Consider the following 278,186-nt stretch of genomic DNA (forward strand, 5'->3'; position numbering starts at 1 on the left):
ATTTACACAGTACGTGCTGTAAGGCTATGTAAATATGGTGCTTCTGGATAAAAATCAATATGCATTATAGAAATGACTTAAAACTAGCAGAAATTTCAAAACATTTTGGCAAAAATAATGTTTGCTCATTACAGTGGTGTAAAAAAACAAAACAAGACAAAATAAAATATAAAAAGGTTTCATAAAAAAGTTAATCTTGACTTTTATATATGTTTGGATGACTTAATAAGGATTACTTATTTTTTTATATACGAATATCTTTATATTAAAATGATTTTTCAATTTCATTTATTCCCAATCTATTGAAAAAATAAAGCCATTGGGTGTAAGCTCTATTTGTCCCGCCATTATAATTAAATTTAAAACTATTTAAATCGATTCAGTATGTACAGTATGTGGTGTATCCATTATTCAAGCCAGGCTTATTGATCGCAGCCCACTCGATGCATAATGTGGCGCTGTGAAAAATTGCTAACCATTTGTTTGCCGATTCATATATCTTTGAGACAATGTCCAGGCCGGGTCCGGTTGCCATTTGTTGGTCGGAAAAACATTTGAATTTATGCATGGAGTTGGCAAGGGCCCTCCAATCCACTGGCGGGCCGAGTGGAAAGTGCGGCCGGAGCATTGAAAATGCATTTCAAAGTGCACAGCAGTCGAGGGCCCAGGCGCATGCAAATTGAGCAGTGCGGTTGCAGCTCTCGAGATTGCACATCAATATTGCTACACTTGACACATCCGGAAGGAAGAAGGGCCCAGCCTGTCCGGTTCTGATTAACATTTGAAGTGAGCGATCCCGCCCCCTGATGGGCCAAGGAAAAATCCTAAATTGCCACTGGAGATATTCGATCGGAGGATATGAAATTTGACTATTTTTTGCCCCCATCTTTTCCCTAATTCGATGCATCAAGGGACCCTCGATGTCGAGCAGCTGGCGTTGCTCATACGCAGCGTGCACTCAGTCCGGTTATAAAAACTTTTACAGCCCACCCACTTACAAGCAATTGGCAAAGGAAAAAAGGGCTCCCATCTGCTCGGCAACCATCAATTGATTTCCTACTTTAATGCACAGAAGCTGCGACTTCCACTTCCTCAGCTTTGTTCCTCCGCCGCTGTTGGGGATATAAAATTGGCCCCAACTCACTGCTTTTTATTACTTTTTCGTATGCCAGTGTGCAACAGTTGCGGTTCGATGTGTAAATTTAATCAGTCAGCTTACTCAACTTTGGTGCAGTGCTGCAGCGGCAGGACCCTCAGATCCTTCCTCTGTCTCAGGCCGCTCCTTTGCCTTTATTGGTTTACTTACGTTGAGTGCGGAAAAATGTCGAAATTAAATTAAATTTCAGCCAGGTTAACTAGCTCATTGGTAGCGGGCTTTTATGTGCCTGATGTGATGATCAGCATGGCTAAATATATTCTGGAATCTTTATAGATGCCAAGCTGAGTTTAATCATGCTTAAAATTGTTGTACAACTTCTGCAGGAAAAATAAAATTATGCTATATATATGCTACAGCTTAAGGAAATGGTATTACTTACCAACTTTCATTTAAGCATGCTGAAACACTTTTGTAAGCTCTTTAAAAGCAAAATAAAATACAACCTTATAAAATATTAATAAGCAAATGTTGAATTTTTAAGTAAGAGTACCTTCATTTTGGCTACGTGAGGAATAAATACCAATCAACCGTTTAACAGCTTAACTTGGGAATTTTTAAAAAGTAAATAAGCCCTGTAATTCCAATTGAATCAGTTTTAATAATTTATTGAATAGTCTTTTGCTTCGAACGCCCATCAATCATCATTTTGTCCAACTATTAAACGCTTCGTCTTTCTGTCATGACAAATCGTTTAAACGCAATGACAGGCGATGTCTTCAGTTCGAGCAATGTCAAGGCACGCATTTGTCAGTACTAATTGCTTCTCAAAGCATTTGCCAAAGTTTCAAAGGAAAAACCATTAGGCTTTAACCTCTGACAGCAGAGAAGAAAGAGCAGGCCATCTGAATATGGTCCATACATATACGGAGTGCAAATGAACAATTTGAATTGTCCACGGGGGCTCATCATAAAAAAGGAGAAAAGGAGCCGGGGGGCTCCGTGATTTCTGCAACGCTTCGACACGTGTGACAAGCCTGCTGAGAAATGTCCGAACATGAATTTTATTATTTCTGAACTGCTGCTGTGATGCAGAGGAAACAAATGGACTTATTTTATAATATTTTTCTTGATACGAATTTATCTAAAATTTTTGAAATATTAAGAGGCCGTTGGTCGAGTCTTTAAATATTGGTAACAAAACTAAGCTGTAACAAAATTTTTCATTTAGAAAAAGGTGTCCCTGAACCAAATTACCTTAAATTATCCTTAAATATTAAATACCATCTCAAAACATCTAAAATTCTAACATTATTTGTTGAGATCTAAAATACGTTTTCTTAAAATTTTTGAACAAGGATAACAATATTTTCTACCAGTGTATGTGCTCTCCAGGACATACAAACTACATTCAAAATCGAAAAAAAAATGCTTGCGGTATGTACCAGATGCAAAACTATGCGCACCAAAACGAATGGGAAAAGAATTGCCGGATAGATTGTGACAGACCCGAGACCTATTCGGGGGCTAAGGCACTGGGAGGGTTAAAAGAGGGTTAAAGGAGACTAGAAGCGCAACCAATTAAATCGTCTCAAGTGGGCAAACTTAAAGCCGACTTTGGTGAAAGTTATTCCAAGATTTATTGCCGGTTGATTTCCATTGAGGTTGAAGCAAAACTTTTTCAGTCAGAGAAATCGCACATTTTTCCCAAAACCAAATTAAGCGAAATTCACTTCGGGAAAACCCCAAAGAACATTGATGAAACGAGACGTCCACTTTTGAATATCTCAACGAGGCAACTTACTTGCAGTTTGTTTGCCAAATGGTCGACGATATATTTTCACTGGCAGAGCGGCCAAAAGCGGTCCCTTGGGTGTTATTACAAACTTTTGTGAAATTCATAAATTTTTGCGGTGCAGATAAAATAATTTAAATGCCACACGCATTTGCCCGGCCACTCCTTAAGCTTTCGGCTAATTTGAGGGTTTTTCGGTGAAGTTGCCTGTTTGTGGCAACTTTGGCCATTGGCCATAATCGTTGCGGCATAAATCCATACGGTAACTGGTAAGTGAAAGGCATAAATATCCAATATGAGGTAAATATATCAAACAATACCCGGCCCTCCTGCCTTTCCATCCTCTGCCATTTTTTACGCTCCACAGAGAATTACCCGCTGTGCCGGCTTCTCAGATTTATGATGAGACAAAGTTGCGCGCGTGTGTGACTCCATTAAATCCCCTAATAGGATAATGTGGCTTACGGAAGTAGGCACAGGAAAAATGTAGATATTGTCAAATTTATTTGACACCCGCTGACAGACTGAAATGCAAATTTAAGCCGACCAAGGTACTTTAAAGCGAGAAGCCAGAACTGAAAATGGTGGCTTTTCCGCCGTGTAGTTTTTCCATTCTTTTTGTCGCAGTGATAAATGAAGTGAAGCCCTGTACACACAGGAGTTAAAACAGTGTTGCCAGGTATACATATAAACCAAAAAATATAACACCTTAATATCAACTAAAATAGTAAAACATTTTGGATTTTCCTTTAGGCATATGTTTAAGAAAAGTAATAACAAAACATCCAATAATTGTTGAATGCATTCTGGTTAAAATTTAAATTTAAATTATAAAAAAAAAATCAATTTAATTGATTATTTTTATAACTTACAAAAAAATTAATGAGTAATTTTAAAACATGAATTTTAAATTTAATAAAACATTTCCCTTTTGTTGACCTGAAAAAATAGTCACGGCTTAAAAGTTCCCAAGTGGGCAACCCACAACCAGTCGCACACAGCGTACAACGTCGCTGTGGCAACCCTAAACACGTGCTGGCTGCAAATATTGAGGACTACATGTAGTCGGGGCTCCAGGTCCATGGTACAACAATACGGATGAGCGAACTTAAGCACGCAGCTTTGTGTATTGAACATGTCATCGGCAAAATTTGTGTCAAAAACCCGACCGCAAATACCGGACGAGGATGGTCGGAGTGAGGATGTGGGGTTCTGCGGGTGGAGAGGGACCTGTACAGGTGCCTCCGTTGCAGCCATTGTTGTGAACGGAGGCCAATGTCGTTTTCACAATATTTTCAGCTATGCTGCTGCCGCCCTGCTGTCGCCCCCCATTCAGCCCCCTTTTTTGCCACATGGCCTGCCACTTTGGCCCCCCCCCCTCACCGCACGCCCCTGACACCGACTTGGGCTCGGACTTGGCCTGCTGCTGCTATATGCTATACCTGCTATACATCAATTTAACAAGCAAGCATGCACCTGGGAAATTAGCCGGCAATAGTGGTATTTTTCGGACAACGCCAACAGCAGAGCTTATGACACGTGCATTCGGAACGAATTGGCCCGCTGGAAAGGAACCTCTAGCATTTTCCGTTCATTTTCTTTGCATACGGAGCACTCCAAATTCTTACCAATGTGTTGTTTATTTTGGTTTGAAATATTGGAAGATGAAATTTCACATAATATCCAGTCGATTGAAGGACCTCGGGGTGCAGTTGCTTTTGGTATTCCCAAATTGTAGTGTATTATTTCCTTTTAGTGTCATGTCCTGTTTATACTTAATATACTATTTTAAACAGAATTGCAATTATATGTAGAATTATCGTGTTTGTAAGGATTTGATTTTTGTACCTCTGGACTCTACATAAATATAACCCTTTAAGTTAAATATTTCACAGTTTAGAGTCTAACCAAAAGTAAAAATTTTTTATAACGAATAGGATATTTAAAAAACATTTTCTGCAGAGTAGACAATTATAAAACATCTTAATCAGCCTGAAATTTTTTTTAATTAAAGCCAGTTAGATAAAATACATTTAAAGGTAAAATATGTTATATTGCCATCAGTCAAAACGCCTAGAAATGTTCATTTCAAAGCCTTTATTCAAAAAGCTTATGATAAAGTATTAATTTCAGTTTAAATTAATTTAAATTCATGTCGGAAAATGGCAAAAAGTTTCAAATATCATTAGCTAACTTTGAGTCCGTGTATTATTACTAACAACATTTCTCCTGGTTTCCTCAATTAAATCAAGCATTGGCATCCGCCGGATAAATTATTAGTTTAAAACCCATCGCCGATGCAGATGTCAAAGCAATCAGGATGTTCCATCATGAAACCCCGCTGGCAGTGCACCTGAAATCGACTGGCGTCAACAACAACAGTCACCTGTCCTGGGATTGTGTGTACCGACCCCATATCCATATGTATATACGGATATGCCCCTATATACAAAGACTTCTTCACCCACGATTAGTTGGCGCACACACTGTTTCCGCGCCATTTGCTGTCACTTCGCCAGTTTGCACATCGTCAGACGGCGACGACATCGCTGCCAAGTCCGCTCATGCAGCACAGGACCTGTATATTTCTCTAGTTTTATTACCCTTTACTCGTAGAGTACAAGGGTATATTATATTCTTCGGAAAGTATAGAAAGTATAGGTAAAAGAAACCGAGTCAATCCAGCCGTCTGTCTGTCCATATAAACTCGGAATCTTTAAAAGTTTGAAAACATTAAGCATACAGGATCTAGGGGTTCTTAAGCAGCGCAAGTTTGGTTACGACCAGAAACGCCCATATTTTTGAAAATTTCTTTCAGTGTTATTTTAAAAATATTTTATTGATCAATACCCATCCAAATGCTGAGAACCGTACTAATCGCCTTGTTACTTTTTGTAATTAACTAACTGTGTGCCGCGCTATAAGAAATGCCCTTGAATTTTATATTATTTGAAATTTTAAAACACAGTAATGGGTATCTGATAGTCGAGGCACTCGTCTATAATGTTTCTTATTCGTTCTATTTTTTTGTGGATTTGTGCAGAGGGTGCGACATGTCCTTCCTCCGGCTAATGGTAACTGGAAATGGCAGCAACTCGCGCCAAGGCTGGGCGCCAATTTTGTTTGCTTTTACTTTTCATAAGACAACAATTTCGGGTTCGCTGCAATTTTCCGAGCTATTGGCCCTGATCAGGCTGATGAGTGGATGTAGGTAGCCCACCGCCCGACTTCTGGCCTAAAACTTTGTGGCTGCCCGAGCGCACGTTTCAATGGCAGATGTCGGCCATGCATCAAGGTGCTTCGGTTCGGGCCAAGTTGCCACCTGAAAGTGGCTTCCCCTTCTTAAATGCGGCACAGAAAAAAATTTAGACTTTTGTATTTTGACTGTAATCGATTATTGTTTTTATTTGATAATATTATTTGATATTCGAAAAGTATTCATAATCTAAAAAACAAACATTTTTGGTTAAGTTTATATATTTGTTTTAGATAGACAAGAACCTTCCCCTTATTTTTTTAAAATGTATAAGAAATATATTCTAAAATTGAAAAAAATGTTAGTAAAAAGTATGTATTTTAATATTTTAAACTAAAATATCTTTTATGTTTTTCACAAAATTGAATTTATAATACTTACAGAATCCTCAAAAGTGATTTTGACTGCCCTTACATCTGGAATAATAAAAAAACATTAATAAATTTCTTTATATAATATAATCAATCCAATGTTTATTTAAAAATTGAGTATTTTCTTTCGGTTTTCTGGCTAAAACTCAGGCTCCAGTTCGCCGTCGATTTGGCCAAACGACAATTGCACTGCCTTCTATGCCTGTTCTGGGCTCTTGGCCAGACTCCGCAGTTCGGACCGTGGCGATTGCGCTGATTGTGCAATGCAATTTGGCCGACGACTTTGTCTCGCCTTGGTCAGGCAATTGAATTGCCCAAATTAGCTCTCGAGTGGACCGAAAGAGGAGAACAGTTGCAAACTGCTTCCGTTGCTGTTTAAATGGAAGCGGCTTTAAGAGAAGGGAACTGGGATATTATGGGTGTCTGAAGAGGTGCTCTCGAAAATGGGTTAATACCAAACGCATCTGGCACAATTGGGCTTAAATAATAGAGCCTGCGTTTTGCGGTCGCCAGCAATCGAGTTGCTTGGTCATAGACAGACATATGGAGGATGTTTCCACAGACCACACAATGACTTGAGATAGTGGGAGCATTTACCACTAACAGACACTCATAAACTCTGAAACACTTGATAAGTATTTGCTTGATGCTTTGAAATTATATGAGGTATAAAATCGTTTATAAATGTGTCTAAAAGTATGCAACAGTATATTTTAGATTAAAAGACTACATTTTTTTATGCTGAATACTTTTAGACACCTTTATGGAAGATTTAAATACCCTTGGGAGAAAGAAATCCGAAATAAATCGGTTGGGATTTCTTATTAAAACTTGAGGCACAGATTTAATTGAATTTAATTTCCCCTTACCAGCGCATTTTACAACATATTGCCAAGACCCCTGGACGATTCCGCAACCACGCCTCTTGGAAAGTTCACTTGTAATGTATTTAAATGAGAGACAAGCCCATAACCAGCGCCATTTTCCTGCTGGCCCACACGTCGTGAGTGCAAAAGTTTTGCTATTATTAAGGGCCTCATTGTCGGTTTTGTTGGACCCTTGGCGACTGTCCGCCGCCACTTTCCCCCACTTTTCCACACACGAATGTATGCGAATCTAGTTGGGGAAAACCCCAGCCCACTTTCCACACTGTCCCGGTCCCAAACCACACAATAAAGGACAATATATTTCACACAACTTTGTTCATATTTTTAATGTCAGGAGTATAATAATTACGTTCATTGACTTTGTTAAGTAGCCTACTTTATGCTAATGTGATTTCATTGCATAAAATGGAAATGACCAAATGGTGAGGGTGTTAGGAGCTTTGCACGGAATATTTTTACATAATTGAATGTGCAGGTTCCTCAAGTGACAGTTGCTGGTAAACTTTAAGAGCTTATGCCTTATTATTTACTCAAAGTGTCCCAACTCAAGGGTGGACGATTCAGTACTAGCAATTAGGAACTTAAATTGTATACTTCTTGTTTCAGTTAAATGATAATGCTAAAAAGTAGCTTTATTAATAATAAATTGGTATAAATATTCTGTTTGAGGGAGTTGTAAGAAATGTATACTTATCAGTTGGTAAAATAAATAAACCAAAAATGTATTTTAATAGGTTAAAACCTTTTTGTCGTGTCAATTCACTTTATACTAATTTATTTATATTTCACTTTATTGCCTCAATTACCTTTAATTAAAAAAAGAATATGCACAAAAAGGCTGCAATTACACAACATTATTTTTTGGAATTCCACAATTATTTAACATTTAAGTAAACCCTCTATAACCATAAAAGCAACCTGCTTATCAGTACTTAGCAGAGGACTGTAAAAGCCTCAATTAAATTAAAAAGCATTACGTAAACAGGGCAGATAGAGCGGACAGCACGTAATATTTGTGTATAAATACGTCATTCTGGGGGGAAGACGACAAACCAAAATACGCAGACTGTATCGATTTAGCTGGCTATTTCTGCATTGCTAATACGCCGTGTTGTGCCCGCATTATTTAATGTTCAAGCCATCGATTTCGCCCGGCGGCTGCAATGTCAATATCAAAGACACTGCGCAGCAAGGTTGCGGAAGCCGTACTAGTTTCCTGCCGCAGAACTGCTGAATTTCTGCCGCGCTGCTAATTGAATTTACAGGGGCGACAGGTGGCACAATGCCAGGTATAAATGCCGGATTGCCAATGAGCGCTAATTAATAGTCAAGCGGACCACGCAACGCGGCGTATCCCGAAACAAACGAGCGCGAAACGTGAAATTCACTTAAATTACTAACTATTCATCCGGAGAAACTTTCGAATAACAGCTTCAAGATGGTGGTCAACTTCAAGGTGTTTAAGAAATGTTCCCCGAACAACATGATCACGCTCTACATGAACAGGCGTGAATTTGTGGATTCCGTGACGCAAGTGGAGCCCATTGGTAGGTATCACAGAAATAAAGGATACAAAAATGGGATTTCAAGAAAACCATAATTTACATAATACAAGTAACAGCGTTAAAGTTCGGGTACATGAATTAATTCGGTGGTCTATGGATAAATTAAACAAGACCATATACAACATAAATTTACCTTCATTTTTTGGTACACTGATAAAGAACGTTTTATATTTAAATTAAATATTTTTCGCTAAGTAAGTTCGTACCTTGCGGCTTTTCATTATTTTATATATGGAAATATCAAAATAAACAGATAAAATAAATTTAAAGATTTTTAAATTTTGTTTAATTAAAAGTCTTTTTTAATGACGTAAAATGTATTGAATAACATCGTATTGACTGTATTTTACCTTGATTAAAAGACTTTTAATTAAATCATGCAATTCAATATGTTTTGTATTTAATTCAAATTTTAAATACAAAGTTTTGAATTCAATATGCAGCATTTATCTCCTTTTTTTTACCTAAACTAAAACTTGTCGAACATTTATTGATGAAACCTAAGAATCATTTATAATTACCTTTCATATAGTCAGCATTTATTGTAATTTTCACATTGAACTGTGATTTTCCTGACAGCAAAAATGCCCTCTTGTGCATAATTAAATTCTCGTCTAATTAATGCTATGCAAGGCGGCTGTATTAACGGCAAACCAGGCTTATTAGTTACGTGACCCGGCAAACCACGTGGCAGGTCCATCGTCTCTGTAATCACCGATTAATTAGCGTCCCTTTGCAGATGGAATCGTGGTGCTGGACGATGAGTATGTGCGCCAGAACCGCAAGATATTCGTGCAGTTGGTCTGCAATTTCCGCTACGGTCGCGAGGATGACGAGATGATCGGCCTGAGGTTCCAAAAGGAGCTGACCCTGGTCTCGCAGCAGGTGTGCCCGCCCCAGAAGCAGGACATCCAGCTGACCAAAATGCAGGAGCGCCTGCTGAAGAAACTGGGCTCCAATGCCTATCCCTTTGTGATGCAAATGCCACCCAGTTCGCCGGCCTCGGTGGTCCTCCAGCAGAAGGCCAGTGACGAGAGTCAGCCGTGCGGAGTGCAGTACTTTGTGAAGATCTTCACCGGTGACAGTGACTGCGATCGGTCGCATCGCAGGAGCACCATCAATTTGGGCATCCGCAAGGTGCAGTACGCACCCACCAAACAGGGCATCCAGCCCTGCACCGTCGTCCGCAAGGACTTCCTCCTGTCGCCCGGGGAACTCGAACTGGAGGTGACCCTCGACAAGCAGCTGTACCATCACGGCGAGAAGATCTCGGTGAACATCTGCGTGCGCAACAACTCGAACAAGGTGGTCAAGAAGGTCAAGGCCATGGTGCAGCAGGGCGTCGATGTGGTGCTCTTCCAGAATGGCCAGTTCCGCAACACGATCGCCTTCATGGAGACGAGCGAGGGATGTCCGTTGAACCCGGGTTCCAGTCTGCAGAAGGTCATGTACCTGGTGCCCACCCTGGTGGCCAATTGCGACCGTGCGGGCATCGCCGTCGAGGGGGATATCAAGCGCAAGGATACTGCTCTGGCCTCAACCACACTGTGAGTAGTTAAACGTTAATATTATTATTACTTCTAAAATAATATTATTATTATTTTCAATACTATTAAGTTTAAGAATGCAGCTTTTCAATCAAAATTATCCCTTAAAATTTTTTTAAAATCTTACAATCATAGTTTCTACAGATAACCAACATTTAAAAATCTAAAGATTCCATTTTTAAGCCATTTGTATTCTTTAAATTAGATAATTTTTTTACTGAATTTATATTAATTTAAAGAAATGCAATTATGTCGGGGGTGCCACACAATACACCACGGTTTTAAAATTATTTTAGGTGTCTAAAACAACATATTACATTCTCAGAAGTAAAACGAATTCATTTATTCATTTCTTACTTTTTCTTAAAGCATGGCAATATAAAATTAATAATATAACATATCAGCATTTTTCTAGTAAGATTTTTAATAATATTATTATTATTTGGTAAAACTAGTTATAATTTTAAAAACTATGACATATTCAAAAACCATTCTAGTTTTATTAAAACATCCATGATTAATATAAGTCAAATATTTGTATAACTTATTTGAAAATATAACAAAATATTAAATATATTTTAATTTTTCTTTTCAGAATTGCCAGTCAGGATGCCAGGGATGCCTTTGGCATAATTGTCTCGTATGCCGTGAAGGTCAAGCTCTTTTTGGGCGCCTTGGGCGGTGAGCTCTGTGCTGAGCTGCCTTTCATTCTGATGCACCCGAAGGTACAAGAAACCGTTTTCAAATATTGTTAAAACAATTAATAACTAATCATCCTTTTGCAGCCAAGCCGCAAGGCCCAACTGGAAGCCGAGGGCTCCATCGAGGCCTAAACTGAAATGGCTACCTCAACTGATGACAAAAAATGGCGTATTTCTACAAGTCTACCCGATGTTTGTGGATCTTAAAAAATGCTGATGTTGCTGAAATGTTCTGAACTGCAGTCGTCGTACTTTTCCTATATAGCAAATCCAATATTCATATATGTGTGTATGTGTATTATATTTATAACTCAACCAACAATTAAATATGAACAGAGTTTATATATGTATTTGGGAACATTGCTTTGAAACTAACCGAAAAACTAAATTTGATACCTGAATTTAACGTGGTTGGTTTATCAAATATCAAGAGTAGCAGGTTCTAGAACCCAGTCGAATTTTGGCCAAGGAATTGTCTAAGCCATATTCAATCCGTTAAATAGAATGCACACATGCAAACCACTTAATAATACACATTCACAAGGCATTTCCCCAGTAGGTATTTGATATCTTGCAATGTCTGCTGGTTATGTATTTATTGAAGTGCAATGGGGAAATCAACTGAAGCCAGTCCATTCTATTCAATTCTGATAGTAAGCCTTGCTTTTGTGGCTAAGTAATTCTAATTATTACAACCCTAAGAAGCTGAGGGGATGCCTAATTAATTCATAAGAAGAAGCTGGAGGAAGTTTACCGAACTAAGTCGGGAGTTAAGGGATAATTTGATATAATATAGTCAAGTTTAAGGTGCACTTTAAAAGTGTTTAGTAGATGGCTTCTTACGGTTTAAATTAGTTTATGTTGATTTTACTTCCCTTAACAGCAGCATCCATTTAATTTGGCAATGCTTACAGCCAAATGGTTTGTGGCATTTTCAATAGCCCACGATAGTTTTCGGTGACGCACTGGTCATAATTAATTAACCTACAGTCATCATTTGTGGTTAAAATACAGCTCGAAAAGTGGCTAATCACATTGGGGCAACAAACGAACATTTGGCAAACCAGGTGGTTGATTAGTTAAAATGATTTCGCATAATGGCACTAATCGAATTTTAGTAGGGCTGATTAGATTATCGTCTTTGGAAACGGTATTTTATAATTCATGACAATAAAATTGCATTCCAAACACACATATAGCCTATATAACCGACAAGATGGCGAGACTCAAGGCAGAAATAGTTGACCGCATTTTTAGTTTAATCAACTAGTTCCGAGTACTTTTATTATGCGAAGCAGAAAGTACTCTTTAATATTATTATAGGTTGTATTATTTAAGAAAATAATAATAATTAAAATATTATGGTATTGCTACAAGATATATAAGTTTCTTATAAATTGAAGAAAGCACTTACACTTTCTTATACCTGGGATCTGACATGGGTTACAATAGGGTTTCGATAGCTGTAGTTAGGCAGTATCAAAAATCTACTGCCGTTAGTCTGGCTGATAAGGCAACACCCACAAGAATTTCGGTGCGGTCTTCTGCACTAATCAAGGCCTTAAATGCCCAATACATACTCTTAAATCCCAATCACCCCACGTTATCAGTTGAGCAAACAAAAGCCCAAGCAAGTTATTACAGTGGGCATGCTGATTACCCGCCACTTTATTTACTAGTGGATAATCTATTAAGTGGAGCATGAATAAAAAGACTAGTGCTATTTCACCGCTGGGCAGTCGCTTGGAAGCCTTTGTCTCGCCTCAACATGTGTTGCAGCTGCTGTGGAGTGACCCAGCAAAAGGTCTGGGTCTTTGGACTCGGAACCCTTTTCGCGGTCTGCGGACTCTTGACCATAATATGCGGACCCAGCTTTATAGACTCGATGGTTATGAAGGTGAGTGAGGGGGGTTAACGAATAAAATAAATGAGGAGTACTAAACGATTTATTTAAAAGGCCCTGCCCTTGACGCCCACTTCGAAGACCTTTGAAAAATGGGAGGAGCTGCCCATTCCCGTATATGTCTACATGTATCTTTGGAACTGGACGAATGCCGCAGATGTCCAGACTTATAAAGTGAAACCCACTTTCGAACAACTAGGTCCCTATGTCTATCGAGAGGAGAGAAAGAAAGTGGACCTCGAGTGGCACGATAATGGAACGGTGACCTATAACCCCCGGAGAACTTGGTTCTGGGAGGAAGAGCTGTCCGGTGGCAAGCAAACGGATTTAATTACTGTCCCCCATTTACCTTCGCTGGTAAGTGAAACAGTTTTCTAAATAAATTGTAACAAAAAATTTTTAATCAAGCAAATTAAAAAATATTCCATTTATTTAAGGCTGCTTCCAGTCAAATGCGAAATAGCCCCGCCTTGCTGAAGATCATGTTTAACCAGGCTCTGAATGCGAATGGAGGACATCTTTTCGTGACTCACACGGCAGCTGAATGGCTTTTCGACAGTTTCTACGATGAGTTCCTTCATTACGCCATGACCCTAAATAATCCTTTGGCTCCAACCGTCGAAGATGATCACTTTGCCTGGTTCCTCCATCGCAACGGATCCAAGGACTTCGAAGGACCCTTCACCGTTCACACTGGAGTGGGTGACATCAAGGAGATGGGTGAAATCAAGTACTGGAAGGGCCAAAATCACACAGGATGGTACGAGGGTGATTGTGGACGTCTCAATGGCAGCACCACCGATCTGTTCGTGCCCGATGAGCCAAAGGAGAAGGCCTTGACCATCTTCATCCCGGACACTTGTCGCATCATAAATCTGGAGTTTACGGGCCAGACCGAAACGATCCAGGGCATCGAGGGATGGAAGTATGAAATAACACCGAATACCTTCGACAATGGTCAGATCAATGGGAACGCGAAGTGTTGGTGTCCTTTGGATAGGCAGCCGGATAATTGTCCTGCCACTGGGGCAACTGATTTGGGACCTTGTGCCGAGGGGGTTCCCATGTACCTGTCGGCGGATCATTTTATGTACGCCGATGAGAGCTATAGCAACACGATCAACGGCTTCCACCCCAACTACGATCAAAACAATTTCTATATCATCATGAACCGTAAGTTGGGCGTGCCCTTGAAGGTGAATGCCAATGTGATGGTTACTTTGTACATAGAGTCAGATGATGTCATTGAGTGAGTACTTATATTCAACATAACATAAATAGTTTCAATACAATTTTGTTTTTTTTTTTCTACCTATAGCATTCTGAAGGACCTTCCTAGTTTCTATGCACCTCTTTTCACCACCGCCAGTCGAGCGGAAATCGATGAAGCACTAGCATCAGAACTTAAGGTAAGTTTCGGAAAATATTATTACATAAATTTATTTATTAATTTAAATTATATTTACAGTTTGCGCTCAGTCTGCCTGCAATTGGCAGATATATTGGAGTGGGATTACTGTGTCTGGGTTGCATTTTAATAGCCGTTGGTCTGCTCCTTACCATTAAGAGGAAGTGGTATGGCCAATCTGAATCGGATAGATTAGCTCTGAAGGATAATGAGGAAAGGCCAAATGAACCAGATACAGAAGCCAATGAAGTCGACCCAAAATTGTAATTTAGTCTAAACATTTTGCATAGAAAGCAAGCACATCAGTGTGATTTGTAAGAAAAACTTCATGTGATAATAACCTGTAGACATTTTTTGTTTTAGTGAAATATAAGTGTTAAAATAACAATTTCGGTATTTTCTAACTTTTTAAATATACTAAATATTAAATGAATATAATGACAATAAACTAATACTTACTTATTATTTAAATGTGTTATAAAAAAATAAATGCATAATATTGAATGAAATACTAGTATATGTGATTTAGAAACTTGATTGTTTTGGCTATTAGGTACTTGCCTTATTAACCAAAACTGGCTATTAGTTATTTCCGGGAAACAACCATAAAGAATATCCAAACATTAATAATTTTGACTATTTGCTCTTATCCAAAAGAATCAAAATTTTTTATAAACTTACCAATAAACGTCAAGTTGATTGTGGTGGCTTATGTAGTATAGAAAGCTTGTGTCGATGACCCTTAATTAATTAAAAAATCAAAAGATATTCAGATACTGTCTACTTTTTTTTTGACAGTCTACCAAATAATTATATTGCAAAATAATTTACATTAATGGCACTCATATCTACAAGCTTAACAAATTTTTAATCAACTTATCAATAAACCTGAAGAGCTTTTAACGATTTACCTATCAGGGAGTGTTCCAAGTAAAGAATTAAAAGCAACATTAAAAATATAAGAATAAGCAGTTAATTTTATAGATACCGCTCTTGAAATCTAATCTCGATGATGAGAGGATTTGACATTAATAAATTCCAAAAGTGGGCTCGCCTATAAATATCACCGGTAAAGTAAATGGCGTACCAGTTGCAAAAATCGATGGGAAGCGATGTGTTGCAGTTGCTGCAGTGTCCGCCAACAAAAGATCTGGGTGTTCACCTTGGGAGGACTAATCCTGGCTGTAGGGATTTTTTTGGCCTCAGCCTGGCCTGCTGTGTCTCGCCAATGGATTCGCAGTATTTTGCCCTTGGCCCCCAATTCCTTCATATACAAACGCTGGGTGACCACGCCAATGCCGCTGTACAGCACAATCTACCTCTTCAACTGGACTAATCCAGAGGATCTGAACACCGAGGGCGTTAAGCCCAACTTTGAGCAGCTGGGTCCGTACACTTTCAGTGAGTTCAAGGTTAAGGAAGATTTGCAGTGGGATCAGCAAGAGGTGACTTATTTTGGCAAGCGCACCTGGCACTTTCTCCCCGAAAAATCAAATGGCTCGCTGGAGGATTTAGTTGTGGCTCCGCATTTTCCATCATTGGTAAGTCTGTCTAGAAATTATTGGTTACGATACGCTAACACTGAAAAAAAGGTTTTATAAGTTATGTTTACATATCCTTAAAAATACCTTAAACAGAGCAGTTGAAAAAAAGCAATATTCATTTAATGTGAGTACTTGAATAATGAAAAGTACTTTATTTTAAAATTATTTGTGGCTAAATTCAAGCTTTAAGAATTGCTTATAAGACTTGCCTTTTAAGTATCAAGATATTATTTGGTACTGTGAAGCAATTCTGTTTATTTGGAAATCTTTATTGAGTGTGCCAAGTCTCTGTGCGAATATCTGTCACCACATCGGGTAATCTCCGCTAATCCCGCTATCCGCTTTAGACAGCCGCTTTCTATTCGCGCCGATTACGCCGCATTGTGCGCAAGGTCATGAACTTTGCCCTCAATCGCGAGGGCGGCTCCACCCACATGACCCACACGGCTGGTCAGTGGCTCTTCGACGGCTACTACGACCATCTGCTGGACTTTGTGGAGCAGCTGCATTCGCCATTGTTTCCCGTTAACAGCAATACATTTGGCTGGTTTTACGAGAGGAACAACTCCAAGACGGCTGAGGGTAACTTTACGGTCCACACTGGCCGTGGAGATCTCAGCCGGATGGGAGATCTGCTCCTGTGGAATGGTCAAAATACAACTGGTTATTATCCCGGCGAGTGTGGCAAGGTCAATGGCAGCACGGGGGAACTCTGGTCGCCGGACAGGAAATGGAATCAGCCCACCTCCATTTTTCTACCCGATGCAGCGCGTTACCTGAACCTTTTCCCCATGGAAAACCTGACTGTCGATGGGATAGCCGTGTGGCGCTATGAGTCCACCAATCTCACCCTAGACAATGGCCAGTTGTCACCGGACACCAAGTGCTTTTGCCTCGAGAATCGCGAGTGTCCGCGCAACGGAGTCCTGGATTATGGACCGCCCGCCTTCAATGGTCCGTTCTACATGTCGCATCCGCACTTTTATCTCACGGATGAAATGTACAGGGAGAACACCACGGGTCTGCAGCCCCAGGAATCCAAGCACGGAATGTTTGTGATTATGGAACCCACTCTTGGTATTCCATTGAGCCTGAGGGGCCAGCTCATGATTAGCACGAGAGTAGAGCGCGATGAGGCAATCGAGTGAGTTTTAGATTTAACTAGAGTGGAACTTTGAAAATAAACTTTAAAAAAATATCTCTTAAAAAGTCAACTTAAAGTTATTTTCAGTTGAAAAAAACTTTAATCAATTTCGTGAACAAATTTTACAAATGATACTAAAAGTTCTAACAAATAAATTTGTTTTATTTTTTAAAGTCAACAGATTTTCTTATTTGACCTAAAAAGTATTTTAATTATTTTGAAATTCATTGAAATGTATTATCAAAATAATCTATCTATCTAAATAATAGTAATATTATTATTTAATACTTGACTTAACAACTTTTTAGTAATGTGGTAGAAGTATTTTAGTATTGGCTGTATTTTTTCCTATCTAGCTTATTCAAGGATGTGGCCTATGATCACTATGCTCCCCTTTTTACTATGAAAATTCATGCGGAATTAGATGAAGGCCTTACAAGCTTACTCAAGGTAAGTTTAAAGTGTTTCTGTTTAAAGATGGAACTAACCAAAGTAAATACAATTTCCTATAGCTTGCCTTAAATGTAGCGACTATTGGAATGTTTACGGGAATCGGATTACTTCTCTTGGGACTATCAGTGATCATATTGGGCTTATTTCTCACAGAGAATCACAAGTGGTACAACGAACAAAAGACCGGTTGACTAACGCGTCGAATGCACTTGAACCTGATAAGTCGTTTAGCGCTAACAAAGCAATAATCTGGCTAATCACTGCGGAAATTTTGGGCATTGTTTAAGGCCACAATCAGTCAGAGCTCTTTAAGGCCAGGCCATAAAAAATGTAAATTACGTGCTCGTCTAGATTATCCAATTTCGCTCAGGTGTTGCCCAGCAGAGGGCATCTAGAATTACACTAAATTATGGCCTTTCAAATATGCTAAAATTTATTAATATGTTAATAATTGTTTTTTGCTGTTCGTTCATGCCATGCAAAGAAGGAGGAAAAGGGAAATCCTTGAGCACGTAAGCTGCATACTTTACGGCGTACGAACTCTTTCACCAGCCAGAGCCGGCAAATACCGAACTGGAAATTTGAAAAATGCCAAAAGAATATTATAAGCGACTAATTTATATGCACCAAGCACGCAAACTTACGTTTTGCACACACATTGTTTGCGGCCCACGAAAAGGACGAAGGAACAAGTTAAACAATGTATGAAAATATGAAAATTATATGACTGCCAGTATGTGTCGGCCATAACTTTAACAAAAATTCTCCGACGGGGTGCGCAAACTGGGGTAATAAAATACATGGTTAAAGAATTGCCGTGAATAAATACAGATATTCTAAGCAAAAGACTTAAAACCAATAAATCCTTAAGCAAAATAAGGTAGCATATGAACTCAATGATTATTTTAGCTTATTAAGTGGATGTGTATATAAACACCTTTCAAATACTGACACAAGTCAGAAAACTATTTTCTTAATATTTATTATTATTTTTAAGGTTTTCTCACTCATTGGCTGTAAGCCAACATTTGTCTTGACTAAAATTAAAAATACTTACATTCTTTGTCTATGACACAAATAGAAATTCTTGCACATTCTAATTTTGAAATTTAATCTTGACAAATGGCCAAAGGCATGTTAAACAAAGGGATTCCAACATATGTATTAACATTTATTTTACAACAAGCTTAGTTTATCATATCTGTGTTCAGCTTATTCATTTACCATTTTATTACATTTTCTTTTTTAAATTGTTAGCCAGCATTTGATTTACAGCCAAGCTTTTGCACTTTATTATTTATTTACCAAAATTTAAAAGACTTTCCCAATAAGGCTTAGTTCATTTTCCGTGACACATTTTCTGTTGACATTGAACGCTTGATAATAGCCATTTTCTGGAAATAATTCGGTTTTAATTTAGTTTTACGAGTAAAAAGCGACATTTCAAGGGTTGACTGGGGATTTATTCTATTTGGGTTTTCTTTTCGTTGTCAAGAATCCACAGCTATGTGCAATTGTGCGTGGAATTTTTATGAAATATTTAACCAACGCTTCAGAAACGACAGAAAGGCAGAAATAAAATTAAAAGAGGCAGACTGTCAGCTGAAAGAAAAAGGTGACCGGCAACAAGAACGTTTAATTTTGCAAAATTGGTTGTCAAGGTACGCAGACTGGCTGACATTTTAATGCTTTTTTAATGCTTATGATACCCAATAACAAATGGGTTTTGGGTATATTATTTACCTGACGAGGATTAAATAATAAAATAGTCCGTAGAAATATGTAGAAAATATTCGAAATGATTTTTAGGAAGAAATAAACTATTAACATGATTTCTTTCTAACAATATTTATATATTTTATAGAATAACTAAAGCAATATAGAATCTTGGGTAGCAACAGACTGGATCCCCATATTCACCTGTTTTTGTCATAACATTTTTATGCTTCTGCGGTTTTTTTTCTCTAGGCATAACAAGCAACAGATCGAGTCAGTAACCGACTTCATTATTTTGGCTAAATCCGAAAAACCAAGAAAAAAGGGCCTGAAAGCACGGATTGGTGAGGGATGTCCGGGTGTTTCCATTGTGGCCTGCTGTCCGTTTATGTCGCGAAAACTTCGGTGTCCTAATCTGCTGCCTGACTTGCATACTAATTTGTTTGGTTTCCCCAGCCCACCCACTTTGGTTGGCTTTTCCCCTCCCATCCATCGACCTTCAGCTCGTTTGCCTTGCCTTTATGGGCTTTTGGGCTGCTGACAACCCGTAGATTATGTTGTTGGCTTTGCCATGGGCCTGGTCCAGCGCCTTTGTATGCCGGCCAAGTTCGAGTGTGTTTTTGGGTGTGAGTTGGCCCAGTGTCATGTTGCCTTGGCTTACAGATTTTCCGGAGGTTCCATTGGCCCTCAGACTTGTTTGTTTATTTCTGCCGGCCGTCCATAAAACCCTGTTTAGCTGCTTAATTTTTTCCTTTGTCATGTTGACAGTCTCTCTCGGCTCAAGGACTTGTTTTGTGGGGTTCATTTTTCGCACAATTTAATATTATTTAATTGGCATTTAAGTTTGTGAAAATGCTTATGCTTTGAGCCGCGATAAGGCCGACATTAAATTAATGTCAGAGACTCTTTTAATTTTTGCCTGCGGAATCAGCACCCAACTTCATAAATTATTTATATTTTATTGCTCTTAAAAAAGCTTTATAAAATATGGCCAAAATTGTAAAATGCATGGCCAAGCACAATGGAGTCTATAAAAGAATAGTCAAACATTTATGGTAAATTTAGCTACCAACACACCGCTAAATAAATCGGCTTGAAATTAATAATTTGTGACATTTTAACTACACTGTTGAAACCGCATCTGGTATTTTTTAGCCAACTTGTGTTACAATTTTCTATGCCCTTTGCAATGGATATGGCTCTGTTTTTACATTTTGTTAGCCGCGCAAATTGCATTGGTCCTCTGGCGATGGGTCAGATGTTAAAAAGTTGACAGCATCAGCGGGGAAATCTGCAGCGAAAAAATGCTTATATAAACATAGACCATTTCGCGCTAACTCCAAAACAACAGGGAAAAAATCACTAAATTCGTGCTGTGAAAAAAAATTTAAAAATTCAATTTAAAAAACATGCCGGAATTGTTCCCATTCCTCTTTTCACAAAATAAAATTGGTTATGGTTAGAGTTGCAGCCAAACACTTTAGGTTTTTTTAGTTTTTAGTTGGCCAACATTTTCGGGAAAAACTGAGAGCCACGGATAAAACCGTATAGTATAGTTGTTAAATTAATATTTAGTTAGTGAATTGATATCTGAAGGGGGTTAATTGAAAAACAGAATGTAATAAAATATGCGCGCACTTAGTTTGAAGCCTAAAACTAATTAATTATTTCCGTTATTCGCTGGCATATCGAAATTCCGCAATTAAAACTGCGCCTGGCCAACAAACTTGGCTTTTGGCAGCTGCCAAAGTGGCAGCACGCATACGCAGTGTGTGCCGAGCGTTCTAATTGCCTGCATTTATGGAGTGACCATTAAGCCCGAATGCAATATGTAATGTTAGCTCCGTTCCCCAGCTGCTTTTTCACTTTGGGTTATGGACAAAGCCTTAAGTTCTCTGCTGTTTTTATGTCTGGCAGAAAGCCAAGGGCGGAGGATGGGCCCAAAGAAAGTCCAAGATGCTGGAGCATCTTGTGCAAAAACAATTTGCCCCAGGATAGAAACGTTAGGCGAGCAAACGTGTTGGCCAGATAGAAAAGAGACTACATAATTTCGAGAGGGAAAGTATTCGATGTTGGTCCAAACGAGCTGGCTCACAATGTTTGGCATCGTGTCGGAGCATATGACTATGCATATTTGAAAGGCAATTTCCCCAGTGTTCGGGCCATCGATGCAAATGCAATTTCATTCTGTTTACCAGGCACTTAACAACGTCCCCCTTTAATGCTGAATTTATCCCTTTTCATATCCGTTTGGCCTAAGGCCTTATTTGCTCAACATACTGCAGCAGCTTGCATATGTGTTCCATCAACTGAATCGCACAAAAATTCGCACTTCCGCATTCGCATCCGTCGAATATGTATTTATATCGATCAGCCACCTGCGATGCACGCTTTCGACAATTTTCGCACTTAAACCGCAGAAATTTTGTTAAATTTTCATTAAAAATACATGGGCTTGCAATTGTGGCAGCTGTGTCGGCATCAAAATGTCACTCGGCCCTCAACCCCCCCTGAAAAGCTTTTGCATCCGCTCCTGCAGCCATGTGTGAAAAGTTTCAGGGGGGTTGATGGGGCGAGGGGTGATGGGCTGTTCTTCCAACGGAATATCCAAACAAGTTACACCATTTTGCAATTATATATGTAAAATATCCACGTGGGCGTGGCTGTCGGGTTTATTTTATTTAAAGCTACCAAGAGTGATGCCCAAAATGTGGGGAAACACTTTGCAAAAGTTTCTCTGATTTTAAAGAAGCACCTAAAGTTTTTCTCCTGAAAATAAAATAAATAACATGAATTTCTTGACACATATAGAATCCATAAAATGCATTTAAGCCCAATGATATGTATAAATTTATCCAAAATAAATTAGTGCCAAAACTGCATGTGCTATCAGAATTTTGTTATATGTATATGGCAGCCCAAGAATTTCAACCAATAGCTCTCCGATTAAATTGCTCAATTAAGTATCTCCACAAACGCATGCCAAGTCAATATATATTTCACATTATACTCTTATACGAAGCTCCCACATTGCTCTGCATATATCAAAATAATCAACTATGGAATTCTATCCACATTCCATTGAACCCGTTTCCCCTTCGCATATTGCCATATTTGTCAACCACATGCCATTTATGCCACTGGGCTTTCCATAATTTATTTGCATACACTGAGATACAGATACATGTGACTTAATGCCGGAGCCGGGCATTTAATTAAGGCAAATCCGTGGCCATGGAATGTCCTGGTTCACAGTGCGAGTATCACTGCTGCATTTAATAATGTCAATTCCGGTTGACTTGGGTGCGTTGATTTAGTTAAGACTGTGGCTTTGTTTATGCCAATTTACAGTTCTGCCGTCACTGGAGGATCCTGTGACTGGCGGACCGTGTAGGTCAGTTGGAAGCCCGTTTCGGAGGCACTCGACTGCGAATCACTGGCGAATCGCAGGACAAACGGTGGGCGGGCCACAAGTTCCTGGCCGGCCAGTCCATTGCCACAGTAGTAAGTGGCTTGCAGCTCCGGTCTGGCGACCATATAGGCATTGGGGATGCCCAGGTAGTCGGATACTCGCAAGGGGGTCAACACCGTACTGCGGCAATCGGTGTCGTAGGCAGGTCCTTGCTGCTCGGAGTTTGGCTTTGAGAGCTCAAAGTGCTCGATTTTGTAGCTATTATTTCAGGATGATATAAAATATAGCACTATTAGGAAACTTTCATTAGTAGACAAAATCTTAACTGATAATTAAATTCAATTGATTGTCCGAAAGACTTAGTTGTTGCATGTATTTTTTATGAGCCTTAACTTGCTACTCCTTAATATTATTTCTTAAAACTTTTCAGATAAAATTTGTTTCCCTTAAAAACAACCAGTTTTTAATGTTTTTTTTTTAATTTTTTGAATGATATTTTAGGCGTTTATGATTTGGAACATTTTTGATACATGTTTGCTTAGTAATGTAAAAAAAAAAACATTTCAAATATATCAAACTATTCTTTCGGAGACTCCAAAAAAAGAACCCAACCGCTGGACATGATAACTGGTCTTTGTATTTAGACAATTTAAGTGAGGGCAACTTGGTTAGCATATTGAATTACCATTTTAGCGACATATAGCACATAACTGAAGAATTATTTGTTTTGAAACTATAAGCTTTTCTTTGGGATTCCCCTTTAAGCTACCGGTTTTTTAAAAGTCGCAGAAAAAATAAAATTATTGGTATCCGTGTAGTTTGTTCGATAACTTTCGATTGGTATATGATACCTTGGCTATGCCATATATATTTTGAATTCCCGTCTTTGGGCTGACTCACTCACCTTATCTCGCTGTCGGCCGCCCCCTTGACACAAATCGAGTAGCTCATGTTGGGCATATAGATGCCACCGGCGAAGTTGAAGCTCACGATGCCGCCAGTCGTGGTCCTAAAATACTGATCACAGCCCAGCGGAGCCAGCATCTCCAGATCGGTCACGGAAGGCGAGGTGAGGGTCTGGATGAGCTGGGCGGCAGGACCGGATCCCGAACCGATTCCATTTTGTCCGCCGAAAATGGTGCGCGGCAGGAGATTGCCCAAAAAGGGCAGGATGGGTCGTACAGTTGGTGCCTGCACTGCGGGTTGTCTTCTATTCACAGTGGCCGAATCCCTGGGGCACTCCAGTTGGGTGAGAGTCACCTGCCAGGTGGACTGCCTGCCGAGGGGCGTGGCCAGCTGGAACAAAAGCTGCAGCTCCTGACCCCGGCGCATTGGTAAATACAAGTGCTGACCGCTGTTGCGACCGCAGAGCCGGAAATGCCGAATCTGCAGAAAATCGACGCACTCCAGCAGTCCAGAATTGGCATTTAACTGCGGCTGCGGCAGCTCCAAGCGCTCGAAATCCAGGCGCACCTGACACACCTGGCCGCTCCATGGCGCCACGCGGTACTGGCAAGTGTCCAACTTGGCCATCTCACCTGTGCCCGGACTGCTGAAAACGATGCGTTTCTGGCGGACAGCGCCGCTCCTTGCATTGCAGGCCACCTGACAGTGGACAGGTGTAAATACAGGTGCGACGAGCACGAGGGCAAGCGTCAGCAGGGTGAAATCCATTTTGGGCCAATTCGACGTGGGCTACGCGTTTCGATTGGGAAATTTTCGCTGAACAGCGCTTTTATATCAGTTTCTGAGAGCAATTGTATATCTATCGGCAGATAACTGCCATTGACATTCAGCGATAAGGTTACGAAGATGTTAGCTGGCGATAATGTATCTCTTGGTTGTGAAATTTTTGGGGGCGAAAGAAGTACCAACTTTGCTGAGACAAACCAAAGATAAGAAGTTTTCTTGCATTTTAAGTGCTTCATTGCTGGGCTGCAAAAGAGTTTTAAGACGCACATAAATTTTTAAAGTAAAATGGGTACCTCTTAAAAAATATAAGAAGCTGAAAGGTTTTTTCATTATCATAACTAACTTTATTTTCCTTGCTTTTTAATTTTTACTTTAAAAACTTAAGAAGAAGACTTAACGAAAATTCATTACTTCTTGATGTCTTAATTAAAGTTTGAGTTTTTGTTTTCTGTAATAAAGCTTGATGTAAATTGAAAGCCAGCTTATAGATGCCAAACATTTTTGCTTTATGTCGGTACTGACAAACAAATAGAATTGTCGCTAAAAAATGCTTAAATCCTATTAAATAATTCCAGATTAAATATAAACCTACCTCCGGTACTCAAGCCACTTCTACCAACCAACCCCACCCAATCTCTTTAACTCGATAGGAATTTCCTCCCACTATCTATGTAATCATTATCGAATAAATAATGCGCCGGGAAGACATGCCAGGTATGCATGCAATCTTCCAGTTTATACCCTCACCATCCGGCAGATAACATTTGTTCTTCTTGGCTTTAAGCCTTCTTCTCAAATAGGAATTTATTGCCCAAACGTTTTATCAATAAATGCCACAAGGAAGTTTTACGCACATTTTATGACAGAGGACTTACACACACTCACATAGAGGCGTTTATGGCCGTCTTACACCATTTATGAGGTCCCACACTCACACTCATGCAGCTAAAAAGGACCTTGGCGCACGTAAAACAATAAAATTCGAGGCATTTATATGAGCATACCTATGATTGTATTTGAAAAGGTGGAGAGCATGTGTGCGATAGTACCTTCCCCGCCCCACCAATTTACATAATATACATTTTGTGGCATAGGTTACCATTTTTTATGCCCGCCTTGTAATTAAAATTAAATCCACATCGGCGGCGTCTATTAAATTTAATGTTAAATGCAAGCCTTGTGACAAAAAATACGGCCGAGGTGGCGGTAAAATTAAACAAATGGCCAAATAATACTAAAATTGCATGCACAGCGCGATTAACATATCAACAGCGACAAAAAACATCATAAACCAGCGGGGAAATGTTTCACAGTGAATTTTCAGCTTTGCATTTTCAGGCCTGCAACTGCGGCAAGAACATCAACAATGCCCACCACGGTGCACATTCGCGTTCAAGTTTTAAAAATTTATGGTCCAAGTAGAGAGGCCCAGTTAAAAAACAAAGCCAGTCGGCAAGCAACCTTCAAAAAAAATAAACATATTTCACGAGGAGTATAAAAAAGCTCGTGCAGCCGTCGCATAAAAATGAAAACTATGTACTAATAAGCAAAAACAAGGTGGAAAAAGTGAACAAACTAACGTCGTTAGCAGAAAGGAAAATGGGAAATGTAAAGGGCGAAAAATTACCGTATTTATTCAAGGAACAGGGAATGCTCTTAAATTTTTGATGACCACTTTTGTCCTAAGTAAAGTATAACGAGAATTAAATATAACTAGCTTGGATGACTTTTGGTATATTTGTTTTTCTGAAAAATAAAATAAGATGATGATGTTTTCATTTTAAATTTTCCTTAAAAGTAAATTACAAATTAATATTAAAGAGATGTGTAAAATTGTCTTAAAAAGCTTAACAATATTTTTGTTACTTTTTGAATAAAGACATAATTTGAACTGAAATATACAAAAATTCTCGATTGCAGACTGTTTATTTTGCATTGATTTTTTAAGAAAAATATGTATTCCAATAGTTTCTCGAAAAAGTTTTCAAGAATATTCTGTAAATGTGCGACCATCATTACTCATCCGCAAATGACTTTAATAAGTTTTGTAACCATACCCGAGGACACAAAAAAACTTCGCTCCAATCCAGCACACCCACTCAGCCATATATTCCCGGCAGACTTCATCAGCAATTTGTAATACCTAGTTTCCAAGGGCATTTCACAAGCCAAAAAAACATGAAAACACAAACTTTGGTTGTAACCGCAGCCACAGCAGCGCTCACGTATTTATGTCAATGTTTTGTTTTAGTTGTTGGCGGCAGTCTTGGCCACCTTTTAACCCAAAACCCCTGGCCACGCCCTCGTTCCCCGCCCCCCGGTTGCATGTCGTGCCCATTTGCGTTACCTTTGAACCCCGGCACAAAAACAAGAAGTGACGCCCGTTCAGTTTCGCTTCGGGTCGAGACTCTTGGCTCTTGGCTCAGCTCTCTGTTTGCCGTGCTCTGTTCCCGACTGAAGTCAGCTTTATGTGATCAACAACTTGTTTTGTTCTGGCTCAAGATGTATGTGAAAATGGAAGTAGTGTGTTCGAGACCAACAACACAGACATCAAAACTACAAGTGCTGAACGTCAGAGACATGAAATCCGACTTATACGACTTAACACGGGAAATGATCGCTAAGAAATTTTAAGTAAAATGATTTAGAAAGGATTCAAAAACAAGATGATAAAAAAACTAAAATACCAAAAAATTATACTTTGTATCTTACTTCTTAATCTTCCTAAAACAAGGTTAGTATTTATTATTTATAAGAGTTATAAGTTTTTCTACTGTTTTTTTATCTAAATGTTTTAGGACATCCTATAATTTTTTCTTGTGCATTTGATTGTTTGGGGTTTCCGGTAGAGGTTGAGAAAAAAATATTCTTTAGCCAGTTCTCTTATAGTTTTATTGCTGTTTACTTTTTAGTTTAATAAGAGGGCCATAAAAGTGGTATGACAATCTCCTTGCAACTCCAAATTGCCTTTGAATTTTTATTTTTGTGCCACGGCTTGATCGAAACTTAGTGGAAAATGCAGCAGCTGGGCCACATAAAAAGTGGCATAAGAAGCCAATTAAGTGACATTCGATTGGTTTGCGTAAGGCGCAGATTGCACGGCAAGTCGTCATCCCTCGCAAGGGCGGGCCACGCCCCAATCATAAATATAAACAACGCCACGGCGACGACTTTGCCATCTAAAATGGAAATCTACCGGTAACAAGAACATGCATATTTCCCGGGCCCGTGTTGATTTTTCTTGCCAGCCTTTCCTTCGTGTTTGCTTATCAAGTGCAAATGCATGCAACTTGCAGCAGCAACAAACATTGCAACACGACAGCAACAGCAACAGCAACAGCAATGGCAACAAAGCCATAATAATATCAACAAACAGCGCAGATAGGCAGCAGCGAAACAGCGACGTGTTGCTCCCTGCTGCCTTCAAGAAAAACGAGTTGTTTCCGGCACTCAAACACTTCTGATTGCAGTGCCAAAAAAAAGCATAAAAAATTCAGGAATATGCAGCACTTTTGTTGCCGACGCAATAAATTTAAATGCAATCGCATTAAGAGAGCAACCAACAAACGAAAGGATACGTTCTGGGAGCGAATTTCGGGACATGGTAATTTATGTGGCATACTTTATGGGGCGCGATGGCTTGTGAACTTGAACTTGGCTCGAGAAAACATTTTTGCTTGGCAAATTAACATTAAAATACTTCCTATTGTTTTTATTTTTAGGTACAAAAAAAGATTGTTGTTTTGTATATACAAATGAATATATGATATGAATATGAATATAAATGAATTTTAAAAGGTTATCAAATTAAAGTTCTTTCCGAATAAATGCAATATTTATTTAAGTCCCCAGCACATACCTCAAATATTTATAAATACAATTTAGCAGTCGTACGAGTTTCTATATTTTTTATTTCACATTTTACTGCCCAATTGGAAAATCCGATTTTGAGAACACTTTCGTCTATTTTCGTTTGACTGGATGATGTTGACAAGAGCCGGAAAACAAACTGAAAACAGCATGTAAATAAGGCAGACAAAAACAAAGTCCGTTGTAGATTTCGAATTGCTTTCTTTTCCTTTGTATTTAATTTAATGCATTCCAGCCATCAGCATCATCATTGTAATAAACTTTCAGTCAGTTTGACTATTCTTATTACTTTTCAAACTTTTCTATCTCTCTCTTTCAGGAAGTCTAGAAGTCTCTGCGTTTGTGCATTTCTTTGTTTTCTGGCAAAACTTTAAGCAAATAATAACTCAGAGTGACTTGAGGTAATGGTTAAGGGATTCCAAGGGAATTAATGTGCAATCAACTATCGGACTCTGCCACCCAAAAGCCACTTTTGTCAGCCGCCCATCCGTCAAAGCCTTTTACTGGGCCAACTTTGCTCGACCTTATTTATGTGCGTCGGCTGCAGGAGCCATGAATTGACTTTGTGACTTTGAAGTTGGGCGCCATGCCAACGCAGGACCTTCCCCTCCTCTATTGTCCTCCGCCCGCATAATGTGCATGACAATCCTGGCCCCCACACCCCGCGATTCCTGCTGGAGACAATGACATTGTTGCCGGCTCCGCTTGCCACATGATGCACTTGATGCCAGGCGGCGCACAATATGTCCTTTGATTTCCGCAGACTGAAAGTCAACCGCAAACCACAAGATTGAGGATGATTTGAAAGCAATACACACTGCTTATGGGGGGGAAATACTTTGAATTCCACGCGAGTGCCTCGCAAATAGATGAAAAATGATGATGAGGCTGGTATAATCGTGTGGAAGTGTTGTGCACACAAAATTGAACTTTATTAATGTGCTAATTTAATATAAGGAATGCATTTCACATTCCACATAGGTTGGTTGCACATTAAGAGAAACAATTTGATTTATTTATATTGATAGATGTAACAAAATGAAAACATTTCATAGCCATTTCTGTCTTTATTAACTTACATATTCAATTTATTACTTGTACTGCCAAATACTTCAAAACAATTAGATATGTGGAACACTATTCGCAGTCATACCTAAAAGATATAATATACATAAGTACAAACTACTTTGTGGAATGGAGGGTCGGAATCTAAAACTAGAAACGGATTGTGGACCAATTGATGGAGATCTGGAAAAGGAACACGATCCCAAAAAACCCTTGGAAAATAGCATTGATTGCCGAGAGAAGTCGATAGTGGAAAATATAAATGCTGACCAAGATGCCATAGCCAAAATCCAATATCTTAGCTTAGAGCACGGCATGGACAAATATCTAGATAATCACGAGCAAGATACATCACTTCGCAAGTATCTGGGCGTCGGTGTTCATTGGGTATCCCTTCTCACCGAAAACGTTTTGAGCCATCCCTTTCTGGTGTTGCGTTGGCAGTGTCAGGTTTATAATGCATCCAAGTGTTACCACTTACATCCCTTTACCCTGCTACCCAGTATTGTCCATTTGCACCGCCGTCAAGGACTAACGACATTGTGGAAGGGAATGGGCAGCTGCCTCCTTGTGCGCGGAATGTCCTATGCCATCGACGATTCCGTCTCGAAACTCACCAGTTGGCCCAAGGAACTGGATAGTCGAATGACCCTAAAGCGATTCGGACAGCATGTTCTCCTCAAATCTATAAGTATCGGTATGATGGTGCCATTCCACGCTGTTTCCTTGGTGAGGACAGTGCAAAGCGATATTGCTAGCGAAAAAACAGGACTTCTAGATGTCCTGCGGGAGGGAGGAATGCGTCTTTTCTACTGGAGTTCCCCGCAAAAAGGACGATTGCTACCCGCTTGGGCATTAATCGGCCCCTGCATATCGATTGGCATTACAAAGTATCTCTTCAACTTGTTAATACACGGCGCTTCCACTCGCATGATGCGCAGGAGGATAGCGGACTTACATAAAAATCGTGGAAGGAAGTTTTGTGACCAAAAGCTGGACAATCAAAATGCGGAATTATATGCCGGTCTTATCGCCATGCTAACCACCGAGGTCATATTCTATCCTTTTGAGACCATATTACGTCGATTGCAACTGCAGGGCACTCGAACAATAATCGATAACCTCGATACTGGCTATTCAGTAGTCCCAATTCTGACAAACTACCGCGGAGTTTTCGATTGTTACCGAGAAATAGTTCATTCGGAGGGTTTTTCTGGTCTCTACAAGGGCTTTGGAGCAATGATCATGCAATTCGTAGCCCATGTGGCCATAATTAAACTGGCCAAATGGATCGTAAATCAAATAGTTCAAAATATGTCGAATCGTTCATCATCACGAGCCATACAACCCTATAATCTCGATGGCATTTCCTACAACAAGAGCTCTACGACACTATCGCCAAGCATTTCCAGCACCGAACTGGATGTGACCAGTCTGGAACAATATATACTGGATTAAGCAGCTCTTAATGTTATTAATTATGAGAATAATTTATAACAATTTATATTTACAAGAAAATATTGTTTCATTTATAATGGGAATAGGGCGGGATCTACTTTAAAATAATCTTAATAAGCTTACGCATCCTTAAGTTTTAGTTTGATTTGGGAGACTAGGTGTTTACGATTTAAGCAGCAACATTTGATAGTCATTTGGATATTTAATCAAAACTCTGTTCATTGAAAGTCTGCCATCGGGCTGTCATCCTACAGTCATAGACAAATAATTTCATGTATTTCCAGGTCAAATCAACTGGTCCACACGTCATATGCGCAATGTATGCATGCCAATATTGGCAAAATACTTTGCATGTAAATCGAGGCTATGCTAATTCATGAGCAGCAAGTGCAGTGTTGACTTCTAGAGGCTTTCAATTTCTATTTATCTATGCATAAGTCATGGCTAATTGATTTTCTCCAGCATTTGCAATTGTTTGTTTTAGCAGGACAGTGGAACTGACCACGATAATTTAAAATTACAATTTCCAATGATGTGCTGCAGATACGTACTCGAAATCGCTGGGATTGCGTTTTCATGCTTGTTTGTGTGCACGTAATGCACATAAAGTTGCTGCTCCGTGGCCCCAGAAGCCGTAAAGCCAATTCGCAAGACGGCACACGGCGTATACTTAATACACACGTATGCAACGCGTGACTGCTGCGAGGATCCAAGGATGCGAGCCCAGGGATGCCAAAGAAATCAACTTAAAATGTGCAAATTGTTTATACTGCGACCCCTCTGCGGCCAAACACAAACATATATGTTTGCCGGGATGGGTTAAAGTATGTGCCGGACATTGAATAAGATTAATGAAGGTTTTGCCCCTGCCTCTGGTGTTGCCCCATTCTTTTTCCCTTTATGTATGTTTGGTTTCGGGTCGGCCGCCTGCTGCGGTATCGTGGTTGGACCGCAGGATGATGCCTTTGCCCCTGCTGCTAAAATATTTTCGCAGTCGGCCTCGGCTTGTTCTGCACCAGCTGTAAGCGAAAAACATATTTCAATGATGCATGCAGATGCACATGCACATGCACATGCACCCCAAAAACAACATCAGCCGGGCGTTTCGCGCCCGCCCAAGCCAACAATAAACTGGCCCAGCAAACAGTTTGAGCCGGGCTCAAAAGAAGAAGGATACGAAGCTGCTGGCCACAAACAACTGTCAGGAACATGTTGCGAAATGTGACAATTTTATTGGTCTGTCAGGGAATTATATATATCAGAAATGGTCACGTATTCACAGATGAAATTGGTCTTCGAGTGCGGGACTTAACTTTAAAAAAAATTCAAGCAGTTTAACAAGTGGCAGAGGTATTGTTATTGTTTTTATGGAAGTATACATTCTGCTGTCATAAATATTAAAGTGATTTCTATATTCATAAGTATTTTTTAAGTTTAAATTAGGCGTCCGGTTTTATATGAATTCGTTTTTAAAACCATTTTTTTGCATATAACTAGATAATTAAAACTTCCAGCAAAACTAAGTAAATTCTGAAAGCCCCTCATTCAGATTTACCTCTTTAAATTCCCATTAGTCTTACAAAGTTTATAAGACACCTTTGCAAACTAATCCCTAATGGAATTATATCAAATATGAAAGCTTTGCCAACTTTTTATCTCTTTACTAGCCACGCTTCTATCAGCATAATCATTTTGCAGCTTTACTAAAATAATTCCCTTAACTCCGAAGTGAAAAATAATACAAAAACCGGCAAAGCAAGTAAAACTGCAGACATATTTAATTATAAATGCAGTTCAACTTTGCCAAGAAAGTGAGAGAAAAATCAGGGAATGTGAAGCTGGGGAATAGAGTACTTGCTGGTAATCAGCGAAGCACAAGCTCCATTTACTCTGAGCCATCTACTCAAATTGCAATTTAATGAGCTCATTGACAGGTGGCAGAGCAGCTTAAAAAAGAGGAAAATAAAGTGTTCCCTGACTAAATGAAGTGTGATTCCCTGCTAAACCAAATGCCATATTAATCATCAGCTTTAAATAAAAACTCTGGGTATTCCCAGCAGCGAGACCTCAACACTTTTTCCTGTGTGTGTGCGCACTGACAGTGTTCCATTTTTTAATTAACCGCCAGAGGTTCGGGGACCGGGACCCAACTGGTTGGACTCCGGAGACCCGGCTGTCAGTTTACCTGGATGTGGAGTTCTGTTGACATTTGCCACCGTCATGCGACATTTTGAATACGGCCTGGCAGCCAATTTGCTTGAGTTGCGAATGTGGCAAGGGTTGAATAAACGAGTGTGAGTGTGAAAACGAGTGCGAGTGCCTGACAGCTGTTGCTCGAGTACATTTTAAGGAGCTGCTAATGAGTCGCCAACTTGCAGGCGGGAAAACTTTTCAAGAGACCATTTTCTTGCGGCACTACATAGTTTCATACTTCATTTTCCTGAATCAGAGATTGTCCGATGAAATGTGGTGATATTCTGATGACAGGCTGTTTGCTCTAGATATAATCACTCTGTTCTAACAAGTTAGACACTTTTTTATCAAGTTTATTTATAGCAAATGTATGTATATGTTATTTTTCTGCCATTTCAAGCACCCTAATTAAATTCTACATTTATCATTGGGAATTCCACAATTTAAAGACTCTTGAAAATCGTAAGAAAAAAATTATTTCCCTTCCATGAAAATAACTACTCAGTTTAAATTCCTTTTAAACGCAGTTCCTGGTATACCCTTTTTATTAAAGTGTGTTGCAACATTTAATCCCTTCCTCAAACTGAAGACATCTGCTTGCGTTTACTGGCACTCGTGTTTAAATATATGCTTGCATAAGGCAGTCATCCTTCATCCTTCTTTTCATCCGCGGAATGCAGTTTACACGACCGTGGAAAATCTCCCGGGAAATGGGAAAACGGGGCGGAGAACAATGGCTAACAGCATAACGCATACGACGCGGGTGCCCGAGTTTACTTTGGGTCCCCGTTCGAGGTCCGAAAAACAAAAATCAGCGTTAAAACGCAAGCGTTCGTGCACAATTATGTAACAAGAGCGCTGGAATAGAGGGAAAATTGCGGGATATTCGAAGAGGGCGATTACCATTTTTTAAGCATCTCTTTTCTTTTGGCGTTAAATTAAAACAACGAAATATAGCCAGTTTATGAGGTAAGCACTAGCATAAAGGGCAGCAGAATCAGATGGCAAAACAGAGATACAGAGTTTTCTCCGTATAAATTCACACTAAACAGGGGATTTTGAATGGATTTCCTAAGGCTGAGGCAACAATGGCATACTCGGCATAATCGCCCCGTCTGAAAGCGCAGCATCATCGAAGGCAAAGGACGAAGGCGACAGTGCTGACGGGTGACAGGATGGCAGGATGAGAGGCTGGTGGGTTGCGGATTGGGGATTGGGATGCCGGAGATGATGGGCATGACAGGCGGAACAAACGAGCTCGACGTATATGGAGACATACCCGGCGCACAGCTGTTGCAGACCCACTCCCTAGCAGTTTACTCAGCACTCTTTGCCCAATATATATTATTTCACTCCCCTTCAAACCAAGGAGTAGCGTTATAAATCGCATTAAGTGGATCATACTTTGCATATGAAGTGCCCGAACTGTCAGCTCATCCACCGTCTTACTAACTATTAGAGGTGGGATTTTTGTGTACTTTGTAGCAGTTCAATTTGATATATTTTCTTCCACTATTCAATAAGTTTCTGTGTGTATTTTAAAGTTTTCTAATGTGGATTACAAAAGCCAAACCATTTCGCAATTTTTTCTGTTCTTATCAAATTATAAAATATATATTTCCTATATAATTTTTGAAATCATTAACTAAAAAAGATATGTATCATTTAAACATATTTTTTGATATTTTCCTAGTGGTAAAATCGAGTAAATAAATATATTTAATTAGAAGACTTAAATGTATTTTAATACAAAGCTTAAATTTTAATTTCTGCTCAATCCTAAACATTCAAAATAAAATATTATAGTAAGTTTACATTTATTTATTTATTGTTATTGTGATTTATAAAAATAAATGTTAAATGTAATTTAAGTTCACAAGCAATTCACACTTACAGACGTTATTTCTGCTCTGGTTCTAACATTCAAGTTTACCAATTAATATTTGAAATTCTATATTTGTTATTTCCAAATCTAAAATACACATTTTCAATTGAACCTTTTACAATACCTTTGAACATTAGACAAAAGAACACTTCTTCTGCGAAACCTAGGTATCCCATCACCATTGACGACCCAGTTGCCCCAGCTGAGGAGCAGATAAAAAGAAAGCACTTTAACATAACAATGAACTCCAGCACCAACGCAATACGAACGCGAACGAACGCAATCAAAATTCAAAAGTTTCATTTGCAGGTAAATGCTGGATTTACTCGAAGGATTTTAGTGTCCTGGCGCCTCGTCGAGCTCCTCGTCCTTGTTGTCAATTGTTTGGCAGCGCATGATGAATGACGCCGATAGCACTTCGCGATGATAGCGCGAATTTGTAGCCGCATTAACTTGGCCACCGTGAAGTTTCCCGTTTCGGGACCTGGGGTCAACACAGGTTGGCTGCGAGATCTTAATGGGAATGCTAAGTAGAGCATAGTTGTAAATTATGCGAAAAACTTTTCCACCACTCACTTCTTTTGCTCGATTTTTCGCCCCACTATGAATGATGAAAAATACACGCTCATCGACCCAGATAAAATACAATTTTTCTAAAGAAATCTCTTTCGTTTATAAATAGAAAATGGGTTTTTCCTTGGGAAAGAATTTAAAAAGCATCGCCTATAAAATTTATCTTAAATTAATGCATGGAGAATCGATGCAAAAAATATACAAGTCTAGACATTGTCAAAAATAACTTTATCGATAAAAGTAAATACTATGGCAACTCGTAAAGTTTAACTTTCATAAATATGTATTTATACTGTACCAAGCCAGCTTCTCAAGCCCCACAATTTACGCCCCCTTTTTTCTACAAAGAACTGAAGACATTATCATAAATATGTTACTGGCAAAAAACAATCGAAATAGGCCAATTAAAATGCTACTCTTTGAAAGCGTAAACAAACGAAAAATTGTGTAAGGCTGGCCAGTTGGTATTGCAAATGAATAATTAATATAAACACAAGTTTTTGTTTGCTTTCCAATGTTAATTGAAAGCAGCATTTAAAGAACAATAAATTCGAGTAAAAACTCGGCTTGGAAAGGGAAATTTTGCAACTAGCAAGCGGTACAATGGAAAATCGGGGAAATGGGTGTAATAAGGACAATGTGATTGCCTCAAGGAGCTGCCGTTGGGAGCGCTTACGAATGCCATTACACGACAAAGGACTTGACTCGACGACTCCTTGGCCGAGTGTCCTTATCGCCAATCGCATAAATCTCGTCCTCGGAGAGTTGTTACCGGTTCAACAAAGCCGGAGGAAAAGCGGGGAAAGCGACTTGGTGTTGCCACCTAGTTGCAAATTGTACGCAAGGGTTTCCTTACCAGCAATTATTGTATCACAGCTCTTTATTTTATACACTCCTGACCGGCGATTCGGACTTGTCCGACTTTTCTGCTGACTCTCCTCTATCGTGGAAGTGCGTGACTTTTATTGGACTTTCGCCTCCTTTCTTTCCTTCAGCGAAAGTTTCGGTCTTGTTTATGGCATTTATCGGGCTTTTGTCTAATGCCATTCGCATATCCCGCAGCGTTTACTTAACGCGACGGGCGCGCTCTTATCTAAACGATTGCCTGTGGAGTGATTATGAGTGTTTGAGGTTGTTAGCATAATTGACGCCCTGTGCTCGCTTGGCAGGGGAAAAAGTACAAAAATCTAAGGGGAATAAAGTTAGCCGAAATGAGCAGACAATGAATAATAATCAAGCGCCATTTGGATCCATTTTCATGCTAATAATAAAATGAGTCCAAGGTCTCTGGGTACAATTGCACATACTGGACCAATATTTATTTTTCCAGCAACACCTTTAACCTAAATATAAATACACATTTAATTTTATAAATTTACTTTTACGTTCGCTGATTTTTAAAACGTAAATTACGCATTTTAGTAAGCGTCTAATAATACGTTGGCAAAAATGTTTCCCACAAAGTGTGTAATTTTATTTTCATTTTACTCTACGCCCTAATATTCTAAACATAAGAAGAACACGAAACTGATTTTCGTTGGCGCCCCAAATATTTATTTGCCCTGCTCATTTAAATTTCCAGGCACGTTAGACGAGAATCAACGACTTTACCGCCCCCGGTGCCAAAAAATCAACATTTATGTCTGGCAAAATCGAATGCTAAATGCGCATTAATGCTACCTGAAACTGGCAGAACTCTTTCCAGCCACCACACCCACATCCCCACAATTACCACAAATAATTTCCAACACACTCACTCAGTCATGGCATGCAAAAATGTTGCACGTGGCATTGATTTCGTGTGCCATGATTGATTGCGAAGCTGGCTTAAAGCTGTGGTCTACTCACATGTCTTAAATCGGAGCTTTGAATCTAATCAGTTTACTTCTAGGCAAAATGTTCTCCCAATCCTGCGTGTCTAACTATTACGCATTATGCTAACATGATTACTCGTTAGGAATGCGTTTACAAGCTAGGAATCGTAACAGGATTCACTTGAGTCAGGATGGTAACAATTATAATAAAAGTTTCCCTTGTATTATATAATAAACATATTGATTGACACTAGATAAAATTAAAGCTTACATTCCAAATGGGAAATCTTAAAAAATATATTTTTTTAACCAAAGAAGAATTACGAATTTTTTAAACAGCCTTAAAAACTAAAATAATTTCAGATGTATTTGTATGGTGAAGCTATCTTTGCTAAGATCAATAGCTTTTATTATATAATAAAAGTGTTGATTGGCACTAGACACCATTAAAGATTATATTCCAAGCTGACAATATTTAAAACACATGGTCAAATATTTCTTTGATCAAGAAAGTTAACAAAAAAAAACTTATATATCTTAAAGTGAGCTCTTAGAAATCAACTAATCAAAGATGTAAGTGTTTGTTTAAGTTATAGTATATAATACAAATTTTGATTGACATGAGATAAAATTAAAGCTAATATTCCAAACATATATTCCACATTTCGCATCTCCTTCCAAGGAACAGATTTTCCGTAAATCAATAGCCACGAATCAAGGCTTGTTTGTGTGTCACGCTCACATTGCTTCGAGCCAAGTTAAGGAGCTAAGGCCAACTGATTGCGCAATGAGCATTAGAGCATGACACGCATCTCACTCACGTTTTCAGCCAGCTTCACGCTCAAATTTAAGCACCAGGAATAATCTTTGGCTGTTGCCGCCTGTCGCTTCCCCAGGATGCGTAGAGTCCCCACCCCAAACCCCTCGATCTCCCCTCGCATCCTGCCCGTCGCGTCGTCGCCTGTTGCCTGTTGCCTGTCATTGTCATGTTTGCACTTGGCTTTAATGCTCGGCACCGCTGGTGGGGCTTGCTTTCGGGTTGGTTAAGCGCAGCACTTGCTGCCGAATAAAACTTTGAATCAGTCACCGGGCTTTGGTGGCTCTTCGCCCGCCAGCAACCTGCAACATTCAACCCGCAACCTGCAACCTGCAGAGAATTTTCCAAAGCGTTTGCAATTAAAAGCTGTCTTTCTCACCATTTAGAAACACATTGCACACGAAAAAAACATTTCCATTTGCTTTAAACTTATTTAAAGCCAGGTTTTTAAAACATTTATAATTTTTCTGAATCAGAAGTAGCACTCTTTAGGCACTTTTTTCGGTTAAAATATATTTGTTACTAGATTTAACAACTTCAACATTTTTAAGCCATTTTTAAAATCACGAAGCTCTATTTTTTATTTGCATTAAGTTATAGCCCCATCTTTAACTTGACTTTTAAATCATGAAGTTCTTTTTTAAATTTCCATAAAGTTATATACTATAACCTTATCTTTAATTTGACCTTCGAAATAAATGCTAACCTCCTATTTTAATAAGTTGCTGAGTTTAAAAATTTATTTTAAATTTCTTACAAAATATATTTCTGTTTTTCGCAGTGTACAGGTTGGTTTGCATCAAATACTATGGTGTTTTCAGCATGATTACTTTGTCTTCCTGAAGTGCAAATGAAAGTCTCACTCTGTGTTGCTGTTTAGTTCTAAAGTTTGTTAATTGTGTTGATTTCGTGTTGCAGCTGCAGGCATCAAATGCGTATTGGGAAAGGGGTAAAGAAATTGTAGCAGAATGTGATAAACTCACCTGTTGAACTGCAGCTAAGTCGGAAACTATTTTAAATCCATTAACCAATGTAAACTTGAGTCCTTTGAGCTGGGTTCAAGGGTGATATTATGATTCAGCTCGTTATTTATTTGTGTTGGCAAATGGCCCGTAAATGGTTAGAGAAAAATAAGGAAACATATCTAAATTGATTCGAATAGCCCATGTTATTGTATATTTATAAGTTAAAACATAGTATATCTGAGCTTTGTTCCTAAGAAACTATTATCTTTAGCTTGTTTTAAGCTGAATAAATTTGAAGTTTATTAAAGAAATTTGTTTTCTTTTATTTTTAAATTTTACTGACCCATAAAGAATTTAAAAGAGTATTGTGAGAAAATAATCCATTGACCTTATTCACTACATCCATTTGTCAATGTAAAAATAAACCGATTAAAATCACGACTCAACGGAATAACTTGCCTTTGCCATTTTTCCCTGCAGTCAGCGGGAAAATCTTGTTTTGCATCAATAAACATTGACATTGGTGTTCAAGTGTTCGAGTGTTCGAGTGAATGTGAATATGCACTAGCTTTCCCACACCATGCATGTGTGAGCGAGTAAATCATGTGTTGAAGCAGCAACAGGAAAATGCATTTTCTTGGCTATGTATGGTTGCCATAAATGATGCATGGCCCACAAGCAACAATAAAATTGGTGAAACGAAGTTTTCCCTGAAAAAATTCTATATATAAATATTATTTTGTAGATGCTAATGCTGGAAATATAAAAAGCTGAGAAAACACAAAGCAGTCATCCAGCCTTTTAGGACGAGCGGGAAAATGGCGGAGTGAAACAAGGGATTTAATGCAACGAAATCCATATTTAAGTGAGTTGCTTGCAGATTTCTTTGTTACCATGACTGCATAAAAATGTTGCAATTGAAAATGTAGCTGGAGATTTCAAGGCAAAAAGCGCAAAGGTTGCACACAGCCAAGCAGTCATCACATCTGCTTTTTGCGATTCATCTCCTTAAAATTTCACTTGCTCTGAAAAAAACTTTATCAAGTTAAAGACAATGCAGTAAGCTTAAAAATATTTTTAAATAAATCCAATTAAAATCCAAGTAATTTAACCAAACTGATTTTAAAAATATGTAAAACCCTTAATCCCATAATTTAACAGGAAATTAGTTGTGGAATTTTTCCAGCAAAATCTTACGAGTAAAATGTGCTGAAAAGCATAAGCTTAAGCCATTAGCAGGGCTTAGCAGCGAGGCAAAAATCATAATCTCCTAATATTACTTCGCCAGCAAGAAGGATGGTTGGGCCTTCTATGATAATGCATGCGACGTGCGGCACGCTGGCGTATGCGTAATATGCCTAATGTAAAACGCAAACTCAAATAAAAGTGATATACAAGAGGGCCCGAAAGCGAGGAAAAGACCTTACCCAAATGTATTTGTAAGCAGGCACTTAGCACACTCAGGAGTTGAGTTTTTGAAATATGCTTGACGGCTCTTGGCTGACTGCCTTTCCTGGCCAAAAAGAAAAAGAGGGGAAAACCCCGAAATACAGTAAACACAAGGCAACAACTAAAAGCCGTCGTCCTTACGAGAATTTGACAACATATTCACAGACAACGGGCCCCGCCCATTGCGCCACATCCTTCCTATTTTTCCTGGCAATCTCAGCGCGTGCCGCACGCTTTGCGCATTTAACGCGTATTTTGCACTGGCTGTCACTGCTCCCAGCCATTTTAGAAGCCATTTTTTCGGGGACTGCCAGGGTCGCTTGCCAACTTTATGTACCAGGCCGACTACTTCTGCTCAGTGCCATATGCACTTGCCACACATCACCATCGCCACAGAGAATGCTGCATAAATTGTTTCTAAAGTCCAACGCAAAGTGAGTGAAATGTTGGGGCCAAATTCACCTGTCTCCGCTTTGTATTCTGACCGAGTGGGCAGAGAAAAAAGGGCATCACAATCGGGTTCATTTGAAAATATAATAAAACAACAGATATTTTATACAATATCCTAATCTAAAAAGAAAAAATATATTATTTAACGAGGTTACATATTTTATAAGTACATAATGAACAAAAGTATTTTAAAATATAATAAAACAACAGATATTTTAAACAATATCCTAATCTAAAATGAAAAAATATATTATTTAACAAGGTTACATATTTTATAAGTATATAATGAACAAAAGTATTTGTATTACGTAGGTTCTTAAACAATTTCTTTGTCAAATTATACCATAGGGGAAACGAATTCTTTAAAATTAAAATAAAAACACTCTTTAATGAGACAGAAATATATTTTAATCAAAATCTTAAACTTAAATAAATTAAGTAAGAAATATATTTTTAATAGGGTAAGCAATAAATGAAACAGTTTTTCAAATTAACCTACAAATTCTTTTATAATTATTTTGAATGTTTCGCATATTTCTGTAGTAAAAGAACATTTTTCCGAGTGCAGCTAAAATACCTGTGGAGCTGACTAAGGGCATCTACTTGGCAGGGCAGACAGGTCGCTCCTTCTCGAATACCCGCTGCCGTACATCCTTGTGATAGACAGTCCTGAGAGTCGAGTGTTGACAGCACCAGGAGCTGCAGGAAAATCAGTAGATGAGCTCGGAGCAGCTGACTTGCCTTCGGAGTTCGCCTTGGGGTGTCGTTTGTGGTTTGGCAGCCATCTGGATGCATATAATCCATATGCAGGCTGTTATATAACAGTGGTGTCGGGAAAGGCCACATACCATTCAGAATAAAAACAAACAGAGTAAACTAAAATGACCTTAAAATGTCAAGCCAAAGCATTAGAAGCTCAAACTTAAGTTTTTGGGTCAAAGTTTGCCCTTGTCGTGGTGAAAGGATGGGTTTTTATTTGAATGTGGAAAAAATGGATTACATATCAAAGGGACATGTTTTTATTGACAGTGATGTTTGTCATAATGCGATTTAAAATATGAAACCATTCAAAGTCATATTTCTTCACCAATTCATTTGTGCTATTTATGAATTCATTCACATTTTAAAGATTCACCTGATGAGACAGATATTCATCCCTCGGGGAGGACTATTTGCAATTTACAATTTATGTTATGTGCGTGCTTGTAATTTGCTGATTTAATTAGTGGCCATAACTCATTGTTATTGCCAAGGACGCGGGCCAAGATAATAAATGACTTTTAATTGTTGACCATGGTCGTAATTAGTGGCATTGGGATTGGGCCACGTAATAAATGAACGGACCACATCTTATCGATAATCTGGTAATGGAGTGCATAATGTGCTGAAAACGTGCGGAAACTGAATTAACCCATTGTGCAGGTAAAGTTTTGGTAATTTCAGACGCTGATGAATAGCAACGAAACACAGCTTGTACCTTTATGGCCACATTTTTGTGATTTTCGTTGGCATTTATACCCGTAATTACCACCTAGTGTGTGGCTAACCAACTTATAACAAAACCGCACAAGGGATAAGCTGCGCCAAACTCATGGCAGGCATTCAACAATAATTAATAATCATTAGTAAGCCGCACATTATGAAGTGGTTGACTAAATATTGAAATTACTGTGATATTAATGCCAGGCCGGGTGCAACATAAACAATGGCATTATAACCACGCAGATGAGCGGCAACAACGCCGATTGTCCTTAATGACAACAATGTGCAAACTGTTTTGCAACAAACGAGAAACGGAAAGTGGCAGCGGCAACAACACTAATAACAACCATCCACAATGGCAACTTTGTTGCTCTTGTGCGAATTATGGACATGTGTGTGAACTGCAGCCATGTAAATTGAAACCGTGACACGCCCATTACCATCTCGAACGCCTCCAGCCCCCTGCCGCCACACAGACAGCAAACAAACGGTGCGGTTGCCTCAGCTGTTGACAGTCGGCGATTCCAGATAAGCATTTCAGTTGGTAACTGTCATATTGAGAAATTAATCATATTATATTTAACCTAAGGTTAAGTTCCTTAACAAATTCCAGTACAAATTCTGTAGATGGTAGCGTTTAAAGAGGTTCCAGTCAAATAATGACTAACGTGAAAGTAAAAAATGCAATTAAACAGACTGCCAGAAGTTAACATGATATTGAGAAATTATTAACAAACTAGAAAGTAAACTTGTCGCACTGGGATACAAATAATTAAATTGAGATTACAATAAAGCATTTTCGTAAGATATTTTTAAAAGAATTAAAACAACTTAATATAACCCAAGAAACCAGTGCTTACATTTTTTTAAATATTTAAAAGCATTTTAATATACGCTAGTGCTCTTTTAAGCTTTTAAACTTTTAAAATATATTTAAAACTAAAAGATACCTATGGTAATAGTACCGAAACAAATTTTGTATATGTTAGCCTTTAAAGAGGTTCCATTCATGAAAGTGAAAAATGCAATTTAACAGACTGTCAAAAGTGAACATGATATTGTGAAATTCAACTTTAAATGAGTAAGTAAACTTGTCGCAATGGGAAACAAATAATTAAATAGAGATTAAGTCTTAGCATGTACGTAAGATATTTTTTAAAGAATTAATTTAAGCCAAGAAAACCAGTCCTTACATTTTTTGTAATATTTAAAGTATAAAAGTATTTAAATGTACGTTAGAGCTTACCTAAGCTCTTAAACTTTAAAAATATGTTTAATGCTAGAAGCTACGCATGGTTATAATATAATTCATATATAATATATATAATATAATTTTAATCAAAATACCAAAAGGAAAATCTACAGTTTTGTAGTTTCGGGAATATCCAACCTTAAGTTATTTTTCCCCCACAAAACCAAGTCGTCAACGTCTGTCCCAGAGAAATGGTTAACAGGAATAAGCTCGTTTCTCCTTGATGCAATAACGATGCATTGGGCTATAATTGTTGTGGCCCAGTGAAGCGTTCCCATCTCGCGGGAAAATTGCATTAATAATGTCGCAGGATGGGTTGAATGAGAACAACAGCGGCGAGTGGCACTTTCGGCTGCATACTTTTCGGGGGCTGAATTTAATATTTGGCTATAATTATGCGAGTGCGGGGTGCGTATGCGTAATGCACCCAAGGCAGCGATTGCATATGCAAGAGTGCGAGTGCATTTGCCATTATATTGCATAATTTATGCGCCCATTTAATTAAATTCCAGCCCTTTCGCTGCTTCTACCCACCGATGACCCAAATACCCGTCACAGACACGCTTAATGCCTGCTTAATTTAATAAACTAACAATGCAAAAAGAAAACATTAACTGTCAAAATGGCTTTAAATTAATTTCAAGCTTCATGCCCAATTTATCACCACTAAAAAAAAAATACGTACTTTTAAATTTTCCAACTGCGGTAATTTTTTACGAAAAATCCACCAATAACGTGTGGAAAGTTAATTGCATTTAATGAGCATTAGAGGGTAAGCGGATTGTAAATGCTGTAAAGAGCAAAATTAATTTGCAATTAAATAAGGATGTCTGACTGCAATTAGTGTGCATATAAGCTCTATGCTATCAGTGAAATTTTATAAATCTTTTTACCACATGAGAAAATTTATAGAAATTTTCCTTTTTTAATTCGATTATAATAAATATATTTGCAATAAATTTTTAACACATGGAAAAGGGCTTTGTCCCATGCACTTTCTAATTTAATAAATGTAAATATATTTTAGACTAATTTAGTGTGGAGGCCTAGGGCTACTGAAAATGTTTCAATCAATACGCTAAACACACAAATTCAATTATATAAAAGAAATTGTGTTACTAATTTTAATTATTGTTTTGACTATTTTCTGATTTATTTGCAACTATGTACGAATATTTTATTTTATGGCTACCCCTTTTGTAATTCTGCTGATTAAATTCTAACGTTGTAAAAAGAAAAAACATGAAACCACAATTTGCCAACGGAATTATTTATGTCCTTTAATGAAACTGATGAGGAAATTATTTTGCCTAATTTATGAGATAAAACGATGAGGACAAATTCAATTAAGTGTTTAGAAAAACCGGCAGCGAAAGAGTGATTTGGAAAGCAGTCGAGGCTGTGACCGCAGTTGTGGACAATTTGCATCAGCATTAAATGCAATTAGTGTATAATGATGACACCGGCATGGCGTGTAAACTGAGATGATGCAGAGATGGTGTAGTGTCCTTGACAAGTTGTCCTGCCAGCTGAACTTAATGTCCTTTGCAGGGGAGACAACAAGTGACCGTCCGGCAGGGAAATTAGTTACGGTGTCGCACAAGGACAAGACCAGGACTCCGGACTCCTGACTCCATCCTTCGTCCTTCGACCGGCGGGCATGTGTGAGTGACTTAGTGCCCCGCATGCTTGATCCGTCATCATTAGTTGAATATGTCACAACAGACACTTGGCCCAGTTGATTTAGTGTCCTGCACTGAGCTGAACAGTTCACTTGCCGCCTGCCATTTGGCATCTACGACTCCTGCTCGTCTTAACCCTGCGAGTTGTTGGCCAACATTCCCTGTTGACACACTCCGTCCAAAGATCGATGGCACACAGAAGACAGCGGCAAGTGAATTTCAAACACTAACTTAATTAGCTCGGGGCTTAATCAATCAAACGCCCCATGGCAAATATCAGAACCAATCAGGCATTTGGAATAAAAAATGTCTTCATTTGATGATTTTATTTTCATTTTATTGAACTAAAAATAGTCTTGAGTTCCATTTTATTAATAAAAAGATTTAATTACGATTTACTCAAGTGGTTATAATAGCTTTAGCCACTAAATGGATTGAAAGTATCTATTTTTTTTTTTTTTTGCTCTATTTTGCTGTTTAAAAAGACATTTATCGAAGAAATCCAAAAAAATAATCAATAAATTATAAGATACAAACCTATATTTATTTATTTTTATTGATGCTTTTTGAGGAAGTGTAAAACAGACAGCGAGGATCAATAGTTAGGCAGTTAACAACTTGAATACTAATGACCTGCTGACCTCTGACCACTTCAAAGTTAGCCGTCTCTGCAGTTTGTTTGACAAGCCAAAATTATAATTCCACCGCTCGACGTCAGTCTCATTAATTTTGGGCAAGCTGCAGTTTTAAAATTTAGTGCCGACCCCCAAGTTAATTAACACCTGAGCCCCGGCAGCGGCCGCCAAAGAGGGCGGGAGAATCGGTCGGGTGGGAAAATCGGGCGGTTGGCAGCCACTTCAGTCACACTTTTGTGCTCGGCAGCCGTGTGCACTGACGCAAAGCGGAAGTGGCACTTTTCCCCAGCTGAAGCTGGAGCGGAATTCAAGTTGGAACAGGAGCAGGAGCAGAATGGGGAGCGGGATCGGGAGCTGCCAGCAGCAGGCGTATCGAAAACCGAAACTTTTGATGGAAAAAGTTTGCAACAACAAACGCATGTTGGCGGGCAAAACAGGGGAAAATGCTGAATAGCCGTGGTAAGAGCGCCTTTAAACCATCAAGTAAGTCGCTATAATTCGCGCGCACCGCCTCATGAATTTTTGATTCTTTCTTTGCATTTTTCACTCCGCCAGTCAGTCTATCGCGTTCCCTTTAATCTGAATAATGAGACTTGGCCAAGATGCTCCAAACTGGGCCAAAATCGTGCGAGGCTTAAATATATACGAGGGCTTTCCTCAATCGGATTACCTGCGCTGATATAAAAATTCACAAATTACTTAATTTTATTTGGCTGTAAAATGTAACCATAAAATGGGTCTAAAAGTTGCACAAAAACACTAACAAAAAAATGTGTTTTAAAACAAAAATAATTTTTAAAATGTTAAAATAGTACATATTTTCACATATGCAAAAATGTGATATATTTTAAATATTAATTAAAATTAAATAAAATAAATAAATTAATATTAAATATTATTAAAGAAAAACAGAATTTTTAAACATTAAAAAATTTAAATTTTTAAGTATTGAAATAATTATGTATTAGGAATTGGTCTTTTTTCGTTTTCCATTTTAAAAACTGCTATCTTGACTGTCAGCTATCCAGTCAAAATATTTCAGCAAACACATAGCTTATTATTGTTTTCTCATTCTAAGTAGATTTTGAAAATAAACACCAAATCAGAGCGATTGACTCAGAACGATTTGCGTAATTGTTGAGCACAGAAAAAAACTGAGTTGCATCAAATAAAAGTTTTGTCCAAGCACAAGAAAGAAACTAAAAATGCAACAGAGGCAACTTTGTTGGATGTTTTTTTGATTTTTTTTGCTGATGCTGCATTTTCTTTGAAGCCACTGCCTGCTGCATGCTGATGACTTTGTCAACAACTTAAATTGTTTGGCGGCAATAAAATGGAGAAAAGTTTGAGCACATTTGGGGCAGTAAACGGCTTCCATTTACTTTTGATGTATGCAAAGTTCGCCCACTTAAGCCAGATATCATAATATAATATAATAAATTCAAATATGGTTAGTTTCAAAAACAATTTTTAATTCCAGCGCTTATAAATATAAATAACTACAACTAACGAAATCATGCAAAAGTTGTACAGAACGCACATCCATAATCCAATAAAATTACAGTTCTGCAAAAACGAATACGGACTTCGTTCTTCTAAATTGACAACCCCGACTTCAATGTTGGGTTGTTCAGCGTCACTTTCTCGAAGATGATGATCCATTTCAAGGTTCCTATAACTGCCTTCTTCCAACAAAACATTTTTGTCTTCCCTTGAAAATATACAACATATCACACTTGTATTTCTAAAGTATTTAAAAAAATTGTAATATACCTCATTATGTTTAGACTCACTATGATCTTTTCAGCTTCAAGGCTCTGGATAAACTGAGAATTAGGAAAGAGCACGTATCTTACAAGACTCAAGTCCATATCAAAGTCTTCCAAGAAATCGATTCAATTAAGAAGGCTACACTGGGAAACAAAAAATTTCTATATACATGCAGCGTGCATAATTTTAAGTCAAGTTAAAACTAAAAGTCACCAAGCCTAAAATATAAGTTAATCTTGAATAAAAAGAGCTCTGTGTTATTGCCTTGTAAGCATATTTAAATAAATAAAATAAGATAATATTATTTCATTACTTTAAAATGTACCTACCAGTATTGTTGATAATAAAAATAATAAATTATATTTTATAAAAGCCAAAACAAAATAAATCCTTGAATAATATTACCAATATCGAAGAACCCTCTTTAAGGGTATTTGAAAATCAAACCAAAATTATCAGATACGCTCTGACTGACACATCTTAAGAGAGCCTCAAGAGAGCTGAAACGTAATCTATTAAACATTAAAGAACCCTTTAAAGAATATAAGATAATACTGATAGACATTTTTAAACCTATACTTTATAAACAAACCATGTTCTAATGATTTCTTATCAGAATCAATCGAATTTAGATGATATGTTTGTAAAGTTCTTTGGCAGTGATCTCTCTTTGCAATCTCTTATTTTAAAAGATTTTCTTGTCACCCTTGGTCTCTGCCTCTCTCTTTTTTGACGGGTTTCCTGAGACTTATATAGATATCTTATCTGAGTCAGAAGCAACACAAAAAGATTGTCAGCACTTGACGGTTCTCTGTTTGCTTTGTTGTTGCCTCAATTAACACCTTTTGCCGTGGCGATAATAACGCAGACCCCAACTGATTGGTAATCAAGAAAAATAAAAAGGGAGAGAAAAAATCGGTGAAAATACTCGGAGGCCAGCGAATCGCTCTTTAGTCGAGCGAAGAACGCGTTTCAATATGGGCACGGATGAGACAAAGGCCGGACCCTCGAGTCCGGGAAAGTACCTCGATGAGGTCGACTTCACCAGCGGCTACGAAACCCAATACCAGAAGGAGTACAGCCCACTAAAACCGGTCTACGTACCACCGCCGGATGCAAAACACGCCTGGTTCCGCAACTGGTCCACCATCCTGATGATCGTCTTCCTTTCCCTGGTCTTTTTCATTGGAACCGTGATGCTGGTGGTCCAAGTTTTCACCACCAGTCCCCTGCAGATCGTGATAATTGTGGCTGTATATTTGGCTATTGCCGCCCTTATGATCTGGCTGGAGGTGCAGTCCCGAAAAGTTCGGTGAAATAAAAAATATAGTGACTAACTGCCTACGCTATCGCCTAAAAATACTGCTCTATTTATCAACGGCGGCAATCGAACTGTGTTGTGCAAACAAATTGAAGCTTAACTAAAAACGAAACGACTTTACTGATTAAGCGCCACGAATTAAAAACCCATATTTTAAAATAAGTTTAAAGTAAAGAAAAAAATCTAGAAAATCCATGTGTTTCATTCTTGACTAGACTGTGCTTATGACATTCCGTGACAACCCATAAATTAACGTAATCTAGAGAGCAAAAAAGTTGCCCCGATAAAGGGCTTTGTGCCATTGAAGTGGCCAGAGAGATAAGCAAACAAAAGTTAATGGAACAACAATGAATTACTTGCAACAGTTTGAGCCATTTAACTGCAAAATAAACACGCATTTTGTATGACATTGACGTGTAAATAAATTCAATATTTATCAAACAGATTAACAAAGCATGGCAAATACAATAAATGCTTACCAATTAACTATTTAAACGAAGTACGGTAATTCGAATTTAATTAGTAGGTGTCCAGTAATGGATAGTGCTAATTGTATTACAGTAAAGCAAATTTCTTTTATTAGATGTGAATAAAAGTGCAGAATATTTATATATTTTGATATCATCTGTGCCTGGGTTTGACACACAAAATTACTTATACTCTCGCTTTCAAATAAAAGCCAACAGTTTCCAACTTTCACATTCCCCCTAGAATTGGTTCTCTAAATATTTCCACATGTACATATTTCTAAATCACTTCTGTAATTGCTTTTCACATGGCACTGGTGCACCGCCCTCTTACCTACCAGAAAATTTCAAAATTTTTCATGTTTTCACAACAGTTTTTTCTCCCCAACTTGTGTGTCATCAAGTTGGTAAATTTTAGTTTAATAGCTTGAAATGTTACGAACATTTGGTCAGCGGAAAAACAGCCGGACAAGCTCATTTTGCACTTGAAAATTCTAAAAAATAAAAAAATAGAAAAAGACAGAAAAGTCGACCCATTAAACTTTAATTTCCGTTGACAATGGACGACACTTTTTGCTCATTCCATTTATTTTTTTGCTACCACTCGAGACGACGGTAACAGCTGACTTACCTTAATTACTCACAGGATTCGGAGCCAAGCTAATTATTTGCAGGGTGCACTATTTCGCGAGCCAGACGGAGACGCAGGCAAAGTGGAGAACGTTGCCAGCGCATTTAATTATAATGGCGCGAAGGGCGCTGGCTTAGGCATTAATGCCATTTCCGGTCGCCGACCACCGGAGACTGGGGCGAAACCTGCCGGGCAACACTTTATTTCTGCATCAAGCAAAAACCTTGAGTTGGGGCCAGATACCCTGGAAATTATAGGGGATTTCCGATTTTCCACGCCAGAGTTTTCAAGTCCAGAAAAAAAGTTAAAAAAGTAGATGTTTACTCAAATTCGTCCTTTTCAATAAGTACTGAATGGGTTAAGAAATGTATTGTATTATTCAAACGGCATTTAAATTACCTTTCCATTAACAAGAAGTAAGTTCACATTATGAGTATATTTAACTTTTGTTTTGTGAAAATATTTTTGACCACCCCTGTATAATGCTTGGTTGCTTAAATAATTCAAAATAATAATAATATTAAAAATATTTTAGATGAACAAAAGAAATTTAAAATATACCTAAAAACTATGTCATTCAGTTAAATATTAATAAAATTAATTGACTGTTAGTTGGGTATCTTTTTGTCAGTGCCTTCAAGAATATTTAAAAATTGTCTTAGCAATGACAAAATCCAAGAACATAAAGGCAAAAACGCTTTTAATCAAAGTTACCTTAAAAGCTTTGTTTTTCAGTGGAATATATTGCTGTTGGTCCCTTTTAAAAGCAAAACAACCTTGAGCCAAAGCAAGACAAAAAATATCCGATATGCACATGCATTATTTTGCATTGATTTATTGCTCGATTGCCTGCTGGCTCAATATTGCACATAAAAGGCATTTAAACAAAAGCTGTCTTCCATTTTATTCCTCTCACTTTTAAATATTTAAATCATAGCATTTTGCACTAGCGAGCACAACCTCCATTATTCAGAGTTTGAACAAGCCGGCGAAAAAAGGACACAAATGAGAAACTCGATTGCAGAAAGCAAGTGAAGGACAACTGTGGAAATGCAAATAAAATGTTTGGCTGCAACACAATCCTAAGCTGCACTGGGGAGCCAAGACATCTGATTCCAGTGCCATTTTGGCCACTGCCTGGGGAAATGTGTCTTAGAAATTCTTTAAATAAATCTCACTTGAACGCTTTTCATTAGGCCACTCAACAAGGACGAGCCAGCAGAATGGAAGAAGTGCAGTCGCTAACAAGAAAATAAATAACATTTCCATGCCTGACCCTAAAGCGTTTGTTTATAAATCAAAGAATTAGAAAACTAAAGAACTGGTTAATGCACAACATCAATTTAAAGTACTGAGTTGAACTATTGGCCAAAGTATTGCATAATTCAACACTTAATATGGAAAGTTCGTTTAAAATGTATCATAGATTACGCTATTAAAAAGCACTTTTTCAGTCGAACACTCACAAAGCCCACAATACATGACAATTTTATGTTAATTATTTATGTAAATTTTCCATACTTAAGCGGTCTGATTCTTTTTTATGCACATTGTATAATTTAATTACGACAAGACTACAAAGTGGTACCGCACTAATAAAAATATCACAATTTAAATTGAAAAATGTATTTATTTTTTGATTATAGTTTTTAAAGAGAGCTAAAGCTTTACTTTAATCAGAACAATAGAAGTTCTCTTTAAATTAAAGCGGAACGAAGGACCAATGAGCTCTTCCATTGGCAAGCCGGCACCCATTTGAATATTCAATTAAGTCTAACTGCCAATTCAGTGATAAGACCCTCTCTGAGTTAGTTCCCACCCTGAACTAAAGCCAACTGTAAGGCCCCCTCAAATGGCCTCGGAACATGGCCTACTGGTGATAATTTCAGTTAATACCAAAAAGGATGACACTCAAAGCGTGGGGAAGTGTTCACTGAGGATCACAAATATACACTGATAAAAAAGCGAAGTAAATCCAAGCATTTAATACTAAAGTTAAATCTTGATTGATTTGCTTTTATCCATTGCGGTTCTTATTGATTTTAAATATTAAAATATTTAACCTAAAAATAATAGTAAATTCTAAGATTTTAAGTTTCAGTTCAATATAAAATAAATGATTTTTGTCGAAAAATATTTAAAATAATTACTAAATAGGGACTATCATCAAAACTAATATTTTTTATATGACTTAAAATATTTTCCAATTAAATCACGTAATTTATTATGTTCTGTATTGAATTTTATTTGTTTTTGTATTAAGTTTAAATATTAAATACAACATTTTTAATTCATACTCATATTTATTTTTACTATTCCTTTTTTTTGTCTTTGCTCTGTTTAAAATAGGGTAATGTTTCCCATAATATAATAATTATTTTAAGGTGAGTATTTTTATAAAATGATTTATATTAACTTTTGAAAAAGGAACTTGAATAAAAAAGTGGTATGATATTTGCAGACTTAACATTATACCTCTTTTTTGGTATTCTTGAAATATGGAACAATTTATTTTTAAGGACAGTAAAAGCATATTCCAAGTGCGCGGTACTTACCCTTCCCTGCAGCGGCTTTTAAATCAAGTGAATTTGTATATATTGTGCCTAGGATATTTTCGGTAGAGTAACGAGCATGTCAAAGCATTTTTGTGACATCTTTTATTTATTTTATAACCAACAAAAGCCAACAGTCGAGAGGAGGCAAACGGCATGCATAAATTACCGCAGAGCGACACGAAGACCAAAGTCCTACGGATTCTGTTCCCGGTGGCCAAAGCCATGGCCATTGCCATGCAATGCAGAAATTGTGTTGAAATATTAAAAAAGAGGCCAAAACTGTGAGAACTGTGGCCAAATGCAGATGAGCGGGCACAAAATTCCTTCCCCATTCAACTTTTTGGACACTTTTCGAAGCCCCCTTCTTCGGTACTTTTATTTTGTGTTTTTTTCTTCTCTATCATTTTGTATTTGTTGAATGCTAAAAAGGCCACTTTAGTTTTAACCACAAAGTTTGCTTTACTGTGTATGTGTGTATGTTCGGTCAACCTCGTTGCACTTTTGTTTTTGGCCAAGGGGCATCGGTCTTTCATGTCATTTAACCATGTTTCGGCCAGGACAATTGGGCCCGAGTCCTGGGCCCCAGGATCACTACGCAGCACGGCGTTGATGGCCAGGCATTTAAAGTGTTTTCAATGTAAATCTATGTAAATACATGTTGCCAAATAAAGGCGAAAGATTCTCGGCCGAAGTGGAAACTCTCGTCTGGCTAAATGGTATAGCCATATTTATTCGTTGGCCATGTGTTCGCCCCTCAGACGATTCCTAAGACTTTAAGCCACTGGCTGCCTAAGCTCTGCGGCATATTTATGCACATTTTTTTTCGGTCCGTATTTTGCTTTCATTTCTACACTGTTTTTCTCCATTTTTAGTTCACTCTCGATTTGTTTGAAAAAACCTTGAATCGGTCGCATTGATTGGACGTCCTTGCGTTTGATTGTTTTATTTATGTGCTTTGTTTATATTTGCTTTCGGTGGCACCTACTGCATTTAATGGCATGAAAATTAATTTGACATTTAATACGGTTGTTTTAATGGGCGCCGTGCGGATTTTTTTTTCGTATTACTTATTCATTGTTTTTATTCTTACGGAAAACAAACAAATTGCTGGCACATATTTTATGGATTGTTTTTATTGTCACATGTCGCCCACCAGTGATGGCTGCGCATTATAATTATGAATTGTGCAAATACATTTCCCAAGTAGAGAGCTGTTAATGTGTTAATAATTGCCACCCAAGAGCTGTTCAATGTGTTGATTCCTTGTTATTCTGCCTGTGCTTGATTAATTTGTTATTAAGAATAGGTTGGGAAAAGAATGGACTGAAATATTGGTGATAAATTTAATTGATTATAAGATGAGCAGACAAATTTTTGAGAATTAATTTATACCCCTATTTGATTTTGTATTCAATAAAACAATATAGTCAGTAATAAAAGATTATTAGAATGTATTTAATATATACAAGTACCCACCTATAAAAGGTGCACATAATATTTAGGAATTTAAAGTCACCTGGAAAAATCACCTATACATATAATTAGGGTCTCTACATTTTGTTTAAGTCTTACAAAATAATTGGTAGCATTAAGTCTATGTGTAAGGGCTTATTCAAATGTTTATTATAATTATTTAAACCATTTTCTTCTAATATTTCAATGATTTTAAACTAAACTGACATATTTCTTATTACAAAATTTTTATTTATATTAATGACAAAATTTATGAAATAATATTTGATTATTTTCGTTGTGTTTGAACGGTTGTTCCATGCATTTACTTTACAGTCAATGTATTTTGTTTACACTTCGTATACGTAATATCCGAAAACATTCTACTGGGTTTGCGTCCCAACTGTGAAAATAAGCTTTATTCATAAACTTTATTTTCGTAAGCTTATGTCGGAAAAACTTATTTAAACAATTTGTCTTGGCTAGCATTTACTTATCCAAGTTGCTTGTTTAAGTAAATAATAGATATGAAAAACCTTAAAATACTCAAAAAAATTTAATTTAATTTTTAACAGTTTATTTAACGGATAATAAATATGCTTGCACAGTTAAATCGAATCTTGGAAAATCTATAAAATACTTGGCAACCCTATAACCAAGGAGCCCAAAAGCACCTACAAGCGACGCAACCAAAGCGAAAGCTCTCAATTTGTCGTCAATTTTCCGGCACAACAGACGGAACATTTGCCAAAAGAGCAACGCGCGAGCTGCGTAGAGCGGAAAAGTAATGTCCAGTGAAACCAGTATCAGTCAAAAACTGCAACGAAAAATTAAACAAGCCTCTATGAACCCCAAGCAATCCAATTAAACCCAAGTGTTCAATGAAAATGTGAATAGAAAATACAGAGAAAACTGTGGAAAACTACGGAAAAGTGATGGAAAACTGACGGGCGAGCCAGAACTTTTGTGCAAGAAAACTAAGTGCAATAAACTGTGAATAATCCCAGAATTAGCGGCCTGTGCATCGAGGGGAATGTGGATGGGGGATAAGAGTGGATTCGGTTCCATTCTATTGCTGAATGTCCAGATTTATATTATGCAAATTAATTTCAATTGGTTTGCACTCTGGACTCTGCGGCACTGTTTATTGTGGCTGCTGCTGTTCCTGCTGCTGCTGCTGCTGCTGCTGTTTTGTTGCTCTTGGTCACTGTAGTATTGTGTAGTACTACTACTACTATCACTGTCACTATCACTACTACAGACCACTATTCACAACCTTCCTGCTTTCGTATACACAAATTCGACTATGGAGTTCGCCCACCCCCAGCCCCCATTGTCCTTTGTCCTTTCCATTTCCATTTCCGCTTCCCCTTATAACAAGTGTGTGTGCGTGCCTGGCGAGATTTACCGGCTTTTCTCCGGTTAAAAACTATGAAAATTGTTTCCCAAGAATTTTTTAATCATACGAGAATGTAACGTGCAAAAAAGGACGAGCAAAGTTGGCAAGCTTTACGTGGAAAAGTAATTAAAATGCGAGCCAAAGAAAGCTCGTGTTAAAGGCGAAGAGAGTATCCGGAAACTATCCCAAAGATGCCAATTACAAGTCGTTTAAATTCACCTTTAAGTGGGTACTTTTTTTAATAGTTCATCCAATTTGATTGAAAGTTCAGTCCGGCAGTTGAGCACTGGGAAATGTTCGACATTTAATGTCATAGTCGGGGCATTTCCTCAAACAGATTGAGTGTGCAATAAATTTAAGAATTTGTCAACGCCGATTTAAGTACCTACTCTAAAAAGCATTAAGGGTATATTTTCAGTAATCATTAAATATAAAATTATAGAGATTTTAATTTATAAAGCAGAAATCACAGTTTATTTTTAACGATATGAATAAATACTTAGTAATTTTCTGTAAAACTCACTCTTACTTTTTCTTAAACCATTAAGAAACGCATATTCATAAAAGCAGGCCAAAAAGCGTCCAATAAACATCTGAATTTTAATGAAGATGAAACCGCAGTGCTCCCTTCGCATACAAAATGCATCTTTAATTCCGCTTATTAAAAGCCGACTTAAAGTATAAATAAACCCTCCGGTTGACAATAATATCAATTACAATTGCGTCGACCGGCAGAGTCGGTCTCCAACAATGGAAAAGACCTGCACGAGACTCTCATTAAAAACCGCACAAGCACTGGCACACACAAAAGCGGTTCGAAAAGAAGCCAAAAATACAAAGTTGTAACAAGGCAAGACAACATTTATATAGTGCAGCAGTCAGTCGGCTGATGCTAAAGCTCGGCCACAAAACCTCGTCAGCACAATCACAGCAATTGCTGCCAGTCTCCAGACTGGGGACCACACTGGGAAAAATAATTGGAAAATATTATGCATCCCTACGTTAATTTGTATGTTCTTTTGATATTTATAATCAAGAAAGTTACAGAAGGTTTTTTAGTTTGACCCCATAATCTTATAGGTTCAACTCCAAAAAGTATGCAATGTTTTTAACATATAAGGGTTTTAAATCTTAGTAATAACATGCTTTTGGATACAATTAATATTATTTTTAATCCAAAAGATCATATGATTTTAATCTGATATATATTATTTCATTCTCTGTAGAAGTTATAAAGGGAATGGTATTGGTTTTCGAGAACGGGGAACTGGGAATGGAGGCGGGTTCCGCAATAATGGGGAACCTCTGACAGACCTGACAGCTAGTAGTCAATGTGAGCCGGGACTGCGGCGGTAGTTGCACAATTTTGCACAAAAGCCAAAGCATAATCATGAATAATGAGCGTTTGTGATAAGTGATAAATGCCCGGTGGCAAATGCACAGGGAATTTAAATAAGAAGAAAATTGTTTTCATCGTTTTGGCCTGGGAAAACTTTTACATTGGATCGATACATAACCATTTGCATAATATTTTGTTCGGTTGGTGCAGCTTTGTTTCAAAAGCAAATGTTTAAAATTAATGTTTCCTTAAATATGATTTTTAAAAATTCTATTAAGAAGATGTTTTAGATGTTCTTGAATAAAAGTATCTTTTTGGCCAGAAGCATACATCCTTAAAACTCATAATGTTTTTGTGTCAAACATGTTCGCCACTTTATTAATGGTATAAATAGTTTATTGTATCCTTCACAGTTTTCAGCCCGATTTGGGGCAAACTGGTTTCCTCTGGGGCCTCAAAAGGCAGCCAAGGCACCGTCATCCCATTTCCCACCGGGCATCCGTTGAGCCCGTTTTCCTCTGCTTCTCGCCCGACTTGTCTGTTGTCTCAGGCTTTTGCTCCGGTCTTCCAGTCGGTCGATTTGACCACCCCAGGGGCTTACAGTATAGTTTGAATCGGGAATCGGTGCGGTTCAGTTCGCAAATGCGCGCCAAAGGTGCTAGGCTTAAGCAAAAAAAATAAAAGAAAACCATTCATTCAGAAACAACTCACATTTAAAAGTTTTTGAATTGAACCCAAACTTCCGGGCTCCGTGGAAAATTGATTTTGATTGGGAGTTTTTCTTTTACTCGATCCCATTGGTGTTTGTCGCAGTTCTTTTGCTCTGGGTTTATTTACGCCGTAATTCGCCGTCTAGTTTTGTCAACTTTAATTGAAATTAATTTACTTTCTTCACATAGTGTTTGTGTGTGGACATGCCGCTGAGTGAACAGCCTTGTATGCGATCAGATTTGAGCGCAGAGGTCAGCAAATAAACAAATTGTCGGACATTATGGTTTATTAAACGGCCACGATTCGTATGCAAAATGAGAATAAAATTCGAGAGGGCCCATCACGACTAGGAGTGTGCAAATTCAACAATTCCTGATTCCCATCTGGCTGGCATCTCATCGCAAAAGTGCCGCCCTTTTCGGGTTTTCCCCAGACTGCATTCGCAATCACCGAATGCAAATCGCAGCGTGATGAACTCAGGCAAACTATTCTTATTTCATCTATATATATATATTTATAGCCGCATATTTATAGAGAGGCGAAAAACGCGATGCGATTTGCATACAAAACACTTGAATACCCGCATTAAGTCGCATAGGCGACGCCTGGAATTTCAATAAGTTAAAAAGTTTGCAAACTAATCAAACCCACCCCTTCTTCTTCCAGCACTTGACAATTATGTAAAGCTCCTCTCGACCGAAAACAAGTTAGCAAACAACAAAAAATGAATAAACTCGTGGTACCGTAAAACTATCAAAAAACTGTAGAGCAAGTGGCAACAACTCAAAGTAACAAACAACAAACGAAAACTCTCCCAAAGTGCTAGCAATTAAAAATAATTTCACAGTTTGCTAACGAACAAGAACAGGGAAATACAAATAAAATAAAATATAATAAAACAGAAACCGAGTCTTGAATGTCGCGCAAAATGTTGCAAGTGCCGGTGGCAACACTCGTGTTGCTGTCGCTGCTGCAGATTGCCGATGTTGCTGCTGTCACAGATGCGGCAACAACAGCAACGGCCGCAGCAGCAACAACATCCACGATGACAACCGGAATCGATGCCAGCCTGAAGAATGCCAAGTTGATTGAGGGCAAAGTGCTCCCCGATTTGGCCATCCTGAAGCGAGTTAACCAGGAAGACGAAAAGTGGCAGCAGGTCTACCGGTTCATCGACGATGGCTTTCCCGTCCTCGAGTTGTACGGCTACAAGCCAAAATCAGGTGAGTGCTTCGGGAAAAATAAATGAGGCTTAAGAAGAACTGCGCAGTATTTTCTTGGGCTATGACTATTCAGTTATATAAATTATAGCATAGCTTTATGATAGGCAATACCAAAAAGACTATCTTATTTATTGCTTACAAGGAATTTATAAAATATAGTTAATTAACAGTCTCAAAGTGTTTAAGACTGGCGGTGCTATTAAGCAACAAACCATTCGTAAACATGGCGAATACCCATCCCTATCTTAGAATTCCCAAAATAAGTCCCCGATCCAGGCGAAACACGTTGATGTCATTTCTATCTAGAGTCGCCTTCATTACGTGCCTGTAATGCCATAGCAATTGTGTCTAAAGAAGTAGTAAACAATATAAAATAAAATGTTAAAGAAGTTTTAGTAGCTCTATTGAAACAATTAAAATATAATTATTATTAGAACAGTTTAGGAATATAAAGCATTTTAAAATGAGTTTTAAGATGTTTTTTATAATAACGAGATGATATCTTGCTTACCTTTCTGTATGGCCTGAAGTTGGCCCTAAAATGACCGAATTTTTCTTCGGCGGAGTTGATAGCCACATTAATATGGAGAAGGGCGATCGGAAATATAAATATGGCTAACAGACTCTTCACAAGGTCCTCGACTGATTGCTGTGAATCAAGTGAAAGCTTGATATGAAGAGTAATAAATTCTCCAATAAAGCCGTCCACACAAAGGACCTGGCCAACAAGTCAAAGTTAAGCCTTAGTTTAATGAGTTGTCTGTAAAATTCGTAAAGTTGGAATGATTTCCTTCGCTTAGAATGCTCCTGGATGTCATAGCAGGCATATAGGATCAAAATGTCCAAATAGACAGCCAGGGATAACAAAAGAGGCTAAATGCATACGAAGAGTATTCCAGATTGTCTTAGAAATATGTCTATATTTGGTCCTAAGCCCGAAACCAGCATAGAAGAATTCGCACTGAGAGGTGCCGCCGAAGCGACCACTGATCTGTACGCTTCGAGACCAAAAAGCCACCAGTTTATACGGAGTTCCCGACCACAGATACTCTCGTAGCTATGATATATCCCCACGAATCCATTTAACATCTTTTGCATCAGTTTCCGATGATACCTGTTATTAGGGTGATCTGATAACTATGAATTAGAATAAAGGGTGCTAGCAAGAGTTTTTGAAATCATTTATAAAGGTGCCTAAGAGTATGCAACTAAACTTTTTGATCCAGTTCTTAATATGTATCATTGCAATCTTTTGAGCACTTTAGTAAATGATTATAAAATCATAATAATTAAGTACTTTAAAAACAATAATAAATAACACCGTACCTGTAAAGAAAAGCAAACCCCATGCTGATGAAAAAATTTTGATTCTTGGCGACTGTCAATCCCATTTTGAAGATAATATTCAGGGGTCTTTCGCTGCCAGAATTAGGATCCGTTAGTCCGCGGAGGAACTCCAATCCCCAGTAGATTACGTGCATCAAAAATATCAACAGCAGCCAGGGTCGCAGCCAGAATCTGTGCATCGCCTCCACCAGAAAATTAATCTTTTGGTTCAGTCTGAATACCCGCCTGCCTTCGACATATCTGTAGATGTTGCAACCCGAAAGCGCTGTCAGCACTTGCAGCAGCTGCAGAAAGCTCGTTAGACAGGACATGGCGCAACTGACTCCCCCAAACAGCTCGAGACAGTCAGAAAACTCCGAAAATGGGGAAATGGAAATGTGTGACGTTGACAAATGACTTCGTTCAGCTGTCCAAATGTTGATCATAAACAAAAAATAGTCAATTTACCCATTACCGTTGGGTGGGGATATGGAAACTAAAAGGATACATACATTTTTAGGAAATGTATTTCAACAATTGAGGATTGCAAGTTTGCTACACCAAACTTAGTTTGCTATACCAAACTAAATTTCTGAAATATGAAACTCATTATTATTTTTCAATGATAAACCGTATACTTTTTGTTTAATAATGGTGAAATGAATTACATTTGTTTCATAATGTAGTTACAAGGGAATAAATACATTTTTACTGCAGAGTGAACAAAAAAGGGATATCAATGCCCCTGGTTTGACAAGGAATGTTACAACCAATTGCCAATAAGCGAAAAAAGAAAACAGTCATAAATTTAAAGTTAATTACCACTTTAAAATAACTATAAATTTCAAAATTATTAAATAAAAGTAGAGATGTAATGAAAAATGTAATGAAAACAATTGAACAAAACTAATGAACATTACACTCTAAAAGGCTTTTATAAATGAAAACCAACTTATCAACATTATAAAAAAGACATAAAGTAATTAGGAATCATTGAAAATTGCTTCTGGCACACCTTCCGAAATAAGAGCCCAAGACGCGTGTGCCATAATAATACAAGTTAATTAAAGCCACGCATTTTCGTAGACTACACGCCCTCAAAAAAAGATGTACCCCTCGGCGGGAGCCAAAGTTAATTACTTGATTAGCATGCGGACAGGTTGGGGATTCAGGTGTGCTGAGCGCAGCACTTAGCCGTAAATGAAACGAAAACAGTTTACATTTTTAAGTGAGCAATTCCCGTGGTAACTGGTTCTCCGTCTCCTTTGCATTCCGGCAGACCTGCCCTACACACTGATTGTGCCCAAAATCGATGTCCGGAGCATTGAGAAGCCGCGGCTAAAGGAGTTCATGTTGGAGCATGTGGTGCCCGGGAAAATCTTCGACAGCTACAGCGCCGTGTCCAATGGCAATGGGAATGGGAACGGAAACAGCAAGGAGGAGGAGGAGTCCTTCGGCAATGGGAACGGCCACAAAATCGTTTTCCGTAAATTGGAAAAATCCCACAACAATGTTTGGCTACTCAATGGCCAGCAAATACTCCACAAGCTGCGTATCAATGAGAACCTGATGGCCATTGCAATTGATGGTTATTTGGGCGATAGGAAGTCGCCCTACTCCAAGCGAAATATCCAGGAAACGAACAAGTGAGTATGGCCACCGCGCACCATTCCCACACAGTGGGTCTAAATGACGCCATAAATGTTGTAATTTGGTGCGTGCAATAACGCCCAGTGAAATAACGCCCAAGTCTAGAAAACTTACATTTTTTTGGTAATTGTTTTTTTTAATTTCATGGGCGTTATTTTACAGGGTTTAATAGCATGCATCCATTACAATTTGTTGGAAATAACGAAAGAATGATATTATATTTTACGAAAATAAAAATATTATTTTTAAATATTATTTTATTTTAAAGCTTATAAAACTATACATTAAAAAATATTTATTTTAAAATCTATCGGAACAATAAGTTCATGTTAATATTTAATACTTGTGCAATTTGTATCCATTTTTTTATCCTAAACCACTGTAGAGGACTCCTGCTAAGTTCCTAGTCCTAGTTTGTTTGCGGTCAAAATGCACTCATGCGAAATTTATCAGGCGGCAAACAAAGTTTTTGCTGGTCCAACTTTTTGCACACACACTCTGCAACTTTCCTCTTCCGCAATTCGGACCAAGGCCTTCGAGCGAAACTCAATCTCAATCTGTGGACCTAGAACCACCACATCCTCATAATCATCTAATGCATATTCATTTCATTTCACACAGAAAAACAAATTAGTCGATGAGCTTTTCACTTTAGAAAAACTTAATGCCAACATATCGCTTTACAGAGTGAATAACAAAGATGATTAAAAAATGTTAACATGCAGAAACTATCAAATATATTCATTTTTAAAACAGAAAAATATAATTTGATATTTAATAATATTTTCCCTGTGCATTATATAGCCGCTACAACGACCCCCAACCGTTGGAACAGCCGAACATTACGAATGCTCATGCAAAGGTGGAGCCTGTTATCAAGGAGTCGAAGGCCAGTCCGCTAATGTCCTTTTTGGCCAACATGAAGACGGGCACCAAGGTGTTCCAGCACTTCCTCTCCAAGAGCAATCTGACCCGGATCATGGACGACAATGCGTATACGGTGCTGATTCCCTCAGACAACGCCTTCCAGCGCTGGCATCCCATCGACTGGGGATTCTACCCCTTCTCCGTGCCCGAGTTCACCGAGTCGGTGCTTAGGAACCACTTTCTGCCCATGCAGCGACCCCTGCGGCTGTCCGATGTGCGGAATATGGACGAAGTCGTCGTGACCACCATGGGTGGCGAGGATGTCGTCTTCCACGGGCAACGTAAGTGGCTACCATAAATTACATTCCCAAATTGAATTTATTAGAACGGTATGTGGCCCTTCCCCTTCTTCGATAGCCACCCCCACGGTGAACAATGTGAGCATCATGTCCGACTACAACCTCTCCAATGGCAACCAGGTGTTCATTATCTCCGAGGTGCTCTTCGTCACCGAAGCTGTGGTCTCCAAGTTGCATCAGGTAAGCTGATTATGCCTAATCCTGGGTAAAGAAGGATGTTCATAGGGGGAAAATTCAACAAAGAATACTCAAAGCTAATACTATAATATATTATATTATATTATAATATATATAAATATATTATTTAAATGTTTATGACACCCTATATAATAACATATTGTAGTATATATAAATATATTATTTAAATGTTTATATCACCCTAGATGCACAAAGATAAGGAGACACCTCCATTGCTGGCATTCCCTTGGTTTGGAGCGCAGTTTCTGTCTCATTCATTCTTGGCTTTGGAGAGAGATCCGCGCTTTACTCAGATTACCAGGTTAGGATTTAATAATTTAAAAATAATAAAAGTCTCTTTAGGTAAAAAATAAAATTGTAACCTTCCCCCAAAGATACCTAAACAGTGCCGAGATTGCTCCCCACATTTCGGGAGCCAACTACACGTTCTTTGTGCCAGAGGATCGGGCCTTTGAAAAGCTAGGATTCGACAAGCTATCAGATGAGGTTATGGTGAGTATTAAATATATTTTTAAAAATGAAATATATAACAAATCCTATACGTTAGGCCTCACAACGCGGCGTAAAAATGTTGCTGAACCACTTCGTTAAAGGCCGTCTGTACAACCGTGATCTGCGCGATAATGAAGTTTTCGAGACAATCGGAGGTGGCCATATAAAGATCACTCGGAATCCGGGCAGCAACTATACCAGCGTTAATAATGCTCAGATTACCGAGAGTGAGGTGTTCGTATACAACTTGGGCACCATGTACTACCTGGACGACATCCTGTACTCGCACATGCTGCGCGACTTTGTGACCAAGTCGACCAAGACGAGATCCAATCGGCACGGCAGCGATTCCGGCGGAGGATCACGGAGCACCTCGCGACCCAGCGATGTGGAGATCGTGCCCAATGAGTTCGAGGGGGAGCACAATGGAGGGGACTACGCCATCCACGGGGACGACGAGGACTTCGAGGATGAGATTATCACGCCCAAGGCGCTGCCCGTCCAGATCTACGAGTTGCCCAAGTAGAGAGTGGGGATCTTGAAAGCTGGGTTTACGTCAAAACATATATCGCGAATGTAAATGCGAAAATAACATAGGCGGCACTTCTTTGCAATTGTTTTAATTAACCCTTATTCTGTTTTGATTTCTATAAAGTTCAATTCATTTTCTTTTGCATATTAATCAGTCTGACAATAGTTAGTAACATTTCAAACCTTTTAAAATTTATTTTTTGTCGCTTATTTTATTTTTGCAATTAAGTAACGATGTGAATTAAATTTTTTTGCAATTGATCTGGGTTAAAGCAAGGATTGGAAAGGGAGGCGAGGCGCTTAAAGCGTTTTTGTATAGTTCTGGGCTAATTTTTTAAAGCATTTCTCTAGTTTAGTTCTTAGATCTTCGTGTATATTTTAAGTTTAGCATTGAACGAGGCGGTGAAACGAAGTATACTACAAATTCAACATCAAGAGCAGCAGCAGCGACAGCAGCAAATATATAAAATCTAATCCTAAAGAAATTATCAGCGATTTAGACAAAGCTTGTAGACTTAGCGAGAAATTGCAGCCAAACAAATTACTACAAATATTCAAAGAGTAACGAGTAAACGAGTAAAGCATTCCCGTAATATTCGAATTAGAAGCAAAATTTCAAGAAAATATAAACATATACGTATACTATGCAAATTCAATTAGCGCTCATCAGTGTTTATGCTTTTTTGAGTCTATCCATGTGAGGGAGCATAGCGAAAACATATCGGCTAAATCGGCGAATCGAACCTCGAGCGTTCGAAATTCACTCGGAGAAAATTCCCTGGAGGGCATTGGCAGAGGACGGGAGCGAGGCAAGATATATCTATAAATACGAGTATATTACGAACAAATATTGTATTTTTTAATTTAACGGTATTGATATTTAATGTATCTGTGTATATGAACAAAAAAAGCAATGAGAACGAAGCATCCAATTTTATAATAGTTTGTTAAAATAAAAACAAAAATCTTCCAGAAAAACAACGCACACCGCATTTCGATTCGTTGAACTTTTTTATTATGAATTAGTTAAACTCAATACACGTGTAAGTATGATTATATTATGTACCGATTTTGGAGTATTGTATATGCGTTTGTATATATATGCATGTAAATAATACCTGTAATTCTAATTGACTTAAAAAATAGGTTTTAATGGAGAGCTTGTACAGTAGTTTGCTAAATATTATTGTTTCGATTTAAAGCCATAACTTAACATACTGAAACGAAGCAAGTGACAAATGCCAATTTAATGGAAACTAGAGTAGGCAGTGGAAAATGAAACTATCATATCAAATGCATATTGCTTATGGGTGTGCCTTAAAATGGTTACGGAGTGATATGATATGGCTCTTAGGTTAATTATAACTTCACATGACACACAAAAATTCTTGATTCAACTACAACTACAGTACGCAACATAATATTCGATCTTGAGCTTTGGCTGGTTACACAAAGTCGCCCGTTTCTATAGTAATATCAAATTCTACAAGTTAGTTTTTTTTTTTTGATTGTTAAAATGTTTTTTTAATTTGCTCGAATTGGTTTTGGTCGTTTTCTTCTTTGCTGTTGTTGTTTTCTGAGATCCAATTTTAAAGAGTAGCGTTGTTATCAGAAATTCAATTTAGTTAAACTTCTCACTGTTGAATTTTAGAGTCCCTACAGACTAAATATTATGAAAAATTACCTGCACATTAAGAATTTTTTTGTTAAACACTCAAGCAAAAACTTACTTGCATACTGTTATCACTTTTGATTCTAAAATATATAAAACCCAGCTTATATTCCATATAAAATCGTACAAGTCTTACAAAATTTTGAGAAGTTTCTAGAGAAGTTTAACTATGAATACTAAAATTCTATTTAAAACGCTGCTCTGCCAGAACTAATTTTATCAACTTCTAATCATTGTGCTCATTCACATTGCTGCTGTTGGTAGTGCCTGAAGGGTTGTTTTGACTGCTGGTTGTCTCAGTCTCATTATCACTACAGTTCACAGGATCTACGACTTCAATATCAACTTCCGGGGCAGCTATCTCAGCTGCTGCCCCACCAACAGCTCCCTCGAGCTCCTCGGCAGCGGTGGGCTTCGGCCTGAAGCTGTTGTTATCCGCATTTAGCTTGTAGTTCTTGTAGGGATCCGGCGATCCTGGAGGCATTGCCGGCTGCGATTGCTGTTGAGCTTGGGCCGATAGGCGCTGAAGACGCCTCTGCTGATTGCTAAACGTTGGACTTTCCGATCTGGCTCTTTGCAACATGGGACGCTGCTGATGGTAGGTGGAATTCGGATCGTAGTCACGTGATCTTCCAAACTCAAAACCATTTTGCCACTGAACATGTACATTCTCGTACGAAGGATCCTCGTATTGATAGTTTCCAGCCAATCTATTGGGGTTCCTTTTTTCAGCTCCGTTTCTCAGGCGACTTAAAGTGCTGTGCAATGGGCGAGCTGATGCATTAGTGTCCCTTCGAATGGTAGAAGCTGCTCCTGCTGCCGCACAAGCTCCTGCGCAAGAACTCTGAAAACGCACCATATCCTGGGGAAGACCACTCAAACGGGGAGTGCCGTACGGATTCGACATCTGAGACGCCACCGAAGCGGTGTCGCAGCTGACGCAGTCACGGGAAAACATAAAGTTGAAGTCGATCACCTGATGTGAAGATAGATTTGGATAAAAATGAAGACATTGATATTGATAGTAAAAGTAAGTATTACCTACCTTGCAATCGGGTCCTTGGCCTATCCACAGCGGCAGCCATTTGTTAACTAGAAGCCATTGCAAACTGGACTTGGAGATGCGATTCAAGGTCCCATTTCCATTAGCATCTCCGGAAGAACTAGAACGTGCCGCTGCTGTAGAAGTTTTCTTGGCCAAAGTTCCGCTTTTTCCCGAGCCAGTAGATGTAGTTTTATCTAAAACTGGAGATGCGGCTGTAGAGGATCCTCCCGACTCTTTGGCTGCCTTGCTGGTTGTTTTCACCTTCGGGATGGCGCCCGTGGTCCGATTGGTAATGCTATTTGATGTGCTTGGAATATTATCTGACGGAGAATGCTCTTCAACCGCTGTTGCTGCTCCGGCGGAAGCGGACCGTGCAGCTCGCTCCATAGATACATTTGGCGTTAATGGGGAATTATGCGCAGCCATAGCAGCTGCTGCTGCTCCAGATGTTTTGTAAATATTTGTCATACTCTGCGAATTTTCGCCATGCAAGCAGCTAAAGAAACTGGAGGCACTGTTTTTCACAGGAACCTTAACGTTGGCATACTCTACAGGGACATTCGAACCAGCAGCTGTCATATAACCCTGACAATTTGGAACATTACAGGTGCCACTTCCTGCACCGCCAGCTGCGGCTCCTCCTGATCCATTGGCATTCAACCGAATGTGTCCCACTGTTCCGAAGTGCGAGTGACCCAGTACGGCATAATGTCCTCCCAGATTGTAGTGATCGATGTTGCCGCAAGACGAGCTTAGGTGTCTTTCGATTCGTCCGATTCCATGACCTAAAACATCGAGACGTGTATAGAGCGGCACTCGATTGGCAGCGGTTGTCCGGTAAAGCGGTTCATCCCGTATCTGCTCATAGATATTCTCGTAACGCATAGTTCCTGCTCCGGCATAAGGCAGATTGTAGCCATCTGTGGACTCCGTATCGTCGAAGCTTCGCTGACGTTGACAGTTGGAACGACTGTTCGAATACAGAGGACTGCAGCGAAGTCCAGTTCCACAGCGATTTCCTTAAGGAAAAAAAAATTAAAGTTTAGTGTAAGTTTAGTAAATGTTGCAGGTGATCAACACAACTTAATAAGTATACGAGTTTAAATGTTGACTTTAATTTGGACCAATTAGATCCGAAACTAATAATTGATTTGAACTTCGTTTGCCAATGCTAGCAAATATTTCGCATTTGTTTGTATACTTATGTTTGTTTGGCTTCTTTTTTCACAGCATCGTAATAAATGTTAAAACTAAGTTTGCTTATAAAATTCGCGGGAAGCAAGGCAAACTGATACTGGCAAAGGTTTTAAAGTCAAGCGGGTTAATTTAAATACAAGATTGATTAATCGGCCCAATCAAACTGATTTTAGCGCAATATTATATTCGATTCTCACCGTTCTGCATATCTATTCGAAAGTTACGTCTGTATCCGAGGCCAGATCTCACGGCTCTCGGAACATCATAAGCGGCAGAGCTACTGGATCCAAGAATTCCTCCCGAGGCAGATCGATCATATAAATCATTTCTATAGTTATTCATGGGCAGTATGCGTTGAGGTTGTTGTTGTTGTTGTGGCTGTGATTGCTGTTGTTGTGGTGCTGGGGCTGGTGCTGTTGGCGGTTGCGGATTGTTGTTGGCATTGGCTTCAGTTGGAGCTGGTGGTTGTTGCTGTTGAATTTCCTCGGCATTTGCAGGGGCATTGGCATTGACATTGGCATTGGCGACAGCTGCAACTTGATTGCTGTTGTTGCCACTGTTGTTGTTGCTGGGCTGACCAATGGGCGCATAAATGTTCTCGTAGTGCGGATGATTTGGCTGAGGTGCTAGAGCCGGCGCAGCTGGAGCAGCAACCGCTGCCGCCCCTCCAGCTGGAGCCAGATTGCCGTAGATGGCACCACCAATGGCGCCCTCCATCGTGCCCTCCGCCTGGCTATTCTCATCATCCAGCAGTGCGATGGCCAGCGAAGCAGCTTGGCTGGGAGGGAGGAGAGAGAACATTATGATTTGTTTAGGTAATTATGTTTTCAATTTACTTACCGGGCCAATGCACCCTGCTCTTCCATTCACATGGGCTTATCGATCATACACACGCCCGCATAGCTGCGTCCAATGGTCATCAACGCAGGCAATATTCTCCAGCTGTCCGAGTCTGGACAGTAGACCTCCACGGAAGCTAGGTTCGAGGTGCCATCATCGCCACCAACCACATACAGTAGGCCATCGTGAGCCACTACACCAGCATTTCGGCGGCAGTAGGACATATCAGCCACCGACCGCCACGAGTTCGTTTCACAATCGTAGGCTTCCACGGATCTTCTGACTAGGGGACCATCGTGTCCACCCACGGCATACAAGATGTTGTTCAGCACTCCCACTCCGGCGCCACTCCTCCGCGAATTCATCTCCGACACAGCTACCCAGGTGTCCGTATCCGGATTATAGCGCTCTACAGATGATAAGCACTGACGGGTGAAGCCATCGTAGCCGCCAACGGCATAAAGAAGTCCATGAACCACGCCTACGCCGACAGAACTGCGACGGGTCGACATGGAGGCGATAAAGCGCCAAATGTCAGTCTTGGGATCATACATCTCGGCACTCGAAAGACCTGTTGTGCCATCAAAGCCACCCACTGCAAAAATGCATCCATTTAGGACAGCTACTCCAAGGGTGGATCGCCTGGCCTCCATATTGCTACAGTTGGCCCACTGATCCGTGGCGGGATCATATACATCCACAGTACGCACGCGCAGGGAACCATTGAAGCCTCCGACGGCATAGACCTTATCGCCCAGGACACTTAAGCCAGAGCGGCATCTTCGGTTGGGCATTTCGGCTGCCTGGTACCACTTCTCCTCTCGCAGATCATACCATTCCACGGAGCGTATAGCCTTGGGTGCTTGACCGCCAATAACGAGTAGAATTTTGGGCATTCCCACCGGCTTCCTGGGCACTGTTCTAGCGGACTTAGTCTCCGTGGGCAGTAGGTGATAGGTCAGCGCCTCAATAATGAGATTCTTACATACGATATTGCCCTCGAGCAGGAGTTCCTTGTCCACGCGCTGTGTGATGTACTCCTTGGACAGGAAAGGCAGGCGGACGTGCTCCATCAGCACCGAGGTGAACTGCTCCCGCATCGGGACATCGTAGCGCAGCCAGGCGATGACGCACTCGTAGACGCGCTCCTCATTTGGAACCGAAATCCGGTCGTTGCCTATCAGGCTGATGACCTGCTCGTGCGAGAGGTTCAGAAACTCATCGAACTGGATCACCTCGCTGTAAATAAACCAAAGTCAGGCAGTCAGTACTGGGGCACAAGTAAGGAGCGGAGTGCAGTAAGCTTAAATTCAATTAATCGCCAGCAAACCGGTTCAATTTTAGTTAACTGCACATTTGCTTTCGATTTTGAGTCACTAAACAATTAAATTAATAATAAAGATTGTCTTTTCGGTTAATGATTTGACTTAAGTTAAATCTTAACTATTTAGTTAAACCGATTATTATTCTGAAACTCAAAGTCAACAAAGTTTTTTTAAAATAAAATTTAAAACGTGATCTTATAACAGACCCCAGAATTGCGGGAATATATAGGTGCTCGTAGACATCAATACGTGATTATCTTATAAATAACGATTTGGTAGTATATTTTGAATGACTGACAAAAAAACGTTGAACTTAAAGTATTTTAATTTAATATGTGCCATGAATACTAAGGATCGCATCTCATTATTTAATAATATAAGCAAAAATAATTACTGCCTGAACAAAAAAAGACTTACACTTCATGCCATTTTATTATTTTCCTAATCTTTAAGTCATTTTAACAAGCAATTAGGTAACCGATCCCTGAATAACTATAATTAGCATTTTAAACTGTTGTTAATTTTGCTGATTTCTACTATGCGAGCCATTATTTTCCAATCTTTTTAAATGTTGGTTGAATCAATAAAGAATTAAATGTTACTTTTATAGAAAATGAATTGCTGATAAAAATAAATACAACGCAACGTATAGAACTAAATAAATTAGGTTTCCCAACATATACACTTGAAAAGTCAATCGATTCTAATCTGTTAGCAAGCAAATAAAAACAATCTCATATTTGTGTACCCATAGTGCGTCATCGTAATCTTTTTCCACTTACTTAAAATGCTGCTCGATGTAGGTCTCTGCGTAATTGAGAAGCTCCACGCAGGCATGAAGATCGGCGAATTCCCGGATGCCCAAGCAATTACTAGCATCCAGCTGTGTTTGCAGAAAGTCGCAGCAGGCATCTCGCACATCCGTAAGCTGGAGCAGATTGGCGGCCGTTAAGAGGACCTGTACGTTATCCTCGTTCACCTCCACGGTGGCAGTGTAAACGTAATCGATGAGCAACTCCAAGGCCCTGGCATCGACGCTCTGGAGGGTGATCCTGGCCTGGCGCGACTCCTCGAAGCTGGTAAACATCGCATAAAAGTACGGACTGCAGGAGGCCAGGACCATGCGATGTGCGTGGATCTCCACATCGTCGGCCACTAATATCACATCACAGAGCTGTTTTTGTCTGAAAATTTAAAAGTGAACGATGTTTTAAATAAATATTAACTAAGTAATTTCCTTGAAACTAACGACTGGCATCAAAAATTACAGCTCTTAAGTCGGACGATTCCAATCAAATCAAAATTCCACTTATTTATGTACCCCTTGAATTCCCTTAATAGACGGTATTGATTGCCAAATAAACAGCTTAAAAGTGTGCCAATTATTTTCAAGGCTAAAGATGTTTGTAAATTGAAGTGTTGGTTTTTTTCGTGGAAGTATGTTTTGCATTGTAAATATAGCACCGGGAAATTTTTGCTTTGTTTGCAAAGTTGCGCGCGGTAATGCTTTATGACTACTCAAAAAATTAAAATCTTTTGTGCGGAAAATCGGAAGATTGTTTGCGTTTATTATTTTAAGAATTTTATGACCAACATTAAGTGTTCACAATAAAACCTATTACCTTTCTCAGTTCCCGAAATCATTTGTTTATTTACCATCCCAATCGTGAATCCAGTTTACAACGCTTGGTTTACTTTTTGGGTTACACCACATTCACTTTTGACGCCGATTCAGATTGACTTTATAAAACTTGTTTTATGTAAGCTGCCAATAAAATTTCCACGCCGCCAGTACTTTTCCAGATAACGAAAGGCGAAGACGCGGAAGCGAAATCGAAATAAGACTCGAAACCGAAATATCTGTGGCCCCACCAAGTTCAAGGTCGTGGCCCAATGCGAAACCCGAAGGCGTAAACTCATCATAATAAAAACTAGACAATAATTAATGCGAATGCCCCCACGACAAAAGCGTCGGCAAATATAGTGTGCAAACACAAATATTAGCAACGGACAGATAAACAAAGCGAACTGCGCAAATATGCGAGTGACGATCGTCCGACATTTTCAGCGATTATATTTTCGCATCTTGGCCCAAATCAGAGATCTCGAGGGGCAGACGGCCCACCTGTCCCGTCCAATATAGGGATTTAATTATGCCGCCTTTGTTCGGGAACAAAGGGAGGTGATTTAAATATAGAATATACCTATAGAATAAATTCTGATTCGCTAAAAGTAGGTATACTTTGGGGTAGGTCAAAAAGTCACAGAACTCACATATTTTTGTATGCAAATAGGGTTTGGCTGAGTTAATAGACAAGGAATAAATTAATGACGAACCAACATTAAGTTATAAATTTTTTCAACATTTTTTAAGGTAATTCTACTGATAAATCCAAAAATCTGTACAAGGTTAGCTTTATACAAATACTTAAACCTGTTATTAGATTTTTTGAAGTTGTCTTTACATATTTTGGCTGTTAAATAAGATTAATCACCAGTTTATGAAAAGCAATGCTGACAAAGCCAAAAATTAAAAACAATATGGATTATACAGGTTTATGACAAGTATAGGCGAGCCTAGCTCAAGTGAAATAGATCTCAGTTACTTAAATTGTAAGAAACATACAGATAAGGTAAGAACCCAGTTACCTAAAGTGCGCTACAACCACCTCTTATCAATCCCTACTTGCTAATTGACTGCGGTTTCTCAATGTATCACATATTTAGGGGTTTAACAGAATGGTACTATCTGTACCCAGAATAAATGACTTAAACGATCTGTAGTTAAGGAAGGGAGTTACCTATCCACCTTTTTAAGGACTTAAACTTAATGACCCTGTCACAGGTAGCATGTTAATGTGGTAGGAAGTCAGAGGATAGAATTGAAGCAGCTCCTCAGACAGGATCTTGGGTTATCCTTACTTTCTCATCTCGTTCATGGCGTCGAAGGACCGCGCCGTGTGCTGATCGTTGCTGTACTGGCCCACTGTGCCGCGCTCCTTGCCGTTCGGCCGCTGGACATGCTTCTGGGAGCTCTCGTCCAGGGAGTTCTGGCTGGCGTACCGCAGGAGGCAGCTGCCCCGCTCCAGGCCGCTTCCCTCGGCGGCGGGATTCTGGTGCTGCTGCTGCTGCTGTTGCTGCTGCAGCAGGCGCTGTCGCTGTTGCATGGCCGCCACGCCCACAGCGGCTCCTAATCCGGGCGGTGGCGCCACAAACTCCGGCCCCGCTCCCCCTTCATTCTGCGCCTGTTGTTGCTGTGCGTTTTGTCCCTGCTGTTGTTGTTGCTGCTGCTGCTGGTTGTTGTTGCCATTGCTTAGGTTGCTCATAATACCGATCGTGTATTTGGTTAGCAGCGCACTCAGAGCTATCATCCGAAAACGGATCGCAAATCGGAGGTGCTGTGCTCGGCCAGAAAAAAACAAACCGTAGTGGTGAAAAATTGTACACCGACTTTTTTTTGACGCGACCAGAGCAGTGTGACCAGTCTTCGGTGGGCCGCAAATCGCCCCCAAACAGTGCAGCTAAGCGTTATATACTGAATATTCTTTTGGTATATACCAGGTGGCGCAATCCACGCGAAACGGTCATATACAAACCGTTATTAAAGTTATTTAAAAAACAATAAATAATTATTTAAAAAATAATATTTTTATTTAAATTAATAATATTTTTTGTCCCTCGGTTATGGGTTAAAAATTATATTAAATCAAAATATAAAAAACATTCTTTAAAAAACGAATGCTAAATATTAAAAGGTTCGACATAAAGCATTCTTTTTAATATCAGATTATTTTTATGGTAAATGATTTTTAGAACTTATTTGACATCTTAGAACCATTTTCGAAATAACGATCGGAAATATAATTTGTTAAATTTCCTTGAACCCTATAAACTACTTTAAAAAAAGTAAAATGTATTTTCTTATCTCCAAATAGAGATATGCGATGAAAAATTCCTTTGCATATAACGATTTCCTGGAAATTATCTTGAATCATAACAATTCCTTTGCATATAACGATTTCCTGGAAATTATCTTGAATCATAACAGCGTCTTCAGTGACCCCCAACATTTTTTGAACATGAAAGTAAGCTAGCTTCGGCAAGCGTAAGTTTATATGTATACCCTTGCAGGTTCAGGAATTAAAGAAAGATTTGTATGCAAAGATTACGATAGCTCCCAAGACAGTCGTCCGGTCCGACTTTTATATAATATAACTCGAAATTCTGAAATCTGAATTGCTGTGCCCCAGAGTAATATTTTCCCATTAATTTTCCTATTGTTTCTATGGCAGCAGTATGATGCCGTAGATCATAAAAGAGAATATGACAGAAACAACCAATCCAGAATTTTGTTTCCATTATAATGGGAAAAGTTATTTATTTATACGGTTCTTCGTAATTTGTAAGAGGTCAGGCCAATTCCAACTAATAAACTATGTGCAGTGGAAAAAAGAATGGGAAATGTTTCATTAAGAACGGTCAGACTCGCCTAGTAATGCCGATCAAGGGTCGAAAAAGCCTCCTTCACTGGAACTCCAATTCCACACCCTTACTAAAGTAAAAACACAGAGTTAAGTCTCTTGCTAATATCTTTTTCAACTTTATTTGTTTGGCTTCCTTTTTTAATTTTTTGTTTTTTGAATGTTGATACTCATGCTCATCAACATTTTGGATATGTAAAATACATTAAATAGGTCCTGGAAACAACTGCTTATTGAATGTTTACGAATAACAGCAACCACCTAGGTAGGAATACATGATTTATAATTCATTATATTTAGTATAGCTATAGCTTATGCGAAAATTGGTAATATTTACAAATGCTCTACACGTGTATAACTGATAGTTGTTGTAAAAACAAAGCACTCGCTTGGAAACGAAATCACTTCGAATAAATAAATAAAGTATAACTATAAATAGGTGAAAATTACATTTGGAAATTTGGCTAATGAGAGAGTTTAACACTAACTAGGCTGTATTTTGTAGATCATATTTACACATAATTTAGATTCCATACTTTAAAATAAATACAACAGAATATTACAAGAATACTTGCGAAAACCAAAAGCTCGATGGGCTTTCCATTTTGCAATGCTTATGGTTGTAGGAGAGGGTTTTTGCTTTAGGTAATAATACTTAGTTTATAGTACAATTAGCTAGATGCGATTTTGATTCTACAATTCGCTGACTTACTAACAAGAAGGTCACAATTCAGAATATCAATACAATTTACTTTCTTTATAATGAGATGTAACCGATACATTTAATTCTCAAATGGAGATGGTAAGATTGTGAGTTTTTCGAGCCATGACAGTCTTTTTAGCAAGTAAGCGATTTTCGTTTTGGGGCCTTTGTAGCTTATGGCTTCCGTTTGATCTATAACTTTATGGTGGCGGCACGCGCTGCACTGGGATTGTCTCTGGTTGAGTTTTGGTTTCTGGGGGGTAGCAGTTCCTTCTGCGGCTACTTCGTGTCCATCAGGAGGAGCGATGCTCCGGTGTGGAGACAGTCTTCTGGTAGCAATTCAGATTGGCCGACATCCGGCCAAAGGCGGCGACCATGCGATTTGGCAGCCGGCTAAGTTGCTCCTGAAGATTGCCGGATCTGCCAGAAGCTCCTCCTGGCGCCGTGGTGACCTGCTGCAGCTGGGCCACCACCTCGGCATGCTGAACATACGAGACCCGTATCACCCCCTCGTCGTCGTCCTCGTCCTCCTCGCTGCCACTCTCCACATCCTCGTAGTAGGTGAAGCCCACCTGCTGCTCCTCCCGCTATACATCGCCGTAGTACGGCACCGGTGTGTTCTGATCGATGGGCTTGACGCGCAGCTTCTGCTTGTAGTGGTACTCCTTGAGGTAGCTCTTCAGCCGGCCGGGCAGCTCCAGCTGGTTGATGCCATCGTAGCTGGTGTTGGTGACGATGGTGGCCCGGGACAACTGCTGCAGGGAGAAGGTCTGTCTCCGGTGGAGGGGCATCGTCAGGCAGGGCTCGAAGAACATCACGCAGGCGGGGTCCTTGTAGTGCTCCAGCAGTCCCGTCACCGTGGGCGCCGTGAACACACACGGATCATGGCAGTCGAAGCTGTAAAAAAGGATGGGATATGGTTAGTTTGGGGATTATCTTGGGAAAAGGTGTCTTTAAAAAATATATTCTAGTAACCTATCAAGTTTCTTAACTAAAAAAATAATACCTCATTATTTTGTTTAGCAAATCTAATAAACATATATTTCATATTTAAAACTTTTAACGAGTCTGGTTTAAATCCAAATCAACTGCACTACGCATCAAAGCTTTTTGAAATTTACCAATTCCAAGTAGAAATGAAATTATAATGAACTCATTTAATATTAGAATATTAATGATGCCATCAAAATTGTTTAATCTAAATTCCGAAGAATTTCAATGTTCCATTGACCTGCACATGCATGAATTAATCTAATAATGAATGAACACCCAAGTTGGCTTTTCAGGGGAAATGCGATCGGGGAACTTCCAGAAGATCACCCCAGATAAGGACGAGTGCTCACCTGAACTTGTGGCCGCTCTGCTCGATGCGGGCGTGCAGGGATCTGCCGTATTTACGGAATGTGACCGAGAAGAGGAACTCCTCCTGGGCGGAGTCGCGGAGCAGGAAGGTGCCCTCGGGCTTGCCCTCCAGCAGGTGCTCCGCCTCATAGCGATCCATCTTGCCCCAGTAGAAGCTGCTATTCGTGATCTTCTCCAGATCTGGAACCAGGCAGTGCATGAAATCGATTTGCGAGTGTACGGTCATGTTGCGACCTCCGAGTGCGGGATTGCCCAATACGCCTGGTATTCCGGGGGCGGGTGCCGACGTGGGGGGGCGTGGCTGGGGCGGAGTCTGAGGCGGTTGGGGGGCGGCGGACTCGGTGACCACTGTGACCCGGTTGCCATTGGGCGACTCGACCACAAAGCGTGGCGACGTTATCCTGATGATCACCTGGTGATGGTGATGACTCGCATCCGAAACGGCCACGGAATTCCTCTTCCTTTGGCTCTGCATCCGATGCTGGGAGGTCCCACTCGATGAGCCCAAAGTGGGCGGGGTGGAGCGGCGATCCGCTGTCCGGGATTTACGCGGTACCGTCGCCACCGCCCCGGAGTCCTTCTTATTGCTCACTGAATTGCTGCTCGGCAGCATGTCCCTCAGTCCTCGGAAGGCATCGCGGCACTTGCACTTGCAGCATCGCCGCTTCGAGGATCCGGATGCGGATCCGGCGGATGAGGATGTTGAGGATGTTGTCGCGCCCATGGATAGTGTCTTACTGCTGCGACTCCGGCAGCAACTGTTGCTATTATTGCTTCTGGAAACTGATTTTGGAAAAAACAATTTATGATTAATTTGGTTCACTTTAAATTTGATGAGATTTATTTTGATTCTCTTTAAATCTGAATGTCTCGGGCACAGTGAGAAATTTATTGCTAAATTTTAGTTTTTTGTTGGTGTTGGTGTTCAAATAAATTTTATATTATTCACTGATCTGATAAGAGTGTTTCACTCTGTGCGGTTTTTTGTTATTCCAATACAAGTTTGTTCATTGATTTTTCCGTTCATTAATCATAGATTTATGTTTCTTTAAGCACACGCAGTCATTAAACTGATTAGATTCGGATTTTTATTTCTTTTGGTTTTAGTATACTACAAAAATATTAATCTAATGGGTTTTTTGGGAATAGTGTATTATAATGTTGGAAATCACGTCATCACTAATCGATTTGTAGTTCATCATTTTTAAATATATATAAGTAGCCGCTTTATTTAAGTACACACAATAATTAACTGATTTTTGTATTTTTTTTTTAATGCACTGGAAAAATATTGATCTAATGGAGTGCTTTAGGGTTCTCTAGATAGATACTTTAAAAATCCAAAAATTAATATGCGTCATACAAACACTTGTATTTTTCTTTAAGTACTTTTTTGAAAGACACTAATATTTTTATCTCCTTTGGGCAATAATATTTTTTTTATAAAAGCAAAGCTTGAGGAATTTTTTGTTGTGCACTCCTGAATTCAAAGAGAATCTTCTCTTTTCATTTTAATTTGTTTTTAATAGACTAAGCAAATGTTGATTTAATGTAATGTAATGTTGTAGGGTATCCAACTTTTATGTGTGCAATGTCATCATCACTAATAGTTTTAGGTTTAAATGTATCATAATTTTAAAATTTTAAAACCAAGTGGAACATCACACAAAAATTGATTCTTTAAGTACTGAGTAATTTGCCTTTTTAGAATTACACTAATATTTCCGAGAATTTTCATTAATTAGCAACTAATTGTTTTTATAAAATCAAAAATCGTAGAATTTCTCGCTGTGCACTTCTCGAATTAAAGAGAAACTCTCTTGTATTTATTAATTTATTTTTGCCCACCTGGCTTGCTAGTGTGTTGCGTTCCCGCCGACAACATATTGCTGACTGGCAGCGACTCGAGCACTTCGCAATACTCGACGACTTCGGCCTCGTGGTTTTGGTGGATGTTGCTGTTGCTGTTGCTGTTGCTGCGACGCCGACGCAGCAGCGACTCATCGAAATCGTCGTCGTCGTCGTCTTTCACAGGGTAGTTGGTGTTGCTGATGGGCCTGATGTTGCTGCTGGGACTGCTGTTGCTGTTGCCGTCGTGCAATTGTAACGAACTTATCGCAGCGCCGACGCTTCCCGCTAAATTGTTATTATTCACGGGCTGTCTTTCGTTTTTGGGCGCTTCCGTCGAACTGCCAGCAGTTCGATTCGTCACCACGCCCACTTCCCCATTGCCGCCCTCCAGCGTCACATTCACAATCTGCCCATTTGCATTTAGCGTGTCCGCAGACACCGAGGCGTCTGTGGCACCCTCCACCTGCACCACGTCCTCCTCCAGGTGACTTGCCACCTGACCCGCTGCATTGCCGTTCTCCATTTTGGCCAACTGGATTTTAATTATGATCTGACGCACTTCCGCCGGCGATGTGACGGACGTGGCCTCCGTGATGATCTCTTCCAGCTCCTCCTCGTCCAGACCGATCGTCGTCTCCACTAGTGCTGCGGATTCCCTGGGGCTCGAACTCGCGGGCAGATCGCTCTTATCCTGGCTATTGGCGCGTACAGAGGGCTTGCTGAGATAATGGCCCATTGGAAGGTCTATAGGTTTTTGGGGTGGGCTTTTTCCGGTTGCTTCTGGAATGATAAAATAAAAAAGATTTTACGTTAGTTTTATATTTTAAAAGAAATTAGGGAATATTTGATGGATTGATATAAGAGTAAAGGCAGTAGAAGCGGAATTTTTGATGTCTGTAGAGTATATTACTTTGGGTAACTATTACCTTGTAAGAGAAGAACCCCCGTTGATCTCAACTTAATTATTGACTAGCTTAGTTAGCATGTTTCGTTTTCAATATTAGCTCATTGGACATTTCGCAAGATCCAGAAATAGCCGGGAGCTGAGTGAAACGAGTTTTGCCCAGTTTCCCCGGGCGGCGTGTGAAATGTCTTGACCTACAGCAAAGAACCACTTGGTGGGGGCTTCACCAGTGCATTAATTACCCACTTAGACTGGCGGAGAAGTTCACCAATTCTCCAGTGGCAAAGGGACTCGTTCGTTCTCCGGTCAAATGGGCAATTAAACGCTATTGTCTAACTACTGATTAATGGTATTCCCCCCAGCTGATCTTCTGGGAGATATATGTATGCGTATATCCCCCGCAAACTGACTCATCCAGGGAGGGATCTGGGGATCTCGTCATGCAGATGAGGACGATAAACAATGGCATTCCAATCCCACGCATCAATTTCCCCCCAGAACAGCAAGTACATACGCACAAATACACAGCAATTTGTAATGGGCTCATCCTATTTTTAGATACTCGCCCATGGAGAGCTGATGAAATCAATGTGGAAAGTAAGTACACACCACGCCATGCACGTAGTGCCCCCCACCAACCTCAAAAACCCCACATTACATGTGACTGAGTTCTGGGTCAAGTTGGCTTATCTCTATTACTAGAAAACCCGAAACAGGCGCCAACAGTAAGCAGTCATTCAATGTAAATCTGTTATTATTCACTGGTAAATTCAGCTTAATTCGTGGGCATGTCATTTTGTCAGCGGGGGAAGTGGATTTCCGCTGAGTAATTGAATTCGCGCACCGACAAGTCCTTATCGCCCATCATCATATCAACAAGGTGCGTCATCTAGTTCCGAAGTTGGCCATATAAAAAGGAGCTAAGGTACGGTTTATACTATATACTGAGTCATCTTTTAGTGGTGGAAATTCTAGGTAGTTACCCGAAATCGCGTAATATGACTGACTACGACTATGAGCAATATCACTGCGGTTTCTTAATCGAATTCTGCAGGTGGCCGTTTCCCTTAATGGCGAAATAATTAGATCATTGGCCAATAAAACCTCGTCAGCGATCAGTCATGGTGTAGCCGCAGCAGTTATTCCAGGAATTCACTGAATCCTCTAACTTGGTGATTTTATGGGTATATGAAATGTATAAATTCAGAAGGGTTTTTTCCAGAATAAACATATGAAAGAAATTCTTGACGTGACTTTAAAAATATACACCAAATTTTAAATTATTTTGAGTTCTCGGAAATTCATAAATATTTTTAAATAAAGAAATCTGGACGTTATGATTTATATTGAATTGTGACTTTTTGACGCTCGAAATTATATTTAATTTTTATTTACTTAAAGCTCAGTCAATTCTAAGAATGGTTGTTAGGCAGAAATGTGTAAAATAATATTTTAAAAAATGTACACTTCCGGAGGAAGCATCATTCAGTTTATGTTTTTGATTAATCTTAGCTACAAATAAAACAAAACATTTGCAAATGTTACTTTTTAGCTTATAAGAATACTAACATTTTTTGGTTCAGTATCACTTTATATAAAATTGGTTTAAACATAAATTATTAATTACAAAAATTTGTATTCGGTATTTGGAACTGCAATATGAGTACAACCTCTTAGAAGCTTACATATAATTTATTGATGATCGACGCTAATACTCTTCTACATTGCTTCTAATCTATCGCGAAATTCTGAAGTGAGTTTGGCAAGAGTAGGGCCCTTAAATAAGCAAGTACTTTCCAATAAAACACGTCTTGTTTTGGCCATAAATTCAATCTTCGCACTAACGATTAAAATCGCGCTGTTTATGTGAACTTAATCAAGATTGTTTATCGCAGCGAATAATTTAAAATTACCAAGAACAAGGCCGCGATATGTAATCATAGAAGTACATACATCGGGGCAGGACTTAAACGGAAATAATGTTTATCAATTCTGGGAACCATGGGCAATTGCAGTGAGGAATTTTGCAGAAATCCCCAGCTAATGTTCATATATAATTCGATTTGATTTGGTGTGGGCCAAATAGGGAATTCGCTGGAACAATGATGGCAGGCAAACGTTTATCTCTTTAAAGTTATCGACAGTTGTTCGACCTCCTCAGCTGCTATCAACCCTGAACGATTTCCACGGAATTCCCTAGTGTTAATCACCTAACGAGCCGCATACACATTTGTACAATATGATGGCATGTATGTTTGGGCCTAATCAAATAGTACAGAAAACATTGTCGAACAATCCAGGCAATTAACAGTGCATATGTATATTTTCACAACTTTTCCCAAAAAAAAAAATGGAAGGGAAAATATTAAAGTTACTTCCCGGAAATGCGACCCACAAACAGTAAACAGTCAAAATTGCAGCTTTTTAACGAGAATTGAAAAATTATAAATTAAGTGTTTTAGCTGGAAAACGACATGTGTGGGGGCACTGCCGTTCAAATTATAGAGTGTCCGATGGATAATGAGGCCCCCCAGCCATTCAATTCGTATTCACCGTTGGCCTGAGTGAGTCTAACGGTAATTTGCACACTTTTATAGATACAGATACTTTTCCATACACGATTCCATGCCGCACGTGCTACAGGCAATTTATTGCACTCAAATCGTACGATTTTATCGGGTGAGTAATCAATACATTCTGGCTAACGTATGACACGATCGTTTGCCTTTAACCGCAGATTATTATTATATTTTCCCTAACCGAGAGACTCAGGGGCTACGGCAACCTTTGCTGTATATTTACGACTATGATGAAATACAAAAAGAGTGACTTGAACTCAAGATTCAACTTCAGATTCCAAGAGACCCGCATGAGACAGCGGCAGGCCAGTAACAAAATTTTTCAATGGAAATACAAAACTGAAACGGCAGATAAACCGCCGAACTCGGGATTAACAAGAGGGACTGGATCGGCTTGGATAAATACACTGGAAAAATAGAAAAGGCTTAAGGAGAAACCGATCTGAAATCAGAGGGTTTTAAATTTAGTCTAGGTATTTTTGGTTTCCTTTAAATATTATAGACTAAATATGAAATAATGTTAATAATCTTGTAATTAAAATAAATATTTGGTGGGGGTTATATCCTCCACTCGTATTAAATAGCATGTGTAATATCTTTTTTATTCCACAGTTAAAATTTCCACTACAAATTTTTTTTATGTCCCCCCACACTAAAATTCTGGATCCGCCACTGTTCGGGACCTTCCATAATAATACTTTGGGAACTATAAGGAAAAAACAGAATGGCAAAGGATCTGAAAAATAAGGATTCCTTAAAAGTGTTTTACAATCTACTAAACATTTAATATAAGACATATATAATATTAAGAAATTAGCTATATTAATCTTTAAAATGATATCAACCATTTTTTTGAATTAGCTATTATTTTCGCTCAGTGCACATGGAGGGTATCCGTAGGTAGGACAAGGCGTTCCATGAGTCACTCAGACAATGAGTAGCAGCAGGCTGTCTGAGGGACCGAAACTCCGGGTGAACTAACACACCACATACAACCTCGTGCATTCTTATCGGCCGAGTGTTTCGAGGGCTCGTCGAGCTGAACTTTTTCTTGGCTCTCCGCTCTTTACATTTAGTTTTATTTGTATTCCACTCTTTCCAGTTGCCACGCGGAGCCAGCGAGCAGCTGAAGTTTTTCTGCGCCGTTGCAGACAATGCGAAATTTCGTCAGAAATCCAAATGCGGATAATGATCTAATACATAACTTGTTCGGGGTAAAAATGTTGATAAATGTAGCCGGGCGGGACGGATGGGCATGGGAGAAAGAAAGCCAACAACTCAAAGTGGTTTGAATGGCTAATAAGGGACTCCGACTGCCTCTAATGAACGGGGGGATTCACCCCCCTCAAAATTTCAGTGGAAAATTATGCAGAATATAGAACAATTTAAGCAGAATTGTGGATTCAAAAGGGGAGCAGGAAAAGTAATTTTATTTGCATTACTTACAAATTAAAATGCAAATTGTGTATCTAAAAATAGGCAAACTGTTTAAATCCAAAAAGGTTTCGTTAAGCCACATTTAAATGAATATTAATTTTTCTTACGAACCATACATATTTATGTATAATCGTTTAGATAATTTAAAATAGTCAGGGGAATCCCAAAAGGTGTACAGTTTTTAGAGAGAAAAAAAATATACAAATCAATACTGAGAAAGGGTTGGGTTACAACAATGAGCTCATACCAGAATTGCCAATTTGTAGCTGGGTGTTTCTTTCCCAAGTCCAAACAATCCAAATCCAATCTTATTATCTGTATGTGAATAATTTTCGTACCGCGCCCCGTCGTCAAGGCCCGTTATTAAAAAACCATTTGGGGCCCGGACACTTGAAATGAGTTTTTGTAACCTTCTCAGCAACTTGGCCAACAACAACTTAGTCATGGCTTAGCTGCCTGTCCCACTGTATGTATTATGTTTTACGCAGAAATTGTCACAACAAAGCAGCAAAGCAAAAGCAAAAGCAGCAAAAAGCAGCATGAATTGCGGTCAACGGGGCGAATGGGGGACGGAATGTGGGCTAGTGCAAAAAAAAGCGAACCACACAAAGGAGCACAAGTCAGAAGTCGAACTAATATATATATACTCTATACATTATAGATTATATTACCAAAAAAAATTCCTTAACATTATAATATGTTATAGGGAAAAATGGTTTAAAGTATTTACCATATTTTTGCTTTATTAATATATATTATATCTATGTATCTATTAAAAAAAAAATATTTTTATATTTTTACTAAAAGAAATTATACATTTAAAAGTCAATCATACAACATTAATAGTAATAATGATAATGAGTAATAATAACTTAAACATTAATGTACATCTAAAACTCCAAGCCTTTTTAATTTTCTTAAAATTTAACTACCGTGGGAAGAGTGTTATTATTAGTGTTAAAGTATTTACCATCTTTATACTTTATCTACATATGTATGTATCTATTAAAAAAAATATTTTTTTAACTTTACTAAAAAAATTATAAATTTAAAAGTAATAAATAAAACCTTAATAGTAACAAGTATAACGCTTAAACATATTCATATGAGACCCCAAGCTTTTTTTTAATTTTTTAAAAATGTAACTACCGCGAGACATGCTAACAATATGGTCACGAATGTGTCATAAACTTCGAAAAAAATTGTATTTATTGCAAAATTAGTGAAAAATTCGATAAACCCTGTTGCCAAGTCAAGGAAACTCCCGATGAGAAGAAACCTCAACAACAATGAAAAAGCCAGCGACTCAGAAGCGAAAAATCCGCGGGGCAGAGGCGAAGGATTTTAAAGCGAATTCAATTACTTTTTGTTGCTGCCGACGTCGCATCTTTTTTCTTTCCATTTTGTTTTGCATTTACTGGGAATTCGCAAATGAAGTTCGCTTGAAAATAAAATCACATGCAAAGCGGAGCAGTAAAGTGCCAAGAAACTGGAATGGGGATGGGGTGGAGACCGCTTCTCCCGCGGCTTCGGGTCTGGGGATCCTGAGAAAGTGTATTTCATTTTGATATATTTTTTCGCAGGAAAATTGAAATGAGATTTATTACGCTTTGGGCACTCGGATTCGTAATTTGCCCATTCATTGCTCTACGGGTAGGAAATGCGAAAAATAAACAAACGCTTCTCATCAAGGCGATTCGGCACTCAAACTGACATACATATGTACATATATGGAACTTTAATTAGCGTTTCCAGTAAAATCGCATGGGGCACGAGCTAAACAAAGTTCGAGACTGATTATATTCGACGGGTCGTCTTTTGGAGGCCTTAGAGATACAATATCTCCATTGACGCAGGAATCATTCTGTTTATATTACGCTTACGCTCGAATTTCTTATCTGGCCTCTCTCTCACTTTGTTATGACGAGCAGGTGGGAAAGAGAGGTTGTGATTATCTAGGCCCGAAAACGATAATAACGAATATAATAATATTAACATTTAATGTGAAAAGAGGCGATTTCTTGGAAATTCGCACACTGCGAACGGGCTTCTCCATGATAAATCCATCGCACCACCACATACGGGTGGGAAAAATTCCTGGAAAATATGCACACGGTACTCACATGATGGTGAAGTCATGGAGTTCTTCTGTCTGTGTGCGGTTTTCTGATTAAACGAAAGCACTAACAAAATTCAACTTAATTCAGGTCCGCTCCAGGTCCGGGTTAGGCTCAAATGATTTTTTTTTTCGTTTTTTGTTCTGGCCAAAATAAAAAGATGGTTTCCCTAGATACTTTTGTGCCGCCGGGTTTGGGTTCCTTGAGTCTGGGTTGAGCTGAAGTTATGACCATGAGCTCACAGAACTTTTGTTAAGGAAAGTAACGGAACACGAACTATACACATTCATATGTATATATACATACATATATATGTGTATATATATTACACGTGTGCGAGATTTGTTTTGGTAGCTTTATGATATCATAATCGTATTATCTTGAAAGTTGGCTCACAGATACGCTGAAATCGTGAATAACTTTGATAAAGGTTTTTGAACCTATCATAAAGATTAGTTTGCCTCGAAAAGGTTGTTATATGAATGGTAAATAATGTTGTTTATTTAAAAGTCAGGGAGATTTCTAAGCAATAGAAATGGTAATAATGTAGATCTTAAATCTTTGGGATTAAAGTGTGGTTACTTAAGCAAAAGTCTGAGAAAAAGTATCAAAGAATTTAAGATAATGTTGTTTTAATCCTCAAGATACACAGTTTAGAATTTCTTTAGTTGCAAAGTACACTTATTCACTTTTTATTTATCACCAAAATTATTGTTGGGGTAGGTTTATCACTAAAAACGTGACTGTGTTTCTTGTACTATTTTCAAACCATCAATTTTAATTAAAAGTATTAATGTTCTACCTGCTTTTAGCTTCGAGCTGATTTCTTAACTGAACTATCGAGCAGGTAACGTGTCATTTTATTCACCGACACGGCAGCTAACAATGGGTCGTAAACGTGATTGATTAAATAGTTTTAAATTTAGCGATTACGAAATCAGCTATCTGAAGAACTGAATCGACCTTTGCGAGAACGTAGTCAGTCCGACAATCTCGGGGAGATTACACAAGGCTCTGTACAAATTCATTGATAAATTACTACGAACCGCAAAATCAACACTAGACATACACACACCTTTGTACACAACCCAACACCCACTCACATGCACACTCGCTTATCAACAGAAACGTTTGCAAAGTTGAAACGAAACAAAATTCTTAGAACAATCAAAAGCATTTCGTTGGCTTTTCCAGGGAAAAGCAAATATGTATGTAGGTAACCATGGGGCGATTGGGCGATGGGGTGGTGGGTGGGTGTGGGTGGTGAGGGGGTGGCAGGCTGACATGCGCTGAGATAACGATAAAGACGAGGACAAAAACAACAACTGTGGGGTAAGGTCAAGTCGATATACATACGTACAATATCGTTATTATTGGCCATAACAAACAAACATGCTGCTAGTGTTACCGCTCAGGGACTTCAGATTTCATATTTCGAAACGCGGGCACAAACAGAGAATTTACATAAGCCCCACTTGAACTGGTTTTTGAGTTTAAGTTGCTTTGCTTATAAACAATATTTGGCTCAGCTTTATGTGGTAGGCAAACTTCCAAATGGGTTCACTATGGAAATTCAAAAACAATAGATCATATAATCAAAAAAAAATTCCATTTTGATGGAATATTCGTGTAACTCTAGTTGTAGTTACTAAAATATTCATATCCCATTATCATATATTAAAAATTTATGATTTTATAATTATACTTTGATTATAAAACACCTTGTAAAGCTATTTTTTAATAAAGTTAGATGGAATTTTTTTATGAGCTTTGTGCCGGAAATACCTTATAGATTTTCTGTATAGCCTTGCCAAATTGCAATGTAATTTCATGAGATTCTATATAATTGGTTTTCAATAGAAACACAGTTAAGTCAGAAAAATGCTTTCAGCAATGGAATTGTGTTTAGTGTAACTAAGATTATATATGGATTAAATTCTGGGGAAACCGAAGTGCTTAAGTACATGTACAAACTTATGGCAGCACTTTTGTGGCTTTATTTAGTAACGTAAATAACAACATGTGTGCCTGTGTTTTTCCGGTAATTGCAGTTCTCTATAAAACATCTCTATATTGGTACCCCCCCTGGTTTTCCTCTGTGAACCCACTCGAGATACACTCACACACTGACAATTGAGTGTTTTGCCCACATTTCACTTTTGGCATTGCGTTTCAATTGAACAAATTCACGCGAACAATTAACAATAAACGAACAAAATCAAATTTCCAACGAAAAATCTCGTCTAAAAAAATAAAGAAAAACAAACAATGGGATGAAAAAGGGAGAAAGGGGGTGGGGGTGAAAGCAGGAGGGCAATAATCTACCTATGATATAGTGATAGAGAGGGATATATAAAGCAGAGAGAGAGAGAGGGATAGGCGGTATTGTTGCTGGGCAGACAATTTGGCATTTTTTCGCAAGATCGCTTTCTCACTCACTCTTAAATGGCAGCCATCTCGCTCTAACTTTATACTGCACTTATCCCCTGTTCGAGAAACCATTTCACATGAAAAGCTATTAAAAAAAATTGAAAACGCTCTCAAGTTTAATACGAAAATTCAAGGAAATGAGCGGAAGAGGATGGTAAAAGCGGCTTCTACCAAGAATAATCAAAAAGTGCACACACACAACACACACACACACACAGCGAGAGGAACGAACGCAGACAACAACAATTTGACGCATTACAAACGAAGTTAATAACACCTTTTCTTATGAAGGGTACAACAACGGCGCGATGTTCCCATGTTCCCCTACCATTCTTCCTCTCTTTTAGCCACTTCCCTCTCCTCAACCGTTTGTTGTTGTACGGCTTCGGCCGAATTCAGCGGCTACACCTTTACATTTATACACCTTTAGCAAGAAGCCATGGCCAACAACAGAGGTCCAACAACAACAACGACGGAGATATGGTATGGGCCATAACAGCAGCAACCGGGTCTCGATATTAGTATTGGTGCGGCCCAGAGAACAGTGCAAGTACAGTGAAGACTGGGTGAAGAAGGAAGAACTATCTTAAAGTGTCACTAATATAAAGGTTTAATTTTGGCTTCTAGTCTACCTATCATATCTCTTAGCACCATCTCCAGATAAAAAGGGATTCCAATTTTAGGAAATCGTGTTATACATATAACACGGACTACTCCTGGGGTTACTTCGTTTTAAAAATAAGATACATAAGATTAATTTGATTTTATTTTTTAAGTAGGGATCTGGTTATCTAACATACGGTTTACGACAAAGAGTTGGAGTTTAGTTAATACTTTTGGCTCAACATGATGGTAAGGAAACTACTCTAGGTATTGCCTATAGTACTCGTTGTTCACAGCAAAAAAATTTCAAAGATACAAGTATTTTTTTGGGGCTTTTTTCGTTTAAAACACCAATGAATCTACTTTTTGTTCGTTTTTTGTTATTTTTATATTAAATATATGGTTTTAGCATACACAAAATAAATATAATAATCAATATGTTACTTAAATGTTAAAAAAAAACTGAATTTGTTTATGAATCACCAAGCAACAAATACTTTTGTGAGTGACTGTGTATAAATCTGGGACTATTTGTAGCCTTAAGATAGGCAGGGCTTTTTCAAAGAAAGGTTTAAAAAATATATTTCTAAATTAGTCTTTTTTTTTCTAGTAAAAAATAAATGCTTTCAGTTAAGATACATATATTCTACCAAACTATATGAAATGTAAGAAAAAGTTAGAAAAGCTATTGAGTTCTCTAGCGGAAATTCCCAACATGGGTTAATCGATACAAGTTGTGACAGCTCATGTTATCAGTGATATTTGATATGGTCATGTTTGTCGTGGGAAAACACCTAGTGGAATGCGGTTGTATATGTTTTCTTTAAGAGCATGACTTTAGCGAGGCTTCACTGTATCCGCATCTGCTCGTGCGCTCGCATCTGCATCTGTGTTTGTATCTCGGATCTGTCCGTGTGTCTCGGTTTTCGAGCCTGTGTGAGGGCCAGCTTCATTTCAGCTTGGCTTGCGGTGTTAAATGTTTGCAGCAGCATTTTTCATTCAATAGCCCGACCGAACAAAAACAACAACAGCAGCTGCCAACATCATCAAGCACACACACACACACGGGCGCACGAACCACGCTGTGTGTGTGTGTGTTTGGCTGGCCTGTGTATCTGTGAGAGTGCGAGTACGAGTATCTTTGTATCTGCTGGTTCGCTTTGGCTGTCTGTCACTTCTCAGAAATCGGTCTAAATTAGAAAATGCGTTTCTGGGAATTTCGTATCGCTCTTTCGGGCCCACAGAGCTCGGGCGAACATATAAATATATATATTGTAAATATATATTATAGCAGTGTAGACGACAATTCCCCTTACTCCCAGTTCGCGGAAAATATGCCTTTCCCCCAGTGAATTTATCAATGGCATTTGCAAATATTATATAGCGAATGGCAACTATTTTCTTTTGTAATTTATGCAAACAGCAAGCGTTTCGTGGAATTCCGCTTACCACAAAGTGATAAATATTTCTGGATTTCTTCAATTTACCTCTCTTTTGATTTGTTGGCTATTTTCGGTGTGCTGGTTACTTTTGGCTAGTTGGCAATTTGGTTAAACCGTAGTTTAAGCATATTTTAGTTTTGCTTTCACAGGTTTTTTTCTTTATTTTTCGACGTTATCTCTCTTTTAGGTGACACTCACACACACACACTCGCACACACCAATTGCACTTTTCGATCTGCGAAAGCACTGAACCGATTTTCCGCTCGATGGTGTGCAATTCCGTCAATTTGTGCAATTTCTCTCGACGAAACGAAAACGAAACACGCACGAATACGAAGAAGTATCTCTTCCCCGAAAAGTATCTGTATCTTTCGCCTTGCGTCCGCTTCGTTCCGTTTCTTCAGTGTGACTGCCGACGGAATTCGAATCGATACTGCGACCCATTAAAAATGCACTAAATGGGGACTGAATTAAGAAGACTAGCGGGTGGAAAACTCGGCTAAGCGAGCTAACGGTGTCTCCGAAAATGGTGGTGGTACTGGGTTCGCAACATCGCAATCGATTAGGAGAACCGGGATCCATTCTCAATGTGCATGATATAAACTTTATTTTTGTTTTACAACGATCCAAAGAATTATTATTGCCACAGAGATGATTTAGTCGATAATATCGACGCCTTAACACATTTTCCAACACTGGTATTACGTGTTGGGAACTTCCTTACTTTATTGGGGAAAAAAAACCTGTTGGTAATTTTAATTATAAATTAATTATATTATATTATTATATATATTTATAATTTCATTCCCTAATATTCTACATTAAAATAATAATATTAAGAGAAGGTCAAAATTGTAGACCATTCTCATGTCAGATTTTTTCATATTTCCAATGGCTTTTAGAATAGGAGCCCAAAACTGTACTTCTATATTCCATAACGTGAGTTATAGGATCCCGATTTTCATGTGTGATACCTCTATGAGTTTGTGGTTGAAATCTCTTATATTCTACATTTAAATATTTCATTTTCAAGAGGATCAAAATTTTAGCCCGTTCTCATGTCCGATTTTTCCGTACTTCCAGAATGGGAACCCCAAACTGCACTTTTAAAATCCATAACTTTAGTAATTTGATTCCGATTTTCACGTGGAATACCTCTATGAGTTTATGGTTAAATTCTCTTATATTCTACATTGAAATATTTAAATTACAAGAGGGTCAAAACTTTGACCCATTTTTATGTTCGATTTTTCAATATTTCCAATGGTTTTTAGAATGACAACTGAAAACTGCAATTCTAAATCTCGCAACTTGGGTTATTGGTCCGATTTTGATGTGGGAAGCCTCTATGAATTTGTGGTTAAATTCCCTCATGTTCTAGATTAAAATATTTATTTTAAAAGAGGGCAAACTTTTAGTCCATTCTCATGTACGATTTTTTCGTATTTCCAATGGCTTTCAGAATGGGAAACCAAAACTGCACTTCCCGGTTACAATGTGGGATACCTCTATGAGTTTGTGGTTGAAATCTCTAATATTCTACATTTAAAACTAATTCCTAGGTATTTGAATCCCGTTTTAATTAAGTTAGTGGTTGAATTTTATAATATTTTATATTAAAGTTTTTCTTTTTAACGACCAGTTAAATAAGTTATAAAATCCGTCAACACCATGCCACCTTTGTGGTGCTACCAACAGCAAAAACAACAACTACCTGATCAGCTCCAACCATCCCCCGGGCAGTAAAGGATATGGCAGAATCAAATCAACCACCTGCCAATTCTTTAAAGTATTCATTTTAGTTTCAATGGCTATATATGCGCCCCCTTTTCCACAATTTTTGTTTGAAAATATTTTTACTTAAGTGGATTCCCAAAAGTATTCTTGAGCACAACACAATAAAAATGAGTACAGAACCCTAAAACACCGATTTGATGCCCACAAACTGAAAAGCAAAGGAGACCAAATTTTCAAAGTCCTGTTTTTGGAATAACTTTTGAACGGATCCTCCGATTTTTAGGCATGGTAATATAAGTCGTTACCCGTTCTTACTCGTCGGAAAATATGTTACAGTTAGAAGGAAGCGTTTCCGTCTCTTAAAAGTATATAAATTCTCAGGATCCAAATCGATCAAACCATGATCTTGGGATCTTTGGGATAAAGCATACCGAGGGCTTTCCTTTTAAGTTTAGGAACAGGTTTTGAAGTAGAAATTTGTTTATTAACAACTTTTGAAAACAATAAGCCATCAACTCAATTTATATCACAAAGGTTAACTAACCCCAACTCCTTAATAGTCTCCGAAGACGCCAAGGGATTCGGCTCGCTGCAGGGCCCACTTCTGGTGGTCATTCAAAAACTTCTGCGAAAAAATGGCGTCCATCTTGCGCTGCTTGAAGGCCTCGTCCTGCATGTTCTCAATGCTGTTGTCCTGGGCCAGTTCCTTGGGCATGGTGATCATGGGCAGAAAGGCGAACAAGCCGAAGAGCCCGTAGGTTTCGCGGCTGCGCAGTTCGTATTGCAGGTCCTCGAAGGTGGGAATGTCCTCGAAGCGGGCGTACTCCAGAGCGTCCTTGAAGGCGGCGTAGTAAACCTTAATGAGATCGTCGCGGCGCTCCTTTAGCAACTCCAACTTAATGCTAGTGTTTAGGAAGAAGTTGAGATCGCATGCTGGACTACCGTAAAAGCTCAGCTGGAAGTCCACAAAGATAGCACGTGTGGGAACCGCAGGCTCCAAAACCTTCTCATAGGCGTACATAAAGTTGTTGGTCCACATGTCACCGTGGTTGAGCACCACATATCGATCCCCCTTCTTTGGCTTGGCTGCAGCCACGCAAACGGACCGAAAGTTATCCAAAAGACGCTGAAGATTCTTGCTTATCTTCTCAAAACCGGACCAACCAGTGGTGCTTTTGATGAGACCCTTGAGAAAACCTCCAAACATTTCCTCAAAGGTATCGCTTTTCATTAGAGTCTCTTTGCTGAGCATGCCTCGGGTGTACTGCTTTACAATGGCCGGATCCTGTGAGATCAACAAAAAAAGAACTCAGGATGGTATATCAGGCTATTCCCCATTATTGTCATCCCTACCTTCTTGGCGAGAACCATGGATGTGGCATGGAACTTTCCCAGCTGCTGAAGAATCAGGGAGGCGTGGTTCCAGTCGAGACCTGCCTCTCGAGAGGCCACCTTGTAACCCTCCACTTTGAGGTCGCTGAAGACTATTGTCTGAACTGGAGTCTTCACAGAGTGATAGTATCTGAGGTATGATATGATAAATATGATAGGAGTTTTATAAGAAGCTTTCACCCACTTACTTAGCACCAAATGTGTCGCCACGACTCAGGATATCCAAACGGGGCAAGATATCGGTGTAGGTCTGCTTCTCTTTGATAAACACATTGACGTCCTCCAGAAACTGGGTGGCTTCACTTATCGGAATGGTCTTTACAATCACCGAGAGTACCTCTGTTGCCGCGGATTCCTTTCCATCGAGCCATTTTGCGAACTTGAGTCCAACCCGGTAGATAGCCGAGCAGTAGTTGTCCCCCGGATTGCTGCCCCACTCAAAGTTGACTTCCTTCAGAGTCACCTTCGACTCCCTCAGACCCTCTTCGAGGGTATCCGTGAAAAACTGCTCGTTCAGATACTCTGGCACCGAGATCTTCTGTTCGTTTTTTATAACCACCATTTTTCTTGTTTTATTATCCGTGCGACCCTATACCGCTTGCGTTCCGGAGAAAACTAATTTAACGGCGGTGTAGAACTTAGCCTTTTATATTTGTTCGAGATAGTGTTTGTCTTCTGGGGAACATTTCTACGACAATGCCAAGCTTTTAAAACGACCGTGTGGTCGTTGAAAAGTACCGTGGTTCTGTTTGATTAGAATTTCCTTGAGTCTAACATATGAATTTTTATTAGATGCTACATTAAAAAATATTTTAAGTTGCTAATATTCACCGCTCTTGTTTCTTAAAATTTTAAGGATCTCTCTTTTAAAATCTCTAACAAACAAAAAGTAACCCAAAAGCAATTGCTGTTAGATTTTTTTCCGACTTTTAGCTAGTTACACACTTTTTTGCACAATACACAAGAAGTCTTTTAACAATTTCTTAGGTAATGGTCTACATGTATAAGATATACCCCATAAATCGCAAAAAATACCATTGATGTACTCGCCAAGTGATGCTTTCTCCCTTCCATCTGTTACACAATTTTTAAGAAATACATTTTATCCTTTGGTTTTACGAGTAATGGGTATACAATTCTAGAGCTGTCTGGACTGATTTAGGTATTTATAATTTATTTTATAATTGAATTTTTTCAATATGTGTTTATTTTTTAAGATAAAAGGTAAACAAATAATCGAAACGTAGAAAATCGAGTGTGTCCCACAGTTTTATCGTAGGCGAGAAGCTTTCTCAAGCTGAAAATCTCAGCCAAGTGTCGCCCCATCGACTTCTGCATTGTCATCCGCATCTAGGTTTTTTTATGGAGATTCACATGCTGTTGGTTTGATGAACCAATAATAAGTTTCGGGCTCTTGCCTGCATTTTTATTGTGATCTAGCAAACCTGTTAGCCGAAGTCATTCGACCACGTCATAGGGGTTCTCTCAAAAGTTTTGATAGTTGATAAGGCGTCTTCATAACAGGTGTTGCTTCGCGTGTGGAACACCGCCTGTCATTGTCAACAGATTTGGTATTTGCTCTACCTATTATTAACTCTATACGTACAATTTATTTTATGGCTCTTCGGAAAATTGCCACCCAAAACTTACGAGACAATTTAAACCTTTCTCTGGATGGGAAACGAATACAGCCGAGATCAAAAACATGCAAATTTAGCTGACCAAAGACATAGTTGACATAGTAATTAAAATCCCACCCATTACGTTATTAGCATTGCGTTTTTTTCTTATCACACTCGGGAGTGCTTTATTTTTTCTTATCAAACCCGGCAGTTTCGGAGTGGCAACTAGACAATCGAGGTATTATGTACTACACAAAAACGGATTCAGATCGGTTAAAAATCAAGTTTAATTCTAATGATCAGACCGTTTGAACCGAAGATAGCATTTTTAAACTAACTACTTAGTGCGACCTAAGCAGCAAACTGAAATTTTAAACGCAATTATCTCGGAACACTGTTTTTCGGAAAACGATTCCGGGCAAAATATAACTCCTCTCGCTTAAATTCTAAATGTCTACTCATAAAAAAGAATATCTTACCATTTCTATTTTTTCCTGTAGTTTAATTTTTTTGGAGGCAAACAATTTTTTTGGATCCTTAAAAAGATACACAGAGAAAACTATCTAAGAACATTGTTCTTGAATTGAGAACATTGTTCTTGAATTGAGAACATTCCTTCTTGAATTGAGAACATTGTTCTTGAATTGAGAACATTGTTCTTAAAAATCGTGTAAGTACATTTTGGTATCAATATAAGAACGAAATGGTGAGAAGAGAAAAGTTAAATTGAGTTTATTTAACAACTTTTTGATAAGTATACACTAAGGACTGAACTAATAGTTTATTTGTACATTCAAAGTACTTAGATACCGCCAATTCAACTTGATTCGAGGAAAATAAAAACATTTTCATCTTAAAAATGTCGTTCTATTTTTATTAAAAATTTTTTAAGAACATTTTCAACTCAGATGAGAACGTCAGAATTTTCTCTGTGTACTTATTTTGTTCAAATTGTCGCCATTTCCACTGCAATACAATTTTGAGAACCTCTTTTGTTCACCGACAAGATAATTCAATATGCTTAGAAAAGGCTTCTGCATAATATAAAATACTTTAACTACTTTTTTAAAATATATTTTAGAAATTAAAAAAAATGCCCCTGTGTGAAATATTATTCTATGGTTTTGATTGAGTAAAAAAGAGTGATCAAGAGTACTCATTCTTTCTACAAGCGGTGGCATTAAATAATACCACCTTCATAAGAGCATTAAAAGTTCTCTTAAGGCTTATCAAAAAAGCTCAAAAACAACAGAGAGAGATCGTCACACCAAAACAGTCTGGTAATTCTCTCCAACATGGCAACAGCAAAACAGCTGACGAAAATCACAGATATAGCCGATCTGAAAGATTTGCAAAAGTTGTATCTGAAAGATTGGTCCAGCCACTGTGTTGCATATTTCTGGCTGGATAACTATTTGAGGTGGTTGCATCAAAACCCCAGTTTAGAACACCTCAACTTCTATACTTTGGATAATGACTGGAAAAGGGATGGGCTGTTTATACTGGTAGTATGTGCATCTTATCTACACAAAGCGTTGATATATGTATTTCATTGATAATTTTCCTTTCTAGCATCGCTATCAGTTATTCTTCAGCAACATAAGTAAACAAAAAACCGAATTGAAACTGGCGCTGAAATTGTTGGATTGGTCGGGAGGTTTCAAAGTCAGTGCTATTCAAGAAGCCCATCATGAAATCTACAAAGAGCTTGTGGCGGAACTCAATCTTAACATGGATCGTGAAATGAATACCATTATGTTTAGTTTAAACTGCCAGGAGGCTGAACAACTAGGGGAGATCAAGTGTCCCGAGGGTTATTATCTAGATAAAGTGCGATTGGAACATGCAGACCTTATAAACGATCTGTGGTCAGCTCGTCATCCCGGTTCCCTAAAACTTATTCAGATGCTAATCACATATAACACCAATGTGGGATTGTATGAGAAGGAGTCGGGTTCGTTGTGTGCCTGGTGCTTGAGGTAGGACATGGTACTTTGATTTAGCAATTCAGATGCAATATTTACTACTGTTTTACAGGCTACAAAGCGGATTTCTTGGGGCTTTGGAAGTGATCCAATCCCATCAACGTCGTGGGCTTGGTTTGGTAGTTGCCGCTGCTATTTCCAAGGCTATTGCCACCGATCTTCAGCAGGATATTACGGCCCTGGTCAATATGAATAACAATGCTGCCCGTCGCGTGTTCGAGAAACTTAACTTCAAATTGTTAAGGGGCGAGCACTACTATTGGAGCATGATTAGGCCGAATGGAGGTGGTCAGATATCTTGGCCCAGCAACGAATAAAGCGCTAATAAAGATAAGGAAATATGTACAAGGCCTTAAAGTACAAACATCTGTCTACAACACGTTTTGTGCTTAAAGGGTATTACTAAAAGCAGTTGGGGGTTTCCATCAAGTTGGTATTAATCAAATGAAGGATTTAAAAAGTGTATTTAATCAGGACTGACCAAAATACTAAAATGAGTATTATTGCTTGGAAAGTTTTGTAAAGCTCCTCGAGCAGGATGATCGAGTGGAGAATGCAATTTAGATAGATTTTTTATCACATCACTACATATTTTTTTGGATACATATATATACATTTTGAGACTCTTGAAGGATCGTTATTAGATATTTGTGGGCTTTTTAGAGACCGAAAGATTGTAAACTATTCTGAAGGAATCATTGCGTAACCCACACTTCCCTAGGGGCGAACCATTTCCCTTCAAAAGATATCTCCAAGCTGTACAGTACTACAACCAATTTACCAATTTTCCCTAAATTTTAAAGTGGAGTAATTTTATATACAACATATGTCACTTATTTAATAGTTTTTAAGCATTGGATTTTCTTTAAAATCTTTACGTGTGGAGGATTCTCAAATGTATGACGATCTCTGAGAATGGAGTTAAAGAAAAATTGTACTTTTAAAAGTGGAAGATTCAAATACATATGTTATTTGCAAATTGAGTAATTCTCTAAAGAGCTATCTCTGATTGAGTGCATTTCGCCCACATATAGTATCAGCTCAGAAAGCTCTTTATGGCTTAAATAGCTTCTTAATGAGTCTCTGGGCCTTACAAATTGCTGTAAAGATAGCAGTAAGACGTTTCTGTTGTTTGTTTGTATAGCGGCTTAAAATATATATTCATTTGTTTTGATCAGCTTTTTGGTAATCCGAAGTGCCGGCAACTCAAACCGATCACAAAAAAAAAAGGAATTTGTTGTCAGGTGGTAACCAGTCTAAAAGGAACCTAACGATTTCAGGATTACTGTTAATAAAGATATAGAAGTTGTCAGACAAGTCATATTCTTCATTAGCTACATATCCGAACAAGTTATTTGGTGATTTGATCGCAAGGGTTGTCTCGCATGATTAATTTGTGCAGTCAATTGAAAGTTATAGTTTTATAGATCTTATAGATTTTCAAGATTTTCAAGGGTTCTACACATGAAGCGTGCTCACACTTTCAACTATATTACTAGTTTTCTGGTAAATTCTTCAACGTTTCCTGCTGTTTTTGGGAGTCTCAAGTTAAAATATATTATGGGCCATAATATAGTTGGTGCTCAGGTATCTTAGTCCAACAATTTATAAAGTGAAATAGCAAATATAGACATAGAAATGTCTACAAGGGCGCAAATAAATGACATCTATAAAGAGTATTAAGATATCTTAGATAATTTTTTTGAGTATAAATTAAATTACTGTCTGGTTGCTAGGGATCACTTTCTAAAATGGACTCCCTACAGCAAGTCGCCCAGCAGCTGGCAGAACTGAAAAGTTTTTACACCCGAGATTGGCCAAAATATTGCAAGGAGTATTACTGCCTAGATAGTTTTCAGGAGCTCCATAAGACGGACTCTAAACTAAAGGATGTGCAAGTCTACGTTCTTCCCAATCTGGAACTCGGCTTATTTGTGATTGTGGTAAGAATGTTGTTTTATTTTTTTATATTTGTGCCATATTTTTACATTTCGTTAAGGATCGTTATCAAATTTCGGTGGGCTCCTTGGAGGCTGAAAGCTACGAAAGGGTTTTGAAGGAATCGCTGCTCAAATTGCAGTTTTTTGGCGGCGAACAATTCGCCTCTATGCCAAAAAGATATTTAAATGTTGCCCTCGATGTTATACAAGCGAAAAATATAAAAGTAGATCTCAATAGTGTGACCTATTCCCTTGTTTTAAGCAAAGATGAGGCCCTATACTTTCAAGTGGAGTAAGTGTTTAAAAAATAAAGCAATGTATATTTAAATAATTTTTTAATAACCTTCTTAGACCACCAATCGGCTTTACAATAAAATCCTTAAAAGTAGACGATGCCCAAGTGATAGATGATCATTGGGAATGGAGCGAACCGGGTTCTCTTTCCTATATCCGAAGGCAAATTTGGTGTACCACCAGTGTTGGCCTGTACAAAGACGAAGACAACGAACTGGTGGCCTGGTGTATAAGGTAAATATTTAGGAATACGATCCCGAACACTGTAACAAATAACTAAATATTATTTTTTGAACAGGGCTCAGGATGGCCTATTGGCAGCTCTGCAAGTCAAACCCTCCTACAAACGCAAAGGATTTGGGGCTTTGGTCGTGAAAGAGTTCTCAAGACGAGAGGCTGAGCAAGGACGTGACATTATCACCGAAGTGGAGTCAGAAAATCAGCCATCGTTAAATCTGTTCAAAAAGCTGGGCTTTAAATTCAACGATCAGTGTCACTGGCTGTTCACGGTAGCTCCAAATGGAGATTGATTGTATTTGTTTTGATGGATGTACATTTTTTATAAGATTATTTATTTTTCCCAGCTGTGGGAAAAATTGCGTTGGCTAGTTTTAAGAGAAACCAAACAAGAGTCTCTACCGATAACAAGAGAATTCTTTAAAGATAAATACACTAAACAAGCTGCTTGGCAAGCTAAGTAATTTAATCACCCACATGAAAACTATTCTTGCTCGGTTAGTTGAAGGGAAAGGTTGTTCCAAACTAAAATGTGCGCTCAATTGAAAGTTATTGGTCTGCCAGATCTCCAGGAGTTCCAAGGGCTCTACAAACAAAGCTGGCCCAAATATTGCCAGGAATATTACTGCCTGGATAATTTTATAGAATTTTTGAGGAAAGAACCCCAGATGAAGCACTTGCACATGTACACGTTGGATACAAAACAAGCTAGAGATGATGGTCTTTTTGTCATTGTGGTGAGTTGATATGCTTGGTTTTTTAACGAGTTATCAAATTGATAAGAGAGTCGTGATTAGGATCGCTATCAACTGTTTCTGGGCAGTTTGAACAACACAAATGGCCTTGTAAGAAGAGCTTTGGATTTATTGGACTGGTCGACGGGTTTGAAGTGTAGTTCTATCCCCTACAGGCATGTTGATGCCCTGGATAATATAGTGGAGTCCAAAAAGTTAGGAGTGGTATTCAGGGATGTCACGGATATGTTTTATATGAAAGCGGAGGATGCTCTCAAACTAAGGGGCGAGTACGAATAACTCATTCCTTTCATATTGTAAAGAATCTTTTTAAAAGCCATTTTTCTTCTTAGAGCTCCAGTTGGGTTTGTCCTAAAGTCCTTGAGTGTGGCAGACGCCCCTTTGATTAATGCAGAGTGGCCCAATCGTCATTCGGGATCTCTTTTCTTTATAGAGAGACAGATTCGCATGTGCGTCAGTGCTGGTTTGTATCGGGAAGATACTAACGAACTGGTAGCCTGGTGCATCAGGTGAGTCACGTTTAGTGGTATAATCCTATTGTCTAAACCGTAAATCTCTTAGATTACAAGGCGGCTACTTGGGAGCGCTACAAGTGAAAGATTCGTACAAACGTCGCGGATTTGGCAGTGTGGTGACTAGAGAAATCTCGTACCGCCTTGCCGCCCAAGGCCACGATGTAATGGGCCTCGTTGCCCACTCAAATAAACCGTCCTCCGGCATGGCTAGCAAGCTCGGCTCCCAAATCATCGACCAATGCCTTTGGCTGAGAACGGAACCCACCAAAGGAGATGGTACCTGGCCCGAGGGCGAGTAAAGTTGGTGTTTAAATATCTGTATTAAAATATTATGACTATCGGTTGTATATGAATACAAGTTTGGTATAAAAATATGCCAAGGCCTTTCCACGTGCTATTACTAAAATTCTAATCGGGCGAGCAGTTGCCGACAGCGTTCATCCAAACGAAGAGGACTGCGCTGAACAGTCGGATCCTCTGTCAGTGTCCTTGTGACCATCCTTAAGCACTCGAGATCGTATTGCACATGATAGTCGTTCTTTCTATAGCTATCGAATAGTAAAAACTTGGTGGCTGCGGTTTTCTCGGCCAACCGGCGAGTGGCTATGAACTCCAGGAGCTCTATAAAATCGAGGTAGTTGATACCAAAGCTGGCCCTCAGCATTGTCTGGCAGTGGGCCTCAAAATTATCCATCTGTTGGCAGTCGGAGATCTCTTTGCAAACGGCCTTCAAGTTGTTCCTGAGGTTCTGCCATACCATGGCTATGTTGCAGGCATTGAACCAGTTGTGATTGATGGATATGGTGTCGGACAGATTCCACACCTGATGGAACCAGCCGCTGGGCACGAAAACAGCCTCATTGGCCCGCTGATTGATGGTGTAATATCGGACATTGTGTTCATCTAGCATTTTCTCGTCTATGCTGAAGGGCGGATTACCCAAGCGATCGTTCAGCTTGAGCTCCTCTCCAGGCGGCATTATCAACCATTTCTTAAGGCCCACAATGTTGGTGGACCAGCTGAAGGAGCCAAAAACATCCGCATGATAGGAGGTCCTGAAAACGTAGGAGCGTTAGTATAAGTAAAATTAGAAGAAAAGGGAGAGATCTGGTTTAACAACTAAAAACTGATTTAGCTTTGTGTTCATTTTGTGATCTCTACAAATTATAATATTTTGATATAGCTAGCCTTGTGTTGATTTTGTGATCTCTACAAATTATAATATTTTGATATAGCTAATATAATAATAAAAATGAATAGCAATGAAGGAATAGTTAGCTTATAAGCCAAATCATTTAAATTATGAATATCACACTTATTACAACCCTATATCAAGGAAGATGACTATTAGAACCATTACCATGAGTTCTTGGGTCCCATGTAGACGAATCTGTAGTCGTCCTTCTTCTGGTCAATCAGTTGTTCGTTCAGCCAATCGGAGGCAAAGTATTTAGGCACCTTGTAGAAGTTATATCCCGGCATTTGGGCAGCCAGATGCCAGTCCTTGAGGTAGAGATTGTCCCTGCTCGTGGTATCCACATTGCTATTGACTTCCTGTGACGCCGATGATTGGTTCTCAATGCTGCTCCGCCATTTATCCAGGTAATCGTGCAAGTTGAGCTCCAGTTTGGTGTGACTATTGAAGTACGATGAGTTACAGTCGGCGACTGGAACCGGGCAATTGGGAATTCTGGTTTTGAGGTAGTCAAAGTTGATGGAAGATGCACTCGTATTGGAGTTGAGATCCCTGGATGCCTGGAGAACGGTCCACTTCTGGCACTCCCAGTCGTTGGAGACGTCCGTTATGATGACCGGGAAGTTCTTGTGCATGTAGCGCCAGAAGAAGTCGTTGTAACTCAGACCAGTACACCGCTCTATTTCCCCGGGCAGCTGTGCGTCATTTTGCCCGATTTCCTCGGGATGCAGCTGGAGCAAATGGTCCCCGTCCCGCTCCTCTGACGCCATTCGATCTGGCAGTGGGTCCTCGATATCCACAGGTCCTCAATCATGCACTGGCTGTTGTTTTTTGGTTGATATTTGGAAAGGTCCAATAATAGTTTTGTTGTTTGTTATGAAATGGGGTGACCAACCACTTGGAAGTTATCGATAAAAGATACTTTCTACTCAATTTTAAGTTGTTAAAATATACCAAATGTGCGCCTCTGTTAGCAAAGACACCCTCCCAACATTTTGGCAGTACCGTATTTGATATAACATTGGTACATTTTAGTAAATTTCACAATAATACCGAAAATAGACAACATGTGTGGGTGGATCTTTAACAGCTTAGCTTGTACACACACCTATCGACTAATTCTAGGCCATCTCTAATTGCTAATTGGATGCTGTCTCGACTCCATGGAAGAGGAAGAATTAATGGCGCCTTTATTCAAAAGTTCCAATCAAAATATTGAGCGTTTTTATAAATAAACAGAGTAAATGTTAATGGAAGTCCCTCAGATTCTAATTTGGTAGAGCTGTACTTAGATTGCCTGAGCTCATGGTGTTAAGCTCAATGTTTAAAAAGACCGCCATCCAACGATTTCTTTTAACAGGAGTTCCGCGAATATCTAATACCTAATATTGGATGACAGAGCATGGGTTGTCTGTTATTTTTCTTATTTTCTTATCACTCATTGTATTTGCTCTTATTGGCCTATGCCCCTTAATCTTACTCTTAATAAATACATACAGAATTTATATTTTTCGATTAATAGGAGAGACAAGTTATGAGACATTGTCTTTTACGATTCCAAGAAATAAGAATTAAACTTGTTGCTTTGACCTCATTGTTTATGTGATCTTCCATTTGCAATCGAATTCCATTGTATTGTTGTTTAACCTAGTTTTATAAGACTCTTGTTGATTTTGCTGGCAACCACTGCTATAAAAACGTATTTCTCCGACAGAAATCGTTTAGTTATTTTCTATCATCAAGAATGGTTGCATTGAAAGTTCTGATTGTTGGGATCGTGTTCCTGCTGAGCATTGTCCAGCTTATGGCCAGCCTCCCCACCTATTCAAGTAAGTTTTTAGCTCTAAACTTAAAAATTATGTTTCTTCAAAAATTCATAACTTCACCTTTTTTCTTTTTTTTTTTTAAGAATTTCCGGTTTTAGGCGGGTGCGGCGTATTTTGCTATAACAAGAATTCCATTGATTCTTCGCCCCATTGATGCCACTAATGGACAGAATAATATAACATTTATAATAGTACATATAAAATCAATGCGCTGCTTATAAAAGTTATTGAATTGTCGAAATAAATAAATAAACGAGAAGAACCCTATAGTCGAGTACCTCGACTATCGGATACCCTATTCTCAGCTTACCAACTTCAAAACAAATATGCTGTTTACACTTGGTCTACTTTACATTTTACACTTTTCACTTTTCACTTTTATCGACTTGCTGAAACGTTCAATTAATTTTCCATTTACCTAGACAATTTTTCATTGCCATTATAATATTTAATGGAAAATAATCATTAGAATAATATATTTCAATTGTAATGAAATAGTTTTCCATTGGAATTAATTTTTCCAAAAGTAATGCATTTTTTTTTCATTGAATTTAAAAGTAATGAATTGTTTTTCCATTGGAATTATTTCTCTTGAAAAGTAATGAACTGCCCTCATTATATTTTTGAAGTATTTCTATGATATTTCATCAGCATTACTTTTTTCAATGTAATGAATTGATTTTTCATTGGCATTACATTTTCAAAAGTAATTCAGTATTTAGCATTAATTTTTTGAAAAATAATGAAACCAGATTTCATTAGCATTACTTTTTTTTAATTATAATGAAATTACCAATTCATTACAGAAGTAATTCATTAGAAACAACTCTGGTCATTGACGATGTTTTTTCTTGCTGGCGTAAAATCATTAATTATTAACTAATGGTCCGACTTTAAAAGTTTTCGGCGTGTCGATAGGCATTGACAAGAGGAAAAAATAAAATTTACTTTAAGCTGTAACCTGTAAAAATGTGGGCGCCACAGTTTTTGGGTCGGTAGCGTCGCCTTCTACCTGTTACATACTTTTCCAGGAATCTAGTATATCCTTTACTCTACGAGCAATGGGTAAAGTGACTTAGGATCCTTAAATGTAAAGTATCTAAATTACAAATGAGGAAGAATAAAAAAAGCTCTACGTAGAAAGGTAACCCTTGAAAATTTGGTTTTACATATTTATGATTTCGGCCCGCAACAGTAAATATTTATTTACCTACACGTAAATTTTCTGTTATAGCGTGCCGAATACATAAATTAAATATAGTTTATTTATTTTATCGAATGTAATATCATTTTTCGTCACAATTGTTGATATCAGAAATTTTTGTAAAAGGCGCGTTCGCCACTACTTTTTGGCTCGTTAAGAGGTGTTTTTGTTTGATATCAGAAGTTTTTTTTTGCACAAGAGTTTAAGGACCCCAATACCATGACTAGGAGTCGTCCCCATATGACTTGGCTATTGAAAAACCAAACACACAGATTCGACCCCTAATCTTAGCTGAACGCCACCTTAAATTAGGCACTGTAGCGTAGAAAAGTTTTTCTTTCATTAGTTTTAAGTAAATAAATATATAATTCTAAAAAATGTATAAAGACTTTAATAAACTTTCACGTTCCACTTCGGCTTAACATTATTCAAATAAGGTATGGGTTGTTTACATTCACATTCTAATAAGAATGAAACATCTAATATGAGTATTAAACTTTTTAATAACAAGTCTTATCGCTTCAATTACCTATTTTAATAGCACAAGTTTGGAATCTCAAGGCCTGTATAGTTTCAGATTCCAAGAGAAATCTGTCGGGTTTTTCCAAAGTGGTAGAACAAATAGATCAAGTTTCCTATTTCGATTGGCTTCATGCAAGTAAGGGACCCTAAAACCATAACAGGTTTTGCGATTGAAAAAATCTTATAATAATATTTTTCATCAAATTGGTTTTTTTCTTGTTTATTCCAATAAGTATGAATAATTTCGTATACGGAGCTGAAACGAGTTGCACTTTTTATCGCTTAATATCTTCCAAACGATAATTTTTAGGGCAAAAAGAGTTATATATCAAAAGTTGAGGAATCTCAAGGGCTATATGATTTAAAATTTAAAAAGAAATCGTTCGACTCAATTTTGAGAAAATAGTCAAAATGTGGTTTTAAAAAATAACTTTTTGTCATAACTCTAAACCTATTATATTCATACAATTTTACTATATGAAGAGTATTTAGCAAATTAAATTATCTTTTTAGAGATATATAGCATGTTTCTGTAGCATTAGTTGTTTAGATACTATAAGCATTTTAAATCTGGCTTTTTTTTTCCGCTAAACTAGCGGGTTTTTTCAAAAGTCGTAGAACAAACGTTTTCTATTTCAAGCTACTTTATACACTCATAGGGTTTCCAAAACCCTAAAACTAAGATGGGTTGCATACAAACCCACAAACAAAGGGACAAACATTTTCATTTTGGGAAGAAGAAGAAAATCTTGTTTTTTGAATTACTTTTGAACGGGACATCGGATCTCAACAAATGAGGTGTCATTCGACGCGTATTCTTAGTAAGAATAAAACTAGCTAAGCTGACGGGGGCTTTTATCCCCACCGTATCCAGCAGCTTCAATTTTCTAAATTTTTACTTTTACACTTTTACCGCTTTTTCTCCCAAACAAATCTATATTTCAAAAGTCTTGGTATGCAATCTTCTTAGTTTTTGGTGTATTACTCGTTACGATCGGACCACAATGGCAGATTTTCAATTCTGCGGCTATATATAGTAGTTGTCTTCGCACGCTCTCTTGCGAGCTTCGCCACTACGTGTACTGCCGTCCACAGTGATATCTTAGTTTATTACATACTTGATATGTGGTTTTCGTGTAAATTAATGGAATAATTAAAGATTAACAGGAAGAGATATTAAGTGTTTGTTGGTCCAGTTGGAGATGAGTTAACAAAGTCAGGTGTTTGTATTGATTCGGTACAGAGAATAAACGAGTTTTACAGAAAATTTTTGTGGGTTTCTTGTGCAATTTATCGTTAAGTATATTCTTGTTTGGCATATATTTATATATATCATATATTTCATATATACAATATAATACCGAAAGGTGGGCGCACATATGGGTGTGTCCTTGCTAACTTAGCCGTGTCACTCTCCCAACTTGTTAATGAGATCTTTAACAGCTTAGCTTGTACACACACCTATCGACAAATTCTAGGCCATCTCTAGTTGAGCGTAATATATATTTCAACTGTAATAAAATAGTTTTTAATTGGAATTAGTTTTTCCAAAAGTAATGCATTTTTTTCATTGAATTCAAAAGTAACGAATTGTTTTTGCATTGGAATCTTTTTTTTTGAAAAGTAATGAAATGCTATTATTATATTTTTGAAAAGTATTTTAATGCCCTCTCTGCCAATCAACTCCAGTTAATATGGAACAAATCCCAGACTCATTCCCAGCAATAACCCAGAACAAGCAACTACTTTTTAAAAATCTCAAAGCAGAAAATATAACAACTTTTAAAAATTTCCTAAAAAAACCAATTTATATAAAGTAATCTAAAACCAAAATTTAAAATATCGCTAAATTATGTTCACTTACTAAAAATACGTAGTCGAAGGCCCCGCAGCTAGCACTACAACCCCCTATGTTAGTCCTAGCTTTGAAAGCTTTACTAACATCTTTAATAAATAAATTAAGTTCCAATGATATTCCATTAGCAATACTTTTTTCAAAGTAATGAATTGATTTTTCTTTGGTATTACATTTTCAAAAGTATTTTATTATTTAGCATTACTTTTTTTTGAAAAATTATGAAACCAGATTTCATTAGCAATTCTTTTTTAAGTATAAAGAAATTACCAAAAGTATTTCATTAGGAACAACTTTAGACATTGAGGGGTCGGTAACGTCGCCTTCTACCTGTTACATACTTTCCCAGGAATCTAGTATATCCATTTACTCTACGAGCAACGGGTAAAAAGACTTAGGATCCTTAAATGTAAAGATCTAAATTACAAATGACGAAGAATTAAAAAAAGCTCTACAAAGAAAGGTAACCCTTGAAAACCCAATTACATGTCCGACCAATATATCCCAATCTCCTGAAATCACAGTAAAACAAGCCGTTGGTTTTTATTTAATTGTTTTTTATTTACTGCAGTTTGTCTTTTGAGCTTTATCCGCTAAACATTTGACCATTTTCAAGTTTTTAAATACAATTTGGTTTTACATATACGTGTCGGAGATTGTGTGTTTGTTTCTGTTTAATTGCCAACTAAAGAAGAGACCAAATAAACTGAAAGACATTTGGAGAATCGAGTTTCTGTGTATATATTCATGTCTTTCTATATTAGTTCGGTTTAATTTCTATGTCTAGGCATATTCGTATATGTATAATCTTTACAGATATTTATTTTCGACCTTCCAGGCCCGACTAATAACTAAGTGATTACCAACAACTCTGCTCATCAGACCCAGTACAGTAATACGCTTGAATTGTTTGCTAGAAAACTATATAATGACCATAAAAATCAGAGCATAGGTAAAAATGCTATATACACATACAAAATCGTACAAAACGTAACAATAGATTTTTATATTTATATTTGTAGAGAGTTTCATTATTTATTATTCGGTTTCGGTTTTGGTTTCGGTTTAGAAAAATGTACAATTATTTTTATTTTGTTTGTTTTCGGCTTGCAATAATTGGTTTAGTATGTATAATTTGTTTACTTAGGCTAGATGCATTTTACTAGATTTTTCTGCTTGGGTTTTCTTTTCGTTAAGAAGGTACAGAGAGACTGACTGACAGAGCGACGAGATCTATTTGGGTGTGTAGAGGGGGAATATGTATTTCGGAAAAATCATGACAGCTATTTGTTCATGTGTTCAGTTATAACTTACATACTATACATACTCTATGTACAATTTATTGTGTAGCAGGCAGTGCCACGCCCACACTTTGCTTACTCCCTAATTTAGTATTTACTACGCTATTCATTCTTTTAGTTTTGCGCCCTCAAACTGCTAAAAAATTAACTAAACATTTCATTTATTCCCCGCCCTTAGGTGGAACTAAAGAATTTAATTTTCCTCCTAATATTTATTTATTTAAATGTTTTACTTAATTATTTTTTTAAGTGTATGCTTTCCCACTCACAAGTATTTGCATTGAATTTGAATGCAAAAAAAATTAAATGTTTACCATATAATTTAATATCTTAGTTTATTACATACTTGATATGTGGTTTTCGTGTAAATTAATGGAATAATTAAAGATTCACAGGAAGAGAAATTAAGTGTTTGTTGGTCCAGTTGGAGATGAGTTAACAAAGTCTGGTGTTTGTATTGATTTGGTACAGAGAATATTCGAGTTTTACAGAAAATTGGTGTGGGTTTCTTGTGCAATTTATAGTTAAGTATATTCTTGTTTGGCAGTCTGTAGATTGTCACCAAAATGAAACGTAATTCGACTTGATTACCGGGGGGAAAGGGGGAAATTATTTCTTAGGCCGAATAATCAGACATTAAAATATCAATATACCTTAAAGTTACATATTTAAAGCTTATTCAAATCGTACATATCTATGCTGTAATTTAGTCAAATTTATATTTATAAAATTTGCTACATAAGTTCATTCACTATACATATGAAGCAGGAGTTCAATCGATTTTGCGTACGACTTTGGGGACTTCCCCGGCATCTCTGGTACAACCTCAGTGTTCTTGGGTCCAGTGCTCAATTAGCTGGATGTACAATTGTAGGGGTCGTCGGTGCGGAAATTTGGATGGTCCTCGAAGGGCTTAACGCCCGCCGCCTTCTTGTCATCCCTCAGTTTTTCCACCTGCTGCATAACCCTCAGGAAATTTCCGCCAGCTAGTTTCGTCAGTTCATCAATTGTCCAACCGCCTCCAAGAAGTTCAGCAAATAGAGTCGGATATGAAGATACATCCTCCAGTCCTTTGGGGGTACTAAAAATCAGATTTCGGTAACGAAAAATATTAGCTTTTTTTCTCAGGTCATAAATTATTTGAATAATGTTTTCTGCCCTCTTCACAACACATATTTCGAAAAATCTCTACGCACAATTTAATTTAATTTTGCTCTACCTACATATGAAATAAATTGAATAAGCAAACCAAAGGCAGAGCCAAAGGCAAAACAAATCGTGTGCAGGACATTCTGGGCGTAATAAAGTCGCATCGAGCCAAGCAACACAGAAAAACAAATAAATAATGAATGGCACACAAAGGAAAATAAATAATAAATATACATTTTGCTGGCCGAACGCTCAAGTGCTCGGTAATCATATTTTATGAACAGGCATTTGTACAAATAAATAATAATTTAGTTTTATATGCAGGCGTTTAGGCCAAACACGCTTTAAATGACACAAACAGCAAAAGTCCCGGTCTCTGTATGAGTAAGGATAAACTATATAGGGTGATGTGGCTTAGTTATAATTGAGTAGCTCATAAATAAAGTTATAAAATATAATTATTTTATATGTTTGTTATACATGTTAAAAAATATCAAGGAAATATTTTTCAAGATAACGAGCGTATAATTAAAGAATAGGCATAGTTTAGCAAAGAAAAAATGGTCAGAAATTTGTCTAAAAATTTCAAAGAAGTTAAAAAAATCAGTCTTAGTAAGAACGCATAATATTCTTATCACATCCTATCTGTACATAATCATATTTTTACTTTAAATCTTTTATTGACACCCTGTTGAGTCATCAAAAAAACATTTCCAGCTTTTCCTAACTGAGACATAACAACTGCATCGATCTAAACAATTTATGTCCCTTTCTCTTGAATTAGCTTTAGTCATTTTCAATTTCTCCAATTGAATGAGGGCAACATTTCTTTCGAGTGCCAACGCTTGTGCTGACATATTAATGGCACACATTTGTGGTTTTTGACGGCCAAAAATTTAAATTCAATTTCCAATATTTCAACCAATTTATCAGTCCAAGTACTGAGAGACTAATTAAATAAACAAATTCCAAAGGGCTGGAAAGGTGTCACTGTGAAAAATCAACGAACCTTTCGGGTGGAATTCGGTTTTATTAGGTACATCCACCATGTGGTTAGTCACGAACCGAAAACGAGACCATTTGACATCTAGTAATTTCATAGAATTTTAGATTATTTATTGTGTCATGCTCGTGTTTGTTTCGTATTTTGGTCCCCGGCAATTGCCCCATAAATATTCATACAAACCAATTTCAGTTATTTTTTGTTTTTATTGGCCCCAAACACCTCGAAAACATTTCTGTGGTCGCGTTGCCCGAATGCCAAAACAAAATGAAGTTCATTTCGGTGGAAATTGATTTACATGGACATTTTTTGTTGTTGTCCTTGTTGTTATTTTTGGATGGGAATCCAGCTCATATGCTCATTTTTGGCCATGTACTCAAAATATTTAATTCAAAAACAGTCGAGGGACATAGAAATTGGTGAGTGGGGAGGGGGGAGGGGTGTACAGGTAGTTTTATCAAAATTTCAGCTTCAACATTTCGTTTGTTTTCGCATTGTGTCGACGATGCAATGAAATGGAAATCTATGCAAATGCATTCTGCCCAGCATCACGGGAATAATTACAATGATAATGAAGACGAATGACGCTGATGACGAGAGTGCAGTGAAAAGGACACACTCATTGAGGTAATGAACATTTTGGTCCTGCTAATGGGCACAGGCTTTAAATGTTTTCGGGATAATTACCATATTGACCATTTTTGAGAACTTAAAAAAGTGGTTGGATTTTTTTCTTAGTTTTCCAGGTGTTTTTTTCCAACGAAGAGTATTTCACCAGTTCAATCCTTTTACGACTACCATAACTTTCAACCATTTTAATCCCCCTGATAATCTTTTATCGCTCAACAGCCGTTTGCCCCACGAGAGCTCATTAAATTATCTTAAAAATCTCGTAAACAGATTGCACAAGTTGTTCGCGGAAAACCCCCGGAAAAAATAAAAACCGGGAATATATGCCTGTAATGAGCGGTAAAATAATAACGGTCTATCCACATCCATCGCACCGCTGGCAATATGCCAATGTTAAGTCCTCGGTCTTAAATATAATCAATTAATAACTTAAAAAAAGAAGGTGGGGGACTGAAAACCACCTGGAGGACATCGTGCATATCGACTACGGTGAGCGAGAGGAGAAATGTGAATTTAAGTGAAATAAATGACTTTTACTTACTAATTAATGCCGTCGTAGCCGGCGCCCAGTCCAACGTGATCGATGCCGGCGACTCGCTTAATGTGATTAATATGCGCTGTGTGTTGAGAGTGTGCGAGTGGTCAGCGGAAGGATATCCGGTGGCAGGGTTGCCATTCGTTGTCAAGTTCATTAGGGGCCATTGTTGTTGTGTTCGCCGTCATAAGTCAGCGTTATTAAAATTTTCGCGAATTTGAAATGTGTCCAAGGCAGCCGCAAAGACAAAGGCATGAAAAGAAAGTGAAGTGTCTACTCCTTAAGTGGGTTTATTACAGGACAAGCACTTGGAAAAACTATATTCACTTGACTATATTATATCTTGATTTAGTCTAAATTTAAGAGTCATTCATTTCATAAAAATATGAATATAGAATATAAAATAAATATTGATTTTTAAATAAGTTATAATTAAGTTTAATAAGTTAAACATAATCATAACACTTGCTTTTTTAGAGTTTGGAACCATTTCTTTTAATTAGTTTTATAAAAATAAATTATAATAGTACTGATCTACTAAAAATATGAATATAAAATGTTAAAATAAATATTAGATTTTTGATAAAGTTATAATAAAGTTTAATAAGTTAAACATAATCAAACACTTGGTTTTTGAATTTGGAACCATTTCTTTTAATTAGTTTTATAAAAATGAATTATACTAAAACTGATCTACTAAAAATATGAATATTACATAATAAAATAAATATTAACTTATAAGAAAGTGTAAGGCCATTCCTTTTTTAATAATTTAATAATTTTTCCCTCTGTATACCTAAAAAAAAAACCAGGGAGACATCTGAGGTGGCCCAAAGAATGACAACGAATCCAGGAAGTGATTACGAGAGCCATTTTGATGGCACGTCAAAAGCAATGCCACAAAAATCAGAACAGAGAGGGGTGGCAGATAGGCAGTGCCAAAAACAGGATAAAGGGAGTGAAAAGGGCGAGAGGAGGCAATAATGAACTAACTGAAACAATAGCCTGACAATCAGGATCCCACACAACAAAGAGAAACCGCGACCGAGTCACTGGTTTTGATTGATTTCGGATGGGGCAAAGTTCCCTCGAGGGCATTGAACAAGGAATAAAAAAAATGACAGCCAGGTTTTTATCTACCAAAACTGTCATAAAATATAGATCGTGTTTGGAAACTTAAGAATTTTTTTTCATAGATTGAAAGCAATCAACAAATTAAAAAAAGTATGATGAAAAGGGGTTACCTACCGACTGCATCGTGCACGGTGGAGTTGTCGCTGCAGGAGAGGAACTTCGAGTAGAAGTTGACCATGACAAGGCCGCCGTTCTTGGCCAGCGCCTGCAGGATGTCGTCCTGGACGTTCCGGCTCGTGTTGCAGAGCTCGTAGGCCGAGGAGTGTGAGAATATCACAGGTGCCTCGCTCACCTCCAGGGCGTCCCTGAAATTCAAGGAAATTCAAGTTATCGTAGAGTAAATGTTGTGATTGAAATGGAGGTTAAGTTATGATTAAGATTGTGTAAAGGTTGAAAACAATTCAGGTTACGGGGGTCAAGTTGTGGTGGTTAAATTGGAGTTAAGATAGGATAGCTGTGATAAAAAGGTAGGACCAAGTTTGGTTTACGATGGGGCTAAGAAGAAGGAAGATGGAATTTAGATTTGGTTAAGGAGGGGTTAAGTTTCGGTTAAAATGGGGTTAGTTAGGTTCTGTGAGAGGAAAAGGTGGGAATAGTTTAGTTAAGGTGGGGCTAGTTGGGGTAGAGTGGAGGGATTAGTGTGATTTAGTTATGGTTAAGTTTGGGTTAGTTATGGTTAGGACGTGGAAAAGGAGATTTTTAGTTCCGGTTAAGGTGGGGTTAGTAAGGCATAGTGAGAGGAAACGGTGGGAATTAGTTTGGGATAAGACGGGGTTATTTGGGGAAGAGTAGAGGTATTAGTGCGATTAAGTTTTGGTTAAGTTGGGGTTAGTTGGACTTAGTAAGAGAAAGATAATGAACTTAGTTACGACTAAGTTAGGGTTAGTTGGTTAATTTTTACCTCATCGTTCCCTTGGAGACGTGCGACAGGTCGACCATCATCCCCAGTCGATTCATTTCGCGGATGATTGTCTGAAACGTTTAGAAATAATGGTAAGTGGATTAATCAAAGGTGAAGCACTAGTTTAATAATCAGTGATTAGTGCTAAGAGGCTGCCTCTGTCTCCCTCTATTTTAATATACTTATATGGGATTTCCCTCAAGAGCGAGGAAATGCCGAGGGCATAAAAACCTAAGCCGCATGTCATAAAACATAAGTAATGACCGCCAAGGCAAAGGACATCTCAAAACGAATTTCATTATGCATGGGCTTTTATTTAACCTCTGGCTGCCACTTGACCCTTAACCCGCTGCCGCCCAAGTAAATTGATATTGCTGGCTGCCAGTGTAATTTGTATTTATGCGCGGATTTATGGGGATTCATTGGCTGAATTCGTGGTCGTGTGTGTTTGTGGGCCCTACATAATTACTAATCTGATGCAAGTTGCCCCCGCCCATGCACCACTTGCCCCAAGGAAACGCACAAATTATGTGGGCAAAATTTATTACACTGCTAGCCGTTAAATTAGGGAACTCTGATTAAACATTTCAATGGAGGAAGAATTAACCCAAATGGAAGCTTTTGCTTTCTCCTTAACTTGGAGTAGAATAGCAGATTTATTTGTAAGACTGAAACTATGTACTGTATTCAGTTGTTACAGTTGTAAAAATAACCAAACTGGTCATTTTAAATAGTTATTTTAATAGTTTTAGTTAATTTATAGGATGTTATTGCTCCAAAAAATAGAGGTTTTAATAACTGAACAATTTTATAAATGTGAAATAATAAATTTCATTATAATAAAACAGGTAGCAAACTATTTAGATACCTTTTTGTTAAATATTTTAATTTAAGACTTAATTTCTATTTCACAAAATAAACATATCCTTAAAAATCCCTGCCCTTTTTATACTCAATTTCCCTGCCAATTTGCAGTGTATTTTATGTCCGATGCCGCCCCGCCGATAATTTTTAATTGCAGGCATATATACACAACATATCAGCATGCTGATAAGCATATATATAAATCCCCCCCCCCCCATTTAGGCATATATTTATATAACAACCGTATAGCGATGTCAATTGGAGGCGGCGGCATTTCGGTGCCTTTCAAATTAGCCAGCAATTTGTTGCTGTTTGGCGAGTGTATGTGTGTGCAATTGGGCGGAGTGTGTACTTAATGGGCGTGGCATTAAGGGCGAACCCAAACACACACACACGCGTCGAAACTAATTGCAAGTGTGTGCGTAGGAGAAAATGTGTATTAAATGCTTATTGTCGCTTAATTACGTCCACAAAATGGCAAATAGAAAAGGGATAAGGGGGCGTGGCTGGATTCGATTTTGAGTGCTAGTAGGGCATTAAATCTTAATTAACGGTGCATGGGCACAAATTGGTATTATGGACTTGTCTGTGTGCGGCCAAAGGGAGAGGTTAGTATATATTAAAATTACCAAATTATTTGGTGATTAATTACTTAGCCAGGCAACCGGAAACAAATAATTTGTCAGGCAATATTTACTGATGTATATAAGTACATATTTATTGATATTTATGCCGCTTATTTGCCTGAAACCCAACACCAGCAATCATTTGCCAGTTATAAAATATACATAATTATAATCAATTCAATTGAAATATGCTTTTTCTCTCCGGTTTTGTGGCCGAATCTCCATTTGATGCCGGCCAGTCGCATTTAATTGCATTTTTAATTGGAGGTTTTCGGTTTGTTTGTGGGCAAATAGAATGAATGCAATACCCAAAGATTTGCTTCCAACATTACAATTCTCCCATGGCAAACAGACATTTTAATGTTTTCATTTGCAAATAATTATGTGAAATTTCACGTCTTGTGCTTTCACTTTGACGGTTTCTTGCCTGGGGCCGATTGTCCTGGAAAAGGACACCCGGAAAATGCCTGTCGGACAGTATTCAACAATGAAAATGAGGCCACTTTTTGTAAGTCAATTTCTATGGATATTTTTCACATTTACTCATTAATGTCAGCGGGACTTCAGCCGTGGCTATTTTATTTGTTATATTTTGGACATGTTTTCACAACAATGCCGTGTTTCTGACGGTTTGACACAAACAGAAAAATCGCTTCCATTGTTATTAATTTTGCATCAATTGCTTTTATGGTTTAAATGATTTTGTATAGATTAGCCCCCGAGCTTTTGTGGAATTCCTATTTTTTGACCCGCCATCAATTAAATGGAAATTGTTCGCATCGATCTGGAATTTGTTCTCCGAAAATATTTAACATGCAATTTATGAATTTTGGTTACCAAGGCCAAATATAAAAATTGCATTCCGCGTTGCACAGAGATTTACCAACTGCAGGGGCAATTAGTTTGAGCAAGCCGCGTTTAAATTGAATTTATTTTCAAATTAATTTAAAATTTTTGCTCAAATCTGGGCAACAACAGCGTGAAAGCTGCAGAAAAACTCGGCTTGAAATAATCGCTGTGAAGAGTAAATAAATAAACTCGACACGGAATAAATCCCAGCAAGTTGTTGGCCCTTTTCACAGGGGCATTAGGGCACAATTCAGAAAACTCATTAAAACTTTAAATTGAAATAAAATAAATGCATATCCGCAAAACTTATATGAATAAACTGAGATATGCATGTGTTTGCATTTGTTTTTCTGCATTGAAAGGGGGAAATTGCAAAAGAAGAACTTAAGAATCTTGTAGTTATAATTCTCGTATTTTTAGAACATTTTTCAAAGCTCTAATTTAAATGAAGAAAGTTTTGATCAGCTAAAAAATGTTTTTTTTGTATGTTTGCCTAGGGAAAATGCACTTTTATGTGTTTTCCCTTTCAACGGCATTATGCGGATTTTCCTGACCCAGTTATCAATTATCAATTATCGCTTATTCATGGCAAATAGAAGAAAATACCAATTTGTAATTCCATTAGCCCGGCACCCATAACATTTGATTTATATGTTTGAATGCGTAAATGTGTGCAAATGCATTCGGGACCAACGGGGAGCCGGGAAAATGGGTTGGGTATTGGAAAAGCCGCCATCGTCTTGGGTTCTCCGGGTTGTTTAAATATTTGAAAATCCATTAAGCATATTGACAATGCCGATGTGTCTGTCTGTGTTGGCATTTACTTGGGCATGGGTTTATTTGTGTGTGGGAGTCTGCATCCCGGCTCTTATTTAAATATGCCCGCCTTAGGGTTTTCCTTTTCCCTTTTTCCTTTCGGATTTTTCTTTTCCCCAACCCCCTCCCCCCAGTCTGATTTGGCTCCCGATGAATGGATCATTAGTGCAGCTAATGGCGCAGACAATAAATGGCGCGGCCACGCCTACAATTTGAATTTGAATATGAATTGAAATGTCAGGGAGTACATGGAGGAATATAGAGTTATATATGATAGATCGAATTTGAAATAATATATATATATACATGAATATTTTTATAAGATATTGTATGTCTAATACGTACGATACATTCTGATAATATAATTATCTTAAAATTCCTTTCTCTTATACATTAATCTTAGGGGTGAATGTGGCCTTATGAATTTAATAACTGTCGTAGCTTTTTAAATAAATTTTATTTAAATTTTCCTCCCATAAATTCACTTTATAGGGATATTTTTCACAGTGTCTCGGCTGAGTGTAGGCAAATGAGGGTGGGGAAATGGAGGCCCTGTCTGAGGGGCTTACCACAAACAGACGCCGCTGGCATTTCCGTCCAAGCGATTGGAGTCGTCGAATGAAGGCGGCGCCAGGCCCAAGACATAAAACGGATTTATTAGGTCATTGCTGGCTGTGGTTGTCAGGGGTCGGAAAATTCGAGGGGCAACCGGAGAAGGGCTGGAAAACGGAAAACGGAAGGGATGGGAAAGCCAAACCCTCGGAAATGAAGTGTGGACTTGCCGCCGTTTTTGGGGCGTGGATTCTCATTATTTTGGATAATAATTTTTACAAAATGCCAAACAACTTTGTGCTGACACTGAACTTGTTATTTGCAAAATGAAAAAGAAAACACCATAACCATTAAAAGTTGATACTGATATGTGGAAATGAGCTCTGATAGATATACATTTATTAAAAGCATTTTTAAATAAATATATTGAAAGGAAATGTGTTCAATCAGGAATGGAGTTTTTGTTATTTTTTAAGTATATGATTTTATATCAGCAGTTACTTGGTTTAGCTTAGGTAGTTATTAAAAGTTAAATAAAACTAAGGAAATGTTAAGCTTATTGTAAACCTGGTGCTGAAATCGTAAGACGTTGAAACCCTTGCCTAAAATCGAGTGTTAAATCTTATCTGCCAACTCCTTATCCCTCAATCCTTGCTGCCCGAAGGAATATTGGCCATGATTAACAATCAAATGCCAAGCTGCAGCGAAGCACACTGTTTATCCAAAGCTCAATTGCAGGTCATACAGCCAAGCTCGCTTCGGGTTACTTAGATCCCTACTTATGAGCTCCTCTGGATAAATCCCTACCCCACATTGCCCCTCACTTTTCACGTATTTCACCCAGCCTGAAATAGTGGAAAAATGCTCGCCTCTTTCGTCAGATGCGTTTTGTTCGCATTTCCCCCCGTCTGGCTGTCTATCTTTCTGTCTGAGTCTATAATTGAGGCGCTTACTTTGGCGGCAAGGAGCGGGGAAAATGGTAGCGAGCAATCAAAGAGCGTGGCAAGTGATGGGGAAAACTGCAACTGGAAAAACAGCCCGGGGGCACAAAGGTGCACACAGCAGATGCTCGAGAGGGAAAGACCAAGAAGTCGGCTAAAATAAGCAGGGAAAATGAGATATAGAAGATGCGATGAGCCAAAGCAAACACCATGGCAGTGAAAATATGCGAAGAGCGTAATGAAAATGTTGCAATAAATTGCTTGGCAACCATGGTAGAAATTAATTGTATAAATATTTTGGCAAGAGAGAGCTAATTACAAGTTTGGCAGAGGTTTTAAATGAGTTTTCCCTTTCAGTTGCAGTTTAAAATCACGTTTTTACCTCCAAGCCAATCTTAAATGCTTAATAAAACGTTTGAAAAAATCCCTATGCAAATGTATATTGTGAATTATTTTAAAGTTGAATTACCTATAAAAAATTTTATTCGATCGAATTAAAAAAAAGTGTGAGTAGCCGACATGGATACGAGAGCAGATTCGCCTGGCTTTGATGTTTCTGTCAAAAATCAATTTGGTTCAGGGAGTAAAAAGCCCTTTATTATAGTATCCCTCTGCAGGTGAGTTGCACTTACAATAAAATATTTATCTTATTATTCGGCCAACTCTGCCCTTTAACCGAGTCCTTTATTTCAGCCCTTTTTCCACATACCCAGCAAGCAGAAAATTCCAAATTTGCAATGCAAATTTGATAAGCACGTTATATCCTCCCTTCTGCGCGGGCAAAAAAACATGAAAACTCTTGATGCGGCTGGTTAGCTTTTCCACCTCCCACTTTTCCGACTGTCTGACCTTCTGCTCCAGCTGACATTAAAAAGTCAAAAGTGGCAGTTCAGACTTTTAACGCAATGAAAAAAATAAAGAGGAGGGGGCAACCAGAAACACTGTCTTTATTCCATTACAGATATGTCAACATTTCGCTGGCGACATTGCGCATACGACGCGTTGAACACACGTGCCACGTTATTTAATGCATTTTTCAACTAACATTGACTTCGATTAGCTTGCTAAAAAATTCATTAAAAACTTTTAGCTGCCAAGACAGCAGCAACACATTCAACTAGCAGCCGACTCGCTGGCAGGCAAGTTGAATATTTTATAGAGTGTCGTTAGTGAATACCCACCTTTCTCCACTCTTTTTTCCCAAAGCAGGGCACACAATTTGTTGCAGGCGAGTGGCAAAAAATCGAGCAAAAAAACAACTGGCTAAACGTGCTGCAGCGAAAAAGAAAAATCCGGCAGCTTGTGCAGTTGGCCAAGATTGAGACTGGGAAATGAATGCTCCTGTTGATGGCGACGTCTGGACCCGCAGGGAAAACGGGTAGCAGTTGGGGGACCGGGGGCAAAGGCAACTAATAGACAGCGACGTGGTTGTTTGGGATCTTGGCCCAAGATGGATGACAAAATGTTTGGGCAAAGCATTTACTTGGGTGTGTCGGGGGTCGGGAGTTGAGAGGTCAGCCGGTTGCAGTTGTCAGGTGCAAACGTGAGTCCGCTTAGAAAATTGCCAATGTGGAAATCAATTTCATCAATTTTCCGTTGCCATCCCCTCCAAGTCGGGGCGACTCTAAAGTTGGTTCGTAATTTTTTTTGTAAAAAACCCATCAAATCCCTTGAACTCTGCAGTTTGTATGGATAAGGTAACTGGAACTTTAATGACAGCCAAATGCGATTTATGTGAGCGATTATCGAACTGGAAAAGTGACAAAAGTATTTTGAAACGAGTCCCAAATGAATATTAAGCGATGTAGAAGTAACGAAATCATTACAAAGCGATTTGGTTTCGTTAGATTTGTGTTTCAAATTTTGTTGTAAAAGTTATTCAAAAGATACTTATTTTATAAAGAATTACATAGCTTTCATGATGATTATTATGTTCTATTTAAATAATTTTCGTTAAGTCAAGACAAAAAGAAGGGTCTGGTACAAGTTTAAGAAAAAAAAAATTTCTTTTTACCAGTTCAAACTTGTTTTGGGAAAATATATGTTCCTTTGGGAGCACCGAATTTGTTCAAATATTTTCCCCAACGAAATTGTCACACTTTTGACATCATCTCTAGGGTATACCACGCAGCATACTTAATCATTCCGAACCGAAAGAGATTGCCCTCGCCCCAACCGGGGATTCACCGCCCAGCTGATTGAAAATGAGGAAATTGCTAAATGGATTTCGGCTGCTCTAGGCCGCTTTTTTTGGGCTCACATCAAAGGGGGCGCCCAAATCTTTTCCAGCAGACTGAAATTGTGTCTTAAGCTCGACTCAACATGCATTAGCAACACGGCAGGCCCATCGCAGTGTTAACAACGAGGGGTTCAAAGGGTAAGGGGTCGCAGGTGAGGGGTTAAAGGTTGCTCAGCCCGTCGACGGGCCAAACAAAAGCCGCTTTTGCAGTTGTTGTTACAGTTGAATTCGGCACGAGAAAAAAATATGTGCGGAAGGATGGTAGAAGAACGAAAAAAAGACAAAGCCGTTACACATGTGTCAAGGTAATAACGTTGCCTGAGCCTCAGCCGGGAATTGTCGAGGGGCATGTGGAAGATATGCCCCTCAGTCCGCCCGACTATTCCCAGAGCCCATCTACAGACGAGGTTGAAATACCAGAGGTATATCCTGAAACCATATATTAACTCGATCTCAGAGATTTGACTTTAACGTGCTTTATACATAATTTTAGTATACCTATTTGTAGCAATACTAATGGAAAAACAATACTAATAAAAATATATTATTATTTAAAATGATATTACTCTCATTATTGTTTTTATCCAATTACAATTAAGTAATACATAAATAAAATTAATATATATAATTATTAGGAAATATAGTATTATAATTATAGTTTTTTAATTAGTTTTTGTGACCTGCTTATAATAAATAATTCGAATTTTAAATCAGCTATTGAGACTGCGTTGACAATCAGTTTGCAAATTCCATATAGTCCAGTTTTACATCCCAGTTGTTTTATGTACATATTATAACCAGTTTAGCAACAATCAAATTCCAATTTTATCGTTGTTTTCCTATTTTATTTAAAACAAAAATATTTTAATATTGTGCTTTACAGTCTTTAAACATTGTTGTTCTTTTTCTTCGCTTACAAATATTATTTATTAGACTTTTCTGTGGTTTAATTTTTGACAGTGTTATTGTCAATAAATAAATATAGAATTACGAAGCATAAATTAAAAATGTTTCATTAACTTATTAAAGTTACCAAGGGTATTTAATTTATAAATTTCCAATTAATATTAAGATGACACCAAAACCTGGTTAAGAAAGTCCTATTTTTTCACTCCCAACTGTGCTATTGCCAGTTTGGTCTGCTGACAGGTGCGCACAATTTCCAGTTGAATCTCGGCCAGCTTTGGAATTGCCGGATTGGGCTGGGAGTGGGCTGAAATGGGTATGTTGGGCTGGCTGTTGTGAATTGGCGAACTACTGGGAGACATCTAAGCCCGGGCTGCAGCCCGCCCCCCCATTCGCATTCCCGGAGTGTCACATTTTTAGCCCTTTCATACGTGCCCAGACAATGGCAAAAGGGTCAACACTATTTCGGGACTCCGTTTCTCCGGTGGGGTTTCCTATTCCCAACACCCCGAACCTTTTGCTTCGACTCTGATTTGAGCGCATGTTATTGGCCAGATGAAAGCTGTGTAAATAGCATTTAAATCCCAGGTACACTCCACTCCTTTTCTGGTATTCGAGTATTCCGGCGCCTTTGGCTTGTTGAGAACTTTCAAGCCAGGTCACAAAAAGTGTTTGTGGTATAAGTACGAATAAAATGGGCGGGGGCAGCAAACCAAAATTGAAGTCTATTGACGACAATAAATTACAAATGGTCTTACCCAAAGCATGCACTTTGATGAACTACAATGAAATGCCAAAAGGCCAAAAATGGCAATACCAGCGAATTTTCCCCAAGAATATTTTTCACATTTCGTGCAGGTATGCTGTAGGAAATTCCAATTTGGAAATGCTCTCGATTATGCAACAATTTGCATCGGTCAGGAAAGTTCAAGCCTACCTGGTCTGGAGAACAATTAAAACGACACAGGGGATATCACATCGTTGGCTGAATGCGAGAAACATTTTTAATTGAAAATATTTGTCCATTTGACACTGCCATCAACCGCAGGGCCCGGGCTCGAAATATCAATTTAAGCAACACCAAAAAATAAGGAAAAAGAAATGGCATTCCGACAAAATAAATGCAAAGCCGAATTTCTTTGGGGAGCGGACACACAGTTTATTGATTGTGCATTTAAATATTTTATTGCATTCTACGCAAAACCGCAAACTAAGTTGCAAATAGATGCCCAAATATTTTACCATATTTATAGCATTCACACCCATCCATTTTGTCTTGCAGTTATACAATGGACAGTGCCAGAATTTTGAGGCAATAATTTGTTGCCTTCTATCTGTGCAGATGTGTGTGCCCGGTTTAATTAAAATTCCTATTCACCTAGCCCCATACTTTGCCAAACATTTTTGTCAGCTGCTTCATCGTGCTTTATTTGCCAAAGTAATCAAATTATGCTGCATACGAAATTCTGCAAATTGTTTTTATTGTCTCAAATTCCTTTTAAAAAGATAGAATGTGTCGGTGTCAAAAATAAAAGAATTAATAAAACAAACACTGAAATCTTTCAATGAACAATTTCAATATTGTTGAAAGTTTAGTAAATTGTGGCACAAAGTCCGGCTCACATATCGTATACGTTATTTGGCCAGAGCAAAAACAGCAAAGTTATTAAATACTTTAAATGTGTATAAAAAAGTTTGTAAAATGTGAGCTTAAAGCTTGAGCTAATGTTTCCAGGAAAGTCAGTTATTAATAAAGTCAATGAACGTAAGGGAAAACGAATTACAATTATTTTCGCCCTCAAGGCAATATGATATTACACAAATAAATGCTTTTCCTGACTTTGCAGCAGACTCCATTATCTCCGTACAAAAAATAAATCAAGAGATGAAATTACATAAAAGTTATATTTAACCTTTCACCAAAAATAAAAGCGCCCCAAAGTCCACAAAAATGTTTTCCGGTTAGCCAGCCTTTAAGGTAGGCGTGGCACATCCTGGCCGCCCCCTTGCCAACTCGGCAATTAATTAATGCTCATTAGTGGTGGAGCAGAGTCCCTGACAGGACGAGAGTCACACATACACACACACACAAAGGGACCACGCATAAAATTTGATAAGCATTTAAGCATGTAACTCTGCACTTCCGGTTCTGTATGAGTGTGTGTGTATGAGTCAGTGTGTGGGTGCCATAGAGGGAGACAGATAGAGCTGAGAGACAGTCAACTAATGCACAGGCTGCAATGATTTATTATTAGGTAGCTAAATTATTCACGCGCCCGGTTTTCGATGGTGAAACTGAGTTGGGGGCGCAAATAAAGATTAATGATGGCGTAGCTGAATTTTTGCACGCCCCAACCAACCTGTCAGCCGTGTCTATTTAACTGTCTAACCCAACCGAATCTCTAAATACACCGACAAAAATCTATGAAAACCAATTAATTAATTAAAACATTTAATGCTTTATCATGAATAAATATTTGTAGTCCAAACTGAATCATAGTTACAAGCGCGGATCCACGGGGAGGATATAGGGGATATATCCCCCCACTGTATTTTATTCCAAATTTTATAATTTCTACTCAACAATTTTTTTGTATCGCCCACAACCAAAATTTTGGATCCGCCACCGGTCATCAGACTTATATTTTTTAAGAGTTTCAGAAACATTCTTTATTTAGGACATGATAAGTAAATTTTACAAAACGAATGGTTTAATGTATTTCTTCTTTAGAGAGGTGATGAAGATATAAATAAATAATTTTTTAAGAACTTTAAATATATGTAGCCTCATAGTATATTATAATATAATATTATAAACCAGAATTATTATAATAATATTCATTGTGTTTAGCTTTAAGTTAACATTTTTTCCAGGACCTGTTTGTCTGTGTAGCCATCGCTTTTCCTTCGATTCTCCCTCTAGCAAATCCTCTGTTGTTTTTGAACGCTCCTTTGTGCAGATTTCCGCATCCATCGCGGAACATATTACATTACATACAAGGCAGCCTCGTCATCATTCGCATCGTAATTCAGTTGTGCGTGAAATTTATGCATACGTGTGTCTGCGTGCATATATATATGTGTGGGTTTTCGTGTACCATGGTGTGCGTGTGCGGAGCTATTCCATCTGGTTTTTCACAGTTGGCTTTTGATCCACGATGTGTCTCATTTACATTTTTTCCGCAAACTCTCTGCTGCTTTACCTTTGACGTTTTTAGTCGCGGTTCGTAATTCCCATTAGTAAAATCAGGTAGTAACCCCCATTTCGGGGTTATAAGAGAGCAGATTGTGGCGGTGGTCTGCGAAAGGAACTAGTCTCTTGGCTATTTTTGAAATGTATTTAAGCTTTTGATGTGGTAATTCATGATGCATTTGTGTTTTCCATCCAACGGGTAACTAGCTTTGCACTTTCATGTGGTACATCTTAAATCATTCCAATATTTTCATGTATTGACGTCTATTTTCATAGGCTTCTCCTTTCGCATTTGGTTACCCAAAATCTACCTTTATTGCTTTCATTACCTCCTATTAATTTGGTCTGATAAGTTTTCAAGTGGCTAAGAAATACATATATTTCCATATCCTGATAACTCCCCCCATTGAATAACAACAAACAATAATGGGGAAACAATGATGCATTTTCAATGCCAATGGGTAAACATAATTTAATACAATTTCAGCTTATTACTTGAAGCCCAGGCTCGAGACCTTTGATTTGATTAACATGGAGCAACGATTGTCTGGGGACCAATTGCTGGACCATCTGTTTAGTAATCGATGGTGGACCAGTGTATTTTGGCCCGAGTACAAATGCAATAATTTTCAATTTAATTCGAAAAGTGTTTTCCCATATCCGTAACTAACAAGCAGCAATAACAAGATGTGGTCCTGGCATGTTGGCAATTTAGAACACAACTTGCCTTCTGACAGCAGCTGCCTTGTGGCCGGGGCTTTGTAATTTTAATTAAGAGGGCCAGCCGAATATCCCAGCTCCTTGGGATCCTGGCTTAAATATTCATCCAGCTGGCCAGCCGGATGATGATGATGGATAGCCGAAACTGACACAGAGGCCAGAATTTGTGGGCTATGTGATAAGTGGAGATTGCTCAGCCGAGTCACAGCTCAAAAATAATTCCCAGTTGATGCTCAGGCAATGGATTACTAAAGCTCGAAATTGCTACAGGTATTTTTCCATCCAATCATGTAATTCATACGCTTACTGTTTACTAAAGTTGCATTTAATTAAACGCCTGCGAGCCAAACAGCAGCCAACACTTCTTCTGACACCAAACAAAGGATCTTTTGTTTCGCAGTTAATTTCGAGCAGCAAAGTACAAATTTCGGATGCATTTCCACAAGAGCATGAGCAAAAATGAACAGCCACTGCTTTTGTTGTTCCACTCATAATGAGCTTCCGCTACCGGGTTGTTGAACAAATTTCGTAGAGCCTTTTTGTGAGTTGGTTGCATAACCCACCCATATGAGACACATTTGATATGCAACGAACTCAGCCCGACTCAAAACTCAGCCCGCTGTTTATATTTTGTTATGCCCTTGTTCATTATGTATTTAATTACGCTTTTGTGCATTCTACAACGCACATGCAAACACTAAGCCGCAAAAAAGTTTGGCCAGAGCATGAAAAAGTTATACTAAAATGGACCGCCCTCCGACCCGAACTCTTTGTCTACTTAAATGTCATTAACAATTTTTGCAACGCCCCAACGACTTAAGAACTTTCCGTGTAAAATAATCAAATTATAGTTTTATATTTAATTAAATTATTTTCTAGCTTAGTGTGTAGGTGGTAAGCAGAGCGACAACCATCTATATGAAATGCAACAAATAAAAAGGTTTAAATATGTTTAAAGTATTTTTAAGCTAATAAAATAGTTAGTTAATATTTAAATATGTTTTTTTTTATTATTAATTTATGTCAAGTACCTATCACAAATATGTTAATAGGGTTACAAATCAATGAATTAGTAATTATATCCTATAAACTGCATTACTAGTTCAATGAGTTTTTAAATTTAAAAAAAATTAGTTTTCTCCACACTCTGCGCGCCTGAAAAAATAAAACAATAAGTTTGTAATTAAAGTTTGCATTTGATGCCAAAACATCAATTCGGATTGTTATCCACCCCTTCCTATCATTTGAAATATTTTATGCGGCTTACATAATTAGTCACTATGCTGGTAGAATTGTTATTATTGATGGTGGATATGGCATGTGCCATTAGGCAAATCAATAAATATTTGATTATATTTGTTGATTTGCAATTATTTGGTTGAATGTAATGAATAAATTACAAATTCGTTCAACCAAAAACGTGAAACAAATATAAAATGAAAAGAATTGCGAGACTCGGTTTTCAAAAGGTGAAATTTAAGGTACAACGAGTTTAAAATGATTTTTACTTTATGTTTGACGTAATTGTGTTGCCTAGTTGAAAAAACCTTTAGCCCAGATTGACTAATGGACAAAATTTTCTGTGGCTTCTAGCTGTTAAAGAAAAATTCTTGTTAATTTAAATATTGTGATTTCAGAATATAGTTAATTGGCACAATAACTATTATCCTTGCATTTTATGTTAAGGAAAAAGTGGCTTAAAATTGGCTATATATTTCTGCACTTAGCTTTTATTTCCCTTTTTTGCTTTACGTGTTTAATTCTCGTGGATCTTTAAAAAAAAAATATTTGTTTTCTGATCCCCACTAGAGCGCCATTCCTCGTTAAACGCTTGGTATAATGTTGGGAAAAATTCATTCTATTTGCTCCGCCGTCTATTCCCCAAAGTTGCTGGCAATTTCCGCAGGAGCCACTTTGAGTTCACCCCTCACTCGGCAATTGCAGATTGCATTATTGGCCATTGTTTGAGGCGTTTCTACCCGGATCTCGGGGCTCGTTGTTCGGCTAATTCAATTACGTCTACGTGTGTTTGCTTTGCTTCCCCCATCTGGAGTGCAATTGCAGTGATGCCCATTACACACCTGTATGCACACACTTCACGGCACTCAGTCACGCATGCGACCGCCATGCCAACGAAACGAGTTTATAATAAGAATAATAATAATAATATGTTGGCAGCATAATGCAAAAACATTTTGCCATTTATTTATGCCAGGAAAAAAGGGAGTAGAAGCCAGAGAAAAGCCGGCCCACGGGTCGGGCACGTAATGGAAATGAGTGAAAAAGTGTTGGCCCTTGCCCTTTTCCATATGCATACAGGGAATGTGGTATAAAAGGAGTGGGCCTTTACACACGTTCCACGTGCTCGGAGTGAAAATGAGTGGCACTAATTTGAAGCGACATGAAATTAAATTTAAATAATTAAACAAATGCCTTTTGTGCTTCTACTTATGGCCCGGGGCTTCCTTCTTCATTGCTCCGACCCGTTTTCAATTAATTTCAAATAGGAGCCCAGCTCCAGGCAGTTTTTTATCGGAAAAAGTCATAAAATGGCCTGGGGAAAAATGAATGTATTGTATATGCGACGAATCCTTTTAAATACAGAGAATTTAAAATTGCCTAGTAAATGTTACATTTTCAAGCTTTAAAATAAATTTAAGAAAGGCTTATAATGCAAGAATTCAGTGTGTTATGTATCTATTTCACCACTAAATTTTAATTAAGCAAGTAGGTTAGTTATTTCCAAACAATTGATCATTTTTAAGTGAGGTTACAAGAGGTAATGCAATAATATATATTGATTTGTATTTATGATGGATAAAGATAAATATAATTAAAAATATTTATTTAAATGAAGATTAATAAATAAATTTGACACGATTACTTATAAAATCTGTTTCACAGTTCAATTTCTTAGGTATTAAAAACCAAATTATAAATGCACAGCCCTCGAGCCAAATCGGCGCACTTCATTTAAATGTAACAAATAATCCAACACTTGTGGGTGAAAACTGAAAACAATTATGCGAATAATAAAACACTTGTGTGCGATTGTTTTGCCCTTTGGGGCGTAGCATACTTTTCAGCGTGACAATTTGTAGTTAAAACAAAAGCACACAAATGCGTGTTTGCTTAATGCGCTGTTCGCTGTTCAATATTTAAATAGCCCAGGAATTCCCTTGTTAATGAAAAATGTCGAATCAAAACCAATAATTCAATGCGTAGACCACAAGACAATGGCCAATGGGAAGTGCAGTATTGTGCATGTCAGGCTATAGATTTAATTAATGTTAACACGACGACTTTGACAGGCGCACAATTCAAATAGTTGGGGCCGCACACAGATACTCACACGGATACACAACCACAGTGCACCATGGTCCTGCTGATGACTGACAAATTGAAATGGTCGCTCCTGGCCGCCTAAGTGACTGACTTTGACTCGGAATATAAAGCTATATGCATGCCTATAGCCAGCAAGTGTGTATGTGTTGCATTTGCTTAATGTCTATTGTCCTGCACACACACAGACTCACCCTCACACACACACGCACACACACAAAGGAACAGGAGCTTGTCATGTCTGGACTTTGCAGCTGCCATTTGGTTTGTTGGCACTCAAGTTGACTGGCCGGGTTTATTGTAAACATGTGTGCTAACAACTCAGGATGTTTAGGACAATAACACACACTCGCACACCCGCTGGCATCCATTAAAACTGTGATTTACTGTGGCCAAGTTAAAGAGTGACCAACCAGAAAACCTCATCAATGTATCTATGCGCACCCAGTTAGCTGTTAACATTTCTCCAACTCAAAAACTAATCAATCAACTTGGAAAACTGTTAGCTCTTGCACACTCGACAACAAATTTTACAGCAAAATCAGGGAAAAATTACCAGTAATTCTGATTTTAAAAAAATCTGACTGTGATATAATAATCCTTTTTTTTATTATGAAATAATAGAATTTCCCATTTAATTTATTTGTCAAAAACACACTTTTTTTTAATAATATCCAACCTATTTTCCCCTGTAGAGGTCAGTTATCCCCATAAAGTTTTCACCAACTTCCCTCTATAAAAATTCCAATTTTGCCAATCCATTTTGATTCACTTTCATAACTTTATGTGCGCGCCATAAATTTTCGGGCAGAGCCCCTAAATTAATTGCCACTGACTTTTTAATTAACTAAAACTAAATTCCCTCCCCTCTCACCGCGCCTGCAATTTATTTGGCCACGCGCTGGTCTTTGTATTAATAGCTCGTAAAGATAAATTTCCAAAAACCTAATTGGTTTATTTGTCTGGCATAAAATTTGGCCCCAGCCATGGCAGAAATTTCCGCGCTGCATGAGTGCCGCTATTTAATCGCTGAAAACAATGCCAAAAATCCATTGAGAATAAAGAACAATCGTATAAATAAAATGGAAAACTTTCTGCCAGTCAGGTTGATTTTCGTTTTTGGCTTAAATCGCACGGTTTCGATTTTTACACAATTTTTCAATTTCATATTGCGGACTTTTCTCGATTCCCCGATTTTCCGCTGATGTCATTGCGCGCCACGAAGTTTTACTATTATTGCCGTTGGTTTTATTGCCGACTAAAGCAAAGTGTGTTGTCAGTTATCGATTTTATAGCGACCGCACACGGGTCCCCTGCTCCCCTAACCCCTTACTTCATCGCTTACCCAACGTGTTTCGTGCCTTATCGAATGGCCGTATCTATATGGACAACGCCTCTGTTTGATTTGCACGCATTAAACTGTAATCTGGTCAAGGTTTATATGGATTGTTGTTTTAGTTCTCCCTGCGGGATTGCTAAATGTTTTGTTTATATCCATTTGCCAATTCATCTGGAACCACTCTGCCCTGAAATGATCTCAGTCTCGAGGCGAAAGGCCAATATTTTGATTGATATTCCGATTTTATGACTCAGTTGAGGAATGCAAAAATGTGAAGGGGCAAGATAATCTGTGTTTTTGTTTGTTTGCCTTTACTTTAAAAATGTGGAGCACAAGTAGGAATATTGAAAAATTTTTAAATAAATAAAAATACTATTTGCCAAGCCAAAAATGTGTCCGAAAATATTTCAATGAAATACAAATTTGGGAAAACTATATCAAATAAATTACAAAAATATGTTTCCAAGACTTTAACGATTTACAATTAATTTTCCTAAAATAAAATGATGTTTGTTTAGAGGAAATTCAAGAAAATATGTGAACTAAAATAAGACAAATTTTTATTTAAGGAATTATAAGACAACCAGTAACTTTTGATTTTTATAAGTCTGCCAAGGATCCTTGTATTTCTGGAGTTATTTCAAATTAATTATCTGTAAACCGCAACTTCCCCCAGTATAAATAAAAACACAAACATTTGAAGTTCGATTCGTTTCATTTTTTATGGCTTCACTTCCGTTTCGTTAGCCTAGTCCAATAAGATTTTTGTGCTAAATGTTTACACATGTAGATTGGTTTTTACAAAGGATAAAATGGACATACGCACATTTATACACAATTTAAAAATAAGTTAATTAGAGTTACAACAATATATGTAGGTAGGTTTGTGTGTCGAATGCATAAATGCGAAAATTCAGGAAAATCATGATGCAATCATATAACTATGTATTTTTGTTTGAGTGTTACGTGTGTTTTGTGTGTTCTATAAATAAACAATATATATAAAGTTTGTTTACTTCAACACCTCGAAGTTTCCCCTTTCGTTTGGTTCAATAAATATTTTTTCTTTAACATGAATAAAAAATAAAGTTCTGTCAACAGTAGTGGAAAAAACGTTGCGATTTTCCATTTACAACAGTACATAACATTTATATATTTTTTTTATGTATAAATAGATTCATAGTAGGTATATCGTATGTAGTTAGATATATATCAACAATTGCCCAGGTAGCAAGTTTTAGGAGTAAACGTAATAATAACTACAGATATAAATATACATTTTAATGGTAATAGTTCTCTGTTCGTATCATTTCATTACTTCACTCTATACCCATAATCCCCATCACACTTTTCATATCCTTCTGTTTATAACAACAACAACTAGGGTTACAAATGGCACATACATTTCAGATCAAAAAGCTTATATAAGTAGTATATAGTAGTATCATTGTTTTATGCTCGAAAAACAATTAAAAAGTATCTCTTCGATGGCGTGAAATTTCATTTCGACGCTCATAACAAATAATTTCTTCTTCTCTGGCTCTTCTTTGTGGACAACAAAAATACTCAGTATTATTGCTTTAAGGCGGTGCCCGGAATTACAAAAAAAGAAATCCAGGCATCATCAAATGTGGACCACAAGTATTTCGGATCATTGTTAACCATTGTTAAAGCACGACTCCAGAAAAAGTACCAAAAAAACAAATAAATTTCCAAACAATTCCAAATATTACCAACGCACTCGTCTCACTCCTTCTTGTTAAGGAAGTGGAGTACGTAGTGGAGTACCAGGTCGTAGCAGTACTTGTACTCGGTCATATTCTCCACTAGTTGAGGACGATGTCGTCGCACAGTCTTCACCGCCTGGAAGACATCGACCTCGCCGTGCTGGATGACCTGCTCGATGCACGCATTCGCGGCACAGTAAACACCGGCACGACTGCGACCATCGGGCGAGACAACGCACACAGGACCGTAGTCGACCTTATTGCGCCAGATCTCGACCATGTTCATCAGATAGACCAGCGAGTTCGTCGAGCTGGGCACCTTGTGGCCCATGGGCCAGCAGGTCAGCTGGAATAGTTGGACGGTTCGGGTCGGGGCCTTGACCCCGGCCATCATTTCGGTTAGGGATACGATCTTCTTGTTGATCTTGAACTCCCACTGCTTGATGTTCGTATAGCTCTTGGACATCACATAGTGCACGGAGAACACAGGTCCGTATTTCTCCATCTTCGATTTATTGGGCCAGAAGGAGGGGTATTGTTGCGATTGCGAGGGCGGTTGGCATAGGACCACCACGGCCGAGCACTCCTGATCGTAGACCAGAGACCAAAACTCACCCAGAGTGTGCTTCATGGGCCACTCCGTTACAATGTACTCCCTGGGCTTGGTATAGCCATCCACAAAAACGGAGTTTATGTAGTCGGTGAAGGCATTGCCCTGAAAGGAGGTCAGGTAGGGCCTGAAATTATCCGGGGGTACGCAGAGGACATCCCGGTTCTTCTCTCGATTATCCGCTCTATGACCGCCCGCGCAATCGCCGATGGTAAATCGTGGGGTTTGCTTACATATCTGATCGTATTCCGACTGATACTCGTTCATTTTGGTGCCCGAATTCCTCCTGGCCTTGGCCTTCAAGCGATCCGATAGCTCCGATACGGGAAACCAGGTCTTGCCGCATATAATATGTTCCTCCAGGGTATCGTATATAAACTTGTACTGCTCGACATTCTCCACCAGGCCCTTGCGGGACTGCCTTAACTTCTTGAGGTAGCCAAAGACATTGAAGCACTCCTCCTCCTCGGCCAGCTCCAAATTGGCATCAATGGACATATAGACGCCCGATCTGCCGCCGCCATCGCTGCAGTGCACCAGGATGGGACCACGCATATCATCCTCGTCCTTGATGATATTGCCCACCACCAAGCGCACCCTTCTCCGGAACTCCAGCAGGGCATTGGAGAAGGGACACGAGTGGGAGTACCATTCGGTGTAGTGAAACTGTAGGATCAGCCGCTCGTCCGTGACCTCCTGCTTCTCGTTCATCTTATAGAGCCTGAAGGTCCTTATGTGGAAGTTGGCCAGCTGCTCTTCCCTCACAATGTTTATGAAGATATCACCGTACTGCTCGTGAACCTCCATATTGGGTGGCCAGTACTGATGGCACATGACCTTGGCGAAGTCGAAGGTTTTCGTCAGCATTACAATGGCACTGATGTTCTCCTGCCAGACCATGCGCCAGTAGGCCTGGACCGTCTCCTCGACGGGACCCTGGGTCACTATATAGGCATTCGGCTTGAGCAGACTGTCCACATATGAGGCATTCACATAGTCCGAGTCCTGCAGACCACCCACCTTCTCAAGGACCACACGGTTGTAGTCGTAGGGAATGCACTTTGGATTCTGGTTCTTCTCCAGATTGTTCTTCTTCAACGCATGCCGACAGGTGTTGCTCTCCACCTTGGCGGCCGTTTGGAACTCCAGTTTGTAGAGTACCGGGAACTTCCTGCGCAGGTCGCAGAGTTTCAGAAAATGTCGTATATCTATGGGTCCATTGGGTATCGTCTTCGACAGGGAGTTATTCTCATCGCGAGCCTCTAGCTTTATCCTTTCGAACGATAGCAATCCGCTGTTGAGCATACTCAGCTTGATGGTGTTCGGTATGGAGACGATGGCTCGGCTTTTCCGCTGCTGCTTTTCCACATCGTCGTATCGGGCGGATGACCTCGACCTGTGTTTTCCAGCCTTACCACCACTCCCCGCCCCACTACCACCGCCCGTGGCCGCCGTCATTTCTCCTCCTGGTGCTGCTGGTGATTTTTCCTCGTTTTCCGCTGCTTCTGGCTTTCCCACAAGCTGCTGCGTTGTCATCATCAAAATCACGATGCCAGAAAGTGTTGTCGTCGTCGTCGTTGTTGGGTGTTTTTTTTTTCGATTCGTATAGAGGAGGAAGTAGTCGATTAGTCCACTGGCCTCTGCATTTTCAGCGATTTTTCTTTATTTTTTTTTCTCTTTGGGTTAGTACATATTGCATTCCAGAAAGATGGGCGGGTTAGTAGTCGAATTTGTTAGCTAATTTGTTCACCTTTTTGTGGCTTTATGTGCGTTGCGTTGCGCGTTTGGTTCTTTATAAAAAGAATTTCGTGTATATTTTGTGTATATTCGTATTTTCTTGCTTTTCCTTCCTCCGTCTCGTTCCCTCGATTCCATTCACTTCACACAAAAAACGCGACGAGTCGATTTTCAGCAGCTGCCTCCTCGTTGTTGGGGCGAAAATCGTTCGGCGACTGAAACCGCGGCGCCCCAAAGAGCCGATTCGCATCGAAAACTAGCCTTTTCCTACCACACAAACCGAGGAAAATTCGTGGCGAGAGCGGAAAATGGCAGCGAGAGAGCCGCCGAGCGGGAAAATCCCGAGCGGAGAGCCCGTTTTCACCATGGCCCATGTGACTGGCGCCACTTGATGGGCGCAACGGCGGTGGGGCGGGTATTTTTAGACAGCGCGGGCGGACAGCGCTAAGTGGCCACCGTGGGTTAAACGTTCTCTAACGATATTATCTTTGTAATATAATAAATCAATTTTACATTTTTTTGAAAGAATAAATGATTTTATGAAATTGTGAGATGAAAAAATACTCAAAAGACTATTTTTAAATGGGTCTATATTTGTAATAAAGATATCTATTAATACCCCTACTTTTGGATAAGCTTGGATTAATTTACGCTTCTTATTCATTATATTAACTTCCAATAGGCCTTGTAGAATTAATGTAATACCCAAAAATCAAAATTCTGGTGAATTTTTGGAAAGATATTAAATCGTTCTCAAATATTATATGATTATAAAATTTCATATAAGGCCGAAGGATTTTATTTATATTTTTTCAAATATTATTTTTAGTATTATATACTAGCTTTAATTTTTTAAAATAAAATAAAATAAATAAAATTTCATAGGATATAAAAGATTTTCCTTTTTTCAAATTTACCTAAAATTATTTATATGTATATGACAATTTTCCGCCAACTTCCCTCACTGTGCAATTCACCTTATAGTATGAATGAAAATTTCGATTTTCCCATTGCCTGCTCATTTCAGCTTGTTCTGAAATTTTCCATTTGCCAACACCATAGCAAATTTTCCTCTCCCTCTGGCTATTTCCCGCTTTTCTTTACTCTCGCTGAACATTTCTCTTGGCGCCTGCGCCCTGCGTTAGTTTTTCACTTTTCATTTTCGTATTTTGTTCGTTGTCTATTGTTTTGAGATGTGTAATTGAAAATTCCGCAGGTTAAATGAGGAAGTGACGCTGGTTTTTTTTTCTGGCATTTTGTTTTCCATATTTAATTGGCAGGGCGCTGGTCGTTTGGAAAATGGAAAGCAAACACGCAGAAATATATCATTTTTATGCATAAATAATTCGAGAATATATACCGTCCTCAGTAATTTACATTTCCTGTTCGCAGGCAGCCAGCTGTGCTGGTTTGTTGATATTTTCGCTGCCATTGTTATTATTGCTAGACTTTCGGTTTGTTTGGGTGCACATTTGTGCACATTTTATTTCCGCATGCACACTTTGTCTGTCCCGGCGAACCACTGTAAATAGCATTTGGCACTAGCCCACGGAAAAAGAGGAAGCGGAGGCCCGTCAAGAGTAGCCATCAAGAACAAACAGTCCCAACAAATTGCCATTTCGCTGTAATCGTGTTTGAACCTCATCATTGGGGTTCGAGGTGCTCGAGAAAATTTCGAATTTCAAAATAATTACACGCGAATCCGACACGAGTGCAGAGCATCTCGAAATAACCACAAGTTAAAATGCGAAAATGCAAGGGATATATATTTAAATGGCTGCCTGTGTGCACTGACTGACTGAAGAAGGCAAAATTTGATTAAAATTTGATTGTCATCTGGCCTTGATGCTTGACAGCATTAAGTTTGATGACCTCACGCTGATTGAGAGCCCAGAAGCGCAGATGGAATTTCAAGTTCAGATGGCTTTTGATTGGAAAAATGCATTGGGAAATTTTTTTTTAAATATTAAATGGGGTCGGGCTATATTTCATGGACTGATTCATAATCGTACTGATTTCGAAATGCATGAGTAAATTCTAGAATTCTAGAATTTAATGAGATCATAGGATGGATTCATATATATTTTTTTTAATTTCGAAAAGGTTTCAATCATTGGGGGATCCAGGATTTGGTTGTGGGGAATAAAAAAAAAATGTTGTTTAGATATCATAAATTTGGAGTAAAGTACATATTTTATTTGCAATACCCAATAAATATTTTTTTTGTTTTTACTTGTAAAGCGTAGGGGGTGGGGATCTTCCCCCAAATCCCCCGTGGATCTGTGCACTGTATCCATATATTTATATATATATATAGATACTGTTCTTAAGTAATGTAATATGTATAAAAACAAGTCACTTTATTTTTTTGTTGGTAAAATAATAAGTTCTCTACACGATTCAACACTTAAGAGTTCACTGATTTTCTAGGAGATTCTCTTTAACCAACCGTGAACACACCGCCAGCTGCTCCCATCTTTCGCGCATTATTTAGTAAGCTTATTTGCATATTCTAATTATCGTCTAACCATGAAATCGATGCCCCGAATCTCAGGTTCTGTTAAGCGGAAATCCATAATAGATTCAAGTGTTGCAGCAGCCACCGCCGCTTATGCCCCATTAAGGCTCAAAGCCGGCCACAGGAATCGGAGTCGGATCACTTCTGTGGGGTGCGTCCGTGGGTCTAATTTAATATATATGATCCGGCCTCACGGTTGCTCGGGTCACACGAAAATCCCGCAGCAAAGCCGCTTGGTAATTGTAAACTGTAGTAGGCACCTAATTTGCGAACTGTTGAGCCATTAGAGGGCACGAGGTGCCAGCAGAAGAAGCTCCCATCCAGGCCCCCAAAGTCTCCCAATAAAGCCACGCAGCGAGGGCACTTAAGTACACAACTACCCTCACTCAACCTTTGCACGAGTTCCCTTCATACACTGAGAAGAACTATTTCTAAAGTAGCATTTTTTTAGCATAATAAAATAAGACTATTATGATTGTGATGTAAAAATTGAAAGGTATTCCATAACGAGGTGTCTGATTGTATGTGAAATTGCTTTTTGAATAAAACTATAATTGGATTAATATGTCAATGTTATATTTTTGAAAAAGAGATGGTTTTAAATATACCTATTTATATTTAGAAAAAAGATTATAACATTTTTTAAATTGTTTTAAAAAACTGTGAGTTGCACACATATATGTGTTCAAAATCCCTGGCTGGGTTAGTCTTGATAACTAAGAAAGCGTTCTAGAATTATTATTTAGCTTGCTTGTTAAGAAAACTATTTAATTTTATTTTTCTCAGTGCATCTTTTCCCCGCCCATTGTCCGTGTTGCACATGTTTATGGCTAAGCCAACAAAGCGTTGACTGCGGTTGACCCCAGCAACTCGAACAATGAAGTTGGCGTAGGGGAAGAGACAGGAAAAAGAGGGACACGGGCGGAAAGGACGCCTCATCAGCGACCAAATCCCCATGTAAGCTCCTCAAAGGACAGCAACCCACGGTTGAGGTCCAGGGACCGAGACCATGGACCAAGGACCGTTCAACTAATTAGCATTAAATCAGCTGTAACAGCAGAAAGTGGGAGCCGGACTTACCTTGCCAAATATGGTGAGGCCGCCGTGTTTCATGTTGAAGGTCGGCGCGTCCGCATAACTCGAGTCCGCCCAAGGGGTGTGGCAGGTTGAGGTCAGCGTCATATAACGCACCCCGATGGCGTACAGGGTGCGCAGTACCGCCAAGGAGCCGCCCAGGGAGTGACCGCCCTCTACGCCGGTCAGGGAGCACAATTGCTGATTCTTGTGGGCATCGATAATGTCTGCAAATGAATTAGAAGATATAAATGTAAATTAGTAAGATTGTTAAAGGTTGAATAAGATTGAATAGGATTTATTTTAGATTTATTAAAACATTTAATTCGGTGCAAAATTAAGGCCATATGACATTTTATTAAGATTTTTAAAGTGACTCAATCATATTTATGAAAGCCTATGGAAAACTTGTGTATACGGGGGTGCCACACAAATCAATTGGATCTTAGAATCACATTTTACTGTAAGTTTGGGTGTCTAAAAGTATGCAACAATATTTTTAGCTTAGAAGTTCAATGAGTTCATTCAGAAAGGCGACTATTATTGAATCATTGCATTCTTTTAGTAGTACCTTTGAGTTTATTGGTGGTGTTTTAGACACCTAAATTGGCATTGAAGAGTTATACCCTGTCTCTATGTGTACATAACTCATTAAATTAAGACCAGCAAGTTATTTGCAAGTTAAGCAAGTGTCGTAAGGCCATTTATGTTGTAACTTTTGGCCTTTTTAAATGAGATAATTTGAGGTTTCATTTATGAACAGGAAAAATCCTACCAAAAATATTTCGAAATAAATCAAGGGTCAAGCTTTTTATTTAAAGTTAATAATTGAAATCATTACGTACAAATAAACTCCTACTGGAATAATAAGTGAAAATTAAACATACTTTTGTTATTTTCAAGTCCTTCGTAATTTTCCCTTTTCTGCAACCTAAACAGATGTGTGGCTGAAATGTTTCTGGGGTTTTGTGGTCGGGCGCAACTTAAACTTCAAACTTGGTTTGGCATTGTTTTTTTGGCCATGAGTAACATTTGTTGTTCTGTGGCCTGTCATTTGCTCGGCTGCCCCCATTGAGCACTCAGTGCACTGTGGTTGGTCCAGGATTCTGAGTTCTGGGTCCTGGGTCCAGGGACCTAGACCTCCTCCCTCCAGCCCACCAAACTGTCAGTTATCCCTGGCCAACAAAACATTTCGCTGGGCCATGCAATATTCACGCTTGTCTTGGTCCAGCCAGCTTTGATCTGTTTCTTGACATTTTATTTTGCTGCCAACGAGCACTTGTCAAAATACTTGTTCTCTGTTCATTCATTTATTACCATTGTTTTAAGCCGGTCAAGCTTGAGCCATGTTTGTCTAAAGTTGTTGGCCAAGTTTACACGGAGTGCCCGTAAGTACATATTTTCTGGAGTGGCGTTGAGTGGAGTTTTGCCAAAGATTTGACTCAATGGTCAGTGGCCAAGTTTTAATGATTTAAAATAATAATTTTGACTGGCAAATTTGTGAAGAGCTTCAAGGGCTTGAAAGTATTGGTTATCGACTTAAACTTTTCCAAGAGGTTGAATTCAAAAGGCTTAAAATACTACTCCTAACGAAATATTAGTTTTTAAATTTTTGAAAAGACCAAACAATTTATTAGGTACGAAATAATTACTATTTATTGATAGCTCCAGGTTGCTTGTTATTTCGATATTAGATTTTCTTCAGAAGAAAATGTGACTTTGATCGATATGGAAAACATTTCCATTCTAATGGATTTGTCAATCAATAAACAGCCCTTTCGATTTATCTGCAACTAATTGGGGAAACATGTTACCCACACCTTTAACATTTGGACACTAAAATTTGTGTTTCCCAGCTATTCAAATCAAGCATTTTGTGTGCTCAATTTTGATAACATTTCGAATATATCGCCCACACTCGCAAGTACAGAAAAGGCAAACGGAAAGCGGGTTAATAAATTTGGCCACATACCGAAGGCCAAAAGGCATTATTTGCCTTTGTCAGGGGTAGAGGGAAAATGGCAGCAGGAAAAGGACTCAAGACACACAGGACCGGCGAAGTTTTCATGGCTATAAGCAAATAAGCTGTGCAAAATCAAAGGCAACGGCAGGTGAAAGGAAATGGGAATTGTTCTCGTTGCTGTTTTCTATAGCGTGCACTGGGAAAAATTATTTGTATTTTTTTTAACAAAAACTATCAAAGGTTTCAACCTTTTCGAATGAAAAAAGTAAAGTTCAAGAGGTAAAATTTTATTTATTTAAGATTTAAGGGTTATTTTACCCAATAAAAAGAATATCTTATACTGAAAAACTTATGTAAATACAAATTTGCCTATGAAAACAAAAAGCCCTTCCTAAATTCATTTTTCTGTGTGGTTTTCCTCGACTTTTCCCTTCTATTTTCCCTAACCCCCTCTTTGTATTGTTGGCGAAGACCGAAATACCTGCCACAAGAACCTGGTCGATGTCGGAAACGTCGTAAAACCCTAAAATATGGAGCAAATAAACAAATGTACCAGGGCCAATACCAAAACCAATACTGGCGAATCCTTCTCAGGACGAAGAGGCACTAAAATGCGCCACGTGAGCTGAAGTTCAATTTTGTAGCCAGGACTTTGACTCGGTTCCTTGGGGCTGCATGTAATTGTCTGTGACTGGGAATGCTGCCGGTACTGAAACTGTGACTGCTACTGTTTTCGATTTCTGGTGACCAGGGCCGTAATGTATAATAGATGGCCCCCGTATCGGATGCGAATTGAGGCACTGACCGTGGGCACTCTCTCGCACACACGAGCACACGGGAAATGCTCCAATACATTTCAAAATGAAAATCCCAACCAAATGCCACTTGACGCAATAAACCAAAAGCAATGGCAATAGCAGCTCCAGAAAAGGGGCACAACAAATGCTGGGAAAAGGAGCCTGTGGAAATGTTGATACCCTAAAGGATCGACATAAAATATTTGATGCTTAGATTTCATATTTTTCAATAATGGTATTTCTTCAGTTTGTATTTCTTAAAGAACTCAGCCACGTTTACTGATTTTAAATGTGATACTTTGCCTCTATCTATCCCAATTAAAAATGTTTTTCTCTTGATTTTTCCCCAGCCCTTTCTAGGGAATATACGCTATTGTATGCAGAAAGCATTAGAGTGCCCAGGTTGATGCCAAATGCTCCATTCGGTTCTTATTTTCCTTTCTTCTTCTGCAGCAGAATGCAATTTTCTCAATATCCTTTTCTCGAGCTGATGCTCCTGCTGTTCGGATTGTGGTGCTGGAGCTCTGTAAATTGAAGTTTACACTTTGAAGGTGAAAATTGAAAACGGCAAATAAAAACGATTCGCACATGGGGAGAGGAGCCAAATGTAAAGTAGCTGGCTGCTGGCAGGTGACAGTCGAGAAGGACGCCGCAACAAGGATATACAGGGATATATATGGCCTGAGCGTTATTTCTATGTGGCTGTTGTGTTTATGCAACGCTCATTTGTTTTGTTGGAAAAGAGACAGAGCCCGGTACAAAAAACCTTAAGTGCACTTAACAAAATATAATCACTAATATAAGAAATGGTGATTTTACTTTAGACGAAAAAAACGAAACCAACAAAAATATTTTTTAAAGAATTTTTTTTGCAATATCCCATAGCTAAAACAGATCCCCAGCAATCTATGCTAATTTATTTAAGTGTTAAAACCAATTTCTTAAGGATTATTTATTATTCTTCTTTTACGAGCAATTGTTATTAAATAAAGTGTTAAAACCAATTTCTTAAGGATTATTTATTATTCTTCTTTTACGAGCAATTGTTATTAAATAAAATAAAGTTTCAGATTGAGTTATGCCAATAAAAAAAATATTAATATTTTCAACCATTTAATGAAATGTTGAAATTTAATACCTAAATATTCGTTAAAATTCATTGTGGTAAACTTTGCTGGTTTAGGATACCTACCTATACTTCATAATTTTAAGTACTTAACAAAACAATTTTTAATTTGATTTAAAAACATTTTTTTTCTAGTGCAGAATTCCGGTTTTGATCTGGACTTCAGCTTCCACTCGTACACGGACTTGGACTTGGATTTGGTTTCGCATTCCGGGGCGGACTGAGTGACGTGGCCCGTCACTCGACGCGTTGTGTTTCGGTTCGTTAGGTTTGCATTTTTTACAATCACTTTGGCAGTAGTTCCTCCAGAACGGGACTGAAGGGAACCGAATGGAGGGACAGGTCCTGGAGTGCTGTAGTCCTGGGGATCGGAATCGCCATCGGGAGTGGGAAAAGCACGCCCTGCTGCACTTGCTCAATAGTCACTTGGATTCGCATTTTATTTACACGACATGTGAGCGAGAGCGGACAACAATTTCGACAGAATTTATTTGCAGTAGTTAAAATAAAATGCTCGGTTTTATTTTATGCAGCGGCAGCTGGGATTTCACAAAAAGCTAAGGGCCGCAGTGGAGGCGAGTTGGTTTATTTTGATTCCCTTTTTATTTTGGTACTTTTCAGTGTGCCAAGGTAGGTCAGTTTTTGTTGCTCTGCGGGGCATCGGTTTGATTTCTGCGTTTGGGCCTTTGATTCGCAGCTTGTTTACAGCCAGCTCAAAGTGGGATTTCGTTTGATTATATGGAAATGAAGCGGGGATTTGCTCGGCAAGTAATTGGGAATTTTTTTCCGGTAGAAATCCGTTTGCATATATTAATCGGCGTATCGTAGATGGTTAAAAGTTATGGTCTCTCGTGAATTTAATGCGTTTAAAGGGATTTTGTTTGGCGAAGTATTTCGTATTCCGAGACCATATGAAATCAAGTATGGCAAAAACAAGAAGCTTTTTATTTTCTTTAAATACAGAATATGAAATCTGAAAAAATGTTTCGTTTTCTACAGGAAAAAACTTTAGTAGATTTAAAATGAATCTCAAACGAATTTTAACTAGTAGTTCAACAATAAAAAATTTACTTCTTCTTACTGTATATTTAGTAGATGCATTTTAAATACAGCAACACTGATTTGATAGCAATTTCCATGAGGTTCAAAACAATTCCATTTGTATTTTTTATTATATCTTTCTTTTCCCATTATTTTCCCTCCCCATCCTTTCTCCGATTTTAATCAAATTTATTGCTCAATTTGCCACTTCACTCGCTTCACTCAATCCAATTTTCTTAGCACAAAAAAAATACCGCATCAATTAAAAGAAAAATGTTTTTGCTGACTCGGACAGACAGAGATGAAAGAAAAAACGGGGTACATCAAGAAGATTGGCAAATTGCTCGGCTTCCGTTTGATTTTCACATTGCTGTCCATATATGCTCCGGTTCACAGTTTTCTTTGGCTATTCACCTGCCAAAAATATGCATGGGCTTCGGAAAAATAAAAACATCCTCGAACCATTCCTCAACCATCGAGTTCAGGTGATTGAGCAGTAATATTTCTTTGCTAAAAGTTTTCCTGTTTCATATTTCTTGTTATTTTGCGGATGATTTTTCTCAGTCATGATTTATTGACATTTCCATTTACGGCTACATAAATGTTTCAACGCAAATGCCGGAAGCGATTTGTTGGTTTTTCCCACATTTTTTCCTCATCCATTTTCCGAGAGTGTGTGCTTGTGTGTGTGTGTACAGCTGCAGTCTCAGCTGCAGCACTAAAATATTGCCAAGACCCGAAGAACCGAGTGAGTGCAAATCAAAATGCAAAACGGAAAACCAACAAGGAAACTCAAATGCTGGCCGGGGAGTCGGAGCATAAGTCAAAAGTTGCTATGTACTTGCAGTGCTGCTCTGTTGCTTTCAACTGCGCTCTCTGCTGTTTTCGTACACTTCAATTAAAAAAGGAAAAAAAAAGTATACCAATATCCCGAACAGAAAACATATTTTTAAAGACATTTTAAAATACTAAACGGCTAAATCAATAGATTTTAGTATACAAAATTATCGTAATAATAGATTTATAAAATGAATGGTGGGAGTCAGGGGTTTTATTTTATTAAATCAAAGAAATATATCCCAAAAAGAATACATTTATATTATGATACTTTATGGTTACAGTCGATTTAAATTTCCCATAAATTTAAAACGAAATATTTTGTAGATACAGTTGATTTATAATAAGATATTTTATAATAAGATCTTTTAAGGTCACTTTCGATTTTAATTTCCCTAAATCTATGGGATAACGAAATATTTTATGGATACAGTTAATTTATAACAAGATATTTTATAATAAGATCTTTTAAGGTCACAGTTGGTTTTAATTTCCCAAAATTTATGGGATAACGAAATATTTTATAGATACAGTTGATTGAAACTTCCCAGGATTACGTATAAGATACGATTTCTTTGAGTGCTTGGTTTGTTTGCTATTTGGCAAGTGGAAGCTGCGACTGCCACGCCCTTTCCCTCTGACCCCCACCACAACTCCCCCTCACACAAAGAAATATGAACTGTTTTCCTTTCGCCTAAACGAGGCCTCTCCGCCTGGGAACTAGGTGAGTGAGCAGCGTATCAAAGGAAATGGTGCAAAAATATGGCACGCGGTAAGCAGCAGACCAAAAAGCTGCCTCAAGGGCCGCCATCTACTACTCGGCAAACTGCTTTTTGGTAGCCGGCCAAGATACTTTTCAACTGCTTTCGCCCAAGACTCGCGAGTCAAAGTTTTCCGGAGAAAACCGGCATACGCCAAAAAAAAAGATGAAAAAAAAACTAGTGAAAACAGGGCAGAAACAGACGAATTCCTGGATGGCTGGCATTTTCGTAGTTCCAGGAATACTTTCAGTTCCTCGCCGGCTTGAGGAATTCTGCTTGCCCATGCGGCGTATGTGCGATATTTCGGTTAACTTACCCTGTGCGGAGGTGCAGGTGGTTAGTTGCGGGGAATACCGATCCGTCAGCCGCTTAATCACATCGATCTGCTCCAGAGTCAGCTGCACTGCATCCCGATGCTGCGCCTCACAGGGGACATAGGCGGCCCAGAACTGAAATCGAGAAAATAACAATAGTTAAGTATAATTCAAGGAGATTCTTAAATAAGTTGGAAAAAACTGTGCAGTCCTAGCTATTTATGAACTGAACTTAATAACAAATTTGTGAGGTACTTTTTTAAATGTTATCACATCCCTCTATGTAAATAACATAGTACAAAGTAATAAAAACACATAATCATTTGTTAAAATCCAATGGATTTCTAGTAAATATTCCTGTTCATTAGACTTGACTTTTTTCTATTATATTATTCCTAGATAGTTTTTTATGAGGTACCTATTAAAATATATTTGTAAGATATGATTTAAAAATGCTTTCCCGTTTTTTAATAAAACATATCCTTAAATTTACATAATGAAAAAAGATTATACATATTTAACAAATGCATTATTTTTGCATTATTAATATTCTATTCCCATTGCGAGTTGTTCATAAAACTTAAGAGCCATACACCACTCTTTCCCCAACATCCCCCTTTTGAGTCGAAACGATTTATTGTCATTTTTTTCCGGCATCTGAAAGTTTTTTGTTAATTGCACATTATTGCGAAGGATGATATACAAGCTCCCATAAACAGGAACTCCTCAAGAGAGTGCCCGAAAAGGAGCAGGGCTGACAGGGAAAAATGAGCAAAACAGTTTCATCACGTTATATCATTAAAGGAAAATAAAAGCACGTACGTGTCTCCGTGGAACAGAAACCAGAATGAGGAACGAGCTGGAAAGTGGCAAAAAGCGATTCGGAAAAAAGAGCAATTAAAAAGTTTTGGCTTTTTGCTTCGCACACTCGCACAAAAGCGAAAACTGAGCAAGTGCCGTAATAAATAATTATACCCGTTACTCGTAGAGTAAAAGGGTATACTAGATTCGTCGGAAAGTATGTAACAGGCAGAAGGAAGCGTTTCCGACACCATAAAGTATATATATTCTTGATCAGGATCACTAGCCGAGTCGATCTAGCCATGTCCGTCTGTCCGTCTGTCCGTCTGTCCGTCTGTCCGTCTGTCCGTCTGTCCGTCTGTCCGTCTGTCCGTCTGTCTGTCCGGATGAACGCTGAGATCTTGGAAACTATGAGAGCTAGGCTATTGAGATTTGGCGAGCAGATTCCTGAGCTTCTTACGCAGCGCAAGTTTGTTTCAGTAGAGTGCCACGCCCACTCTAACGCCCACAAACCGCTCAAAACTGTGGCTTCTACAGTTTTGATGCTAGAGTAAAAATTTAAACTGAAATGAATTGTTCTCATCAATACCTATCGATTGACCCAAAAAAAAAATTGCCACGCCCACTTTTACGCCCACAAACCGCCCACAAACTTCAAAAAACCGTAAATATGAACGCGGATATCTCGGAAACTATCAAAGATAGAGTATTGGGATTTCAGATTTAGATTCCGTAGCCTTGTACGCAGCGCAGGTTTGTTATGCGAATATGCCACGCCCACTCTAACGCCCACAAACCGCCCAAGCCTGTGGCGCCCACAATTTTTATGCTAGATAACAAATTTTAACTGAAATGTATTGGTCTCGTCAATACCTATCGATTGATCCAAAAAAAAATTTTCCACGCCTACCCTAACGCCCACAATGCTTAAATCTGTCTTCCGCCGGTAGGTGGCGCACTTAAATCTCGCTTTGCTGCTTGCATATCTCCATTTCCCTTTGGTCCCTTTAGCTGAGTAACGGGTATCTGATAGTCGAGGTACTCGACTATAGCGTTCTTCCTTGTTTTTAATATAAATTCGTGAGAGGCCTGAACCAGAAACCCGGAAGAAGGATGCAGGGAAACAAACCCTATTTCTCCTTTACTTTTTTCCCTGTGCTAAGCACGTAGTTTTAAACCATTTCTCTGGGCCGAGGCAGTAAATTAAAACCAAAACAAGGAAGAACGCTATAGTCGAGTACCTCGACTATCAGATACCCGTTACTCAGCTAAAGGGACCAAAGGGAAATGGAGATATGCAAGCAGCAAAGCGAGATTTAAGTGCGCCACCTACCGGCGGAAGACAGATTTAAGCATTGTGGGCGTTAGGGTAGGCGTGGCAAATTTTTTTTGGATCAATCGATAGGTATTGACGAGACCAATACATTTCAGTTAAAATTTGTTATCTAGCATAAAAATTGTGGGCGCCACAGGCTTGGGCGGTTTGTGGGCGTTAGAGTGGGCGTGGCATATTCGCATAACAAACCTGCGCTGCGTACAAGGCTACGGAATCTAAATCTGAAATCCCAATACTCTATCTTTGATAGTTTCCGAGATATCCGCGTTCATATTTACGGTTTTTTGAAGTTTGTGGGCGGTTTGTGGGCGTTAAAGTGGGCGTGGCAAACTTTTTTTTTGGGTCAATCGATAGGTATTGATGAGAACAATTCATTTCAGTTTAAATTTTTACTCTAGCATCAAAACTGTAGAAGCCACAGTTTTGGGCGGTTTGTGGGCGTTAGAGTGGGCGTGGCACTCTACTGAAACAAACTTGCGCTGCGTAAGAAGCTCAGGAATCTGCTCGCCAAATCTCAATAGCCTAGCTCTCATAGTTTCCGAGATCTCAGCGTTCATCCGGACAGACGGACAGACGGACAGACGGACAGACGGACAGACGGACAGACGGACAGACGGACAGACGGACATGGCTAGATCGACTCGGCTAGTGATCCTGATCAAGAATATATATACTTTATGGGGTCGGAAACGCTTCCTTCTGCCTGTTACATACTTTCCGACGAATCTAGTATACCCTTTTACTCTACGAGTAACGGGTATAACAACGCTCTAAATGTTCATTTTGTCCGTTTCTGTTCTGTATCTGCAGCTCCTCATGATGATAACGATGATGATGATGATGATCATGATGATAAAGTTTGGCGTAATTCATGGAGCTAAATTCGGTTTGCTCCCCCAGGTTGGCCCGATGTGCATATGAAATATGTAAAACTTTTCAATAAACGAGTCACAGAAAAACAATTACGGCCAGAGATGGACTGCTCTGTGCGGTGTTAGTTGTGCAATTGGATTTGTGCTCTGGTACTCGGGGGACTTGGGTCAACTCGGCTGTTGGCTCTGCATTTGTGCAATTTTAATTGCACAACAGACGAGGAAATTTGTGGATTTCCAAGCACCTGCTCTGCAACTCCCTCTCGACCAAATAAACACTGAACAATAACAGGGACAGCTGAAAATTCCGTTTCGGAGGCATAAAGTTTATCCACCGGGACCTGGGTAAACCTATCCTCCCAAAAACACATTTCCACAGTGTTGATTTTTAGTCGGGCTAACTCACTTATGCATACCAGCCCCGAAAAACACCAAAAATGGTCGTAAGGTTCCGGGAACCAGGGAACTGGGGAACTGGGGGGCTTATCAGGCGGTCGGAGCAGAGGGCATTAGTTCAATTCGGGTTAATTGTATGGACCATGCCGCACTAACTCTGTTCATTACCATTTGCGTTCATTTGCGCTCCTGGATTTGGGTCTCGGAATTCTAGGTGTTTCTGTGCTTATGTTTTCCGGGTGAACTAATGAAGCGCCGGGATGAATGATAACAATGCTAATGGTTGTGTCTGGGTTCTGGCTTTTTTAAATCTGCGGAAAGTATGATTTCAGAGAACATGCGCTTTGTTCGTCTATATCTGCTAAAATACGATGAGTGAAACAGGACATACGTTTCAGGAATGAATGAAAAAATGTAACTTAAATTTAAAAAAATAAAATTAGTATGCAAACATGATGTGGAATAAATTCATCATTTAAAATATGTATACTCCCCCTTTAAAAGAAAGAATATAAAATATGAGTTTAAGTATTTATAAAATTATTTTTAAAATAATAATTATTTCTTTCTTATCTGGACAAGTTATGTTAAGCTCTAGTCATCTCACATTTGTGAAATTACGTACAACTTCCACCTTTTTCGCAATTTTGGGATTTAATAAGAACTCTTTTTTCAGCTTTTCCCATATTTAAGCCCAAATAAAGCAATTTGCATTAAATGCTTCTTTTTTGTGGCTTGGCGTTGAACATTTCCAGGTAGATAAGGAAAATGCCCCGACATTACCGCAGACAAAGGATTCGGAAGAGCGGGGTGAAAACTCATTTTTTCATCCGCTTTTCCCGCCGCTTTGTTCGCGTTATTTTCCACGCGTACTTTGAATTTCTTTGGTCGGCAAGTGAACCTTTTTTGTGGGCCCTGTTTTATCTAATTTTTTCAGTGCAAAAGCCTCTTAAAACATTTTGGTGGGCATTCAAACGGATTTTAAGGAGTGGAATGGTGTGAAATTTCTGTCTGGGTTTTTGATTGAAGGCAACAGGTTCAACGCGGCGAATGCGAAAATTTCCACTTTAAATCGCCTTTTCTCAGGAGATGATTGTGGTGCTGCGGTTGTTTTGTGTATACTTTTAACTTATTCACTGGAAGAATGTAACCTTAACAATTTATTAAATTCGATAAATATATGAGAATATATTTAAGTAGATGTTACAGGTATTAGGTTAGGTTATAGGTATATTGAACGTATTATTTGTGATGGTGATATATTTATTTTTAAGTGCATTTCTATCAGTGTCATCTTTATTTTCGCTGTTATTTTTCCTGTTTTTCTCTAGATTTTCCCCTTGTTTTTCTCTCAATTCCCAGCTATATTCAGCATTTGCCTGCTGGCATATTCAATGCAAGTTGGCATTCTTTCCTTTCTCCCCGGGGAAAAAATATTTCATTTATGTTCGGAACTCCTGAGGCACCTGTTGAAGGTTGTATTATACCATTTTACATCACATCCTGGCACCCAATCCTCATACATGTGACTTTACAATGGCCAAGTACCTTTGTTTGTCGGGTTTGACGAGATGCTTTTGGCTTGGCATGGAACTTGGGGTGGCCTCTTTGTGTACTTGACTTTCTGGGGCGCCTTTAAGTGTGTTTAAGCAAGGCACTTTGCCATTAGCCCACCGCCACACCCACGTCAAAATACACCTGTTCGTCGCCCCAGCAGGGCCATCGTTATCCTCATCATCGTGGCCAAAGTGTCGTCGGCGTCTCGATGGCGTCGCCTTTGGTGTTTCGCCGTCCTCGAAGCCATCGTCATCAGGCTCATCATCGTCCTTGCTCCAACCCTCATTTCCCATTTTCCCATTTCCCAGACTCATTTTCACCCCCACGTCCTGGGCACAAAGCATATTAATATTTAAACTTGTTTGGCGGCAGCAACAAGAACAACAGCAGCAACTCCCTTAAGGACAACATTTTGGCTTCAAGTTAATTGTGAATCTGACAATGTTGTTGTTGTGGTGGCCGTGGCCATATGCGTGATTTGTTGTCGATGGGTGGCACGTGTGAATGTGTTTGCCTAATGGGTTTGTATGTGTGCGTGGGATTATGCAGGCAAAAAAAAAAATGGGTCTAAAAATAGGCTCAAAGGACATATTAGAGGTTAAGCCATTAGACCGGGATTTTTATATAATATTTGTATAAAGCGTTAATGGTGAAACTCCTAAAAAATTCCTTTGATTCCATTTTGATTATCTAATTAACTTTTTTATAAAGGACTACATTTAAGTTAAATATTTTCCATACATTCCTGTGAAATTTGTTATATAAATCTATATTGTATTAAGTAAATGGTGAAAAAAAGTATACACATACACTTCAGAAAATGAAAAGAATTGTGAACTGATTTATCTTTGCAGTTAAGATACTATTATTGATATAGATTTCAAAGCTATTCTATTTTCCTCCGTGCACATTTGTGTGTCTCTCTGCGGTTACTTGTGCAACCTAGTTGCTATTATTGTTAGAGCATTCATATATTAAAGTCAGCAGAATACACAATAACAAATGCAACAGCAGCTGGGACCGAGGTTGCCCAGAGCATTCAGATTTATGTGAGCACACTCATAGCGGCAATATATATTCAAATTCAAGGTCCTGACTTAAAGTTGAGGTTTAATTTCAATTGCAAACTAGTGCTAAATAATTGATTTATATGCTTTGTGTTTATAGGACTTAGCCGGCCTCTTAATTAGAATTTACCACGGCAATATAATAAATATATTCATATTTGTAAAAGCATTTAATCAACATTTCACTGCCGGAACTCGGGGCATTTTGGTGTCACTTTTGTGCCCAGAACAATGCCATGAATGTGTTCGTTATGCATTTAAAATTATTTCCGCCCTGGGGGAGCTCTGCATTTGATTGCCTTGCGGCATTGCAATGCATACAGTAATTACAGGGAAAAAGGGGCAAGTGGACTGGGGAAATGGGGCTGAAAGGGAATCCAAAGACCGGCAGCTTGTGGTGAGCAGCAAAAACCGCAAGTCCAACACCTTTACAATCCCACAAGAATGCAACAAGCCCGCAACACAAATCCCCCGAAAAACCACCATCATTCTGGCAAGACAAAAAATGGTGTGGAGTGCTCCGTGGGTCTGGTTTTAGTCTGGTTTTCCCATTTTGGTCTGGGGTCAGTGGCTACTTCCGTGTCTACCTTTGAGTCGGCAGTCTGAACAGTACTAAATACTTTCTGAAAGTAAATGTAAATTGCAGGCCAATGTTGCAGCAAGATAAGCCTTGTTTACCAAGAAAAAAGAGAAATTAAAAGAAACTCAAGGCAGGAAGCGATGTTTTAAATACCCTTAAATAGTTTAGTTAAGAACGAACTTGCTTCGATTTACTTCCAATAGACTATAATGAAAGTATTTCTTTAATAAAAATATATATTTTTTACATCGACCTACGACTTTTGTAAGAAAAATGTTGTTAGGTTTGTACTATTTCATTATTTAGTTTAAGGACCATTTAGAGAAAAAACCTTGAGAACTTTCCATAGGACATCTGATATTGTATTATAACATTTTCTAAATTATTTAACCATTTTAGACTGCAAATGGAAATTTGAAAATGAATTTAACTAATTTATAACTCCTATTACTTTGCTTAAAGAGTTCTATAATCAGAGGCAGACAACAGATGAGCAGAGAGTTTTTCACGCATAACGTTGGCATGTCCTCCATGTCATGCATGCCCCGAATGTCCTGGATGTCCTGGCCCAGATTACAGCCTCGTCGACGACTCTTCGTTGCGGCCACTTCCGCCCCAAGCGAGCCTTGGTCCTTCGTCCTGTTTCTGCTACTGTTTCGGTGTGTGTGTGTGCTCTTTCCATTACGCTGACTCTCTCCCTATCTGTGTGTTTGTGTGGGTGGACCAAGAAGGACGAAAGAAGGAAAGGAAGAATGCAGGCGGCCATGCAACCGGACAAGCGTAACACGACGTTTCCGTGTCCCGAGCCCAAAAACAGTAGCCAACTTTTGGGGGCCCCATGATGTTTCAACATTGTTGCTACCTGCTTTTGGTATTCTCTTATTTTACACTGCAAAGAATGCTAAAATAGTTGTCCCTAGATTTTATATTCATATCTCTGCATAGTATATTATTTTTAAAAATTTCTCTGAGTCTGTAAAGGTGTTCTTTGTTACATATATTTGTTATCAGTTTAGGACCTAATCAAATGGACTTGTTGATATCTTTTAATTAGTCAACCTTTTCCCCCCTGTTTTTTCTCCATGTATTTAGCCTGACCTTCTCTATTTCCCATCAAGGCATCGCCTTGGGCCCAGATGTTGTTCGTAGGAAAAAAAAAGCTGAGCCGCTGAGTACTGTTTGCCAACCTACAAGATTTTGAGTACTTGATGGTTTAAACGTGATTTTCCAGCAAGTCTATTAAACGGTTTTTTCTCCCATATCTCTTTTATTTTTTGGTGGATTTTCCCTATGGCTTTCGGAGGCGCATTCGTTGCACGTTTGGCATTTTGGGCAACAATTGTTGAAACATGTTGTCAACTAGTTAGTCGCCACGTTGTTGCTTTGTTGTTATGGCTGTTTTCCTCGTTCCAGTTGTTGTTGCTAGTCAGTGGAGAGCGAGTTTATTGGATTAGCTTGATTTGCCGGGGATGGAGTGTTGCTAGAGTTTTCAAATCGCAGTTGTGCAACACATTAGGCTGCAAGCCATAAAAAAGTGTTCAGATTGAGATCATTTATGAGTCAATTAAGGAAATAAAACAACTTATTAAATTAAGTCCTAAATAATATTTAGAAAAAAAAATTAAAGTTATTAATGGATGGACTATGGTTCTGCTAACAGTCTTGTTGGTTATAAAAAACCATAGTATTAAAAATGTTCTTTGAATATATGATCGTAATGGGGGTAAGTAATTTTTAGTAAATATTGTTTCAATTATATGCACACAAGAAGAAATTTTCCGTCCCCTGCCTTGCAATTAACTTCAGAAGTTACACAATATTTTTCACACAACAACCGTCGTCTGCCAAAGTTGTTTAAAGGAAGCCGCGTCAACAAGTTCAATTAGCCAACAGGAGAAACCAGAAATTGCCGCAATAACTTGCCACCTACATCGAACAAGAAATCAAGAAGTTTTCCCATGCTCCCAAGTGTGAGTGTGTCTTGCAGGGTTTCCCCAGATGGAAAATAGGAGGAAAACGGGGAGTGTGTGGGCTGCCATCAATTGAGTCCCTATCGCGGCTGTTGTAAGTGTTAAGTTTTAATAAGCTTCGCGTTTAGTGCACCATAAAAGCCAGCCCTTAGGAGGGCCTAAGAGTGTACACTGAAATTAATTTTGTATGAGTTACTACGGATGTAATGTAAAATTTAATCACAAATTATTCCTAGAAATCGAATAAATATAATTTATTTTCTGTTCTAGATGGTCTTTATTAGAAAAACAGTGTGTTTCTGTAAAAAATTAGGAAGTGGATTCTTAAATTTTGTATCTCTGTACCGGTGTACTATACACTCCTTGTTTCTGTGATTACATCAGTCAGGTTTCGAGCCATTTAACTGGGTAATTAAATTGAGTGCTGCATAATTTTACTTTGCGGCTGCCAACTTTGCTTGTAGTTGGCCAACTGCAATTACCTGTTAGCCCTCAACACAAACACAGAATGCATCCGAATTTATGGCCCTGGAGGGAGAGCCAAAGTAAAATGCAATGGAAAAGTTAATTTTCATTATGGCCTAAGCAGGTGGAAATTCCCGCTTTCGCTTTTCCTCCATTACCTTTCGCTGGCGCATTTCTCTTTCTCTTTGGCGGCGAACGTGAAAAATCGTCTTTGCGGTCGGGCCACGAAAAATGCGAAAGCCAAGAAAGGGTAGGGGGAAATTCTCTGGACAATTTCAAATATTCAAGTGGTTTTCGGTTTCCCATTGATTTATGAACTTTTCCCAGGTTAATCGCTTCCTACTTTCGGTATTTTCTGGCCGGTTTGCCTCATTAATCTTGGTTGCTCTGGCCACGTCAATCATTAGGAATTCCCTGTTCAGTCCCAATTAGTTGAGCCATTTTTAGCAGTTTAATTGCGAGCCATATCATTTGGTCTGTTTCCCCATTCTGCCCTCGGTGTCACTTTAAATGGGGCTCACAAATTTCCCTGGCTCGCAATCGAACCATAAGCGAATCAATAACGACACCAAGTGGATATCCGACCACTCTTGGCCGGTAGCTGGGCAAAAAATAATTAAGAACCTCATCATCGGCAGCAGAAGGAGCAGCTTCAGGGGCATCCTGCTCCTCAGCACCGTGAGTGGCTCATAATTAATATTTTTCTTCCCTTATTCCGCTGACTGAGGGCAAAAGTCGCCTGTTGCCTGGACAACGACTTGCCAGCAGATAAAATATTAAAAGCTCTTTTCGGTGTGACTGAAGAATGGAGATAGGATGCCCTTTTGAGAAAAACGTGTCTGGAGATTTTTAAAGAGTCTTAAGTGAACAAAATATATATATTCACCATGGCGATTAAATTAGATATTATATTTAAATAGTATATAACTATTTTCTCCGTTAAAAAATATTGGTACATTTATTTTATTGTATTTAAAAAATACACTTATATAATTAAATAAATTACTTGATTTTTAAACAAGCTCTGTTAAATATTTTTCAGGCCTACCAAGCTACCTGACGTCTACACCCCTTACCAAACGTGTTCGAAATTTAATTTATAATCCGACATAAATTCCTAAACAAACTGAAATACCAAACTAAAAATGCCGACCATTGAAGCGTATTAATCTGTCAGGTTTAAGCTACGTGCTATAATAATTCCTGGTGAGCGGCTTAAGGTTTCCTGAAAGGAAATGCGGCGCTTGGCCGTCTAAGGTAGGTTTACCTGTGCTGATATGCGTCCCTTCTTCAGCCGCGTGAGATCCGTGTGACTCCAATGGCTGCGACCCCAGGGCATAACATTGCGCAAATCCTCATCAAAACTGCGGACGGTGGGTGGGGATAATAACACAAATTGGCATTAAATTTTAATTGCATTTCTATGTAATGGATGCTCACTTGAAGTCGTTGAGTTTGTTGTGCAGGAACTTGCGAATATTCCAGGGTAAGTCGTTATGCCCGTCGATTAAAGGCACTTGATCCAGAAGCTGAACGGCCACGCGCAAACGCTCCTCAAACGGTGCACCTGAAAATTGGCTCGATTATAATTGGAGAATATAATCTATTTTATGAATTGTTGTGTGTTTTCCATTTTCCTTAAATGGTTTTTGAAAGTTTTTTAAATAGTGCTTACTAATAAGAATGTAAAAAATGTAAAATGTAATGAGAGTTTAAATTTATTCTATGTATGACTTCTGTTTCGGACAAATCTATTAGCCTTGAACTCCAAAACATTATTTCAAAATGGTAATTTGAATTTCATTCTTTTTTTAATAGTTGTATCACTACAGCTAACATTTGACTTTTGCATGACTAATCAGGATTGTCATACTTTGCCCTATGTAAAATAGTATTGGTTCCTTGTAGTTGCTTTTTGCTATTCCATTCTTTCCCTGTACGTTGCAGAATCACTTGCTAACTAACTTAAGGGCCACTTAGGACAGCCTCATGCAACACTTTAGCTCCAGAGATTCACTTCCAGGGCCGGACCTCGTGTGAAATGCGTTATGGTAATTGATTTATTGTCTATGGAGTGTCCATGTCTCAGTCTATTGGGTCTGTGGATGTCTCGGGTTCCCCCGTTCCGAATCGGTTTGATGCGATGCGATGCGATGCGATGGGATGGGATGAGATACTCACTTGCTGCCACACGTAGCGCCAGTGGCACGGCCACACTGGCAGCGCCAATTATCAGGAGGATGGAGCTCACGGCCAGCCAGTGCTTGGCTGCATCGAATCCTGCAAGCATTTTCCAGGACGTCCAGGACGAGAAGATATTGGAGGTATGGTGGCGTCATCAGCATTCATGATGACCGGGGGTTTCGCATCGATTGTTGTCGTTGTTATTGGCAGTTCAATGCCAAGTCGTTTGCAGCATCGTTGTCATCATCATCGTCATCATCATAATCATTACCATGGACATGGTGGTTCATTGTTCATTGTTGGGTTGTTGGGTTGTTGGGTTGTTCGTTGTTGTGTTGCATTTTGTGTGTGTGCAAATTGCCGTGACAGTGGCATTGATTACAGCAGCATCAACAACAATGGCAGAAAAGCATCAGGAAAATCAGGAAAGAAGCAGCATCGATGGAGGAAAAGCACAGTGGCATCATCCACGTCAGCATCAAGATGTGGAAGTCGAGAGGGAAGCAAAAAAGAAACGATAATAAGGAAATATGGTTAGTTAAACGTTTAAAATTGAGTTTTTCTTTTGGTTTTTGCTTGTAAAAAGAAATGGAAAGGGTAGGAAAACCATCTTCAAGTTGGTTTTTCGTCTTCTCTCCTCTTCCCAATGAAGTAAATCGAGTTCGTTCGAGCAGAACAACTTGTTGGATATGTGCTGAAATTAGCTCACAAGGAGGATACCGATTTTGTGATTCCTAAAACGTTTATCATGCCCGGGGAATCTTTCGTTAGTTTGATTTGGAACTGCACTTTCAAAATAAAATTTCATTTTTTTGTGTTATTTTAATATTGTCAATGCAATTTATAGGCGGAAAATAAAATTGTTTGACTTAAAATGCATATAACTATTGAGCTATAAACACGAATGCCAATATCTATCTATCTTATCGAGACAATATACTATATTAATATTCGTTGTTATTTGAGTTACAAATATTGCCCATGACTCACTAGAAATCAAATGACTACAGAGTTTCCTACTTAGTCCCATGAGACATTAATCAATTGCTATACCTTTAATATTACTTGAGTAATTTCCGAATTTCGGACATTTAAGGTCTTAGAATTAACATGAATCCCAGGCAAGTACTGAAGCGTAACTACAATATGCCTTTGATTGTTGCTTCTCTAAGTTCCTATTGTTACCAATTATTGCAGACTTTGAAGAGGACTATGTATCCCCCGCACTCCTTCAATGAAAATCTTAACCACATGAAACTAATGCAAAGCTCTTCAATGGAAATGCAAATCTCATTATACGATTTCACTTATGCCGACTATCAATGACGACTGGTAATTTGTAATTGCAAGCCAAATTTGATTATACAACTAAATCCGATTGATAAAGACAAGTGTACAATGTACATAGATGGGTAACTGACGCTGAAGCTAAGCAAATAAGCCAAGTGAGGCGAAAAACTAGCTGATGCTCTTTAGATTTTGGGTCCGAATGCTGGTCTGGACTCAGCCAGCAGAAAGAGCGATGGCTGCAATGTATCCATTTGATTACAGTGGCCGGCACTTGGGCGACTCCAAAGTGAATTACCGATAAGCAAGTGGCCAATGAAAGGATGTGCAACCTAACAAGAATATAGGGATGAGGTGCGATGCTACATGAACTAGAAATGTGTGCACTGGGGGAAAATATTGCTTAAATAAATAAAAACGTATAATGTTCATAAGTAAAATTGGGAAAAAACTTTTTTTTACAATGCTTCTATAATAGAAAATTACTAGTATTACATACTGTGAAAAAACTGGATGATTAAAAAGTTAAAATTTAGAATTGACTAATTATTTTTGATAATTTTTTAAGAATTATTTAATTGTTATATGATATGATATGATATTGTGGCCCTTAATCAAAACATCCATCGCATTAGTGTTAAACCAAGGATAATAATATATCAAGGATCTTATGAGAAATATGTAAATTTATATATTTTTTATCTGTCAGATATGAATAATAAGAAAAAATAGTTTGTGACATAAATCGATTGGGAAATGAAAAATAAATAAAAAATTATGTAATTAAGTGTTAAGGATTTCATGATTTCTTGTCAATATTAGGTACTAATCCAAAAATTTTACAGATAAACATCGAAAATATATGTATGATTATAAATCTCCGAGTCGGAATATATGAACCTGCCACTTTTACATGGTCTACTTTTTTCTAAGTGTAACGAGTCCAGTTTCAGCGGCCGCACCAGCGATTTGCATAAATTTAAGGGGACAGGACATGGTCCGCAGCTACGCAGTTTTTGACTGCTAACGAATTGCAGTTGCCAGGAGACATGACGAGGATGGGAATGAGCTGGAGACTGATGATGATGATGATGATGGTGATGGTGATGGTGTCGGCGATGAGGATGGAGTTGAGGATGACAACGTTGCCGCTGCTGATGTTTCTGCTGATGCTGATGATGATGAGACCAAAGTCACGCGGGCATTGGCAACGTTTAACATTTAGCAGCCATGTTACATGAAGCGCAATCAAACGGCTAACGACTAAATGGCAATGCCCCCCTGGGGGCGTGGCAAAGCAGCAGAGCAGCAGCGAACGGGTAGCGGAATATTAAGTGCAATGTCATGTACAACGTCTGGCAGAACTACCAGGCAAATACCGATGCATCCAGTTCGAAAGAGACGGCGAAACGTCATAAAATTCCGTCTTAAATGGGTATTTGAAATTGACTATCCCTAAACCGATGAGGCCACATTGGTATTTCAATTCTGGCGACAGGCTCTGCTTAAAAGTACTGTAAAACATAAGGAGTTTGTGTTATTTGTGCGCCTCATTATTTTTTATAATTTATAGATGAAAAAAGGAAGTAATATAAAAGGGGAAGTAAATATAATAAACTTTCCAAATATGACTTCTTAAAACTTTGGATTTAATGTGATTACGTTTTATTATCAGATTTTCAGCAATCCTTGATTAATAAAAAAGTGAAGTACGTATAATAAACATTTTGAAGACGACTTCTAAGTTATTATAAATCGTCAGATTTGATGTAATTTCGCTTTTTGTATCCCATATTTTATAAAAACATTTGTAGCCAATCAAAAGGGAATGAAAATCGTATTAGAAATAAGCGATATCACATAAAATCCAACGTCTGGTTATTATTAATTTTAAATTTATTTTAAGGGAGTCCACATTTGGCTAATTCATTTTGTGAATATTTCTGTTCTTACTTGAATAAATAAAATGGGTATGTCATATTTGTGTTTTTATTTATAAACATATACGTATCTTTGTCATTTATTCATTAATGAATAGCAGCTGAAACTCTTTTTTTTTAATCCGCTTAAAAATGAAGAAGATATTCCCCTAAAAACAAGCGCAGAAGTAATCGGACTTCCAGCTTTTGTCCCCAGTTTGTAAAGCTCACCTAAAAATATAACGAGCCCCTCCGTCCAACCCGTACAGTAATCCCTGCGAAAACAACCCAATCCGCAATCCCCTGTACTTACGGAACGAATTCGTGCCGGAGCTGGAGGATCCCCTGCTGGGACACTGGCGGTGCTTCCATGGCATGATGCTCGTGACGCTCGAGTGGAGCTGGTGGTGTTTCTGTGGCGTGGCCGAACCCGATCCGCCCACCACCCCACCGCCCACCACCGCTGCACCACCCACATGGGCGTGATAATGATGCGGATGCGGATGCGAGTGGGTGTGCGGATGTGGATGCGTATGGGGGTGGTGGAGCGATGTCTGCGACTCGCGTTCTTTGAGGCCATGTCCGATATCGCTGTCAAAGGAGGTTAGCGTAAATGTGGATGAGGCAGCCATTGGACCACCTGGCACAGCACTGCCCGGCATTTTCTGGTATGGCACACGGCAACCACCGGTACCAATACCGCCACCGGGCCCATCGATGTTCACCAAATTGCCAAAGCTGCGACTATTAATTGGCAGCGTCCAGTCCATGCTGCTGGTGTGAAAGATTGCCGGTTGCTGGGGGGTTGCCTGGCCCACCTTCTGGTGTTGCTCTGGGGTTTGGTGTTGCTGTGAGTTCGAATGTTGCTGCTGCTGCAACTGCAACTCCTGCTGCTGCTGCTGCTGCTGCTGCTTCGGTTGCGGGAAACTCAACAGCGACTGGGAGAAGCAGCGACATCGCTGCTGTTGAAAGTGCGCCATTTGCTGTTGGTGGTGCTGCTTCTGCAGGTAGCGACTGTAGTGGGCCAAATGTCGGGCATAATCGCTGCTCGGCCCAATGGTATTGTATTTCGAGGATGCATTACCATTGCCGCCTGGCAGAAAGCACAGGCTGGGGTCCGATTTCTTCGAGTGCGGCGAGAATATCTCGTCCTCCTCGTGGGCGGCAAATGGGGGCGGGGGCGGGTTGGTATTAGTGGGCGTGGCATTGTTTGGCAGCTTGTGCCTATGATTGTGGGCATGGCCGGGCGGTTGGCAAAGGTCCGGCTTCACCTGATTGTTGTTGTTGTTGTTGTGTGTTATGTTGTTGCTCGAGTGGTTGCTGATGCTGCTGCTGTGATTGCTGGTTGTGGTGCACTTGAGCAATGTGGCAGTGCACTCGTCCAGTGCCGACTTGGTGCAATCCTGCAGTAGATCACTGCTGCACAGCTGCGACAAATGATTGTTGTTGCTGCTGTGCTGCTGCTGCTGTTGCTGCTGCTGCTGCAGATGTTGCAACAATCTCAGGCTGCGCATGCTGCCGTTGCGTTTCATCGACGGCGGCGGCGGCACAGGCGGTATGACATCCACATCCGACAAGCTGGGCGTGTCACTCTGCAAGGAATGAGAAAGAGGCAAAAGGAAGTGAGTATCAAGCTGTTGACAAAGGGGAAATCGCATTAAATCAATATGGACATGAGCAGCTTCCGGCGGATGTAACCCCACAACGTGCCTTCGAAAAGGATTGAACTGGGAATAGGTTTACTGTGGACCCATCAAAACCAGTGGATGCTCTTCCGAGTGACCTATATAAATATTATAAACTACTTTCCTAATAAAAAGATTTTATTTGTTAAATTTACATTGGGTAGTCTTAATCCCTTGCGTTGTAAAAGTCAAAAATAAAATTTCAATTTTACACTGATGACAGAGCTCTTATCCTTTATATTGCCAACTATGCTCAAGCCCTAAAGTTTTTCTGGGAAGAGCATATAAAAGCTGCCTCTCAATACCGTAAAAACTTTCCGAAAAATATGCCACGCACTCCTTTTGACGTTACTTGGCGAAAATTCCCCAGAAGGAGCCAGAGATTTACAAAAATGGGGGCGAAGATGTGGGGAAGACTGAAGACGTTCCTTTGACCCCCTGGCTACATAAAATTTAATTATGCCATAGACACCGGTTCAGACTGAAAGACTTTCACACACCCACTCAGACACACACACAGAGAGAGGGCCATAAAAAGCGTGCGAAAAAGGGCAAGTAAAAAGGTTTATCCACCGAAAACTCCCAAAGTTTCCCTGAGTCGAGGCCATGCCAAGTGCCCTAATTGAATTTGCTACGGTCAGCATCACCATCATCATCAGCATTGCCATCCTCATAATCATCGACAGGAGATGCTTAGGGACTCGAAATTGAATTTCAGTTACGGGAAATACATTTGCATTGATTTGCTTCCCCATCTTTTTTGCCTTCTTTTTATTTTTTTTTGGTAGAATTATTTTTATTCGTCTGGGCGAAACGAAACGCATTGCCATTAATAAAAATTTCCTTTGAATTTTGATTGCTTTATGCCCACTCCCAGGGAAATTCCTTTCACCTTGGCCCTCGGCTCGTTATTGTTGTCTGTGTTGTCTTTTTGTTGATTATTTTTTATTTACTTTGTCTTGTCCTTTTCAATGGCGGTGTCGTGTCCTGTCGCATCCTGTCCGCTGCTTAAGTGGAAATTGAAATTTTCATATTTTCATTTGGTAATTTATTTATTCTTTAGCCCCTCTGCCCGGCGACAGCTCAAATAATTTATGCAAATATTTAGCGGTGGCGTGTGCTGCATATTTTAAGACTGGCCAATTTGTGAACGGTATTCTTCTTTGGTTTTTTACCATCTTTTTATATTTTTGGCTTGGGAATTTTCTGGTGTGAGATTAATTGGTTTAAGTCAGTTGAGTCAGAAGAAATATTATTTTAGAGGTTTTTATAAATGAGTATTTAAATCCCAGTATTTCTGGGATTTTACATAAAATGAAAGGAATAACAGTAGGACCAACATTCTTTACATGCAAGCGTTAAAGTTACCTTAATCGCTTTGCAAAAACATTCCTACTCTGTCTTTAATAATTGGCAGGGCTTATATGTCTCTTGCCAACTTTTTTCCTTATTCATTTACTTTTCGAAAGCCCTCGTACTTTCTCCCTTGAGTTCTTCCCTCGCTACTTGCAGCTGCTGGGATGGCAAATCACTCTCTAATTAAACTCTTTGCTTTCCCTTTTCTTGTTTGCCATTTTAAACCCTAACCGACATACATAATGCGAATAAATTCGCAAAAATGCATGCAACACAGTATATGGTTATTTGGCGTTTATGCCGCAAATTTGACGACGAGTTTATGGGCTTGGAGAGGGCAAGGGGCAAAGGGAAGGGCTTGAGGACTTGTGGTGAACCGCATCTCGTTGCGTTTTTAAGCATTAAATGGCTTGATATATCGCCTTAGTTTTTCCTCGCGACTTTTCTCCCGGATTTTTCCCCAGCCACTTTTTTGCATGGACATTTTTCCAGGATCCCCTTTTGCGCTTCTCGTCTTCGTGCTCTTTTGAATTATGCTTTGCGTCTTTGTCTCGTTTTAAATTTCATAATGCACATTTTATAATAATTTTTCGTCTACTTTGCTGCAATTTTGTGCAATTTTTTACTATAATTTATGTAGCTATGTGTGTGTGTGTGTGTGTGTGTGCACCCTCCTCTCAACTTTCTTGCTACAGTTACAACAATTTTGCGATGGAAAAGCGGGGAAAATGGGATGGGGATTGTGTGTCGGGCGTAATGTTGAGTTATGGCAGTTTTGTAGTTTGCGAAAAACTTTTTTACGAACGTCTCTCTGTCTCACTTTTTCCCTGTGTTCGGGTATTTAGCTAAATGTTCGTAAAATTGAGTGTTGGTTATATTTTACTGGAACTTTGGCTGCCCCTGTGTGCCGGGATCGCCCCTCCTCGAAAATACAATCGCCTTTAATCGATTTGGCAAAAGCAATAAGCAAAAAACTTTTATAAATACTCAAGTTTGTTTTAGTTTTTCCCGAAGTCCGAGAACTCTCCCTGCCAATTTGTAATTATCCATCAGAGCTTTTAACTTTACGACTTTATCAAGGGCCATTTCGGCTTTTATTCTGGCCTTAAAAGCCAGCTGGCCAAAAAAGAAAAACTTACCAATTATTAGGGCGGTAAACGTGGCATGTTTGGTAATAAAAACTGTTTGTGAAAAGTGGGTTCTTAGTGCCTAAAATATATTTTGCTTTTGCCCAGACCTTATGATTTGTTTGTTTTTGGCGCTGAATATTAAAGTGCAATGGGGCGTATACTTAATATAGCCTCGATATGTGCAAATGATGGTTTTTAATATATTATTTTCAAAATATTTTATTTGGTCTTAGTCTTAGTGCCTAAAATATATTTTGCTTTTGCTCAGACCTTATGATTTGTTTGTTTTTGGCGCTGAATATTAAAGTGCAATGGGGCGTATACTTAATATAGCCTCGATATGTGCAAATTATGGAAGTTTTTAATATTTTATTTTCAAAATATTTTATTTGGTCTTATTCTTAGTGCCTAAAATATATTTTTCTTTTGCTCAGACCTTATGATTTGTTTGTTTTTGGCGCTGAATATTAAAGTGCAATGGGGCGTATACTTAATATAGCCAGGACATGTGCAAATGATAAAAAATTTTAATATTTTATTTGGTATTGCAGAATTGCTTTAATTTTTTGTACAGGCTTTGAGTACACACCGAATGTCCAATAAATGATTTTTCAGATGAAATTAATTTTTTGCCTGAACCTTGGAGTACCACATAAATTTTGGTCCAATTCACTCTGCCAGTCAGTAATATATCAATCCATTCATCAATCGTGCCACCCGATCCTTCAACTAGAAGTTGATAAATTTAAAGCCCTAGGGCGACTAGCAACTAAATGTAACGCATAGCGTAAATAAAAACCCAAAAACGATGCTACTAAATTATGTTTGCCGTTTGAACAGCGGAACGGAGACACAGAGTTGAAGGGTGAATAAGGGACAAAAATGCAGGAGACTGGGAAAATGGGAAAGCTCTTCCGGCAGTTAGAAGAGCACCCACGCATGCCACCAAATTGCAGCCACAATTTGCTGCAACAAACTCAACTGAAAACTGAAAACCGAAAGTGGAGCAGGCCCATGGAAAGGCATACATCAAATGTGTCAAAGAGATTTGTTATGCATGACAGGGGCCTGTGCCAGAAAACTGGCAAAAAATGGCAGGACCAACTTTGTGTGTTTATAAATGGGAAGAACTTTGGGATACCGCGCTATCTGAACTTAAATAATTAAACAAAACAGTTTCTGAAAATGTTAAAATTTGTTGGGCATTCCCTAGTCGGTTTTATTAATTTATTTTTTTAAGTTAAAGCAAAATTTTCTTTTTTAATAGGAAACGATCAATCATTTGTCAACTGTCAAAGATCTGCATAATTTTTGCGACTTACAAATTACTCACATTATTTTTTATTGTCAGCAACTCATTAAGTTTGTTATTAAGCTTTAAGAAATAATTACTACCTGATTGGTTTAAATTGTAGGTATATAATGCATGCTATCATATAATAGATCTGGTTTCCTTGCATTCAACAGCCAAAAGGTTGATGGAATTATAAAGAATTTAATTGGTATGAAACAATCTTCATATAAATATAAATTCATATACATTTAGTTCAAGACAGTTTCCACTTTCATAAATTAAATTCATAAATTGTTAAACGTCTTGTTTAATGTATTTCTTGTATATAAAAGTAAACTCTCCAAAAAGAGGGTATGCAACAGGAAAGCTAAATTCCAGAGGAATGTCTTCCACTTTTGCATAGGTCATACACCCATGTGTAATTTAAGGGAAAAAACGGGTGACAAGTGTTAATTGGAAGCTTCCAAGAAGGAAAAATGTCAGAGTGCATTTGCAGAGCGTTGCTTTATTTAACCGAAGCATATCCAAACTTCTTCAAGATACTCTGCTGAGTGTGCGAGTCAGGATGGTGTTTAAAGTATTCAAGTGTCTGCCTGCAATGAGTAAATCTATATGGGTTAGAAGCAACGTCGTTTCCCTTTTGGAATTGGGAGGTAAATTTAAACAAAAGTCGACTATATCAAATTGGTTTTCTTGATGAGGTTGAGGAACTCCTCCTTGCTAACCTCTCCGTCGCCATTTATATCGGCCTCATCGATCATCTCCTGCAATTCCTCGTCGGTAAGTTGTTCACCCAGCTCCTTGGCCACGCGTTTTAAGTTGGCAAAGGAGATGCTCCCAGTGCGATCGTCATCGAAAAAGGAGAAGGCCTTCATCATGTCCTGATTGGAGTCCTTTTCGGCCATTTTCTGACGCATCAGATATAGGAAATCGTTAAAGGCAATCCTTCCCGTCTTGTCCTTATCGATTTCATCCATCATGCGCTTGATCTCCTCCTTTTTTGGCTCGAATCCCAAGGCGCGAATGGCCACGCGAAGCTCCTTGGTTTCGATAAAGCCCGTGCATTGGGTGTCGAACAGATCGAAGGCCTTCTTAATGTCCACCTTTTGGCTTAGCGAAAGGTCAAAGGTCGGCAACCTCGCCTTTTTCGATTTCTTGGCCTTGCTGGAGATCGAAGCCGTCGATTGCATCACACTGGCCGAGGATGCCATGCTGCCAAGTCGTTTGCTCGCCATGATGATTATATCGAAATATCGTTTTAAATTGGAAATCGGCGGGAATATCGATAGACTGCGATCAACGCTCTGTGAGTGTGAACTTATACTGTTTATAAATCGGGCGGGTTGTTTAAACTACTCGACAGTAAAAACCTCTACCTACTTGATTAAGATAGTAGTTCGATTACCCTTATTAAATAAATTCAAGCCATACTCTTAACTCAAAATAAATATTTAATATTTATTTATCCTAACGCAACTATAATGCAAATTATGTTCACAAATCTGACAAGCGACATTGCTATAATATGAATTTGTTGACTTTTGAAGTAATTTTTGAAATCCACTTTGCAACCTGCTAAATATTTTATCGATTTGAAGTACTTCCAAGCAACATTTGCCACAACTGTCAAAATTCATATGTGCCGTAATCTACCCAACCCGTCACCAGTCCCCTTGGAATTAGGAATCAGCTTGGAGGCTGAACCCGAACCCCAGTAGTCCGTGGGTGTGGCAGGTGTCAGTCAGTTGGTTCTTAGACTACAACATCTACCTTCTACGTGCCACGCTCTGTTTGCTTATCGCTTTTGCCTGTTGCAGGGGCAACCCAAAATTCGGATGGAATATCAGGTGGAGGTACGTGCCGCTGGCTGCTCATGATTACAATTACAATTACACAAAGTGGGGCGGGATTTCACTCACCTGGGGGTCTCCAGCCGGTCCTGGCGCACCACCTGCTCCGCCCATTCCCAATCCCAGTCCGATTCCCAATCCGGTTTCCATGCCAGTCAGCGATAATTTACGATTACGCTCGCGCTCCAGTCTCATGAGTATCTGTGCGTTCTGCTCGCAGGAGTAGGTGTGCGTCTTACGCTTTCGTTCCAGACTGTACTCGAAAAGCGGCCTTGCCGCATTCGGTTGCAAATCCAGCTGGGCCTCGTCGCCGGCATCGCAGCTGCACAGGGACTGATTGGAGCGCCCCTTGCTCCGCTTCAGGGATCCGCGATTCGACGAGGAGGGCGTGAGCCGCTGCTCACTCACAAAATTCGAGAAGGTCACCACATTGCCGGCAGAACCTATCAGGTAGATATAAAATATTATTGTTATTACACTGATTTGCACTCAAAATATCTCAGACCAAAGTTAAGTCAAAGAAATATTGTATTACTTTGAGTAAATATTTATAGCATCATATAATATAAAGTTATTATTTAAATACCAAATCTTTCAACTCTTAAATTGTTTCTTAAATGATTTCTGTGCAATGGTTCCTTTAAAGCTACAACATATATTTAAGTTCATTAACATTTTTAATAAACATATTATTCTTTAAAAATAAAAAGAACACAACGTTTGCTTTACAGACAGCAATTGCACAAATAAAGCAAAATTTGAAAAACCATTTTATTAAAAAGTGCTGTTACGTTTCATTATTTTGTAATCACAAATGGCTTAAAAAGTATCCTTTTACCTTCCTTCCAAAATTTACTAGTTTCTCTGATATAGCTTATTATGTGCCGATCAATCAGTGTTCTGATCAGCATGTCAATCAAAGCGTTAGCTCATTAAGGCCATATTATATTTCAAATAGTTGGCTCATTAAACAACTCAAGCTCTTAACAATATAGTATGACCGAAGCTACCTAAAGCTCTGATTGGCATTGATGAGGCCTTGGTAATTAATTAATTGGTGTGCAACCCACCTGATGTGGCTCCTTTTCGCTTTGACGGCGAGACGTAGAAGATGTCGTGTTCGTCGAACTCGACGCTCCGCTGAGTGGTGATGGCGGCACCACCATTTGGGGCACCACCCAGTGCCGTGGTTGCCGTGGCCGTGCTGCTGCTGGTGGTGCTGGCCGCACTGTTGCCACCGCTGCTCAGGTTGCAGCCGTGATCCGCCAGAGAATGCAGCATGGGGTGCACCTGTCGATCCCTCAAGGAGTGCTGCTTGTGCAGGCCATTAGCTCGTCTTAGCTCCGTCATCGTCCTGGTTTCACTCTACTGCTCTTCGTTTATTCCCGGAGCCGGCTTATTGTCATCGCTCTGCTCATGAAATATTCATGCCACACTCTGCCGCGACTCGGGCATTAGCATATCACTTTGATTCCTCGAACTGGCTTGCTATATTTTTAATTTTAAATTTGGCCTCTTGCTGGCTAAGCCGGCTAACGATTTCCTTGTGTCAATACGGCTGACTCGCAATCCGATTTGCCAGCTAACTGTTTCGATTCTGGCCCGAGCCCCCTGTCGTCTTGGCCCTCTCATTGCCAGCTTTTCCGAATATCTTTCTTTTTTTGCACACTGCTCACATTCTTGTGCCTTTCTCTGGTTCCTTTCTGAAGAGTCAGCTTACTTTGTTTGCCCTGTTAATAGACTTGGCTTATTCGCCGCCGGTTGTTTGTCTATAATAACTGCAAAGAGACAGCCAAAAAGTGAGAGATGAGATTAGGCTTAGGCGATATGTGTGCTGAAAAGTCTATTCTAAATTGATTTCATTGTTTGCCAGAGTATCAGCAGGAGTGTGTGCTTGTAAATATGTACAAATAATTTATAAAGGGAGTTATTTACTTATTTACCAAGGAATTTGCCCAAGCCGGCTGAGCGGAAAACTCTTGAAAACAATTTTTGGGCATCAATCCGGTTGGCTTTTTATAAAAATGTGGCATAAATACAAATTAATTAAATAATAATAATAATACTTTTATAATATTGTTCCTTTCCAATAACAAATTAAATACAAAATTAAATAACAACTTAAATCAAATAAATTAAATATACCCTTACAATTATTAAATCGTTTTTATTTAAAACACGAATATAAAAAGCAATTAATTATATTAAAAATAAAAATTCTTTAATGCCTCTGCAGTCAAATTAACACTGGAATAGCACACCTTTTCCCAATTAGCCAACCTTTGGCATATTGACTCTTCAGGCGTGTGCTGTAAAAGTTTTTTGTTTCTGATCTCTCATTCGATTGAAGTTCTTTTCAGCGCCCTTCAAGTAATTTCAGGCCAAATTGGAACGCCTTATGCTAGGCAACAGCATTTCCCAACCCCAGTTTTTAATATTTTGATGTCAAACTTTTCGCATAATCGATGGCAACTTTTTAATAAGCAAAGCAGGCAGAACGAAAACAAAAGCCAAAACAAATATAATAATCAAGCAAACAGGCGGGAAAGGCGCAGGGAATTTCTTCGAGAGGCAACAAAATAATGGGATGGCATGACAGCTAAGCTCCCCAGAAAGTATGCAACGTAATAATAACGTTAAAAGATAATGAGAACAGGCCAAACAAAACGGCAACAACAAGTGGCTTCGCTGCTGAAGTTTCACCGATTTCGGTGGTGGTATATCTATATATATATCTTATAAATAAATTGGGGTGACCGAAAAGCGAGGCATAAATATGAAGAGAAACAAATAGGCAACTTGAGCTAACTTTCAAGAGTCACAAGGGCCGCCCTTCATGTGCGTATGTGTGTGTTTGTATATATTTGCGATATTTATCGCTTCTTAAGTATTTTTAAGAAGTTTGCCATCGCCAAGTTTTGTCGACAGGCAACAGCCACCACTGAACAACCGAACAACCAAACAAGCAACAACCAAACACCCAACACCAGCAAACATTTTTATCTTGGGCATATTTCGAGAGGCACTTCACTTGTCACAAGTCCCGCCAGGGAGCAAATTGTTGGCGACTTTTGCTTGGGAGCAGGGTTCCCATCCCAAACATTCTTTTCGGCAAAAGTTTTGAAGGCTTTAATCAACTTGTGGCACTTAATGAGCGCCTGTAATGAGTTAATTGTTTCACATTGTTTTGCAGCTTCAGAACGGTTAAATGTTTCAGATAGTTGGGCGTTATGCGGGTCTTATTTGGGTTTCTTTTATAAGTTTTTAAGTTAATTTGAAACTAAGAAAATTTTTTTTTTATGGCTTGTACTTGCTTACAGAAAAATATTTCATAGTGATGGACTTGAATTTCCACATAGCTCAATTTTAGTTTTTCCCCTTCACACATCATACATTTTATAACTTTGTTTATGGCACCTTCAACTTGGCTGGATTAATTAATTTTGGCATTGATTTGGTCGTTCGCTGCTGCGCTATACATATATCTCTAAAAGGGTTTTACAACTGGGTCGTAAAGTGCGAGGTCCTTTGTCCGATAACTAGCATACAAATACGAATAGGGGAGAGTCCCGAAAGGACAACGCCAAACTCAAATGAAAATCTAATTTAGAGCAACACGCAGTGGAGGTGTGAGGGAGAGGGAAGAAAGGAGAGGGAGACAGCAGCACAAGTGATACATGGGTTCATGGCAGGCAGTAAAAGCTTCGGCCTGCCATTTGCGTTTAAAGACCTCAAAAAGGACTTCCGCCTGCACTGGCCTACAAATTAACATGCCCCAATCTGTGACTGTCTCTGTTCTTGGGTGTGTGGGTGCGGGGTGTGAGTGTGTGTAAGTGTGTGGGTGGCATGAATTATGAGTAAAGCAGCTGCAGACTTAATGGAAAATGCTCGAGCCGGGCCAAGAGTTTTTGGCCGAGAGCACGCAAAGCGTAAATTAGAAGAATGCTACAAAAAAAAGAAAAAGGGGAGTTAATTTAGGACTGCCGAATTTGATATACCCTGCAACTATTATTTTACTTCAGAAAAATATATGACCCTAACGATAATTTCTACGAACTATTACAAACTTTTATAAAAGGTACTGTACCAATATTTTATGAAATTAAAGTAATATAACTCCAATATGATTTTAGCTCTAGGTAATCTCTTTTGAAAAATAATATAAAAATAATAAATGATAATAAATACATAAAAACAATGTAAATAATTTTAGAACTTAACTGAGAACCCTCTGAAAGAGTATACCAAAAAAGAAAGCCTAAATTCCCAGAACGCCCACGTAATCACGAATGTGGATGGAAACGAGTGTGATGTAATACGTTTGTTGTAATGCTCGCGTAGCTCATAAATTAGACACGATCTATTAGGGACGGATTTATATGCATGAGGAGTCAGGAGCAGGAACAACAGGCCAGAAATAAGCAGCATATCACTTGATAAACTGGCTAGAAACGAGTGGGTGTCATTTTTAATTTTTGACACGTAGTCTTAACCAGAAATCCCGAACATGTGCTCTTGACATTGCAAATAAAAATGTAAAAAAAAGCGTAAAATATACAAGTATTTTAAAATTCCAATTCGGGGCGAAGAGGATCGTGTAATGAGTTCTCTGGCGGCGGGCCATAAATACCATTTGGAGTGTGTGCATCGTAGGTGGGCCATAAAAATTTGTTTAACACGCACACGTACAACTCGCACACACACACACTCATAAGCTTATGCATACAGGGGCAAATCAAATTTATTTTATTCAACTTTTTTTCCGTTTTCAGCGTTGCTGTCGTTTTTATGACAGCGCAGCAAATTAATGAAATTTACGCAATAAATCATTTTACCAGAGAAAACAGCAAAATGTACTTGGAAAGAGACAGACAGAAGAGTGTTAGAACGAGAGGCAAACACTAGAAAATGTGTTAAACAAACGAAAGTACTGTTCAAAGGCTGTAAAGTTAACCAAATATTGCAACAATATGGCAGCAAAAAAGCATAAACATTGTAACAACAGAATCAAATGTTTTCAGTTCGGTCCTAAAATGGAATTTATTATGTTAGTGCCTGATATTGTGTGGCTTTAATGTAAGAACTCCAATTAAATCAATTTAAGTACATTTCAGCAATTAAAATGTGTGTCAATTATAATTGCATTCTTGTTAATTGTGTATTTAGGCGTTAGTATCTAACAGTAAAATCAATTAAAATTATTGATTGCTTTGAAAAAGATTTATGTTACAATTAACTAAAAAACTGATAATATATTTGACACGAACTGAGGTGTGAAATTATGTCAAATTATGATGCTTTGAAGTAAAACAGTTGTTTGAATTAAACTTTTATTTAAAACAGGGAAAATAAAGCTTCAAAGTTCTTATTTATAGTACAGACACTACATTTTGTTTGTCTATGGTAAATATATAAAATGATTTCTTTTTATTTTCAACGACGATTTCTGGTTGGCCTCTAATCAATTTCAACAAACTCCCAGCCGCTTTTCGCCTCATTACGGAATTTATTTCCACAGCCAGCTGCCTTCGGCTAAGCTGCCACATTTATTTAAACGAAAACTTTCGCAGTTCCAGCTTTGGATGCCCGTTTGTAGCACCCCTCTGGTCCACTTTCTGCACATTTAGCAATCCCATTCGCAACTCATATTTTTAGACTTTGGTCCTAAGTGCGTTGACTGCACTTTTGGCGCTCGCATAAAACTTTTTCGGGCTCACTGACCCCCGAAAACCCCGGGAATTCTCGCCACCCCACAAATAGTCATCTGGCTTTGTGAAGTCCGCCCTCCGAGCTCCGAACTCCCCTCGTTTCTATCTCGTGTAATTCAGCTTGCATCCGTTTCTAAAAAGTTACGCTGCACCCGAAAATTCAAGTGGTTGGACCAAAGGCTTTTAGCTGACTTAACACCAGCAAACGCGCCAATACAAACATTCTCAGATCCACAAAGAGAAAAGATGTATGAGAACCTTAAATCATTTTTAAAAATTCAAATATATTTTTTAGATATCTTATCAACAAAATTTTTATTTCTTTAAATGCTCTTAGTACAAGTAATTATATATTGAGCTGGGCATAAGTGATTTATAGCAATGGGAAAAATAGATAAGCACACAAATGCTACAAAAGGTTTTAGCTTCATTTTCTATTTTTCTTAAGAATTTAAGAAATATTGTACGTTAAAAGTTAAATATTTAGCTAAGTATTTGGTACTACAAATAAAAAATACCTTATAATTCCTAAAATAAATACATTTTCAAATTTTTTTTCAGTGCCCTCAAAAATTCACACACACACTTCGCTAATATATGACTGCACCCCTTCCTGTGCTTTCACTTCCCCTTTTTAGTGGCCTCATAAAGCTTGAGCTTAAGCATGTCGCAAAGAAAGGGTTTCCTGCTTCTCCTAAAAATTTCCAAAAAAGTCGCGCTTGGAAAATGTGCGTATATGTGTGACTTCAGAGGATGCAAAATAAAAAGTCTTGCTTAATGTCGAGCGTGACTTAAAATAAAGAAATAACTTACAGCATAGTTCCAGTCAAACAATGCGCGACATTTTCTCGAAGAATTTAACATGGGTATACGCCCATTTTCCCTTTAGCTATAAATGGGTGGGGCGAAGCAGTCTTGGCCAGAGTTTTGAATTTTTTACCAACTAAAAACGCCAAAACTCGCTGTCCCTCCTTTTGCCCTCTACTTGTGACAGTCAGCACGAAAAGTTTAGCACTTCCCGCTTTGTCTTTGGCATATTTTGTGGCTGGAGCTTAGAGAGGTCTGTGGGTCTTTGTTATTATTTTTATTTATGACCAAATGCATTGTTTGAGTGCACTCTGACTTATTTACGTACCTCGAAATCGGGTTTTTGTCCTTTGTCTTGGCCGACAAGGAGTGCAAAATTAGTTGGGTTTGACTTCGAGGGATTGCGAGTCTGAAATGAAAGAAAGTATTTTTGTTTAATTTTTTTTGGTTCTATTATATTCTATAATTTAAGAAGAAGTAGTAAAAAGTATTCATTTTATTTATTTTAATATTGGTTGTGCCTATACATTTTGAAAAATGATTAGGTAAACCAAGTAAATAAATCATTGTTAGATATGCGTCAAGCATTATTAATAATAAGCTCTAGTTGAATTTATTTCTTTTTTTAGTATTTTCGTTATAGAGTATTTAGTTTATATCAAATTATTAATACCTAAAATTTTCCTTATCAAATTAAAGTTTCGCAATTATTATCTGTTGACACATACAGATCTCCATTTAAATTTGCACTATACACAATATTTTTATTTACCTACTGCTTCCAGTCATAAAACAATAACTAATTTGGTTAGATAGCGGACCAACTCTGTGTGAAACTTAATCTAAAAATTTTTGTTTGTGCTTTGTCAAAAGTTGCTTTTGGCTGTGGCGTTGCATATTTGCATGAAATTAATTTGCATAATTATGTTGGCCATAAAGAAATGCTGGTTAACAATTAAAAAAGCCACAAGCATATACCCAGACATGGGAGAAAACAACCCGAATGCAGTTGCCAAACACACACTGTCATAACTAATATAGAGTTATTTATCCCCGGGGACCGATTTATATTACTTCCCCGTTTGCCATGGAGCCCTCGCTTTTTCTAGAGGAGGTTAGTGCTACAAGGTCTTCGCTGCTCCACATTTTCCGCCCAGCTTCGTAAATTTATCAGTGTCAAAAAATAATAGCGCGCCCGGTTTCGCTTTTAATAATTTCCCCTGCCGAGTGGAGCATTTGGAGCGGAAATTGCCGCTGCTCGAGTTTCGGGCCGGGTCGTTTGGGGCCTTGAAAACAATGGTCAGATGCAGCAGGGCTGCACTCAGCATATACCTCCCTAAATTATTTCAATTCCAAAAGCTCACGGAGAAAATCGCTGGAGGGGAAAACTACAGTCGGCCGATTCCCAATCGCATTTGTTTGTTAGTGTCAGCATTAAAATGTTCATTAAATTAATGTAATTTCAATCTCATCCTCAAGTTTCTTGGACGATTTGAATTGGATTCATTTGTTTGTTTTACATGCAATATTGGCATCTCTTGAAATTTGATATTGAAATTTAATTATTCGATTTTCTGTACGCTCTGATTAATATTATTTGTTAATGTCAAAGGCTAATGGCTTCTCCTGCAATTTAATTGCTCTTGATATTCGGTATAACAAAGCGACATTTGACTTTAACTCGATAACATGCATTAAAGGTATAACGTTAAATGTTAAAGTTCCTTTGATGAAATAATGCAGTCAAATTAATTTCGTTTAATTTGTGAGTCTTTTTTGTTCTTTAGTTAATTCAAATATTAATTTATGGTAATATATTAACCGATTAAGAGTTGAAAATACATATTTCCTAGGTTTATTATACTGAAACCTAATTAAATTGTAATGCAGAGGCGGAATGGAAAGGCATTTATCTCAGCATCTATCATCGAAAGCTAAACTAGTTTTCCTCTACCGGCCATCTATTAAGATTTCATAATGTGGTTCAGCCTTTTGTTCAACTGTCCGCACATTAAGCAGCCAAAACTTTGGACATAAATTCGAGACCCTACTCCCATAAATATTACCCACTTACTTCGATGGAAGGTATAATAAAATATGCAGGATCGAAAAGTTCTTGTTGTTTTGCCAGGCTAAGCTATTGACTAAATACTTTGGCAAATTCATAAACTTAAGCACATCGTAATAACATAAATATTTTAAAAATGCCAAAAACCAGAGGAACAAAAAATGTGGCGGAGCAAAATTGAGTAGAAAAGTTTTTCTCGAAGAGCAGGGGCATGTGAACCATCCTTGAAACTTTATTGACTTGATTTTTTGAACGTCATAAAATCGAGAGGGCTAGCAACTTGGACAGCTTCTTTCTTATTCATGGGTATGGTTCATCAAAGCCTACTTAATGCCCAATATTGGCCAAGGCTTAAACAGTTTTGACCATTTCATGAGCTTAACTTTGTCGGGGCAAAGTTTTCCTTTTCTCACTTTTTTTGGGATATTTATAAGGCTGCCGGTGGGGAATCCGCATTGATATTAAATAGCGGCGGGCAGCAGAAAATTCTGGCATTAATATTCAGCGTTGAACTCGACTTCAATGGCTAGGTGAAACAATTAGAGGGGTAAAGGGGTGCACAGAAAAAAAATGATTTGGCTTTTAATAAATAAAAACCGAATTCAAAATGTTATATTTTAGGACTGACTGATGTATAAATTTATTTATTTATTTATTTGTCGCTTTAATTTCGATTCAAAAATAATACTATTGATAAAATGATTGTGCTGTGTAGCTGGCCTAAATGGTTGATATCCTGTCGGAGGTGTTGTTTGGCTCCATTATCACAAACACACTCAGACCCGTGTAGCATTAGACTTTAATAAGCCAATAAGTTTGCTTTCAGGTATCCCGAACACTGCTCACGACATCCTTATCCTTATCCACGAACCTTAGTGAGTGCATTAATATTTATGCTTATACAACACTCAGGACTTCTTGTTCGTTGGCCGTGCGTGCGTTATAAATAAAATTAAATGTATCAGTTAGGTTGAATTTTTGGTTCTGTATCCAAAAAGGAGTTCGCTGTCGATAATTCTACTTGGTTTTTCGGATAATAAGGTTGTGGGGGGCTTGGGCGGTTGTATTGGTTGGTTGCCTGGAGAAATCCTACTTCGGTTAATGATGCAGTCGTTAGCGAGACGACTCCACCTTAAGGGTTGGAGCTCCTTGAACGGAAATCTCCGTGGATGAGAAGTAATGTCTTATGACCGTAGCTGTAATTAGGTTTTGGGCATAACTAAGTGGAATGCGGCATGCCATCGGTGGTTCAGGGGGAATTGATTATACAATGGTCTTCTTAAAGCTTTAACCCGAATACCTCTTTTTTGAAAAAGTAAAAAATTCTATATAAATAATACTTGTTTTTTCATAAAAATATAATTACAAGTTTATATTAATATCAAGAACTAATAATTTTACTTCTGATATTAATTTTACACCGTTGTCTTCTACAGGAGTCTGTTTTCTCTTTCATATTTAAATTTGCTCATCTTATGCTGAACTTCCTCCTTTGTCTGTAAACTTAATTACTATTTATGTAGTTCCCCATAGTTAAGTAACTAGTTTTAGTTGCCAGTTGGCTGCGACTACTTATTTTTCACTTTATTCATTCGATTATTTCATTCTTTCGATTATTGTCCTCTGAGTATGCAACACTTTTGGCCCAAGTTTTCTCCGCTTTTCCTTTAGTTTTCCCTGTGTTTTCGTGCAGGCACCTTATCTGTTCGAGGGTGTGTGCTTGTGGTATCAACTAACATCTTTATCAAACATTTTTGTGTTACATGCACGCGACTGAAATAAAAATAATGATCAGGCAAGGAGGGGAAATAGGGGAAAAGGGATGTTCTACTACCAACGTTAAGTAACAACAACAACCTCAACAGTTCAAAGAATTAACTCACATGCCTGGCATAATAAACATAACAGCTTCGGCCTTGGCTTTTGTTTTTATACCGCCAATACTCAGTGATGGTGAACTTAGGAAGTACATTGGAGTTGCTAGAGCTTAAGCAGCAAACATAACTATGAATTATAGGATATATTGTATAATATACAAATTTTCCTCCTTACTAAAACTAGTTTTACAAAAATTAAATTGATTTGGTTACCAATAACTCATATTTTTATGGGGTACTTAATAGTCCATAGAGCTTTTCTGTTTTTACCCCCGCGTCACTTTTATGTTTGCTTTACTGTCGCTGCCTCGGTTGTTGTTTATTGTGGAGGTTCTCCATGGCTGCCTTTCTGCTCTCATTTGGATGGTTAACATGGGCTCCTTTCCCGTTATTTCACCCTCCAGGTCCTCCCAACCATCAGACAGCCTTGGGAAACGTGGAAAACACGTAGGGAAATGGCAGAAACTTGTAGCCTTTCGGCCTTGCTCAAGAAGCTATCGAGAGCAATGCACAAACAACATAATTACTAGAGAGCTGGAGGGTAGATATTCTCTGGGAATCCCGGTTCTTCAAAGGCCCCTCGCTAATTGAGCAGCTTGTATTGCACAATCGTATTAATGTGTTCTGACTGGAAAAACTTCAATCAATTCTCCCCATAATTTCCTCCCACGAAAATTATGACTTAATGCAGCCGAAGACGTTCTGCGCTCGCAATGCTGAGCCAGAGTTGGAAAATTAATTTCCCAAGTGCATTATTTAGCAGGGGCAGTGGGAAAAAGCATTCTCCAGTCCCAGCAGCGCATAAATCGACGTAATGGCAAATTGTAGCCAGCGGAAAAAGAGGAGGTAGAAGCTGCTCATAATGCGAGCACGATGAAAACTGAAAGCCAGAGGATGTCAGAATTTTTGGGACTCAAGAAAAACAGCAACGTTCAGCGCTTGACTTTTATGGTAAACGAAAATCAAATCTAAGAAAATCTGGGCGGGATTTAGCTGGGATTGTTGCTGGAAAAAGGTGGCAAAAAAGGAAATGCGCATGACTTATATTGTCAAAGTTTTCTTGACTTGACCCAAAAGTTTTTTTTTTCATTCAGAAAGATGTTTGTTATATTTTAAAATCATAAAAATAGAATGTTATATTTATTATATATTTTTAACCATATCGTTTTTTGTTACCTTTATCCATTTTATAAGTATATTTTTAGATTTCTGCCTTTATTGCTTGCCTACTTATCGGTGAAATAGCTTGAAATAGCTTTTCCTTAAGCAAAATGACATTACAACCAAAATCAAAAGATCTTCTTCAGACAGAACCATTTTTTATTTCCCCCTTGTGCAATTTTTTTTCTGTTCCCCTCGGACTTTTTATAACCATCTATCATATTCGTTCGTCCCAGGCATGTGGTGAAAAAATCGAGTATAACTTTAACACTCATTTAGCCGTAGGCTTTAAAAAAGGTTCCCTGACAGCCGCCTTTGGTTGCCCGCCCTTCGGTTTTTCATGTCTGGCTGTCTATCTGTCGCATTGTTGGCCTTTTTCCCGACTTTTCCTGAGTGACTGAGTGTGGCAGCCATTTTGCCAATACACAGGCTGGAAAAGCGGATGGAGATGTAGAGTGGCGGGCAGAAAAAGGGAGAGATACAGGCTCCACTTACTCGGCTCTTGGCAGGCTCATAAAATTTTATGATTTCGATCAACTCGAGTGCGGAAATTATTAAGAGTCGAATCTGTTTCAGCATCCTGCCACTCGGCTATCTCTTTCTGTCGCGCTGTTCTTCTCTCTGTCTCACTTTTTGTAGGCTCTGATGTACATTTTCACATGTGTATATTTTCTTATGTACAACAGAGGCCAAAATAGTAGAATTGAAACAGAATATAAACTTATTTTTGTGACAGTGTCGTTTCTTAAAAAAAAGCAATAATATTTTGTTTACTTATTTTTCTTTATTTAATTTACTAGCCCTAGTGTATCACTAGGTATTTATAGAAAGGCAAATAGAATATATAGTTTTTAATAAATCGTTTTATTTTTAATTGAGGGCAACAAGTTTTTATAAATAGAGAAAAATCACTTGTTACTAATTTGTAAGCCGCATGTGTATGTAAGATACATAATTTCATATGGCAGCTGCCAAAGGGAAAATGCAATGGGGCGATGCGAGGAGAGTGGAGGAGTGCTGGGTGATTCCGCGTAAAGTGCGCGGCACATAAACTTCATTGGCCATGCCCCAAAGCCCTCGTTTCCCGTAGAGTGCCTGCCATTTTAATTTATATTGTAGCCGTGTTAAAGTTCAACCATAATAAAAAAAACGCGCACACAGAAGTAAGGAAAGCAAAAACATTGCATGTGTTTTCCTTCAGTTTTCCCAGCGCACCTTTTTCACATCCCCCATCGCCATCCACATTTTCCCGACTGTTACCTGGAAAGTGCGTTTTTATCTTTTTGGCAGTTGGAAATGGAAACCAGCCAACACGCAAAACTTTTTACCAATTTCTTAGCGTCTCCCACACATTTTATTAGTCCGTGGAAAAACACAAGGAGCAGTGCTTGTTTAGAATTACGAGATGCGTACTGTAGATTGTTATTCTAAACTTATTTCTCAAATGTGGAAATATGAAAACTGTAAAATATTTTTAAAACATTTTATTAAAAAATATATAATATATAGAAATATTTTTTTGACTCTCTTTAAAATTCTTTAATACATTTAAATTGCTGTAAGAAATTGATGTTCTACCGGTTTACAATTTTAGTCTTTATTTTAGTTATCTTCCACAGTTTTCAATTAAATTTAAATTGGAAAAAGATTTATTTTTCTCACCCTTAATAAGTACCACTTTTAAAAACCTATTAATAAGTTGCCAGACGCGTAAAACAAAAAAAAGGTTGAAGCTGATGCGTCCTTATAGCCACCCGCAACACGCAGGATTCAGCTTCATCTCCCTGATATTTTTAACCCTTATCCCCACAGCCCCACCCGAATGGACCCCTGCCCCTGAACATTTAGTGAAATGACCGCAAAAGTTATTTTTAAAATCATTTCCCAGCAAGCACACGCTCACATGGAGAAACTTTGGGCCAAAGATAAGCCAAGAGCAGCTGTAAAAAGCACATAAACATGCGTGTCGAGTTGGGTCGTTTTTTTTTGGGGGTCTGGCTTCTGTTCCGGGTCAGTGCAGAACAAGCTGCAGCCCTACTCCAGTTAGGAACCCCCATACCAGGACTCTCCGACCTGTTTTGTGTACTTTTCACTTTCGAGGCGTGTTGTTTTGTTGTTTCTGGTTCTGGCGCTACTTTGAAGCTACTTAAGCCGTTTTGAATTTTTTATGAGCCCTTCCCTCTGGTCATAATGTTTTTTCGTGTATATTGATATAAATGTTTATACATGCTCAGGTGTATGAAGGATAATAATCGGGAGAAAGGTCAGGTGGTCCCTCTCTTTAACCGGATGGGAATTTTATGCCAGAAAAGTTTAGATAAAGGTTTATTGGAAGTAAAAAATTAATCAATAATAAACCCTCAGTGTTGAATCCCTTAGAATTAAAAACTTGTTATATTACTTATTATTACGAGGAAGTAAGGTCAAATTTAATTAGCATTATTCATCTAAATGAGTATAACAAGTATTTTCATTATTAAATGATTTATGAAAGGAGCCTTTTTAGTTGTCGGGAGTATTACAATTCGTGTTGAAGATCATCGCCTGAAATTCTTTTCAAGTTATAATAAATTGAATTGAATTTATCTGAAAGCTTTTTTACCGCTTCAAACCTGTCAACTTGTTATTATTTATTCCCTCTACCTGAGTTACATGCATGCTTATATGAAATGGCTTCATGAAATTTGTATACTTTTTGGCTTCATCTTACTTGTTGGAAAAAATGAAATGCATTATTGATTGACTTTCTTGTCAGGCCCTTTTTAGATATACGGATTTGCTTTTAATAGAGTCTTTTGAACTTTAGTGTCATTAAAATCGTTGAAAGAAATGCATTTTACATTGATTGTTTTATTTTGCAAATCAGATAATTTTTTTAAATACATTTTCTTTTTGCATTTTTCAGGTTGCTTCTGCATTCCATAAATATTTTAATATTTTCGCTATGTATTCTCGAGCTGTCCTCGTTTCATTTCACGTTCGTTTTGAGTTATGTATTGTTTCGCACATTTGGCGCGTCGATTTATTTACGGCGCCCATAAATTTTGTGGGTGTGGTGGCGGCGGTAATGTGTGGGTCCTGTACGTCGCACTCAGAACTCTGTGTCCTGTGGCAGGACCCTGTCACGTGTTGCATCACCCGCACAGCAGTTGGCATATTATTCATTTTTATTATATTTTGTCGCCTTAACGACCATAAATTGCATTAAAAATGCTGTCATTGAATATGCTTTTGCGTAATGGTCAGGTGGTGGTGCCACAGTAAAGCAGGCGGCAGAAAACGAAAAAAAAACCCACTCTAACCGCCCTATTTGGCCAGTGTAATTTATGACCGAAAATTTAAATGCAAAATCGTGTATATAGGGCAAAAACCCATCAGCGTTGACAGCGGAAACGCGGCGAATTCATCCGTAAAATATTTAAAAATTCATTTTACCCGGGAGCCGCCTTTTATTTTATTGTCGACTTGGTCTTCTTCTCGATTTTATGGTGCCCAAAATTGAGAAACGGCTAAGGGATTTCAGCCTAGGCAATCCCCTCATGTCCGCCAGACGTCAGAAATATTTTAGAATGTATTCCTAAGCCAAAAAGTTGGCGCAGCAAAAAAACAAGAAATCACCAAAAGTTGAGGCAGCAAAAAAAATGTGTAACTTAACCCGCATCAAGAATTTGTCACGATTTGTAGTCATCGTCTTCAGCTCATTCCACGCCCTTGCCAGCCATGAAAAATGACCGAATTCAGCGCTGCGTATACGTAATGCCCGCCCTGCAGCTCCCACCCTTAACCCATGAACCCCGTGACAATTGTGTGGTTACATTTTTTTGGTACCCCATCTTAACGCTTCAGGATTTCTGAGCAGCAGCAGCGACTCCTTCACACATCGTTTGTCACATTGTTCGCCGCAGGATCTGAGATCCTTTTCCCATGGTGTTTGCTGTTGTTATTGGGCCATAGTTGTTGCCAAAGGCAATGCCATTACTATTTGCCATTGTCAGTGTTTTGTTTGTTGTCGAATATTTGTTGTGATTTTTCATCTCACTATCGTTTGCTTTTTGCACATTAGTGTGGGCGTGTCATGTGTAATCAATTTTCCTTTCTATGGCAGCAGGTGTCTAAAGGATTCTGCCGCTGAGTGCTTTCGCTTTTCAGTTTTATTTACCCTCTTAAAAATATATCAGGCATTGGGTTTTAAGGTTTTGTGTTACTTACAATTTATGCACAGGAGTTCCTCAGACATTTAGCATTGTAAATGGAAATTTTACAAATTTAATTACCAGCAAAAACTTTGGACGACAGACAAAAGCTGGGGTAAATTGGAAAACGCGAAAATCAGTTTGCATATATTTCATGGCGCACAGTGCGTATGATTGACATTAAAACATTAATTATGCAAAGAGCGAGGAAACTTTTTTTGTTGAATTGTATTTGCTGTTAGAAGAGTTCTCTACCCCCCTGTTCCCCCCTCTTCCACAACCATTTACATTTTTCTTGGCGTCGAATGATTTTATGTGTGTGACTGACTAAACTGAGAAAAATGTATATTCAAACCCATTTTCATTTTTACCTAAAATATACTCAATTTAAATTTGTTATATCAATGTAAAAGTGAAATAAAGAAATAATTTTTAAAGAAGAAGTCTTTTTTTTGAGTATTTCATTGTTAAAAACATCTACTTAAATGCAAATTTTAGAGAGTTAATCAAAACACTGTATTAAAATCAACTTTTTTCTTATTTATTAAAGACTTTGGTTTTTTCGAGTGTCCATGACAATGCTGTCGAGTAAGCAGAGAAACTTTAAGCATGTTCCTTTTGCTCCTTCTCTTGGGCCACATGTCGTATGCGCAATGTCAGCAGTTCACCCACAAGGGGCGGCGTGAAACGAAGAAGGCGTGGCAGCGAAAGTCAAGTTTTTAATTGTTTTTGCGAATTGATTTAAAAAGCTTGTTGCTGCGCCAACTTGTTCGCCCCGAACTTCATTAATATGTCAGAGTTTCTGTGGCCCAGGAAGGAGAAGCTCGCCTGTCTGCTAAATGGCCTCGACTCCCTGTAATCAAAAGCAGCAGCAGCAACATGGACTTTTTGCGGATAGCCAAACTGCGACAGCAGCTGATGAAAAGCCTGATTGACAGATGAGGGGCGGCAGGAGGAGCTGGGGGGATAAGGAGGTTGGGTCAGGTCCGTGTAAACCATGGCGGGGCATTAAGACAAACTCTTTGGCGGCTCACTTTGGGGTATTTTATTTATGAGATGACGCCGCGCCAAGGACCAAGGACCAAGCTTATTGCGGCCTGTCCTTCTCCAGCGGCTTTCAATTAAATGCACAGATTTTTCAACCTGCCCCGCCCCCCTCATTTCTGTTTTTAATTATGTACTTTTTTGGGGCGGCACAACATGCACTGGGCGTGGCATTTAATTGTCGACACAAGAGCGAAATAATTTTCATATCAGCTTAAGTTGTTTGCCCTCTTGTCCGCGCAATCAAGGATCCTTAAAATGGGTTGAGGCAACAGTATCAACTGTTTAATTAAGGCGTAAGAAAGCCCGGTATTGATGATTTCTGGGTGCGGCAAGGGACTCGCAGGTGTTTATTAATGAATTTTAAATCCTTTGTTGCTCTGGGGAATTTACCTTTTGAGCTGCGCCCTACAAAGAGAGCTCGCTGTTGCGGTCTGCGCGGTAAAGGGTTAAGACTTTCAAAGAAACTGTGGTTTTGTACGAATTTACAAGCCTTCAGGAGATGGATTTTTCGATAATAATATGTAAAATGTTACTTGTTATACGACTTCTAAGAGGTTGAAAAATGGTTACAATGATTTCAACATTTAAACATGATTTCCTAATTAACCTCTTTAAGTTACCCAATCCAAAACCTTTCTTTCTGTCACAATAACTAACATTTTAAAATCCCCAACTTGTCAAGCCCCAATTAGCTCAATTAAGTGTGGAAAACCTCAGTTTCTCGCACAATGACAGCTGACCTAAATTTTGAAAATAAAGTTTCCTTGCTCTCATGCACAAACCCTCGAGAAGCCCCAAAAAGTTGAGTTGACCGAAAAAAGGAAATTGTGTAGAGCATTTTGTGAGCATGAAATATTCATAAGTTGCAAATTAAAATTTCATAAGGTAAATGAAACAAGGGAAAGACATTTAACGTTCGCCATTCAAATTTTAAAAAACTTAATTATGCAACAAACCCAGAGAGCCAGTGTGAAAGTTCAGTCATTTGCTGATTTCAGTTTTCAATTAAAGAAACGAACAACCGACGTGGCTGGCCAAACCAATCAAAGTGTCAGAAGTTAATGCAGATTCCGCCTGCGATGGATTTCGACACGATTGCCACTTAAGCTGCCAAATGGAATAAAATGCAACTGCTCATTCCCCATTTCACGATACATTTTCCGAGAAATTTCCACTGTCCGTGTTTGCTTCCTGTTTGGCACTTTCTGCCATCCGCTTGTCACACACTTTAGCTTAGACTCGGCAAAACTTTTGTTTATGATTTCCATGTGCCTGCCACGCCCCCATATATTCCCTGTTTTTCCGCCCCTTCCTCCCTTAGCACTTTGCATAAATTGTTAGATGTCGTCCCTGGCAGCGAGAAATCAAAAATGAAACAAAAGCTGGCGAGGATGGAAAACCTCGCTCGTTGTTATTGCCGGAAAATTTTTATTTATCTTATAATTATGTAAATGAGTGCGACGAAGTGAAGAGAAGAGCAATGTGTGTTTACTACCAGCCTTAAAATGTTGTTTTGCATATTTCCGCATGGCGAAAAAGGGCGTTAAAAAAGACACTGAAAAAAATGATTCATATTTAAAGTTTAATTCTTAGAAATACTTTTAAAATGTATAATTTACTTTAAAGTTTTCTTTATATTTTGGTCTTAAATTCTAAGAATGAGATGGAATCTTCGAATCAATCAATAGAGCTTTATTTTGCGTTTCTTTGAATCTACGCCCCTGATTTGTTTTTCAGTCCGTTTTTATACCCTGTTTGGCTTCTGTTTTGCTTGACCCAAAAGAAAAATAAATTCAATTATTATGCCCAAATACAAATGTGGCTCTCCTTCAATTAACCAAATTTCCATTGGCCCAGCAGCAATTGTTCGGGTCATGCATATGCATTAGCAAATTAATTAGGGACAAGTCGCAGATCCTGATTAGTCAAGCTGGCCAGACCTTTTGTCAATCCAACATTAACTGCCAACTGCCAAAGGGAGAGTCATTCAAATGGAATTTGAAATGCAAATGGAAGGAAACGAAATGGAACAACAAAGTCATTGGGGAAATCCAGTTCAGGAAATTTGTTCAATATGTTAGGGACCCAGCCGCTGTCCAATATTTTGTCAGCTTTATTTTTCCGATTTTTCTGGCTTGATATTTTTTAAATTAGGAAAAACCATTTGGCAGCTTTTTTTCCCTTTGTGACATGTCGTGTTTATGGGATTTTGTTGCCTCTTCTTTTTCGAATTCAGCTTCAGTTGCTACTCTTTTGGGTCCAGCTTTTCATTTCATTTTGTATAAGATATTTATTTGCTTCTTAGTTGCCTTTCTGACTTGCCTTTTCCGAATTGACAAATAAATAGCCTCTCGGTTTTTCTGGACTTTTCAAAGAAAAGTCAATTGTTAGTGCACTGAGCAGAGCTTAGGCCTAGTCAGAGGCTTTTCCCTTTGCCTGACCACTTTTCCAGGGATTCGGGTTTCTGAAAATTAATTTTGCATAATAGGCGGAAAGCCCAAAAAGAAGAAGAAGTATAGAGAATCCTAAGGGGTTTCGGCCAAAAGTTTGCCTTTATTGTAGTTAAAGGGAAAATAAAATAAAAGGTGAAAACTTTATTTGCCTTCCTATTTAGGCAAGAGAGAAAATATTGACTATTTTCCTAACCAGAAATATTAAACTTATTTTAAATTGAAAATATTTCTTTAAAGTAATTTTAAAGCACCCAAAAGAATAGGTTTTTTTTTAGTTCCTAACTGAGTATTTTGTTGAAATAAGCTACGGGGAAACATCAAAGAAAATCATTAGCCTCCTTTGGCACTAAAAACCCCTTTATAAGGACCAACAGGAAGGCAGTTTAAATCAAATTGTATACCAGCCAAAATGTTTCGAATGCCTTCCCGGCCATATTTTATCCATTTAAGTTTCGAGTCTGCAATCTTACCCTCGCTTTATCATTTGCTGGCAGGCCTCTTGTTAAAAATGCAATAATTTCTCCCCTCGAATTCGTTCTGTGCTCCAAATAATTATCGCTTAATGATGCGCAATGGCAACAGAAAACCAAGGCTGGGAGCTCAGTATAAATTTTCCGTTTTTTGGCACTGCTCGACTGTTAAATCTCAGTTCAACGAACCCAGTTGAGAACTTGCATGCATTTATATGTTTATTAATGGCAGCGGGGAAATTGAAATTGTTTCGCATATAAATTAAAATGCTCAAGTCGGACTGCTGGATTTCATCAGGCCAGAAAGCGTAATTGAAATGTGATTTATGCGCATTATTTAAAGAGGAGGAGCGGAGGTCCTCGGAAAAAAAAACTCAATTAGAGCGCTAATTAATTTATTTGCTCAACAAGGCATGTGTGGCCGCAAACTCATTAACTTGTCACATGTAATCAGTGTCCAGTTATTCCAGGACCCCCTGCCAAAAAAAGGGTAAAACGCAAACTGCGAACTGAAAAACTAAAATTGAAACTAACTGACCAGCGAGTAGCAAGGACATGGGTTCCAGACACGGACATGGACATGGACACTGAGCAAACTTTGCAGCGTTGCAGGCGCCCCAACTTTTAAGTGAGTGACTTATTTTTTGCACCCCTTGCCGCCCCCAGAATTCGAGGGCGGACCGGAGATGCGAAACTTTTAAATCGATGCCCGGCAAAAGTGGCATCGTCATCGCCCGGCGCATGCCACACTTGCCCCTGACATCTCAAACACAGGGCTTTAACTTAATTGAGCTGGCCAATGCAGGCGGTTAAGCGAGGGCGGCTTGATTAAATTGCAAGGGGTGGCTGTCAAAAAAGAAGTCAAAAAAGTAGCAAAAACAAACTTTCGAAAACTTATTAAAAATGATTCAATTTAAAATTGTATGAGCTGCATTAACTCCTTTGTTATTACCAATAAAATTGTAAAGGCACCCAACTTTACTATGTTTTCATATTTTATTAATCTAGAATATCGTTTTGTTTCCTAGTTATCTTAAATCCCTGAAACTTCTCAACCAAACCTCTCTATTGGCATTCAAAACTCTTTCCCATTTGCCATTATAATTAAAAACCTACAAGTTTTTAGTGGCATCGCATAAGTAAGTAAAATTGTATGAGCTGCATTAACTCCTTTGTTATTACCAATAAAATTGTAAAGGCACTCAACTGCAGTATGTTGTCATATTTAATTTATTTAGAATATCGATTTGTTTCCTATTTATAAATTTTTTACAATAAACCCCTGAAACTTCTCATCCAAACCTCTCTATTGGCATTCAAAATTCTTTCCCATTTGCCATTATAATTAAAAACCTACAAGTTTTTAGTGGCATCGCATAAGTACTTAGTGATCCCCTGAAGCCGCCTGGCAACTGACACGTGTAAGCGGTGACTTCAGCGGTTCCGAGGGGCCAAAAGGGAGGCTGGGACAAAGAAGATTGCCTTGTCATCGACATCCAGTTCATCATCATCAGTGGAACCGTCGAACTTCAGTGCCGGCATCGCATGACCACAAAATTTAACCCCGTCCAGGGATAATTTTGTCAAAATGCAACGTTCGATATTGGAGAGCACACAGGCGGGGGCGTTCGAAAATTGGGTGTGCATGGGTGGGGAAAAAGGGGGCGGCGGATGTGGCATAGTGGGTGTCTCCTATATATACTATATGTGTCTATGTCAGTGTGTGCTGCATATTGATGGCGTGATTTGCATTTGAATATGTGGCCAGCATGGCGACGTATTTTCCTCTCGTCTCTCGCTTTTCCCACCCACTCACCTTCACCCACCCACTCACCTTTCACCCACCCCTCCCACACTTTTCCAACCCCTCGCCCACATTGTCTGCTCCTCAGTCACCATCTCCTCTCATTATTGTTGTTGTCTGTGCATATTGCGCTTCGCAATTTTCACACGTTGATAAACTTGTTTCAACGTTGAACAGTCGTTGGGACAGGAAAAAGCAAAAGTGCACAGAGAAAAAAGAGGCAGTATAATTAAGCATTTTATAATACAGTTTTTTGCTAAGCGAAGCGATCATAAATGGATTGCATTTTTTCACACGACACAAAATGGGCACTTTTTATGCATAATGAAAAACAGTATTATTCATAGCAATTTAATTTTTTTAACTTATATAAGTTTTTTATCTTTAATAAAATAACTTCACTGGAATATACTGGAAAAAAGTATGATGTTTTTTGTTAACTTTTTTTAATGTGGAAATTTTGTTCTTAAGATTAGCACACTGCTACCCAAAAAAGTATGTTGTGATTCAGGCAGTTAACAAGTCAAAGGGAATTTTATATAAACTGACAAGATCTATTTAATAGTAGTCCAAAGATAATGAGTTTGTTATAAAAATTTGGAGATATATTATAACAAGTATATTTATTTATTTGAGAATTTAAAAAAAGCTTTTTTTTTCCCAGTGCACTTGCAACAAACGAGCGAGCTGTTGTTGCACCTGCTCTCGGGCTTTTCGCTTATTGCCGTCTGTCGGTGTATCGGTGTGTCCCATCGATGGCATTGTGCACTCTGCAGCCAGGATCCAGCATCCTGCCTCCTGCCTTCTGCCATCCTGCTCGAAAATTTGTTTTTTACCAAATGCGTTTAATTGGCAAAGAAAAAGGGGGCGGCAGCAGTGGGCGTGGTGCGATAAAGAGCCCGAGTCCGTTGTTACGCATTCAAGTATTGTTGCATAATTTCGGGGGCTCCGTTCCATGGATGGCCGTGTCCTGGATATATCGCCTAATTGCATTGCTTTGTTGTTTATGAGCATTATTTCCCAGATTGCTTATTGCCTGCGCTCTCTTTCTGACCCAGGCTAGCCATCTCTGTCTAGCGTTGCCATTTGATTGCGAATTTTTCGGGTCTTGCCGTTGATTAGAAAAGTGCCAAATTGGAAAACGGCGATCGAATGCGATTATTGGCAAATATCGCTAATGCCACTGATTGCAAGCGGTTGAAACAGTTTGTGGGTTTTGGAGATACAGTAGGGACTTAAATGTGAGCTTTTTTTTATATTTTTATATGCCTAAATTACTGTCAAAATGTTGTTAAAGGAATAAATTTGAGTACCAGTTTTAAACTTACACCTTATTATAATTGGTATAGGCAAATTTGTTGATTAAAGCGCAATTAAATGTTTTCTTTAGTATTTTTATTGGGTAAGTCATTGTGATTCACCAGTTGTCAACCGTTAACAGCAATGAGTTCACAAAGGCTCCCTTTCTTCGAAGGCCCATGCTGAGTGTCCTTATTGTCCTTTTATCGGTGGAGCCAGGACGATTTATCAGATCCGGGGGGACTGGCATCCTGAAGTACTTCAGTCACCCGTTGCGAAGTTTCTCTGCTTACGGCCCCCACAGGTGAGGTGCCCAATAAACAGCATAATGACTACCGCTGACCGCAGGCCATATAATGGGGCAGGGTCAAAGGTCGTCAGCGGGGGAGCGGCTGGGGGTCATATAGCCAGCTGGGGGTCATAACTCATGACAAAGAAATTACGGAGCGCGAGCAATAAAAAAGTTTCGCCCGGGTGACTGAGGCGCCATTATCATTGGGCATATTAAAACTTTTGATGTTGCTCAAATTATTTCGGGAAATTGATGCCCAAGGATTAACTTTTCCGAGAGACAGGAGACAGGCGAAAAAGTTAAAGAAATATAATAAAGGGCATGTCGTTGGCGGCCACATCAAACAGGAGACCGCTGGGAGCCAAAAGGACTTCATTCGCAACACCTCCGTATACGTGATATTTCAGTTGACGATGGACATCACGATGAGGATGATGATAAGGGCGGCCCGATGATGAATTCCTTTGTCTTTGAGCCAGCCTTCGCCGCCTTTTGCGGTTTTTGCGGTTTTTGGGCGATAAATTCAGCGATACCAACGCTTTTTGCGTTCACTTTCATGTCGACCAGTCTCCCACATAGTTTTCTACTCCCCAGACTCGACTACTCATCAGCTGCAAGCAATTCGCGTAACTTTTCCAACCAAAAAAATGTGCGAAAACCCAGGAAAACTCAGGGAAGAAGGAAAAGTATGTTGAATTATCAAAACCGAAGTTTGTATGCTCTTGCTGTTATAAGTAGGGATTTTAATAAGAGGTTTCAATCCCAGCAAAAATAAAAACTTAAGAAGTCCCAAGAAAGATCATTTTAAGATTATCCTTATAAAAATATTTGCTCTAAATAATTAAAAACTCCAGTTAGGTATTCCCAAACACAACCATTTTATGATTTTTTTTATATTTTCTATTTATATACTTTCTGTAAAGTCACCTTAAATTTTAAAGGGTATACAAAGAAAGCAAACCAGAAGAGCAACAGAAATGAGAGATTCGCAAAGGGCGAGAGTCATTCACATTACAAAGAAGTTTTCATTTCCCAAAGCGGCCGCAGGACATTATTTCTTGGACTACACACACCATATCCATTTTTTTTGGCACCCCCTTTTTAGGAACCCTTATACGGCTGTCATTCTTCTGCCATGAATATGTCTCCATCTTTTCCCTGTGTGCCTGGCATTTTTTTTCATTGTATGCCTTTTGCCTTCTGCCTTTGAGTGGGTTTTTTTTTCTGTTTGGTTCACTCCCTTTCCCGGCTCTTAAATGTTTTTTGTTGCAGTCGTCAGAAGTTGAAGATAAACTTGTGATAAAACTTATGACAGGTTTCCCCCAGTATCTATCCTGCTCTCTCTCCTTTTGCGACCCCCGAGAATATGCAATTATTCATTTCGCCGAACTAATGACGCAATTAGTTGGGGCAACTGTACTCGCAGACAAATGGAAGCGATTACAGGTGAATATGAATGAAGTGCTGCCAACTTGATCTGCGAGTTGAGGGAGAAATAAATTACACAATTCAGTGATAATAAGGCTCGTTCCATTTGTCCTGTGGATGGGACGGAAAATTGAGTGGGTGGAAATTATGCAGAAAACGAAAGCGACCTACTGGATAATCATTGTAAAGTGTGGCAGTGCCTGTTCAGGAATTTTTACAAAATTATCCAAATTAATTATAAGCATGTTTTATGAAATAAAAATGTTTCTTGTAAATACAAAACCAAGAAGATTTAAGATAGTTTATGTTCCTTAAAAAAAGGTTATTAAATATTAATATTTTATTGTTTAAACGTAATAAAATATACAGATTTCTTTATTATTCCACTTTAATATGAAATAAAATTATTCTTACTAAATGATGTGAAAATTCGTTTGTCTCTAGAATACCATCTATTTTAGGTAAAGGTTGAAAAAAGCTAGTTCATTTCAGTGTTTCTAGAGACTGACTTCATTTTGATTACCCAGTTTACGATTATCCCACGACAATTATCAAATCCCTTGGATATCAATTCACATGCTCTCCGTTTTATAGGAGGACTCTTATTGTTAATCTTCCAGACCATCATATTCATTGGTTTATTCGTTTGCTCATTCGTTCTGGTCGCTTGTCCATTTTTTTATTGTTTCTCCCGCAAACATTTCTTCCCGGGCTTGGGTTTTCCTTTTTTCTCCAGCTTGCTGATCTGGTTTTATAGCTCGGTGCCACGCCCACAGTGGCCACTTGTGACTTTTGGCCCTCTTTTGCCGCCTTTGTTTGGGGTTCCCTTGGTTACGAGGTGCTAAATCAAGTTAACGTTTAAGTGGCCGTTTAGTGCCTACGCCTGGACCTGAATCTGTATCTGTATCTGTATCTGTATCCGTACTTGTTATCGTACCCCATCCTCTGCTTCCGTATCTGTATCCTTGTTTGATACCAAACTCCTTCCCGAATCCCACTTCGGTTTATTATTACTTCGCCTTTTTGTCATAAAGAGTTTTCTTTTAGCGTCTCGCCTTTTGGCGCTTTTTATCGACTGTAAAGTTTATATTTTTTAATATTTTCTTTATGCCTTCTTTCCACGGCTCTTGTAATTGTTTTTTAAACAAAGTTTATAACTTTTTGTTGCCTCGTCACGGTTGTTTTTATTGTTGATTCCTATTGTTGTTGCCGCTGTTTTGTTTTCCGACTTTTTTCCCTTTCGCCCCGTCGTTGTTTTGTGTGCATTTTAATTTGCTTGTCTGCCTTTTAATGGCAGTTGTTATGCAATTTTTGCCGGTAGAGGAGACTCCAAAAGGCAGCGATGCAATTCCCCTACCCATTATTCTCCTTTGCCATATTTCTTGTTATTTTTCCTTGGGCAAAGGCAAACAACTAATTAAAAAGATGTTTACTGATGATGAGGACGAGCCTGTAGCTGTCATTAAAGTTGGACCATGAAAGTCTAGAGCATAAAGAGATTCGAATGACGGTACGCAAATAAAGTGGGGCCATGAAAATCATTTTCAGTCATTCTCGTATCAGATGGTCTTTATTTGAAACGGAAATGTTTTATGTTGGGGTCGGTTAGAGACTGGATCCTAGAAAAGAACGTAAAGGACGCGGTCCTTCAATTGAAAATAAATAATATTTAGCCTTCATGTTAAATTACAACGTTCTTCATATAACCTTTAAGACAGAACCTCACAGAATTTTCTTAAATTAATCTCTTTGCATTTTGCAAAACTTTTGTAAGAAAACTTTCTGCTGTTTCTGATGTTTCTGTTAGACAGAGCCATACTTCACATACAAGCTCTCGAACCATTTCAATTGTGATGTTCACCAGATTTCCAACACATTCTTGTACTTGAGCAGTGAAAGTGTTTTCCCCACTCCCAACCAAGGTCACATAAAGACCAACCGAAAAGTTAGGAAAATGTGTGGGTGGAGCAAAGGCCTTTAGCCCTTAGCCATTTGCAATTTTCAATTTCCATTGCAGGGCGTCTGTACATTTCGATTGCATTTATGTAATCAACGAACAAGAAGCACCACTCACACACACTCATGCACTGCGAAATAAATTATGTACCTTATCTATATATAATTGATTTTTTAAAAATGAACAGGGAATCAAGGAAAATCTGAGATGTTTTTGTCATATCAGAAATTAATTGTCATTCAAATTTAAATTTAAATCTTATGGTCTTAAAGCATATGCATTTCTTCCAGTGCATAACACACATATCAAGGAAAAATCCCTCGTTTCCTCGCAATATTGATGCCCCCTCCGTCGGTTGTTTTTACCACTCCTTGTGTGCGTGTGGGCGTTTTTTTCAGCTGTTTTGTTTGTTGAGTTGAATGAACATATTTTGCCTTGACATACATTGCATTGTTAGCAAACAAGAGTGTCAGGACCCAGTTGGCCACGCCCCCAAAATCCTTCACCGCCTCCATCGCCCACTTGAGAGTGCAGCCACAGAATTTCTCGAGCTGCTCGACATGTTCATCTTGGTGTGGGTGGCCGGTGTGTGTTGGTGTGTGGGCACACTTTTTGTTCAAACAACACGCAGCTTGTACAAGAAAGCCAACAGCGGCAACATCAGCAACACCAGCAACAGCAATAGCAACAATAATGACGTTTTGACTGACAGACAGCAAGAGTAACAAGTACACAAGCCCATAAGACAGTGGTAGAAAGTCTGGGGAAATGGAGAAAAGAGTGCGACTTGCGCTGGGAAAGGACAAAAAAAGGTTTATTGCTAACAATAGCAACAGCAACACTAACTGGAACAAGGAAAAGCCCAGCGTTGTTCGCAAACTTGTTGTCCGTGTTGCTTGTTTGCTTAGGCTGTTGCTGCTGTGTTGTTCTCGTTGTTGCTGCAGGGATGTTGCTGCTGTTGTTGCTCGAAAGTTGCTGCTGCAAGGTTTCCCATGTGTTGCTGTTGCTGCAACTCCAAAACTAGTGCTGTTGCTGCAGTTGCTGTTGTTCTTCTGGTGTTGCTGATGAGTAAGTGCACCATGGTTGTTGCTGCAGGGTGTTGCTCACTTTTGCTACTAATGCCGATAATTTGCTGTTAAATGGATACTATGTTGTTAATGCTGGTAATGATTACTTTCTCTATCGTTTTTTGTTGGTTTTACAACGAGATTTCTGCAGTTGTTGCAGCTAGTTTGCTAATATTTCGACCCTATGGTTGCCGCAAGGTGCGTCTGTTTTGAACATCCGAAAAGAAAGAGCTGTCAGTTCAATTATAAAAAGTATAAAGTTAAATTAACTCAAAAATGTCCTATCCAACATCTGCTTTGACAGCCAACTTTTATCTTAAATTCCAAGAAAATCTTTTCTTCATTTAATTTTTGTAAAGCAATTAAGCAAATATGAGAGCAGGTTTCAAAGGAAACCCTTGTAAAATAAGTTATTTTATTCAAACAAACACCAAACATTATTGTTTAAATGTTTTCTGGTGATTTGCACTTCAGTACGCAATTTTCCTATAACTTTGGATAAAGCCAATAAATCCAAAACTCAATAAAAAGACTTAGGAGAACTTTGCAAACAATTTTTTCAAAGCACTTACTGGATAATAAAAACCATTTCACTCCCTTATGCTTCAACTCACAGTACCAGCCTTTCTAATGCCCCAAATACCGTTTCTTGCTAATTGATGCATCAATAAAATGCACAAAAATCCAAAGTGCATGTCTTTTAAATTCTCCCACAGTTGTGTGCATTTCAGAACGATATATGGCAAGTATGTTACGGTCAATTGCCGAATGCAATCAACTCTAAAGGTTCTTTATGGGGCAAAGGCTCGTGTCTGAAAAAAAAAAGAAAGGAGGACGAATTTGCGGAGAATGCCATTGTGGTTGACTGACAGCTGCACTCATTGAGGCAATTTGCTTAAGTTACAAATTGAAATATTTGCATTTTATCTTAGAAATGCAAATGCCCATTCTGCGAGATTTCCCGAAACTCCCACAGCCGCCTCCCCGAGCCAGAGTATCTGGGCAAACAATGCCAAACAAATTGGCTATTCAAATCCGCAGACGCCACACGAGCAGGAGCAAAAGCAGAGGCACTGGTGGCAGGAGTCTAAGAAAGGCCAGGAGTTTCGTTGGGGTTACAATTTATGCGTTTGGCCCCCGGAACGTTGAATGCATTTTGCAATTTTCATGGCCTGCCCGGACTTTTTTCTACCCTTTTTGCTGCAACCGCATCCAGCTCCTGCTTCGCCAGCAACAAAAAAGCCATTAAGATTACTTTCTATGGGCCCGATTTAAGGAAGGACCGGGTGGTATGGTTCGGTTTGGGAGGTAGAGAAATGACGAGCCTCATGCAAACGACAAACGCAGTCGAGAGTCGGACGAGATTTTGCCCCCAAGTCCTCTTGTAAATACGCATGCAGCCAGGAAAAGGACCTGCAGCTCCAGGCGGGGGTATACACTGATAAAAACCGATTCTACAATTTTCAAGATAACATATTGTTACATATGAACATGTTAAGTGAACCAAAACGTTCTAAAATAAATATTCTATGAAATACAATCATATTTACAAATTTACTTTAGTTCGTATTGATTTAACAATCAACTAGACAGTTTTAAAAAATGTAAGAAACTATTTTGACTTCATTTAAAAATTTCTAGAGTCTGGAAAGTTTTTTCCTATTTGGTACAACTTTTTTTGTAGTGTTTAGAAAATATTCTGCTGCTACATGGTATATACAAAGGCCTTGGCAAGCAGCTTCAATAAATGCCAAGCCTTTCCGCCATAAAGTAAACGATTGATGAGGTTAGAAGACTGAACAACACTTCAACACAATGCCACGCCCACACTGTATAGGGAGATTCTCGCCCACTTTGTTGGTTCATTTAACTGCAATGGCAGCAAATTTTTTACTCGCAAATTGTTCTACGAGCTATGCAAACTACTTGAAAGGAAGAGATACTGATATGGGTTTGCAGAGTTAAGGGGATGTGAGTATATGGATATCAGATAACCGGTCCTTGAATAGCTAGTTTAATGTAATTAGGAGCCTCTCATAAGCTGATTACAGACAGGCAAACACTAGTTGGGGTGTACATATAGGTAATCTTATGTTTAACCATCTTAACTAGTTTCTGGCAGTATTTGAGAAAAAAGGATTGGCATTAGAAAATAAATTTAAGAACTTCAATTTGTATATTTTGCCGTTCTCTAAAGTGAACTGTGAATTTGTGGGCCGAAAGACTTTAGCTTCCAGCGCCGTTTCTTTTAAAACAAAATTTTTTAGTATTATAAACTAGCTTTAATTTGTTAAATAAATAAATAAATAAGTGAATTTTTATCTTTCTATCTTTCTAACTGCAAATGAATAAATGTAGGTACGTATTTCTGAAGATAAATGTAAGTTTCCCTGCAGCTTTCTGAGGTCACCACTTTGCATGCCAGCCGCAATTTCCACGTTTGCAGCCGCCCCCTGGTGACTTTTTGGTTTTGTAATTTAAAGAAAATTTCCTTTAATGGCTTTCTTTGGTTGGCCGCAACGGAAACAAAAGACCAAATGCCCAAGCCACAAGAAGGAGAGAAAATTTCAATTCAAAGGCAAATTGTCTTTTATTTCAAGCTCATTAGCTTTTAATGCAATTTTATGCGGCCCAATGCGTCTAAATTTTTGCCACGTGCCAGGGAAATCTAAAAATTGGGGGGCGGAGAAAAAACAACAGAGGTAGAATAGCAGAGGCATCCGCACATCGTTTGCATTTTCATTTCACAGATACATATGCGCTGTGGCTTTCTTGCACCATATGTTTTGTGGATTTACAAAATTGACTTTTGTCGTCATGAATTAATTTTTATTTTGTGTTCTCCGCTTGTCTGCCGCTTCTTTTGCGGCTGATCTTGTTCTTGGAATTCCTGCGCCTTTAACATTTTATGTAAATTTTCTAAAATATTTATGGAAATGTAGCAGATTGTGACTGGCGACTGCCTCAAAATGACGGCAGACAAGTAAATACATTTACATAAGCACACATGCGAGTGGCTGTCTCTTTCTACCAGGATGTGTTCCTCTCTTTCGGCGAGTGTCATTTGTGGGTCCACAGACAGACGGAGACATCAGCATAAATTTTAAATAAATGCTACAGAAAGGGAATATTAAATGTGGTTCCTGGGACGATCCCTCATCGCCTAATATTTTATTCCTGCAGAATTTTGGGACTCGGTCTCTTTCCGGTACAGTTGAGAGGTTAAACCAATTTAAGCTGTGCAACCTAAACTAGAAACAAGAGTTCACTCCTCTCAATGGAACCTTTTGTTGCTGTCGATGACGTTTGCATTTTCCCTTCAAGAGTTTGCAGGGTGTTTCTTTGTAGCTTGGTTGCGGAAAAGCCTGGCTAGCAGTGAAATATATAAATGAATATTTTGCACATTTGAATAAAGAGAGGAGTGCTGCAGAGTCTGGCTATCACATTTTTTTACCGCTGATGTTGCACTTTTCCTTTGTACAAAACAAGAGGGAGATGGTAAAGCTGAGGAAAACCGGGGAAAACTGGGGAAAAGAGAGCATATGTAAATGTATTTGCCAAGTGGCGAGGCGACAGTTTTATTGAGCTTATCTTGGCTTTCGCATTGTTGAAGAGCTCGCGCCACCAAAACGACTGACTGACTGACAATTGCTGAAAGCTTTGATAAAAGCGAGGGGTATATTTCCCGGGAAAACAAGTACAGGTAATGGAAAAGCTTTCCACAAAAATAAAGATATAATCCTTGGCTAAATACCTATAAATTATTTTAGCATTTAATTTAAATTTAACTTTGCTAAAATAAAATTAAGATAAACTTATTGAATATTTCTCACAATATGTTACTATTTCTAAAAACTTTTAAAAACGGTTTCTTTATCAACATTTTTTTTCCACATGCTCTGACAATTAATAATAAAATGTCTATGTAAGAGACTCTTTTTGAGAGAAAAATTTAACCCCTTTACTTTCTGCCATTGTATCACGACTTCTTTTGCAGCACCCCATTGTTTTCCATTATTCTGCGCTTATTTCTATGTATTATTCCATCTGTCCGCTCGCTCCTTACTCCTTTAGAAAAGTCTTGACTTCGGAAGGAGTTCCATTGTCGTGGCTGCATTTAGAATGCATTTTAATTTAGCATCAACAACTTTGCCATTTCACTGCCTTTAGTGCTTGATGTCGATTTGCATAGTTGTTGCACCCTGGGGAACTTTTTCTCACACCCCTCGATACATAGATATATACAGTGTGCGCCATGTTAATATTTCTCACATCTAATAAAGTTTTCTCGTTTCTCTATCGCTGGCGCCGTGCCATCAAAAGTTGCTGCCTTCCACTATCAAGTGGAGCGTTACCTGCAGGGATATTTTCCCTCCATCACTGCCATTTTCCTTACATTTTCCCTTCATCTAATACGCTTAATCAAATGTTTATCTTTGCAGTTGCGAGAGGGGAGCAGTCGCTTGTGATTTTTTCTCATTTATTTTCGTGCGCATAGATTATGTAAATTTTACTACTTTCACTTCGACATTTTCATTATGTTGAAACCCATAGACAGAGTCACCTCCTTTCTCCATTTTCCTTCGGGCCGAGCTGGTGAAAAATTGCGCGCTCATTTTCTGCGGAACAAAAAGAGAAGACAGCTGGCGAAAAAAATGCTCAGGGAATGTATTTAAAATACTTGCACATAATTTATTTTCGCGCGAATACAAATCATTTCATTTTCGTGCCAGTCACGATGCTGCAAAAGTGTAGCATATCTTAGGGCGCCAGGCCATTAAGGCCCTGGAACCCTGATGATGGTTATATTACATTAACTGCAGGCAGAGGCCGAGGCAGCCACTCCAGAAACTAGTGGCTCCGTGTGCCAAAAGTAAAATGAAAATAAAGTGTGGCCCAAAAAGGGGAAGTACTCATACCCAAGCACCCACAGGCTACAACGCAATGAATATGTAAAAAGTGGAAAAAGAAGAGGCTTAAATGTACTCGAATGCGGACTGAGCTCTACCTCAGGAGTGGAATATATTTCAAGTGATACTAGAATGGAAAGGAAAAGCTTCGAGGTCCTTCGGTATATTTGTAACTATGTTATTACTTAAATTCATCTTTATTCAATTGCGAAAATAACTACAACTGTTAAATTCAAAATAATATAATATTTAATTAACTATTTAATAAAATTAGTAGGGTCAATTGCCCTAGATACCAGACTGAATTCGGTTTTACAATTAGTTACAATTTCAATGGTACATCCTTAATTAGAATGAATAATTTTGAATACAAATACTAGGAATCTAGTTTCAACTGAGAATAATTGGTGATTACATTTAAGCTTTGTCATAATAATACATTTACCAGATCCCTATATACCACATACACTCCAAATGTACCCCGTGACTCCTTTAAACGGTCTGTTCGTAACCAGCTGTGTGAGTATCTTGGCACTGCTCATTAGGATAGTGCATGTAATGAGAAGAGTTTACCCAGAGCAGCCCCGGCTTACTAAGCGTATGCGTAATTAAATTTCTTGTGCGAGAAGGCAAAACGGAATGTGTCACAAACGAAACCAGGTTGTCTGCGAGGTGTAAATAAAACTCAAGCACACGTCACATATGGCAGGCACATTTGCCTTTAGTTTAATGCGATCTTTAATGGGCAAGTTGTGAAAAGTTAAGTGATTGGAAAATCTCAGATAGCAGGTCAAAGTTCAGACACACACACACACACATGCATATCTAGGCTCACAAATCAAAGTCAAACGCAATGCCAGTGTAATAATACCCTTATCTGTTATCCCATCAAACCCTGGTGGGGACTCCCGCCCTCCATTTCTGTTGAACAAGCTTCAACGAATGTCTGGCAGTTGGACAGGCGGCTGTGACACTAATTGCTTGACCTTTTTTCCTTTGTTGCCCGCCATTGTTGACCTTTGAACGCGGCTCCAATTTGCATAGAGCCCTGAAACCACCGAGACCACTGACCCACCAACATTGACAAGGCAGCCGTGTTGACATGGATAAACCACTTCAAGTCAAGTGCACACAAGCCAAAGTCGAAGGCCCAGGCCAATCCTTCCCCATCCCCCCTCTCTGGTAGAAAAAATAAACCCCAGGAAAATCCATTAGAAATTTGTGAAAAATAAAATACAGCCAGAGCGGAGTTGGAAAAGTCATGGTTGATATAAAGTTGAAATAAATGTTGTTGTAACCGCTGTGTCTGCGGTGGGCGGAAACTTTTACGGCTTGGCTAACAAGAATTGGGTACGAAGTTTGTATTGTGCTTAATAAAAGATTGGTAAATTGTACATTTAATAGAAATGTGACACAACACTAAAGTTTAGAGTTGTTTGGAATAAAACCAGAAGTATGTTGTACAGTTGTGCAATGTTCATTACTCTGGCCGACAAGTAAAGTTGAAGCTAAAAGTTAGATCGCCTAAGTTAGATAATACAAATTAAAGAAATTATCACAAGATACTAAATATGATAATATAGAGCTTATGTATATTAAAATGTAATGATTAAGTCTTTCTTTTAAATTATTTTTGTATTTAAAGGTGATTTTTCCATTTTTAAAGGGCTTTGCAAATGTACTAAATTTTTCTAAGGAAACATTAGATGCAACATTAACAAGTCAGTCATTAATGGTTAAATAACGCAATAAAACATATTAAAAAATCAATAATATATATAGGTTCATATCATCCTTATTATTAATAACATTCTTAAGAGTGTTTCTAAGCTTCAGTGGCGTTGTTATGAACTTGTTTCCGCTTTCAGACCGTCTCGACCTCTACCACTTCTTATCCAGCGATTGTGATTCTAATAAGCCAAGTTGCACTGCCAGCTAAGTTGCATTTGCAATCTCTTAACCCTCTTCTGCCCCCGTTTCCTTGGCTATGCAGAGTCGACGGCAGCTGCTGGCGACAATATGCATGGCACTTATTGCCACTTCAGTTGGCATGCGAACCAGGCTAATAGGAGGGGCCACGCCCCCGCCGCCCCTGCCACTAGTATACCTTACCTCATCTCACCTCAAAAAACTGCTCCAGGCACACCTGCAGAGCTTGGAAAAATTTTATTTGCTCAAGCTAAGGCAAAGTTCTGCCCAAGAAGCAACAGAAGCTGGAGCTTCCTTGTCGTCCTGGTGACACTTCTTGGTTTTTTAAGCGGCACAGAGCTCTTCTCTTCCTCTCACTTCCTATTATGCACAGTGAAAAATGTTGTTAGATTTTTTTAAAGTGTAACAAAGCCTCTATTTGCTCTAAAACTAGTTGATACAGTGGACCTTACAAGTAAATACTATTTGTTTTTGAAATATTTTCATAATTATTTGATATGATTGATTATGAAAAAATTATTTCCATAAACAAATAAAATAATAAAGTAAGTTAGTGACATGGTAAGTTTTTGCCTGAGTGCAAAGTTGGCACCTGGAAATCTCGACTTGTGAATGCAAAAAAAGCGTGTAAAAAGCGCTAGGAAGCATAAAAGGAGTGGAAGTAAGCTGGAGTACCGAGTTCGCCCAGAAATTGTGGCCATAACTTGGTGGAAAGTGTAAGGAAAAGCGGGAAATGCAGCCATGTCCAAAAATCTCGGCAGGTGTGGCTCACATGCACGTGTTGCACCGCTGCAGTTGCACAAGCTGTTCCATTGCCTAGTGCAACGGGCATATTAAATTTACCTCATTCCCGGGGATGTTGTTATTGCCTGAGAGCATCATAACCCCAAAGAATCCGCTTGAAATTTATGCACTTGTGGGATTTTTATGCTGAACTCGCATTCACCTTTGCTTTTCCCTATCTCGCTTACTTTTTCCCCCGATTTCCTCACTTTTATTTTGTTTTATTCTCACTTTTTGTTGCCCGCATAAAAATTATGTATGATATATGAATATGTTTGCCATGCTTTTATTAGATTTATTTTTGCACTGGAGAATAAATTCGAGAGGGGCTAGGGATAAAGAAAGACTGTCTGAAGAGTCAGCGAGTGAGACATAAATATAAAATGGGGATTAAAACTATTAGTGCTCTCCAGAGTAATGGTATGTGTGGAATATTCATTGTGAAGCCAGGTGGATTTATGAAACTTTTCTTATTACCATTATTACAGAACTTAACCCTCAGTCAACATGTGCACTTCCGCTTTACACACCGCAACTTATTACCGGTTTTTAATAGCTCATGGGCACAGGCATGCGATTGTTCTGCAATTTGCTTGACCCAATTCGCGCCACAAACAATAAAGTGTATTTAAATTTTTCATACAAACGTGGCCACACAAGTGTGTGTACAACATATGCGAAAGAAAACACAGTCTGGAGCTTAACTGTTGAAATTTTAAACAAATTTTTGCACATTTCCTGTTTGGCATTGTTTTTATTGTTCTTGTTGCACTTGCAGCTTGACACAGTTTTCAGTCACACCCATTTATTTACAATGTCAACGAGCACAGTAGCAGGAGGCGAGTGTGAAAAACCCTGGCAGGCTGAGCCTTTGTTGCACTCGGAAAAGCCCCGCATGAAAAGCCTCCAGGCTATGAAATTTGCATGCAATTTTCAGCACAACGAAAATGGGGAAAAAGGTTGGGGTATAAGATGGGCTGCAAATAAGCTTGACCATGGCGGCGGGGAAAAGAGGCCTATTGGTTAACGACTGACCTTGTCAAAGGACCTTGAACCGTCCTAACAAAGAACCCAGACATTCCCAATCACCGAATTCCCACGCCCATTTGCTGTTTCCCAGTAACAGAGTAATTTCTGTGGCTAATTAGTACGCAATTTGAGGGAGAACTCATTTTGGGTTGGGGGCTGGAAATTGACTACCAATGAAATTTACAGTCTGCAAGAAAATTGTACTTCAAGTTACAGAGGTCTATTGTAGGGGTGAACTTATTATAAAGTTGGTAAATTATTATCTTTTCTATTTTTGTAACACTGTTTGACCACTCAAAAAATATTGAATATTTTATATGATATGCGCTCAGTCTGTAAAAAATCGGCGGTGTTTTCTGAATTGGTAAGACTTATAAAAATTTTGAAAATTTTATTCGCGATCTTATTAACTTTTAAAGAATTATATAAAAAAAAAATTGGCTGTCAATTTTGTAGGGTAATTAAAATTTTTCGGGCTTACAGAAGTTATATCAAAAGATATAGCTCGAATGGCTTCACTTAAAATACAAAAACATCGAAATACATGCCTATTAGGTTTTAGTATACCATTCCTCATCTAACATTTTTTTAAATCTTCTGGCGAAGTTTTCTCAGTCTTGTTCAGCTATGCCTTATATTTTTAATTATAACTAAACATAATATATTTTTAAAAATTTTAGAAAGATTTTAATAAGGACAATAATGAGATTTTATTTTTAAGAAAATCTTTTTTTCAAAATATATATTAGAATAAAAATATACCATTTCTTTCGTGTTATTTTAATTAAGCCACATTAGCAATGGTCTACTGTAATTGGAGTTTTCCAGCTGTGAACCTCCACTGACTTAGGCCCTTTGTGCTTTATTGAATTTTAATTTGCACTTTGTGGTTTGCGGTCAATAGTGGCCACACCCCCATTTTGGCCACGCCCTTTTGCTTGGACTTCCACTTAAGACATCGCATCGCTTTGATTTCTTTTCGGTTTTTCTTTCCGCTTTTCTCGCCCCCTCTGGGTTTTCCAGCTGGGCTTCTCGTTTGCCAAAAACCGCAGAGCGTGTGTGAAAATTGAAATGTCACCAGTGCAGTGTCGAGTGTGGAGTTTTCCACCGCCCCTTAGTACCCGCTATACAGATGCCCCTTGATACCCAACTGCAATGTCGTGCTTCGCTTTTCTGCTTGTCTGCCGCTGACAGTCATTGACAACTCTGAAGTTCCCCGATAAGAGGGCGAGTTTGGGGAGGGGAAAGGCGGTGGAAATGGGCTAGGAAAATGTGGGGGGAAAGAGGGGAAAAGCACAGGGGTACAGCTGCATTGCACGGATGCAATGTTGCATGCCAGTCTGCACTAAGTGCTGACTCAACGCAATATAAGTTCTTATTTGCCAACAGACTTCACTTAGAGGATTTGTAAGGGGGATACCCAATATTTTGTACTCTACTTGGATTAAAGCGGACTGCCGTGTAAGTTCAAAACTCAATTAGGGGCTTAGACGTGTTATTAGTAACTCTCTAATGAACTGGACAGAAAATATTTATACAATTTATTTTAAAATTAATTAAATTGTATTGCCTAGACTAATTTGTGGTCTATAAATTCCAAACTATTAGATTAAATTTCAGGATTTAAGACGTGTTAATTACATACTTCCCCAAATGGAATAGTTTAGAGCTCATTTCTGAGTCGGAAAAACTCCTAGTTGCTATTGCAGGGCACGAGCCGAGAAAATCCCTCCTTGGCTCATTTAAGTTCGTTATGGCCGAACCGCATATTTTGGATTTTTTTAAGTCCGCCACTTGCATTAGTCTCCGGTCTAAGCCAACCCCCGCTGACTTTCACATTTTCCACTGCTTTTTAGCGCAAATCCTTTTTATTCCTTTTGCTTGGGAGTTTAAAACGTTTTCGACAGGATTTAGTTGCATGACTTTTTGCTTTTAGCATTTCACCCGACAAACCTCAGAGCTCTCCACACCACCACCCCAACCCCTTTTCGCCAACCGATTCCCTAACTAACTGGACTCCAACTGCCCGGGGGGTGGATATCTGGTGTGCAGCTCCTCGATTCCCAGGACCAAACACGTACCCCCGTGGCCGAACGTGCACGGAATTTCCAAATACAAATACTAAACATGGCCACATTTTTTAGCCAAACTCCCCTGGCTTCCGAAATCCCCCCTTTGAATTCCATTTTGGTTTTTTTTTTAAGTTTGAAATTTTTTGGATCGGTTACAATTTGTTTTGGCCATAGATTCCTGCCTAAATAAAAACTATTTATTTTGAGCTGGTTGTTTGTTTAGGTTGAAATACTATAAAAATGTATTTGCAAAACAAATATAAATGTTAAATATTTTATACCACAGTTTAAGCTACATTTTTCAATTGTGTTTCTAAAAATATTATAAAAATGTAGACATTTTTTCGGGAACTTTTATTTATTTAACTTTTCTTTTTTGTTAAAGAAATTCTTTGTCTTCCAGTAAGGTATAAAATTTGCTTAGTGTCAGTAATAAGTTTTCCATCTGCGAAGCGTTCTCTTTTTTTTGGGTTACCAAGACATGTTGACACTTCGCAGGACAGGTCAGGTCCAAGTAACCCACTTACAGGATGTGCGAAAGAGAGGGGGATGGTGTGCAAGAAAGAGAAGGGACTATTCCTCGCCACCGCCATTTGCTCGCCTTTGTTTGCGGTGAAACTTTCGCAGCAGCTTTTGTTAATTCGGTCAATATTTGCGGACGCACGAAATAAAAACGAAAACTCAGCGAAAAAACTTTTTGCCAAAGTACAACAGAGGAGGGTGAAAAAAATACAAAAATAAGAACAGCTCCTATTTAACCCCTTAATGGCAGTTGGGTTAAAGTTTTCCCACTGGATATCTGGCTGTTAAAATAAACTTATTGCCTGTTTGTCAGTCACAAAAAGGTCGCATATACATACGCCTGGAGCAACAGTTGCAGTTTTGTCCACCTGGATCATGTTTTATTCATGGAAAACGCAAATTTCGTAACGCGTATTTCATTAAGGTAACCCCAATAGCCCAATAGTTTTTCACTTGCATGCGGCAAGTGCTTTTGAGTCCGTATGCAAATAGTGACCGGTAATAAAATACCGTCAAAGGCAGTTAAAAAATATCCAAATGGTGTGGAGTTCTCTTTCGGGGATTCCCAGAACCCAAACCCTTTAGCGTTAATTGCGAGTGGAGTTGTTTGCCCAACTTACCTCCTGTTTAGTTTTGACCTCACGCTCCAGTTCTCCAGTTCTTCCGTACACCTCTGAATTTCTCCTTTCTCTGTCGGGTAAATTCTGAAAGCAACAACAGGGTAAAGTTTTTTTTTCGACGTTAGTTAAATTTGTTGAAAATTATTTGCTTTTCCTGTTGTTGATGGAGGGAGAGTTCTGGAATGGTCTGGTTTGGCTTTGGTTGCTTCCTCGAGGAGCCTTAAGTTAATTAGTTGAATTTGTGTTGAAGAGTTTTTTGTGCGAGCAGGGGAATTTTTCCTAGTTTAATTTAGTGGATGCAAAACTTATGTCTCGATGGGGAAACGAAAGCTCACGAATGTTGAAAGAATGTTGGAGCGAATTCTCCCAAGAAATCGGGGTCCAAAGAGGTTTGTTTGGGTCCCAGACCAACTTGGATTAAGATTTCACACAATTAAAGCAAGTTTTTGGAAGTTTCTTGCGCACAAAACGGAATTATTTGGTAAGAGTTCCAAAATAATAGAAACGCTTTATGGTTTGGTTATTATTAATTGATTTAAAGTAAGAACAATTGAATTAAATTTGATTTATATGCATTTTGAGCATAATGAAATTAAAATTGTCTATATTCCAACAATTAAATTTATGGACATATTTCCAGGAGGCTGGCAAATATTTGTTTTGACAATACATTAATTTATTGCTGGAACTTTTATAAGAACATTTTAGTTTTTTCTTTGTAAATGCGAATTTTTGGCTTATGAGGAGGATATTTTTATTGAATATAACTTTCCATATTTTCACAACATTTCCGCCTCAACTTTTGTGGGCGAAACCAAGAAATTTACATAAATCAACTCCCTTGGCCTGCGTCCGCTATCTGTTTACGCTTTTTCCTTGGCTTGTTCCCCGCCTTTGCTAGCTTGTTTTGTTAGCCAATTTTCAATGTGGGCTTCTGGCTTGCTGGCCACAACAAACAACTGACCATAAATAATCAAATCTTATACACAATCTGCAAACAGATTTTGCGTTTCTAATAAATTTCACTTTGCAAGCACACAGCAAAAAATACAAGCCCCAAAAGGAGACAAAAATGGGGTGGGGCAAACACTTTTTGCGTCATCAGACAAAAAAATATGTACATAAATATATATAAATATGCCTGGGCAGTTTAGGATGTATGATATATGAAAGGCATATACTACAAAATTTCGATATATATTTATTTATTTATGTTTATGCATATTTTCTATATTCCGCTTTGTGATTATATTGAAAAAAAGGAGCTAGGTCCCAAAACTATAATGGAGAGAGAAAAAACCACAACAAATTATGGTCCACAGAGTTTTCTAAACGTTTTTTCTAGTCTTCGGTATCTCACAGCTTTTATCTGCCCCTTTGTATGTCCTTTTTGTCAAGGACACATATTTTTGGTGTGAAAATGTGGTTAGAAGTCAATAACATAATAAAACGTTGACATTGAAGGTCGCTGAGAAATGGCTGCCATAGGGACATGAAACCGCAAGACGGGTAGGTCCTGGAAATTTATGAAAATTGTCTGGACTGGCGCTCTTGAGAGCAGAACCAAGGAGGGGAAAAACCCATCCAAAATTGAGGTTAAGGGAGTTGCTGCTGGCGAGCAAACTTTCATTGCATAACAATAGGCGCAATGGCGAACCGCAAGCCGCATTTAAATATAAATACCTGCAACCAGAGCCGCAGGCCAAAACCAAATAAAAATAAAAAAAAAAACAGCAGAAAAAATAACAGAAGAACGGGAGGGCAAGTGAAAAGTTTTCTGCGTTTTCTGGCCATGTAATGAAAGTCCAGGCATTTTCCATCCCGTTTTCCTGGAAAAGTGGCTCGTGGTCGCTGGCACGTGAAAGAAAAAGTGCAGGTGGCTCTCATTCCCGCTTCCCTGGTTTTCCACACCCACTGTAGAATAAATAAACTTCAACTTTTTGCCGGCCACAATTTCTGTTTCTGCTTCTTTTTCCCTTTTGGCCGAGTAAAAGAAATATCTAAAATTGCGGCAGTGCGAAAGCGTAAAGCAACAATAACAAACGGCCCAGAAATGGGCTAACGCGAAATAAGCCACAGAAATGGAAATAAGAGCTGAACAATTTCGCTTTTTCTTCCTTGTTTCATATATATGGATGGATAAATTTATATTATTTTCAGCAGTCAAGTGGGTGGAAAAATGCTGTTAAGCTTTAAAAATGTTGGCGGCCCCAAGATGCGAGAGTAATTGAGAACAAATAAATACAAGTGGCCGGAGGAAAAGTCGGGTGAAGTGGGAAAAAGTGGGCAAGATAAAGATAAAAGCAAACAGGCACAGCTGAATAATGTGGGGAATCAAACGAAATATGAGAGCATGGGTAATGAAATGAACGCATTAAAGAAAAAAAATTCTTTTCAAGAAGATAAGAAATAAATCAATGACATTCCGCAAAGAAACTTTTATTTCAATCTCGCACTCAGAGAAAGAAAATGTACACAGAAACATGCAGGTGTTTAAAAGTATGCAACAATTTATTTCAGATTTGAAAGTCACATGAATTAATTTTGAAAGACATTGTTTATTTTCATGGCATACTTTTAGACACCTTATCCTTTAGTTTTTTTTAAAGATATATTTTCTTAACTGATCGGAAATAATACTGTGTCTTAGATTTGTGTCTTAGAAAATGTGAGGTGCTTAAAAGTATGCAACAATTTATTTCGTATTTCAAAATCAGATGATTTCATCGTGAAAGACATTGTCTTTTTTCGTTGCATACTTTTAGACACCTTTTCCTTAGGTTTTCTTCCTTATCTGAGCGGAAAACCAAACTGTGTCTTAGACTTGTGTATTAGAGAATGTGCACAGAAATATACAGGTGTTAAAAATCACATGAATTCATTCTGAAAGACATTAACTTTTTTCATTGCATACTTTTAGACACCTTTTCCTTAGGTTTTCTTAAATGTACTCTCTTATCTGAGCGGAAAACAAAACTGTGTCTTAGATTTCTCAAACAGCTCTTGCCTGACAACTTTTCCAGAACAAATTAAAGTTTTATCTTCCGCTGAGGGGAAATCCTAGAAGCAGTTGTCTTCTAGCTGGGTCACTTAATTCTCTTTCGCTCACAACTTTTTTTTTTTAGTTTTTCCTTCAATCAAATTAAGTCGAGCAACTTCTGGGAGCCACAGATTTATTTGCATGTTTGCTTTCTGCCAGTTTATCCGTTTTCCCATTTTCCTCTCCCATCCTGAAGCTACAGGCTCCGATAAGGCTTACAATTTGCTTGCCATTTGCTTTCCCGCTTTTCCCAACTCACACATATACTTCTTTAAAGATAGACTGGAGCCTGCTGCTCGATTTCATTTTTACGCACACCAATTTCAGTTTTCCTTGGCTTTTCGGGTCCTTTTTTCTTGTATTGCGTTTCTATCTTTTATTTACTCGCTTTTTCGGGCTTATAGTTGGTTCATTGTTGCTCTCTTTTCATTTTTCACATGCCGTCTCTGTCTGTTTTAGGTGGGTGATGATGCTGACATAAATCTCTGATATATTGCCTTGCTGTTGCTGGACCGATAAATTTTCATCTCGACTCTTGACGCTCAGTTTTGTGCAATAAAATCCTTTACTTTTTCCCCGCTTTCTCGTTTTTAAAGCTGCTTGAATTCTAAATCAAATCAAAAGCCTGATGTCCCCTTTTTTTCATTTTTTGAGGGCGAGGGCGTGTCGTCTAGATGGTACAAAAGTCATTATGGAACAAGTGTTGGCCGCTTTCCCAGCGGACACTTGAGCATAATTAATGCCATGCCACGCCCACAGCCCGCCGCCAAAACAGGAAATGGCAACCGGAATAGATCCTCCCGCCCAGGGATTTTCATCTTCCCTTGCCGCCCTATTTTTGAGACTCGACGCAATTGTCGCTTCCAAATTAATTTGTATAATTTTACAGTCTGCATTGGTTGATGAGGAAGATTCAGGAGAAAATTGGGGGACAAAAACGGCGTTCGAGGAAACCGAAACTTATTCCCATGGGCTCCGAAAACCTCGGAGAATTCAAATGAAGTTTGGTGGCACCGAAAAGTAGGCAATTATTTTGTAGGCCAGAAAGGAAAATGAGAAAAAGAGGCTGGGGGAGATAAATAGAAGCAGGTAACAACTCAGGAAACCTGAAAATAAAAGTAATTTAATGCTAAGGATTTGGAGAAATATGGAAAAAATTAAAGGATAATAAAGGTAATCAAAAAATGGAAATGGAAAAAATTTAAGGATAATAATGGTATACAAAACGAGTTTCTTTTTCTTCTGGGTAGTTATTAAAATCAAATATAAGCTCTTATAAGGCATACATATAAAAAGCATTAAAGAGTATTTTTTAACGGAAGCCATTCAAAGTTTATACATATTACAAAGCGGTTTCCGTATATATATTTCGAGCCATTAATCTTTCCAATTAATTACTGAACAGCATTTCAGTATCAATCGATTTCAGCAGATTCTCCGTCGTCCACTTTCAGTGTGATTAATATTTAATAGGAAATGCCAGGCACTTTTAACTATCTCCTGCTGCACTCGACTTACCCTGCCGACCACCTATCAATTGCAATCAAGATGTAAATGCTGTTCCAGGGAAACTCAGTGAGAAAGTGGCGAGTGGCAGAGGGGCAGCGGATAGAAAGTCGATGTTGCAACACTTGATTGACTTTCGCAGCGCATTTATTTTGAAGCCTTCCGGCTGCCGTTGGCCGCAAAGCCAACTTTTCAACGACTTGGCTTAACTTTAAACTGCGCCAATGGCTGAAAATAAAGGAATTCGTGGCTTACACACACTCCTGAAACTTTCGACCGTGCTGAAAGTAAAGTTTCCCACCCAGAAAGCCAGAAACTGTGGAAAGGATGGAGCTAAGTTATTTAGTGCAGGTCTAGGCACCTGACTATCCAAAGAAAACGAGTTCAGCTTTCAGAAAAAAACTAAAAATATATATAACCGCATGGCAATAAAATGTAATTCCCTGAGATTTCTCTTTTGTCTGGCTGCACTACTTGCAATTGCAAATTGATAAATACATTTACTGCGGCAAAATGGAGTAGATTTACAGATCTGTACATTCATCAGATGAGTTGATTATGCACAGAGAAAAATTATATAAACGATACATAATATATGGAGTTATATAAAATATATACCTATTTAGGAAATAAATTGAACTTTAAATTACTTTAGAAACAAAATACTTTAAAAGCTGGTGTCGCTTACAAAACATAAAACATGTACCCAATTTTAATAATTTTAGAGTAAATATATTGGAGAAAAATACCAATTTACCTCTGGATTGCATATTATTACTAAAAAAATATGTATTTGAAATTGTATATATGAATAGCTTTAAAGTTTAAAGTTTTCCTCACTGTAAATAAAACCTACCAGCTTTGTAAAGTGTGAGCACGTTTTACCCTCATGATTTGGTATGCTTCAGCGATTTGTTTCGCTGTGGGCGAGTTACACACTGGTTGAAGGTTTTCCGGCTTTTCCGCAGCGCCCTCGACATTTTCCCTTTTTTCCCGCTGACCTAATTTACGGCGCTTTCGATCGGGGCGCGACACATGTGGCTTAGTTGCTGTTTCCCTGGGTTTTTGCCCAGAGTTCGTATCCCTTATAGGCAAGCTCCTTTATCCTTGGCCCTGCCGTCAATTTTTATTGCTGCGGCTTGGCCTTTTCCCCTCGATTTTCCACCCACCCCCACTTCCCCCTCGGCAGTTGTTTTTGAAGTTTTGCATAGCATAGTTTCGTATTTTCCGGCACTGTCTCGCTCGTTTCTTTGGGGCAAGTTTCGGAGAACATAAATCACTTGAGCATAGTTTTCATTTCAAGTTTTATTTTTGTGGTGTTTTGGTTTTTTCCCCTTCGAGTTCCTAACTAATTGTGTCGGCATGTGTGCTAGGGGATAATTTGTTGCTCTCACTTCGGACTGGCTTTAAATTTATTGTTTGCCCAGAGGAAAGTGTCAAATGCAGACGATTTCCACAATCGGATGATAAATGGTACAGTTTCGCAGCCATTTTACTCGACAGTGCAATTCCCATACAAACTGCACTTTTCCCACTAATTATGTTTGGTCATTATTAACCCCGATGTCGAGTCAACAGGGAAAGTCATCCTTGACGTTCGAGAAAGGGAAAGGAAAAGCGAGGGGGCAGTGAAAAAATAACCAAGGTGAGAATAAATTTCACTCACTTAAGCAAATTTGACAGACAGGTTTTCCATTAGCAAACATGCTTTTGTCATTTGCGCAAATTAATGCATGACAGGTGGGGGGAGGGGGGCGGAGGACCAGGGGCGTGGCAAATGGGGTATATAAAAAGCAGATGCTGCTTATTTAGGTATTCACTTGGGCAGCTCTTAGGAAAGGTCAACTGTATGTGCTAACCTCGCTCTTGTATAATTTATTATCTCGGGAAAGGAAAACGCAGTTTAAATGCAATATCAGGCAAGTTGAAGAAAAGAGGAAATTATTTTTGTACAATTTACAATAAATTGGTAAGTGTCCATTATAATTAATAGAACTGTGACAGATTACGAAGAACTAAGGGTTTATTTAATTATTTTTATGTCTTTTACTGAGTCTAAAAATAAGTTTACTGACTCAAAATAAAGTAAAAACTTGCAATATCATTTCAAAGTTTTCAGTTGATTGACTTGAAAATATTTTTGGAAAACTCATATCTTGATTAAATATCCCTTTCAACTGAAACCCACCAATCAACCCCCACCATAAACCCATTTCCTAATAAGTCGCAGACTTTGATTTCGGTTCTGCTGCCCACATTAGACATTCAATTATCAATCAACCATAAACCATAATTGAAAGATCAAACGCTCAGCACACATGCCAAATGCACACACACACCAAGGCGGAAGAAAAACCGTGTGTGTGCTTGTGTGTGTGAGGGGTAGAATTGGGGCTTTTCCAGCTTGCCACATTTGTCGCAACTGATAAAAGTCGCACACAAAAAGGAAAAACTGAGCGAAGGCGTAAGCGAAAAATGTGCAGAGCGTAAATAAATTACAACAATAATGACGCCAAACATGATAACAACAAATGGCAATAGGGGGCTAATGGGGGGATTTCCAGGGGCGGAACGAGAGGGGGGCGAACTATGGCTTAGAGCTGCTGGGGACAGGCGATTGTTATTGATCATCGCAATATTTTTCGCATTAAGCAGACGCAAGTCAAGCCAAACATATGCAGCAGTCACTGACGGAATCGCAGGATGGCTAAAAATAAATAAAAAGGGGTTAACGAAAGCAGGGAAGTACTCCTAAACAGGGCAATAATTTTCTAAAAGTTATGTACTCTTCTTTTTCATTATATACTCATCTAAAAATTAGCAGTATATTTCGTAGAGGTAGATATTTATTTATACCAAGCATCATATCATAAAGTAAAATAAATAAGTATAAGTTCCCTCAAAATAAATAAAACAAAAAATTAAGCTTTGTTTTAATATTATAATATAAAATAAATAGGATAAGTTCCCTAAAAATAGATAAAACAAAAAATTAAGCTTTGTTTTGATATTATAAAATTATAAATGAAATACCTAGGGTAGGTTTGCTCAAAATAGTTAGTTTTTAGAAAAATTTCCTTAAGTTACTCATACTCTTATTGAAAACTATTTTTATAAAGAATAGCTAAGCCATATTTTTCCTCAGTGCCCAGTTGATTGTCGTGGCTTTTTATCCTTCTGACTTGTTTACGCAAAAAGCCCAGGGCCACAGGCTGAAGAAAAGGATAACGTTGTGAGGGCAGCCATTCAAAGTCCTGAAAGTCCTAAGCCATTAAAGCATATTAGTTTTCCACGCACGCCATATTGTGCATGTATGCGTGTATCTGTGTGCGTATCTTCGTCTCGTCCTTGTATTTGTATTTATTTTTCGGGGCATTTTTGTTTACGCCCGACTGCACAATAAAAGTTTTTAAAAAGGGATTGACATTGTTGTTGCTGGCTCCGCTTCTTGTAGTTGACGCCATTTTGGATTTGCATTGCCATTTGTCGGCTCTTTTTGTTGCTGCTTGGCTTTTGCGGTTTTTACGACACGAAAACCCGTTTAACATGCAACAGTTTTGCACGCTAAGCGGCTCACATCGCGTATACGCAATATATTTCGGAGCTTACACTAAATCAAATTAAATGGTTCGGAGCAAGAGAAGAATGCCAGTTAAAGTGTGTAAGAGCTAAGAAAATAAAGGAATATTTTTATATCCAAAATTTTTGAGTTAAAGCACTAAGTGTTTTAATAATCAAATTAATGTGAAAGGAATTTATTTAATACAAATCACATTTTAACCTCTCAGAATTCTCTTAGTAAATTATAATTACCAAAACTTAATAGAAAAGTTTCCCTTTAAGATCATCATTGTAGTTGCCTAGCACCCGAAATTAATTCCCATTATATACACGCGACATTAACCCTGGGGTATTCAACTAAATAAGCAATCATTCCCAGTTTCCCACATTTCTGGGCCATTGAACCTTAATTAACTAATTAATATTGGCCTGTTTTGCCAGCAGTTTCCGTGCTCCATTCATTCCTTTCATCATTTGCTGAGTAATATTTTTGGTGGGAATTTAAATAAAGATTTGAGGGACTTATCTCACCCACTTCAACTATCCAAACAAAGGAACCCAAATAAAAAAGATAAATAAAGAAAAGGCAGCGAAAGAAATGCAATTTATTTTCGTAATAAAAATGCATTTTTATTACAAAATCATAGCCATGAAATCTAGTGCACGGAGCCATCGGATTTATGTGGCATTCATTATGCTGCCGGCGGTCCCTGTTTTCCATCTATATGTTTGCAGATATATGTTTGTATATAGGTGCGGATAAAATAAGAGAGGCAAAAGCTTGTTCTGGCCTGGCCAAAAAATGTGTATTAAGCTATTTGCATTTGGTTTCATTTTTCCGTTTGTTTGCATGGTTGCCAGTTTGTTTTTGTGTGCAGCTGCTGCACCTGCAACAACGCAACGTGGCTCGCAATTTATGTATAAAATATAGAGCGCCAATAAATGCGATAAACTGACCCGCGGGCGCGTTTTCCTCGGTATTCCCCATTCCCCACAAAATTTCCCATCGAATTTTATCCATTTAACCATGGCTATAGGCACATCTCCTGTTCGTTTTTTGCTTTTTTTTTTGCCGTGGTGTGTTTGCATTTAATCCCCATGACCCATAATAATTTGTGCAAATTTATTTGCGAGTGCTTAGTGCCAGGGAATGGAGGTGGCTTTCCATCTGGCCACTGGCAGATATCGTGTAAATAAAACAAATTGCCATAAATAACCCTGCTGGCTGCCATAAATCTCGGTTAAATGGACATTTTTGCATCTTCAAATCGTCGAGTGGCGAAGGACACGAGGATACGCAGGCAACAAGATACAGGACACTGAGTGAAATACATCTCTGCTGGTACTTCAAATCAGCAGAATGATAAAATGCCTCTAGACAAGCAAATGACACGAATGGGGCGTCTCGTTCGTGTTGGGAAAAAAGCCAAGGTCGAGCCCAGGCTGAACTTAAAATAGTTAACCAGGATCATATTCCTTTTGTCTTATCTGTAGGAAAAGTTTTGAAAACATTTATTTGTGTTGATTTTATTTCTAACTGAATCTGGAGAATGAATAAATGTTAGTTTTGTACTTAAAATAAAAGAAGAATTTTCAATCCTACCCAAACATTTATACTTTCCCTTGTCTTTGCTGCTCCTTTAAAATCTCCAAGTAATCCCCTCTATCGCAACCGTTTAGGACCATTTAATCCCCCCCACTTAAGTCCTGTCATAACATTGTCAAACCATCGATATGCACATAAAATGCACTTAGCAATCAAATTCAAATTCCGGATCATATATTAAACAAATCCGATTTGGTTAACGTGCATTCAAGCGCACTTTCAATACGCTCCCCGATTTCCCTTGATCTTTGATCCGGTACTAACGATATGCGAATTCAATTTGAAAATAATAAAAATATCTATTCAAGTCAGACGCAGCTTCTTCTCCTTTTTTTTTTCCTGCAACCGACTATGATTCCTGATTATGATTATGACTTCAGTGAGTGGAGTGGGCGGAGAACTCCACCCAGACTCCTTTCCATCCTGGCTGTGTTTTGATGTCGTTACCAGACATTGAACCGCATTAAACTATGCATAAATACACATTGCGTTGACGATGTCGACACATATGGAACCTCCATACTACCCATACTCTAGGGAAAAATGGAAGAGTGTACTGGGAAATGGGGGCGTTGGGGGACTGAGAGTTAGCGAGGTGCCAGAGGCGTTGGGCAAATGCAATTTGATGCAGACATTACGACTACATGACGATTTTATCGTCGAGTGTAGTGCACAGACATAAACATATATCTACATATGGCTTACGCAGGAGGGGATTCCCCGTCCGCAATCACCCACACACTCACACTCGCACACAGACGGGGGCATTACCACACACGCACACACTTGCACCACGTTGAGTGGAAAGAATCTTGCACTCGCCGTGCCTTCGATGATGCTCTTAAATATTTGCATAAAAAACTACGTTCGCTGCTAGTCGTGGGATATGGTAAATGGTGTAGAAGTTTTACCACCCCCTGTACTTCCCAACTACCATTAACCACAACGGAAAAGAAGAAGATGTTGCTGCAACAATAATAATAACAAACACGCTCCATAATCAACACGTACTTAAGTCCTGCCACCATTCTGGCCAGGATTTACCATGGATACACTCCACAGACTCACATGGCGCAGATTTTGCAGTTTTCGAGTAAAGTTCTTAAAGGAGCAGGGACTTATAGATGAAAAACACAGTAAAGTGCAGTATCTGTTGAGTATATATTTTTTGTAAGCCACATAATTTAATTTTAAGTGAAAATTCCATAAACAATTTGTATATTCATTTAACACATCATCGAAGACCCTTATCAATAACTCTTATCTGATGTTAAAATATTTTAATAAATGAAATCAGTAAAAATGTAAATTTCATTCATGGTATAATTGAAGTGTCGAGTGGTCTCGGTACAACTCTTTTATACATTTTTAAATACTCAATAAGAAATACTTATTTTGTGTTCCACAATATCATTGATTAAATTCTCTTTTCACATTTAGAAGCCTCCAAAAAATACTAAATAAAATACAAATAAATTAAAAAAATAAATTGCATGTTCAATGAATTATCAAACGAAGTTTGGCAATATTTCGCCTAATATTTTGTTTTCTTTTTGCTGTTCCCTCGGACAATTTAAATCATTTGAATTGCCAAACGGACGACAGCGTTTTGATTTGCCTTCGAGAGCACACTTCATTTTAGCAATCAACGCATGCAAATTGCCGAGGCACCCGAGAGCAATATTTCATTTCAATAAACAATAAACAATTTGCCGCAGCGAGTAATATAAATAAATGCCAGGGTGTAGTCCGATTTCCAGAGCCATCATCAATAACCAGACTTGACTCGGACCGAATCGAATGTCCAGAGCAGGGGGCAGCTAGGATTCTATTGCCACTCGATAAGCGAGGCTAAAACAATTGATTATTGTGTGTCGTAAGCACACACTTTGCACCCGAGCCCAGGGAAATTCCGATGGAAACGTGAAGAAAACCTATCGAAGCCCGAACCAAACTGTCAGTTGCACATACGCCGAGAGCAAATTTAAATGTTAATCAAATGCCGCTACTGAGGAATATACATAAGTACAATATGGGCGGTGAAACCTCGATCCGAAAAAGATGAAACCGAAAATACGAGAATCGAAGGAAAATTTCGCATGCATGCACAGGAAAATGAGTTTGATGTGGGGAGGCTTGAGGATGAGCGGTTCGCAAATGTAATTGACAGTTCAAGTGACACGCGGAGCGACGGGGAAAGGTAAAGGATTCTTCTCGTTCCAATAAAAGGAAATCCACAATAAAAATTCACGCCAACACATCCACTGTCCGCCTTTTCAAAAATGCAAAATGCGCGCCACAAACAATTTTTAATTAAAAAATAAAAGACGAGTGGAGAGAAACTGGGACAATTTTTGTATTTCTCATTTTGTTCGGGCTGTTGGGATGCATTAAAATTAATGTCATTTTTCAGCAATTTTTCAGTAACTTTTTTACCCAAGCCCATCTCACTTTTCAGTTTTTCCTGTGCTCCCATATGTTTCAGCTTGGCTGAACCTGTGCAAAATTTTCAAAGTATTCCTTTTTTCAGGCCGTTCTTTTAGTTTGGCCATTTTTGCGGTTGAATCGTCCAGGCAACGGCATCATAATAAAAGGCTAAGCGAATGATTGAGATACGAGCGTGATAAAAAATACGATACCGAAATTATTTAAGCATGATAATGCGTTTTGTTTATTGAACGAGTATTATCTTGTCGTTAAGTCTTATTTTGGCTTTAAAGTAACTCAGAATACACATTATTAAGATTTTGTGAACCGACTTAGGCGTTCTCCCTCATGAAACGGAAAAAAACATCATCCTTGGCATCATCGATGCAAATGAGACGACCCCATACAACTCCCTTGCGCTCCAGATCCCCGATTTTCTTCACAACACGTTGTTTTATATCACGAAAATTCTTGAGATCAAATCTCGAGTTCCAATCAAACGATTCACTGAGAGGATTTTGTTTTAAAAATAAATTTTTAAGGAAAATTTGGTTTTTCTTATACTCACAACATTCTGATAGTTTTTGGTAAAAGTAAAGTAAAAATTGAAAGTTAGATGTTTCTTTGTAGAGGTTTGGGGGTAAACTGAATAATTCCTAGGGAAGGGCAAACGATACTAAGGAATCTAACGTCAAGGCCTACTTTGTTTATATGAAGTGGGATATATTTAAAAAAATCGCTTGTATTTTTGGAATAATAACTTTGATGCCGTAAAGCCTAAGGGAGTAAAATACGATATTCCCATATATCCCTTTTTCCAGCTACTCGTAATTCATTGTTAGCTGCATCATTATTTACCCTTTAATTGCAACAATTTCCTGATTTGATGCCCAGTGAAAGGGCGAAACTGCCGCGCAAGCTTTTCCCCGCTTTCTCCACTTTTTCCAGCGATTTTTCCGACTTACCCCGAGCGATGTGTGGGCGGTCATAAAAGCATTCATGCCACATAAAGTGAGCCGCAGTGGCAACAATGACGGCCTCGTGCACCAAGAGACGAGTGCTCCGGCCATATGATGTTACACTTTTATGTTCACCATCGCCAAAAAAACAAGCCCCACCAGGAACAGGGAAAAAAAAAGGAAAATCATACCCATCATCGCTGTTACCAGTTGCCCGCCGCCAGTCAAATCAATTGGCTGCAAATAAAACACAAACATAGTGAGCGGAAAAGACTCTGCAAATACAAATAAATCGCAGCATTTCCGCAGCGGTCATGCTCTCCCGCTTTTATGATTATTATATAAATTTTCCCTTGAAATGTCATAAAAAGCCAGCGCAAATAAAAAGCATCGTGGAGTGGTCTCATCTTTCTCCTCACCGTTTTTTTCTTCCTTTTTTTGCTTCTGATGATGTAGCAGGAAAATGCGCACGTCACGTGGTGGGAGACGTGGAAAAATTTGGCTGGGGAAATCAGAATGTTAGACACATGTCCCGTCTCTGGGCCGATATTCAAATTTCGGTTCGCTGGACGAGCGTTGCCCAACTTATTAAGTTGTTAAGGCATGATTTGTGGCCTTCGCACGGATCCCATACCCAATTTGGCCCCGTATAAAGTGTAAATCCGAGTGCTGCCGTGTGCTTAGTAGATTTTCTCAGTCGGCAGTTTATCCCTGCAGCTTATGAATTATGAAAGTTCCTTTTTTCGGTGGGTTGTGCGGGCATCAGTGTGTTGGCCACGCGTGTTGGCCATAAACGCCCCGCTTTATGGGCCGCAGAGCCGGGCAAATTGAAAGTGAAAAGTTAAGTTGAGCTGTGCCGAGAGTGGCCGGAGGGAAAAGCCCCATTGGGGTCGCGTTATGGGGCTTGAAAGTAAGGCCATCGCAGTGCGAGCGAAGCTGGAAAGTGGGGCGAATGTATTGGAAAAGTGCGGCAATTACCCACTTTCAAAGTAAGCTTAATAAATCACTGGAACGAGTTTAGTTTAAAGTTCTCACTTATGGTTTTAGTGCAATTTGCTTTTTACCAGTGAGTTATTAGAAATATATTTTTCGTATTTAATTTAAAGCTAAACTTATCTCAATTTATATAAATTTTAAGCTTTAAACGGGGCTAGTAGGAATAATAATATAAATGCAACATTTATTCCTCTCAGGGATTTCATTACATAAAATGAAAATGAAATCTATCCTTGAAAATGTTTCTCTTTGTCTCTCCCAGCTTGATTTTTCAATTTGTAAATTACTTTTATGCAGCAGTATATTTGTGCCGCTTTTTTACTCAGTCATTTTCTTGGGGGTTTTCCCTTCCAATTCATTAGAGCTGCTCTGGTAGCTGGAGGAAAATGTTAATGATTTCCGTAAACATGACCAAACAAGTAACGAGGCGTTGGGCGACAGAAAGCTCGTTGATTTTTGTTTTTTATGGCTCACTTAAAAGGAAGCGGAAATAGTGAAAAGGAGAGAGGGAGCGTCGGAAAAGCGGACGGCGAATTTTTAACGTGTTAATGCCAAGGCGGCTGCTAACAAGTAGACAAACAAAGCGGGCAAAAAAGAGGAAATAGCACGAAAAAGTGACGGCCAATGGAAGGGGATGACAAAATAAAGGGCCAGAAGGGCGGAGGTCCAGATGAGAAATGAAATCAACGCCGTTATTACTTGTTGTTTTTCCCCACCGCTTTCCCCGATAGACATTTCCACCCTCTGACTGTTTTTTTTGGCAACTTCTTTCACAGCAATTGCTCCTTGCTGTTTTTCCCTCTGGCCATTCCATTTGTGTGTATGTGGGTGCTTTCCACAAATGAAATTTAATTGCAAAAATAATAAAAACAAAGATAGAACAACTTCATTTGCATTGCGGATACAAAGGAATACATACAAATGACTCGGGAATGTTTTTGGCTTGGCGTAGAGGCAATAATGTGGTTTTGATTTTATTTCGTGAGGTGGAAGGGCGGAATTGAGATCAAAGTAATTTAAAAACCCCTTTAATATCTAAACCTTTTATTTGTTTAGGAAAAACCTTACAAAAATAAATTTTACTTATGAAATCCTTTTTACTATATACCTTGCAAATTGAAAACATAAGCAGTAGATTTATGAAATTAATCACTGTTAATCTAAAATTAAATATAGCTTATTTATATAAGTTAAATGATTTAATTTTGGGCATTATAAAACAATCACATCTCCTAAATAATTGCTATTGTCCAAAGCAAATAGCTGCAATTCAAACGCAATTTAAATATTCCAATCTACGCAATCTCCTAAACTGTTTAGCTCCATTTCTAATTTTCTCCAACCACTAAAAACACTAACTGACCCACATAATACGCAATTCAATTAGCCAACTGATTATATTTTAATTGGCCACCATTAAATAACGAAAACACTGGAACAGCAAAACAGAACTCCGCCATGTGAGCATCCAATTCGCAAATATTGCAAAAATGCCCGTTGGCACATTGTTGGCCATGCTCACGTGGGCCACTTCAAAGAGAAGTTGGCAAAGCAGCGCATTACGCATACGCCCCGTTAGCCAGCACCGAGTAATTTGGCCAAAGGCCAAATAAGTGCCAGAAACGGCAAAGGGCGCAAAACATATTTGAAGCAGCAAACAATTTTCAAATTAGTGGAGAATTGTAAAAATAAAACACCCGCCAACCGCAAACAGCAGAAACTCAATGCGTTTTAGACATTTATGGAATTTTTTTTGTTGGCAAATATGTGAAATATCTAAATATCTAGAGCTAAAAAAATTGTTAGTTTATTTTGCCTGTTTATACATTTCCTGTGTGGTTTTTGGTTGCTTGCTGAGTGAAAATAAAACGTTGGTTATAAAATTTTATGTCGATTGAAATGTACGCGAAAGCATATTTTCCTTTATGGCTCCATTTTATTTACCTACTGCTGGATCCTTTTGGGTCCTAGCAGCCTGCATTTCCGCATTGCGCGCCAAGGACATTATTCATTGTCCCCCTCCCCATTTCTTTGGGGGCCACTTGAGAGTGCAAGAGCAGATAATAATTCTTACATGTCGCAGCAAGTTGCTATTCCTGGTCCTTTAACTTGGTCCCCCGCCCTGTGAGTTCCCATTGCTTTTCCCTATCTCATGTTTTTTCTTGTTAGCCCAGTGCCTTTGTCTTTTGGCGTCTTTTGTCTTTCACTTATGCATGTGCGTTGGCCCAGCTTCCGTTTTCTGCGATTTCCCCCTCACTGTGCTGGTTGCACTTAGAGAAAAGCGGTACCTACTAGAAATTATTGATACAAAATCCTTATATTTCATCTTTAAAGCTTTTCCTTACTTTGTTGAAGTATAATTCTGAATATAAAAATTGATTTAAATTTGTTATATAACCCATAAAACTTGGAATTATTTGTTTTAAGTTAAAAAAAAGAATATTGTATAAAATAATGTTCAACATAATACTGAACGACTTGATCCGAGATAATATTAATGCAATAATTGGTTCTGTTAACTAGATTAGCTAACATTTGTATTGTAAGCCAATTTGATTATTGGATCTTAGGACTTTAGGAAAATAATTCTATAAGTTCCATCCTTTACAATGGTGGTTAGTATCTTAAAAATTGACGAAATGCATGTTATATATTTTGGATTTCATATTTTTTCTTGTATTTTTTAAAGCCTGTTCACCACATACAATTTTTTGTGAGTAGAGGTGAACAGATTACTTATATGTCCCTAAATTGTGAACGACTTAAGATATGACGAGACCTTAAATGCGAATCTGTAGAAGGACATCTAAGCAATTTATGAGTACAAACTCTCGAAGATATCTTTATTCAAAACATTAAATGTTATTGTTTTCAATCCGCGATTTTACAAATACCGCACGTTAGGATCAAAAACTGAGTATGCAGATATCTATATAAACATGTTTGAATGCCTGACGAGCAGTATTATTTTCAACATATTTTTCTCAGTGTTTTCGACAGGGTCTTTATGACGAGTCAGGCCTGCCACATGAGCCCCCGAGGCATTTGGCAAGCGGGACAACGACAACGATGTCCCATAAAGTGCGAAAACTTAGGAGCAGTCAAAGCTCAAGATGTAGCTGGCCCAGAAGTTGAGGCTAAAACTGAGTCTGCAGCGCTGCTCCTCTAATACTTTGATAATCCTTGGCTCCAGTCGAACTCACAGAGACACAAGCACAATAACTTTTGATACGCCGGAATTCCCTTTCCCCGAAAATCGTCCTGCGATGTAGACAGCCATTCAACTTTGTTACTCGAGCTTTATCGCAGTTTCGCATGTGTTTGTCTCTATATCTCTCTCTGTGCGTGTGTGTGCTGGCAAATTATATAAGAATGATAATATTGTATAACACATCGGATCCCGATCCCCACCCCCTATAGGACCCTATGTTTGGCACAATGGCAACTGTGGCTCCCTGCCAATTCACTTTGTCTAGTTTCAATTTCAATTTGATTTCGTGCCACTCGTTGGCATCATTTTGATTTGCTTATTTGTCCGACTCTTGTTTATTTCACATACCCCGCTCTTTAGATATATCTTTCGGTTTTCTCGTTAGGAACTTGTAAAATTGATCACTATGCTGGGAGGACTTTCTTATCAAGCCAATGAGTAGACATGTTGTACATTGTACTCCTGCTCTTTGGGGCTATTAAATTTGCAGTTTTCGGGGATTTAAGTGTACTGTGGTGTTGTAAAACTTTAAAGATACGACTAGGGAATATCCTAAGTTCTGAGCATAAACAAATGTGCTGATTTAGATAAAGCTGTTGCTGTCGTTGCAAATGTTTTTGAAAACTCAACAAATACAAGACCTTTGTTGAAAAAAATATTATTGTATTTTAATATTATACAAAGAAATATCAAATTTCCGAGACTTAAAATAATAATAAAGATAAATGATGAATCCTTTGATAAAATTTTTGTTGTTTTTATTATTTTTTCAATTTTATATTGCTTGCATCAGTTTTCCGCCATTTTCCCATATTTAAATCCTAGGGTATTATTTCCTGTTGCTGCTTTTGCATTTTCAACGAGCAGCGGGGGTGTTGGAGAACAACCGCAACAGCCGCTCCCAACCGCAATCGCTTTTTCATGCCAAGCCAACACTTTCGTCCCAAAAACAGCAGGAGGGAATTAAGCCAGATAGACAGGGAAAGAGCCATGTATTCGGATAGGGATGGGTAGAATTTGTATCGCTGCATAAAGGCCAAAGCCCAGCAGAGCTTTCATAATTACAAATTGATAACTATTTGAACGTTAATCAGTTATGGGAGATCTAGGCCCGGCTGCATCGACGAAACGTGGGGAAACACATTGCAAATTTCACCGGAAGTGCACAATTTGTGCTTTATTTGTTAGATCAATAGGCCACTGATAGATATGAGCTAAGCCCATACAGTGGTGTTTATGCAGATGCCTAGCAAACTGAGAGTTAACAGCACAAATACGTTGATTTTTAAGTGAGTTGACTTTCACGTAACACTCTCTAATAAACTTATAGTTTTGCTTATCAGTTTTGCTTATCAAATTAATAACTAGGAGTTTATATATTTTATTTTAAGTCACTTCAAACTACTGTCATAATTTTTAGAATATAATACAAGTTGACTGCTGTTTACTCAATACTAAATATATATAAATATAAATATATAAAATATATTTTTAATACTTCCTTTTAAAAAAAATGATGAAGTTCTTCGAATTAAAGACTTAAATATCTTAGTGCTCAAATTGTACTTTAAAAAAAAATAGGAGCTCAGCAGTGCTTTGACATATGCAACTACAGTTTACGGATAAGTCGAATTAAATAAATTCATAAGCACTTTGTGTAATTTGTGGGACTGAAATCCGAAATTTCTGATTTAAAGAGGATTATAATCAATGGCAAAAGTCAACAATCAAACAATATTAGCAATTTTTAAAATTTTGTTAAATTTATAAAGAAAATATTAAGTGGGATAAGAAAGTAAGCGATTATATATGACTTCATTTTGTATGGTCAAAATCCTTTCTTTTCTTTTCGATTTCCATGCCTGCTGTTTAAAGATTCAATGCGATTAAAGAGATTTCATTTGCAATATTTTCGATGGATAGGCACACACACAGAAAAGCCAAACAAGGCCAGATAGTCTCGTTAGACAAGCAGGGGCGATTTGCGCCCATTGGGCTCATAAATTTAATTGATAATATTGTTGACAGGCGTGGAGTGTTTGATGGTTGAGGCTTAGCCGGCGCCAAAAGCCGGGCACAAATATTTGCTTATTTGCGGGGCAAACATCGCCCGATATAGCCACGTCGGCCGATGTCTGTTTGCCCATTAAACATTTGCGTTTGACTTATAAATATTTTATCGCACTGCAGTTGCAAATTTATGTTTAATGCGATGCCACATGTATGAATGTCTGAATACCCCTCGAAATCCACTCAAATTATGCACAACGCATGCAGAGAGCTCGGCCCAAGAGCCTCCGGCCAGAAGAGGAAGCACAAGTGGGCGGTGTTTTGGGGGCGTGTCGGCCAAAGAAGCAGAAGAAGAAGAAGCAGCTGTATAACTTTACATAGACAATTATTTACAAGTGCGCAGTTAGGAAGCCAAAACCGAAATGGTGGTGAAAAGGACAGGTGCTTTCGGTCGAAACTTTTCACACTCAGGAAAACCATTAAAAAACAATTATTTTAAGGGGTGTACTCTTATGAAAACCAGTAAGGGTAAGAGTCCCTTAAAATTTTAAATATAATTTAAATTATTAAATTGTCAGGACGTTCATTTTAACAAAGTAAAATGATTTTCGTATTCCTTGTGTATAAGATACATTTCCAAAATATTTCTATTGCCTAAGATAAATTTTCAATGAATAATATTAAAAGTAAACAGTTTTAAACATCAAATTTTTAATGTATAATTATACTATGGTATACAACAAAAGAAAGCATAAATAACCTGATAAATCTCGCATAATTTGACCCCTCACATCCCCATAAAACCCCAATTTCCAGCCACATTAAGAGTACCCCAAAGGAGCGTATAGAAAGATTTTCGCAATCCATCTCCCTTGGCATCCATCTGCATGTACGAGTGCCAAAGTCTCGGGCTTAAGTGACACTAACCACTTGGGTAGGAGTTGGGCGGAAGAGTGGGGAGTTGTAAGTTGTGGGCCTGGAAAACCCACTCCGAAATAACCCCAAAAGCACTCCGCACTCCTGCCCAAGTTGGTGTTATGTTTTGGCTGCTGGTGGTGCTTCTGCCTTTGGAGAGCAACTCAATCTAAATGCGGTACAATGACATCTAAAGTGTTTGGGCTAGCTTTTTTCCATGATGCCAACTTGTCAAGCCAGACCCCCTAAAACTACCCCTACTTTTCCGGCATATATCTCTGAAGCTCGGTGACATTAGTTTTGCTTTCTAAGAAATGTGTCACGTAATTTCCAAGTGGAGCTGCTCAGAGGATTGTATATGGCTGGCATTTAACTTAAATGTATGTAGAACATTTTGGCATTACGCATGGCACACAGAACCATTCCCCGTCTCTCTCTGGCGACTCTTTCGCACTCTTTCCCCCGTCCATCGCATCCCAGAATGTGTGTCAGTTGACGTTTAAAGATCGTTAACAGTTTGCCCAAGGAAGGTGCTGACTGGGTTCGGGGGAGGGCCCCCAGATAAGTCGTAACAAATGCTGACTTGTTCAACAAATCGTGGCCCTGAAACCCGTTGGCTTTTCGGATCCATTTAACCGAACAGCGCAGAGAAAAGCTTACAAATATGCTTAAAACAAATAAAATATATACACATTTATTTTATGTATAATATTTGTAGATACAGTTTTTTATATCTTGTCATCTTTTTTGTATGATATAAATATTTTCTTTAATTATTTTTTTTTTTTGTATTTATTATTTTTTCCAATTTTAAAAACAATTGTTTTCTGTGTGTCACCTATAAAAGTATCTCCTCTGCCGTAATCTGCTTACTGTTTTAAATTATGTCCCTCCAATAACTCAGCAAAAAATCCATGTAAATTGTTAAATATATCCGCGTAAATACAACCTTCAATTGAAGAGCCCTGATTAAACCAATCGACCGCAGTGGTTAAGAGAGGCTTGGGTTGGGAAAAAAAAAGTTAAAGCAACTCCCTCATATGGCCAACAAATCAGCACTTAACGTTAATTACGATTTTTACGCTGATATGGCATTTAAAATGATTTGCTCCCTGTATTATCGCCATGGGGAAGTGAGTATGGAAAAAAATGAAGGGAAAAAATAAAACCAGGCAGAGATTAATGAAATGCACGTCCGTTGTTGGGGTACAAAACTTTTGTTGGCAATTGACTGCAGACAAGCGGGAAAAACACACCCACACATACACACGTGGGGAAAGCGCATGCAGTTGACATTAACTGTACTGCGCAGCTCGGGGGTTTCCCTGGTTATAAAAAATGTTGCTCCAATTTGCTGGAGCTCCCGCTCCTGTTGCGGGTTGAATGTTTCATATGCAAATTAGTGCTAGAGAGCGAAAGAACGGAAACAGAAAGGACCCGAAAGTGGAGTCCTGGCTGCTGTTGTTGACTTAATTGGGCGCACATTAAATTGCTTAACCAAAGAGCCCTTCAAGCGGGCTAGCCCTAAAGGTAAACCCTAGTCTTCCCGCTCCCTGTAACTATAACAATTGTATATAAATTGTTGTAAATTCCATCTAAGTCCCATAACTGCTTACAAATATTGTTATTAATAAGTACTTACGCAAAAACTTCCTCGTCTTATTACGTTCTTTAATGTTTTTTAAGAAACATGCAACCCATATACATTATCATCTAACATGTCATTACTAATTTAACAATCAAAATATAAAATATCTATTAACTGAATATCATTTCTTACATTTTAACTTTAATTTAAGTTTAATTGTTAGTAGCAATTACCTATGAATAAACTTTCTCGTATTACTAAGTTCTTTAATTCGTTTTTTAAGAAATATAATACCCATATAAAATATTATCAAACATGTCATTACAATAAAAATATAAAATAAGTATTAGTGAAATATCATTTCATTAATTTTAACTGAAAAGGCGTTAAAGTTGTTCCTTTAAGCTTGTTTGGAATACTTTTTTTTGCTTATGGCTTTTAACATTGATTTTATTGCTGCCTTAATAATTTATGCCTGTGCATTTGATAGCGTTCTTGTTTATTTAAGCCTGTTTCGAATATATTAGCGTAGATAATTTATTCCTGTGTATTTAATAACGTTCAATAATTAAAGGTTAAAACCCCCCTTCTTTCCAAGAACTTTTCGAGGTGCTTTGTCGAACTTCTTCCGCTTTCGAACAAAAGATAACAATCTACACATGTAAATATATACTAAAGTTACAATTAAAAACCAGTAATATATACATTTGTGCACATACTCGTATATGCCCGCCCTTTCATAAATATAAGCCCCCACACCATTTCCATTGTTGTTTCCACGCAGTTTGCCATTGTTATTTGTTACACTTCCAGTTTACATCAAAACTGCTGTCTGGGCCTGCCATTTTCTCACTTTCTCCTTCCATTTTCTGTGTGGCCCTAGATGTCCCTGCCACGCCCCCTCCTCCAGCCCGGGGCCGCCCCCTCATCATTACATTTCATTAAGCCGGGGCCAAAAAAAGGGGGCCACAGCCACAGTCAAGATTCGCTTTCGGGCCTAAGTTCCTGTTTCTTTTGCTGCTGCTGGTGCTTTTGTGTTTATTAAACGCTTTTCGGGGCGCGTGTTCATTCAATTTGTTTCTGCCCCAGCCAGAGTTTTGTGCCCCTTGTTCCTGCTCCTGGACTGAATGTTATGTCTACATGCCTGCGTCTAAATAAACAGCACCAACAAGAAAGCGTATGTGTGTGTATGCTGGGAAAATCGTTTTAATTGTTGTGTTTAAATAACAGACGAGCCTGGAGCCTGCAGCTCGGAAGAGAAATTGGGGCCAGCAACGCAGAGCGTGTGTCGCGGGGGCGTATACTTAATATGACGCATACGCCGCGTGTTCGCTGTGTTTGATGTCGTGCGACCGCGTCGCATGAAAGCGAGCGAATGAATTATAGTTGTTCAGCGAAATGTTTGAGCTCCTTCGCCAAGAAGCAAGAATTAATTCTGGGGCACGGAGGAATCAATTGGAAATATCACATTTGGATTAGGCCATATTTTGTCAATGAAGCTAGAATTAAGTTGCTTTAAGGGAATCAATAAAAAAGAATCCATGAAATCAGAGACTCATCAGGATATCTCATAACCTTTTAATAATATTTTTAAACATTGATTTGAATGGATTGCATTTTTTTTAAATTTAAAAAATTTATCTTGACAAAAAGAAAATATAGGTACATAAATATTTGAGTAGCTTAAAAGTATAAACATTGTTTATATATTTTTTGTATTTCCTGTTTCGTCGTACTTCGAAATATATTCTTTACTAAAGTTTTAAAGTGTCTTAACTTATTTTTATCGCCTGTTCTGAGCTCTGACCTTCTGCAGCCAGGCCAAGTGCAAAAGTTCTCTGTGTTTTTATTAATTCCACGAGCATAGGAAAATTTATTGAAAATGCCTGTTGGCAGGACACGTAGCAAAGAAAACTTTTCCCGGCAAACGCATTTCTTTCTGTTTTTTTTTTCACTTTATTTTGTACGTGATGCCAGCGGAAAAAACAGCGTAATTAAAAACGAGAAGTCGTTGGCTCTTGATATGTGTTTCTGTAATGGTGGAGGCTGTTTGGCTGTTTGGCTGGGGATAAATTTAGACGGCGTTTGCCATCTGATATGATAAATCTACTTAATCCAATAAACAAACAGCGGGGCAGCGGACCAAAATTGAAGCGTTGCGTTGCGATGCGAGAATGCGAATCGTGCGTGCGCAGCCAGCGAGGGAAAGTGCCAAGTTTTAATTGTGAAAGTTTAGCTGGGGAAAACCTAGGATTGCGGGTGGAAAGCCCGCGTGGCAAAAGCTGCCACACAGACACACACACTCCCGGCAGGTGTGGCAAATTGCTGCCCGCACTGGGACATCGAAGCCAGCATGCGACAAGCCATGAATTCAAGTTGTTCTCCACCCCTGAAACAGGAAATCTACAGAGCGAAAAATTCCAATTGCCCACTATTTCTATGAAAGTGTGAGGAAAGATTATCTCGACGCTAATAACGAGTAAGAAACTAATTATATCATGATTGAAATCTCATTTTATAACCGCCATTTGGGCTTTAGAAAATCAAAAACAATATAAATAACAATATAAGATGTTTTTCTCTGTGGAAGGACCTTAGTCCTGCCATTCTGCCAGCCGACTGTGCTGTCATTTTGCGTTACTTGTCATCAGCTTCATGCGTTTTGACGTTTTTATTAGTTGAATACTCCTTAGCAGCACGCTCCATTGCCTGGGGTCCCTGTCCGGAGTTTTGTGTCCCGTGTCCTGGGCCTCGTCCTCGTCCTTTTCCCCATGCTGTAACGTCTAATAAGTGTTTACTGCGTCATGAAGCGACGGCAGTGCTTTAAAGGATCCCTTTTGGGCTGGAGGGAGCGATTTAAGTTTGAGTGCTTCACAGCGTGTCGGTTTACAATAAATGCACTCGGGGCCCTGACGATTCTCAGTCGATAAATATTGAACAAATGTAAGCGATTCTCGAATTTCTTTGGGTTTGATTAATATATTTTGAATAAAATTATAATTCTGCCTGGATGTACCGAACCAAGGGACAAAATATTCTGATGTTGTGACTTTTCTTTCACACTTACATAAACCATTTGTTTTCATTTATTTGCATACGTAATTTTCTTTCTGTCAATAAGCCTTCTTGATAAAATAAATATGTGCCTTAGATCAATCAAAATAATATATAAATCAACTTTATGGTCAAGCTGATTAGCTTCCTGCCTTGCACCAAATTGCTCTCCTCTATTTCAGTAAACTTAAATTATTATTGAATTTAATTATTTAATTCAATAATGCCTTTCCCCACATTAAATGCCAAACAAATGCTTGATATATTTGCTCAACTTTTCATGTCAAACAAATACTGAATGTTCAGCAATGCCAATCGTCGCTTTAATTTATGCAATTAAACAGTTTAATTAGTCACGCAACTGCAAATAAAACAACAAAATGGAAAACAACAGATGTTAAATAAATATTCGTATTAAGTGCAGCTGAGATGCGAGTAAAAAACACAGTTTAACCATTTACTGGGTTGTGTTTATTTGACGTTAACCGAAAAACCAATATCAGCGAATGCAAATGGAAAAACAGCAAGAATTTCTGGAATGGCACGAAGCGCAAAACGCAATTGAAAATTTAAAATTAACTTTAATTATAACAAAGCAAAGAGTAGAGGTGGTGGGCATTCAAAATAGTTTAGGCAAATCAAGAACTTTGATCTCAAAAGCAAGTTCCGACATTTTCCTTTCAGCGCGGACATTCACAACAATTTCGCCAACTTCAAAGAAGGGACATTAAAAACGTCCACAGCAGGAGGTGAGTACTCCACGCCAATGCTAATAGAGTGTCCGAGGACCGGGAAGAAATTGCCAGCGATATTTATGACGGAGAAAATACCCAAAGTCATACAACGACCTCAATGTCCATTTGCTAAAGTTGCCATAAAAGAAAGGCCCCTGCCGTTGCCATTCGCATTGCCTTTCCCTTTCCCCGGGCCGAGAAAGTTTTAAGCATCTGGCGTAGGTCCAAATGAAGGCAAAAGGCAGCGAGAGCGAAACTTTTAAATGAAATTTTTGTGTTAAAGTTTTGTCAGGTGAGGCCACAGGTAAGCAGCCACGCAATGCGACAACAGCAAGCTGGCTTAGGGTCAGCGAAGCGGCCCAGGATCCCCAGTAAGCACCTGGGAGCCACCCACTTCATGAGCCACCGCACCACCGCAGCGGTCCACCGCAGTCGCACAGCCACACCTTCGCAACATGCCCCATCGAGCGGAGGACACAAAGTTGCAGCCGTATTGTCACGTAAAACGGTGACAGATTCCAAAGACGACGATGGCAGCCAGGCAAATAACATTAAAACAACAAACAACAATGGGCCATTCCAGCAGCGGGAGGCAGTGGGTCTCATCATCATTACACTAAGGGAAAATATGACATCTAAAATATGGCATAACAAAGGGGTAAACTTGCAGGACTTCCCTACTTTATATATTATGATGTGTTCAGACTGTGCCAAATGAAGGTTTGGAATTTTTTGCTATAGGATAGACAAATGTTTTGAATGCTCGACAAAGGTTTGCAAATTTAGTAGTAAATATAAAGGTTAGATTTATATCAAATCGAATGTTTTAAAGCTGCATCTGTAGTGTTAACTCCTCCCATGATTTATGAATATTCAACAATGCTGTGATTAATTTACCAAATGGTTAAACTTATTGTTCAGATACGTCCCTAAAAATTCTTTTTTAAATTCTTAAAGGCATAGAACACTTAAATGTTTCCTTTTCGAAAGCCAACTGCTTATTTCCTAGGTAGTTCCTGCCTTTTCCCCAACCTAACCGAATTTTTGCAAGTGTCCTGTTGTGTCAGCTAGGTGTGGAACTGGCAGTATCTCCCTTATCCCTGGACGTGAACGAAAGTTACGTTCTGTGACTCCTCCGACTTAATGGCACTGGCCATACACGCGTATATCCACTAGAAAATTCCACCCACTGCGACTTTGTTCCTCTGTCGGCAAAATGAAATTAGTAACACATGCCGACCCAGGACACCGACCGACAAAAAGAAAATCCTCCATTCGGCTACAGAAAAGAACAGCGCAGCGCGTTTGTTTGCATTTAAAGTAATTACAAGAATTTTCCATTGCATATATCCGCGTGTGTGTGCCAAGGATATTTGCGCTAATGCTCGGTTAGAATTATGACAGCCTGGGCTGCTAAAGCGGCCAAAAGACCTAATGCGTTTTTAAATATGCTGCAGCGGAAACTCGGTTGGCATTAATTAACAGTGGAGTGTAGGCCACGGAGTTGTTGCGGCTTGGGATTTGGCGGATAGCGAAAAGGGCTTTCTAAATGACTTGCAGACATTGCGGCGGATTTTGCGATAAAGGCTGGTGAAAAATACGAGTCTGGGAAATTGCTACATATTTTATGGGGCATTTAAAGGATGCGAATTTTTCTTCAATTCTAAGTGAAAAGCAAGTTGGCAAAAAGTGTGCGCAATTATACTTTTTGATGCCTTTGCTTGGCCTAAAATTATGTTTTCTTCATGAAATATTAAATGCAATGTAGAAAAAAGCAGGAAATTTGATATGCAATTCAACAAAATTGAAAATATGGATGTCTTTTACTATTAAAAAAATATAGTTTTAGCAAAAATCTTTTTGAAATGTAAGAGCCAAAAGCCTAAAATATTATTAAATTGCCCAGCCCAGATTAATCTGAGAAAATAGGTACTAACCAGTCAGCAAAACCCACTAACCACCGAGTGTAAAAGCCAGTGTGTGAATAGATAAGATGATATCTTGCACATACCTGTTGCTGTTCTCCTTAGCTTTCTCAAGGCTGGACCGCACGGCGTATACTTGATATTTGGTTTTTTAGTGTACAAACACTCACTGGCACTAGCACATACAATTTATTGAGCCAACACACACACACTCGCGACACTTAATTCCATCTTTAATTTCAATTTCTGGCACGCTTATGTGTTTGCTTAGCTATTCCCGGGCACAGAATCCTGAAACGGAGGCCCGAAAAAAATCCTTGGCGGTAATCATGCAATAAGCCGTACTTGTGGCACACACACACGCGTTTTCTGGGGTCAGCCTTCTGCTTGGGGAGTCCTGGGAGGTCCTGTCTCGCCTTTGTTGGCCAAAAGGAAACAGCTTGAAATGCTATTAAAATATAATCTTCTGATAATCTGCACTTAATTTCGTGCTCTAGCCCAAAGGAGAGGAAAGACGTTTATATGTCCTGGCCGTCAGCTGGTTCGTCCTTGTTGATCGCCTTTCCCCGTTTCTTTCTCTGGCTTAGTGAAATCTTTTAATTTTTTTCCACTAAAAATTGTTCTCTCACTTCGTTACTCTGTTGTATTTGTGTTTTTATTTTTATTTTTAGTGCAGCTTTGTGTTTTTTCGTCCTCTTTTGTTCACGTGGGATTCTGGATTTCTATTTTTTTCGAGCTTTGTGTAAGTTTTACGCTCCGCTGATTTTTAATGTTTTTCCAGTGCCCGTGCAACAAACTCGTTCATGTGCGTGCGTGTTGATTTCCTTCGGTGCTACCTTTTGATAGACCCGCACTCTATTTTCCTTCCGCACTCGTCTATTGCCTTCTGTCGAATTTATCAAATTTTCCTCTTTTCTCCCTTCAATTCTTTTCCTTCGGCCTGCCCTCTCTCCTATTTTTTAATCAAATTTCCACTTGATTGGAGTGACGACAATTTAGTTGATTTCCGGTTGATGTTGATGCGTCTGTTGTGGTGTGGAAAAGGAGCATGAAAAAGGGAAGAGAAAAGAAATAAGAATTAAATTAGTACAATTTATTTGGTATGTGAATTTAAGTAAAGTGATGGTCAAAAACTTTTCTAGAACTTTCATTGCCAGAAAATGTTGTTTGAAAAATCCTTTGTTATATTTTTCAGACCTTTTGGAAATGTTAAACTTAAGGGACTACATTTGATAGGCTCTAGCTTCATTTTAAATAATGTGAGAATAAAGTAACAAATATTTAATTGGGTTTCTTTTAAACAGAAAAGGGTTCGTTACTAATATCTTCAGAAAAAAACAATTCTAATAACACTTTCCGGGTAAAAATAATTTGAAACACTATTTTAAATTGTCACTAAGAGCATTTATTTCTTTATAGTCCAGATCCGCCTACACTTAATGGCCATTTCATTTCCTTTTTAATTTAATTCCGAGCGCTTTGCGCCTCGCATATTACTTAATTTCCACGCTTCCGCCTTTCAGTTTGAGTTTCTCACACTTTTCCCGCCATTTCCCCCAGGTTCCACCGCCTTTTCCACTGATCCTCTTAGCGGGACATTGCCAGAATGTGTATGGAAACATTTTCACAAAACCAAAATGCAACACCCACACACCCGCAAAAAAAAATGGGGAAAATGTTTTCCATTTTCGCTGATTTTATTCCAAGTATTTTCTTCCTGCTGTCGCCTGCATGAAATTATAATTGTGTTCTCATCTCTCACCGCAGACAGTAAAACATTTAATTTCCTCCTCGCGTTAGAAAGAGACGGGGCTCTTGGTGAGCGAAAGAGATGGCAGGAGAGGCCTGCTATAATTCCTTCCGGTTATTTTTGCCGCCAAATGGCGCTTCGTGTTTCTAATTCCTCGCAAAACCTATTTACTCTCCACCCAGAAATTACCCCATACTGCCTCGTTTTTGTCGTTTGGAGATTTTCAAAATAAAAAAAAGGAACCATAAAGAAAATTACAGAAAAATTAAATCACTTCGCCCCTTCACATTCCTTAGTCTCGACAATTTTTTTTTTTTGGGTGTGCTCTTGGCATTTATGCTTCATTTATTTTTGATGGTATTTTACCAACGCAAAACGTAAATGGTTTATTTGGAAATTGCGCGACGCAAATATATTATATGCACTTGTGTTCCTTTATGGCTTGGAAAAACGTAAAGCGTAAAACGTAATGGGGATTAAACAGAATGCGTTGTGCTTAAATTCAATATTTGCTTGGAAATATTCGAGCCAAACAAGGTAATATTGTGCGCAAATAAATGTTCCAATGAATTTATTGATGAATAACATTTCAGTATAACAGTCAAACTGCTGGCAATTAGTTTCGGTTAAGTCTCAATCAAAATATAATTTCCCAGTCAATCGGCCTGTGGAAAGGCATTCGGATATGTGTTTTAAAGAGCTTACGATTGACTTATTTATGAGAATTGCTCACTTGAAGAGCTGCATCTCGCACACACAGACAATCCGCCTACTCATAATCAGGATATACTTGAATCGGCTATTGGGCTTTTCGCTCTGACGGTTCTGCTAATGAGGCTCCATATTTCATTAGCCTTTCAGAGCCGGTGACATATTTTCGAGCGTGCTAATTAATTAAATTATATTAAATACCTGAGGGCCGGTGGGGCTGTGGGCGTCCATAAAAAAGTACGGACAATAAAAATTCATCAACTGTCGTTTTATGATTTCGCGCTTTAAGGCCTTCGGTGCCAAAGAGCTGCACAAACACAAAATGTTCACAGTCTGCGGTCTCATTTTCGAACGCATTTTAATGAGGTTTTCACTGGAGAGGGGTGCTGCTGCTGCTGCTGCAGCACAGACTGTATTAATTAAAAAAGGGTTTCCATGAACTCTGCGCCCGGGCTAAAATGTCAACCAGGCGTTGACCCAGAAAGGCGAAAAAACTGAAACTCTGCCCGGCGTTTAAGGATCGCTTTAAAGTCCTTTTTCTCTTTGCAGAAAGTGTTACACGTGTCCTTTTCCTGTGTGCGTGTGTGTTTGTGTATATATATATGGGCTGATGGCTCCAGGCTTCGAGGAACACAATTTCAATTTGAGCAGAGTGGGGAAAATCGCCCAACGGCCTTTTGCTTTCACTGCCTTGTAAAGCACACATAAAAAAACACATATCAATTTGTGATCCACTTTGAGGGCTCAATTTCAGAGCTGACACTTAAAGTGACGCCAAATCATTTAATTTTTCTTTATACATTTTTGAAAATAGATAAGTTTATTTAAAACGTTTGGATTTTCTTTACAGAATCAAATTTACTTTACTTGACTTTTAGGCAAATAAATCCTCCAATAACTTTGGTGCCTTAAAAATGGCATTGTACACTTTTGAAATATCTTTTAATATTCGAAACCCTCTCTTTTGCATTTGAATCTCGTAAATTCAGGGACTTTCTCCCTGTGCAGTTGCTTTAATTTCCGCTTGAATGCAAAGCAAGGGTTTTTTGGCAGCAACAAAAAAGGTTCGCCCTTCGCATGTTGACTTGTCTTGTGAGTCAGAGCCAGACTTTGGAGGCCATAACAATAACAGAAAACAAAGGGCAGACCGAACCGCCCCAGAAACCCGAGGCGCAATCTTTTGTGGCGTCTTCGCAGGCCGGAGGACCAGAAGAAACCTTTTCAACTTGATTAATTTCCCACAATTTAAGTTGATGAGAGTGAGACGCTGCCCGAGAATTTTCAGAGGCCAGTTCAAATATCCTGCAGGGCGTCTGCTGTCCGCTGGCCACTTTGTGATTTCGGCCCTGATGGCTTTGCGAATGTGTTGCGATTAGGTAAACGAACCTGCGACTTGATTTATCCCTGGAGATTGACCAAAAAAAAAAATTAACTTTCCGTTCCCTAAGAAACCCAAGCAATCCAGAATGCACATCAGTTACAACACAGGCACACAGAAATCGATGCAAATTTTTCAGTAAATAGTTTTTTAGGGAAATCCATCTCGTTGCTCAAACAACATTGCTCAAACGTCAGATTGTCCGGCCATATTCCAAAACTAATTCCTATGACTTCCTCAACTTTTGCAGCTCACATTGCCGCTTACAAAAATATATAAACCAAAAAAGTTTCATCTTCTTCACAAGTTTTCCAGCTGCTGTTGCTGCTTTTCTCAATGATTTATTGGGCGAAATGGTTTTTGTTTGCCAGTCTGTTTGTTTGTTTGTTTGCCAGTTTGTGTGCTGTTGTTTTGGGTCCTTCACTGGGCCAAAGGTAAAAGAACTTTGGAGAGTTTGAAATGTTGCCAATATGTTTTTACGGCCTTCGCTCGGCATTTAGAGCAAAAACTATGCCAACTATTCGGTTACTTGAAAATCGAACGAAACTCGATACCGGGGAGAGATTCTTCACAATTTATCAATAAAATCCTGCACCGGAGACCGGAAAGTTTTCGGCAAAAATTCGTAACTGTGAGTTGTTAGAAATATTACTTTTACTTTGCTTTATTTAAATTTTGTTTACTGTTGTTTATTTCTGGCCTTGGTTTTGTGGGTTATAGGTTGGTTGTTTTTATAAAAGTTATGGCTTTGAAAAATTGTATTTATTCTGTACATATTCTGATTGATTTTGTGCTCCGTCATTTGAATAATAATTTTTGAGTGGGCAGATGTCTTGAGCAAAACATTTCCCTTAATATATTTGGTTTTTTTTAGATTATTGAGTTTGTAATTTTCTCTTGGTTGTGGTGTTTTCACAAGACAAAATAAATATATTTTAAAGGATTAAGGTGGTGGTGTTTTTTTAATTTTTAGAATACATTTGTTTTCTGATTTTAGAAGGGAAAGTAAAGCTATATTAGAGGTTTTTGTCGGGGAAAACACAATTTAGCTGAGCTTACATTTTGGCTAAGGTGTTTCTGAATTATTTCAGGGAGTTCTTAAGGATTTTTCCTTCCAGCTTGTGCCCTTTCCATTCGCTCTTGGCCTTGTTTGTTCAATCCGTAACCCGGTACTCGCCACGCGTAACCGACTTTTGGTTGTTTACCCAGCAACTTTAAGGTCCACCGGTTCGTTTTGGGCCCCCTTTTGGTGCCACCGAAAATCGCTCATACGCACTGTTCACCCACTGACACACACAGACAACCGACCGAACGCGCTGCTCGTCTCGGGGATTTTTTTCGCAGAGCCTGGCAGCATCGGGCCGCCTCAGTGAACGGATGCTGGAGCTTGACTGAAACGCCGTGGTTAACTAGCCAGCCTTTCGACGGTGGCAGGACCTACTACAACATCAGGCCGAAACCGACGAGGCCAGGACGAAAAAGTCGAGGAGCGAACGAGGCTCGCCGGAGTGGCGGCAGAGATCCGAGGATGTTGGCAGCGAACTTCTGCCATTACAGCATCCCTGCCAGAGCTTTCTGGGGCAAGCTTTTGGCCTAAGAGAAAGTGGTTCAAGGAAGAGAAATTTCCAGAGCTTGGGGTCCTCATTCAGCGGGCTGAAAAGGTCCTTTACAGGGAGAGAGCTTTTCCAAGCTTTCGACTAGACTTTGTTTACTTTTTAAATGGCTTGGCTTAAATACTAAAAATATGTGAGTTATGTTACAGGATTTTTTTAAAAATTACACAGAGAGAAATATTCGATCACATTGTTCTTGAATTGAGAACCGTTGGGTCTTAAAACCCGTGTAAGCACATTTTTAGCTCAATTCTCACTGCATCAGAACAAAATGGTAAGAAGAAAAAAGATGAAGTGAGTAAATTGAGCTTATTTAATAACTTTTTGATAAGTATGCACTATTGACTGTAATAGTTTAGTTGTTGAGATAAACAATGTAAGTACCGACAATTCTCAAACAAAACTCAAGCTCATTGAGAGCATTTTGAACTTAAGTAGTGCCTTTTAAGAATATTTTCAACTTAGATGATACGGTCAAAGTTCTCCTTGTTTACCTGTTTTGTTTGACTGGGATATCTAATATTGGAACATCCTTTGGCTTAAATTGTTTTATTATACATTCCGCTTCTTACTAAGAAATTAAAATTATGTTGAAATTCATATAACTGTGACGATAATCCCTATATTTCTTATTTAAATAACCCAAATATATAAAAGCTACTTTTTGAAGTATATATTTTTCTTAGATATTTTAAGGACAAACCGTAGAGCACAAAAAACCTAGTCACAGCTGCCTTGAAGGGCAATCAATGAACTCGAAACCCGAACTTCGACCATCGGTTTGCTGGGCAAATGAAAAGCTGGCCTAAACGCTCAACGGTGGCCAATGTACAAATTTGTCCACATGGTTGACTGGCAGACAGCGCTAATTAAACCACACGGATGGCAGCCATGGCGGCGGGTAGTGGCCAAAAACCAGGACATTAAAACTGATATAAGGCCCTGGCGAATCAGTGGAGCAGGCCAAAACCCACAAACACCCCCGCACACACAGGCGTTGTTTCAGCTTGCAAGCCATTAACTGCTTTGTTTGCCCGAGGAAGGCGGGGGAATGTTGGGAGTGGGGAGAGTGGCGGGAAAAATTGGGAGGTGCCACCTTGATTGTATAATGGAAGGACGCTGCCTAAATGCAGCCCCCGTGTCCTGTAAGTGACACGTAGAGACAATCGAATTGTGATTTGTCAGCGGAGCGAAAGAGGGGAGAATCTGGTGTGCTCCGTGTCCATGGAGCACTCTGTCAAAGTGGCAGGACCTTCCAGTGGCCAGCAGTCAAGCCGTCTGCCGCTCCACTTCCTTCCACTGCTTTTGGCCATTAAGTGGCGCACATGTTTGGCCCACACCAATGTCCTTCAGTTCACTCCACTCCACTCCACTCAATTCGGAGCTGGCCAAAAAGGTGATGGCCAACGCACAGGTGTCTCCAGTCTACACGGCAAGAAATATTGCCTGTGACTTATTTTAAAATTTGTATACCCCATACAGCCAAAAACGCCGGGTGTATTCGTTTCGTGGAAAAAAAATTAATGCACTAAAATAATACTTATAAATAATTTTTTTTTTTTTTAATATTTTTTTTACACCTAAAAGATGTGGAGACAGACACTAAGTTCTCGTCGGAAAATTTTTAATACCAAAGTGAAATCACAGACCTTTATTTGGAAAACCATTTTTTTGCATAAAAAGCTTTTTCAAGGGAGTTAATTATTATACGGTATTTATAATACATTCTAAAAGCATATTCTTTTTATTCCCATCATTTTATGTAGCATAAAAACCATGATGATTTAAAAGCAGAGGGCAATAAAATAAGACTAAAGGCGACAAGCTTGTCAAAATAATTATCCAGGCAGTCATATGGAAACCTTTTCATCCTTAAGCAGCCGATGCAGACATACTTTTGGGTGCAGTTTTGGTACTCCCCAAATGGAAACTTACTCTATCTCCCACTTTTTATTTGTTTGGGCCAACTTGCTTTGGTACTTGGCCTGTTAATTTTGTATGGTGCCGCCATAAAAGAAAATCTTGGAGATTTGTAAAAAAAAGTTACCACGAAATAAGAGCAAGCAACAACTGTGACAATCTACATAAAAGAGCGACTCGGAGACTTCCTCAACATTTTCCCGCCCCAGTATCGTCCTTATTGCTTTATTTTCCGCCCTCTGCTCCTGGGATGGAGCAACTTTTTGTGTGTGCGCCAAATGGAATAAAAGCTGAAAGTAAGGACGAACAAATCCTCACAGCTGTCCTGGCAACTGACGCACATTTCTCTCTGTCATATATCATAGATTTGTGCGGGGGTTTTCCCAGCAGCCCAGTTGCCCAGTTGCCCAGCAGCCCCTCAGTGGTCAGTGCTGTGTCTCCTGTTTTCCCAGTTCCTTCAACATGGGGGAGTTTTTCTTACTGTTGTCTCTTATCCGAGTAATAAACTTAAATTGTTATTTTACCTTGAAAGCGCCACAAAAAGATTTACGGTCGTCTTGGCACCTACTCACAACCCCCTCACCGATTTTCCTCTGTGGTTCTGTTAGCATTTTTATGCTCATTACATCGCATTCGAGCTCCCTAGTTTACCACACCAACCTCGTTTCAATTTACAACAATCTGCGTCTTTAAGTTGCTTCTGCCTCGCTTTTCACTTCCAAAGCTTAATTTGATTTCCATTCGTTTGTTGTTGTCGCATATTTATTAGGCTTTATATTATGATGTCTAGAAAATGTCCAGACAATTTATGCCTTCCCACAGGCGAGGAAAGGCGAGATAAAAGCCGAGCTGGGAGCTAGGGATTATGGCTATTTAGGCCGCTGGCCATTGGCTTCTCGTTGGGGTAGGCTTGTTCTGGGAATCTTAAAGAGCTTCAGCTTATTACAAAATTTTTAGTGCCAAAATATAATTTATAAAATATTAAGTACTCCTAAATAATTTGATTAAAATTTGTTATAATAATTTTTAACTTATTTTGTTCTTTAAAACTAAAATATCGTTAGGTTTTCAAAAAATTTGAGTACTAAGAAACAATTTATTAAATATTTAGCACTGCTATATAATTTGATTTAAAATTTTAAAATATAGTTTTACTTATGATGTCCTAGGAAACTTATAGAAAGTTCGTTTTTGTCAAGTTTGTAGCACCAAAAAATTCTTATATTATAAATAATATTATATTTTAGTTATTATACAATATTTAGTTCTATTATTTAAATAATATATATATGTTTTGACTGATTAAACTATAGTTAAATTTTTATTATAGAGACACTTGACTTGACAGTAGAATTATTATTTTAAAATCGATATATCTGACTTATTTATTTAAAAATTGATTATTACTTTTGATTAAGTAATTTTGGTCTTTGTATAATTAGCTCAGCAATCCAATAAGTTAACTTAAATCTTTTTTCGCCACCCATCTTCAGTCGATGCCTCATTATTATCGCATTGCTGGCAACAAAGTTGGCCGCACTTCGTTGCATACTTTTGTGGCCACGGCTGTCAGCGCGGCTTGGCTGCTCGCATTATTAATTAAATGCAAAATGTTTACACTAATAATTTCAGCATGACTTTCCCGCCCCAACCAATTGCCAAGGGGAATCTCGAACGGAAGGAGCCATAAATTTCGCCTTTGGTTGCCGCGTTGCAAGATGTGCGTTGCAAGTCGCGAGTTGCAGCGGCCACAAATTGTGAGTTATCTTGGGTCCCCAGAACGGCATCCTCCTCGGTGGTTAAGGTTGTTCTTGTTCCTGTTGTCGCTGCATGCAAACACATTAAATTAAATTATTGTCACTGGGCGGCTGCATCCTTGCATCCCTGCATCCTTGCAGCTCCGTTGTCCTTGTCGCTGTCGTTATTGTCCTCGCCTTAGTTCAGCTTGTCGTCTGGCTTGTAGGGCCTTTCCCTGGAAAATGGGCGAGCGGGCCAAATGTGGGTGGTCCTATGCTAAACGGCCAAACTTCTTTTCGCTTTTCGGCCATGAAGCGTTTCATTAGGCATTTACGCATTAGTCGGGGGGAAACGACAGGGCGGGAAAGACAAGACGAATTGTTCCCAGGGGAGGTATTACAGACCATCTTGCTGCAATCCCTTTGCGGGCTAAAAGCTCCCAACTGGCAATGCAATTTTATTAATAAAGATAGCGCTTTGAAAAGTAGCAGAACTTATTACTTTTTCAGTGACTTAGGACAGTATTTTGGTGTAAGATAGCTAAACATATTTAAGAAATATTTAAAATCCTTACCTTTGAGGCTGTTCAATCCTAACTTACTTTTATGCACATAGACTTATAAAAATCATGGGGCAACATAATAGCTATTTGATGCTTTAAAATAGAAAATAATAATTTATTTATTCTTTTATTCAATATTAATAGTATATTTATCAGTGCTACTTAAGTATTGTATTTTTTTTGTTCCTATCAGAAGTATTTAAGATGCCCAACTCTATTAGAAAAGAAGATAGCACGAATCAAATTTAACCTAATCTTATGTACTCAGTTCCTATCTATTAAATCATTTTTCTTTCTTGCTAATTTCCCTGTTTTTAAGAGCTGTCAAGTTTTTTGGTGTATGCTCATTATCTGTGTCTGGCAACGTACAACATTTTAATAGCCGCTAAATGCAGGAGTTAACAAAGACACACACTCCGGTTTTCGCTGTATTTTTTATGGGCAATGTAATTTTGTTAGCGCTCAGTCGTGCGAATCGCTGACTTTGGTCACTCCTTTACTTGGACTTGCGAAGGGGAAAATTCGTGGCAAGCTTTTGACGGGCCAACGCATTAGCAACTTTTACCGGCTTTTCATGCGTTTGAGGGCGCACCATTAGCAACTTGACTTTGGCGACTCAAAGGCATTTTAATGAGCCACTAGTTGAGGCCACACTCTTTTTTCTTGTTGTTTTTCACCGCTCATGCCAAACAGCAATTTCGGTAGGAAAAATGCAAATTTTTCTTGAGTAACTGAGTCGCTAAAGTTGCATATTCATGGTGCAGATATAAAAAGCCCTAATGCATTTGCGTGCACGAATTTCTTTGCATATTACAAGTTGACCGGGCCAGCGGTAAAGCAAAAATATGTGAAACATAAATTCACTCAACACAGAAGTGCACTTTCCGGAGGGGTGCGAAGAAAACCCCGCTCAAAGGATTTCTTAGTCTGGACTAACTCTGGTTCAAGCTCGATGGAAACTAAACAAAAGTTGGCCAATTGGTTGGTTACGAAACAAACCTAAGAAAGTTGAGGAAAAAACTGTAAAAACTCAGTCTCCATAAAACGAAATGAAAATTGTACAACTGCAGACGCAACTAAGAAAACATTGGATGTCAGTGCAGAAGTGGGTTAATTTGCCAAAGGATATAGGATCATATGTGTGTGTATTGGCCCACTCACATAATTGCCAAAGCGTGCAAAGTTTCATTGTTATGAGCTGCCTTCTGCTGGCAAAGTTTCCCAGGGGGGAAGAAAATGGAACATCGAGCGACTGAAGGGCGAAAGCTTTTTGCAGTTTAAAGCGCCCTGTTCTGCATCAGCTTCCCTTATCCCGACTAAACACAATACAATCGCAGGAAGTATCCTTTGACCCCGGACAGGACATTCCGGCGCCGGCAGTTCGGCAAAAAAAAGATAAAGGGTAAAGGAATATGTGAGATCTTCCCCATTGGAAGGCTAAGGCAAAAGTTATTAACAGGTTTCTCGGAGAAGTATGACCGGAAAGTTCTGTTCAACTTTAAATTCACTTATTTTAGTTATTACAGTGACTTGTGTAAAGGTAAATTATGTATGAGATAACTTTTGGATTGTTGAACTTTATTAATAGAAATATTTATTCTTCATAGCTTTTAAACAAATATTTTCAACGCACATCAAAACTTTAAACAGCATTCCAAAAAAATTCGATTTTCACTAGTTATTTAATAGGGTGAGAAAACTTATTTAGAAAATATTTTAAGCAGATTTGTCAACTACTTATATTTTATTAATTTTACCTTCAGAAGTAAAAAGACCTTTTTAAGATTGCTAAATAAAGAAGTTAACATAAGAATACATTTTTATTTTATCAAGCTTATCTTTCACTTTCGAAGACGTGTACTTGTGACCTTAAAAGTATCATACTTTCTCTAGAAAGCCATCATTTTTCATACCATCAATGGCGCCTAAATTCTGATTTTGCCTGTGCCATTTTCAATATTGCGGCTGTCAGTGGCTGCGTTGCCTTGGGGGTCTCCAAACTAATTAGTAATTTATTTTTAGCATTTGCCGCATATTAAATTTTTGCACAAAACTAATTCACGTTGGCAGCGGTGGCAGCTGAGGCACTCGAGTGCTGGAAATGGCCGCCAACATGCAATTAATTGTGTCATTGTAGCCATTAACCAGACAGTTGAGCAGTAACCCAATTTGTTCGCCTGATTGTCGGCATGGGTGGAGGTGGAGGTGGTGGCAAAGGGGGCGTGGTGGCCACTTGACCGTCTCTAATGGCCATCCATGGTCGAAAGGCAATATTAGAGGCGACTGCCAAGGCAACGCGAATGGGTTCCTTGTGTGCCAGTTTGCAATTAAAACGCCCCCTTAAATGAAAGAATACGTATATGTATATATATGATTGGAGGGAGAAGCGAATCTAGAGTAGGGGGCAGTAGGGTGTTAAGGCTTCCAAAAATATGTGCCATATGTCTTGATATGTCAGTTGTCAGTTGTCATGCATAATGAACAAGTCCTTTTCTCCTTTATTTTCTTATGTACTCACAACTTGCATTCTTAATGGGATTGCTTACAAGATAAAAGGCTAAGAAATCGAGGGGGTAAGAAGGTGATAAAATGGAATCACAAATTAGCTGCTAAAATATATGTTCAGGTGTATAAAGGCGTTCATAAAAACATAATAATATTATTTAAAATATTTAAACAAATAACAAACTTTTAGCAGCTTGGTCAAGTTTAAACAAATGATTTTTTGTCTTTAAGATACAATTAATAAGATAATAAGAAAAAGATTTTCTATTCAAGTTTAGTTGCCGAATCTAAGTAAGAACGCTTATTAAGCAAAATCAGTTTTGCTATAATCCTTATATTCCTACTACTGAGAACCTTAAACAGTATAATCATAATCCTCTTTCATTGACATTCGACCGCATTGTGTGTTCATTGTTTGTCCATGACGCAACCGACATAATCCTATTCGATTGCCACACTTGACGCACAAGCAAAGTAATTACATTACCGACACATTGTTCTACAGTCCGACCGCTAAAGATGGCTTCAATGGCAAATCAATGGGAAACTCTTTCGACTTGTTAAAAAGAGTAAAGTTTCCTCTACTATTTTGTCAATTTCTCTAAGCCAAATGCATGTAAAAGCTTTTAGAATCTTGCATCTTCTGCATGCCATCTCCCACAGAACCGGAGAACCTAATCTAAATAAATATGTTGTTTTGCTTTCTGTTGTTGTCATCAGTTCTATTCAAGCTCTGCGCCAAAACAGGGTTTTATCCTTACATATTCATGTAATTATTCCTAGCTCCGCACACCCCTTTTTTACCCGATGGCCTTTGTGCACCCGCAACCTGAACTTGGTTGGCATCTTATGGGTTGACATGTGGATAAAAGACAAATAAATCTTTTAAGGGAAAATAAATTCAATTAATATTTGTATAAATTATTTTCAAATAAATACTTTAAAAAATTATTACATTTTCAATTATTGCGTAACCGTTAAAAACAAGCATTTTTCAGCAAAAACATTTATTTTAGACTTTTTTACCCAGTGTACAGCTTTGAATTGGTTATCGAATTTCGTTTGTGTGACTTTTCCATTAATATTTTGTCAACCGACGGCTTCCTCTGCTTTTGCTGAACACATGCTCTGTTGGTTTTTGCTTATTTATATTTTCAATTTATTGAAAATACCTACATTTTATCTGTGTTAAAGGCGATTACTAAGCTCTAATCTGTGAGTGGACTTGTTCTATGAATTTCCATACTGGTAGTCAAAAAGATGCAAGGATATGGGCTGGAGGAAAACTTTAAATACATTTGTCACCCGGCTTGTGCCTCATTCTCATTAAGCTGTGAAGGGGGGATTTTGCTGAGGGACGATGACAGCTGGCGCCATGGCAGAAATGGACAGGACATTATCTGCCGGGGATATCTGCCTGCAACTCCTTCTCGGCCATAATTTGATCGTTAAAATGGCCAACGCCGCCTTTGCATCGTTTGGCAGCTGCAATTAAATGTCTTTTTTTACGATTGTGCAGCCTTTGCAGTCGACGTAATGAAATTAACACAGGCTTTTCCTCTGGCACTGATAAACGATCGTTAGTCCTCCTCCTCCGGCGTTTTCCCTTTGGTCTTTAAAACTCCACTTATGTGTAAAGTAAGACTGGCCATAAAGCTCGTTAAAATGCCAAGAAATAAGCGTACATGCAGGGTTCTTTTTTCTGGGAATTTTCCTCTGGACGGATTCCTTGCATGACGGCAACAAGGACAGCGTTTAAGTTTTTAAGCGTTTCGTGAGTGTGCCCATGCTTGGGCGTGCCCGCCAACCAAAATTAATGTGGTGGAGGGGCATTTAAAATGCCCAAAGCGTGGATTAAATTAAATATGAGCTGGCTTTTACAAAATTTTAAAGATATTAAGAATTTAAGAAGGGCCATAGTCCATACCTCAACTATCAGATACCCATTGCTCTGTTTCAAAATTTAAATAAAGAAAAACTGTTATCGGAGATAACATAATAATAACATAATGACAGACTGGCGTACTGATAAGGCAAGATTGATTCGGCTTGTGATCCCTATCAAGAATCTATAAACTTTATAGGGTTGGAAACGATTGCTTTGACTCCACGAGTAATGGGTATACAAACTAATGTTGAATTTCTAGAAAAAAGTAACTTCATCTGAAATTTTTTATTTCTTTTATTATTTTTTTTTATAAATCATCAACATATTGATTCTGCTTCTTGGCTCATGAGTTAGTTTAATTAATGTGGTTTGTTGGGAATGTATTTTCAATTCTCCTTTAAATTGACCCGGACTTCTGGGCCCGAAACATAAATTTAAATCGGATTTTAAAGTTTGCTCAGACCATTTTTTTGACACATACCCTTTGACACACATAGGGGGCACTTGACTGGCCACAGGTGGCGCTTAATTTGCACCTTTCAGCGGCACGGGGGAGCGCTGTCATCGCCGCCAGCCTCGCCCTAAAGTCACACAGGAAGGCAGCTCGAAGGCTAAGTGAGCCACTGTGTCAGTGGGACCCCCAGGAGAACGGCGGGCACACGAGGGTTAAGAGGCAGGGTGGGGTTAAGCAAGACTCTGGGGCGCCGGGGAGTAATTAACACTGCGACGCTGACTGCCACTGAGTAAACAATGGCTAACGGGAGCCGCAGTTGTTAATTACGCCAACAATGCGCTGCAGCAAAAGGCGCACAAAAAGGGGGCGTGGCAAAAGGTAAGGCCAAGCCCAAGAAGCGGAAAAAAAAATTAAACACAGGAAGTGCAAATTGCCGTTAGAAGGAAGCAGACACAAGGAGCAGCTAAATGAGGAAGGAACCTCTTAGTAAACTGAAGTATCTTTGAAATACATATTTCTCCGAATTTTATCCTTAAGTTTTTGAGATAATGTGTAATAATATGTTACTTTAAAATTCCATTTCTATAAGTGGAAATTGCATAATAAAATATTTAAGATCACCTCTTTAAGACCACTTAAGATTTCTAATACATTTTCTAGAAGTTCTTAAATATGTAATACAAGTCCAGGTGCTTGAAATAAATATTATAATCGCCTAAAAGCATTTCCAAAACTTGTAAAACGTGCCGGTTGTATGGAAAATACTTCTCACCATCAGGACCTGCAGAAAGCCAACTAATATCATGGCCAAAAACTGAGTCCACGACCAATTGTTGACCATGGCGTAGGTGGATTCGGCCACATTTCGGTCCCTGGCCTCGATTGCTCGAATAAAGTCCTGAGATTGCCGGGATCTCATGAGGTTCACATGTATCTTGCCCATGTAATTATCGATACCGGTGTAAGCCACATCGAATTGGTAATCGGTTAACATTTCCCGGCGTAGATCTCGCAGCTCCCGCTCATTTCTGTCCGCATGTGTTACTTCCAGTGCGAATGATACGATCTTTTGGTTAAAAGAGCTAATGGTGTTATCGAAGCAAATCTTATAAGACCCAGTTTCATTGGCCACCAGATCGCGTTTTCCCTTCTCCTGCTTTATTTCATTGATCAGAAGGTGACGACTCGGATCCATCAAATTGAAATTGATATGAGTCTCGCCGAGTCCACCGTGGATCACCTGATAGTCGATTTTAATGTTCTCAGTGTTGGCAATCGGCTGGTAAAAGCACTCCTGTCGACCAGCCTCGACAAATATGGTCAGTTGTTTGTTATAGGGCTCGCCATTGGAAATTCCCAGGTCCTTTAGCAGGATGAGCAGCGAAATGAAACAAGTGATTCGGAACATTTTCGGTGGTTTTTCAGCTTTTCGATTCGAATTTTTTGACTGATGACTGACAGGTTGTCGGTTTTGTAGTTTGGGTGGATTTATAGAAGTAAAGAGAGAGGCCTGCTCATGGAGGGGAAGGTAAAAATATGGGTAATACTACACTAAAATCATACCAAATATTTGGTAACAAAAATTTTAAGACTGTTATCTAAACATGTATTTTTACTTAAGACTTTAATCAAAAAAATGTAGTAACCTTAAGTTATCAATTGATATTTATAAGAAATTATTCTACAATGGTAAAAAATGATAATAAATCGGTTGTAGATAGCGGACACCCCTCTTCGTCACATAAACGAGCTTAAAAACGGTGTAATTTTTGTACGTGTTTTATTGCAGTACATGGCCTTATGGCGTTTACAGAGACATAGTGTGAGCGAATAGTGCTAAATGCAGCTTTTAATAGCCAGCAGCAATTGCTGCGGCACTGCAAAAAGTGCCACGCCCCCTCGCAAACCCCTAACGCCCCCATCCGCATCCAATCCTCCCATCCGACTGGCAAAACTAAAAGCAACAGCATCAAAAGGAATATGAATTGAGGTCGATGTGTAAATATTTGTCAACGGTAATGGAAATTTATGCTACCGTTGCTGCTGAGGCTGCCAATGGTGGGCGGCGGGCGGTGGAAGTGGCGGTGGGCGTGGCACTGGAATGGGCCAACTGCCGAGTCGAGCGCTTTCATTTTTTTCAAAACTGTCGGCGTCGCAGCATGAGACAAAGAGAAAAGCAAACAAAATGGTAGATGGCTTCCAAGAAAATCGAATACTCTTTAAATGGTTCTAATATTTTGTATATATGGGTTTTATTATAAATTCAAAAATATATATAATCATATTTTTTAATTATATAAAAGAAGAAAGTTATATACTATATATGTACATATAAACCTGCTTAAATTATGTAGTAAAATATTGGAATATTTGGTTTAAATATCAAAACCATGGTATCTTGCAACTTTAAATAATAATCTAAAACTTTTTAGGCAGGTTGAGCAACCATATATTGGTAAGAGTATGAATGCAGCCCTCCTGGAGTTTAGTAAAAGCAAAAAAAGGGCTAAAATAGGAGTGAAACCAACAAATGCTTGTGTTTAGGTAAGGAAATTTTTCAAATAGACACATACAGCACACCTACATAAGGGTATACTCAGTATACACACCCACCCACACTAGTGTAAAAGGTTTGCATGCTTAGTTGCATTTGTTTGTATCTTTTTTTTGAGCCTTTCCCTTGCTTTCTCCTATTGTTCGTTCATTCTACGCTCTGATTTTTTCATACCTTGTTTCTTCTATTATTTACTTCTTAATTTTTTTCTTAACAAAAAACAATTCTATTTAGATTGTCTTAAAAAATATCTTTTATTTAACGATGGTAAAATTTTTATTGATGTAGGAAAAGTTTTATGTCAACTCGGCATGCATATATATTTTGTTTGCAGCGCATACGATTTAAAACTTTTCGTTATTCACTTTAAAAATGTGCCATGAACCCAGAAGTTTGTAGACCAACACCCTTTTTAGTTAACCCACCTGTAATATTTTTTTTAGAAATATCAAAAAATTGCATTCGTCGTTGAAATGCCTGAGGCTGGAATGCACAGACGAAGCATGAAAGCTGCAAATAGGACGCATAAAAAATGTTACCTGGGGTCGTCTGCAGGTGATGGCAGTTAGAAAAAGCCGTGCGAGACTATCGAAGGTAAAAAAGGGGTCGAATTGCGGAGAAAGCATTTATGTTTTGTAAGTAAAAACTATTCCTGGAAAATACAAAATGTTGCACAAGTAAATATCAAAATATATAACTATAAATTTTTAAAAAACTGAAGTGAAAAGATTGAAATATATTTTAATAATCGTTTAGAATAGACAATATCTGTTTCGCCTTTTATTGGTAATTTATATGTAAGTTAATTAATGGCTGCCTAAATACTCTTACTTAGGTAAATTTTATACATAATTTAGTTATAAATATTTTAAATACATTTTTTAATTAGTAATGTCTTAAGCTTTTCTTACAGTGTAGATTCTGCAGGGTGTCTTACAGCGTGAAATGTTGAAGGCGTTGGCAGCTGCAAAGTAGCCGACACCGGAGTCTGAATCATTGGAGCGCACTTGTGTGCGATGTATATGGTGGATTGTGTTCCAATGTGTGTGTGCATGTTGCTTTAGTTGATTGTTTGCTGGGGGCGCGCCAGGTGTGGGGGCGTGGCAGAGGGCGTGGCGGGTTGCGAGAGATCAAAAACCAAGCTGTCGAGGAAGCCAATTTAATTTGATGAAATTAAGATGGCGATAAACAGATGAGAGCGCAGAAAATGAAGGTGTTTAAATCTCAACGTGGGATATCTATAAAATTTATATGCACTTTTAAAAGTACCGAAGCTATCATTACAATTCTTCTTATTACTAAAGCTGGCAAGTCTTAGGACTTATAAAAAGTCAAAAATAAATTGTAATAATTGTAATTTTCATAGAAAATTCATGGATCAATTCATGTATCTCTTTATATCTTTATAAACATCGAAACCTTTGTTCCACAAAATCATCAATATTTCATATTAAAAATGTAATTATAGCTCTTTCATTTTTAATTACAACTAAACCAATTTGTTTCCCCAGCGACAATCTATGTCTCTTGCCCACAACATCAAATCAGAGTAAACCCTTGACAAATGCCACACCTACACAGAATTATGGGCTCGACTTTTTGTCTGTCTGGCCATCAGTTCTCGTGCGACTTTGGCTGATGGATGACTTGGGTAGCCAAAATAAATTGACCCCAAGAATTGCGAAGGTCAGCCACAGAGATGGCTCATGAATTATTAAAGACACAACAACAGCCAGTTGACCCTAATCCTCAAAACGGCTGCTGCCAATGATTGCAAAATGCTTAGCCAAATGGAACTAAATTTTGTGTGAAAGAAACTTTGAGCGGCCCACAAATTTTCGCCCAAAAGAAAACCAAGCCGCAAATTCGGCCAGAAAGATGTTTTGACATTTTCCAGGACGTCGGGGGAAAATTCCCTGACCAACTCCATTGAGTATTTCTATGCTCTCCTGCAAGTAGCACTTTAAATTAATGAACTGAGATTAAGCAAGACAAATTGTTGTGGGGCCTTGGGCTTCGAAAAATTTCCTTCAGAGGCAAATTGTTTTTCGTTCTTGAAAATATATTAATTTGTATTTTGTTTTTGCCTCTCTTCGCTACGCCCCAGTCGCCAATAAATCTACAATTTATTGTTATTGATATTTGTGTAAACAATTTCTGCAGACCCACCCAACGCCTCACAATTAAGAATTTAAGGGGCAGAAAATTGAATGAATTTTCGAAGGAGAAAAGCAGTTGACAAGCTTGGAAAATTTATGGTACCTGCAGCAAGCCATGCAAAAAATATGCAGCCACTTTCACTTGTGGCCCAGGGGGGGGGGAAAAACTCCAAATCTCATGTGGAAAATGCAGTCAATAAAATGGTTTCACCATCCATCCCTTCGCTCTCTCTTGGTCGGTAGCCAAGAAAATATTCATTGAATTTGGTAGTAACAAACGACAAGTTGTCAGTCAGTAGTCGGTGCAGTGGAAAAGCAGAGCCATTTCCAGGAAAAATTTATTGCCCCAATGTCGGACAGGGAAACTCATCAGGTTCGAGTGAGACAGGCCGGGAATTATGCCATTAGATGTTTGATTTCCTTTTTTCCTTGTTTAGATTCGGTTTTTTGGCCAAGCGAGCAGTTCGAATAAATAAGCAATTTCCGACGACAACTTGAACAAGCATAAAATGCAATGAAGCAACAATTTTCCAACGGCAGAGGGAAGGAAAACCGAAGGCAAGGACATTGGTGCAGCTTTAGGAAAAGCTCTTCAAAGTGCTTCTTAACTAAGCTTAAAAGCAATGCCAACGGCACCAGCAACAACTTCGATTTGGTGTGGAAAATGCAGTTCACTCTTAGATTTCCCCCCGATTTTCCCCATCCTTGGCTCTTCCCTCTGACAACTTTTCAGCTGTTATTTGTTTTTATTGCTGTTGCGGCTCATTGAAGTGTGACAAAGTCGCCATGGTTGCGGCTATTAGTTGGCTCCAAAGGTGGCCTGAAGGTTGCAGGAAGTGCTGCAAGGGGCGACCAGTCCAAGGATAATGCTGTTCCAACTGGGTTTACACCGAGGAGGAGTAAGGACTTAGGGTCTCCGCTTTTGGCTTGGGTTTATTACCTGTTAATCTGGAGATGAAGATGTTAAAGTAAATATAAAAGATAAACTCACCGAATCTCAATCGGATTAAAAAATATGATATGAACTACAGTTCTCAGTTGTTATTTTGTTTCACATTGGTTAAAGTGCAAATGGTTTCAGACTCCAGTTCCTGTTAATTGTAAGAAAGTGTATCCCATTTCATTTAAATCCGAAAATGATTTTAAATACTTATTCCATTAAACCAAGCAAACCATTGTGTATCCTTTTCCTCCTTAAAAAGCCAGGTTAGACTTGACACCAATTCTGAAACCTTTAGCTAATTCAATAAGCACCAAAACATTAGCAATAAGGACATTTAGGATGTAAGCTCCGAAATACCCACCGACTTGTCGCATAAACGAGGCTACATGAAAACCAGGATAAGGAAAATGAGCGGCAGGAGTGAAACATCAACTAAGCTCATTTGTGGCCGCAGTTATCCGCAAGTGGCCGTCCAGGAAGCCGCTGGAATCCTTGGCCAACCAAGCGCTACAAAGCCGCGACATCCTTTTCACCTGCTTTCGACTTCGATGGGCGAAACTTCCACATTTCTCGGCACTGTCCTCATTTGTGGTTAATTTTGTGCCGCAGCCTGCGCTTATCCTTTGCCAACTGTCAGAAGTTGGCGACAGGAGTGGAGCGAATAGTTGCACTTCGAGCTCCGAGGAGTCGCTTAAGGGTGCACTGGGAAATGCTCTTTATATTGTTTCAGTCATATATCATCTTGTAGAACTTGTACTATATAGTTTTACAAGTGTGCCAAATATTTTCTTAGTACCTATTTAATAGAAAATATATTTTTAATAAATTTGGTAAAGGGTTTATAGGCTTGTATTTATGTGTGTAAATGTATGCAACAGTTTAAAATGAGATATGCAATGATTTCTTTCAGAAAGCCGACTATCCTTTTTTCTTTGCATACTTTTAGACACCCAAAATAACATTTTAAAGTAACATATTTCAATACCACCTTATATATCTAAAATTTTGTCCTGTTCTTACACATTTAAAAATATAAAATATATATGAAATTTATAAACATTTTAAGAATATTTTCCGGTTTTTTCCCGTGCTGAAGCCACATTCCTATTATCCGGAGCCGAGTAAAGAGTAGGGAATTGGAAGGACACTGCAGCACCGTTCCTGCGCTCCTTTAACTCGCCTAATTTCCGTCGCTTTCCCTCGTTTTCCCCAGCTTTCCCCGCTTTTCCCTTGCGCTAATTGGGGACACCGAAAATCTATAAACAGTCCTGGCAGTTCCGCAGTCCTTATCGCTGTCCTTGTACTTGGTCTTTCGGCTTTCGGTCGGAGTCCCTCTGCCCCGTTTAATGTGCGTCCTTAAGCACAATAAATCTGTTTATCTCTGGCGAATGTCCTGCGCTCCTCTTGAATCGGGAGTCCTTGTTGGTCTGCTTAAAAGTTAACCTGCCCGGCGATAAAAAGTTTCCCACCGCTACTGCTGTTCTGTGGTTTTCTCTCCCCGGTCCTTGGTGATTTGGAAGGCAAAATTTGTTAGCTATTTGTGCGGCATTATCCTTGTAGCAAGGAGTCGGGGCAGGAATGGACACTCTGAAGAGTGAAGCCTCCGCATGGTAGCATCAATCATCGGCTGGGAAATTAAATTGCACTTCGGCTTACCTTGGGCTGACACTGGGTAACAACAGCCAACAAAAGATACCGGAAAGAAAGAGCAGGGTTGAATTTAGGAAATGCCACATAGAGATACTCTCTAAGTTCCTAAATATTTGCACCTTATGTTTCGTCAATAAGTGTAAAAATACAGTCCCATCAAATAAAAGTTATAACAATAATTATAAAGTCTGTCAGTTATATATAAGTGTATTGTGGTGTTACAAAATTCTTAAAGGATTGATTTTGTTATTTTGAAGACCTGTTACGTACAAGGGCATTTTATACTTTTATCTTTATTATAATCTTTTTTTTCAACCATCAAATGTATATTTCTGGCAGGCCCCTATATCAAAAGGAATTCAAGGGTATTAACTCGACTGAAGCATTAGCAATGACAAAATCTAACAAAGGGAAGTAGGACCAAACACAACCAGACACGTGCCCCAAACGCAAGCCAAAGAAATGCCTAGGCCATTGGCCATTTTCCATGGAATTGCCTTTTCGGTTACGAGCACAACCGGCTGCGTCAGTTGCCAAAACGAGACTTTTGTGGGCTTTAAGACTGGCTGAGTTCCTGAATTGAGCCCCTCCGAATTTCCACGCCCCACTCCCCATTTTGCAGGTGCATTGCGGTCATTTGCGAAGCCCGGCAACATTCTCCACCACCTGTGCCATCAATTGCAACCGCAAAATGGCAAAACAATCAACAAGCAACGCGACGGGTGTTTGGCCCATACAAGATTCCGAGTGCCTAAACCAACTCCCCCCATCCATCCCAAACGGTCCAGAACCCATTCCAAAATCCCCATTCGGCGCGCCTCTGCCAACCGCAACGTGTTGCGGGTGAGGTAAGCGAAATTGTTTGGCCGAAAGTGCAAGACAAAGGCCTGAGGATGCACTGAAAAAAATGGGAAAATAATATGTGATGGTTATTACATTATTATTAGTATTAACTAACTCCAAATGTCTTATTTGTATAATATTTTGAGTTAAAGAAAAATAACAGTTTAATATTTTTAAAAGTGTTAAGAGAGAGATCAAATCTGATATTTAACTTTGTGACATTCAAAATTAAAGATTTGTTACGCACAACCATACATAATAGATTTACCGGCACTAATATGGCGATACTTTAAAAATCCTCAATTGACTGCAATTTAAGCAGCAGCAATTCTTAAAGTTTGAATATAATGAGAATTGGAACCTTTTTGAATATTCTTGGTAAGCTTTTTTGAATTAAATTAAAAGTATACAAACTTAAATATTATTTTACCTTCCATCAGCATTCATCATGTTTGCATCGACGAAACTCCCAACCACAAAAGTGAAGTGCAACCCGATGATTTGTCGTTCTGAGCGTTAGCCATAACTATCTTGCTATAAAAAAAATGTTGTCTTTTAGTGAAAGAAAATTATTTTTTAAAATGAGTCTTCATGGTCATGGTTACACCTTGACTGAATGATTTTTTTTTATATTAAACTTTAGCACGCAAGGTTTTAAAATTGTTTGTTATGACAGCTATTAAGATTTTTAAAAGTGTAGCTGCGTCTGCATTGGAGAGGAGGCAAGTGATATAGATGGCTGGCAATCGAAATTGGATAGTTAGTCAGTGAAATATGAGTGACCAATACAAAAGCAGCAGCGGGGATAGCCATATTTTTATTATTTAAGGGACTTCAAGAATTTCTTGATTTTTAAATCAATAAAGAGGGGAATTTTTCTTTCAATAAAGTGATTAAGATATTTTAGAAGTCCAAGCATAACTTATCTAGGAGTATAAAAAAAATCTCTACTTCTCCCATTTCCAAACAATTTCGTTTAAAACCATCTCATTACCGAGGCATTTGCAACATCAGAAAACCCGAAACCTATTTGCACACGGCAATCTAAGCAAATCGTTTTGTCGAGCTTAATTTGCAGTTTGCCACCGAGCGAGTGTCTAACCTGGATGCCGGCAAAGGTCCTTCGCACTCTGCTCCTCCTTTTGGCCATCAAGGCTAATCCCAACTGACTTGGCTGGAAAAGTTTTCGTTTGGCGCTTGCCACGACGGAAGGCGCCAAGGAAATTCGGTCAAAGGGAGTTTCGCCTGATGAAGAAGTTGTTGTCGGTTGGCGATGCCACTCACACCACCCCCTTTTCACCATTCAGTGGGCGGAAGTGGGGGAAAAGGGCGAAATGGGGGTGGCAGGAAGGCAGCCAAGTGTTGTTCTGCATTGTGTTTTGGCCATTCGAGAATTCCCGGGGCCAACTCCAGCTCTCCCATTGACAATAGTTTTGCACAAACTTCGAAAAGGCCAGTTGCACTCGACTGCCGGCAATGAATAAACAGGAGTTTTTGGGGCCGGAAAAGCGTGGGTCGAAGAGCGAAGAGGAAAATCCAAAGGAAAACAGCGCCGAGGAAAGCATTGGGTAATTGTAATTCCTGCTCTTAAATGCCAGTTAACCAGTTTGCCTTGTTGGACAATTACTTCGGGCCCGGCGCAGTACCTTCTCCCGTTTCCCCCAAACTTTCGTAATGACTGAACACATTCAATTCCCATTTATATTTTCGACAGCCAAATGACTTTCTAAAGAGGCCATTTTAGCTGCCAGCGCCGCAATTGATTTACAGAAATTTAATCAGCAGTGAATACACTGGTGAAACAACATTTATTCATGCTTGTCAAATTTAATATGACTTATGCACTTGCAACAGCCTTCTACTATAATTGCTAAAAAAACTAATGAGTTTAATTTAGTAAATACAATTTTATAGTATATTTTTAAAAACTCACCAAGCATAAAAATGGTGTGCGGAAGACTCATGTTGATTCAAAAGATGGAACTATGCTTTAATGATCAGCAAAATTGGACCGCAAAATTTCCAATTCTACACTTTAGTTAAATTTGTAAGAGTGTTGAGAGTATTACAACTTTGGATGCCAAAGACAGCTTTCGTTCTCGTTGTTTAATAAAACAATTAAAGCGGCTAAAAAAAGTTATTTGTTAAATTAAAATTAGCTATAAAACTTATACTTAGTTCTTACCACTTGTTGACACAAGACTTGGTACGCTCAAAATTAATGGATCTTTCTAAAAGATCTATTTAAAAAGGTTTTGAGTTACAGTTATACGATAAAAATAAGTGATTGTACTGCAAAATAAAAAAATACTAAATTTGTTGTTTTTAAAAATAATTATTTAGATTTAATGTTTTGCTACATGTTTTGATATTAAATAATAGATAATTGTAATATAAAATGTATAAAATACTAATAAAGAAAATACAATTTTCCTTCACTGACTCTTGTCAAATATTTCAACGGTTTATTAAAACGATATTTTAATATATTCATTGGGCAAACTTTCGCTGCAGCAGCGTGAACTAAGAAATGTGCCAAAAAAGCTCTACCTTTGTGCTCAAAATGTGTTTCAGCTAAAAGTGGGAGGAGGTTGTGGGTTAGAACTACTGGTGGTGTTATAAAGTGGGAGGGAATTTAACGGTAGTATAGTTACACCCACAATGTCAGCTGTTGCCGCGGGAAAACTTCGAGCATCAAGTGAAAAACAAGTGGACAGGCAGCTGATGTTGACACCGTATTTTTTAGGATGGTCGAATTTCCAGGTGGACATTTTTAGGGTCGAGTTCAGTAACGGTAAATTGCATGCACCAGAGCAACAACAAAAACGACAGTGAGAAAAAGTCGCCGCTAGGTGGCGACACCATACAGGCAATCAAACTCAACAAAGGCAACATCTGGTATAGGTTTCCCAGGAACTTTTTCCATATAATCCAGGATATATGTATGTCTGTGGGGTGGGGTAGTGCCAAAATATGAATGGGTCGTAAAGGGAGTCGCCTGCCATGAATGGATGAGGTGGAAAGGTTGGAGAGGTGTGTACAAAATATGTCTAAGTACTTTTCTTAAAGTTGGAAAAGATTTAAATTTTCTTGGTACTTCCAAAAATATCTCCTTGCTTACTTACAGTTTAAAAGTTAACTTTGGCTTAGCCAAACTTCAACACACCACTACATCAAGCGAATTGCTTTAGTTGTCAAAATATGATTAGAAAAAAACACAAGTACATAGTCTCTATTTAGTTACTGGTAATTTTTCTAGCACAAAATTCGAACACAAACACCCCCGAATACATTCGAAATTATTGTGTTTACACCGCGGTTAACCGCGCCAGGTTGATACCGCTCTACCCGGGAAACAGGCCTAGTAATCGACATCAAAAACTGCACAACCAACTAAAACTTCAACTCCATAGCCAAGCCGGAAAAGGGAAGAATTTGTGTCCCCCTGGGCTGTTGATGGGTGGCGCGAATATTTACTAAAATTCTAATTTTTAAAATGGACAGGAAGGACACACATCATCATCGCCATCAGCAGACGTCTACCAAATCGCTTTACGCCATCCAAATGGGGGTCCAGGAAAAATCGGCTAACAATATGGGTGGCTCTCTTGTGAATGCAGTATCCTCAACTAATTATCACCCAAATCGGTATTATAACGAAAGGCAAGGTTTCATGGCTTCTGGAATTCAGCCCGCTGTCCCTGGGATTCAGCATCATTATCTGCAACAACAGGTCCTAACTCAACAGGTGCCCAATCCCAATGTCGATCTCAATGAAAAGCTGGCCAAGATCAGTCGTCATAATGCCCACAAAGAACTGGCTGCCATGCAGGCGAGAAATATGCAAGCCATCGATAAAAACGCAGAGGCCTTGAAGGATTTGCAGGAGAGCATTCCGGAAATACATAAAATCTTCGATGTACACTGCCGCATCGGAAGTGGAACCTTCAGCACAGTTCTGCTGGGAACTCTGCAGCGCGAACGATGTCTCGTGGAAACCCAGAGGAGGCGCTTTGCCATCAAACATCATAATCCCACAAGTCATCCGGAGAGAATACTCAGGGAATTGGAGTGCATGTTTCGCATCGGCGGAGTGGACAATGTGATTGGAATTAATTGCTGCATAAGGTACAATGAGAATGTGGCCTTTGTGATGCCCTATATGACCCATGACCGATTTCACGACATCTACAGGAGTCTGAGTTTCCAAGAGGTCCGAGACTATCTGAGGAACCTGCTCATCGCCCTGCGGCATGTGCATAAATTCAATGTGATTCACCGGGATGTTAAGCCGAGTAACATTCTATATAACCGCCGAACTGGCAAGTTTTTGCTTTGCGATTTCGGTTTGGCTCAAAGGATCGCCGATGATGGCAGTCTTATACAGTCAAGTGACCTAAGTTCCAGGGAGGCTTTCAGTTTTTTGAGGGATATGGAAAGCGGCAGAAGCCTTATGCTGACCGATGGTAATTCTGCTCAAGCCGAGGCCGAGGATTACATGGCCAGCCGAAGGATGCGTGCCTTGGGCGGCGGCGGTGGTGTTGACCATGCCCTGCCAGGACCTCCAACTATGCAGAAACTGCGGGAACAGACTGGTGGCCATTTGAGCAAGAAGGATGTGGCCAATCAAAAGGCTGACACCATGAGGTTGCTGAATCGCCTGCGTCTCATGAGCCCAAATGCGGATCCCAATAACTACGTGGTCTCCACGAACACCTCGAAGAAGGATATGCACGCCTCGCGGGCCGGAACACCAGGATATAGGCCACCAGAGGTGCTACTCCGGTATCCCCAGCAATCCACTGCGGTGGATATTTGGGCTGCTGGCGTTATAATGCTCTCGCTGCTCTCGGCTCTGCATCCGTTTTTTAAGGCCCCGCACGATTGCGGGGCTCTGGCGGAAATAATCAATTTATTTGGCGATATGCCAGTACGGAAAACTGCCTTCATGCTGGATAGATTGATTTTGCTGGCCCAAAAGGTAAACACATTGGATTTGAGGCGGGTGTGCATGAGATTTCGGCATGCGGATTTTTTCCTGGCCCCCGAAGTACATCGGAGATATAGGAGGCCAGATGGCAGCACTGAAATGTGTCGAAGTTGCGAGCAGCCCACTTTTAACTGCCTTTGCAGCAACAGTGGGCATCATTTGGAGCGGTACGAGGGGCTAGATATATTTCCGGCCAACGCTTACGACTTGTTGTCCCGTCTCCTGGAAGTTAATCCCCAGAAGCGTATTACCGCCGAGGAGGCCTTGAAGCATCCGTTTTTCAACGATCAACATCGGATTGCACCAGGCGTGCCCCTCCATCACCAGCAGCATATACTGCAGCATCAGCAGCAACTGAGATCCAGGGAAACGCTGCCATCAGCTGCAGCCCGAACCCTCAAGGCATTCGTTTCCTATCCCATGGAACTGGCTTCCACAGCCTCTCAGGCAGCGGGTAATATCTGATTTCAGGCCTCCGATACTTTTTGTATATACATATTACTTGGCCTCCTTGCGTTTCGAATTGAGTCCTGGGCAGCAGAAGAGAAGGAGGAAACCCTCATCAGCTAGTTGTGGGCAACAAAAATTGTATTGTGCACAAACCAAAACCAAAAAAAAAAATTACTAATATGGGCGATGGGAATTGTTCACGAAATTTAAATCGAAAATATATAGTATATTCGTTTTTGTTGATTTCAAATTAATCAAGGCACCTACATTTTTTGTGGTATCTTTCATATTCAATTACTTTTTGGGGAATGCTTTCGTTTTGATTGTTCCCTTTTATACAATTTTTTCTGGGTTCTCGGAAACTGAGACATTTATTACTCTTAATAAAAGTTAAATGTATTTGAAATGAAATTAATTTAAAATAGTACATTTTATTGAACGAAAATTAATTGTGCTGGGCTTTCTAACATTTAATTATTTTTGTATGAGGTAATTTCTAAAACAAGTTTACCAACTATAAAAATACTAAGAAGAGCATTTCGGAAGTCAATCTAATATTCCATCTTTTATTTGGTTTTCAATTTCTTATAATTGTATGGTTTTTGGTTTTGTAAAACCCTTACCTACCTTCGATTTCAGCTTCTTGTGACAATCAGGTTTCCCTTATTTATTTAATGTTTTACCCGACAGCCATTTTCCCAATTGGTTTTTGTGAGCCCTGCCCAGAGGAATATTTGGCCTGTGCCTTATCAATTTGCATTATTGACGCCTACAACAAATTTCATTCTGTTGTTGCACACAGAAAGGTTATGGGAATTTCTCCATTCGGTTGAATAATTTCTTCGTTTTAGCATTTGTTTTTGTCTGTCGGCAGAAAAAAAAATTCATGGCTCACTGCGAATTATGTTGACAATTTCATTCTGTACCCCAGAAAAGAAATCAGATTGCTATCTGCACATTTGCGTAAAAAGAGAGATTTTCGGCTGCTGGCAAGTCACCAAGAAAGAAAGTTCCAGCTGTCGACGCTGCAAAATGGTTTATTAAAAAGTTTTTCCTCCCCTTTTTTATCAGAGTGAAAAATTGTTGCGCCCAAAAGCATGCAGTATTTTTCATGCCAAAGCCGAATTCAGCATATTTCATTGCATGCTTTTGAGCCGCAGGCTAAATGTTCACAAACGATTGGTTAACAGAGATTACAAAAATCTTGCAAATAAATATTTGTACTTAAAGGGATATTTTAATAATGAAATAAATATTTAATTTTTTAAAAATATATCCAAATCTATTGACCAAGTATAAAAAAGTAGGGAAAGATAGCCAAGCTCTGTTGTTTAACATCTTCCGGCCTTTAGTTTTTCCACTGTTTCATCAGCCCACGGACAGAAGGCACAAAAGGCTTTCAGGCGCTTCGTTGGGGATCAGCTTGGCCAACTCGTTTGGCCAATAACAACTGCGCCACGGCAGTCACACCCACATACTGACACGCACACAGCCACACCTATTCTTACGTTCAGAGGCACAAGAGCACTGGAAGAACATTTCAGTTGATTTGGTAATATTTTCGACACTACAAAAACTTAATCAGTAAATGTTACTAAAATGAATTTTTGGCAAGAGTTTAAAATATTTTAAAATATTAAATATGAGGTGAAACTTTAAAAATAATTTAAAAGAATTTTAAAGAATCCAAAAATTGATTACAGCTTTGATTTAAAGATCATTAGTTTCTAGTTTTATTCATATTGAAATTATAATTTCTAACATTCGATTAGAATCAGTCATATAAGATTTTTCCCAATTGAAAAATAAATAAAATAATTTGCTTATCGAAATCATTTCTCTCTGTGTATTATCACACTCAAAGATACACCTCACACACCGCGCAGGCAAACACTGAGCTCGAGTTCCCTGCGGAGCCATAAACATTTCTAGCGCTGTACCGTCCGCTCGACCACAAAAGCCGCGTGCGCAACTCACCGGACACAATGCGGCTTATCAACACGGTAAAGAGGAGGAAAAGCGGGAAAAGCGGGAAAAGTGGCAAAAGCGGGATGAAAATGGCCGAGAATGGCGGACAACTAAAGAGACAGCTCCAATGGCCCTCCCGTTGCAGGGGGCTCCTCGCATCCCGTTTAGCGCTTTATGGCACATGATAGATTAGTCTGGCCACAGGTGTAACCAGTGCGGCTTTTTCGGTGGCTCCTGCTGGCTTCTCTGCTGTCCGGCCTGCAATCCCCCATCCGGAAAAACCGCCCCCCCCCCCCCCATTCCGCAAACCCTTTGCTACATCGGGCTTCCCAGCGATGGTGCAGCACGTAATTAAGTAATTAGAGGAGGCAGCCCTGTAAAAGCTGCCCGGGATGATGTGTTGGATTTAAATTGTTGCAGTCGCTCAAAGTGAATACTTTACGGCCAGATGAGGCTCTCCTTTACCCAAAGAATGGGGATCGTAAATGAAGAACTGACGTTTCAAATATTAATAAATATAACAATTATTTAAGTAGATTTTTTTAAGCAATATAATATATTTTATACCCGTACTTCAAAAGTAAAAAAAAACAATCTCAAGACCAGACTGTAATAAATAAAAACATCATTTTAATATTTTCGTCTGTTAAGCGTGTTACTTGTTTAACAACTAAACAAATTCTATATTTATTTAATGTCCTTTTTTTTATAATCTTACAGATCTATTTTTCAAGCGCTCTATGTTACAAAGAAATTGAAATCGCTATGGAAGAATTTACGTTCAAAACATAAATATATAACTACCTAATATATATACCTAGATAAATATTAAAAAAATTAAAATTAAAAACTTAGGAAACCATTAAATAAATACTTACAAATAAAACTAAAAAACGGTCTTATACTATTTACTAGTTTCTAGAAATCAACAATTAAATTTGTCCTAAATTAATAAAATCAAAATAAAATATAACTTTATTGTGCTATTTTGTATCTTCCTTTCAGTTTAGTTTTTTCCCACATCTCCCTTATTTGCGTGGGGACTGTTGTTTTTTTTTTACTGTTTAAATAAAAAGTGTTTTTTCTATATTTACCTTTTCCGCCTCTCCTACTTCTAACTATATTTTATTCAGCTGTAATGTAGGCAACACTTTAAAGGCGAAAAATGGAGGGCAAATACCGCAGGGTGCAATGTCCTGGAACCGCAAGCTCCGTTTGACTGTTGACTTCGAGCGGGGGCTAGTGCTGCTGGTTTGCAGCACACACCCCCCCAAAAGCCCCGCCCCTGCATCACCATTCATCTGTCTCAGTGGCGCATTTCTGCTGTCAGTTGAATGTTTGTTTGCCCGCCTGTCGCGCATTGTTTGTTTTCCGCATACGTTGTACACATCCACCTATCCCCGTCCCTTTTCAATGACATCACTGTAGAAAACACCCCCCCCCCCCCCCCCCCCATTCAAAAGTGGGCGGTAAGGTGCTGAAAATGGAGCCACATCGATGATGATGATGATGCTAGGGAGCCAGAGCCAACAGCTGCTGACATCCTACGCTCGTGTCGGGTCACTAAATGAAGAATGATGGACACCAGGCGAGACAAAGACGGCACTCCTCGTGGTGCAAGCGAGATGGCTGTAGAGCGAGGGGGAAGTCCCTGAATATTTTGTCATCTTCAAATGGGATTTATGCTGCAAGGCACCCGGCACACGATGGTGTCATTGTCATTCACCACGGTCAGCATTTCTCCTTGGCACTCCTTCAACTTTAAAGTTAATTGGAAATTTTTAGCAATTTCCCTGGCCTTCCACCGATGATTTCAGCTCTGCTTGTTCTTGCCGGCCAATCGTGAAATTTGCTATACAAAATATGGATTTATGTCAGCGGCAATAACAACAAGAACAACAAAAGCCGTGACTCACAACAATGTCATGCCAGCCATGCTGGTATTTTTCGCGCCCTTTCACACGAATAAAAATAAATCGATTGATTGATTTGGATCTATTTGTGAAATGGAATTCTATACATAAAATATAGGTCAAGTATAATTCATGGCATTAAAACTCTTGAATATAACTTTTCTTTGGAGTTTTAAATATTATTATAATGTTTTGGGACATGGATTTGAACGATTGCTTCAGGCAAAGAAATAATTGCCTTGCATTTAAACATCTAATATTAAGTTTTTGGGACCTTGATAGGGATATCTATATAATATCGTTATCTGTGGTAAATATCTCTTTTTATAGAATTTTTAACAGGTCTCATAATTTCGCTGAGTGTACTGCTCTTCATGGTTGTCAGCTGCTGTCTGTTGGCAATGCATCACTGATTATGAAAAGCTTGCTAAAAGCTGGACTCATGATATATTGCCTTTGTTGTTGCCCCTCGCTGTGTTGCACGTTGCTGCTGCTGTTTTGCGGTATCATTGCCGCTGATGCGACTGCCAGATGTTAACGGCATTCTATTGCCATCATCGCACGTAGACGACACGGCACAATAATGAAGTTTTATGCTTTGCCACCTGCAATACATATACCACATACACCAATGGGAGGGGGCTTTGGGTGTTAAAAAAATGGCGGGGAGGGTGTGGCATATAGGGAGACACCAGCAACAACACCTGCAATCAACTGAAAACGCTGGCGATTTCTCCTGACTTTTATATGTGCCCGATAAGAACGAGCATGTGAAGGAGCTCAGCTGAGCTGGCTGGGAGTTCGTTAAGGGAAACGTCATCAATAATACCCGCAGCCGGTCAGAGGGATAGTATATCCGTAGAGGAAGCAGAGCGAAAGACAGGAAGATTTTTACGGATAATGAGAAATAATAACCTGTGGGTGTAGCTGGTCCTTAAAGTCCCTCAGATGTAGTTATGACAGTTTCAAGAGTCTTTCTGTTTAATTGCAGCGGTTAAGGTGAATGCCATATTGGATAGTGGGAAAAATGCCAACTTCAAGCGAATATTATTTATCATCGAGTTTACTGTTCCTTGACATTATTAAACATAGGTAGTGGGTAAAACAGGACCCATTAAATTGCTTGAGATATTGTTACATGTTCCAAAATCATATAATAATGCATTGTCCTTGTTAACTGTCATTTCATGATTACAGTTTTCCCAAATTGATCACATAATTAAGGTCACTTGCGAGTTAATTTCCCAACCATTATTAACTATTAACCCACCTAACCCCCTCGGAGTACGCTCATATATTAAATAACTGTGCTCAGCCACACCCAACTCAATCCTCAGAACGGCTCATCTGAAAAGGTGTGAGCTGACATGACGTCAGGTGGCATTAATGGCAGCAGAAACAGCAGCAAGCCGCGCTAAGCCAGAAACTTTCAGGTGACAACTGACAAGATTAATTAACTGGCTGCGACAGACAAAAAAAATAAGAGGCAAAAAAAACGAAACGAAATGAAACGAGGACAACAGGACAATGAAACATAACTGAACATGGCCATGAAACAGTTGTGAAATCACAAAACTGTCCAAGGATTCACAGGACGCAGTTGCCACGTCACATGTCAGGGGATTGTGGCACGAGGAATGCCACACACAATACACAACACACAACTTTCAACCGGATCCGGATCCGGAGTCAGACAATCCCTGCGCCTAAATGACAATGGCAAAAGTTGCCGCCGCCAGGTTTCGTTTTCCTAATTTTAATTAGCCGCAACAGGAGACCACAACAAGTTGGGAAAAGCGTTTCGTATTTAGGATCTAGTATTTGATACTCATTGGTGAGATTATAAGTAAACGCTGAAGTAGATATGGCTTTTTTATTGATACTTGTAGTTAATTGATTTTAATATTTATTTACAAATTTGATTAATAAGTTATATTAATCCAAAAATGTTTTTTTATATATAAAGCTTATTACAATACTAATTGTATTTCAACTATAAAATGTTGACAATTACAAAATTATTTATTTTGTCTTTTAAATTAAAATATTCCAAATTAAACATGACAAGATAGCTTTTAAGGCTCCCTCTCCTTTAAAGTTATCTTGTCATGTTTAATTTGAAATATTTTGAGTATACAAAATATTAGTAGATGAATTTTTAAAAAATGGCAATAACAGCCGAAAAGTATTGCAGTTTCTACAGAAATATTATTAATGCATTTTAGATTTGATCACTTTATAATGTGGTCTCATAAGGAATATTTAACCTACTAAAAACGAGCAAATAAATATTAATAAGTATAAATGTATAATATTTAGAGCCAAAACCCCACCGAAATCCACCAGAATAATACCCATTCCAGGGTATCTGGGGTGAAATTGTCCCCGCATTTGTTGCCACATGAGTTTGCCATAGAGTAAGTGCCGCTGCAGGTGCGTGTAGCATTTATGAACTCGTTACACGTAATTAGGGTCAGTGTGTCTCTCCCGTTACGCGTTACCTCAACCTCTATATGGGTATCTCTATCTCCCTCAACTTATTCCCATCTCCCTCTCAGGATCTCCTTGTGTTTGCGTTTGTGTTCGTGCGTGGAGTGACAATTAATTACTGAACTGCAGTTGGGATGAGTGGACAGTTGGGCCTATTGAAATATAAAACCGCGTTTTTTGGGCGCCGCCAAACTCATAAAGCTTCTTTTGGGTTGACTTTAATTATGAGAGACTGCACTGGGAGAACTGTTTATAATTTTATAAGATATTATCAAGTAAGCATAAAAATTATAACCTGATATATGTTTAGGTAACTAACGTCAAAAAAACTCCACAGATAAAAAAGCATTTCTTTTTTTTGAATAAAAACTATATGGTAAATTCGCTAATAGGAACTTTGTTCTTTGCTTCAAATATATATGCATTTTAATTTAAATAGGCAAATAAGATGAGATGTCTCTTGGTCTTATAAAATTATTATTATAAAATTATAAATTTCAGTTAAATTGAGTTATGAAATATTTTAAATGATTTCGGAGAGCGCTGCATAATATCTACAAAAGTGCTAGCAGACCTTAATAACATATTTATATTTCAAAAGCCAACTATGTTAATATTTTTTTTGCAGTGCAAGGGGGGAGCACATGTAAATTAGAGGGAGTTCAGTTGCCACGCCTCGCCAACGAGCCAACTATTTATTATGAGAATTTCATGCATGTCGAGTGGGTGTGTCCCGACCCTCTTGGCCACCTTAATTGGCAGTGGCCGGTCGGTTTTAATTAGTTTTTGCAACGCTTGAAGCCTGCTCCTGTTCGCCGTTACTGTTCCCTGTTCCCAGTTCCTGTTCCCGTTCCCGTTCAATGCGTGAATTATTATGCCCAACGTAATATATTTTATAAAACGTCGACTCCTGGCCGCGGGGAAAATTATGCAACAGCGAATATTTAAGCCACACTGTTGCCGTCGATGCCGCCAAACTTAATTGAGTTGCATGTGGCACTCGAAACTCCCTATTTTCCACAGACCGTCCCTCCAACCAGCAGTTTTCCCCGTGTGTTTTCTTTTTCTGGCCATGGATTTCGGCCCCGTTTGATTCAGTTGACCAACAGCAAGTTAAGCCGTTAATAAAGCGGACCAACGCACCCAACGTCCTCGGAACAGGCTCATTTGTCAATTGTGCCGGCCTGGTTTTTGGCTCTAATTACATGGCCACCAATGGTTTATTGTTTGGGAAAAAATTTGCATTGCATAGTAGCCAAAGTGGAGTGAAAATGGTAGGGGAAAATGTTGGTAAATAGGTTCTAAAACGTAGGGCAGGGAATACAGTTGAATCATGCTTCTATAAATAGCTTGCTAAAATTGCTGATGGATATTTAACATTTCAATATTTTTGGTTAAAAGTTAATAATTAATGGGTTGTTTTTAAGGTTTCTTGGTAATTATTTATGCTGAAACGAAAAAATTATTTATTAGAATATCCAATATGGTTAAAAATATACTATCTATTTTTCTTCTTAATACTAGAATTTTTTAAAATGGTAATTACAATAGCTATATCAACAAATTTACAAAATGTAACTACAATTATTTTCCCTGTAAAGCCAAAATTTGAATATTTCATCAGAACCAGATCCGAATTCAAGGAGTGACTTAAGGTGCGACTTCAGCAGAAATATAGGCGACTTGTATTGTCAAAGGTGAGAAAACACTTGACTTCAGAAGTCTTTATTTGAACTGAAAATCTGGGAAATTTGTACTACGCCATCGAAGCGTTAAGCCAACAACAATCAATTACCAGACAAACTACAAAATAATGTTATACCAATAATTCCAGGCAAAACAACAGAAAATGTAAAAGAACCAACTCATGAAATTTAATGAATTTATATCTAACTTCAGTTACACCAGATAGAACTAAAAGAAACTTTATTTGGACAGAACCGGCTCTATTGGGTGTGCATTCAATTAGAAATACTTCGGATGTCAAAATGATGTGGGAAAGTATATTCGTATGTTTTACAAACAAATCAAAGACGAAAGGCCAGCGTTTTTCATACGATTCTTGGACTATTTTAATATGGAAATTGATATGAGGGGAACACTTTGCGTTCTGCTTTTCATTTCCCTTACTTTGCTTTGCTGCCGAGCTTATTTATGCATGAAGATGACTTTACATTCCATGGCAACGGCAACACTTTTACGGTTGTCCGTTTGCTCATCTGTTTGGTTACGGACTGTTGGACAGTGAAATCCAGAGAGATATATGTAGTTAGGATGGGGGAACAGGGGTGCGATACGGAGGGGTTGACCTGAACGAGTTGAGTCTGTGAAAAAAATATTTATTTGACTACCTCGAGAGAAGACAGCCCGGCGCAGGGCAGACCCTGAAATCCCTCTGCAATTTATAATGTTGCAGCTGCACTGGGAAAAATTAGAGAAGACATTAAGAAAAGCTTATGGGATAAATTTTGATTTATGGTTGGGTTTATTCCGATTCTAAAATATGCCTCGTCTTAAGGTTAAATTATTTATAAGAACTTTGAATCTTAATGTTTCAGAAAAAATTTTTTATAACAAATTAAGTACTCTCAATCTTAATTATTTAACAACAATTATCAGGAACTGTAATAATTATAACTTTTACTTTAAAAATCATTCTTCAATCTTTGCTCATTACCTTTTATTTATAATTTTTTTTCCTTACTTTAGAAACGCTGCAAACTCCATATATCATATTTGCCCAGTGTTTTTCCAAGTGTTTTCCCAAGAGTCTTCCCTCTCGAGTATCTGTATCTTTAGGAGCGTCGTCTTGACCTTTTTGTGGTCAAAGTGCACACAAGCATGAATCGAGAGAGGTCTACCTGGAAATGTTTTCCTTTGCAACTCGACCCTAGATGTCTCGCCGTCTGTTTGCCCAGCTCTCGCATAACAGGTTTCCCGGTTTTCATTTGGGTTTTCTTCTCTTCCCCTCGTTTTTTTGAACTGCTCACTTGATAGATGGTCGGCTAGTCTCAAGCCCCCGCTCACTGCCATAAATATTGATTAATAATATAGTTTTACATTCGCTGGAATGCACTTTAGGGGCAGCTGTCGGTGGCTTTTCCCGGGATCATCATCAAAACAACTTCATTGTGCAATTGACTCACTCGGCAGACAATGGAATATCCTGGCTAAGTAGCTCTTCGAAACTAGGGTTTTCCGGGGGTTGCTCCATTCAGTTACAGGTGTCGTTCCCTTCACACGGTTTCTTGAGGGTTTTCCTCTCTGGCCTACATCTTAATCGAGGGTGATGTGTATTTATTACCCGATTCGGTTGCTAGCCAAATAATTGGCCCTGTCTTGAAGACTCGTATTGTGGTTTGGCTTCTTAGGGAGTTTTCCGGCTTCGGTTCTAATGCATTTTGAAATGTATCTGGGTTTGCTTCACGGTGGATTATTTCAGTGACCTCTTGGGTTCTGCTTAGTAAGCTGGGTTTTTGGAATTAAATTTTAACTTTCTACAGAATATTATTACTGGTGGAATAATGAAGTTTGTTATAAAATTTTTATTTTGAGATTCAACTTTTGATGAGTTTTATATATTGTAAATGTTTTTGAAAAACAAATTTTATGGTATTTAATAAAAAGAAGGTGTTTAAAAAAATAGTTTGTAGGCAACTTTTAAAAGTGGATAAAATAAAATGACTTTACAAGTGGCTCTAAAATTGTTGGGTTACTGACTTCAGAGAGCTCCAGTTGTAACTAACTAACAACATTTGGGAGAAGACAATAAAATTGGAGAAGTCCTTTGACCGTTTAAAGGGCTGACTCATTGCTGGCCATTACCCAGTCCCCAAATTGGACCTTAACTCCTCGATTTAACCCCCTTAACACCCCAATTGTTCTGTTTTTGTACCCTTGGCACTAAACAATTAGATAACTTTTGCAGCCATGCATTAACACAAGGAGAACAATTTAAATGAGCTGACTTTCGGGTGGGTTGAAGTGTCTGGGGGAAATCAAAAGCTGCTGCTACTGCCAGGCTGAAGTAACAATAAATTAATTAAAACTTTTTAGCCAATTCAATTTGTGTTGTGTTGTCGCCTGTCGCCTGTCTGTCGGCCCCTCCCATTTCCTCCAGCCTCTATGGCGTTTTTATCTATTTTCCCTTTTTTCCTGTTGCTCTGTCCCTTTGAATTATAAATGCACATAAATTGTTGCGTACTGGCCAGGATTTCTGCTGCTTCTATTCCCATTTTATTGCCCCATTTTATAAGTCCTTCGCCTCCCCACTCGCCGACACATGAATTTCAAAGTGATCTAGCCATTTACCAGATTTGAATAGCAATCAAAGTTTGTTTATGTGCAAGTTAGTTTCAAATGGAATTAAATTAAATGAAGTATTGCACAACTTAGCTGGAAATTCGTACCCGCAAGGGATTTAAAAAGGATATAATTAAAGTTAAAAATGATGAAAGATCCTTACACATTTTGATTTACATGGTATAAATTCTAAATCAATACAAAAACCATGCATTAAACTAGCATTTAAAAAAGTTAAAGGACCTTTTCATAATTTGTGATTACTTCTAATTTACATGGTACGCTTTCGAACCCTTTTTAAACAAATTATTACCTTGCCACCTGAGGAGCCTGGACATCATCCCATCAAAATCAAAGTAACTTTGCCGGGACCTTACAAAAACCCTCAAAAAAGGTTCTGCGGCTCAAGTGTGTGTTTTGCTGTGACATTTTTATTGAATTTTAATTTATGCCTCTTCAAGTGTCCGGCGTTCGACAAAAACACACCAAACGCATCGAGTATTTATTGTCCCAGCGAGAGAGAGACAAATCAACGAAAAAGTCAATAACCTGGGCCAGATTTTCCCTCGCATGCTGCGGTAACAAAAACCAATTCCAGCTCTTGAAGCGTGACATCAAATGACAACGAAGAAGATTTTCCATTGGACACGGGACACCCAGACTCTCGGAAAAAACCGATTCAACCTCTACCTGAGTGAATCTGGATAGATTATTGACATTCTGTCTCCCGCGGTGCAATAGTTACCTCAGAGTTCATTCCCCCACAAAATCTGAGATTGGAATAGATACGAAAATTTATTGATACTGAGGGTCAGCCCTTTCGAAGGGCTGCGATAAGAAATTATATTTCTTTTCATTTGTCTGGTAATTATGTAAATTTACAAATCAGAGATGCTATATGCAGGGCGGAGGAAAATTCAATTTTCACACTCTTCTGGCCGGCTGAGCAAACATGTGGCATTGGCTAATAACCTAAGCAGCAAGTAAACAAGTGGCAAAAGTCGTTTGTCCTTACCCTTATTGCTAAATCTCCTCCCGCCCCATGTATCCCTCAACCAACTAACCAAAACCCAAAGTATGTCCAATGCACTTTATCCTGATCCTGTTGCTGACAAGAGAGAAGGCAGGTACACTATGAGAAATCTATTTATTTTTTGGACTTTAAGATTAGTATATACATAGATTAAATATTTTTCAAAGTAATTAAAAAAAAGATTGCCATTTACTTACTAAGAAAATATCTCCGAAATGTTAGAAGCTACTACCCTTTTTAAGTGTAAAGAAAACTGTAAAATATATTTTTTGTTTCAAATTGGCATTTAAGAAATTTATAGATATTTTAAAAATTTATTTAAGAGATTTTCACTCACTACTTTTTAAGTAAATAATCATTAACTACACACATACAAGAGTTGTAAGATGATATATTAAAGTTTTAGAACTTAAGTATTTAATTTATTTTAAATAAGAACATATTTGAGATAATATCAATCGTTGTAATATTTTTGTTATGTTATATATTATATAACATTATTTTTTTTGACCAGTGCACTAGGAGACAGAAGCAAAACTCATACGAAAAACTAATAAAGACAAGTGGCAAGTCAGCACCAGCAACAGGACACATAGCTCCCCAGACAGCAGCTTCCCTAGCCCCTTACTTTCCCCCTACTTTCACCAGTTTTCCCCCGCCTGCTCTCAGCTTTTCCCCAAACCCCTCGTGTGGCCAAAGCCTTTGAGCAAACAGATGACTCTCGCCCCATGTCTCTGGGTTTCCCCCATTAGTGCCAAGCGCTAATCGCCATTGTCCACCCTTGTCAAAAAGGACCAGGACTTCCAACTTTTCCTCCTTACACTTCTTACTACCCCTACAAACCGCACTGGCTGTCACAAAAATCGCAGTTTCCCAAAAAGGAAAAGGAAAAAACAGCGTGTGTGGAAAATTTATCTCAGTGTGTGGCGAGCTAAAAGCGCAAATAAATAATCAGCAACAGTTGCCAGATAGATCGGAACTTTTTCCCCCAATGATGTGCTATTTTTTTTTGGGGGGGCGTTACTTACTAGCGCTACTTGTCCGGGCGGTTTGTCACCATCTAATCCGTGTTGCCCCAAGACATTAGCCACCATCCCAGAGCCCAGACATCCCGCCAACCGGGCACAATAAATTGCCAAAGATTATTGTCAGCAAGATTGCAGGAGCTACCCTCGCATTTGTCACACTTCTTATGTGGGTGTAATCTCTGCGTTGCATGCACAAGCCGAACTTAAACTGTATATTGAAACAGATGTAAATCGTCGATAGGCGGGCAATGGTGCCACTTAAGGCAAGCCAATCGTCCATGAGAGGCCATCGAATGGATATAGATTTTGTATGGCTTTGCTAATTGTTTCCAGGGCGCTGGAAACCCCATAATTGAATAAACCCCAAACCCAAAACAAACCAAGTTTCTATTGATTTTTCGTGAGAAATCAAGGCGAGCAGGCATTTCGATATGAAGTATTGGTGGTTGATATGTTTGGAGAAAACCACATGTGATTATATTTCCTGATAGGAGCATAGGAAAGGTTATAAATATGATTTATGTCCCTTGCGATCGAGGGAATTGTTCTGAAAAGATATTATATCAAATAAACAACATCTGTATTTTTAAGTATTTTGATTATCAAATGTAAAAATGCATATGTATATTATCAAACACAAAAACCATTATTACAACTTAAAAAGCCATTAAACCATCAAAAGCAAACCAAAATCTTTTACCCCACTTCCACAACAGCAATCTTTTCAAATATTCCAGCCGGAAAAATAATGTGCAGCTTATGCAGACGAAAAGTTTACGCCCTTAATACATATCATATTGTCCAGGAAAACTTTCTGCCAGATCCTTCCCTTGAAAACTTCAGCTACTCTGGCAACTTTCGCTTAGCATAAAATTGCGGCCAAAAGCAAACACAGTTGGCTAATGTATTGCCTCCGGATCACAGGACCCCCGAAGCTGACCATTGGATATTGGCCAAAACCCAAAATTCACCACACTCTCTGCCCCCAAGTAGTTGCAAGTTTTAATTGCGCTCATGGATTTACTGGCAGAATTCTGGAAAAGACAATGAATAAAGCTGAGGCCCTCGGCGCAACTTCAACCCTAACTTCGACTGCGCGTAGACAAAACTACTAAATGTCAAAAGTGTCAAAATTTCTTAGAATTATGTCTAGCGAACATCAAAAGTTGCCCGGGAAAAGTGCGCCATGTTGCTGCTACTAGCCGGCAAAAGTTGCGGTTGACGATGCACTGCGAGAAAATAAATATTGTAAAATAATGTGAAGTATTAAATACATATTTTACAATATTTCCTAGTTTGTTTCGGGGTTTTTGAATTTTTTGCAGTGCTATTTCTGTTGCTATTTTGTTGGGGCTGCCGTTGAGTTGGCCACATGTTTCTGCTCGTAACATTTTCGACACATTAACAGACTCTGGCAGGAGGACAGGGTCGAAATCGAGTCAGAGCCAGAGGCAAAGACAACTGTATATACCTCATATGGCGTATAGCTTATAGCGTATGACGCATATGGCAGGTAGAACAGCGTCGCCTTGGATTTTGGCCCGCAGGAAAGCGGGAGTTTCGGAGGGCTTTTGCGTGGCTGAGAGACGCTTTTGCTAGTTGGCCATGCGATATGTGAAATTGAGAGCAGTAATGACGTTGTCAACAGGCAGCAGCAACAGCAGCAGCAGCAGCAACACCAGCACCGCTGCAACTGCGACACATCAAATCGCATCACGTACGTAGACCAGAACCAAGAACAAAAGTCGGAACCCCGTGCGAATGGAGAATGGTTAATGTAGATGGCCATGGCAACTGACAACTGACAACTTACCTGCTTTTGGCCGGCTTTCTGCAACTGCCGGCCGTTTCAATTATCCGCTGCGAATCGAACAAGAAGCCATATTTAAAGCCGGGCGTATGACAAAATGAAATATGGCCAGCAACGGGCGCAACAGCAACGTTGTGGCCAAAACTGCTTCATCGAAGTGTGTCAATTGGGGGCGTCACAAAATTTTCCGCGAAACGATTTTGTTAAAGAGCCGAATAAGAAATTTTGGCAATATATTATCATTGATGAGGCCAAAGGAATTTGAAACTAGATTATAAACATAATATATTACCTTTTCCTAGGTCCAAAAAGGTAAAATATGATAAAACTAGCTTAATAATTATTAAATATTTTGTTGTATATTACTTCTTAAACTTCTTCTGGTAATATGGGGGTTCCGGAAAAATACTTAAGACAGCCAAAATTACACCTAAAATTTATTTTTCTTCTGATTAGCCATGAATATTAAACGATATCAATAAAAAATCTTGCAACATGTGTTTTGTTATTAAACTAAGTATTATATAAGTCAACGAAATAAAGTAATTTCCCTTTACAACTCGGGAAAATCGTGTCTATTATAACATAAGCTGCTCATTCTACCTAAAAAGAAAATTCTCTGATCTTGAATAATCTTTCCCAAAAGAGAGTTCGTTATCTTGGCTGGAAAGCATATTTTATGTTAGCACCATTTACGCCAGCAACACGCAACCTCCGCCAGCAACATGTGCGTACCCACCGGCAACATTCAGCGAGAGTGGGTGGCGGTGGTCTTTTCTTTTCTTTTCGTTTCTTAATTTTTGTAACATTTTGTAAATGCGGCAATAAACGCCACGGGCAACACCAAAAACGAGACACCTACGGTGCGGCAGCGAAGCAATTACAGGGAGAAAAGAAAAGGGGGAACCCTGTATACTGCGGACCGGGTTTGTTTAGTTAAGGCCAGGCCAAAAATACAAAAAAAAATACAGAAAAAAAAAAGAAGTCGACTCGAAACGCATTGAAAGCGAAGCTTTAAGAACCAGCGGGAGATGGTAGAGAAAGATGACTCGAAGATGGAGTTCGAAGTAGAGAACTGGGTGCGACTTGCAACAGTAGACGCCTGTGGTATACTATATGGTGCACGGCAGTGGGGGAAACCTGTTCCACAAATACACAGGCGGGTCCCTCGAGGGGAGCACAAGACTTTTTAGTGACGACACAAACGAGTTTGGCTTTTCGGAGGGGCAGATATGGGGCTCTAAAGTAAACTTCACACTGCCTTCGCCTTCTTATTGTTATGTTTTATAATATTTTAGAGACAAAAGACAGAGACGCAGACTTTGGGAGTTTTGGTTAAGGAGTTGCAGTGGTTGCACTGAGGGAAATTACGGATAACTAGGAAAACTTGGTCGGTCATCCAATTAATATAGAAATTTATTGGGAATTGTTCATAGCACATTTAAAACTATAACAAAAATCTATAAAAAATATATTCAACGTCACTCTTCTGATAACTTTAAAATCAGTGTGTATCTTGATCATCTTGAGTGATCCTTCGTTATATAAAAATTCGGGGTTACTTGAAAACCCTTGAAATACACTTTCCTTAATTTCCGGAGAACATCCTCGATTAAAAAGCGATTTTATCGCAGTGCAAAGTCGTTGAAGTCCGAGTCTCTGAGGCGACACTTTAGTTATTTTCCACTTCTTGCTGCTCTCCACTTCACTTTTCAAAGGCCGCATTAAAATGCATGATAAAAACGAGCCCATGAGCCACATGAGTTGGATGAAAA

General features: G+C 38.6%; 21 protein-coding genes and 2 long non-coding RNA genes across 28 annotated transcripts; 12 read left to right on the forward strand and 11 right to left on the reverse strand.

Moving 5' to 3' along the window:
* The first annotated feature begins 8,720 nt into the window (after positions 1–8,720).
* Positions 8,721–11,568, forward strand: LOC119548085 (phosrestin-2). The gene is made up of 4 exons (XM_037855171.1): positions 8,721–8,952; positions 9,710–10,517; positions 11,113–11,242; positions 11,303–11,568. Exons 1-4 carry the CDS (start codon positions 8,844–8,846, stop codon positions 11,348–11,350), a joined length of 1,095 nt encoding a protein of 364 aa, XP_037711099.1. The 5' UTR covers positions 8,721–8,843; the 3' UTR covers positions 11,351–11,568.
* A 1,383-nt stretch (positions 11,569–12,951) lies between these two features.
* Positions 12,952–14,917, forward strand: LOC119546653 (protein croquemort). The gene is made up of 5 exons (XM_037853108.1): positions 12,952–13,115; positions 13,176–13,478; positions 13,559–14,370; positions 14,440–14,530; positions 14,590–14,917. The coding sequence occupies exons 1-5, from the start codon at positions 12,987–12,989 to the stop codon at positions 14,794–14,796; spliced, it is 1,542 nt and encodes a 513-aa protein (XP_037709036.1). The 5' UTR covers positions 12,952–12,986; the 3' UTR covers positions 14,797–14,917.
* Positions 14,918–15,641: 724 nt separating this feature from the next.
* On the forward strand, positions 15,642–17,861 carry LOC119546341 (protein croquemort). Its single transcript, XM_037852543.1, has 4 exons — positions 15,642–16,070; positions 16,421–17,217; positions 17,574–17,667; positions 17,730–17,861. The coding sequence occupies exons 1-4, from the start codon at positions 15,642–15,644 to the stop codon at positions 17,859–17,861; spliced, it is 1,452 nt and encodes a 483-aa protein (XP_037708471.1).
* Positions 17,862–22,684: 4,823 nt separating this feature from the next.
* LOC119547809 lies at positions 22,685–24,515 on the reverse strand. The gene is made up of 2 exons (XM_037854827.1): positions 23,703–24,515; positions 22,685–23,056 (listed from the first exon to the last, which is right to left on the reverse strand). The coding sequence occupies exons 1-2, from the start codon at positions 24,470–24,472 to the stop codon at positions 22,732–22,734; spliced, it is 1,095 nt and encodes a 364-aa protein (XP_037710755.1). The 5' UTR covers positions 24,473–24,515; the 3' UTR covers positions 22,685–22,731.
* Positions 24,516–29,429: 4,914 nt separating this feature from the next.
* On the forward strand, positions 29,430–30,883 carry LOC119547384 (solute carrier family 25 member 46). The gene has a single exon (XM_037854220.1). It carries the CDS (start codon positions 29,555–29,557, stop codon positions 30,881–30,883), a length of 1,329 nt encoding a protein of 442 aa, XP_037710148.1. The 5' UTR covers positions 29,430–29,554.
* A 17,911-nt stretch (positions 30,884–48,794) lies between these two features.
* LOC119547144 lies at positions 48,795–49,895 on the forward strand. The gene has a single exon (XM_037853858.1). The coding sequence runs from the start codon at positions 48,828–48,830 to the stop codon at positions 49,164–49,166; it is 339 nt and encodes a 112-aa protein (XP_037709786.1). The 5' UTR covers positions 48,795–48,827; the 3' UTR covers positions 49,167–49,895.
* Positions 49,896–54,983: 5,088 nt separating this feature from the next.
* On the forward strand, positions 54,984–65,023 carry LOC119548627. Of its 3 annotated transcripts, none has more exons than XM_037856005.1 (8): positions 54,984–55,060; positions 58,392–58,948; positions 61,554–61,920; positions 62,729–63,132; positions 63,209–63,330; positions 63,534–63,649; positions 63,723–63,840; positions 63,896–65,023. In XM_037856005.1, exons 2-8 carry the CDS (start codon positions 58,642–58,644, stop codon positions 64,364–64,366), a joined length of 1,905 nt encoding a protein of 634 aa, XP_037711933.1. In that variant the 5' UTR covers positions 54,984–55,060; positions 58,392–58,641; the 3' UTR covers positions 64,367–65,023. The 3 variants fall into 3 exon arrangements, with proteins under 3 accessions (XP_037711933.1, XP_037711934.1, XP_037711935.1); XM_037856006.1 differs by lacking the exon at positions 54,984–55,060 and adding an exon at positions 55,147–55,165; XM_037856007.1 differs by lacking the exon at positions 54,984–55,060 and adding an exon at positions 57,620–57,669.
* On the reverse strand, positions 59,108–60,606 carry LOC119548628. The gene is given in 4 exon segments (XM_037856008.1): positions 59,108–59,296; positions 59,460–59,602; positions 59,605–60,062; positions 60,275–60,606. Coding segments are annotated over 4 exon segments (1,122 nt in total).
* Positions 65,024–65,363: 340 nt separating the features above from the next.
* LOC119548626 (ring canal kelch protein) lies at positions 65,364–73,929 on the reverse strand. The gene is made up of 6 exons (XM_037856004.1): positions 73,373–73,929; positions 71,233–71,634; positions 69,126–70,364; positions 68,483–69,063; positions 67,089–68,107; positions 65,364–67,019 (listed from the first exon to the last, which is right to left on the reverse strand). Exons 1-6 carry the CDS (start codon positions 73,819–73,821, stop codon positions 66,270–66,272), a joined length of 4,440 nt encoding a protein of 1,479 aa, XP_037711932.1. The 5' UTR covers positions 73,822–73,929; the 3' UTR covers positions 65,364–66,269.
* Positions 73,930–75,026: 1,097 nt separating this feature from the next.
* On the reverse strand, positions 75,027–90,755 carry LOC119547603 (putative mediator of RNA polymerase II transcription subunit 26). Its single transcript, XM_037854524.1, has 4 exons — positions 90,405–90,755; positions 78,845–79,627; positions 76,978–77,779; positions 75,027–76,531 (listed from the first exon to the last, which is right to left on the reverse strand). Exons 2-4 carry the CDS (start codon positions 79,581–79,583, stop codon positions 76,222–76,224), a joined length of 1,851 nt encoding a protein of 616 aa, XP_037710452.1. The 5' UTR covers positions 79,584–79,627; positions 90,405–90,755; the 3' UTR covers positions 75,027–76,221.
* A 1,803-nt stretch (positions 90,756–92,558) lies between these two features.
* LOC119546702 lies at positions 92,559–94,094 on the reverse strand. The gene is made up of 3 exons (XM_037853182.1): positions 93,677–94,094; positions 93,450–93,618; positions 92,559–93,381 (listed from the first exon to the last, which is right to left on the reverse strand). Exons 1-3 carry the CDS (start codon positions 94,048–94,050, stop codon positions 92,650–92,652), a joined length of 1,275 nt encoding a protein of 424 aa, XP_037709110.1. The 5' UTR covers positions 94,051–94,094; the 3' UTR covers positions 92,559–92,649.
* A 2,166-nt stretch (positions 94,095–96,260) lies between these two features.
* Positions 96,261–97,459, forward strand: LOC119547006. 2 transcript variants are annotated; one of them, XM_037853675.1, is made up of 3 exons: positions 96,261–96,615; positions 96,683–97,089; positions 97,148–97,459. In XM_037853675.1, the coding sequence occupies exons 1-3, from the start codon at positions 96,406–96,408 to the stop codon at positions 97,410–97,412; spliced, it is 882 nt and encodes a 293-aa protein (XP_037709603.1). In that variant the 5' UTR covers positions 96,261–96,405; the 3' UTR covers positions 97,413–97,459. The 2 variants fall into 2 exon arrangements, with proteins under 2 accessions (XP_037709603.1, XP_037709602.1); XM_037853674.1 differs by having other exon boundaries at positions 96,302–96,618.
* A 1,365-nt stretch (positions 97,460–98,824) lies between these two features.
* On the forward strand, positions 98,825–100,042 carry LOC119548004. Its single transcript, XM_037855066.1, has 4 exons — positions 98,825–99,038; positions 99,095–99,327; positions 99,387–99,563; positions 99,628–100,042. Exons 1-4 carry the CDS (start codon positions 98,847–98,849, stop codon positions 99,857–99,859), a joined length of 834 nt encoding a protein of 277 aa, XP_037710994.1. The 5' UTR covers positions 98,825–98,846; the 3' UTR covers positions 99,860–100,042.
* Positions 100,043–100,070: 28 nt separating this feature from the next.
* Positions 100,071–101,161, forward strand: LOC119548003. The gene is made up of 4 exons (XM_037855065.1): positions 100,071–100,303; positions 100,364–100,590; positions 100,654–100,830; positions 100,883–101,161. Exons 1-4 carry the CDS (start codon positions 100,097–100,099, stop codon positions 101,133–101,135), a joined length of 864 nt encoding a protein of 287 aa, XP_037710993.1. The 5' UTR covers positions 100,071–100,096; the 3' UTR covers positions 101,136–101,161.
* LOC119548002 (2-oxoglutarate and iron-dependent oxygenase JMJD4 homolog) lies at positions 101,138–102,930 on the reverse strand. The gene is made up of 2 exons (XM_037855064.1): positions 102,197–102,930; positions 101,138–101,891 (listed from the first exon to the last, which is right to left on the reverse strand). Exons 1-2 carry the CDS (start codon positions 102,799–102,801, stop codon positions 101,237–101,239), a joined length of 1,260 nt encoding a protein of 419 aa, XP_037710992.1. The 5' UTR covers positions 102,802–102,930; the 3' UTR covers positions 101,138–101,236.
* Positions 102,931–103,730: 800 nt separating this feature from the next.
* On the forward strand, positions 103,731–104,110 carry LOC119548353. Its single transcript, XR_005219292.1, has 2 exons — positions 103,731–103,860; positions 103,941–104,110. It is a non-coding gene; the product is annotated as an uncharacterized LOC119548353 (long non-coding RNA).
* Positions 104,111–107,978: 3,868 nt separating this feature from the next.
* Positions 107,979–238,991, reverse strand: LOC119546231. Of its 2 annotated transcripts, XM_037852375.1 has the most exons (16): positions 238,659–238,991; positions 233,847–234,785; positions 206,229–206,312; positions 173,576–173,656; positions 167,803–168,510; positions 166,802–167,175; positions 159,731–161,009; positions 156,209–156,307; positions 155,468–155,594; positions 155,295–155,391; positions 144,986–145,118; positions 138,151–138,371; positions 114,092–114,162; positions 113,305–113,495; positions 112,063–112,138; positions 107,979–109,820 (listed from the first exon to the last, which is right to left on the reverse strand). In XM_037852375.1, the coding sequence occupies exons 5-16, from the start codon at positions 168,080–168,082 to the stop codon at positions 109,592–109,594; spliced, it is 3,177 nt and encodes a 1,058-aa protein (XP_037708303.1). In that variant the 5' UTR covers positions 168,083–168,510; positions 173,576–173,656; positions 206,229–206,312; positions 233,847–234,785; positions 238,659–238,991; the 3' UTR covers positions 107,979–109,591. The 2 variants fall into 2 exon arrangements, with proteins under 2 accessions (XP_037708303.1, XP_037708304.1); XM_037852376.1 differs by lacking the exon at positions 112,063–112,138 and having other exon boundaries at positions 109,585–109,820.
* On the reverse strand, positions 131,175–134,780 carry LOC119546233 (receptor-type tyrosine-protein phosphatase kappa). 2 transcript variants are annotated; one of them, XM_037852378.1, is made up of 2 exons: positions 134,566–134,780; positions 131,175–134,336 (listed from the first exon to the last, which is right to left on the reverse strand). In XM_037852378.1, exon 2 carries the CDS (start codon positions 134,271–134,273, stop codon positions 132,225–132,227), a length of 2,049 nt encoding a protein of 682 aa, XP_037708306.1. In that variant the 5' UTR covers positions 134,274–134,336; positions 134,566–134,780; the 3' UTR covers positions 131,175–132,224. The 2 variants fall into 2 exon arrangements, with proteins under 2 accessions (XP_037708306.1, XP_037708305.1); XM_037852377.1 differs by having other exon boundaries at positions 131,175–134,339.
* LOC119546234 (caltractin) lies at positions 165,368–166,216 on the reverse strand. Its single transcript, XM_037852379.1, has one exon. The coding sequence runs from the start codon at positions 166,115–166,117 to the stop codon at positions 165,557–165,559; it is 561 nt and encodes a 186-aa protein (XP_037708307.1). The 5' UTR covers positions 166,118–166,216; the 3' UTR covers positions 165,368–165,556.
* Positions 218,573–219,033, reverse strand: LOC119546235. Its single transcript, XM_037852381.1, has 2 exons — positions 218,937–219,033; positions 218,573–218,875 (listed from the first exon to the last, which is right to left on the reverse strand). The coding sequence occupies exons 1-2, from the start codon at positions 218,939–218,941 to the stop codon at positions 218,701–218,703; spliced, it is 180 nt and encodes a 59-aa protein (XP_037708309.1). The 5' UTR covers positions 218,942–219,033; the 3' UTR covers positions 218,573–218,700.
* Positions 238,992–248,886: 9,895 nt separating the features above from the next.
* On the reverse strand, positions 248,887–249,761 carry LOC119547673 (transmembrane emp24 domain-containing protein 1). Its single transcript, XM_037854631.1, has one exon. The coding sequence runs from the start codon at positions 249,684–249,686 to the stop codon at positions 248,994–248,996; it is 693 nt and encodes a 230-aa protein (XP_037710559.1). The 5' UTR covers positions 249,687–249,761; the 3' UTR covers positions 248,887–248,993.
* Positions 249,762–256,736: 6,975 nt separating this feature from the next.
* Positions 256,737–257,087, forward strand: LOC119548127. The gene is made up of 2 exons (XR_005219276.1): positions 256,737–256,805; positions 256,868–257,087. It is a non-coding gene; the product is annotated as an uncharacterized LOC119548127 (long non-coding RNA).
* Positions 257,088–259,606: 2,519 nt separating this feature from the next.
* LOC119546976 (cell division cycle 7-related protein kinase) lies at positions 259,607–262,121 on the forward strand. Its single transcript, XM_037853624.1, has one exon. It carries the CDS (start codon positions 259,924–259,926, stop codon positions 261,880–261,882), a length of 1,959 nt encoding a protein of 652 aa, XP_037709552.1. The 5' UTR covers positions 259,607–259,923; the 3' UTR covers positions 261,883–262,121.
* Positions 262,122–278,186: the final 16,065 nt, after the last annotated feature.

The sequence above is a fragment of the Drosophila subpulchrella genome, chromosome 2L, assembly GCF_014743375.2.
Source record: "Drosophila subpulchrella strain 33 F10 #4 breed RU33 chromosome 2L, RU_Dsub_v1.1 Primary Assembly, whole genome shotgun sequence".
NCBI classification, from domain to species: Eukaryota; Metazoa; Arthropoda; class Insecta; order Diptera; family Drosophilidae; genus Drosophila; species Drosophila subpulchrella.

Excerpts from the sequence above, each read along its gene's own strand:
- LOC119547384 (XM_037854220.1), top strand. The coding sequence starts at position 29,555 with ATGGAGGGTCGGAATCTAAAACTAGAAACGGATTGTGGACCAATTGAT.
- LOC119547603 (XM_037854524.1), bottom strand. The coding sequence starts at position 79,583 with ATGGGCCATTATCTCAGCAAGCCCTCTGTACGCGCCAATAGCCAGGAT. Across the intron at positions 77,780-78,844 it reads GCAACACACTAGCAAGCCAG|TTTCCAGAAGCAATAATAGC; the intron begins GTGGGCAAAAAT and ends TTCCAAAATCAG. Across the intron at positions 76,532-76,977 it reads CAGAGCGGCCACAAGTTCAG|CTTCGACTGCCATGATCCGT; the intron begins GTGAGCACTCGT and ends CCTTTTTTACAG.
- LOC119548085 (XM_037855171.1), top strand. The coding sequence starts at position 8,844 with ATGGTGGTCAACTTCAAGGTGTTTAAGAAATGTTCCCCGAACAACATG. Across the intron at positions 8,953-9,709 it reads GACGCAAGTGGAGCCCATTG|ATGGAATCGTGGTGCTGGAC; the intron begins GTAGGTATCACA and ends GTCCCTTTGCAG. Across the intron at positions 11,243-11,302 it reads TCATTCTGATGCACCCGAAG|CCAAGCCGCAAGGCCCAACT; the intron begins GTACAAGAAACC and ends ATCCTTTTGCAG.
- LOC119548002 (XM_037855064.1), bottom strand. The coding sequence starts at position 102,801 with ATGGCGTCAGAGGAGCGGGACGGGGACCATTTGCTCCAGCTGCATCCC. Across the intron at positions 101,892-102,196 it reads ATGGGACCCAAGAACTCATG|GACCTCCTATCATGCGGATG; the intron begins GTAATGGTTCTA and ends CTACGTTTTCAG.
- LOC119547673 (XM_037854631.1), bottom strand. The coding sequence starts at position 249,686 with ATGTTCCGAATCACTTGTTTCATTTCGCTGCTCATCCTGCTAAAGGAC.
- LOC119546341 (XM_037852543.1), top strand. The coding sequence starts at position 15,642 with ATGTGTTGCAGTTGCTGCAGTGTCCGCCAACAAAAGATCTGGGTGTTC. Across the intron at positions 16,071-16,420 it reads CTCCGCATTTTCCATCATTG|ACAGCCGCTTTCTATTCGCG; the intron begins GTAAGTCTGTCT and ends TATCCGCTTTAG. Across the intron at positions 17,668-17,729 it reads GCCTTACAAGCTTACTCAAG|CTTGCCTTAAATGTAGCGAC; the intron begins GTAAGTTTAAAG and ends AATTTCCTATAG.
- LOC119547144 (XM_037853858.1), top strand. The coding sequence starts at position 48,828 with ATGGGCACGGATGAGACAAAGGCCGGACCCTCGAGTCCGGGAAAGTAC.
- LOC119547809 (XM_037854827.1), bottom strand. The coding sequence starts at position 24,472 with ATGGATTTCACCCTGCTGACGCTTGCCCTCGTGCTCGTCGCACCTGTA. Across the intron at positions 23,057-23,702 it reads GCGGCCGACAGCGAGATAAG|CTACAAAATCGAGCACTTTG; the intron begins GTGAGTGAGTCA and ends CTGAAATAATAG.
- LOC119546702 (XM_037853182.1), bottom strand. The coding sequence starts at position 94,050 with ATGGTGGTTATAAAAAACGAACAGAAGATCTCGGTGCCAGAGTATCTG. Across the intron at positions 93,619-93,676 it reads GGCGACACATTTGGTGCTAA|ATACTATCACTCTGTGAAGA; the intron begins GTAAGTGGGTGA and ends ATCATACCTCAG. Across the intron at positions 93,382-93,449 it reads CCATGGTTCTCGCCAAGAAG|GATCCGGCCATTGTAAAGCA; the intron begins GTAGGGATGACA and ends TTGATCTCACAG.
- LOC119547006 (XM_037853674.1), top strand. The coding sequence starts at position 96,406 with ATGGCAACAGCAAAACAGCTGACGAAAATCACAGATATAGCCGATCTG. Across the intron at positions 96,619-96,682 it reads ATGGGCTGTTTATACTGGTA|CATCGCTATCAGTTATTCTT; the intron begins GTATGTGCATCT and ends TTTCCTTTCTAG. Across the intron at positions 97,090-97,147 it reads TTGTGTGCCTGGTGCTTGAG|GCTACAAAGCGGATTTCTTG; the intron begins GTAGGACATGGT and ends ACTGTTTTACAG.
- LOC119548004 (XM_037855066.1), top strand. The coding sequence starts at position 98,847 with ATGGACTCCCTACAGCAAGTCGCCCAGCAGCTGGCAGAACTGAAAAGT. Across the intron at positions 99,039-99,094 it reads TCGGCTTATTTGTGATTGTG|GATCGTTATCAAATTTCGGT; the intron begins GTAAGAATGTTG and ends CATTTCGTTAAG. Across the intron at positions 99,328-99,386 it reads GCCCTATACTTTCAAGTGGA|ACCACCAATCGGCTTTACAA; the intron begins GTAAGTGTTTAA and ends TAACCTTCTTAG.
- LOC119546653 (XM_037853108.1), top strand. The coding sequence starts at position 12,987 with ATGTGTTGCAGCTGCTGTGGAGTGACCCAGCAAAAGGTCTGGGTCTTT. Across the intron at positions 13,116-13,175 it reads TAGACTCGATGGTTATGAAG|GCCCTGCCCTTGACGCCCAC; the intron begins GTGAGTGAGGGG and ends TTTATTTAAAAG. Across the intron at positions 13,479-13,558 it reads TCCCCCATTTACCTTCGCTG|GCTGCTTCCAGTCAAATGCG; the intron begins GTAAGTGAAACA and ends CATTTATTTAAG.
- LOC119546976 (XM_037853624.1), top strand. The coding sequence starts at position 259,924 with ATGGACAGGAAGGACACACATCATCATCGCCATCAGCAGACGTCTACC.
- LOC119548627 (XM_037856005.1), top strand. The coding sequence starts at position 58,642 with ATGTCGCGCAAAATGTTGCAAGTGCCGGTGGCAACACTCGTGTTGCTG. Across the intron at positions 63,133-63,208 it reads TGTCGTCTTCCACGGGCAAC|CCACCCCCACGGTGAACAAT; the intron begins GTAAGTGGCTAC and ends CTTCTTCGATAG. Across the intron at positions 63,841-63,895 it reads AGCTATCAGATGAGGTTATG|GCCTCACAACGCGGCGTAAA; the intron begins GTGAGTATTAAA and ends CCTATACGTTAG.
- LOC119546234 (XM_037852379.1), bottom strand. The coding sequence starts at position 166,117 with ATGGCGAGCAAACGACTTGGCAGCATGGCATCCTCGGCCAGTGTGATG.
- LOC119546231 (XM_037852375.1), bottom strand. The coding sequence starts at position 168,082 with ATGACGGAGCTAAGACGAGCTAATGGCCTGCACAAGCAGCACTCCTTG. Across the intron at positions 138,372-144,985 it reads CACCTGCACCTCCGCACAGG|ACATTATCGATGCCCACAAG; the intron begins GTAAGTTAACCG and ends ATTCATTTGCAG. Across the intron at positions 113,496-114,091 it reads GTCTCCAAGGGAACGATGAG|GGACGCCCTGGAGGTGAGCG; the intron begins GTAAAAATTAAC and ends CTTGAATTTCAG.
- LOC119546233 (XM_037852378.1), bottom strand. The coding sequence starts at position 134,273 with ATGACGGCGGCCACGGGCGGTGGTAGTGGGGCGGGGAGTGGTGGTAAG.
- LOC119548003 (XM_037855065.1), top strand. The coding sequence starts at position 100,097 with ATGTGCGCTCAATTGAAAGTTATTGGTCTGCCAGATCTCCAGGAGTTC. Across the intron at positions 100,304-100,363 it reads ATGGTCTTTTTGTCATTGTG|GATCGCTATCAACTGTTTCT; the intron begins GTGAGTTGATAT and ends AGTCGTGATTAG. Across the intron at positions 100,591-100,653 it reads GCTCTCAAACTAAGGGGCGA|AGCTCCAGTTGGGTTTGTCC; the intron begins GTACGAATAACT and ends TTTTCTTCTTAG.